Below are 288,358 nucleotides of genomic sequence, written 5' to 3'. Positions count from 1 at the left end.
AGAACGTTAGTAGCTGCAACAACAACAACAAAAGGACTATTTCCCTCTTCACCCAAAACACTCAGGAAGAAACCTGTACAATGTCTGCATCCTCTAAGCCTTCCCCTTTAAGTGCCCTTGCTCAGCCAGTCTCCTATAACTCTGCCTCATCTTCTCTAGACCAGCAAGCTTTTGGCTGATTTTCTTGATGCAGGTTGGGTTGTTTCTCTCTTGAGCACCTGCTCGAGCACAGCTATTCTCAGTGTCTTGAGATGACCTAATTGGTTACCCACCTCTATGCACCAGCTTTTCCTCTTTAACGAAATGGAAAGAGACAAGTACTAATACATTCTCCACATTTTATTTAATTAATTAATGTATCTATTTATTTAGTTTGCTTTTTAGGGCCACACCCACAGAATATGGAGGTTCCCAGGCTAGGGGTCAAATCGGAGCTACTGCCAGCCTAGGCCACAGCCACAGCAACACAGGATCTGAGCCTCATCTGTGACCTACACCACAGGTCACGGCAATGCCAGATCCTCAACCCACTGAGGGAGGCCAGGGATCGAACCCACAGCTTCATGGTTCCTAGGCAGATTTGTTTCCACCAAGCCAAGATGGGAACGCCTTCTTTTTTGTCTTTGTTTTTTTTTTTGTTTTTTTGTTTTTCATACTCCACATTTTAAAACAGAAAAAGAATTTCTTTAGCAAAAATAAAGTGAACTCCTTTAAAAGTTTTTTAAAAAATGAATATTTCAGAAAACAGATGTTGTTATACCAAAACAAAATGAAACAAAACAAAAAAACCACTTTGGTGATTTGGAGAGGAAAACAAACTGTTGAAAGAATAGGCGATTAAGAGGATGATGAATATATAGAAAATCAGATCAGCATTTTAAAACTGATATTATCTTATGTACAAACAGGATCTGTGTGAATACATCTTGTTAAGAAGGACTTGTGGAATCACTGAGAACTGGGCAGCTTCAACTGCTTAGAGTGGTTCGGGAGCAGTACGTTTGAAGTATACCAATTGTCTAGTTTTTTAGTCTGTTCTGTGATCTTCGGTTTGAGGGCTTGGTTATCTGAAGCTTAGTTCAACAAATCATTAGTGATTGCTCCTCAGACATACTTTCAGCATTTTTAGAAACCCAACGAAATAAAAATAGTTTATGCTACACAGTCCATTGTGAAAACTGTGGAAAATTTTGTGATAGCGTGTCACACTGTCAAGATAGGATCTTTCTAATCCCATCCATCGAGGTTTGAGCACATAGCATTTGGGAATCCAAATGCTGAGTTTCAAATCCCAGATGTGCCACTTACAAGCTTCGAGATCTTGGGCTAGACTCAGTGGTTTCAACTGATACGTAGAGATAATAGCACAGACATACCTTCTTTTATTGTTCTTTGTTTTGTTGAGCTTTGCAGATACTGTATTTTTTTTTTTTTCCAAATCAAAGGTTTGTGACAATCCTGCATCAAGCAAGTCTATTGGCACCATTTTCTAAACAGTATCATTGTTTACTTAAGGTCTGTACATTGTCTTTTTAGACATAATGCTACAGCACACATAAAAGACTACAGTAGAGGGTAAAAATAACTTTTATGTGCACTGGAAATCAAAAGATTTGTGTGGCTCACTTTATTGCTATATTTGCTTTATTGCAGTGGCCTGGAATCGAACCTGTAACATCTCCGAGGTACCTCTGTATCTACCTGGAGCAGACAACGTAGGCGTTTCTGACCCATCAACTTGGGTAAGCCCCTGATATACGCTCATCTTTCGTGGCTTCCCTCTCCACTCCCCATTCCTTGCCACTCTTGTTGGTTGGTAATGATAGCCATGCTCCCTTTCCTCACCTGCACCCCAGAGTTGCCCCTGAAGGATTTTGATGCATCCTTACTTGGCTCAGCCCCCCTTTCCTGTCCTCCTTACCCCCGCTCCACACGGGTCTCTTCTAGGGCCACCTCAGGGATAAATCCCTTGCATTTGAACCTCAGTATCATCTTCTGGGCACCTAGTGTTTCACGTTGAACCCTTGCAAAATTTTGGAAGCGTCAATGAAAATAACACACCTAATGCATCTAAAACGGTGTCTGGCAGATAGTAAGTGCTGTACAAGTCTTAGCTATTGTTCTTTTCTGAGGTTGGACCTCTAGTACCAAGGAGAACTGAGGGAGCCATACAAGGACTTCAAACAAACCCACAGCCACAAACACACAAGCTCTTGAGAAATGTTGAGGGAATGGAATCACTCACATAACTGCTTTCATTTGCATCGCTGGTTGCACCCTTGGCCTTAATTACAAGGGAATAAGTACTTCTGGCTGAGTTGTAATATAAAGAGGCTGCCACTGTGTGCTCCCATGAGACCCACCACAGGCATTCAATTTAGTTAATAAGTATGGATACTGAAGACTTGAACGTTCTCTCTCCCATGTGCTAGGTTTTTTCTTTATAAGTGAAAAGTCTTTGGTTCGTCCTTTAACTAGGTTTCATGGAGTAGTTTCAAGGTTGCTTGTTTGAAGGTAAGCAGCAGGAGTCTTAAGAACTTAATTTTAAGAAATTCAAAGAGCAAAGAATTCACTTTGTTCTTTGAGTTTCTTAAACCTATATTTCATATCCTTTCATAATAATTTGTCTTTTATGGATAAAATATACACAAATCACTTAGGAAAAAAGGCATCTGAAATGACCTTGGGCGACCAAGTTCTTATGTTTTGAAATGGCAGGCGCAGGGTATATTATTAAGATTTCTATATGGTAGCATTTCTAGCACAGCTCAGAAAGAGCATTTACCATTTCTTTATTATTCAGTTCAAATATAAGGGCAAAGAAAGTTACTCATAGGATTTCTTTTTTTTTAATGGTTTTCATTTATCAGCTCCTAGGAGGAAAAAAAAAAAAAAAACTGATATAGGCAAAATCCCAACATGATAAAACCAGAACTAAAGTCAGAGTTGCTGGGGGGGAACCTCTAAGTGAATTATTATGATCCTAGGTCCTACAAAAATTATTCTTCTCTGGTTCTCTCATCTGACCCCACTACAGACTGGCTTTTGTCCACTTCACAGCACTTGAGCCATTAATGATCTCCTCCAGGACAAATGGAATGTTCTCTCGTCTACCTTTATTCACTTTAATCTATTTGTTGCCTTTGTTCAACTCAGCCACTATCTTCCTCCTCCTCCATAAGCCTCTCTTCTCCTAATTTTGTCTGATCCTTTAGTATTTCCTTTCTTTTCAATTTTATTATATATTTTAAAAATAAAAATGAAAACGACAATTAGAGGTAAGGGGAAAAAAAGCACCCCAACCCAAACACTGTTATTTCACTGGATGCCTCTACCTTCTCCGTTTTTTCTTTGTTTTTTGTTTTTTTTTTTCTTATTGGTTTTCACATATTAGGAAGAGGATTTTGTATCCTTTTTCTCTTAAATGTTTTATTTTAATCATTTTACATGTTGCCTTATGATCTCCATAACCTCTACCTTTAATTTCCTTCAAATAATTTCTTCCCTCTCTTGGACTTACTCCTCTCCCCCACAGATCTGCTGATAAACCGAACTGCCTGTATATCCCACATTCTCCTTCTACATTTAAGTATGCTTTTGTTCTAATGATATGAATGCTATTAAGAAAACAAAATAGAAGTTCCTGCTGTGGTGCAGTGGGTTAAGAATCCGACTGCAGTAGCTCAGGTTGCTGCAGAAGCACCAGGTTTGACCCCCAACCCAGCACGTAGGTTAAAGGATCCAGCATTGCCATGGCTGTGGCATAGGTCACAGCTGTGGCTCAAATTCAGCCCCTGACCTGGGAACTTCTATATCCTGTGGGTGTGGCCATACAAAAAAAGAAGAAAAGAAAAAGAAAACAAAACTCCACTATCCCACTTAGTTATTCATACCAAAATACTATTTACTCTAAAAGATAATCTGGCAGTTTAGATTAAGGATGCATTGTTTTGAAATGCCCAGAATATATCTTTCCCCTAAATAATTCCTCCAATTTTTTCAGAGTTCCTAGGAAAGTGACACGTAGGTACAGGCACTTAGTAGTTTTCAGCAAGATACTAGCTTAGCATTTTCCAAATTCTGCTCCAGATAAAATTAATGAAATACAAGTAGATGTTCTATTTTTAAAAGGCGGAGGGGGTAGGAAGGATTTCCATTGCTAAAAAGAAAAGTTGGAAAGCCTTAAATTAAAAAAAAAAAATTAAAAGGTTTCTTTCCTGTAAGAATTTTCAGAGCCTTTAATATATTAATCCCGGCACCTAGCACAGTTGGTAGGTGCCCAATAACTATTTGCTTAATACATGACTGCGCATCGTGAATCTCCAGGAAATAATACTACATGTAACATTTCCCCTAAAGAAAAGCAACTTATTTATTAGAGATATTTAAACAACTATTTAAAAGATTATTTCTTGCAGCATCATTGAGTAATTAAAAGCTCTAAACAATCCTAACATCCATCAAGGTGGATTGAATGAATTCTGCTTGCAATAAAAGGTTAATATTTATTGACATTAAAAGATGTCAGTGACGTGTGAGAAAAAGTGGATTCTAGAATATTGAAATTTTGTATGCTATCTCTATAAGTTGACAGGTAGATATTAGTTAAATATACTATAAATTATGTATAAATTATATCTATATGATAGAGAGATGAGGATATATACCAAAAAGTTTATAGTAATTATTTTTAGTTGGTGCCATTATATATAATTTGCACTTTGTATTTTATATATTTTATTATTGCTTATTATTGTTTGTGCAAGGAATATGTCTTAGAAAAAGCAATAAAGCTATTTCAGTATTTAAATAATAAAGAAATATAAGCATTGAGTAGAATTACACAGCACTTGGTGGCCATCAGTATAAAACTGCAAATAATAAACCAGTCTTATAGAAAGCGTTTCCAAGGTGAACACTTTCACCACAAAATTGTTTTAAAATAGTCTATCTTGCTAATAGCAGCCATAACAAAATTCATGTTAAAACTCATACATTATAATCTGTTTATTTCCATAAATCCCCATTCCTGTTGTGATAATTTGCATATCTAAAGAACAACTTGAATTTCAGTGAGCATCTTGGGGGCAGAAGACTACCTGGGGCCAGGATTGGATTGGCTCTCTCCTTGTTAACTGTCACTGTGAACAGGATATGTAACAACTTGAGCTTCAATTTCCTCAACTCTAGGATAAAATCTAGGGACCAGATGATATGTAGGATCCCTTTATCCAAAATCTGATGATTTTACCTAAGACATCTCATCTTAGCCAGAACGAGTTTTTTGAAAAGTACGTGAAATGCAGGAAGTGCTATGCAAGGGTTTAAATTATTTTTCTATCCTCTTCACAGATGGTAACTATTATAGTCAATAACCAAATAAATACATACATATATTTTTATATCGGTTCCATGCAATGTATCAAAAGTCATAAATTTGTGTATAGTTTACCCAGCAATTTAGTTTTAGGATTTGTGTTAATGAATTATTCAAGAATGTATGTGATCATGTAACTTGACACAGATGCTTATTTCAACATTATAATAGAAAAAAAAAAGGACATCAACAGTATCCAACAAGGAACTAGTTAAATATATTACCGTTCATTTACAAAACATCACAATACCAAGTCGTTAAAATGATGTAGAAAAATATTTGTCATGGAAAGATACGTACAAAATGTTAAGTGGAAGAAGCAGGTTATAAAATGATATTTTCAATATGATGTCATATTTGTTGTAATATATTTATATGTACTTAAAGGTATGGAGGATCTGCAGCAAAAATTTTACCTGGCAATCACTGGGCTTAAATGTGTTTTCTAAACTTTACAAAGTTAATACACATTGCTTATAGACCTATATAATCAGTGGACCTAGAGACATTTTTTTCTATAGTTTGTTTCCGTTAGCAGCATGTTAAATAACGCATTTTTTTTACTTAAGTGTTTATGATCTTACTTGAAGAGGACGGCAGGGTAGTTGATGAATTTGAAAAACAATGGCAATGCATAGGAGATTTTCTGTTGGGGGGGGGGCCTGTCAGCCTAATTATCTATAAGATATATGGGTAATTTCAAAGATGCTGGAAGTTACCTATCTCTCCTATTACCAATTTCAATTTTTGTTTTTTACAGTTCTTAAATGGCTCAACACTCTCTACATTGCATATTATCCATTCATCCAACAAATACTTATTGAGCACCCACCTTGTGGCAGGCACTGCCTGGACAATAGCAATGGACAGAACAGACCACATTCCTTGCCCACGTGAGGCTTACACTTTAAATAGATTTTCGTATCTAATCATATATCATGTTTCCCCTTCTAGGCTCTAAGTCCCTGGAAGACAAGATCTGGGTCTAATTTGATTCCTCAATAGCACCCAGGAGAGTGCTTTGCACTGTCATTTCAGTAAATGCGTGAATAAGGAAAACATGCCTCGGCCGGCCATTGGTGTGTTTATCTTTTGACCTTGAGAGCCACACTTAGTAATCATTTTCCCTTTCTTCCACGTAATCTATTCTTTTTTCAGTTTTCAAATTTTTTTATTTCAATTCGCACAATCCTGAAAATGAGAAAAGACAGAGCTTGTGGTGAGGGGAAAACTAGCAGGGGATACAAGCAAAAAAAGAACATTGCATCTGCGGCATTCAAAGTGCTATATTTTAGAAATGTGTCAGGGAAATAACTGGCTGAATGTTTAAATTTTTATTAAAAGTAACCTTTTCTAATGGCTGCTTGTTTAGACAAGAATTTTTTTTACCTGTGTGTATTTTCCAAAATCATTCAAAAAATTATTGGGGGGTGTTCCCATCCCCCAATTTATTACTAGTAATAATGAATCTGACTAGTATCCATGAGAATGTGGGTTTGATTGCTGGCCTTGCTCAGTGGGTTAAAGGATCCGGCGTTGCTATGAGCTGTGGTGTAGGTCACGTACACAGCTCAGATCCCCCATGACCGTGGCTGTGGTGTAGGCAGGCAGCTGCAGCTCGGATTTGACCCCTAGCCTGGGAATATCCATATGCCGCAAGTGTGGCCCTAAAAAGCAAAAAAAAAAAAAGAAAAAGAAAAAAATTTTTATTGGGTTCTTAAATTTGCTGTATTTATTTTTTTATTTTTTTCCTGTTTTTCTTTTTTAAATTTGCTGTATTTAAAAGTACTCCTGTATAAGTTCATTTTTTTAAATCAAGCAACATTCAAATCCTCTTCCCAGCTTAAAATACTGTATTTACCTCAAACTTTTACAAGTTCCCAAATAAACATTAAATGTTAACTAATTTGTAACCCTCAATAGGAAGGAAAATGAAACCAAAAGTTTTTTTTCGAAGTGTTGCCACAGTTTGCAGTCGAGATGATGCCAGTTGTTTTTGCATGGATTCTTCAAGAATTCAATTCACAGCTATTGACTTTTTTCCTCCTGTGTTTCTCCTTCCCTCTTAGAAAATAAACTATGAGGATATATTCAAATTCTATGTGAACATTAAATCTGTAAAAACAGTAGACTCGAGCTTTAAATATCCTATCTCATCTCTTCTGCTCTCATAAAAATCAGTGGGGATTTCACAGTGAGCATAAAGCACTGAAGATCTGGCAAGGTTATGAACCTCTGGTAACAAGGTCAAATCCTGTACCAGCCCTGCTCCTTCAGCCACCAGTGACACTGCCTCCACCCAAGGAAGAAAGCTGTTAACAGTTTTCAATAAGATGGAAGTATCCAAAACCTCTAAACCTTGTTATAGTCAGTCAGTACTTTTTTTTTTTTTTTTTTAATAGGGAAAAAAGGTGGTGAGACTTTCCAGAGATAAAGAAAAAAGCTTACACGTTTAGTTCAGCACCAACTATGTCAGTAACGAGTCTTTCCTTGGGCCTTTGCTGCCTTTTCATTCAATTTTTAGCATCCAGTTAAAATTATTATATTGCCTTCACCATGACAACAAACCTGGCTTAAACCTCTTCCCCCCCCCTTCTCTCCACATACAAAAGAACGTGGTTGATGGTATGAGAACTGATCAATCTGACTCTTCAATTGTTATTCAGGTACTTTTCTCTGGCTGGCTTTCTCCTCCCACGGATGTAGTGTCTTCTGTGGCTCTGCCTCTAGTAAAAATGCTGCAGTGCAGCTAAGGCGCTGGTGTTAGGACTGTAAATTATGCATTAGGACAGTTCTCGCTGCGCTCCAGCCTGGAAGCAGAGGGTAGTTTCTGTTCAGTCCACACCTTTGCTTACCAGTGAGACAACAGAGCATATTACATGCGTGCCTCTGGCTGTAGGTCTTTGTAAGCATTCGAAGCCAACACGTATGATTCCAGAAAATACATGAGAATCTAATACATAACAAGTGCTGAGACTACAAATAAATATGATACATAGAGTCTTCTTTTAAAGACCTTTTAACTTACATGGGGTTATGTATATAAAGTCATTGACTGTATGCCAAGAAAGACAGATAGATAAAACTTACCTTAAGAAATGGAGGAGTTCTCTTGTGGCTCAATGGGTTAAGAACCTGGTGTTGTCATTGCAGTGGCTCCGGTTACCACAGTGGCATGGGTTCGATACCTGGCCTGGGAACTTCTGCATGCCCTGGGTGTGACCACAAAAATATAAATTAAATTTTGGAGTTTCCGTCGTGGCACAGTGGTTAACGAATCCGACTAGGAACAATGGGGTTGCGGGTTCGGTCCCTGCCCTTGCTCTGTGGGTTAACGATCTGGTGTTGCTGTGAGCTGAGGTGTAGGTCGCAGACACGGCTTGGATCCTGTGTTGCTGTGGCTCTGGCGTAGGCCGGTGGCTATAGCTCCGATTAGACCCCTAGCCTGGGAACTCCATATACCGCGGGAGCGGCCCTAGGGGAAAAAAAAAAAAGAAAGAAAGAAATGGAAACCATTATGGGCAGAAATATTTGGAGAAGGCTTCTCAGAATAGATAGAACTCAAGCTGAGTATGACACTTAGAAGTAGGGTTTTTTAAAGTCAAAAAGAAGAGCTTGTCCTTGATGATATACCTTGATGATATACAGAGCAACTAAAAGTTCTTCAACAGAAATTTTTATTATTAAAGCAGTTATTTTAGGGAGTTAGGGATTAGCAGATGCAAACCAGTATATAGAGGATGGATATACAAGGTCCTACTATACAGCACAGGGAACTCTACTCAATATCCTGTGATTAAACCATAATGGAAAAGAATATGAAAAAGAATATATGTGTTACTGAGTCATCTTGCCGTACAGCAGAAATGAACATGACATTCTCATGCAACTGTACGTCAAGAAAGTTTTTAAATACAGCAGTTCTTTTAAGATAGCGTCTTGGACATTAGTAACTAAGATAGACACAGTAGGGAGAGACCAGATAGATGAAGCTCTTTTATAAAGGCACCTGTTTGGAGTTCCTGTCATGGCTCAGCAGTAGCAAACCCATCTAGTATCCATGAGGATGCAGGTTCAATCCCTGGTCTTGCTCAGTGGGTCAGGGATCCGGCATTGCTATGGGCTGTGATGTAGGTTGCAGACGAGGCTCAGATCCATCATTGCCGTGGCTGTGGTGTAGGCTGGCAGCTGTAGCTCGGATTTGACCCCTAGCCTGGGAACTTCCACATGACGCAGGTGTGGCCCTAAAAAACAAACAAACAAATAAATAAAGGCACGTGCTTAAGAAACTGGAGCAGTTTTCATTATGAGCCTTCCTTTTCCCTGGGTGGTAGAAATGTCACATCAGTTTCCTGGGGGGTGGCTCACTCTCCTGCATCCCGAGGGAGACCTCTGAGCCATTTCTCCCACGTACCCATTTCAATACACCAGAAACTCGGGGGCCAAGAGACTAGAACACAGGCTACCTCTGTTCTGAATGCCCTCCAACCTATGGGATTTTTTGTTGAGTCACCCCATTCCTCCAGTGGTCAGCCTGGAAGGAAACTAAGCTGCGTGCCCCTCACTCAGATAAATGCCCCAACTTCCCTCTGGCTTTCCTTCCAATTCTCCCTCTTACCCAAGCTCTGAAGCATCCTTCCTGGGCAGAGGGTGGCCTTGCTTCAGCAGCATCATGGATTTGCTGTGACTGGAGCCCTGGGTCTCTGAAGCCCAAGAGTCCTTTCCCTCCTGTTCCACAGTGTCATTTGTTCTCTGAGTCAGTGCCTCGGTAACGGTAAGGGGCTGAGAGGGAAATGCAGAGCTGTGTGTGATCTTTGGCTAACTCAAAATGTTACTGCTACTTTAATAATCCAGGAATAAAGCCATCAGCTCCAAATATCACAAGAATAGAAATGAAGTGAGATTAGACAAGCAATGTAGGAAAGGAAGGAATAACAACACCTTGTTTGCAGAATACTCAGAGGACATAAATGAATGTGAGGGATGGATGGAAGTGATGTCAGCTGTCACGGGACAGACTTTTGCATGGCTCAAATTCCCCTTTCTCCTTTCCCTTTCATGCATTTTAATCACTAGGTCCAGTTAATGAAAAGTTCTCCAAATCCATATCCCTTCTTTGCATCGCCATGGTCACCGCCCTCGTTCATGCCAGCAACATCTCTCTTCTGGACCAGCAATGCATTACACTCCTTATTTCTCTCTCTGTCCTCACCCTCCTGTGATGTATCCTCCATTCAGCCATGAAAATGACTTTCCAAAGCAACAATTGGAGCATGGCAGCCAAATTCCTTCCCTGGCCTGACTTCCATGCATAGGACTTTATAGATCTTCATCAGGGGGCCACTCGTGCCAGTCCAGCTTCACCCAAGATCTCCTGCCTTGGGCTGTAGCTTGGGCCAAATAGAAGGGCAGTGCAATGCAGTGGTCCAGAGCACGGACTCATTACACATAGGCTGCTTAGAATCAATCCTCACCCCACTCTTCTTTTATAATGGGTCAGTGCCTTCATCTGTTAAAGTTGTTAGGAGGATTCAGTGATTGATTGATTGATTGATTTAATGGCTGCAGCTGCAGTAGATGGAAGTTCTCCATGGTAACCTGAGCTGCAGCAGTCGGATTTTTTTTTTTTTTTTTTATGCTTTTTAGGGCTGCACCCAAAGCATATGGAAGTTCCCAGGCTAGGGGTTGAATCAGAGCTGTAGCCACCAGCCACAGCCACTTGGGATCTGAGCTTCGTCTTCAACCTACACCACAGCTCACGGCAATATGGCAATGCCAGATCCTTAACCCACTGAGCGAGGCCAGGGATCGAACCCGCATCCTTATGGATCCTAGTCAGGTTCGTTAACCTCTGTGCCACGAAGAGAACTCCTACAGCAGCAACTCCAAGATTATATTTTTGAAGTTCACCTGGTACATAGTAAGAGCCACGCAAGTGTCTGTTAAATAAGAGAAAAATGCTTCCCTGGGTTGTCAAGTTCTCTCCTCCTTGGGTAAATTTACATCTTCAAGTTCTTAATCCCAATTGGGCCCCCCCCCCTCCTTTGGTCACTCTTTAATCTTCCTTCTAGAAGGAGCTAAAATATCTTGTCCTCTAGGAAGGCTTTCTACTTCGCTTAGTTCATCCCCTTACTAAAACTTTTATTGTATTATAATTTGTTTTAGTTTTGTAGGGCTGCTGTGACACATTACTGCAATCTGGGTGACTTAAAACAGAAATTTATTCTCATGGTTCTGGAGGCCAGAAGTCCGAAATCAGTATCCCTGGCTGGAAATCTAAGTCTGAGCAGGGCCATACTCCTTCCAGAAGCTCTAGGGGAAAATCGGTTCCTTGCTTATTCCAGCTTCTGGTGGCTGTCCCGGGTCCCCCAGTTTGTGGCCACACCCCTCCAGTTTCTGGGTCTGTATTTAATCTCTGGAGGTTTGTGTGAGGACACCTGTGATTGCACTGAAGGCCCACCCGGATAATCCAGGCTAACCACACCGTCCCATTCAGGACCCTCAACTGAACTCATCCGAAAGATGCCTTTAAACCAGAGAAGGGAACAGTTACAGGCTCCAGGGCTTTGGGGCCACTATCTTGGGATGCCGTTATTCGGCTACTACATGACTGCTTGCGTGTATGTTGGTCTTTTCACCTTTGTATGACAAGGGTCTATGGCAGTGTAAGCCCATCATAAGAAATCAATCAATGAAATGCACCTATAAGTACAGACCCCAGGTAAGGGTCCATTGTCTGGGTTCACTGGTATCCTTCTCTGTGGAGGCTTTGTTTCCCCAGGCCAGAGCCTTTTCTATCATGTGCTGATCTGCGGTTGGCAGGTGTCACTCCTGCCTTCGATCAACCCCTGGGTTAGAAAAGCTAAGCAAAGGGGGTCACTCATCGTCCTCCTCTCTCGAGCTACAGTGAGGTGAAGTGGCTGAAACACTTCTTCCAAATTCCATTTCTTCCAAGCCCCGGGTGGAAGGCAGCGGACAAGGTGGAGGGGCCCTGGCAGCTGGAAGGCAACTTTCCCAGAATGTGAGAATGCAGGGTGGCTGGCTGACAAGTATGAGCTGCATTAAGAGTGCTGTCATCGGTTTGGTTTGCTGGGCTGGTGTGTTGCCATTCCTTGGCAGTTTATTTTAAACACAGTTTTCTTCGTGAAGTTAAGCTCCTAAATGCACGGCTGTTGCTTCACTGACCATTTCTCCATCTCGAGTCACTGGAGCTCGGCCCTGGCATTTTTCTGAAATGAGGCTGTTTCTTTTCCACTGTTCTTACATCAGAGTTGCCTGCATTACAGGAATTCATCTGCTCCAGCCACCACTCACCTGGAAAGACATCTTAGCAGTTAGATGGTTGTTTTGCTCAGCGGTTGGAAATCTTTCTCAATGAAAGAGGAAAAAATGCCTTGCAGTAGAAAAGCGTAAACAAGCAGATGATTTTGCCCAATTAATCCCTGACAGTGAGTTGTTTACTGTATTCTAATTGTTTGTTTACTTCTATGCTGGTTGGAACCCCCAGAAATCAGAAAGTTAAAAAACTATAGAGTCCCCACATTTATCCAAGATTTGCCAAGGTAGATATGTACTTAGAAAGCTTCTGAGGTTTGGGAAAATTCTTTTTTTTTTTTTTTTGGTCTTTTTAGGGCCGCACCTGCGGCATATGAAGATTCCAAGGCTAGAGGTCTAATCAGAGCTCTTGCTGCCAGCCTTCGCCAGGGCCACAGCAACGCCAGATCTGAGCCACCTCTGTGACCTACACCACAGCTCACGGCAATGCCAGATCCTTAACCCACTGAGCAAGGCCAGAGATCGAACCTGCAACCTCATGGTTCCTAGTCAGATTTGTTAATCACTGCGCCACGACAGGAACTTCAAGAAAATTGTATCATTAGTCTATAATATCCACCTGTAATCAAACACAATCGTCAGATCCAGTTAGGTATGGTGACCGGCTTAAAGCTCGTCTAACATAGTCTGGCATCGGCCAGAGGCCTTTTTTGATCAGAATAGAGTCCTGTGGGTTGTCCAGCAAGACCGACTTACCTCCTAAAATCATCTAGAGTACACTTCCTCTATCTCTGCTCTAGTCACCCTTTCATGCAGGTCATACTCCTTCCTAGCAATGAAACTGCGCAGGTGTCACCAAACCAAACTTGGGTTTGCTCGCCCACATGCAGTAAAGCCAATCTCCTGACACCAGGTTGTGGTGAAGGAAAGTGAACATTTATTGCAGGGCTCCAGGCAAGGACTCCGGGCAGCTAGGGCTCCAAAGGCCCAACCCCCCCTCCCCCAGTAGCTTTCAGAGAAGGGTTTTAAAGACAGGGTGCGGGAGCGGGTTGGGGGTGCATAATCAGCCCATGGACATTCTTCTCGGGGGTTTGAGGTGAGGTCATCAGGAGTCAAGATCATCAACCTTCTGGTTCCAACAGGTCTGAGGTCCACCTGCTTGTGGGCAGCATGTAGTTAACTTCGTCCACCTGGTGAGGGTTTCAGTATCTGCAAAGCAGCTCAAAGGATGCGGCTCAGAATATTACCTTATAGCCCTTGAGGAGGAACCGAAGAGCCTTGGCTTTTGTTTAGTGGCTAAGCTGTTATTTTCTCTTGCTTACCTATTTTCTCCTTTCCGAATTTTGTCACTTCTCTGATTAGATTCACTCTCTGGAATTCAGGCAAGGCCTAGGAGACTAAAGTTTTTCTCCGGACAAGACTCAGGTGAAGGACGTGTGGGGGAAGGGTCTGCTCATGGTAGGGTCCTGTTTGGTTACACAGGCTGTTCCCTCTGCTTGGAATGCTTGTCCCTCCTCCTCTTAAGTTCTGTTCATCCTTCGGATCTTAGTTCAGGCATTACTCTCTCTGAAAAAATGTTCCTAGACTAGGTCAAATCCTGCAAGCACTGCCCTAGCACTCGAAACTGTTGACAATTTGTATTTGTTTATGTGATTATCTGATTAATGACTGCTTCCTCTGCCAGACTGTACAAAGCTTCGAAAGGACAGGGAATAAGTCAGGTTTTTTTGTTGTTACATTCTATCACCAGCATTTATCACTGTTGCTAGAACACAGAAAGCCTGTGAATGTCAAAGGAGGGAGTTCCCTTCATGGCTCAGCAGTCAACCAACCCGACTAGTATTCATGAGGACGCGAGTTCAATCCCTGGCCTTGCTCAGTGGGTTAAGGATCCGGTGTTGCCGTGAGCTGTGGTGTAGGTCGCAGACACAGCTTGGATCTGACGTTGCTGTGGCTGTGGTGTAGGCTGGCGGCTGTAGCTCCGATTTGACCCCTAGCATGGAAACTTCCACATGCTGTATTGCCCTAAAAAGCAAAATAATAATAATGAAAATAAATGTCGACGGAACATGCTGTGCAGTGTCATGCCAGCTCTGCCACTGGGTTATTAGGCAAGTTATTTAATTTCACAGGGCCTCACTTTCCTCATTAGCAAGAAAATGCTTCTTCTTTTGTTCCCCAAATTCTAGGATATTTATGGTTCCTGTCTTGAGCCTACAAGGTTGACCGGGCTAAAGCTAGAAAGCCGGCGCTACTATCTGCCTGCCGTATCTCTCCCCGTGTGGTGAAACCATATGCCAAGCAAGCAAGTGGAATTATCCTGGACACGTTTGCCCTTTTCCCTAATGCTTCCGCCTTGATTCCAGCTTTCCTCAACTCTCATTTACAATATTGCAAGTGCTCCCTTACCTGGCGGCCCTGTGTTCAGTCCTGTCCCCTTCTAGTCTATCTGCAAAGCTGCCAGCAGAACTGTCTATGGGCTGATCATGGCACCCTCTGCTTATACACTTTCAGTGACTCCTACACCGCCTCTGGGACAAAACTCACCTCTCGAGAAGGTTGCCCTTTTACTGCTCCTGCCTCACCTCCTGCCCTCTCTTGAGAACTCACGCTCTACTCAGTACTTGGGGCTCCACAGCTCCACACCACTGGTTTTGTGTTTTGTTTTGTTTTGTTTTTCAAATCCCTGTCTTTACACCCAATTTTCTCCGCCCAGAAAATTGTTTTCCTTTCCTGCGCCTGTAGAGTCCCATCTGTCTTTTAGGTTCCACTCTGGTGTTACTTGAATATGGCACTTGCCTTGACCAAATCCTCACTCCCCAGGGTAAGTCTGTCACTCTCTACCTGTATTGTCACAGAACACTTTGTACAAGCCACCATAATGACACTTCCCTCAGAGAGCTGTCTTTGTTTGCAGAGGGACACTTGGGTTAAGAGCATGGGCCTCAAGTTCAGACTGACTGGAGGCTGAAACCAAATTCTGCAGCTCAGTTGTGTGGCCTTGGATATTCTGAGTTTTGATTTCCTAGTTTTGGAAATAGAAGACATAACGCCTAACTCATTGGGCAGTTGGAATTATAGATTAAATGGGATACTGTGTCTAAGGCACAGAGCACAATGCCTGGTCCATAATAGTCACTAACTATTGGTAATTATTGTTGGGCTGTGAATGTGTCACATGAAAAGACCTAGGCCTACATTTTGCCCATCTTTCTATGCCAGGGACTGGCCATAGTAGGTGCTCAGTGAATGCTTCTTAAAATGCCTAAATGGGAGAGTATCCATGATGTATTCTTTTCGGGAGGATTAGAGGCTTATTCATTTTAGAACTTTATTGAAGTGTCAAAAATTCTAATAATCTCATGACTCCAAATCATATTCATCTTTCCCTTTGTTAAATTAGTCTTGAACTTAGGCATGTGCCATAGTTTGAGGTCAAACTTGAGTTTGAAGTATTAGTGTTTTGCTAAATTCTGTCTTCACGACTGAGTCCTTAACTGCATGTGCATCAATTTCAGCCTTTACATGGAACAGATTATATCTTTCCCATACGAAAAACTCCAATAGTACACAAGTGTATAGGACTTAAGTGCTAAAGCACTGTTCCTTGAGCTTTACCTGTTTTAAATCCTCTATGTGGCTCAAAACCTAACAGATTTTTCTAAGATGACAGTGCCTGGTCAAATCGATTAGAACTACCACAATTCTAGCCGTGTGTTCTGGCTACAGCACGCCACTGCCCCCGACAAGTCTAAATTCCCTGCTGGCAAGGTTGTCTCCTGCCTCCTCCGCATCATTGCGTGTATGCAGAAGCTTCGAGTGAGTTAGGGTGACGGGTGCAGTTCCTTTTCCGTCCACGTAATTAACTTCCACTAGGGGGGCAGAGGGAAGAGTAGGTTCACGATGAAGACTCCCTAGAAGGTTTAAAGCCTCATCGGGTTGAAAAACTTTTAACCTTGGGGAAGCACTCTTTAATCTTAGTACATCAAACTTTTTTTTTTACTGCGATTTCTCTTCCGTGTTCCCAGAGGACGCCTTCTATGGTCCTTGTCAAGGACACACGCAAGGTTGCAAAGCATCTTGGCCTCCTTCAATTTCATAATCACCGGCCTTCCTACAGGCCAAGCCCGGGACGGGCGCAGGGTACCTGCCCCCGTGGGCGACCCCATCCCGCCCACCGGAAAGCGGGCAGCGTCCCGCGCGCTCCGTGGAAACGCCGCGGAGGCGGAGACGCCTCCCGCCCTCCTTCTAGGAGCCGCGGGAGATGCCGCTCCCGGCGGCGGCCACACCGGAAGCGGCCCCGGGGGCGTGCGGGGCGGCCGCCGAGGGTCCCGCACGCCAGGCGGGGCCGCCGGGCCTCTCCCCCGCCTCCCGGGGGCGTGCGAGGACCGGGCGGGGCCGCCGTCCCTTCCGGGGAGCGGTGGCCGCCGCCGCCGCCGCCGCGTCTGCCGGGCGGCTTCCCACCCCGCCCCCCGCCGCTCAGGGTGACGCTTCTCCAATAACAGCTCGCAGGGAGCCGCCGCTGCGGGCTCCGCCGGCGCCGGGCCCCCTCCGCGCCAGCCCAGCCGCCAGCATGAGGGCCGAGGGCGACGGCAGGCTGGAGCGCTTCTGCAGCCCGGGCAAGGGCCGGGGGCTGCGGGCCCTGCAGCCCTTCCAGGTGGGAGACTTGCTCTTCTCCTGCCCGGCCTACGCCTACGTGCTCACGGTCAACGAGCGGGGCAACCACTGCGAGTTCTGCTTCGCCAGGTAGGGTGGCCCGCACGGACGGGCGGGCGGGCGGGAGCCGGGGCGCCGCCGGGGCGGGCGGACCGCGGCGGGAGGAAGTGCGCGCGGCGCGCGGGGTCCTAGTGCCCGCGGCTCGGGGGAGGGGGCGGGCGGCGCCCTTGAACCCCAGGCCTGATTGTGCCACGTGCGTTAGGAAAGAGGAGCCAAGTTCCCTTCGCACGCCCTGCACGGCACGCTTTCCGAGCTGCTCCCGCGGAATATGCTAAACCCGCGAGGGCAGAATCCTGCCCTCAAACGTGGGCGCGGAGCCGGCCTTGCTCCCAGCGTCAGCACACGCTGCCCACTGGGGTGCGTGGCTGGCGGGGCCCCAGGTTTGCGCAGCTACATGCAGTCTGTCACCTTCAACTTGTGCTTTCTGCGGTGTGTTCTGTGCCCCACAGGCCGGCTCTGTCGCACACGTGCCGCGTTTCCTCCAAGGAACTTAATGCCACTTAATATTTCATGTAAAGTACCTGGTTCCTCTTATTTCTTCTCACCCTGCGCTTGGTGTTTGGAGAGAAGCCAGAGGAGCACTGACCACACACCTGGGGTGCAGAGGGGCTGCACTGGTGCCATGTATCTAATCCTGATTTGGGATTGGGAAGACACGGCTGCTGGGGCAGGATTTGGCAAACCATGTGGTTGGAATTGGTATTTAATTGTGGCATATTCTGTATATACGTTCGTGTTTGTATTCACATACAGCAACACATGACAGTTTCAGACCTGAAAGGCAGGTTAGAAATCATCCATGAAACACTCTCCGTTTTACAGGCAAGAGAACTAATGCCCTGAGCGAGAGAGTGCGATTGCGTATGTGTATTCACGTCTGTCGTTCCGAAAATGAAATCTAGTGTCTTCAGTTCTACCCATTTCCTCCCGAGTTGAGTGTTCCCAGTAGTACTGAGACAGGAAGCCTGGCTTTGGAGTTAAGCTTGTACAGGGCCTTCCGGTACTTTATGCTCTTTGAACCTCAGTTTCTTCATCTTTGAAATGGAGAATTCTGGGCTAGATTAAGCCCACCTGAGGTCTGCAGGTACCTTTGGTGTACAGGTCTGTCTGCAGCCCGCGCAAGCCCAACATACGCTGGCGTACTCCATCTCTGAGATGTGTTCATCTTATTCCACGATAAGACAGAGCAAAAGAAGGGACAAAAGCTAAATACTATAGTCATCTTGCCCAGACTCCCTGCCAGAGCTGTCTTCCGCTTGGGGGGACCTGGAAAGGAACTAGACACAGAATCATGCCGTGGGCAGCTTAAGGGCTGTATGTGATGTGGCTCTTTGAATTGGTGAGCCAAGAGCTAAAGGGTCATGGCACCACTTTGCGACGTTTGAGTGAAGTGAGCATTGGGTTTTCCCAAAGTTAAAAAGGCTGCTGTGTCTGGTCCCTTGATCTTCTGAGCCTCGCTGTGGCTCAGAGTCTGAAGCAGTGTGGGTGTCTGGAGTGGCAGGAGCAAAGCAAGGTCACCCAGCACGGAAGGGGCCCCCCTCCATCGGGCTCCTGGTGATTCCTGGGCTCTATTGTTTGAGAAGAGAAGGTGGTCCTTGCCACATGGTAGGTGCTCAGATGGTCCGTTACCAGACCACTCCTCCGGTGCATTAAAGATCGGCTCCAGCTGGGTTCGCAGTGGAGCAGCAGAGCTGAGATGCTGGTCTTTCGCTGTGAGCCTCCTTAACGGTATCTACTACGCACACCCCCGACCATAGATCAGGAGGGTGCAGTCAGATGGCACTTCACAGATCACCCAGCCATGTGTGATGACACTGGCCTTTTTCCCTTTTCCTGAATGACATTCATTAGTGTCCCTGTTGCCTTGGACCCCTCGCCAGGGCTGCCCCAGGCATTGGAGCGGGACCCTCTGCCTCAGGTGAGCTGCTGTCAGCACCCACTGCACCTTTCCTCTCTCTCCCCAAGGACTTGCTTGAAATCAACTAAAATAGTACACGGGAAATAATGACGTCATGATGCCTGTGAAATGAGAAACAGCTTTGCACTCTGGTTTCTGTTAACTCCGATTGGTTTAGAATTAGTGGGTAACTCATTCTTGCAGATTGAGCACCATTTCCCCTGTCAACTGTTTGTATGTGACCGAGGACAAATTACTCTGCGGGCCTAGAGGACTGTGTCTGTGTCCCCACTGTTCCCCTGGGGATAGAGCAGCATCCTCAAATAGTGAAGCATACAGGGCAGAAATCCACTATGAACCCCCCTCCTCCCATCCCATGGAAGGAAAACGACACCGTATCATTTCTTGTGCCAGACGTTGGAGGTGCACAATATTGCTTAAGCCAAACGAGCCTAGAGATTTTTCCTTAACATATTCATTGTGTCAGGGTTTGACTTAATTTGAAGGAAAATAAGTGATTTTTTGTCAGGAATAAGTATGTTCTCTAAGTTGAAATATAACGGGAAGGTCTCTTAGGTTTTACTGTCAGGGCAATTCAGACAAAGGTTTGTTTCTGGGAGTTTTAGATTTGTATCACGTTTTCCCAGTTCGGGGGGTGACACTTGGGAAGACGTGTGTCTTGCTTCAGCTGCCAGAAGGCAGCTCCTAAAAATACATCTGTCTTTCGCATTTTATGTGTATATACACACACGCACGTTGGCCTGGTCAGGTTTTTGCGGCACGTTTTTGATGTTATATTTCACTTGGTGTTTGACATATCTGAACACTTGATAGATTTGTGTCCGAAAGGAACCAGTCTGTACCCCCGTGTTCCGTTTGAGTCCTCACTGTGTGTGCGGTTCCTCAGGTGCGCAGATGTGCCCTCTCGATCTTTTATTCTCTTGGTTCGTGGGTCCTTTAAAGGCAGGAAGATTGTGTTTGTTGTTGGTTTATTCAGGTTATAGGGGCAAAGTAGGAAGGCCCACTTAGTTGCCTGGGAGGATAGCTGTGGGCACCCAGTGTCAGGGAATGTATATTCTGTCTGACACACTCAGAGTGGTTTAAATATTACGATGTTTGCCCCAGGAAAACCCTGTGCTTGAAACATCCTCATTCAGCAGTCAAGCAGGTGTAATAGCCCCCAGGTGTTTTCGGGTAGCAGTATTCATCTTTTCACCTTTGTTTGACCAAACTGCACTAATCTTGCTTTGCTCTCAGTCACTATTAAGAGCTGTGAACTCTTGGAGTTCCCGTCCTGGCACAGCGGAAACTCATCTGACTAGGAACCATCCCTGGCTGTGAGCTGTGGTGTAGGTCGCAGATGAGGTTCAGATCCGGCGTGGCTTTGGTGTAGGCCAGCGGCTACAGCTCCAATTAGACCCCTAGCCTGGGAACCTCCGTATGCTGTGGGTGCGGCCCTAAAAAGCAAAATAAATACATAAATAAATAAAATTGCACCTGGCCCACTGATGCTTTGCTCAGAAGGGGCTTGTTTTCTGTAGGGGCTGCTGTGAGTCTGCTGATTCCCAGAACGGGAGAGTCTGTAAAGGGAGAGAGGACTTGAGATGCTCTCAAATGGTCTTGCTCTCTCTGAATGACAGATTGGACACAGGCTCTAATAAAGGATCCCCTCCATCTTTTGCATGTATTTTTAAGTAATGGATGGGGAAGACTAAAATATACAGATTTCCTCCAGAAAGTTGCAGTAGAGAGTATACAGTTAGCCACCTGTGTATCAGATAACGCGATAGCGTGTTGCCACTTTCAGCGTTACAGGATTTCAAGGTTTTTGTGTATTTGGGTGCTGGGTTGACTGGGTTTGGATTCTGGCTTCATCCCCTCCTGACAGTTTGTATCTCAAGGCAAATTACTTAACTTCCCTGGAATCCCAGGTCCCTTTATCTGTAAGCTTTTCACATCACCACCCACCTACTGAGCTGGTCCCCAGAGAGCAGAGGTCAAGTGCGGGCCCAGCGCGAGCCCTTCGAGAGCTGTCCCACTTGGCCTGGGGGCAGACTTGGGCAGACTGGTTGGATGAGCCCTGTTGGCTAGATGTTAAATAGTGTGATAAAATGTTCTCATTTCAGGGACATATTTTATGGGGGTGGGCAGTACGCGGAAGAAAACACCAGAACTTGTTGGCCAGTGCAGTCACCTTTCAAGTGGCACATTGACCCCGGAGTTAAAAGGACCAGTTTTCAACTTCAGGTCCCTCCGTCTAATCATAGGTGTCTGGGAATCAGTTTTTAGTATTTTTCAAAACCTGTGGAAAATGATCTGATGAGCCTATATGGGTAAAGCCTTTTTTTTTTTTTTTTTAAGAGCTTTTTCTAGCTCCAAAGTGCTTCCTTTAATATTCTTTTTACCCTAGGCTTAAACAAATGTTTGCAAAGAGAAACGGAGGAAAACAATTTTCCACCTAGCAAGGAGGCTGTGGCTCCTCTCTGCACTCTGCTTGCAGCATGATTCTTGCAGCTGTGGCAAGGAGCAGTCCAGTAGGACGTCAGATGTGCCAGGGGCCAGAACACACACATTCTTCACATGCAGGGAGCGTAATTTCTGTTACTGTGTATCGGGGCTCAGTGACCACGCTGCACATTTGGAAACGATTTGAGATGAAACAGAACAGCAGCAGGCTCTCCTGAAGTGAAACCCAAACCCTGGCGAGTTAAAAACTACCGTCTAACACCTTTTCCTCCCCAAAGCAATTGCACAGAATCCTCGCAATCCAAAAAATTTGAAAATCCGGTATAAAATGGCATTCCTTTCAATCATGTTGCTCTTCGCAGCTCATAAGGCATTTCCAGATCCTTTCTTATTTTGATCCTCCCACGGATGGCTTGTGTTGAGGGGACCTTACTTCATTTGCTGTAGGAGAAACCCTGTTCTGTAGGGTGGGTTAGGTTGTTTCCCGTGTTGGGGGGTCAGATATTTATCGAGTGCCTTCTAAGGGCCAGTCTCTGTGACCTTCATGGAGGGAACCGTGTCTTTCTCTTCTGAGTGTGGTTTTTCCTTCCCTGCCCCCTTTGACCTGACTCTACTGTGTGGTTCACACCGGGACACCAGGACTTAATTCACCTCCGATTTCGCCTGGAGCGAGTGCAATTTTTATCATCTCTTTTCTTTTGCTTCCCCCTTTCCCAGGAGATAATTCAATAAATTAAAGCATTGCTTCTTACAAGTTCAACAAATAAATTGAGCCCGTGGTCCTGGATTTATATCTCACACTGCGAGGGGTTCAGAGATATTTTGATTGCAGTGCTTTGGAATTTGCATAAGAATTCCATGTATTCTTTTGTATTGCCCATTAATCCCTGATACAATGTAAAAAGAAATAGGAGGCTTTGGTCCTTTTGTGGGTTCGGGATATTTTTAAATGTGCTTGGACTAAGTCAAGTTTGCCATCTTAGTCTTTATAGCTACATGGGAAGAATTTGTTTCTGTGCCCTCTGGTAGGGCACCTTGAGAGTATAACCCCCCCCCCTCTTTTTTTTCTTAAACCTACCCGTTCTTCAGAACTTTGTTCTGTGCCTGGTTACATGGGTGCGGTTTGGAAACCATTGATGGTGCAGCTATTCAAGTGCAGGCTACCAGGTAGGGTTCCTGCAGAACAGGCCGATGGTACACTGTCAGAAGATTCTTTAAAAGATGCTCAGAAATGTCTTAAATTTCTTTGGGAAGATCCAGCGCTCGGGGCTGTAGTTGGGCAGCAGCTGGTCTTCAGGAGGTCTCAAAATTGGTGTGAACCTGGGACAGCAAAGTTGGCTGTTACAGAACTTGAAATAGAGAATTGCAAAGAAAGTTGCAACCTGATTTGGGAGTTTGAGACTTAGCTCTTTTGCCTGAGGTTAATATCCCATTTCCTTTTCTTGTCACTATGAAGAAAATACAAAAATAATTAGGATTTTATGCCACTTTATTTCTGCTTCCCAAAAAGACAATCAGTAATTACAAATATCCCTTATATAACCAGAGTCATCAATAACTAAAGTCACTCCCCCCCCCCACCCCCCCCCACACACCTTTTTTTCCTCTGGTCATCAGATGCAGAGTGAAGTAGTCATATTTCTCAGTTCAAGGCATGCTTTCATCTGATCTGTGCAAGGCCAATTTGATTTAAACGAATTTCTCCTGTGTTATTGATTGCATGTTCCCATTTCCTGTTCCTCTCACGAGCAGCCCCTCTCAGGCTTTGCCTCCTTGACTTTGAATGTGGGAATATGTCTGTCCAGATCACCCCCGGGGAACCAGACAGACCTGGAACAGAGCACCCTGATTGTACTTGACCAGCTGCAGACTTTTTGAGCCCTCTTCTGGTCAGCCTGGCAGCAGGTGTTTCTGGAGCAGTCCCCTCACCCCTGAAGAGCTGCCAGTTTGGGGACCTGAGGTCTCTGGCCTCTCTTAAGGGATTTGATTTGCATCCTCAGCCTCTCTGTGTCACCATCACCCTCCCACTCGCATCCCCAAGGGTCACCTCTCTGGATTTCTAGCAAATCTGTGGTAGTTTAGGGGTGCAGTCCTCCAGCAGGGAATTAACTGAAGTAGCTGCCTTTTCAGGGGCTGAACCCATGACCTTGGCCTCATTAGCACGGGCGGGCGCTCTAACCAGTCATAAAGCCACACACCTCACTTTGTGTAACTTCTGCTGACTCTGTTCCTACCACCCTCAGAGGCCTCCTTTTCAATTGCAAAGGCGTTCACACCAACACAATAGAACAGAAGGAAATCAGATCTCTTCTAGACTTCTCTGAAGGACAGAAATATGCAATTTAGCGGGAAAATAATGCCCCAAAGTCTCGAGGGTTCAGGAAACAACTTATCTTTCTAGTCCATGCATTTACTGAGAATCCAGCTGTGTGTCTCAGCTTTTTCTTCAATCAAAAATGTGAAAATACCCTGAAACTCCCTGTGCCAACTGATTAACATAAAATCTTAGGGACAAAGTAGGAGGTTTCTGATGACTGAGTGGAAATATCGCATGTACATTATCAAAGTGGATTGGAGTAGCTTTTCAGAGGAGTGGATCCAAGAACCCATCAGTGCTTATTTTTGGCAAGTTTGTAAGTCCCTAGAAACCAAAATGAATTCTGTGCTAAGACACCCGTGTGTATCTGCAGGTTTCCTCGGATGGGCTAGGTGGGTCAGTGCCCAGGGAACGGAGTTGCCCTGGACGAGAGGAAAAACAGGGACCGCTCACTCACCGAGAAGCGGACTTCATACCCAGGCCTGAAGACAGGTGTATCCGGGGGAAGAGAGGTAGAAAAAATATCTGGCTGACCAACGAGCTGCAGGTTTTTCATCCGAGCCGTATAAAAATGTCAAGGATTTTATATCCAGGCACTCGAAAGGGATGATGTTGCCATCTGTGACAAAATGACAAGATCTTGGACGGGAGAGCTTTTCCTCTTCAATCCGTGAGGACCAGGAAAGACTCCTCAAGGGATGTGGGTTCTTGGGCTGGCATTTTGTTGATTTCCCTCACCCTGCTGCTCTTTGTCTTTTTTTTTCTCTTTAGGGCCGCACCCACCAGATATGGAAGTTCCCAGGCTAGGGCTTGAACCAGAGCTGCAGCTTCCGGCCTATACCACAGCCTCAGCAACGTGGGATCCAAGCCGCATCTGCCATCTACACCACAGCTCACGGCAGTGCTGGATCCCCGACCCACTTAGCGTTGCCAGGGATCGAACCCACATCCTCGTGGACACTAGTCTGATTCGTTTCCACTGCACCACAATGGGAACTCCCAATGCTTTTGTGTGTGTAGGAAACACGTGCCCGTGTGCCCCCTGAAAAATCTCTTGCCCCTCAGTTGCACAAATCTGTATCAGAGTGGTGATTGCTGTCCACATTGATATAGCCCCCGTGTTCTTAAAACCTCCACGGCCAAAAAAAAAGGGGGGGGGGGTTCCCATTGTGGCTCAGTGGTTATCGAATCTGACTAGGAACCATGAGGTTGCGGGTTTGATCCCCGGCTTCGCTCAGTGGGTTAAGGATCCGGTGTTTCCGTGAGTGTGGTATAGGTCGAAGATGTGGTTGGGATTGATGTTGCTGTGGCTGTGGTGTAGGCCGACAGCTGTAGCTCTGATTCGATCCCTAGCCTGGGAACCTCCATATGCCTTGGGAGCGGCCCAAGAAATGGCAAAAAGACAAAAAAAAAAAAAAAAAATCCACGGCAAGAGACCTTTCATTGCCAGCAGAGGATAAACTCCCTGAGAGCAGGGGTTCTGTTCTTAATGTATTCAGCAAGTATTTCTATTTATGGCACATGCTCTGTGTTCTCAACTTACTGGAAACAGCTCTAAAGAAAAGGATCAAAAAAATCACTGCTGGCACAGAGCTTATGTTCTTGTGGGCTTTCGTCATCATTTTACCCACTGTCGACTGAAAAAGAAAAAAAAAAAACACAACGTGAGAGTTTCAAGTTCAGTTTCATTGGGGGCAAAATAAGGCCTCTAGGCCGGAAGCCAGCCCCTCGGAGGGCTCCGAGGAACCGCTCCCTCAGCAGAGGCGGCTGGGGAGGTTGGTGTCTGTGATTTGGGTGAGGGGTACAGTGCCATCAGGCGCACGTTTTGGCAGAAGGTTGCTGCTCGTCGTGAGGAACACGTGTCTCCATGAATGATTTCAGTGCTTTTCGAGACGGGAGAAGAGGCACGCCTCTGGGCTCTGAAAGCCTCCTGCAAAATCTCTTGACCATCCGAAGGCCTGTTCTGCCAGTTCTTCCCAGAGCCCCGCGTGCATGCCTCGCTCCTGAGCTGTCACCGTGTGTTGAAGGTCCGTGGCTGCAGCGGCCAGTGACTTCATTCCTGTCGTGCCAGGTGATGAGTGACAATTTTTAGTTGACACTGTAGTGCCTTGAACTTTGTCGTCTCAGCAGTTTGTGGTTGAGGCTTTAAGGTTGAGGGTTGAGTATATGCTTTTTATTTTATTAGTTGAATACTCATAATCCGAGTGTGTCGTAGAGAAGAACTCTGCTGACCCAGAAGACACCCTGGCTCTTGACTTAGGCACACGGAGGGAGAACTTGGATCAGATAATGTTTAGATTTAGTGAAATTGTAGTGCTCCTGCCTTGGGTTAAGATGGCAGCACTCTGGGTAGGTGTTTTTTGGGAAGTTGATGGAATTTCGCCTATACCTATGCCTGACTAAATATTTCTAAATACCACTTAAAAAAAAAAAACAAAAGACCTTTGGGTTTTTTTTTTTTTTCCCTCATCTTAAAAATGTTGAGGCTCACATAGAAGCAGAGATTTAGAAACAGTTTACTTCTTTCACTCAGTATTTAATTGATTTCAGCTCATGATCAGGCCTCCCATGACACCCAACCACTGGATATTTTCTAGGTACAGAGAGGGGGAAAAGCAGGCACCTTCGCTTTCTGTGAACCTCCAGGGAACAGCCCTGATGGACCCCCGCTGTAGGCTCAGGGCTGCCTGCTGGCCAGGCCCCAGGGCTGGGCATCAGGGGTGATGTTTGGAGCCAGCTCGCTCTGCAGAGGTAGCTCCACTGCAGCCCCAAATTGCTTGCAGTGGTAAGTGCATAATACACACACACACACACCTTTGCACCCATAGCATTACCTCGTGCACACCTCCTTTGTCAGACGTGCTCACTGAATGCGAGAAGCAGGTGTTAGCCCCAGCACTGAGCCTGAGGCCTGGCTCTCTCCATTACCTCAGTAAATATGCATCAAGTAGTCTCATTTCTGCATCTTATTTTTACTAGCAGCTCTTGGGACAGGGCTTGTCACCTATCTATATATGATACAGCTCTGTTTGTTCTGAAAAAATGAATCCTTATAAATACTCACGAACTCCGTCATGGATCCCTGTTTTCTTCAGGACAGAATCCAGGTCCTCCCTGCTAAGTGCCCTTCCCGCCCTGTCTAGCCTCATCCCCCCGCTGCTTTTTCACTTAAGCCCTAAACACAAGCTGAGCGGCCTTTGCAGCACCCAGTAAGGTGCTCTGCCCTTTGTCATTTCTTCCCTTTGTCTCTTCATAACCCGGATTGCTTTTCTGTGCGTTATTCTGTTCCTTAACCTCTGTCTCCATCCCGGGTGAGGGCTTCTACCCGAAGTCTGGCCTCAAGAGAGATCAGCTCACATTGCATCTCCCTCTCTCTGTCTTTTTTTCGGCTGTGCCCACAGCATGCAGAAGTTCTTACTGGCACCACCGCAGTGGCAACCTGAACCATCTCACCATCTCAGTACCGGTGCCGGATCCTTAACTACTGGGCCACAAAGTACCCAGTAGTTAACTCTTTTTATGATGCTGCTTCCTCGAGACGCCAGTCCGCAAAACTCTTCATTTTATTTAGTTACTACTTGATACTTATTCTGCAAGTGTACTGTTTACATGCATCGAGCATCCTAGTATTAAGGGCACCATGCTCTAACCCTGGGGATTCCGAGATAAGACAGTATCCTCGGTACGCAGCCTCCCGTCTGTGTCTTTAAACAGCTCAGTCCCAGGAGTAGCTTCCTGCTCTCCATTCAGTGTCATCTGGACCATTTGGCTGCAGAATCATTTTGCCTGAGATTTATATTTACCAGCCTTAGGAAGGTAGGGCTCAATTCCCCAAATAGCTCGTTTTTTTTTTTTCTTTTTCACAAAAATGTCATTCCTCCCGAGCCTAGTGCAGTACTTCGCACAGAAGAAATAATGCCTTTTGTTTAGAAATTACTTGGCTGAAGTCGATTAACATATTTCTTTCCTGCCTCCTGGACAGGTTTTTTTAGTATTAAAAGGGTTCTTCGTGGAGAAATGCAAATGAAATCAATAAAGATTGAAAGAATCTGATCCAACGACGGCTAAGTTTGCGTGACCCAAGTCAAGTCCCAAATTGGGGTAATTCACCTAAGGAAATTGGCAGCTCGCTTTTTTATTGTTTGTCTGTAGGAACATAAACCCAAGCGGATGAGAGTGCCACCTCTTAAAATTCTTCTGTACCCAGGGTTACTGTTGTGGTGCAGCGGAAGTGAATCTGACTAGTATCCATGAGGATATGGGTTCAATCCCTGGCCTTGCTCTGTGGGTTAAGGATCCAGTGTTGCTGTGAGCTGTGGTGTAGGTTGCAGATGTGGCTCAGATCTGGCATGGCTGTGGCTGTGGCGTACGTGGCAGTTGTAGCTCTGATTTGACCCCTAGCCTGGGAACCTCTATATGCCTCGGAGACAGCCCTTAAAAAAAAAAAAAAAAAATTCTTCTGTAACCAGTTAAGGTGCATTTTTTGGTAAGATAGAGAACAGGCTACGTGCTTCTTGTGCAGGACGTTGATACTCAGTGTTGGGCTGCAGAGGGCCGGACAGTGTTCCAGAACTCCTCTTTGGCATTAGGTTATAAGGGTATTTTTACATGGTTCATTTCTACTCTGTGCACAGAATGAAGTTAGCAGCATTTTCAGTTTTTCAGTAGTTACATTTGTATAACCTTAGATTTTATCTGTTTCCTTGCCAGGGAATTACCTAGGTGTTGTGGACGGTCGGGCAACAGCAGTCATAGGAGAAGCTCATGTCATCTTCCTTACCAAGCGCTGGCCATAACACCTGTCCTTTATTGTACCCTTGCAGGAAATAGTGGCTCTTCTTGTCGGTTCTTTTTTGAGAAAACTGGATTAAAAGCACATCCATCGTTTCTTTCCTTGTGAGCTTCCCAATCGGTAGGCATCAGAGAAGTTAAAGACAGGCGGCAAGGAAGTGTCAGTCCTGATCTCCCACAAAAGTTAAGATAGAAAGAGTTTCAGAGAAGAATGTTAAATTTAAAAGCACATACATCTGTTCTCCCGGCAGGCCCCGGCTGTTAGGGATTTGACAGGCCTGCAGGAGAAGGTTTGGTTGTGTAGGTGTTTGTCTAAAGGCTTAAATGAGTGATGATGTTCACTCTTCTGCAGCCTGTGTAGTTCTCTCCTCTACCCATTAGCCTCATGCATTTTTCTCTAAGACAGAGGTAAATTTCATCTCATCTGCAGCCTGCATTAAAACCAATCTCGAATTGGTGTCTGCATTGCTTGGCTTGACTTTTCATGAATCAGTGATGTACAGAGTCAGGTCTGCAAGATTTTTTTTTAGCTTTGTTGAGGAATAATTGTCAAACATGATTGCGAACATTTAAATGTACAGCACGGTGATATGACACACATGGACGCTGTGTCCTGATGACGAAGTTAACACATCCAGCGCCTCACATGGGACACTTATTTCTGTGTGGCAAGAAGGCTGGAGCTCTCCTCTCAGCCCCTTTGCAGCGCACAACGCTGTATTGTTAACTGCGTCGCTCCTCAGACCTCATTCTTCTGACAGCGGACACTTTGTACCTTTTGTGGTCCCGTGTCCTCATTTTACGGCAAGGCCAACCACGGAGGGCTGACAGCCAAGCCCAGCTTTCTCCTTGTAAATCACAGCTCCTCTCCCAATATTTGGGAAAACCTATTAGTTGCTACCTTCCTGCCCTAAATATTTCCTGCCTCCCCTGGAGACCCCGGGCTCTAACTTTTAACAAGCCTCAGAACAAAGCCGGGTGCCAAGGGGGAAGAGCCAGCCCTGCTCTGGGAAGAAGCATCCGCAGCACGTGGTCGTGTTTCACTGTTACATTGTGGATTAAAGTGCTACATGGAGCATCTTTGACGGTTACACAAAAACCCATACCCTTAGTATTATCCTTGTCCCCTGACCAGGGTTACAATAGGGTTCTGCCACCATTCCTCCAATTTTTATTTCTCTCAAATAGGAATTTGCCAGTGTAACCACTCTCTCTGGGTGGGAGGCTAACTTTGTTTCTGATTGTCTTATTTCAACCCACGGTGAAGTTATATTGCGCCGCTGGGGCTTTTTTCCTTTTCTCTTTGTCGTTTCGCTGGGGCTGCCTCTGTTCCACAGCGCCTACTTGTCACTTCTTCTGTCACCGTTAGTTAAAAGTAATTGTTATGGCAAACCCCCTCCATGCCAGTATCATTTCTCTTTCATGGGGAAAACCCACGAAGCATTCATTTCAGGAGCAGAAAGGAGGGAGCTTACAGAATCAAATCCTTTTTATCTAGACCCACAGCACCTGCGGCGATGCGTTAACTAGCAGGAGTTGTTAATTACAACCCTAACTTGTTGATCTTCACGGCTCCCGAATTTTAAAAGCAAGAAAATTAATCACTGCATGTGTCTTCTCCAGTACAAAATGATGGGAGCGTGTCTTCAAAGTTCGGTTCCAGTTACTGATAATCAGATACTTGCATTTTCCTGTAACGTCTCTTTCCTCCCTTTGTGGATGGAACCATTTCTTAAGTTCAAAGAGCCCTTCCATTCACAGCAGGGTGGAAATTTGCCCGTAAAACAAAGGCTTTAGAAACAAATCCTCTAAATCTAAGTCTGAGTGAGACTGTCCTGAAAAGATTTCAGGAGTTGACCTCACTTAAAAATACACACAAAAGAATGAAGGCTAATTAAAAATGTAGTCGTGCTAGCTACGCTTCATACCTATTTTCTCATTTAATTTTCATAACAAACCTATGCAGTGGAAACCTTTTCCTCACTACCTGTGGGGAAAACAGGTTCAGAAACGATGGATAGTTTTCCTAAGATCACACAGCATCTTGAGCGCCAGAAAGGAAAAAGGATTTGGGGTAGGGAGCTATTCATCCTATATAGTGAAGCCGCCATCCCGAGGAGGTAGAAGAAGGCTGAGGCTTGCTTTTTGCACCATTTGCACCTGGGATTTTAGAATACTTTCTTGTCACAGTCAGAAAATGCCGTGTCTGTCACTTTCTTCTGACCTAAACGTTCATCGTCCCTCTGATAGCTACACAGCCTGCTAGAGCCTGTGCCAGCCAGTCATTTGTGGGAAGAGTTACATTGTTACGTCTCCTTGCAGAGAAGAGTCTTCAGCAAATTCTGTGCACAAAAAACCACTCAGCCCAAAGGGGTGACCCTAGGCTGAGTGAGGCTGGTGGCTCTGCCTTCTGGAGGCGCATTAGATCTGCTGGGTCGTTCACTGAAGGTCCCAGCACAGACCAATCTGAAGAGAATTGCCAAGCCCAGCCCATGCAGGCACAGGCCGCCGAGGTTGAGAACCATTCAGGGAGGTTATAAGTGATCCACCGTCCACGTCTTTAGTTCCTTTCCTTTTGGTTATTTCACGTCCTCATTTCCCCTCTCAGTGGCCTTAATCTTTGCGGGCAGTTTTCTTTATTTTGCCGTCTCTCCCCCAGCCTCCTGGATGATGCACGTCAGGTTGCTTTGCACATGAACGATTGACAGCTGTGTCTGCTGCCCGAGCAGAGTGGCTTGAGAAAGCCCTGTGTAGTCCTCCTGCTGAAATGGAAATCCCATGTGAAGTGTCTCTCTGGCTACACGTCTCAGTCAGCAAGAGTCCAACACTCGCAGGATCTGTCTCCTTTCTCCTTCAGGTACATTCACAGGCAGGGCGGGTACCAGCTTCAGCAAATTTTAGCTTGGCCTTCAGCCATGAGACTTAGGAAACGTCGCTCCCCAGGCCAAGCTGTGGGAAGGTACGAATCACACACCTGGATAATTTTAACCGCCCTCTCTCGCCCATCCTACCCACTTCATCTACAGATTACCAAAGTAGATCAAAGTAGATGCTTAGGCCCTTCACGGTCAGCCACTGGCTTAGCTTCTCTCCGTTGCTCCTCTGAAGGCAGCCTGGCTCAGGAGACTCTGGGCTGAGAACATTCGCACCCAGCCAGGTAGACGTGCCCATGAGCATCTTTATCCAGTAAAATGCGCCTCCGAACCAGGCCAGGCTTTTCTGTTGTGGGCGAGAGCGGCCGTGTTCTCTTTTCACCCAGTTCCCAGAGGACGCGGCCCCCCTGGGACTGGCCTAGTGTCTGAGGAACATCTGGATTTCCCACACTGAATGAGACAGAGGGACCTTCTTTGCACAGGCGGAACACAAAATCAGTCCTTATTTTCACTCCAGTCCGCCTCAGGTGACATGGACGCCTCTGTCATAGTTGGTTGAGACCCTCTTTTGTGGTCGTGCTCCCTCCCCAGGTCTCCTTTTCGCCCGGATGCGTCCTGCTGCATCTTTGCAGCCCAGGAGCAGTGACGGGGTAGGACCAGAGTCAAGAAGGCCTTTGCTTATGCCTCGTTATTACTGTTGTCTTCTCCAGACACATAGATTATTTTTGTTTCGTGTAGTGTATCCTCCTTGATAATGTCACAGTACTCAAGGAAGGACTTTTTTGCAGCATAAGAGACAAAATACGTACCTTGATGTGTGAATTCTGATTCTGCTCCCTGCTTAGCAAACGACCACATTGGGTGAGATGTTTCACCTCTGGAATCCTCACTGTCTTCATTTGAAAAGTGGGAATGATAACTTCTTCATAGAGTCGTGGAATTATTAAGCAAGATCAGTAACTTCAGAACTATTTGGTCTTAGGACCCTTCTCTACCCTTAAAAATTGACAACTCCAAAGAGCTTTTTTTGTTCACCTGGGGTGTAATATTTATCAGTATTTACTGTATTCAAAGTTAAAAATAGACTGTTATAAGGTATTTCATTTTAAATGACAACCATTCCTGTTAATGTAACTTTTTTTTAAGAGGCCTGTTTTCCAAAACAAAGGAATTAGAACAGTGTGGTTTTACAGTTTTTGAAATTGTTTTAATGCCTGGATTGCAGAAGACAAGGGGATTTTCAGATATGCTTCTGAATTCAGTCTGGGGTATTATGGTGTTTTGGTTGAAGTATGTGGAGAAAATCTGGCCTCAAATATGTGATTGGAAGGAGAGGAGTATTTTAATAGCCTTCTCAGCCAATTGGGGGTATTCTTCAATTCAACACCAGAACTCAATAAGTAATTTTGTCTCAAAAGTTAGTGGTAGCGTGCAATCTGAAGCCGTTTTTGTGAATTTATGTGCTTTATTAAAATTCTTTAGTCTGTCTTGCACTTTGATTCCTTTAGCCATGTATAATTTTTCAAATATCCTACACTAGTCATTTGGAAAACATTGGCTCAGTAAATGATACAGACTTTCTAAAACTTGATTTCATCAAACCATAACAAAGCATCACAGTTGCTAATCCCACCACCAGTCTCTTCAGATGAGAGATTGTCGAGCTCAGGGCGGCAGATTATGTATGTTCCAGAATTCTCATTCGGGCTCGGAAGCCCACATTTATCATCGGCCGCTGATAATACCAATTGTTTTCCTTGACGTAATGGGCTCGCGTCGTTCATTCTCATAATGTATCTGCACACACGCGAGTCTGAGCGCCCAGTTTGTCTAAAGTAAAAGTGGTACTTCAAGAAAACCGTGGCTGGTTCAGTTTACAGCTGCAGGTGATCTTCGTGAGACAACCACAGTTCCTGCCTTCTTCCCATTTCGTTACACGATGTCAGAAAAGATACATTCCGGAGTTCCCGTTGTGGCTCAGTGGTTAACGAATCCGACGTGGAACCATGAGGTCGCGAGTTCAATCCCTGGCCTTGTCCAGTGGGTTAAGGATCCAGCGTTGCCATGAGCTGTGGTGTAGGTCGCAGACGGGGCTCGGATCTGGCGTTGCTGTGGCTGTGGTGTAGGCCGGCGGCTACAGCTCCGATTAGACCCCTAGCCTGGGAACCTCCACCTGCCGTGGGTGCGGCCCTAGAAAAGACAGAGACAAAAAAAAAATACCAAAGAGTCCAGATTTAGGGACGTCAGTATTGGTTCCCGCTTCATTCGGGATATTGTCAAGTGAAACTGGCTTTTCCCCCGCTCCTGGGAGTGTGCGGGGGTGAGGACTGCTGGGACTGCTTGGTGCCACTGCTCTGATTTGCACTAAAGCATCCCAGGTTTCACCCTTGAGGCACCTCACACCCTGGACGTGGAGCCCAGACGTCAAGATAGGAGAGCAGTAGTTTCGTTCTGGAAATAGTTTTTTCACCTCATGGACCTCCCGCAAGGGTCTCCAGACCCTTGGCCGTCTACTGACCACAGCTGGCGAAGAACCGGGGTTGGTAGTAGGAATTACTGATGACCAGTCTGACAGGTTAGCGCATTCTCCCTGGTGATCCTGGTTGGTGGCTGTGGACTTGGTGACTTGCTGAATGAAGCCCGGCCTGCAGCGGACTTATTATTTCGCTGAAATCCCACTGGAGCTCTTCCTGAGCTCAGCAGGACCCAATTGCTTTTTCTCTTCCCTGAGGTGCTACCTTGAGGCTGAAAATAAACCTTGGTTCAGTATTAGCTTTACTGCTGGCACATGTGCAAGAAGAGTTCTCTATTTAATCCTTGCTTTTTTTGGTGTGGTGTAGGGCTCATCAAGACATTTTTGTGATAATTTCCTAATCTTTTTTGTCAGGGGGTCTTAATTCTGGTTTCAGAGGCTCTTCACTGGTCCATGCATAGGCTGGAGGGGGCTCATGACCCCTGAGATTACACAGAATTTTCTGTGGTTGCTCGGGAGCTGGGCAGACGATGGGTGGTTGGGGAGAGTTGGTAGCTTCAGTGAAATTCTGAGTTACGTGGTTCTCCCCCTGCAAACCCTGCGTTAGCAAGTGGCTGTCTCGGCGGGGGGGGGGGGGCTGTTGTAATGGTGGTGCCTCCCCTTCCCTTGTCCCGTTCCAAAGGCACTTGTTTTTGGAGACAATTTTCGAAGTTCCCTCCTTGGCTTTGCCCGTCTCTTATCTTCCATCCCCTTGGCATTTCTTTGCGGTCGGTGTCACTTCACGCTTGCTCACCAGTCACTTCACAGTTGTTGCTGGGCGCATCATCCGACCTTTCCCCCTTAGTGTAAAACACAGGAGAGCAGGGACCATGCCTCTCGCCCAGATGCAGCCTCCGAGGGGATTTCAGGCCAGAGACTCCACTCAGCCAAATTAGTGGGTTCCTTTTTGAACCACTGAGATGTGCAAACTTGGAATATTTATTTATACCTCAACTGCAAGATGCGTTTTTCTCCCACACATTCTTCTGTCTGCTTCTTGGAATCCAAGTGCTGTCATGAAAACTGCAAGGCCGTCTGTTTTGTTCCAACAGTAGCATTCTTGGAACATTTTCCTGATTCCGTGGGAGGAGTGTGGTGACTGCCACTCGCTGACAAAGAGCAGAGGCGGACACTGCAGCGTGATCGTGTGTATGTCATAAGATAGTAGCTCCCCGGGCGCACTGCAGAAGACGGGGGTTGGGCATGACGGGGCACCGCTGCAGGGCTGGGGGCAGCCCTGGCAGCAGCGGGCATGCCCTTCACGGCATCAGCATTTCTCTAAGTCAGCAGACTGGCTTCGGCACGGTGGGTGAGAATCCGCTTTGCAGAGAGTGCTCTGATTGAATCATGGGGTTCTCCCCCCAACCTCAAAAATTTGTTTTAGGAGTTCTGTCATCAGTGGTTTATTTCAATGGCTTCACAGTTTTTGGAAGAACTCGGGTTGGTCAACCAGTGCACCAACACCTAACAGTTTGGAAACAGCGATATCCGTGTGCTCTGTGGCAATGAACGGGGAGGACTGAGGGAATTGTGACGAGGCAGAAGAATCGCTCAGTAGTACATGGGCGAGGTGGAGATGTGTTCCAGTCAGATCCAGTAATAGTTTATTCAAGAATCTGTTCCCACTTGCTGAGTTGCATTTTCTTCCTTTTTCTTCTCTCTTTTAAAGATTACAGTGTAGCTGGTTTACGTTGTGTTAGTTTTTAGGTATACAGCCAAGTGATTCAGTTATACAGATGCATATGTAACTAGTCTTTTTTGGGTTCTTGTCCCTCGTGGATTATTATAAGCTCTTAACTATGGTTCCCTGGGCTATGCAGGAGGTCCTTGTTGTGGGCTGCACTGTGTTCGAACGTAGCCTTCCAGATCTCATTAGCATTACTGATGTGCTCCATGCTCTCTTCGGCATCACTGGCGTCTCTAAGTCCTAGAGGCTGTCACTCACATTGCGTTTTCACCCAAGTAGGTGGACCTTCATCCTCCGTCTTTACAGACTCCAGCTTCCAAGATGGCTTTGTTTATTTCTGTCCCTTTTTAGCAGGTGAGAAAATCAGGACATAAGAGCCTTTGGCTCACCCCGGACGAATGAATAATAGCACAGGTGACATTCACAGCTGTAGTGTCCCAGGCCAGGCTGATGAGTCAAAGGGTATGTCATTGGTCTCTTTGGAAAGTGCCCTTCACGCTGTCGGGGTTGGTAAATGTTAGCACATGTACCTTTGCCTCACTCACTACTCAAGGGTTGAATCTGGTCAAACTCTCCTTTGGGAAAATGCCACTTATCAGTGGGAGAGCAAGGTAAGGTGACTCTTGGCTCTGCTTTCAGACCAGATGGCTGTTGCTATTGCATGATAAAATTGTGCAGCTTCACGTTTCTCTGCCTCTCGCCACTACAGTGCCCTTTCTGTTTTTTAAGGAAAGAAGGATTGTCCAAATGTGGAAGATGCAAGCAGGCATTTTACTGCAATGTGGAGTGTCAGGTAGGTGTTGGGCCACCTGGCAGGGAGGGCCTCATTTCCTCTGAAGATCGAGAGACCCCAGGGGCCTTCTCTTCCTTGTCAGGGCGTCCCCGTGCCCTCCTGCAGCCAGAGCTGGAAACCCTCGTTGTGGCGTAGGATGAGGCTGGATCCCCTGTGTGCTGGCCCGGGACCGACAGGCAACCAGGGACGGGCAGTATCATTTCGGGGCCACCTATGGGATCAGAAATGAGGCACTGGTGAAGTGGGAAAGACCCAAAGAGAGCCATGTTGGGTACCGGCAGGTGTATGGCCAAGGTCGACGGTCTGCCCTCCAGGCTGCCAGCAACAGATGGAACATGCAGAGATGACCAATGGAAAGTGTTTAAATGCTGTCCTTAAAGCATTTTAATCTTTACTCTCACTGGTCTTTATATATTCCTCTCGCAGGGCACGTGTCACCCTCAGGCTGTTCTAACCCAGTCTGATTCCAGCTAGACTTAGGTGAGCCCCTGGCGCAGCTCGTGTATAGCCAGAGGGTGGGGGAGGCTTCCCTGAACTTGGACCTGGAGACCTAGGGGCGGTGCCTCAGCAGCGGTTGGGGCTGAACGCGTTGGGGAGGCGGGATGCATATAAGCCACAGGCCAGCTGGCTTGAGGGATACGTCTCACGGGAGTCCTATAACCCCGGGATGGGAAGCTCAGGGGGAGTGTGAGGAGCTCTTGGTGGACCCATTGAGGGTCAAGGAGTGGAATTTCCCAACTTTTCTATTTGACTATGTAGGTCTACAAAATGTTCCCGGTATTTTACAGAAAATGCGTTCCATGTTCCAACAATTCGATTTTTTTTTTTTTATCTTCTTAGTGCCACACCTGTAGCATATAGAAGTTCCCAGGCTAGGAGTCGAAATGGAGCTGTAGCTGCCAGCCTCCACCACAGCTCATGGCAACACCAGATCCTTAACCCACTGGGCAAGGCCAGGGATTGAACCTGCATCCTCATGGACACTAGTCACATTCGTTTCTAATGAGCCACAACGGGAACTCCTCATATTCCAACAATTTGAATTTGGGGGAATAGGATCTTCAATCTCTGTATACCCTGCCCAGTCTATTTTAATTTTTATTTTATTTTTAAGTTTTGACCATGCCCCTGGCATGTGGCATTTCTTGGGGATAGAACCACCCATTACCACAGCAGTGACAGTGCTAAATCCTTAGCTGCTAGGCCACCAGGGAACTCCAGTCTGTTTTAAAAATGCTAACACTCCTTAGAAATGTTCATGCCATTAAACGGTGGCTCTAAGTGACAGGGGTTTGTCTGTATCTGCACCTCTTATTTGCTGTTCTTCCCAGACCTGATGTTCTTCCAGTCCCCAGCCGGGGTCCACCTCTGATTACCCAGGTTTCATTGTTGTCTCTCTTCTTTCTGTGCATCTGGTCTCGGGGCGTTGTTAGCAGTGGGAGAGGTGGCTAAGCTCCAGTGTCTCATCTGACCACTGGGGCTCCTGTCACAGGCACCCCTGGCCAGTAGGAAGCATATGCCAAGCCATTGGCATGGGAACAGCCGCCGTAGCTTTGCAGGCCACGTGCATGTCCACCACCCTGTGTCTCCACGGCAGGCTTCCCGAGGATGTCAGCCTGTGGGGCAGCGAGGATGGCAGTGGGCTTGTCCTTCAGGGAGTGTGGCTGCTTTTGCTTTTTAGGGCCTCACTCGCAGCATATGGAGGCTCCTAGGCTAGGAGTCGAATTGGGAGTTGTAGCTGCCGGCCTGTGCCACAGCCACGGCAGCTCAGGATCTGAGCTGTGACTGTGACCTACCTTGCAGCTCACAGCAACACCAGATCCACTGAGTGGGGCCAGGGATCGAACCCACGTCCTCATGGATTCTAGTCCGATTTGTTACCACTGAGCCACAAAGGGAACTCTGGCTGCTTTTGAAGAAGAGGGATCATACTTCGCTCCTGTCGATCGTGGGTAGAGAATTCCGTGGCTAGGTTGCCGTGCAATTGAAGAGAGCAGTGAGCCCTGGGAATGGCATGATTTGGTTCCAGGCCTGATAAGTTAGCTGTTTGTATGTTTAAGTTAAACCCTTCTCGAAAAAGTAACTCATTACGTTCTGGTTCTTTAAAGAGGCAAACTAGTAAATCTCATGGGGTCAGAGTATTATATTATAACCCAGAAGACTGAGGACATAGCCCAGCTCTGCATCTGACGAGCTCTTGGCAATTCAGAGGAAATCACAGTCTCGCTTTCTTTGAATGTCAACGAGGACAGTGGTCTCTCTCGTGATGCCTTGTAAGGACCAAATGATGTGATGGATATGTGACAGTTCTATATTATCCGTGATGCTAGGCGCAGGTGTGAGGGCTTACAGATCATATCAGTGCAGCAATTGAGGCTGCACTGAAGCTTAGCTTTATGCAGAGAATAAAGCACACAGCATACTTTATTGAAGGTTTGTTTTTCACCTCAGAGAATAGATGGATTCTAAGAACTTGAGCTCCCCAGTGGTGTGCGCTGAGTCATGCTTGTTATGGGCGAGTCTTAATTCTTGGAACTGTAAACTCTGCATACGCTAGAACATGGGAATCAGTGAGATGCCGAGCTGCGCCTGGGTCTCCGAGTGTGCCACTGAGCTGTCTTCCGAGTGGCACTGTTTTGAGGAGTCATCATGGTCCAGGTTGGGGTCTCAGGGTGGCTCCCTTGCTGTGAGGACCTAGTCTCCCAGATTTGCAGACTCACAGTGGTGGGTACTGTGCCTTGGGAGGTTCACAGTTACCAAGGACATCAACCTGCGCGAACAGGATGCCCCCCCAACCCCTTTTTGGTCTTTTTGCCATTTCTTGGGCCGCTCCCGTGGCATTTGGAGGTTCCACAGGCTAGGGGTCGAATCGGAGCTGTAGCCGCCGGCCTACGCCAGAGCCACAGCAATGCAGGATCCAAGACGTGTCTGCAGCCTACACCACAGCTCATGGCAACACCGGATCCTCAACCCTCTGAGCAAGGCCAGGGATCAAACCCACACCTCATGGTTCCTAGTCGGATTTGTTAACCTCTGAACCACGACGGGAACTCCCAGAATGCCCCTTCATTACTGCTTTACATCAAGCAGCTCAACAGCCTGTACATTTCTCTTCCTGTAGGTGAATTGTACAGGTCCGGTCATAATGAGATGGCTTGTAGCAGGGAACCCCGGGACAGGGGGTCTGCTTCGGGAATCCTAAGTGACGTGAGAGGTCCGGGCCAAGCTTGCCGTGTCCAGCCTCGCGATGAGCAGTCTTCCCTGCCCCCCACCCAGTTCGTGGGCCAGGGCACCCTTGGTCCCGGAGAGTGCTCTGCAGGTCAGTTATTTTATGCTCTGTAAAGTGTCTCGGGACCAAAGGCTCCTCCTCGAGGACGAGTGACACCACAGTTCCTGAAGCCACTCACTTCTGGAGGTGAGGCTGGATGTGACCTGTAAGTTTCATTTTTGTTTCTTCCCTCTCCTCTTGTTGGAGGTGGAGGCTCATCACCATTGAGGTTTTTCACCCTTTAGTACCGAAGAACTTAACAAGCGCAGGGCATTGTTTGATAATAAGGCAGAAGGGTCATAAAGTTTTAGTCAAAGTATGTGCCTAGAAATAACTGGCTGTACCAGGGCTTCCATCTTAAAATCCTTGGGGAGGAACCGGGCATTTGCTCCACGTAAAAATGTATTCACCGTGCCAATCCTGTTGTGATGCAACGGGATTGGCACGGAGTCTGCAGCGCCAGGATGCAGCTTCGAGCCTCAGCCCAGTACAGTGGATGAAAGGATCTGGCATTGCTGAAGCTGCAACTTGCATCTGATCCTTGGCTTGGGAACTCCATTTGCCATGGACTCGCCAAAAATGAAAAAAATAACGTGTTCAGGGGTTCACCCGAGGGAGTACTTGGATGGGAGCAAGGTGGAAGCTGTGTTACAGGATGAAACGGGGCACAAGTGAGAGCAGCGGTGAGACGGGGAAGGTGATTGAGCGACTCTCTGCCTGAGACAGGGCCCTCAGCTGCTGGTCCTTAGCTGGGCCTCCTTTAAAGGCAGACCCCTCCCACCGGGAGTCCCCAGGGGGCCACCAGTACCACACAGCAGATGGGGGCGGGAGCTGGAAAGGAGGTCACCCATCGATAAGAAAACAGCACCCACGGAGGTCGGGTAACCCACCCAAGGTCACACAGCCGCAGACGGCCGGCGGTGGCCTTTGCCCCTTTTCCAGCACTGTGCTCGGGGGCCTGAGGACCCTCTAGGAGAAGTGGCCTTTCGTGGAGGTGAAAGGGAAGACCCCTTCTAGTGCTCTTGTCTTTCCAGAAACCTCTGCATTCCTCCCTGGGGCTGTCCTTCCACGGAACACAGCGTCTCGGGAGGTCCTCACGAGCCCTCCTCTCTGATTGCAGGGCTTTAGGATCATGCTTTATGTTATAAAATTTGGCTCTATCTTGTCCCCTTTCCTCTCCTGTTGGCTTCCTTGACTCAGTGGGATCCTGCCAGAGGAAAGATTTTAATTGATGATGCATGAAAAGGTAATGAGAGGAAATAGAAAAGAAAGAAGAATTCCTTTTTCGTTAGGCTTGGTGTGTCACCTGTGAGTTTTAATGAACTATATTTATTTTTATAAACATGCCTGGGAAGCTAAGTGTATTAGTCACCCACTTAGACTTTTTCATTAAATTGTGACACGTTTGAAGAGGAAGAGTGGGTTTTTTGGTTGTTTTTTTTTTTTTTTTCAAGTTATTTCATAGGGGAAGCATTGTGGAGTTGAACTTTCTGGAGTATTATTTCCGAACATCAAGAAATAGAAGAAGATGATTTGTTTTATAAATGGAGGCGATGGGACTAGGAGTGTGCTTTTGAAAGTGGAAAGGAGCCTATCCTGATGGAGATTTTCCAAAGCACGTGTGAGAGCATGTGATCAAAGACTCGAGAATATTCTTGACTTTCATCATTGATTAGAAAGTACCTGAAGTGTACAGAATGTCTAAGAAATCCTCCCGTGGCGGGTTGTCGTTTGGGTGATGAGTGAATGGGACCAGAGTCATAGGTTTAGTCCCAGGTAAGTTCGCTTTGCTCTCTTATCGCAGACACAGGAAGCACCTTCCACAGAGCCACTCTTTTTTCTGCGTGTTTAACATGACCCCTAGGAAAAGGTGTATAAGAATAAATGAGTGCATCCCATCCCTCTTTTACAGAAACAGGAAACAAAGCAAATGTGCCTGGGCTGGGGACAGTTTCCGCAGTGCCCGTCATCTTTGTGTGAGGCGGTCACTGAGCCCCGATTTCTTTTCTTTTTTTTTTTTTTGTCTTTTTGCCCTTTTTCTTGGGCTGCTCTCGCGGCATATGGAGGTTCCCAGGCTAGGGGTTGAATCGGAGCTGTAGCCACCGGCCTACGCCAGAGCCACAGCAACGCAGGATCCGAGCCGCGTCTGTAACCTACACCACAGCTCACGGCAACGCCGGATCGTTAACCCACTGAGCAAGGGCAGGGACCGAACCCGCCACCTCATGGTTCCTAGTCGGATTCGTTAACCACCGCGCCACGACAGGAACTCCAAGAGCCCCGATTTCCTTTTGCCCTCTTCCTCTCGCAGAGAAGGGTCGTGGAGAGCAGAAATCTGTGCCATTTTCTTACCGTTGCACGTTTTAAGAAATCACCAAGGCATACTGCTCCACAGTTCAGAAAATCACACATGCATGTGTAAAAGTGGACCTGGTCTGGGTTGAAAGCTCAGAGCAAGAGAAACACCAAATGCAAGAGTCCGAACAGGGGACTTCACAATAACAGTCCAGTCTCTTTATGCAGGGAGACAATGTATCATTTGCGCAGCAGAAAACTGGATGACACAACAGACACTCTTTTCTTCCAGTGCTGGAAATGCAGGTGCACCATGAGGCCATTTTGCGGCTCTTTCTCCCTCTTTAGGTGTGTTTGTCCATGCAGAGAAAGGAGAGTCATGCAGAACCATTATTAATTACATGGGCTGAAAGTGAACCAGAACTTTAAAAAGGGGAACCAGAAGTTCCCTTATCTTACTGCTGCATGAATTTTATTCTTTAAATTTATTGCACAAATAATCCGTGCTCATGATAGAAAAATCAAAGTACAGACTGAAAGAAGAACAGAAAGAGTATCCATAATTTATAAATTTATCCTTCCAGAGAAAATCACTGGTAATGCTTTGGCATATGTCCTTTTGAATCTTTCCTGTGCATTTATTTGTGTATTACTTTCCTGGAAAATGGGATCCATCTGAGGTTTACATTAAATTTTTAAAGGTTGCAATCAGGGAAGGAATAACAGCTTGAATTTTGAAGAACACTAGTAGAAAAAGTTTGAGGAAATGGGAGAAAACATTTTTAAAAGCGTAATAGTTATAGAACCATTCTGTGTACAGTGGAACTGCCAATACTAAAAAACAAAACACAAAGCAAAAAAAAAAAAAAAAAAAACCCGCTATTCATGGTAACCTTTATTCCTATCTGTTAGGTTAGCTTAATTTTTTTTGTTTCAATTTTGTCCAATCTGATTGTTTATAATTTCTTCTAGGCAAAATTGGGGCAAATTGCCCCTGTCAGGTTCTCTAAGGTGTGTGGACCATCTCTGTGACAGAAGGAAGTGTATCAGGCTGTGCTCAAACCCAGCTGACACTTCTACTGCAGGCTCCTCTCCCCTCAACTTTTGTTGTTGTTGCTGTTGAAGAATGAAAGTCAAAGAATTCCCTGAGGGCTCCTCGGATTAAGGATCTGGCTTTGTCACTCCAGTGGCTTGGGTCATTGCTTTGGCATGGCTTTGATCCCTGGCCCAGGAATTTCCACAGGCCGCAGACCTGGCCAAAAAAAAAGAAGAAAAAAAAAAAAAGAATTAAAGGCGAGTAGTGCCTTGTGGTACATCTCTGTCATTTCCACCTTCTGACAGCAGGTGAAAACTTCTTCTTATCTGGTTAAGTCACCCTTGATGGAACTTATGTGATTCTGCACTTCTTGAACTTAGCCGGTTCTCTGATCTCCCTGCTCTGTGTGCGACTGTATCACACCCTAGATGCCCTTGCTTTGACCTTGGGTTCTGATGTAGTCATAAACGACTTGAAGTCAGAGATGCCATCTCCCATGTCTGTCTCGGGGCCCGTTGCAGGCTCAGTGAAGGAATGAAGGAAGCAGTAAATGAGCAGTCACCGTCGTTTGTTGAGAGCGCACTGTGTGCCAGGCACTGGTCTGAGTGCTTCTTGGGGTTCTCTTATTTATTGGAGCCTCAGGACGACCCTTTGTGGTTGCCCGAATGCCTCGTTATGCCTTCTGAAGGTCCTGTGTTTGTGGGCAGTCTTGAAGCTTTGTGTCTGATTATCACTGCTGGAAGGTGTAAACTCATAGACTTAGACTTCTGGACCTGCTAAGTAACTCAAGTTTCATGTTATTGACAGCCAAGGATGCAGATGCAGAGGGATTAAGAGGCCTGCCTGGCGTCACATAGCTGCTCCGCTGCAGAGGGCGGGTGAAGAATGCAGGTTTCCCCGAGCCCCAGACCAGTGTCCTCTTGCTTGACAGCTCTCTGCTCTGCCCCCAGAGCCTGTCCTGTGGTTAGGTCCCCTTCCCTTTGAGGACGTTAGCATCAATGCATGTCAACATTGGGTGTTACTTATATTCACATTAAGTCACTGTTAATTCTAGGAATAAATTCTAAGAATGCATAAATCGTATTAAGAAATGTTAGGCGTTCCCATTGTGGCTCAGCAGTAATGAATCCGACTAGTATCCTTGAAGACTCAGGTTCGATCCCTAGCCTCGCTCAGTGAGTTAAGGATCCAGCGTTGCCCTGAGCTGTGGAGTAGCCGTGCCAGACACGGCTCAGATCTGGCATTGCTGTGGTTCTAGGGAAGGCTGGCAGCTGCAGCTCTGATTCGACCTCTAGCCTGGGAACTTCCATATGCCACATGTGCAGCCCTATAAAGCCATAAAAAAAGAAGAAGAAAAAGAAAGGAAGGAAAGTTAACATTAAACTTTACTCCCAGATCTCATTGTCAAACACCAAAGACACCACCTACGGTTCAGAAAACAGCATCATCAAGGCCCTGCAAAGGCCTTTTCTTAGCATTCCTGGGGTCACAGTGGAGATGTGTTCTTTTTTGTCACCTGTATCCAGCTGTCCCCAGCTGGTGGACCTCACCTCCCTTGGACATCCCAAGGCCAGAAGCTCTCTTTGTCTTTCCCTTTTTGCTTTGCATTTGGGGAGGGAGCTGGTTTGTCTGATGGGAGCAGGACCCACCTGTTCCTGCCTTGTTGCCTTATCACCATGCTCTCATTTTAGGCTTTGGCTAAAAGCAGATCTCACTTCTCCCCTGTGCATATCTTGTCATTTCTTTCTCTTCCTGCTCTTAGTTCTGGTCAGCACAGTGTTACTTAACTCAGCAGAACATCGTGGCATGGAACTTGAGCCAAGGGTCTGTGCTCCGGACTCTGCATCGCATCACTGTCTAACGTGTGTCCTCCCTTCTTGGAGTGGGGGCAGGCGGACGGAGACAGCTTCACTCATTTAGCGACTTTATTGGCTGCCTAGTCAATGCCAGGCACTGTTCTAGGTTCTGGGGTCACGGGCATCCTCAAAACAGACTGTTAAGCCCCTTTTATTTCAGTAGGGGCGGGGACAACATGGTCAACCAAAAAGCTGGTTAGTGTGTCGTATGCCAGGTGGTAGAGGTGCTAAGAAGAAACATAGAGCAAGGAAGGGGGCTGACGGGGACGTGCTGCTTTGATGGCACCTCACGGCAGGTATCTTGAGAAGGCAACGTGTGAGCCCAGACATGGAGACGGGAGGGAGGGAAGGAGGCGAGGGTCTGGGGGACGAGGCGTCCAGCCAGGAAATGCAGCAAGTGCAAGGGGTCTTGAGGTAGGAGCAAGCTCGGTCTGTTCAGGGAGCAGCAAGGAGACCTCTCAGCCATGTATGGACTGAGGCAGGGGCTCGAGGTAGGGGTGATGAGCTCAGAGTGGCGGAGGGGACTCCTGCCACGTGTGGCCTCGTGGGTCATCTCTAAGACTCTGCTTTTTGTGCTGGGCTGAGAAGGCTCTGAGCTGGGTCTTGCAGAATTGATCACTCTGGCTGCTCAGGGGCATAGCCCATGGGGAGCAGGCACAGGAGCAGGTGTCTGGGTACAAGGAGAGGGGGCAGCCACGGGAAGGGGGCGTCAGGTCTGCCACAGAGTAGAAAGATGGGGGGTGAGAAGGGATCAGATGCTGATGTGTTCTTTTTTTTTTTTTTTAATATTTGTTTATTTATTTATTTTAGGGCCGCACCTGTAGCATATGGAGGTTCCCAGGCTAGGTTGGGGTCAAATCAGAGTTGTAGCTGCTGGTCTATGCCACAGCAACGCCAGATCTGAGCCGAGCCTGTGACCTACACCACAGCTCACGGCAACGCCAGATCCTTAACCCACTGAGTGAGGCCAGGGATCCAACCTGCGTCCTCATGGATGCTAGTCAGATTGGTTTCCACTGAGCCACATTGGAAACTCCAGTGCTGACGTGTTCTGAAGGCAGACAGGATGGATTCACAGGAGTGGTGACTGTGGAGTGTGAGGGAGAGGGAGGAGCCCAGGAGGACTTGGCGGGGGGCTGGGATCTGGCCTGAGCATCTGAAAGAACAGACGGGCCATTTTGTGAGGCCGGAAAGGCAGAAGGAAGAACTCCGCGGTACCCAGGTCCACCAGGGCAAAGAATGTGTGCCACTGAGTCCGCTCCTGGCAGCCTCTCAGCCCTCCCACCACACCTGGTTTTCATCAGAGCCCATGCTGTCCAGCCAGGTCCCAGTTACCTCGTGCTAACCTATCACCAGCATCAGCATCATCCTTCACGCCCCAGCCCTCAGGGCCTTCTTCCCTGGCCTCCACGGCACCCCGTGTGCTTCTCCTCCCTCAGCCTGGGGCAGAAAACATCAAGGCAGCTGATAGAAAGGAGTTCAGCTTTCCTCTTTTATCAAAATGTCTCTAGGAAGTCTGCATTCCTAAATATTCCCAAGAGTTGCCCTGGGCAGGCTCTGAGGGCCCTTGCCAAAGCCCTTTTGTGTTTCGTTTGTATCGCCTGTGAAAGGGCACCAGGCCACCTCTCAGTTATTTACCCCGATGCGAGAACAGAGCCAGAACAGAACCGTAGGGAGCAGAGCCACATCCGTGGCCAGTACCCAAGTCACTCACCCCTATGACTTGACAGCATCTGCAGATAATGGAAAGGTGTATGTGTTGTTTGGAATAATGAGGGGATACGAGATACCAGATGCCCGGTGGAACACCACAGAGGAGATTTCCTCTTGCCAACAGTCTTGGCCAGGCCGGGGTCAAGGTTATACCACCACATCTGTCTTAAAGGATGTTTTCAGCTCTAGCTTTTGTGAGCATCACTGTGTCTTCCAAAAGGAAACATATTTCACCTGACCTTGATGAAGAGGACTTAACTGTATCCTCTCTTCTTGAACTTGATTGCTCTGTGTGTGTGTGTGTGTGTGTAACATGTATATATATTTTTAACTTTCCCAGAAAGAAGATTGGCCCATGCACAAGCTGGAATGTTCTCCCATGGTTGTTTTCGGGGAAAACTGGAATCCCTCAGAGACTGTAAGGCTGACGGCAAGAATTCTGGCCAAACAGGTGAGGAACTGGGATCTTGTTCAAGTGGGTTTTATTTTATTTTTTCTTAAAGGTCAGAAGGATGAGCACGTGACCCCTGGTGGTCATCTGTCACCAAGCGTTTGGGGACCCCATTTCCCATCTCATCCGTTCGGACAGGGGCGGGAACGACCCTGCAGGCGTCATCAGCTGGTTTGTTTGCCCTGTGCAGCGGGGATGTCGCTTATCCCAGGCCAGGAACAGAGACACAACAACGAGATTCTGGGCTTGTAGTTTTTCTATTTTTGATGCTTTTTTGGGAAAAAATACATAGGTTTTCTATTTTTTATGAAAAATACATATTTTTAAATGAAAACTACCGTGTGAAAACGGAACAGTAAATTTGAGTGACCTAGGGACCCAGGCTGGCCGTGGATGCTTTGGGATGTGCCCTCCTTTCCTCCTGACACACAGTGCGTGCCCCTGCCCCCCGTCCTGTGCGGTGCCCTGTTCCTCTCTGTGTCCTTTACCTGCCCTGGCTCAGCAGGCGGGGAGTGGGGTGGAGTGACAAGCACGGCATACTCGAGGAGAAGGAGAAGGAAGAGTACATAGAGACAAGGCCTGTGGAGAGGAGGGGAGGGCGGGGTCCCTGAGAGCCATCGACCGTTCCCTCCAGAGAAGAAGCCAGGGCCGGCCAGCCTTTCCCCTCGTTCGGTCAGTCCTTACCGACTGCATGCTCGTAGATGCCTGATCAGCACAGGGCCACACTGCAAGGAGGGGAGGAAAAGCCCTATAGGACGTGTCCCTGTGACCCAGTGAAACAGGCTGCCCGGAGCTGCCAGCTAGCGATAAGCTGGTGGCAGGGCCTCCGTGCTGGAAATCTTTTAAAGCTGAAATTTCATTTTCCTCGTCTTGATCGCTTCCTCCACCCCACCTCCCTCCATTAAAATTTTCTATTTCTTAAAAAAAAAAAAAAAAAAATCTAAACCAGGTGCCATAGTTGCGATTAGCTCAGATCTGTCCCTGGACTGAGTTAGGAGCCTCAGCATCGTAAACAGAAGGCGGACATTTCCGACCTCTGAGATCATCGTTCCGTTCTGTTCAGCTCGGGTCAGGTGCTTGCTGAAATGCCCCTTCACCAGCTCCGGGTAACCGAAGGCATTCAAGGCTTGCCTGTAGGGCAAGACTGAAACATCAGAATTGCTTTCCCTGGAGGAGGTTAGCTTTTGGAGCCTTAGTAGCAATTTAAATATATGCCGAGTCCTTGGACAGAAGGAAAGGGTAGGAGGAAATGGGTGAGGTGGCATATAGGCCATCAGATTCCATCTGTAAGATCTCGGGAGGACGGGGTGACCAGTCTGCTGGTTCTCTCTTACCCCCGCCACCTGACATGATTCAAAGAGCTGTGGTGAAGAATTCAGAAGAAACTGGTGCCCTTGCCTGAATGAAGAGTTTCCCCGGGCAAAATGACTGATCTTACAGAAACGGATCCTGTGAATGGAAGATTTCTGCTCCCAAACAAGAACTCTTGAGGTGTTTCGGCACCAGGAGGGTTGTCTGAATGCTCTGATGAGTTTATACCAGTTTCATTCAACTTGTATTGTAATTACTACTACTACGAACAGTCTATTAAATGAAAAGTTACCTGGCCATCTTTTCATCTCTCTAGGACTTGATGATTAAAAAACACCAGACCGTTTGCATGCTAGTCGCTTGCAAAGGATTCAGGGAGACCGGCTACCCAACTACCAAGGGGAAGTGTAACATGTTCACTAGGGAGGGGCGCGTGCCTGGCTGGACCACCTGTATCCCCAAATTGAATAGCCGGATTACAAAGACACGGCCTTGGGCCAGCTCTTGAGCTCTGCGTTTGAACTCTTGTCAACACCAAGTTTATTCATGTCCTCAAAGCCTGGCGGGTTTACTATTGTCAGCTCCTCTTGGGGTGTCTAGAACAAAGCCGGCAACACGTTTCAAGTGAATCTGGGCTCACGGATACAACCGAAGGTGTTCTTTTTGAAACCCCAGAATTTGAGATCATTTTCGCCTATGCTTAAAGAAAGTGTGAAATGGATGGGGGTTTGATTTTGTTCCTTTTTCGAAGGAGAACTAATAAATGGGATGGTTTAGCTGTAGATGCAGCCCTTTTAAGTCAGGGTCCGAAAAAGTTGTTTCCTAGCCACTGTTCTTCCCTGTAACAAGCATTTTTGAGCCTACTGTGTGCATAGCATTATCTGGGTGTCAGGAATGAGGCAGGTGCTTTTAAACGCTTTTCAAAAGTCTTGGATTCGAATGGTGGGCACACCCTCTCAGAGCCCCAGTGGCAGACTCCTTGGCCAGCTGTCTTTACTTTGTTGAGAATTGTTGCTTTTTCCCTCGTGTCAGCGTGAAAGTGAGAGCACTGCTTTTTGCACCAGTTGTTGAAATCTGTGTCTGTGTGATTTCTTCCCCACTTACTAGAAAATCCACCCGGAGAGAACCCCTTCCGAGAAGTTGTTAGCCGTGAAGGAGTTTGAATCACGTAAGTCTTTCTGTGTCTGGGTGAGGTGTTACCCTGGCCACACGTTCTATGTGGATTAGACCAGACCGAAGAAAGGAAGGCATATACGGAGTCTTAGTGGTGGGGCGGGATTTTACAGTGGTCAGTTTTTACTTTTTTATTTTGACGTGTGTGCTGTTTTGAAAAATAACTCCAAGTTCGTTTTGTTTTGTTTTCCGAGTTGATGGGATTGCTAGGAAATAATTAAGAGGAAGTAGAAACTTGCAGGATGAATTATTACATCCCGAGTTGTCTCCTGCTGGCTCTCCTGGCATGCTGAATATTTTTGGATCTTTGCTCAATTGCGGTTCTGTAAACAGCTGATGTCCTTACTGAAAGGCATTAAATCAGGGGCTGCCACTTCCTCGATCATGGCACAGACACGGAGACCAATTGGTGGTGGTGGTGGGGGGGGTCCCTGACTAGACAGGCTGGTTATCAGTCATTGCCATTCATTCCCGACCTCATTGCCAGTGGTCAGCTGTAATTCCATGTCCAGAGTGACTTCCAGTTGGCAGAGGAGGGGAAGAGAGAGATGGCATGCTTTTCTTGCCCTTAGATTTCTCACTTAGACCAAGCAAGGAGGAGAATATTTCCTGGGGGCTCCGCATATTTTTTGCTTCTGCTCCATGCCCTTGGCAGTGCCAAGAGGATATAGTTGGAAGTCCAGAGTTTTCTACCTGGTGAATAATGGTTTGTTTACTCACAGATCTGGATAAGTTAGACAATGAGAAGAGGGACTTGATTCAGAGTGACATTGCTGCTCTGCATCACTTTTACTCCAAGCACCTCGAATTCCCCGACAGCGATAGCCTGGTGGTACTCTTTGCACAGGTAAGAATGCGAGCGTCAGGTGACACTTGGTCTAGCCTTTCCCTGCCCAAGGGCCTCTCCCCAGCGCATAGTCGGCAAAGATGAGCAGAAGTGGAAGGATGGCATCTACTTGATAACATGATTCTTGACCTGGTGTCTTGTAACCTTGCTGGGTGACCTTGAGCAGATCAGAGCCCATCTGTACTGGGCCTCACAAACAGGTGGAGCATAGGACATTCATCCTGCCTCTTGCTGCAGAAAGAGTTTATGAAAACAGCCAGACCCCAGAATCATGGCATACGGGAACCTCTATGAATGGAAAGGACCCGTTTGAGGTTATGACATCAAATTTGACTCTTCTTCTCTTAAACCTTCCCTTCTGACAGTGGTGGTGGTTTTTGTTTTGTTTGTTTTTCACTGCTTAACAACACTGTATTAATAAAGCAGAGGCAAATACAGATGTCCCCAGGAAGGAGGCCCTCTGATGGCCCCAGAAAGGACAGTCACCACAGAGAGAAGCCTAGGTGCAGGAAGTCTTTTCTGGATGGTTGCTAAGAAATCCTATTTAGAGAAGCCTAGGTTTACTAAAACCAGATACTGCTAACGAAAAAAAAAAAAAAAAATCAGAGAGTCTTTTAGACAAATGCAGCTTAAATTCGATAGGGAACTGGCCACCAGCCGTTTGGAAAGGCCAAGGCTGGGTGGGGCATGGCCAGTGCAGGAGAAGCCTTTTGCTGCATGCTGCCTGGCTGCATCAGCCATCCTGTTACTCGGAGGGTGGCTCTTACTGACCGGACTTCCTAGGTCGGATTTCTCCCCCAACAGACTCTTGCGTTTTTCCCTGCGAGCGGAACATGGAGTTGAAGGTGACCTTCCCAGAGGGAGAAATTCTGGAATATTGTTGCGTGGGTGCAAGTAACCACATCCCCCTGCCAGAGCCTCCCATGTCTCGACAGAGGAAAGAGCTTTGGTGGATCCTTATACATTTTTGTCTTAGAACAGAGGGAGCACTTATGTACCCTCTGACCCCGTAATTCCATTTTTAGGAATCTCTCTGAAGGAAGTCATCAGAAATTATGGACAGAGATTGACATGCAAATTATTTATTTAAGAAAAGAGAGAGGGAGTTCACGTTGTGGCTGAGGACTAACAAATCCAATTAGTATCTGCGAGGACTTGGGTTTGATCCCTGGCCTCGCTCAGTGGGTTAAGGATCTGGCATTGCCGTCAGCTGTGGTGTCACTCACAGATGCGGCTCCGATCTGGTGTGACTGTGGCTGTGGTATAGGCCAGTGGCTATAGCTCCGATTTGACCCCTAGCCTGGGAACTTCCATGTGCCGAAGGTGTGGCCCTTAAAAAACAAAAAAGGCAAAAAAAAATTTAATTAATTTAAAAAATAAAAAAGAGAAAAAGAAAAGGAAATACATATTATAAATGGTCAGCAGCTAGGAGTTTTGTAAATTATGGCTTAGGCTAATAATGGAAGGTTATGAGCCTTTATGTTATATTTCAAGAATGTCTAAAGATGTAGAAAACGATGACATAACAATAAGTGCAGGGGAGTTCCTGTCGTGGCGCAGTGGTTAATGAATCTGACTAGGAACCGTGAGGTTGTGGGTTCGATCCCTGGCCTTGATCAGTGGGTTGAGGATCCGGTATTGCTGTGAGCTATGGTGTAGGTTGCAGACATGGCTCGGATCTGGCGTTGCTGTGGCTATGGCTCCGATTAGACCCCAGCCTGGGAATCTCCATATGTCGCAGGTGCGGCCCTAGAAATGGCAAAAAGACAAAAAAAAAGTGTAAAAGCAAGGGAAGGTGTATAGTACGAAAATTTGCATATGTATAATTAAAAGTTTAAGTGAACGTTCACTTTTGGTTATATTCTGAGTTGTGGAAAATTTTTCCTTTTTTTGTGGGGTATTTTTTGTTTCTGGGTTTTCTGCATCGAGCATGTATAACTTAAAACATTCAAAAGAAAAGATAAAAAGCACACACAGTTCTCCCACTTTAAAAAATGTGCATATGAAGAAAGGAGTCTTCATCACTTCCTTCAGCCACTCCAGTTCCCCCGCGAGAACCACTGTTAGCAGTCTGATGAATTCCTTGGTGGGCTTTATGGATATAGGCTGTTACGTGACTGTCAGAATCAGGAAAAAAAGGCTGTTTTTGGTAAAAGGAAAACTGGGCTCAAGTTACGCTTGCGGAAGTGTAAGTAATGAGAAGCCGGGTCGTGGCGCAGTGGTTAACGAATCTGACTAGGAACCATGAGGTTGCGGGTTTGGTCCCTGCCCTTGCTCAGTGGGTTAACGATCTGGCGTTGCCGTGAGCTGTGGTGTAGGTTGCAGACGCGGCTCAGATCCCGAGTTGCTGTGGCTCTGGCGTAGGCCGGTGGCTACAGCTCCGATTCGACCCCTAGCCTGGGAACCTCTATATGCCGTGGGAGCGGCCCAAAGAAATAGCAAAAAGACAAAAAAAAAAAAAAGTAATGAGAAGCCTTCCCGATTTTCATTATATCATCCTAAGATTACAGCTTATTTTCCTGATGTCCTAAGGCAGTGGGTTTGAGTGACAGGAGAAGGGAGTGAGGAGTTGACTTCTCTCACATTTTGGAAAAAACCAGATAGATGAGTCTTTTTTTCTGGATTAGATGAGGCATGGTTATATGAGGACGCAAGAGAGATGGAAGAAATATAAGGCATCTTTTCACTGCTGGCTTTTCACTGCTTAACTTTTTTTCCAACACAGTAATGCATGCTGCTAGGACTTCTCTGTTGACATGGGAGATATGGGATCCTATTTTCATAAGCACAAATCAAAGCGCTTGATGTCACAGGCAGAAAGAAGTGTATTTGTGGTGAAGATGACTCAGAGTCCTTGAAATTTGGACTGACTCAGAAAATCTAGGAGCTAGAGATACGCGCGCACACACACACATCTGTAACTCTAGGTAATTAATTCCTTTAAAGACTTTCCATTTTTCAGATCACAGTGTCCATTCTGAGATGGTGTGCATACCCACCGATGCACATACATATCTTTTTTCATATATAGACTTGAACAGGGACATACAGTATCCCCAAAGGAAACTCTGAAGCAGAACTGGAAAGTCCTGTTCCAGCCCCAAGCCACCTTCCAGTCCTGCCTCTCAGCTCCCCCCGCTCTGCCCCGCAACACACACCCACTGCCTGTCCGCTGGCCCAGCCTCTGTGCCCTCTCCTCTCTTGGGCTCAAGGGAGGGTGTTGGGGGTTAACGTGGGGCCCAGCCGCAGCTGGCAGCAGAAGGTGGCTGGACTCCTTCCACAGCACTGAGGTGCATTTTAACACTGGGAACATATGCAGGGTTGGGAAATGTATTTTTGGTGTGCAGCCTACATCTAGTCTAAATGCTAATTATGAGAATAGCTTCAGCAGGGCACTTACGCCTGATTTGACTTGGGGGGAAAAAAAAAAAAAAAAAGAGGGACCATGGCCCATGCATCTTCCTGAACACGCAAGTTCACTTTTCTTCTCTAGGGATATTTTAGAAGGGGAGAAAGACAGCAGGCAGATTGCCATGCGGTTTGGCTTAAACAGCATCCGCACCTCCCGGAAGGGAACAGTGATGACCGTTGTGCTTATAGGAGCCTTTCTTTGCTGCGAAGAAACATACTCTTTCCTCCACAGTAAGAGGAGGGCGGCACAGGGAATAAAGGGACCAGTGGCCGTGGGACATTCCAGCCCGAAGGAAGTTGCAGTCTTAGACCGTCTAGTTGAGGACCATGCAGAGGAAGAGGTTACGGAGCAAAGGAGCAAGTGTCATACCCACCCCCCTCAAAGCTAGTCAGGAGCTGCCGATGCTAGATCAGTTGTGAACTTTGCTTAGTTCTCATTCTTGCACTTTGCAGACATTTGTGGTTGTCTCGTGGGTCCCAGACACTTGCCGAGGAACGTTAGTATCCAGTCTGAGACTGGACATAGGGCATTCAGTTCCTTGTAAAGTGCAGGATGCATAGTTCAGGCTCCAGTAACCTTTTTTTTTTTTTTTTTTGCTTTTGAGGGCCCCCCCCCCATGTGGCATATGGAGATTCCCAGGCTAGGGGTCTAATCGGAGCTGTAGCCATCGGCCTATGTCACAGCCACTTGGGATCCAAGCCCAGTCTGTGACCTGCACAGCTCAAGGCATCACCGGATCCGTAACCCACTGAGCGAGGCTGGAGATTGAATCCACAACCTTGTGGTTCCTAGTTGGATTCGTTTCCGCTGCACCGTGATGGGAACACCAATGCTCCGGTAACTTTTATTGAATGAGTGAAAATCTGCATTTATTCTTAATGTAATGTTGGTTGGCGTCCTCATGGCAGAATAGGTTAGAGGACCTGAAGTTGGCACAAAAATAGTGTGATGAGTCTTCTGCATAAAAATGCCCAACACCTCAGGATTTCAAAGCCTATATATTGTTCTACTAAACTGCAATCATCTCTTTTTAGGTTGAGAATTGTATACACTGATTGTAAATGTGTTTAATTATAAAAACTGGAGTTCCTGTTCTGGCTCACTGGTTAGCGAACCCAACTAGCATCCATGAGGATTAGGTTCGATCCCTGGCCTTGCTCAATGGGTTAAGGATCTGGCGTTGCCGTGAGCTGTGGTGTAGGTCACAGACGCAGCTCGGATCCTGCATTGCTGTGGCTGTGGCATAGGCTGGTGGCTGCAGTTCCAATTGGACTCCTAGACTGGGAACCTCCATATGCCGCAAGAGTGGCCCTAAAAGACCAAAAAAAAAAAAAAATTGTTTTAAGTTATAAAAACTGCAAGTCACACAAACCCATCAGATCTTTTGCTCTTCTTATACCAAGATTTTCAAGTCTTTGACAGTGGCTCTGAATTCTAAGTAAAATTGCCCCAGTAAGAATCAGAGATCAGGAGTTCCTCCTGTGGCACAGTGGGTTAAGAATCCCACTGCAATGGCTCAGGTCACTGCAGAGATGTGGGTTCGATCCCTGGCCAGGCCTGGCATAGGTCACAGCTGTGACTCAGATGCAGTTCCTGGCCTGGGAACTTTCATATGCCATGGGTGTGGCCAGGAAGAGAAAAAAGAATCAGGGGTAGAACAATTTTAGAAGAAATATAGTATAATGTAAGAGACACTTTCTGTGTTTCTGAAGGCTTTGCTATTGGGTTGTGTAGTTTGAATTTTGACTCCTGTTCTGCCCTTTATTAGTTATATGGCCTTGAGTGAGTTACTTAATCAGAGATCACCTTGAGCCTCAGTTTCCACATCTGTAAAGTGGGTTATGCCAGAGTCACAGGTTTATGAGAGGGTAAATACGCAGCACCCAGGTGCCTAGCACAGAGTGAGTGGTCAGCAGATGCTAGTTTTAAAAAGCCCATCCGCTGGCCTGAAATGCACCTACGTGGTGTGTCTGGTGTGGAAGAGCCTGGTGGCGGCCCATGGGCTTCCGCAGGTCTGCTTCGTAGCTTCACAGACAGCCTCACGCAGCGGGGGATGAGCAGGGCTCTGAGCCTTCGCTGCTGGCTTTGGGCAAGTCACTGCCCCTCTGTGACCTCCGTTTCATCATCTGAAAAGTAAAGAGACGGAGTCCCCTTCCAACTGTGAAGGTTTGGACACAAATGAATGACACGCAGTGAACTGTCTCCCAACAGACTGGGTATCCCGGAGGGCACCGCCTTTGGCCTGTCTCTCCTCCTGTGCATGGTGCCCAGCATGGAAGCGTCCCCACTGAATGTGGAAAGAATGAGTTCATGGAACAACCTAAAATTGGGCGTGTGGAGCCCTCGTTTTCGGCCTACCAGCTCTAAGTTAGACTTCCCGGCCAGCGAGAGCTGCCCTTGGTGTTTCTCAGCGTACTGTTTCTTTTCAGCGATGAGAAAGTGGCCAGTGGTTGATGTGGCTGAGACATGAAAGGAAGTTCCCAGCCCCTTAGCTTCAGGGCCTTGCCCCCCTGCCTCAAGGGGATGGACAGCTGTTGGCTTAGCTGTGTAAAGGCTTTCATATCAGCCACCGCACTTTATGAGCTGGGTACTGGATTAGGTGACTTCTTCTTTAATGGAAGAAAACCAAGGGCAGAGGGACACAGGGCTGGGCTCAAGGTCTCGGCATAACTGGCATTAGAGCGCAAGTGTCCTCGCTCCCAGGCTGATCTGCAGACGCCGACCTTGGAGCCTTAGGGGTCCATTGCAATCTCAGGGCACCCTAGAATAAGGATGCTTCAGCCCTGATGGTTCTTCTGATATTTGTTTATACAGGAGACCGATGGGTGAGTTGGGTTCGAACATAGGAGACCTTGGCCAAAAGGAAGGGTTTCAAATCACTAAACCAGAACGTCTTCCTAGTTAATTTGTTAAAGTTCAAAATTAAAGCAGTGATTTCTCTCCAGGGAGAAGCGTGAGCTCATTTTTTTTTTTCCCCTCCCTCTCCCCGCTTTCTCTGTGCAGGTGAACTGTAACGGCTTCACAATTGAAGACGAGGAGCTTTCTCATTTGGGATCAGCAATATTTCCTGAGTAGGCTGAGTCTGACTTCTTTTCCTTTTCCTTATTTAACACTAATTTGAATTTTTGTGTGTGTGATTTTGAAATAACCTCCCTCACTGCATGTGGCAGACATGAATCTCCAAGTGAATTAAGTCCTCTTTTATAAATTCTCCCAGATTTCAAAATATTTCCCCTGCATTTAAGGATCTGAAGGTCCTAGTTAAGAGAACAGTTGCTTATTAAGTCCTGCTAGGTAGGGAGCTGTTATGAAAGGGTATTTTAGAGTATGCATAGAAGGAACAGCCCAGGCCCTGCTGAGAAATTTGCTTCCTTGCGTATCTGTGGTCCTGGAAGCCTTTGGGTTTCTTACACTCCGAGTGAAACGTTAATCGCCAACCAAGAATTGGCTGTGGACTTACACATAGACTCTATGAGCTGCTTCTCCATCTGTCCTTTTTGAAAAATACCAGTATAGAAACAACACAGTTTGGGGGGTAAAATATGCTGAAGTGGTGAGCTGGGGAAGAATATCAAAGAACGGTGGGCGTTTTCTTCACATCGGGAATACACTAATTCAAGAAAGGTTAAAAATTTTTTTTTTTAAACGGAGTCCTGTCATGGCTCAGCAGAAACGAATCCGACTGGGAAGCATGAGGACTCACTCAGTGGGTTAAGGTTCCGGCATTGCTGTGGCTGTGGTGTAGGCCGTGGGCTACAGCTCTGATTCGACCCCTAGCCTGGGAACCTCCGTATGCCGCAGGTGCAGCCCTAAAAAGACAAAAAAAAAAAAAAAGGTTAGCCAGTTGACAACGGAGATGGTTATAGCTCTGACTTAATGGAATGCCAGGAGCAGCTTTGCCATTGTCTCTTTGATGGAAGGGGTAGTCTCGAGACGCCTCAGTCCCCTGCCACCCAGCCCAGACTTCCCAGATGGAGCAGAGAAGCCTTTCCTGCACGCCCTGTCTGAATCTGTCCTCACTGTAGTTGAGCTTCCTCTAAAGTGATGCTGCTGAGTATCCCCTCCAGGAGCCTCTGCCTCTAGGTTGAAGCAGTTGCGAAACCCTTAACACCCAGGCGGTGGCCGCGGATGGCACATGAGCCCTCCATGCCTGTCTGCCGCTGCCAGCTCTGTGCATGGCACGGGCCCGAAAGGGCAAGAAACATCTCTTCTGGTCCTTGTCTCCTGGGCAGTCGTCACAGGCTTTCTTGAACTGGAGAAACAAGACGTATGTTCTTGTGGTGTCCCTGTCCTGGTGGCCAAAAGGGCGTCCTCTGCAGTTTGAGCTCCCATCGCAAGGAAAGAAGGGGCTGGGGAGAGGTGCTCTCGGACCTTTGCCCTTGGGAAAGGGAAGAGGGAACAGGCGACTCGTTCCTCTTTAGAGGGCTCGTCTTGACACCCTCAAGACACTGGAAATGAGCTCTGGAATGTCTCTGCTCTTAGCATCTGAGGGGCGGCAAGCAAGGCGGGTGCTGGTGCGTGAGGTTTCACCCGGTCCAGTGGTTGCCAAGAGCGGGAGCTGGGTCCCGTCTTCTGCCTCCTGCAGCCCCCACCTGCCTTAGAGAGACAGCCCAGGGGTTCTCCTGCATAGACCTTCTAGAAACCTGCTTCTCCATTAGAAACAGCTTCCGGTGCGTTTGTCTATCAGATTCCTAGGGTCCAAATCCCTGGGCACCCCTTGCCGGGAAGCAGGGCAGAGGTGCCCCTCCCCAAGGACAAGACAGGGAAGCCGCTGCGTGGGGGCCTGACCCGAGGCCAGCCCTGCCCCTCACCCAGACCTCTAGCAGCTCCTCCTGGTACCCGACACGTACCCGGCACCCGACACGTACCCGGCACGCCTGGGGCAGCTCCCCTGCTTAAGGCTTCCCAGCCCCGTTGCTTTTTTGTATTCGGAGCAACCAGGAGAGGGGTTTTGCTTCTTGAGGTTGCAGGCACGTGACACTGGCCCCCAGAGCTGCAGTGCACACGGATGGGAGTGCCCATGTGAGCCCCAGTTTCTAGGCAGTTATAATTGGGGAGAAGAATCTCTTCGGCTGAAATCACATCAGCATTGTGATTTCAAAGGCAGCATTTTCAGAGATCAAGCACTGTCCCCCTGTAGTTTAGAAATTTCTGTTCTCGGAACTTTGACCTGGATATAATCAGAACGCTCAAAGCCCTGGCGTCGGCTCCTCTCTCTGTCCCCGCGCTCCCAGTAAAGCAGCCCTCGAGCAGCAGGAGGCGGCGATGGCCCAATTTTCCAGATGAGGAGATTGAGGTGCAGAGACTCAGGTGGGCTCCTCGGAGTCTCTGGGGGATCACACACCCTCGCAGGAAGGCGGCGTCCCCACAGCAGTGACTTCTCCACATCTAAGGGAGGCGTGTTAGGAACCAGCCGCTGATGTCCAGAGCCACCTGGCAGCGACAGCCCGTCTGTCTTGTACAGTGTCCAGTGGAGGAGCAGTTGGCTGTAGGTGCTGCATCCAACAGGAGCAATTTTTGTGGGGTTTGTTGTTGGTCCCTCCCAACATGTGGTGTTTTTTGTTGTTGTTTTGGGGCAAAGATGGCACCTTTCTGAACTGCAGATTTCACGGTCAGTGTTGTTGGAATTTCAGGTGTTAAATATTGTTACAGGTGCATACAGAACAGCCTCTTAGACTGGGATGGCCACCCCTTTGATTTGTTTTTTTGATAGCCTGCAAACATCCAGTTTTCTGTAACTTAGCAAGCAAGTAGCCAAGGAGCTGCCTGCACAGTCTGCCTACCTGCCTGACAACAATGGGTTTTCTCTTCTGATTGACAGTGTTGCACTGATGAATCATAGTTGTTGTCCCAATGTCATTGTGACCTACAAGGGGACCCTGGCAGAAGTCAGAGCCGTACAGGAAATCCACCCTGGAGAGGAGGTGAGTGTGTGGCTGCAGGTGGCTGTGGCGGTGGGTGCTGTTCTCAGGCCCTCCCGGGTTAAGGACCAGATTCCCAACCTGTGGCCTGAAGCCCACACTTCCGGCTTCCATTTGGCGCTCCCCCTGGTCCATCTGCGGCCAAAGAAAAAAACCAGGGAAGAATAAATTTGAGTAAAGTTGCTCAGAAATGAGACTGCCAAAATGACCAAAATAAAAGTCTTAGCGTCTGTTTATTCCTGTTACCAAATAGTTGAGTTTGAGGTGTTTTTGGTTTTTGGCTTTTTCTTTTTGGGGCTGTGCCCATGGCATGTGGGGGTTCCCAGGCTAGGGGGTCTAATCGGTGCTATAGCTGCCAGCCTATACCACAGCCACAGCCACACCAGATCTGAGCCGAGCCTGCAACCTACACCACAGACCCTTAACCCACTGAGCGAGGCCAAGGATCGAACCCACAACCTCATGGTTCCTGGTCGGATTTGTTTCTGCTGCGCCACGATGGGCACTGCAGAGCTTTATTTTCGATTCCTGAATTTTGGCCTGTTTTTCTCCCCCTAAAAGGGAGAAGCAAGCCAGCAATAGCTAGAAAGTTCCAACTCCAAATCTTTCGCATTTGGAATGGAAGGCATATGGCCAGGTGTACACACCGGTGGGGCAGGTAGAGGTGGTCTGTGGCCTAAAGGCCACTGTTAGCTTCCATCCCTAACTTGGGGACGTGGAGAGAACCAGGTGTTCTGTCACCTGCTCAGCGGCTCCTCCTTTCCTGTGCTGTGCATCCACGACCACCTTATGTGGTCTGAGAAAGCTGGCCAGGCCTTGCCAGATGTGTGCTATAGGCTCTTAAAGTAAATGCTGACATCCCTAGCAAGACGCATGAATGTTTAGGGAATGTGCTCACTTACTCTAGATACGTTTCGGTTTAATGCCCTTCACTGCTGCTTTAAGTCGCGTGTCTGGATGTTTAGGACCTTTAAGGCGTAACGACACTCGTGCGGAATGTTGAAGACCTGCGTTGCTGGCATTGGGCTCTGGGACCCCAAGCCTGGTGTGCTTCCGCCTCTTGGGAGATGCATCCGGAGGAGGATGTCCTGCCTTGGGTCGGGGTGTCTTGATTTCCAGATGTCCTGTGTAGGCTGCCTGATGCCTCTTTTGCCAAAACAGCCAGTGGCTGTCAGTTGACCTAAGTCACCAGGCCCCAGTGCTGGGGGGCTGCCCGGAGCAGTTTGTCCCCCAGACGGGCTCCGCCTGGCCCCAGAGCGGTGACACTGAGCGGCCTCTGTCGCCATCTTCTGGGCCCTTCTGTCTGTTGCACTGGGAGCCCGTCAGTCGTTTCTAAGGGGTGAGGGGCTGCGGCGCTGAGGCAGGGCGGGGCTTGCTCCCGTAGCTTTGCCCTCCTCCCATTGCACACCTGAAATGCAGTCTCCTCCTTTCGGGGAAGTCATGGTTGGGGGGTGATCTGCCTTTCGAAGAGGAAGAGGCCATTCCCCAGGGTGTCCAGTGAGCCGCGAGGCCATTGCCCTTTGCGTCAGGGAGAGCTCCTGGCGCCTGCAAGCACCCAGCCGGTGTGGGTCCCCACCCCCTCCTGCCTGCCCGTGCCCGAGGTTCCTGGCACGGTGACGGCTTTGGGACATCCATCTGTTCGGTCAGACATTTGCCTGATGGTGTGGGATGAGCGGCGAGAGCCGTCCCAGTGAGTAGATAATGGACAGTTAAACGCCGGCCTCCTCCATATGCTCCAAGGCTCAGCCACGGACCCCACTAGGAAAAAGCAAGGACAGGAGAACTTGATGAGCCCAGAGCTATGACTTCTCCAAGTTCTCTGGCCCCACTGGGTTAAGGTGTCAGCACGCTGGTGTCCTGGGAGCTGTATCCTCCCTATGCTGGCCTGGCCTGGCCCACCGAGCTGAGCATCCTCCTCCACTGCCAGTGGCTGGCAGAATGGCAGGATACACAGAAACCTGTGTGTGTGTGTGTGTGTGTGTGTGTGTGTGTGAGCGAGCTCCCCCTCTGCCCACTCGACAGCGCAGCTGAGCCATCCTGTGTTGTGAAATAAAGGCGCTAAACTGAGGCCAGCAGGAGACAGCTCAGGGCCCGTCTGAAGGATGAGTGGACTCTCCGTCCAGGGGGGCCTTTGTGTCTGTGGGCCAGACAAGGGCATCAACTCCTGGACCAGATCCACGGCTCGCTCTCTGGGAGGAGGGGGGCGGGGTGCTTTCACCTTCCAGTGCACCATTGCAGGGACTCCTTGATTCTATAGAAAGTGGGAGGAGAAGCCCTTTCTCCCCACCACGAGGAGGTGGGACACACTGGTGGGTGCCCAGGGAGGTCCGCGTGTTTCCTGAGCTGTGGTCCTTGCAAGGTCACCACCAGGAATGTTTGCAGAGCCCTCAGGAGGACAAGGCTCAAGTTGGCCTGTAGCAAACTGGTGCCATGTCACCGTTTTGGACCCCATAGGTTTTTACCAGTTACATTGACCTCCTGTACCCAACGGAAGATCGAAACGACCGACTGAGGGATTCCTATTTCTTTACCTGTGAGTGCCAGGAGTGCACCACCAAAGACAAGGTAAGCGCCCAATGCAGCACAGGTGCTCACTGTCCTCTCTCGGGACCCCTGTGCCAAGCGAGCACCCCTGTCTGACGTGGGATGTCCCCCCCCATCTGATTTGGGGTGCCCCCTGCTGTCGTGTTTTTAAGCTTTTAAACCCACCTTACCGGCTGGCACAGCCTGAGGGAGGGAGTCCAGTTAGACCAGGTCTCTGTTCCAGCCTGATCCTCAGAGGCGTGAAAACCTTTCCATCCCATTGGGGACATAGGAGAGGACTTGCCAGAGGGCCAGGTCTTGGAAGAAACGGCTGTTCAAAAGAGAGGGAGGGGAAAAAGCACCCAAGAAAGCACATTTTCAGGCTTTCAGCCCTTTTCAGCAGAACCTACAGAATTTTCTCTGGCCTCGCCCGGATTGTGCCCCTGCCCCCCTCCTCAGTCCACTCTCCTGATTTCATAGATGTGTGAACACACGTATCCGCCCAGAGCAGACACATTCCAGGTGTCCTGCCTAAAGAAGGAGTGTCTAGAAAAGTCACATTTTTGGAAGAAGGTCACGCGTATTGAATTTCTCTTAGATCCACTCCTTCCATTTCCTTTCATGCTTTTGTGACTTGAGAATGGGCCGGCCGCTCCCCCTGCATGGGGACAGGGTGCGGTGGGAGACGTTCCCCCATCAGTATGGTGGCCGTGGGACGTCCCCTGCGGTCGTTTCCCTCAGGACAAGGCCAAGGTGGAAATCCGGAAGCTCAACGATCCCCCGAAAGCAGAAGCCATCCGCGACATGGTCAGATACGCGCGCAACGTCATCGAGGAGTTTCGGAGGGCCAAGCACTACAAGTATATCCTTTACCACCGCCCTCCCTGCAGGGCGTGCACGGGGAGTGGCAGGGGGAGAGGAGGAGAAGGATGGGTTTCAGATGCTGAGTACGAAGGACGTGTCCAAGGTATGAGACCTACTGGCCACCCAGGACTTGGAGTCCACTGACCTTGTCTTCTTTCTGCTGACCTTGTCCTGTTTCTCCCTGTTGGACTAGTTTGGTCAGGAGCTCTTCTTGGTGGAAGATTTTGCCGTCGTGACCTGGAGAGCAGTTCCCTGAAGAGCCTCGTTGTTTGGGTGTCTTCCTTAGGGCAAGGATGTGGCTCCTGTTGTGTTGCCTCATTCTCACACGGGCGCTCCTGCAGCGGCTGGAAACAGCCCAGAGGCAGCAAAGGGACGCAGTTGAGCAGGACAGGTCCAGGATTTTGCCCCAGGTCCACTACCACAACCCATGGGCTTAATTGCTACCCTATAGCATTTTCTCGCATACTGAAAAGGCCCTGGATTCGTACTGGAGGAAAAAGTAAAACCAGTGGAGGAAATTGGAGAAAGACACCCCTTTTTTTTCTGAGTATAAAAAAGGGCTTTCCCATGGTCTGAACTTCTTCCTTAAAAATGCTTTAGCTAACGTTCTCAGCTTGGGTGAGGATTTAAAGTTAACCAGAAGATTGAAGATTAGTGATTTGAATCAACGTTTACAGCTGGAGGGAGGCTCTGTTCCCTGTGGCTAAAATTCTTCAGTTGTGCAGAACAGCTGAGGTCTCCAGTTTTTCCTGTTTTTTTTTTTTTTTTTTTCCCCTTCAAGAAAAATGTGACTCTTTTCACTTTCGCTCAGCTTTGCATAATTTGCTTTTTCAGAAGGTTAGGGTAGGGCTGGAGTAGAGAAAATAGTGACTCCTTGTTTCTGGGCGTTGCAGCCCTGCGAAGCCTCCTAGCCCTGCGGTTTGGCCTGTTCTTTCCTTGACTCCAGAGCACCCCCTAGTGAGCTGCTGGAGATCTGCGAGCTCAGCCAGGAGAAGATGAGCTGCGTGTTTGAGGACAGTAATGTGTACATGCTGCACATGATGTACCAGGCCATGGGCGTCTGCTTGTACATGCAGGACTGGGAGGGAGCTCTGCGGTACGGACAGAAAATCATCCAGCCCTACAGGTGATTTCCGTGCTATGATAATGGGAAGAGCCACTGCATTCGGTGGCTTCGAATGCCCCTTAGCTCTTCTGTCTTCGGCCCCACCCGTGTTGGAGCTGCCAGGAGCAGCTTTCTCTTCTCTGCACCACATCTGGAGGGGCAGGGGCAGGGTGCTTCCTCGGAGCCCAGCCTGTGCCCTCCACCACCCGGAAGAGACACCCAGGGAGGCAGGTTGTGATGCAGAGGCTGTTGGGGCAGGATCCCTCCCAGGACCCATGCAGGGTGCTCTGTCTGTGGTAGTTAATTCACATCCGTATTAAAAAGCCACCAGTTTGTTCCTTTTCCTTCCCATACCGTCCCAGTTAAATGGCACTTAGCAGTAGATAGTAGTCTCAGAAAACTTACTTTTTTAAATCCCCTTCTTCTGTCTTTTGCAAAGTGTGCTACACTTTGCTACACTCAGCGTGCTGCACTTTGCTACACTCAGGGAGACTCTGGGACCTGTGTATTGTCTGTGGTAATTTAGTATCCTTTCCTATATTTGAATAAGTTGGTTTTTTTTTTTTTAGATTACCTTTTTTTGGGGGGGGGGGCCACTCTCATAGCATGTGAAAGTTCCCAGGCTAGGGATTGAACCTGCACCATAGCAGTGACCCAAGCCACAGCCGTAACAATGCCAGATTCTTAACCACTAGGCCACCAGGGAACTCCAGTGAGTTGGAATTTAACTTGTAGTAATAATAAATGTTAATGATGGGGAAGTTTCCTGTCAAGAAGGTTAGTAAACCTTAAAGTGACAGAAGGAGGCTCTGACGAGCCACTTCAGGTCCAGGTTGGCTTAGATCAGACCACTGGGGCACTTGTTAAACACATTTACATTATGCATTTACAGAATCTCTGGGCATTGGACCTGAAATCTCCGTGCTCCAGAAGCAACCAGTGCTCTTGAGAAGCCTTCAGCATTCCTTCAAGTCCTGAGGCTGGGGACTGTAGAGTGTCTGTGTAGCTTGGATTCCCTTTAGTCAGTCAGCCCCCACTTACCCCTCAGTGCCCTGTTTAGCCAGCAGGGGGAGCCCATGGGGAAGCGAGCTCGGAAAATCAGCTCCTAGAAACAGACTGTGGTACTTGGGAGATAATGGCCAAGCCTGTCCTTCCTAAGAGGGTGAGGAAGGACTCTGGTCCTTGCACAATGCCCTTGGTGAGATCTTTAGTGAGAGAGAGAATGAGAATGAGCCTTGTGGTTTTGGCAAGCCCTGCTGGACCCTCCATTGACCTAGGGAGCCCCTCCTGTAAGCCCAGCCCTGGCCTCCTCTGACCACTGGCCCAGGACTCCTCCAGGGAACATGCTGCCCCCTGCCCCCAAGCCAGGAATACAGCTAGAAGGTGTCTCTTTGGGATGGACTTTGACACTGGAGCAGGTAGAGCAGACCAGGCTGTAAATAAACACCTCCTATACACACACACTCGTAGGCACACACACACACAGCCTCTCTATTCCTAGGGAGACAGCTCTTTCCTAGTCAGGCTCCATCAATCAGCCTTCAGTTAAAACCAGAGAGAGAATACCTACTGTCTCCAAAGCCCTCTCTTGGACACTAGAGGAAGAATATAGAAGAAATAGCAGGTGTGTTCCTGCCTTCAGAGAGCTTATAATTTTGCTAGACCAACTGACATCACAGAGTGTGACTGAAAGCTGGGGTCTTGAGACACTGGTGTGTGTGTATGTCTAAGCTGGTTTTTAAATAGTGGATAGGCCTGATATCCTCATAAATAGGAAATTTACTTTAAAAGTTGTTTTCCCACTGCCCTACGATGGGTGCAGCTAAAACTCAAAAATCTGGGGCTCATATTGAATGTTGTGTTTATACATGTTTTTTTCCCATAGGATCTCCCCTCTAGTCTTTATGTCATTTTTCAGAAAAACAGATACTCCATGAAATGAACTGCATCCCTTGGGGTCCCCGTTGTGGCTCTGTGGATTAAGAACCCAACATAGGGTCCATGAGGATGCAGGTTCGATCCCTGGCCTTGTTCAGTGGGTTAAGGATCCGGCCTTGCCACAAGCTGCATCGTAGGTCACAGATGCGGCTTGGATCCTGCCTCGCCGAGGCTGTGGCGTGGGCTGGCAGCTGCAGCTCCAGTTTGAAGCCTAGCCTGGGAACTTCCATATGCCACAGGTACAGCCGTAAAAAGAAAGAAAAAGAAATGAAGTGTATCCACGATGGTTAGATGGGGTTGAACCATCCACGCCCTCCACTCAGAGCCTGCCGGGGTTGGGAGAAGCCTGGCTGCTGGGGAGATGTGGCCGTCAGCTCGGTGGCCACAGGCTGGGCGGCTGTTGACGAGGCGGCCTGTTGTCTCTTCGCTTTCTAGTAAGCACTATCCTCTCTACTCCTTGAACGTGGCCTCCATGTGGCTGAAGCTAGGAAGGCTGTACATGGGCCTGGAGAACAAAGCTGCTGGGGAGAGAGCCCTGAGGAAGGTATGTGTGTGCCAGGAGGTAGGACGCCTGGTGCCCGACGGCCTCCTCACACTCTCTCTACAGGACGGGGAGGGGGGGACGGACGTGGTAGTGGGTGGTGACCAGCTCTTGGCTGCCTTCCAGCCATGGGGGTGGGAGGGGGTGGAAGGAAGTAATGGAGCCTTTGACAGGTTTGTGTCCTGCTCAGACAGTCCAGGCTCACGGCCATGGAGAAGGGGGTACTGCCCTCGTCCGTGGACGTGGACAGAGGCCACGGATAGGCCAGGAGACCTTGGTAAGGGAATTCCCCACATTTTTGCCCTTGAGGATTTGCAGATTCATGCTGCCTGGTTGTGGCGTCACAGCAGGTGGATCTGGCGTGTCTCTCAGCGTGAGGATGATGCATTTGCAGCTTCTGAAATGGACCTAGTATCATTGTCAGCATTCTTTGAGGACACTTACAGACCATGTGGCCTTCTTTTAATTCTCATGAAAAACGACATAGGCTTTCCTGATGAGTATGTTGAGATTTGAACAGGTTAAGCCACGTGCCAAGGGCACGTGGTAGGTAGGGCTCTCAGTCACGTGGGGTCTTTCCGAGTTGGATGCTTCACACTGTGACTAACCCATAGGGTGAAGCAGGACCCTGGGTGCAGCGTTTGCAGCTGCCCCGTGGGCCTGGCCCTGCCCCTCACCTTAACAGAAGCATGGTTAACCATCCTGAGTATTGGTTCTTGTTGCTCTTTATATAGGAGGCAATAGTTGATAAAATATCATCTTTGGAACGGCTGTTCTTTCTGTGGGAGCCAAAAGTTAATAAAATGGAATCTTTGAGACAGTCTGTTACCCCTGTAAGGGGGTGTTTGTGAAAGTTGGCACCATGGAAGAGCCTGGATGCCCACCTCTGCAGATCCCATCTTCCCCAGAGATTACTCGGGTAGATGGAATCAAGTCCCGCATCCCAGAGGGAAGGGCCAGCGCCCACCCAGCCTAGAAGTAGGAGTTAAGAATACAATTTTCAGAAAAAATATACACATAGATAAAGTATTTAAAAAAAAAAAGAATATGATTTTCTGGAGTGGCTCAGTGGGTTAAGGATTTGGCATTGTCGTTGCCGCGGCTCGAGTCCTTGTTGCCTCACAGGTTTGATCCCTGGCTCAGGAACTTCCATGTGCCTTGTGTACTGCCAAAATAAATAAATAAATAAAACTAAAATTTTCTGTTTTTTGGAGTTCCATCATGGCTCAGCAGTTAATGAACCCATACGTTCATGAGGACGTGTGTTCGATTCCTACCCTCGCTCAGTGGGTTAAGGATCTGGTATTACTGTGAACTTTGGTGTTGGTCGCAGATGCAGCTCCTATCTGGCATGGCTGTGGCTGTGGTGTAGGCTGGCAGCTGTAGCTCCAATTGGACCCCTAGCCTGGGAACCTCCAAAAGACAAAAAAAAATTTTTTTCTCTATTTTTAAACCATGGAACTTGTCTTCTAAGATACCATTTATTGCCTTAGTGAGGTTGCAAGAAAATTGACCAATTAGCTCACCATTGCAAAATGCTGGTAAGTAATTCAATGCAGGTCACTGGAGGCCACAGTAGATCCGAGGAGGGAATAGGAGTCGTGAAATGAATGCAGGGGATGAGAGGAGACATTTCCTACAGGTGATTCCTCTATGTGGGCATTCCCGTTGGTTGGAGATCTAGCAAGAGAATGGTATAATAGAAAGCAAGGCCAGAGTCACAGGCCATCCACGATTCCCTGTTTGGGAGGAGTGAGAATAATTTTTTTCAGTCTGTGAATAATATAGTTGAATACAAAAGAGCAAAATAAATTATTATGGATTCCATTAGATATATAACTCCTATATGCCAGGCGCTGTCCTAAACACTGGATACGTACTAACAACTCTGAGAGGTTTGCATGAGTTCTGTTTCACAGATGAGGAAAATGAGGCATCCAGTCGTTAAGTAAATGGCCGGAGGTTACCCAGCTAGAAAGTAATAGAGCCACCGGCATCTCTTCCGCTTAAACCTTATTAAATATATTCTCTCTGGATTCCTTACCTGAACTTCGTGCCTATTTTTAAGTTTTTCAATAATATGCATTCAGAGGTAAGCATACACATTTGAAAGGGGGAACAGTTTAGTTACGAATTAGCCGTGTAAACTGCAATCAAAAGGGTTTGTCCCTGAATCAGTGTTTCTTTTATTTCTTCAGCCCCTGAATAATGTTTTCCTCAACCATAGAGAGCGGGTGACTAGTCGGCTATGAGACAGTCTTGCTTTCTTTGGGTTTTTGTTTTTGAAAAAAAAAAAAAAAAAAAAGCCGGACCCAGGAGGAGAGCAGAGGCCCTGAACGCAGGTTTGCATCCTGTGCCTTCAAGCCGAGAAGTCCGGCCGGAATCCCACTTAGCCGGGGGAGGGCGAGGGGCTGGCTTCGGGCTCTCAACCCTCTTCCTCTCTCTCCTAGGCCATCGCCATCATGGAAGTAGCTCATGGCAAAGACCATCCTTACATTTCTGAGATCAAACAGGAGATTGAAAGCCACTGAAACTCTGCTGACCTGTTAGCATTTATTTAAATACTAGTGCAGAAGACTTCAAGGATTTGACTGTTTCAGATTGTACTCATCACGCCAGCATTTCTGTAAACTCACTGGAATGAAAACACAACTTGCACTTAAACTTTCTACATGGCTTACTTGGTCTTGGTCTTAATCTTTAACCTTACCATCAAATTAACTTTTGAATGTGTTTTTTCCCCTACGAGATAACGGCACAGTTTCATATATGTTAGACAGATTGCATTTCAACATGCAGTTATTTTTCCTTTCATGCCTACTCTCATGTTCTGAACAGACCTAAATGATGACAGAATAAAAAAGATAAGAGTATTTGAAGTTTGTGTTTTTCTCTTGGCGGGGTAGTGGGGCCGAGGCTTGGCGTGGACATCACACCTGTTCTGCATCAGGTAGGGAGCCCGGTGGCTTCTTTGGCCTGCAGCTGCTTTTCCGATACAGTGCCCACAGAGGACGAGAGCACGGAGGTGGGAGAAGGGAAGCAAGGTGGCAGAGAGTGATTAAATGACCTGGGTACCCCTCCCTGGCAGGAGGATGTGTCAGTTTGTGTTTTTCTGTCCAGTGTCTGGTATCCTGTCACTGCATAGTGATTGTTCTCTGTAGTACTCCCCTTGTTGGAAGTACTCTGGAGTAAGACTAAACAGGAAAAACATTTTTTCCTTACCAACTCCATGGTGTTGAGCAAACGCTGATCTCTCCCCAGTAGCCAGCAGGAATCCAGCTTCCACGGCCTGGACCCAGCAACCTGTGGATGGTTTTCTCAGCAACCACTGCAGAGAGGACACCGCAGCGCGGGGATGTTGCTCGGAAGAGTTTCTTGTGGTCCCAGGAGAGGCAGCTCCCCAATTGGGCAATAACTAAAGTCGGATGGAGTTTACTTGTCAGCTTTCTTTCAGATTCATGATCTGCAAACGGCTTTGAAACAAGGTGTAAACCTGGTCCGTTATCCTTCCTTCCGCATCTGCAGACATCCATGCGCATCTCTCTCACAGCTAATAACTGCACACAGTGGATTCAGCAGGTAGAGGGCCTCCTGTCCAGTGAGGCGCGTTAAGATGTTTTTTGAACACACCCACTCTATGCAAAACATGCTCCAAGTGCACAGAGATGGGTAAGGCACAGTCCTGGTTCCGGGGAGCTTGGTGTTATAATTGGCCAATTTACTCTGTTAGCAAAGTAAAATAAGCTTAGCCCACTATCTCTGTAGGTTTTATAAAGTTTACAGGAGTGATGTTTTCTCAGTAAATTTAAATCAGACAAATGTATGTGAAAAAAAATGAGCTGTCTCTTCTTCCTTAGTACTGCTGCCACCCCAGGGTAGCTCCTGTAACAGTGTGCTTATGTGGTCCCCGTGTTTTCCACGCCCCTGTAGTATAGTGGCCTACTCCACAGCCAAAGTACTGCTGGAGTATTTATTAGGATTTCCTTGGAGTCAGTGGTACTCAGAGGACTGACCTCTTGGTGAGTCTTTCTCTCCAAGAATGTGAGGAGTTTATCAGTTTGTCTGTGTTTTGCCTCAGATGGGGTTTAGTGATGTTTATACAGGTCCTGCACTCTTTTCTTCTGTTTTTTCTTGGTCTTTTTAGGGCCGCACCTGCGGCATATGGAAGTTCCCAGACTAGGGGTCAAATCAGAGCTGCAGCTGCCGGCCTACGCCACAGCCACAGCAGCACGGGATCTGAGCCATGTCTGCGACCCACACCACGGCTCATGGCAACGCTGGATCCTTGACCCACTGATCAAGGCCAGGGATCAAACCCGCATCCTCATGGATACTAGTTGGGTTTGTTACCATGGAGCCACAATGGAAACTCCATGATTTTTTAAAAAATTATCGTTCATTTACAATGTGCCGATTTCTGCTGGACAGCAGTGATTCCGTTATGCATAGATAACCCAGGAGATTGGATATAGCTCTTTTCTTCTGTTACATTTCTTAACTGTTAAGTCTGAAAAGTTTCCCCCATTTGTTATTAAAGATAATAAAAAGGAAAATCATATGAAATAGATGTGTTTGATTCTGTTTTTGTCATTTTATTGCACACTTGTGTGTTTTTCTTGTATTTATCTTCTGCATTTTGGGGTTTTCTTTTTAAAAATTTCCTTCTTGGTAATCGTCTATTTGGGAATGAACAGGTCTATCTACTTATAGTTAGTTTTATGGTTTATAGGCTAAATTATGTGATAAGACTACTACTTCTGCTTGTCAGCCAAAGAAAATAAACTGAGTTTATTATTCCATGATTGAGAGAAGAAAATTAGCATATGTACCTGTTCTCTTCTCATTCTACCTCTCTCCACATACACTGGCATTTTCTGCATGAACATTGGGGTACGTGTATGTTTACAAATTAGTGTTTTTGTTTTCTTCAGATATATACCCAGGAGTGGAATTCTGGGTCACATGTATTTCTATTTTCAGTTTTTTAAGAAACCTCTATTATTTTCCACAGTGGCTACACCAATTTATGTTCCCAATAACAGTGTATAAGGCTTCCCTTCTCTCCACATCCTCACCAGCATTTGTGTTCTATTTGATGATAGCCATTCTGACAGGTGAGAAGTGGTACCTCATTGTAGTTTTGTTTGCATCTCCCTGATGATTAGCAATGTTGAGCATCTTTTCATGTGCCTGTTAGCCATCTGCATTTTCTCTTTGGAAAAATATTTATTCAGTTCTTCTGCCCATGTTTTAATTGGCTTGTTTGATCTTTTGATGTGAAGTTGTGTGAGTTGTTTATATATGTTGGCTATTAGTCCCTTATTGGTCATGTCATTTGCATAATATTTCTCCTGTTCGGTAGGTTGTCATTTTGTCAGTGGTTTCCTTTGCTGTGCAAAAAGCTTTTACGTTTAATTAGGTTCCATTTGTGTATTTTTGCTTTTATTTCCTTTACTGTAGGAGATGGATGTAAAAAAATATTGCTGCAATTTTTGTCAAAGAGCGTTCTGCCTATGTTTTCCTCTAGGAGTTTTATAATATCTGGCCTTGAATTTAGGTCTTTAGTCCATTTTGAATTTATTTTTGTGTATGGTGTTAGAGAATGTTCTAATTTCATTCTTTTAATGTAGCTGTTCAGTTTTCCAAACATCAATTATTGAAGAGACTGGTTTTTCTCCATTGTGTATTCTTGCCTCTTTTGTCGTAAATTAATTGACCACAGGTGTAGGGGTTTATTTTTAAGCTACTTCTCTTGTTCCATTGATCCAAGTGCCTGTTTTTCTTCCAGTTCCATACTGTTTTGGTTACTGTAGCTTTATAGTATAGTCTGAAGTCAGCATGATTCCTTTAATTCTGTTCTTTCCTAAGGTTATTTTGGCAATTCAGTCTTTTCTGTTTTCATACAAATTTTAAAATTATTTGTTCTAGTTCTGTGAAAAATGCCATTAGTATTTTGACAGGGATTGCAGTGAATCTGTAGATTGTCTTGTGTAGTGTGATGATTTTAACAATATAAATTATCCCAGTCTAAGAACATGGTATAGCTTTCTATTTTCTTGTGTCATCTTCAGTTTCTTTCATCATTGTCTTATGATTTTATGAATACAGATCTCTTGCTTCCTTAGGTAGGCTTATTCCTAGATATTTTATTCTTTTTGATGCAGTGGTAAATGAATCTCCTTAATTTCTCTCTTTGCTAGTTCATTGTTAGTGTAGAGAAATGCAACATATTTCTGTATATTAATTTTGCATCCTACTACTTTACCAAGTTAATTGATGAGCTCTAGTTTTCTGATGGTATATTTAGGATTTTCTATGTGCAGTATCTCTGCAAACAGTTTTACTTCTTCCTTTATAATTTGCATTCCTTTTATTTGTTTTCCCTCTCTCATTGCTGTGCCTACTACTTCCAAAACTATGTTGAATAAAAATGGTGAGAGTAGGTATCCTTGTATTGTTCCTGATATTTGAGAAAATGCTTTCAGCTTTTCACCATTGAATAGGATGTTAGCTGTGGATTTGTCATATATGGCCTTTATTAAGTTGAAATATGTTCCCTCTATGCCCACTTTCTGGAGAGTTGTTGTGGTTTTTTTTTTTATTATCATAAATGGATGTTGAATTTTATCAAAGCTTTGTCTGCATCTGTTGAGATGATTGTAGGGTTTTTTTATTCAATTTATTGATATGATGTATCATATTGATTTGTGGATATTGAAAAACCCTTGCATTCCTGGGATGAATACCTCTTGATTATGGTGAATGATCCTTTTAGTGTGTTGTTGGATTTGGTGTGCTAATATTTTGTTGAGGACTTTTGCATCTATGTTTATCAGTGGTACTGGCCTGTAATTTTCTCTCTTTTTGTGATATCTTTGTCTGGTTTCGGTATCAGGGTAATATTGACCTCATAGAATGAGATCAAAAGTGTTCCTTCCTATGCATGTTTTGGAAATAGTTTCAGAAATATACATGTTAGCTCTTCCCTAAATATTTAGTAGAATTCACCTGTGAATCCATCCTGTCCTAGACTTTTGTTTGTTGGGAGTTTTAAAATTACTGATTCAATTTCAGTGCTGGTAATTGATTGGTTTATATTTTCTATTTCTTCCTGATTCAGTCTTAGAAGATTGTACTTTATAAAAATTTGTCCATTTCTTGTTCATGGTAGTCTCATATGATCCTTTGTTATTTCAGTGATGGTTATAACTTCATTTTCATTTCTGATTTTATTGATTTGGGCCCTTTCCCTTTCTTTCTTCATGAGTCTGGCTAAAGTCTTATCAAATTTGTTTATCTTTTCAAAGAACCAGCTTTTAGTTTCATTGATCTTTCTTTTTTTCTTTTAGTCTCCAATTCATTTATTTCTGCTCTGATCTTTATTTCTTTCCTGCTTCTAACTTTAGGCTTTATTCTTCTTTTCTCTAGTTCTTTTAGGTGTAATGTTAGCTTGCTCATTTGAGGTTTTTCTTGTTTACTGAGGTAAGCTTGTATCTCTATTAACTTCCCACTTAGAACTGCTTTTGCTCTATCTCTTGGGTTTTGAATTATCCTGTTTTAATTTTCTTTCTTTTTATTTCTAGACCTGTGGCATATGGAGGGTCCCAGGCTAGAGGTTGAATTGGAGCTGCAGCTGAAGCCTATGCCATACCCACAGCAACACCAGATCTGAGCCCCATCTGTGACCTATGCCTCTTGCAGCAATGTTGGATCCTTAAGCCACTGAGCAAGGCCAGGGATCGAACCCACATCCTCATGGAGACTGTTGAGTCCTTAGCCTGCTGAGCCACAATGGGAACTCCTGTTTTCATTTTCATTTGTCTCTAGGTACGTTTTTATTTCCTTTTTTATTTTTTCAGTGATTCATTAATTGTTTAGTAATACATTGTTAGCCTGCATGTGTTTGTGTTTTTTGCAGGTTTTTTTTCTTACAGTTGATTGCTGGACTCAGCATTATGGCTGGTAAAGATGCTTGGTACAGTATTGATTTTATTAAATTTACCAAAGCTTGTTTTGTGGACTAGCATGTGATCTGTCCTGGGAAATATTCCAATGTGCACTTGAAAAGCATGTGTACTCTGGAGTTCCTATTGTGGCTCAGTGGGTTATGAACCCAATTAGTATCCATGAGAATGCAAGTTCAATCCCTGGTCTTGCTTAGTAGGTTAGGGATCTGACATTGCTGTAAGTTATGGTGTAGGTTGCAGACACAGCTCGGATGCTGTGTTGCTCTGGATATGGTGTAGGCCAGGAGCTGAAGCTCCGATTTGACCCCTGGCCTGGAAACTTCCATGTGCCACTGGTGTGGTCCTAAAGAGAAAAAAAAAAAGTTTATTCTGCTGCTTTCAAATGGAATGCTCAGTGCTCTCTATATATCAATTAAGTCCATTTGGTCTAATGTGTTATTTAAGATCTTTGTTTCCTTATTATTTTTTTCTTTCTTTCTTTTTTGTCTTTTTGCCTTTTCTAGGGCTGCTCCCACGGCATATGGAGGTTCCCAGGCTAGGGGTCTAATCAGAGCTGTAGCCGCTGGCCTACACCACAGCCACAGCAACGTGGGATCTGAGCTGCGTCTGCAACCTACACCACAGCTCACGGCAACGTGGGATCCTTAACCCACTGAGCAAGGCCAGGGACCGAACCTGCAACCTTATGGTTCCCAGTCGTATTCGTTAACCACTGTGCCATGACGGGAACTCTTTTTTTTTTCCTTTCAAAGCCTTCTAAAATCTGGCTCCTACTCAGCTCTCCAACTTTATTTTTTTTTTCACTTTTTAAAAAATTTTATTGAAGTATAATTGATTTACAATGCTGTGGCAATTTTTGCTGTACAATGAAGTGATTCAGTTTTATATGAACACACATCCATTCTCTTTCAGGTTCTTTTCTCATAGAGATTATCACAGAATATTGGGAGAGTTCTTTGTGTTATACAACAAGTCACCATTGGCCAATTATTCCATATACCTTATTGTGCATATGCCATTCCCAAACGCTCAGTCCATTCTCCCACCACCCCCCAACCTGTCCCCTTTTAAGGTTAAGTTTTTCAAAGTCTGTGAGTCTGTTTCTGTTCTGCGAAGAAGTTCACTTTTACCTTTTTTTTTAGACCACATATAGGAGATATCATGATATTTGTATTTTGCTGTCTAACTTCACTTAGTATGAGAAGCTCTACTTGCATCCATGTTGTGCAGATGGCATTATTTTGTTCTTTTTTATGTTTGATTAGTATTCCATTGTATATATGTACCACTTCTTCTTAATCCATTCATCTATCAGTAGACATTTAGATTGTTTCCACGTATTGGCTGCTGTGAATAGTGCTGCTATGAACATATGGGTGCATGTAACTTTTTGAATTGGTATTTTGTCCAAATATATGCCCAGAGGTGGGACTGTTTGATCATATGGTAGTTCTATATTCAGTTTTCTGAGGAAGTTCCATACTCTTCTCCATAGTGGTTGTACCAATTTACATTCCCACTAACAGTGTAGGAGTGTTCCCTTTTCTTCACACCCTCTCCAGCATTGTTATTTGTCAACTTATTAATGATACCATTCTGTCCATTGTAAGGTGGTACTTCATTGTAGATTTGATTTGAATTTCTCTAATAATTAGTTATGCTGAGCATTCTTTCATGTGCCCACTGGCAGCTTTGGTAGTATCTGGTTTTGATATTAGGGTGATAGTAACTTCATAGAATGTCTTTGAGGGTGTTTCTTCTTCAATCTTTTTGGGAAAAAAATTTTTTTTTTGGAAAAATTTAAGAAGGATGGGTTTAAATTCTTCTTTGTATATTTGGTAGAATTTGCCTGTGAAGCCATCTGGTCCTGGAATTTTGTTTGTAGGGAGTGTTTTATTACATATTTAATTTCATTTCTAGTGATCATTCTGTTCAAATGATCTTTTTCTTCTTGATTCAGGTTTGGTGGGCTGTATGTCTCTAGAAAATATGTCTCTGTATTATTTGCCCATTTCTTCTAGGTTGTCAAATTTGTTGACATATAATTGTTCATAGTATTCTTTTATGGTTTTTTTTTTTTATTTCTGCAATATCCTTTGAGATTTCTCCTTTTCATTTCTGTGTGTGTGTGTGTGTGCGCGCGCGCGCATGTGTGCGTGCATGTGTACTGTCTCTTCTTGATGAGTCTGCCAGGGGGCTATCAATTTTGTTTACCCTTTAAAAGAAGCAGCTTTTGGTTTTATTGATTTTTTGCTATTTAAAAAATATTTTATTGATTTCCTCTCTGATCTTTATGATTTCCTTCCTTCTGCTAACTTTAGGTTGTTTGTTCTTTTTCTAATTCTTTTAGGTGGTAGGTTAAGTTGATTTGAGATTTTTCTTCTTTTTTAAGGAAGCCCTATATTGCTATGTACTTCCCTCTAAGAATTGCTTTTATGGCATCCCATAGATTTTGTATGTTTGTGTTTTCATTGTTATTTGTCTCAAGGCATGTTTAAATTTCCTTTTTGATTTCCTCATTGATCCATTGCGGTGTTTTGTTTTTGTTTTGTCGTTTTTTTGTTTTTGCTTTTTAGGGCTGCACATGTGGCATATAGAAGTTCCCAGACTAGGGGTCAAATCAGAGCTACAGCTGCCAGCCTATACCACCACCACAGCAACTTGGGATCGGAGCCATGTCTGTGACCTACACCACAGCTCACAGCACCAGATCCTTAACCCACTGAGCAAGGCCAGGGATTGAAAGCACATCCTCATGGATACTAGGTTCATAACCTGCTGAGCCACAATGGGAACTCCAACCCATTGGGTTTTTTGTAGGATGTTGTTTAGTTTCCATATAATCAGTTTTCCATGTAGTCAGTGTACTCCTGGGCAGTGGTACCAATGGTCTGTGTGGCTTTCTCTCTGCTTAGACTGGCTGCTGTGATTTTCTCTGAGCCTTTGAGGTTCCCTCTCTGTCCCAATGAATCTCCTTATCAGTTAGGTGGACTCACAAGTTGCAGATTCCTTTCCTTTTTCACAGCTCCCTCTCAGGAGTGCTGGTCCCATGCTGATTGCTTTTTTTTTTTTTTTCTTTTCTCTTTCTTTTTTTACCCCTTTGTCCTACCCAGTTATGTGGAGGATTTCTTGCCCTTTTTGGAAGTCTGAGGTCTTCTGCCAGCATTCAGTAGATATTCTGTGCAAATCGTTCTACATGTCGATGGTTTTTTGATGTGTTTCTAGGAGAAGGTAAGTGCCACATCTTACTTCTCTGCCATTTTGATCCCACTCCTGGATTTCTTTTTCTTATTTGTGTGTGTATCTGTTGTATATTTCTGGCTTGCAGTTACCGTGAGGTTTTGATATAGGACTCTATGTACGTATAAGATTGTTTTAAGTTGCTGGTCTCTTAAGTGCAAACACCTCTCCAGTATCTTGTACTGATACCCTCCTTTTCACATGATTGCTGGTTTTGGTGTCATCTTTGTGTATGGATGATTTCCTGCATTTGGTATATGTTTGCCTTGACCAGTGAGCCTTCTCATTTTTAATATTTCTGGTTTTGGTCTTGTCTTTTCCACCTAGAGAAGTTCTTTAGTATTTGTGGTAAAGCTGGTTTAGTGGTACTGAATTCCCTTAGCTTTTGCTTGTCTGTTAAACCTTTTGATTTCTCCTTCAAATCTGAATGAGTGACTAGCTGGGTACAATATTCTTGGTTGGTGATTTTTTTCCTTTCATCACTTTAAGTATATGGTGCCACTCCCTTCTCTTCTGAAGAGTTTATGCTGAAAAATCAGCTGATAACTTTATTGGGGCTCCCTTGTATCTTATTTTTTGCTTTTCCCTAGCTGATTTCAATTTTGTCTTTAATTTTGGTCAGTTTCATTAATATGTGTCTTAGGGTGTTCCTCCTTGGGTTTATTCTTTTATTTTTCTGCCTTTTTTTTTTTTTCAGGGCCACACCCACAACATATGAAAGTTCCCAGGCTAGAGGTTGAATTGGAGCTACAGCTGCTGGCCTACACCACAGCCACAGCAATGCAGAATCCAAGCCACGTCTGCACCACAGCTCAGGTCAACGCCGGATCCTTAACCCACTGAGTGAGGCCAGGGATTTAACCTGCATCCTCGTGGATACTAGTTGGGTTCATTACTGCTGAGCCATGGCAGGAACTCCTCCTTGGATTTATTCTATATGGTATTCACTGAGCTTCTTGGATTTGAATGAGTGATTCCTTTCCCATATTAGGGAATTTTTTAGCTACTATCAATTCAAATATTTTCTCCAGCCCTTTCTTCTCCTTCTGGCACCCCTATAATGTGAGTGCTGGTACATTTAAAGTTGTCTCAGAGTTCTCTTAGAGTGTTCTCATTTCTTTTCATTCTTTTTTCTTCATTCTGTTCTGCATCAATGATTTGCACCAGTCTGTCCTCCACCTCACTTATTTGTTTTTCTGCCTCCTGTATTCTGCTATTGTTTCCTTCTAGTGAATTTATTTCAGTTATTGTATTTGCATATCTGCTTGTTTAATCTTTAAATCTATTTCTTTGTTCAGAGTTTCTTGTAATTTATCAATCTTTGCTTCCAGTTTTTTTTTTCCCCCATCATCTTGGATCATGTTTACCATCATTACCCTAAAGTCTTTTTCATGGCGATTGCTAATCTCTAGTTCACTAAGCTGTTTCTCTGAACTTCTGACTTCTTCCTTCATCTGGCTCTTATTTCTCTGTCTTTTCATTTTTTGCATGATCTCTTTTTTGCAGGATATGGGGTTTTAGCCTCTCTCGCTTCTGATGCCTGCCCTCTTGTGGGTGAAGTTGATACAGAGACTTGTGGCAGTCTTCTTGATGGGAGGGACTGGTGCCTCCCCACTGCTAAGTGGAGCTGAATCATGTCCCTCTGGTGGTTGGGACTTTGTTCCTGGGTATGATTACAGGCAGTTCAATATCTAGGATGACTTTAGGCAGACTGTTTGCTGATAGGTGAGGCTATTTGGTGTTAGGCTTGGGGCCTCTCAGCTCTTATGGGTGGGGCGAGATTTTTCCAAAATGCAGCCTCCAGGGGAGCTCACACTGATAATTATTCCCAAGATCTCAGCACCAAAGTCCCATGAACACAGCACTTCACAGCTGCTCCCTGCTTTCCCAGAGACCCTCCAAAACCTGCAGGTGGGTCTGACCCAGATTTGTATGGAGTCTCTTCTTTACCCTGGGACCCAGTGCACATGAAATCCTGTGCATGCCCTCCAAGAGTGGTCTGTTTCCCTCAGTCTTGTGGAACTCTTGTGCACAAGCCCCTCTGGCTTTTAATGCTAAATGCCCCAGGAGCTCCTCCTCCCCTAGGCTGGGCATCTGGACTTTGGGTTCAGAACTCTTACTCCTGTGGGAGAGCCTCAGTGATACATTATTTTTCCAGTCTATGAGTCATACACCCAGCAGGTATGGGATTGCTTATTTTGCAAAAGTATTTCTCCTATCATCTGGATGTGGCAGCTTCGTCTTTGGTTGTAGAATATCTTTTTTAGTAGCGTCCTGTCTATTTTGTTGGTTGTTCAGCAGTTAGTTGTAATTTTGGTGTTTTCATGAGAAAAGATGAGCTTAGTCCTTCTACTTCACCATCTTATCCCAATCTCCTTGTTTCTATATTGATTTTTCTGTCTGGATGATCTGTCCATTGATGTAAGTGGGGTGTTAAAATCCCCTAGTATTATTGTATTACTGTTGATTTCTTGTTTTATGTCCATTAACATGTGCCTTATCTATTTAGGTGTTCCTATGCTGGGTGCATATATATTTATACTTGTTATACCTATTTCTTGGATTGGTCCCTTGTTACAGTCTTTAAAGTCTATTTTGTCTAAGTATTGCTACTCTGATTTCTTTTGCATGGAATACGTTGTCCATTTCCTCACTTTCAGTCTGTGTGTGTCTCTAGATCTGAAGTGAGTCTCTTGTATGCAGCATATATATATGGATCTTGTTTTTGTATCCATCAGCCACTCTATGTCTTTTGGTTAGAGCTTTTTTTTTTTTTTACATTTAAGGTAATTATTGATTTGTATGTTCTTTTTGATAGATTGTTTTGGGTTTGTTTTGCAGATCTTTTAACCTTTTGTTCACTTGTGATTTGATGACAATATTTAGTATTATTTTTGTATTCCTTGTGTGTATCTAGTGTATCTATTATAGGTTTTTGGTTTGTGGTTACCATGAGTTTTTTTTTTATATGGCAGTCTATATATGTGGTTGTTTTAAGTTGCTGATCTCTTAAATTTGAAATGCATTTTTAGAAGCCCTGCATTTGTACTCACTTCTCTTCACAGTTACTGTTTTTGACATCATATTTTACATCTAATTGTTGTGTGTATCCCTTAACCACTTATTGTGGATCTATAGGATTTTTACTATTTTGTCTAACTTCCCTACCCACTTTGTGTGTGGATGATTTCCTACCTTTACTGTATATTTGCCTTTATTAGTGGGCTTCTTCATTTCATAATTTTCTTGTTTTGTTTTTTTTTTCTGTGGCTTTTTCTTTTTTGCTTAGAGAAGTTCCTTTAACATTGTTGTAAAGCTGGTTTTGTGGTGCCAAACTTCTTTAGTTCTTTCTTGTGTTTTGATTGCACCTCAAACCTGAAGAAGAGCCTTGCTGGGTAGAGTGGTGTTGTTTGAATTTTTCCCCTTTCAGCATTTTACATATACCATGTGACTTCCTTCTGGCCTGCAGAATTCCTGCTGTAAAATCAGCTGATAGCCTTATTGGAGTTCCCTTCTATGCTGTTTATTTCTTTTCCTTGCTCCTTTTAAGTCTCTTTTTTTATGTCATTTTGCTTATACTGTGTTTTGGTGTGGTCTTCTGTGGGTTAATCCTGTATGGGACTCTCTGCACTTCCTGGATTTGAGTGACTGTTTCTTTTCCGAGGTTAGGGATGTTTTCAGCTATTATGTCTTCAAATATGTGCACAGGTCCTTTCTCTCTCTCCTCCTGGAACTCCTGTAATGTAAATATTAGTGCGCTTGATGTTGTGCCAGAGGTCTCTTAAACTCATTTCTCCTTACTCATTTTTCTTTTTTCTTTTCAGCACCAGTGATTTCCACTACTCTGTCATCCAGTTCACAGATTTGCTCCTCTGTATCATTTAGTCTGTTTATTCTTTCGTGTGCTTTCCATGTCAGTTATTGTATTCATCTCTATTTGGTTGTTCTTTATATTTTCTTTGTTAAAAATGTGTAACTTCTTGCTCTGAGCATCCATTCTTCTGAGTTCTTTGATCGTCTTTATTACTCTGAGCTCTTGCTTAGGCAGATGGCCTGTCTCCACTTCACTTAGTTCTTCTGGGGTTTTATCTTTTTCCTTTGTCTGGAATATATTCCTCTGCTGCCTCATTTTGTCCAAGTTGCTGTTTGTATTTTTATGTATGTGGTAGGTCAGCTGTTTCTTGACCTTGGAGAAGTGGCCTTTTCTAGGAGACTTCCTACATATCCTGGCTGTGCACCGCCCTCTCTTTACCCAAACTACATGCTGTCCTGGGGTTTTCCCTAAAAGGGCTGCATGGGTCCTTCTGTTGTGATGGGCTGACTATATCAGTGGTCTGGTAGGTTTGGTTGCCCCCTAGCCTGGTTGGTTGCCAGGCCCTGCCTTGTGTGGATGCTGCTGGCTGCTGCTTAGCAGGGCCTGAGCACAAGGCCGCTGGCCACAGAACCCTGGAGGGCCCAGGGCTAGAGCTGGCTCACCAGTAGGCAGAGTCAGGGTCCAGAAGATTCCAGAGCTATCCCACCCACTGGTGGGTGAAGCCAGGTCCTGGGATCAATGTCAGACTACTGGAAGACAGAGCTGGGTCCTGGGCTTTGGCTGCAGGACCTGAAGATCCCAGAGCAGGTGTCAGATTGCGGGAGAAATAGGGATGGTGTTGGTTCCCAACAGAGTTTGGGAAGGGGTCTGGTGTGTCCGAAGCTTGTGTTGGGCTGCTAGTGAGCAGGGCTGGGGTCCCAGCACAGAGTCTGGCCTTTTGTGGGTGGACTGGGTCTGCTGGCTATAGATCTATGGTTTTCTTATGACTGGTGTCTGCCCCCTGGTGGCTGAGGCTGATTTAGAGGCTGGTGCAGGCTCCCTAGAGGGCAGGGCTGGTGCCTGCCCACTGATGGATGGAGGTGGGTTCTGGTCCTCTGGTGGGCAGGGCTGTGCATAGAGGAGGCAGTTGGCTCAGGTTTTTAGGCAGCCTGTTGATGGATGGGTCTGTGTCCCTGCCCAGTTGTTTGGCCTGAGGGGCCCCAGCACTAGCACCTATGGGTTCTTGGGTAGGGTCAGGCCTTGGCACTAATGAGCTGGAGGGAGGCTCTCATGATGGCACCCACCCCAGTGCCTTTAGGTAGAATGCCCCCCAAAATGGCTGCCACCAGTGTCTGTGTCCCCAGAGTGAGCTGCAGCCTCCTCCCCACCCCCACCTCTCCTCTGGGGGGCCCCACCCTCAAATGCTCTGGGGACTGTCTGCCTCATGAGGTACCATGAGGCCGGGGAGCCCAGTGTCGGGCCCAGAACTCCCACTCCTGTGGGAAAACTTTTGCAGTATAATTACTCTCCAGTTTGGGGGGTGCCCATTCAGGTTATTATAGGACTTAATTTTATTGCAATCTGCCCCTCCTACCTGTTCCATTGTGGTTCCTCTTTTATGTCTTTAGTTGTAGAAGATCTTTTCTGGTAGGTTCCAGTCTTGTTCATCGATGGTTATTCTGCAGACGGTTGTGATTCTGATGTGCTCATGAGAGGAGGTGAGCGCAGGGTCTTTCTACTTCGTCACCTTGCTGGGATCGCCTATCATCTTTTACAAACTCGATGCAGCTTTTCTTTCAACAACTGTCATTGTTTTGTTGCTACAGTCAGCTTATACATGGAATTAGGTATGTGTTTAGTGAAATTTGCTTGCCATGACATCCTTTCATCCCAGTGTGGCTTGCGGTATCCTCATTTTCATGATGTGAAACAAGCTAGGACCTCTGATAGATGAAGAGTGGGTTACTCACTGAAGTGGTTCTACTGCCCCGTCATTATCATCAAAGAGCCATGAAGACAGCGTCCACTCTGACCACCAGGCGTCCACTGGGCGTGTATATGGCTGCTGATTGGCTGAGAATAGGGGCAGGGCAGCCTCACTAGAGGTGAGTGGTGCTATTGATAAAGTTGAAAAACAGCAAGAATTTCAGTCTCGCGGAGGAGCATCCTGGTGCCTGTCTCTTCTGGGTCAGCAGTTTGAGGTCGGAATAAACAGCTGGGAAGGGACTGGGCATCTAACACAGGTCATCACTGCAGCTGTGAGAAGTCTCCATTTCTGGGTCCCTCACGCCATCGGCAGAGCCGTCTCTCCTTTTAGGCTCAAATGAATTCTTTGGTATGATCATATCATATCACACAGAAATGAAAAGCAGGTAGAAATAAATGAGCTTTAAAGAAGTGAAAAGGCAGGTTTTCCCAGGTACATTTGCCCATGAACATAATCCTAAGAGAGAAGGCGCTTTCAACGAATGCAAACATACATCGTACAGAAAAGATTCAACTGTTTTCTCTGAAAAAAAAAAAAGTTTATTGCATTTGGAAGTCAATAGATATCTTTTACAAAAAAGGTTAGAATAAAAGATCTCACATTTGTAAAGGCACATATGAAACATTTGACAGCAATGACAAGGGCAGTGAGAACATAAACAATACACAACTAGGACCGGTATCGAAAGACTTTATAAAAACAGACAGATAGGAAACAGTGCAAAAATACTGTCAAAAGTCAGTTTCCTACACCTCGTAATGGTGTATAAAACTGGCAAGCATAAGCTTATTTACTGATATAAAAAAGCACATAGAATAGCATGCATAGTTTTATTTAAGGCTTTTAATATTATTAAATGGAGAGGAAGTCTATACCATAAGTAAAGCTGACATGACTATTAATCACTCCCCAACTTAGGGAATGTCCTATAAATGTCTTGCCTCCTCTGCCCCCTTAAAACTGTTTGTAGTAAAAAGACGGGACTTCCATCTTTCAAAGCAAGTGGCCACCATGGGGAGAAGACGAAATGTGTTCTCAGGATCCCAGGTCCCCATCTGGAATGCATTTCTCACAGAAACAACATAGCAGGCGGTTAAACATCCAGGTCAGCCCAGGAGAGCCAGCCAGGTCTGGCTGCCACTGCCCCGCCATTCAGCCGCGCTGGATGTCAGGAGGTTTCTGTGAGCTGACCCCAAGAGCCTTAAGAACAAACTGGTTTCTATGCTGGGGACCTGTCTGTATATCTGAAATGAACTCTTATTAAATGTCAGTTGCTTTGAAAGAGACAAGAAGTCACGACATTTTCTGGAACACAGAACCAAGGAAAGCATCAATACTGAATAAAGTAGCACAAGAGTCCAGTGAAACATAATAGATGAGGCTGTTACTTGATGTAACTCGTTACATAAGATTATACATTTAACAGTCATCTGCATGTGTAAACCTTTCTTTGCCATTTAAGTATCCTCAAGCAAGCTTGCTGACTACTGAAGGAACAAAGAAAAAGACACAGGAAATCATCTCCAGTGAAGAGTAACCTTACTTTTCGAAAGGATACGGTTAATAGAGCTTTGAGATTCCAAACTGGTGAGAAAGTTCAAAGGAAATTGCAGTAACGTTTTACAGTGTTCACGTTGAAAAAAAAAAAAAAAAAGCCTCTGAATTACAGCTTTCAGTTCTAAGCTGAAGGTATTAATTAGCTCATACGGCAGTTCAGGGAGGTGGGAGGTCCCTGAGTAATGCCGAGAACACGAGGCACCTCTGCCCTGCCAGCCAGCCGAGCTCCACTCAAAGCACGATTCCTGAGATGCTAGCGAAATGGTTCCACCCTAAGGCACAGAAAGATCGCAATGCCATGCTTGTCAGTTTTCTCCTGGACACCTTAGCAGGGGACGAGGCATCTGTGTTTCCCTGGAGGAAGAGGTTGTGAAGAAAGGACAGGAAGCATCACAAGACAGAGGTTGAACAGCACATCCTGCCCCTCCCTAGACAGCTGGGAATGGACCACAAGGCAGCTGTAAATATTCCAGGGGCAGCTCGGAGCATCATTCATTTCACCAGATTGGCCAGGCTCTGCAGAGGCGAAGATGAAGGGAACAGGGTTGGCAGGAAGAAGCTAGAAACGGATTTGTCTGACTACACGTTATTATGCCCGATGCAGCCACCATGGAGCCATCTAAATTCACCTTGACTTATATACATACATAGATATGTAAATAACATGTAAGCATGAGGTACTGCTGCAGTCTTTGTTCTAAACAGGACTGATAATCAAATCCAACTTTTCTTTCATCCCTTCTAGTTCTGAGACCTAGTGTCTATCACCAAGGGAAAAAATAGGGTGCGTAAGGTGCCAGCTCCTGGATGCTGACAGCACCTAGCTATTTTCATTCTGGTTATTTCCATCTGCCAGATTTTATCCTTGCAACTACTATAAATGCCAGATTTTAATTTTTGAAACGATCAGCTCTTTAAAATCAGATTTCCTAATCCCATAATTTGGAGAGATGTAGGAGAGATGCAGCCGTTTTGCTGCAGGGGTTGCCCTGAAAGGACAGGCAAAGAACAGGTCTGCTGCCGAGATCTGATCCACAGAGCCAAGGAAAAGCCAGCAGAGCCCTAAGTGAATGAGGTGCACTTGGAAGAGGGTGACATCACAAAGCAGTCCTGCCTGTGCCCCCGGCCACCCTGAGTGAGACAAGGAACGGCACTTAGAGTATTGACATCGACCCGGTTTTTAGAGATACCGCGTGCTAAGAAGGGGCTGCACTCTGCAGCCCCCCAGGAGAGGGCACTGTCGAGGAGCTGTGATTGCTGACTCCAGGGTCACATGGATGAGCAAAACCTTCTGCAAAACCTGCTAATAAGTCTGTGAGAGCTGCGTGGGTTTGATCCCTGGCTGGGGGACATGTCCCAGGCACAGCCAAAAAAGAAAAAAAGAAAGGGGGAAAAGCCTGTGAGGAAAGGAAGGGCTGCAGACAAGCAAGGGGAGCAGATCTGTTTTCCTGAGCAGCGAATGTAGGCAGACAGCCCAATACCAGGCATTCATCGAGGTCTCTCGCAACAGTGAGGACACAGCTGAACACCCTGAGAAAGAGTAAAACAGATCCCTCTGCAGGGCAGCACTGTCACCTCATTTCCATCCCTCTGGCCTTACAGAAAGGGAATAGAAGAGACATCCCCAAGTTCAGAAAATTGTTTGTGAATCAATACACTTTTTAAAGTAATTAAATTTGGGGCCTGCATCTGCGGCATATGGAAGTTCCCGGCCAGGAACCAAACCCGAGCTGCAGCTGCCACTTATGCCACAGCTGTGGCAACACCAGGTTCTTAATCCACCTTGCCACAGTGGGAACTCTGAATTAATGCACTTTTTGAGAGCAAGTTCAGGGCTGATCTAAAACCTCTACTCCTTCCATTTAATAACTCGTCGCTGGGCAAGCTGATGGCATTTTTTGGAAAGAGTGATCCTGATGGCTCAGAGTGTCGCAGAAGGAACAGTGACTTCTAGGTAGATAATCACATGGAGGCTGCACCTCCGCTCTTGCCCTCCTGTCGTAAAATGAAACGTCCTTGAATTTACTTTTAAAGCTGGCGGGCTGAGCAAAAGCTCCGAATGGTAGGAACTGAGGCACATCCTCCTGGTTACAGCACCAAACAAGAGTAAATTATGCAGACCTATGAAATCGACTGATGCCTGACATGCAGCGCCAGGCTCATGGACATTTTCATAGAGAACTTTTTAGTTCAGCCGTGCAGCTGGATTAAGCTGGAAACGATAAGTAAGGTAGTGAGCTGAATAAAAAAAGAATGCTCGGCCATCTGAGTTTCTAAAGGAAATGCAAAAGCTGAGAGCAGGCAGGATAAAGGTGGAGTATTGAGGAAGCATGCCATGGAGTTTCCCAGGTCCCCCTGAAGAACTACGATTGTCAGGGCAACACATGTGAGTTTGCAGAATTTTCTTTTTTTCTGTTTTACGGCTACACCTGCAGCATATGGAAGTTCCTGGGCTATGGGTTGAACTGGAGGTGCAGCTGCAGACCTATACTGCAGCTTTCTGCAACACTGGATCCTTAACCCACTGAGTGAGGCCAGGGATCGGACCCGCATCCTCACGGACGTCAAGTTGGGTTCTTAACCCACTGAGCCACAAAGGCAACTCCTAGTTGGCAGAAATTTGACTGATGACATCTGCACCTTTTTTCTCAGGCATATCGCTGTCACTTTCAACAGATGCATCCGTGAGGTCTTTTGCCACCAAATGTCTTAGAAGCCACGGCAAAGACGAGAATCATTCTGCTTCATGCTCTGAGTTCAGGGGACGTGTCAAACATAATTTACCATCCTAGAGACTTCCACCCTAAGGGACCAACTAGGCTTATTTCATCCCCAGAGAGCCAACTGGTTGTCACGCATAAAGCTGTAGACCAGTGGAAAATCTATACAGTCTCCAGGAAAACCCCAAATATCTCCATTTGGAAGCAGTGCTAGGTGTGTTGTTACTTTGCTCACGCACAAAAAAGAAATCATTAAGAGTGTCTGATAAAGTCCACAGGCAATAAAACTAAACATAGTTGCAGAAGAATCTTTGGTAAAACAAGAGGAAACCGAACTCCCACAAAGAGCCACCTGAAGAGCCCGACTGGAATTGGTGCTTCTAGAAGTTTCTAACTCTAGGACCCTGACAGTTTCTCCCAACACAGAGGAGGAGTGAAGGGTAGATGAACACTGATATGGCTCTGACCTGGTCCCCACCCCTTGAGTCTAAGCGCCCTGGCACGCCTCTGGGAAGGTCTCTGCATTTGCCTACCCGCTGACTTCTCCCCCCAGGGAAAACCAATAACCGCACTGCCTTCTCCCTCACACCCACACGGGAGCAGGGAGGAGATTCAAAAGCACACTCTGCTTGGTGACTCAGATGCCTTTGGGCCCACAGATCATGTTCCATTACCCCTGGGGCAGAGGCCAGCTCATACACACTGAGCATTGGGAAAGGATGGCAGCTGGAGTTCCCCGATGGCCTCGTGGTTAAGGACCTGGCATCACTGCTGCAGCATAGGTTCAATCCCTGGCCTGGGAAAAGGTGCAGCCCCCTGCCCAAAAAAAACAAACGGAAAAAAAAGAGAAAGGACAGCAGCTGAAAGACCCCACAGCGATGTGCCAATGACCACCCTGCCTGTTAGAATCTCAAGTGTACTCACATGTCGGCAAAGAGTGACTCCAAGCCCAGGAGACAGCCCACTCACCAAGCGAGGTGAGGGGCCGCTCACAAACAGAGCCACGCTGCCCACTGAACACGCCCGTGTTCGTGTGCATTGGCACCTGCTGGGAGAGATGACACAGGGTGCGGCGGGAGCCATACTGATGCGGGCGGGGGGCGGGGGTGGGGTGGGGGGAGAAAAACTGGACATGTTAGGTTGATCCAAGTGAATGTTCCACCACTGTCAATAAAATATGGTCCAAATACTGAAAAACGTCACACGGGTCAGCCCTTTTCAAGCTGGGAGAGATAAGAAAGATAGGCAGCGGAATAAACATGCTGACTTACTGGACCCGCTGGTGTTCATAAGTGAACTGCAAGAGCTATGTAGGCAGGAGGAAGGTTAAGTGAGCACCGGGCAAGCCAGCGGGCAGGCCCTCCCCTGGCAGAGCCCACCGAGGAAGCGACCAGAGGGCCAAGGGACGCAGAGACAAACGATGCCTAATTACACTCACAAATGCTGTAGGCATAAAAAGTAAAATTCTCTCGATGCAGGGTTCTTGGAAATGCAATACTCAGAATATTCCAGGTGGAGATGTTTTCCACCTTCCCTAACCCTGGCCGTTCCCTCCAGTAGAGGGGAGACACACTCACCCCCCTCTCCTGCCGAGAAAAATCGGGGTTTCACATCCCTCCCTAGTGCTGCCAAATCCTCCTTTACTTCCTTTCCAGGGAAAAAGCGGTGCATAAATGTAGATGCGACTCAGAGGAGGTGTCGCCTTGGAGCCCAAGGCATCCATAAGGCTCTGCAGGGAGGACAGGGTTCGGCTTTACCAGCAGGCTCAGCTCCGCTCAAGGATGAAGACATCAAACCCAGCCCCCACCTCCCCGCCCCCCTCTCCCGGGTCCAGGGACCACAGTGTAAACAAGGCTGAACGCTGGGTCAATACATCCAAATGAGGCTGGACGAAAGAAACAAAACAGTTCAACTGGAAAACTTCAACACCAGAGGCCTGAAAGTGCTGGATGGCTTTGTTGTGAGATGGTATCTTCCCCCACCCCCACCCCAAACCCCTGCTCCATTTTTGATTTTCTCCCCTCACATCCAAACTGCAGCAACAGACCCTGACAGCTCCAGCTTCAGCCTTGATACAGCATCAGGAACTCATTCCAAAAGCTCTAACTAGATAACTAATTTAATACACTTTGCTTCAAGGTTTATTCCTTGGCTTGCTTCCCAGATATAAAGCATCTCTGGGCAATTATTATGCAGATGCCACTGAAAGGACTTTAAATGGCTGCTGCTAATTTACCAGGAGATATGCTGGCATTTACTGGAGCTGTGAAAAGGAATGCAAAGTGGGCTGAAGGACCAAAAGCACTTGTTTTTAAAAGCGAAATGGGTGGAATAACTTTTAAATGTTTTCCTTTGAGCTTCAATATAAACTTTGGCTGGGAAATTGGATATTGAACCTGCTTCTTCTCTGCATTCTGTGCATTCAGGAATATTCCCATAGCACCAAGTGGCAACTGGTGGATGAGTTGAAAGGAGGGCTGTGAGTGATGAGCTCAAAGAGAAAGCTAATCTACACTCTGCCCACACGAGACATTTGAACAGTGCCCACGCTTCGGCCTGAGAGACAAAAGAGAAATACTGACGTTGCTCATCACACAATAAACCAGTAACTGCAAAGACCAACTGTTAAAATATCCCTAACAGCAGAACAGTCCCGGATGGAAAGTCTCTAGTGAAAAGGAAACAAATACCTCTTTGCCTGTTGGTGGTCCAGAGTTCTGAGCATCTTTAGAGTGAGGGTTATGAGATCTGAGCCATTGAAAATACATGTCATACACATGGTTTTCTTTCTCAGATAATACACCAAAATTCCAGAATCTCTGCAGCTCCGTTGAAGTTCTCCTCCTTGATGGATTCTTTAGACCCTCGAGTAGACGGGAAGAGGCCTCCCCATCGCTGGATTCTTTTGAGTCCAATACAGGCCACAGCCACCGTTAACACCTGGCCAGGTGTGCAACCACAGAGATTCAACTTCCAAAGTAGTTCCGGGGAATCTGCTTCCACACCCGCCTGTCGGTATGTGGTGCGTGCAAGTCACGAAGGCACACTCTTTTTGGTTGCTTGGATGCCATTCTTTCTTTGCATTGACAGCTCAGAAAGAAAAAAAAAGAAAGGCAGCAGTGGAGAAAGGCATCATGAAACAGCCGCCAAGGCCACGTCTAAGAACAAAGCCACAAAGTGGCATCCAGAAAAACCAGGAGTGGGGAGAAAAATGCCCCAAAGTTCAGCGAGATGGAGCAACATGCAGAACGTGATGTATCGTGTACTAAGCTACAGAATTCAGGAGGACAGTGATGGATGAGGGCGCAGAAAGCAACACCGAGAACCGCACTTCTTCCCCTGGAGGGCAGGAGCCACACCACCACTCACCCGAGCGGCTTGTGCGGAGACAAGGAAACCTGCGAAGCCTTTGTGCGAGATAAATCCCACCATCTTTCAGCAAGTGGGCCAAGACTCGGACCACGGGGTCCTGAGTGGGCTTGGCTCTGCTCCCGCAGACCCAACACTGGGGATGCTGGCGCACAAGAGGAGTCGGGTCGGTGTGGCTCCTGCTACCTGAGTGCCAAAGAGCACCCGGGCCTCAGCTTTCCCAGCTGCGTCGCTTTAGAAGCTCTGCCATGCCTTAGCGATGGAGGGAAGGACAGAAAGCCCCCAGCACCTCGGCCCTCAGACCCTCAGCAACACACACGTCCTGTTTCAATACGCAACAGTATCAAGGGCCTGCCCGTCTCTTTTTCCCTCCCGCACTGATACACTGTCTTCTCTCAATCAGGCAAGAGGCCCAGCTGCACAGACGGCCTGGCCCAGGGCCCCAAAGGCCCCGAGACTCGGGTCCACTGAGCGAACAGGGACAAGCGGCACACACGAAGGGAGCAGCCCCCAGCAGGGAAACAGGCTCCGGAGCCCAGAATAAGGAGGGCTTGACAAAGAGCCAGCATGGAGGCCTCATCGAGCCTGGGTCACGGCAGCCCCTGCATCACACAGGGAGTATGTCCCCTGGCTGCTCCTGTCCCCACTCAAGCTTGGGAGGAGAAAGGAGACGCCTAAGGGAGAGGGCACAGAGGAAGAAGGGAGGGAGCTGTCCATCAAGCCTTGGGAGGCCCCATTTATAAGAGAAGAGCGTCTTATCTTTTAGCAAAGGGTCTTCGCCCCTACCTTTCTATCTGAGGACAAATTCACTTTCTTGCCATCTTTGATTTGGACGTGAGCAATTCAGGCTGACGAATTTCAGGGTTGGCTACCAATCTGGCCGCCCCTTCCCTAGAGATGTGTTCCCTCAGGCCTCTGTCCCTGACAGGATCCACCAGGCATCCTGCCTACTGACCTATTACACTGCAGATCAGTCAAGATGTGGTTCAAATGAGAAGTACTATATTCTTGTGAAAACTGCATTACCATGATTCACAAAAGTTACTCCCAGAGAGGGGGGTGGGTGGGAAATAAATTATCGCATATAAAATAATACATGATGTTGGTGAATGATCCTGGCCCCCGTCTTCAGGGAGCCAGTGGCTTGCCTGCTCCGGCCATCTGCACCCGGCTTGGGGGAGCAGATGTTGTCTGGAGGTGTTGTCCCCATCTGCAGGACGGAGCTGGGTCCCTCTTCCAGGAGCTGAAGGGGGCGGTTAAATGAGTCTGGAGTTCTGGAGGAACTGGATGAGGACCTGGTAGACAAACTTGTACTGAGCGATGGTCTGGATCATGAACATTCTTTGCTCCCTGAGGAGCCTCAGCATCATGGGTACGTCCACCTTCTGCAAGAAAAGAGGAGGAGATTCTGAGATGGGGACCTTCCCTCGGGTCCTTCATCATTCCCTCGCCCAGGAAGCATTCACTCACTGGCCCTGGGGAGGTTCAGGAGAAAGCCAACGCCCCCCTCCAGGTCATCCCAACCCAGGAGGGTACCAGCAACGCCGGAAGCTGGTCATCCTACTCCCCTGGTGTGATATTTTAAATACAGACCAGAATGTGAAAGAAACACAGAGGCCGGAGCTAAACCTAGCTGGTACTTTCAATGCTACCACAGCCCCATGGCAGGATTTAAGCCAACTTGGGTCTTTGTTTCTTCATCTGACACATTATTTTCTGGATGCTTTGCTCCAATGGCAATATGACCTTGGCCAAGGTAGCGAGATTGCCCCAGCAATAACAAGGGGTGACAGACAGGACAGGACCCACCTCGGAGGATCAAATGAAGCCATTCATGCAAAGCGCTCAGCACAGGGGCTGGCCCACATTAGCTCTTTATAAAGTCTCCTCACTGTCTCATTAATTGTAATGACCTAAGAACACTCACACCCATCTTGCTCCCTCACAGGATCACGGGCATAACCTAGTGAGATAGTTTACGTAAACCTTGAAAACATCAAAGCACAATCGCTGGACACCAGTCACATTTGCAGGGAAACCTTTAATAATATCTTGGGCATTCAATGAGATTGCCGAAGTATAACTCTTTGAGAATCTCATACAGAAAGGAATTAATGTGATGGGTCACAGTGCCTGATGTCCCCTCCCTCGTTTCACTTCCATCCTCCAGGACCGGCTGGACCAGAAGTTCCACAGGGTCCATCATGCCATCATGGGCTTGGCACCCTTCCCCCTGCTCTGGGGGCTCTTAACCCAGGCAAACAACCACACCTACGAAGTTATCAAGGACTGAGCAAGCATCGAAAATAATAAAAACTCAGCTCTAGGTGTTGTCTTACTTTACTTTCAGAAGTCATGTCAGCTATTTGCAAACAATGGGTAGCTACGATACCGTACAGGCCATTGTTTTAGCTGCTCTTCTCCAGAACGAGTTAAGTAACACACACCCTAATTTTAAAAGGGACAGCCTAAGACCATAGATTTCTGATGGCAACGAGTGGGTCTGTGCCTAAACTCTACTCCAAAGTGACTAATATCAAGATATACAACACAGAGCACCTCGTGGTGAACTTAATTCACAGAATGCATGATAAGCATTTGACTCTGGCAAGCACTGAAGATACTGCAGAACAAGGCTCTTCCTACCTCATACCCATCAAAGGCTTTGACAAGAGGCAGGGCCACACGGGAGCTAGGAACTCATCTGCCTGTGCCTCAGTTTCTCTTTGTTAGATAAGGGTTCGAACAGGACCTTTCTCACAGGGTCACTGTGAAGGCTCCTTGAGCTGTAAGGTTCTTGGAACAGTGCTGGCACACGGTAAACACTAAATACAGGCTAGCTGTGGTTATTATAATTTTTCATTCTTGTTGTCACCACCACCATCACCAGCACAACCATCGCCTCCCTCCGTCTCTGCCTCCATCATTTCCATCTCAATAGCCTGTAAGACTCAGTCCCAAGGACAGCATACTAGCTGATGGGGGCCAGTTTGGAGACAAGCTAAGATTCCCCTGGTCCTCAGTGTGGGAGTCCCAGGTGCCTTGAAGATGCACTCCCACAGGGTCTGCTGTCCACTGTTCCCAACCCAAGGAATCAGGAGGGAATCGATGCTTTTGTCATCTTGCTTAGAAGATATCTCCTCCCCCCTTACTCTATGAAGGAAGACGAACCAATTCAGAAAAGCAGCCAGATCAAGACCTCTTGCTCTTTGGCTGGTGAGAACTTGACCTTTTGAGTAACTTGACTCATCAGGGACAGGAGGTCGAGAGAGGATTGCAAGCCATGAAACTAGTGCTTTCTGAAAAAAATGTATGAGCATTAAAGTTCCCTGGTGGCTCAGTGGGTTAAGGATCTGCTGTGATTCAGGTTGCTGCTGTGGCATGGGTTTGATCTCTGGCCTGGAAATTTCTGCACGCCAAGGACATGCCCCCCCCCCCAAAAAAAACCAAACTAATGTCACAGCCAACACTCAGTGACCAAAAGCAATGAATCACAGAGACACTCTCAGGACAGCGGGGGAGAGGCCCCACCAGTTCCTACCACACAGCTCCTTGCCCTCACAGTAAGCATCTTTGCTCCAGGAAAAAGAAAAGGCATTTCACTGACAAAATTAAAGTTCTCTGGATTACAGATGAAAACATAAAGTACCTTTTTTTGGTCTTTTTAGGTCCACATCTGCAGCATATGGGAGTTCCCAGGCTAGGGGTCGATTTGGAGCTGCAGCTGCCTGCCTACACCACAGCTCACAGCAACTCCAGATCCTTAACCCACTGAGTGAGGCCAGGGATCGAACCCCCATCCTCATGGAGATGGGTCAGCTTTGTTACTGTTGAGCCATGACAGGAACTCCGAATAACATAACGTATCTTAAATCCAGAAGGCGGAGTTCCCGTCGTGGCACAGTGGTTAACAAATCCGACCAGGAACCATGGGGTTGCGGGTTTGATCCCTGGCCTTGCTCCGTGGGTTGGGGATCTGGCGTGCCGTGAGCTGCGGTATAGGTTGCAGACGCGGCTCGGATCCTGCGTTGCTGTGGCTGTGGTGTAGGCTGGCGGCTACAGCTCCGATTCGGCCCCTAGCCTGGGAACCTCCATGTGCCGCAGGTGCAGCCCTAGAAAAAGAAAAAAAAAAATCCAGAAGCCATGGAAAGAAAACAGGAATATTTAGACAGGAGAAAAATGGCACACCCAATTTCATGTTGATTTAGCAAAATCTTTGGTTCAAAATATAAACAAACACGGTTCCACGCTTCTCCTAATTATAAGGGTTTGAGTTTTACTAGCCGGGCCTGGAGCAGAACAAGTAGGGAACTTTTTTCTCCCTAACCATCTACCAGTAGCAATTATGGGAAACGGGAGCGATAAGGCTGGCTATATTTGTGCTCGGGGAAGGGAAGTGAAAAACATGAGTCATCTCGCTATCTTTGACAATCAATGGGAACAGAAGTCCTTTTTGGACTGACCACGTTCCCGTAAAGAATGTTCTGGCAGGCAACTGGGCATTGAGGAAATCCGCTCTGTCTGGACACACCGCAGAGGATGGCATCACCCTGAGCCCTCCCCAAGCCCACGCAGGGCCCTGGTGGCCAGAGGCCTCTGTCTGCACCACGCCGGCTCTGACATGTGTTGTTTCTCTTCCACGGGGCCAGGAGAACATCTGGTGATCAATGAGCCTTCATGTCATCGCCTTCCTGAGGCTCAGCCTTTGATGGGTCTCCAAAGAGCTCTCAGAACAGAGCGAGCGAGCCTTCGTGTCAGACAAGAAGCGCAGCACAGCCTCTCAAGTTGAAAAGGAGGGAGGGGAGCAGAGAGGCAGCACAGGAGGAATGAGGAGAGGAGGGGAGTTTGGCGGAGAAAGCGCCTGGGGGGGAGGAGAAGAGCCCTTCGTGGGGAGGGGATGACAAGGCCCTTCTTCCTCCCCTGGGGGCCCCTCGGTGCCCCCCCACTGGAGCTTGGATACGCTCGAGCCACACGAGCCAGAGTCCGCTGTGTCTGAGTCCATCCTCCCAGCACCAAGGGGGTCTGAGACTTAGCGGCAAGCTGTTCCCTCTACTAGAAACTTCGAGAGACTCCTAGAAGGGACAGGGAAGCAACCGATCAAGAAATCTCATGTGAGACAGAAAGATAAAACCTCAAAGAAGACGATGACATTTCTGTTATGCAGTCTCCATGGACGCCCCGAAGGGCATATTGCTCTTCAACAGAAGGTCTGTTTGCTTGTTTGTCTGAACGAGAGGCCACTTTTTGGCTACAACCCCTCTTCTACTTTGGAGCAGCACAAATATGCACAGGTACCAACTCAAAGTTTCCAAAATTAGCTTTCTATAGGCAGGGAACGTAAAAACCCTTTGAGCAGGTTTGAACTCAGCACTTACTGTTTTCCTAGAAGTTTTAATATAACAAACTCTGCGATGCAGTATTTAACCTGATTTTCAAACCACAGAGGCCGTTGTGTAAACACGTTGTATATACGGTTATATAAATTCCTTTGAGGGACGCGCATCGTAACACTTCCGGATTTTAAAACTCCCGAACCACTTCAGAAGTTTTCTTTGCTTCTCCAAACTGTACAATGTGGAAGTTGCACTAGAACCAAATGACACATGGTGTGTGGAGGCAGAGTAAAAAAGACAGGAAATAACGTAAGGTCAGCAGGGGGGAAACCTCGCTTCAAATCCTGGCACCATTTGCTTAAGAGCCATCTGGCACTGGACAAGCCACTGCCCTGTTTCTGGACCTCAGTGTCCTCATCTGTAAAATAGGAGCACTGACATTTGCAGCTATGAAGACCCCCGACTAAGAACCAAAACAGTGAAAGCCATTTAAAACCGCGAAAGCCCCATGTGAATAGAAGGCAGGATTGTTCTTTGGCCTTTGCTTGCCATTTGCCTCATCTCCACAAAATCAACGCCCCCTCCGTGTAACTCCCTGACCTACAGCAGGAAAGGGCTCCGCTGAACCGCAGTCCGAGTCTATGCAGGGAGAGCCAACGTCCAGTCTGTGTCCCGAGATGATGCACCAGCCCTGCTCCACCCCGCAGCCACGCTGGACAAGAGCAAACAGCGCCCTCTCAAATAAAACCTCTCTCGGAAGAATGAAAAACGTTTTTAGAGTGTACACATCTTCACATAGGATTGAGGCCAAAACATCCCAGATTTGAAAGACGCATGTGATGCCACATCCCAACAACATGTGATGGAATAACTGACCATGGAAAATGACCCACAATAAAACCAGACTGTCTACAAAACAGACTTCTGGAAGTCGATGCCTGCGAAGCTCAGACTTACTAAATGTTTCCTTCCTTACACTTTCAGCTCTTCTATATTACCTGGGGCTCTACACCGAGCAGTGAAAGGCGAAAGACAAGGAAGGCTGTCAAAGTCAGAGCACGGCTAGGCATCACAGGTCTGGAAAGGACTTGTCGGGGGAGAGGAAAGGATGCCCTGGCAATGGACGGGCACGGGGGAAGGCCTGGGCACGGTGTAGAGGGGTGCCCCCGGTGGGGGACTCAGAAGCCCGGAACGACTCACTTCATTATGCTCCAGGCAGTAGATCATCAGTTCGGAAAGGATGACCACGCCGGTCCTTCCCACCCCGGCACTGCAGTGCACCACGATGGGGGGGTGCCGGTTCTTGGTGCCTTCCAGCATGCTGTTGGTATGGCGACGGACCGACTGGATCTCCTCCAAGTAGGCTGCAAGACAAAATGCAAATCTTGTCACTGAAGTCCTACACGGCTTTGCATATAAGTGAGGAGGGGGGGAAAAAAAAAAAGCCCTGATGGTGAATTTTTTTTTAAGTGACAATAATTTACAGTTCTTACAAGACACTAATTATTTGGCTGGTACCCACTGTATAGTCCTGGATCCAGAAAGGACCAGCTGGGAGTCAATTAGTCCATGGGAGAAGTTGTTCTTTAAATTAAATAGTTCTTTTTTTAAAAATTAAATTCTGTTTTCCCCTCTGCAAATCCCAAAGTCCCCCAAGCAGATGATTCTCGACATTACTTGCAGCAATTCCTACTATTAACAGACTGGGATCAGAACACCAGCTCAGTCCCCTTGAAACGCCCGCCTGTCAGAGCCAATTTCTGGTAGGAAGAGTGTCCATCTGCCCTTTCTTCCTCCCCTCACTGAATGAGTGAATGTCAACCGAGGCTTGACTCCATTTTTATTTTTATTTTTGGCCATGCCCATGGCAGGTGGAAGTTCCCCGGCCGGGGATTAAACCCTCAAGCTTCAGCAGTGACACCACCGGGTCCTTAATTCACCGAGCCACCAGGGAACTCCTTGACTGTATTTTTAGATTTTTAAATAGACCTGGGAGGGGGGGAGGGCTGGTTTTTGTAGCTTGAATCCCATGTGGTTATGTGAGTAGCTCAAGATAACCCCCCTCTCTTTGGGGTAACATATGTTTCGGGTGGAAATGTCCTGCCACCTCCGTTCCTTTGCAACATCTGCCTGGTCCCGCAGGGCTGTGCAGGGCACTGTTCACTCCTCCACTGGGCACAAATGAAAGATTACTCAATACACGTCCTGAAGATTTTTTTTTTTCATGATCATGGAAAAAAAAGACGAGTATATACATGTAATCCTCAAATAGTTCAAGAACCAGAAAAAGTCAATTAGTAATTGAGATTTTACAGAAGATAGATGGTTCAGAGAAGCAGATTTGAAAATTCTTAATACTCAGAAAATCTCACCCCTATGCAGGAGGGGAAAACAAAATGAGGACGGAAGCTCAAACTGCTGAAGAAAAAACACTGCATTCAAATCATTTACATACAACGAATAGGAACTCCTATCTTCCTTTATAAGCTTAGTTAATTAGTAATCTGAGGTCGTTTACACAAATAAACGTTTACCACCATCACCAATGACGTAAAATGAGATGGAACGAAACAAAAGAGGGAAGGCACTCTGAAGTGACCAGATAAAGCGGCTGCTCTTGGTACCAGACATAAGCTGAATACCAAGCATGGAATTCCCTTCAGCTTCTGATCAAAGGGCAAAAGACATGACATTCTCAGACACCAGGCAATGTTCATACACAAGAGACAAAGTTTTTCTTGTGCTAAATTTAAGACAATTTAAAAGGAATATTGACTGGGGAGTTCCCGTCGTAACGCAGTGGTTAACAAATCCGACTAGGAACCATGAGGTTGCGGGTTCGGTCCCCAGCCCTGCTCAGTGGGTTGAGGATCCAGCCTTGCCGTGAGCTGTGGTATAAGTCGCAGACGCGGCTCGGATCCCATGTTGCTGTGGCTGTGGAGCAGGCCCTGGGGTTCCAGCTCCAATTCGACCCCTAGCCTGGGAACCTCCATATGCTGTGGCAGCGGCCCAAGAAATGGCAAGAAAGACAAAAAATAAAATAAATAAATAAAAGGAATATTGGTCAGTAAAGCAGATGCCACCATCAAATGGAATTTCCTAAGACACACAGAGACTGGATTTAAATGGATGCCTTCTCCAGCAATCATATTAATAAAATTCCTTAAGCTGTAAGTCAGTGAAGACTTCTGGAGGCTGGAGGACAGTTTGACCCAGTTCTTGTGCATCAGGTAATCTAAGCTAAACACGGGCAAAAATCTTCTAAAACTCTTAAAAAGCTAGAGAGCCAACATTTCTAAGACCCTGCCCAGCACACTGGACCTGAGTTTCTTAGAAATATAAATTAATAAATTTATACTGTTTAAAAATATTTTCTACATATTTCAGTAACTTAGATTGGCCTGGCCTCAAAATGGTTCTGATTTAAAAATTTTGAATATATTTTTAACCATTTTGGAGTTCCTGTTGTGGTGCAGCAGAAATAAATCTGACTAGGAACCATGAGGTTGCGGGTTCGATCCCTGGCCTCGTTCACTGGGTTAAGGATCTGGCGTTGTCGTGAGCTGTGGTGTAGGTCACAGACACAGCTCAGATCCTGTGTTGCTGAGGCTGTGGCATAGGATGGCAGCTGTAGCTCTGATTCGACCCCTAGCCTGGGACCCTCCATATGCCGTGAGTGGCCCTAAAAAAAGCAAAAAAAAAAAAAAGTTAAACCATTTTGTAAACTAAATCTTTCTTTCTTTTCTTTTTTTTGGTCTTTTTGCCATTTCTTGGGCCGCTCCCCTCCCGCGGCATATGGAGGGTCCCAGGCTAGGGGTCGAATTGGAGCTGTAGCCCCCAGCCTATGCCGGAGCCATAGCAACTCGGGATCCGAGCGGCGTCTGCGACCTACACCACAGCTCACGGCAACGCCAGATCCTCAACCCTCTGAGCAAGGCCAGGGATCGAACCTGCAACCTCATGGTTCCTAGTTGGATTTGTAACCACTGAGCCACGACGAGAACTCCCCGAACTCAATCTTTCATCAAAGCTGTTAATCAATCATTAAACAAACCTACTTTTTAAATTTTTTTTATTCAAGTAGAGTTGATTTACAATGTTGTGTTATAATGGATCTACTTTTGTTTTCATTTTCTGAATCTTGCCTCTCATAAAGCAATGAGCAACAGATGACCAGAAAGGAATAAAAAGAAAACTGTTATCAGGAAAGAAAGTTCTGCAGACATCACTGTGCTCCTTACTAATATTTTGAGCTACAGGTAACTGACCTCAGGCCAACCACTAACCCACTCAAGATCTTGCTCTAGATCCTTTGATTCCAATCATCTTTCTTTCTTTTTTTTTTCTGGCTTTTTGGGGCCGCACCCGCGGCATATGGAAGTTCCCAGGCTAGGGGCCGAATCAGAGCTGCAGCCGCCGGCCTACACCACAGTCACAGCAACACCAGATCCAAGCCGCATCTGCAACCTACACCACACAGCTCACGACAACGCCGGATCCTTAACCCAGTGAGCGAGGCCCGGGATTGAACCCGCAACCTCACGGTTCCTAGTCAGATTCACGATGGGAACTCCCAATCATCTTTCTTATTTTCAGTGTCCAGCTCCTCAAGGACCATCATCACTTTAGTGGGAAAAGAAACACCTGTGCTGGTGAGTAAGTCTGCATCGAAATCTCTCTCGGAACGTATGAAATGGTACTTTCGGGTACTTGAAAACCTGTGCGCTCTCTCTCCTCCCCCCTCCCCTCCCTACTCAAAATAAAATCTTTCTCTAACATCCTCCCGCTGCGGGGGTCAAGCTCTCTTGCCAGTGGGTGAGTCAACAACAGAGCAGGCATAATCAGTGTGCAGGGAACCCTTGGGTCATCTTTTTAGCTGGCTCAGGAAGGAATGGGGTTTTCCACAAGTGCAGGATGTTTCAGGAAGACTGTGGAAAGGAAGGGGGGGTGGGGGGCAGACTGACCGCAGCATCGGATCTCACCCCTGGACTGTGATCACTGGCCTGCCTTCCCCTGGCGACGTGCCTTGAAGACTAAGAGTGTTTCATTTCCAAGTTTGAAGCGCCTGACTCAGTGCCCAGCACGTGGTAGGCACACACACAGTTTGCAGTTGTCCAGATACAGTACTGCATACGATTTGGGTGAGTTAGTTTCTAAGCTGATGATATCCTGAAAAACTACGTATGCATTCATGAATCAAAAAATGACCGTTTCGAACACTACCAACCAACTGCAATAATTCTTTGTATCTTTAATCATGGGTACGAAAAATTACTGATTGGGATTTACTCTATAGTAAATACGGGGCTTCTGAAATATGTGTCCATGAGACATCTTTTTTTACTTGATTGCTCTGTGTTTTTTCTTGCGGTAAAATATACATAAGATAAAATTTACCGTTTTAATCATTTGACAAGTGTACATCACATGAAGTATACATTAAGTGCACAGTGGCGTTACGTATATCATGCTATTGCACAACCATCATCACTGTCCAGGTCTAGGACTTCTTCGCGGTCCCAAACAGAACTTTGCATCCATCAAACAAGAACTTCCTATTCCCCTCCCACTTAGCGCCTGGTAACCTCTATTATACGTTATATTGTTATCAAGTTGCCTATTTTGGGTAACTCATATTTAAGTAGACTTACACAATATTTGTCCTTTTGTGTCTGGTATTTTATTTAGTATAATGTTTTCAAGGTTCAGATGTGTGACATGTACCAGACTAGTTATGTATTAATGATTAGCTAAAGGTCTATATCAAAGGAGAACCAATTAGTTTACTATAGTTTTAGCTTATTGGCATAAAAGTAACGAGAATATGATAAGTGCTACGTAGTAGCCTTTGTTATATACTTCAATGTTACGATACTTTTGCCACTTAAGAGAAAGTTTCCTCTCTTTCCATTTCACTTCCAACTGATAAGACCATTGATCCTGCTGGTAAAAATCCCAACCGGGAAGAAAAAACTTACACAAAAATCCTTGGACATCCTCTGGGCAGCCGTGATCTGGCCAGTCAGTGTATTGCAAATGCCACACCGTCCTCTCCTGCCCGGACAAGAGGTGCTTGACCTTCAAGCCTGTGGTTGCATAGCAACCAGAATCTGTTCGGAACTTTGTGGTGACCTTGAACTTGCCATAGGTGGCTGAGCTATGCTTGGAACCCAGCTTGGGCCAGTATCGGTGGCTCTTGGTTCGTCCGCCTTCCTGAATCACACACAGAAGCAAAATCGGACATGAGTCAGGGGAAGCTCTTAGCCTCTTCCTATTAAAGTCTGAGGACAGCAAAAGATGCAAATGGCTTCTAAGTCACTGACTCAGGAGCATCGGGCAGCATCTATCACAGTAGATCCTTTGCATTTTACCCAAGCCCAATAATAAGATTTACCACACAGTTATGTCAATGGAAAACTTTAAAGACTCACAACAGGGCTGCAAGTGCATGACAGAAAGAAGAGCCAGCACAAAGGACAGAGGCAGGAACAAGCTAGGGTGTTCACAAAACAGAACGGTCCTCAGCGTGAATGGCCGAGAGGGGGTCAGAGGGGCCTCCTGCTGCTCCACAGTACGGGGTTGGGATTTCAGGTCATGGACAGTGGGAAGCCACAGGAAGGTGACAAAGTGACCTTAAACAGAAGAGTGACAGATCCTGGTCATCATTCTAGGTCCCACTTCTCCTTCTCCACCGTCAGCCCTGGGCTCCCTCCGTTACACCCCACGGACCACGGACACGGTCTCCATCACCTAGTGTCAGTCTCACGTTTTTCAGCCTCACTCGTTGTTTTAGTTCCACTGACAACTGAGGCAGAAGGAAACTGGCCAGGCCCCCTTCCTCGCTCCCTCGATTTGATAATCTTTTCTGAGGATATGCATGCTTGACCATTTACAAAACGGGATCCTCTGTGATTTTGCGATTACAGGAGTGGGAGTGCGGGTGGAGCGATGGTGGCTTAGAAGAGGGCTCAGGGCAGGACACAGGTGGAGACAAGGACTCAGGTGGAGACAAGAGCGGAGGGCACAGAGCTGGGGGAGTGGGTGGCAAGGGCTGGGGTGGGGGCTTGCTCTCCAGAGGCGCCCCGCCAGCTGACCCACTCACACACACAAAGCGACACATCTTTGGGTGACACAAGGAATCTTCCCTGAGTCTTCTGGTTGAACGGAGTCTTCTTAAGTTAGAAGCCCCCCTGCCTCTTTTATTTAGTAATCCTGGGAAAAGCAGGTTTATCTTAGGCCTTTAATCTATGCCACTGCTGAGTATCGAAATCAATCACAGATTTCAAGAGACTGGAAGCCTCAGCTGCCTCCCAGATCGCTGGACTTTGTGTGCCAAAGCCTGGCCCCTTCTTGTCATGCAGGTTTCAGCTCATATGCAGCCTCCTCAGAGGGCCCTGGGCTGCCATCTCAGCTGAAGTAACCCCCCCCCCCACCCCTCCATCCCATTGCCTGGCTCCATTTTCCCCACAGCACTTAGCCGTCTCTGAGCTGCCTTTATTTCTTCGCTTTGCACTGTAAATCCCTCTAAGATGCAGGCTCTCTGGGGACAAGGATTGGGCCTGTTGTGTTTACCACCACACCCCTGGGGGCAGCGCAGATGTAGGTACACTGTATTAAGTTGAATGCATCTCTTCCACGGATGCAATTCAATAAAGTAAGAAAACTGAGTTTTGTTTTGTTTTGCTTTGCTTTTTAGGGCTGCACCCCTGGCATATGGAAGTTCTCAGGCTAGGGGTTAAACTGGAACTATAGCTGCCGCCTATATCAGAGCAACACCAGATCTGAGCCAGACCTATGACCTACCCCACAGCTCATGGCAATGCCATATCCTTAACCCACTGAGCAGTGCCAGGGATCAAACCCACATCCTCATGGATACTAATCGGGTTTGTTATGCTGGGCCGCAACAGGAACTCCAGAAAACTAGGATTTTTAAGCAGCATTTACTCTCTGTGGGAAGGTGGGATAGAAAATCAGCCTAGATAAGTATAATGGGCTCTATAGAGCCCCAAGTCCTCTCACCACTACCTTCTGATGGATTGTTCTGGAAAGCACCTGTTCAGAATAGTCCATAAAAGGAAGATTGCTTTTTTTCACTTCTTTCTATTCCCTACCCTTTAAAAATTGTTAGGAAACAGGTATGCAGTACTATCAGTATGATTTAAAAGAAGGATGAAGCTTGTCCCTTAAATGACTTTAAAACATAGGTTAAAATTTAATGAAAGGAGTTCCTGTTGTGGCTCAGTGGGTTAAGAACCTGACACAGTCCATGAGGAGGTGGGTTTGATCCCTGGGCTCACTCAGGATCTGGCATTGCCACAAGCTGCAGCGTAGGTCACAGATGTAGCTCTAATATGACCCCTGGCCTGGGAATTTCCATATGCCACAGGTGCAGCCATAAAGGAAAATAAAATTTAATGAAAAAAACAAAAGGAAGTGGTTAAAATCTAAAAAAAAAAACAAAAAACAAAAAACAAAACAAACAAAAAAAACCTGACAAGAGAAGAAACACAAAACTTCTCCTAAAGACAGCAAACTCCAAGCAAATTGCTAGGATGACTGGTTGTATATGCCAGTTTTTGTAACACCACAGAGAGTTCTCTAGTTACCAGCGAAAATTTATGTTTGACTTGGCAAAGGAAGAAAAAGATTTTTTTCCCTCCTCTCCCCAGAGAATAGAGGCTTCTACAGGAACAACCACTTCTGGTCTCTTTTCAGCTGATAAGCAGGATGGCATGTGAGCTGGCCGTGCCTGGGCATACATGCCGGATTATCCAGAGCCACCCAAAGTTCTCGAACTCCAGTGCAAAGATCAGTGCTTTGTTTGGCATATACAAGTGAGCTGGCTGAACTGATAGCTGGTTCGTTTTTGTGTGTTTGTTTACTTGTTTGGCTTTAGCTCATGGTGATCCAAGGAAAAGCCTTAAAAGCTGGATGAAAATGGGACACAACAATCAATTACCTTTGGAGAAAAAAACAAAGCTATATGGAAGGAACGAAAAAAGAGGCAGGTCAGAGAGAAGAGGGTTTGCGGAGAAACAGTGGCGCAGGAAGGAGGGGACAGCAAAGCCGTTGACACAAAGCCCATCTTTTGGCCACCCCCCCCCTCCCCAGGGACAGATGGCTGTGCGGCCATTCCCCTTACCTCCTCCGCGGTGACCATGGCGATCACGTTGGCTCCCTGTTCCCACACCATCTGCCAGAAGTCATGGCATGTGTGTGGCAGGGGCCCCTGAGTGGCGATGTAGTGCCATTCTGCCCCACCAACCACCACCTGGAAACCAAGGAAAGCACTGGTGAATAACCCCAAATCCAGGACAGACTTACTTGCTGACCCTGGGTCCTTTTGCATCCACCTAAAAACCTCAGATAGTAGTTTTTTTAGACCAAATGTGTTATCACTAAGAAGCCTGAGACCATGATGGCTAGTGACACATTCTTATACTTTTTGCCACTTAAGTTTATTAAAATATATCTCATCATTTTTGGTCTGAAACCCACAGTAATTATGTGCAAACGAGTGCACACCAAAAAACATATATATGTGGGAGTTGCCTCGTGGTGTAATGGTTAGGATTCAGGGATTTCACCTCTAAGGCCCAGGTTCAATCCCTGGTCTGGGAACTGAGATCCCACATCAAGCCACTGGCCCAAACAACAACAACAACAACAACAACAACAACAACAACAACAACAACAACAACAACACACACACATCTACATACACCATATTACATGCATATGTGTGTGTACAACCTAACAATTTGTTACAGAAGTAAGTTATGTTTCCAATGTGCAATGTATTGATAATTGCCATTCTTTTCTCTTTTTTCTAGTCTATTCCATTAAAAAACAAAACAGGAGTTCCTATTGTGGCACAGCGGAAATGAATCAATTAGCAACCAGGAGGTCACGGGTTCAATCCCTGGTCTTGCTCAGGGGGTTAAGGATCCGGTGTTGCCGTGAGCTGTGGTGTAGGTTGCAGACGCGGCTGGGATCCCGCGTTGCTGTGGCTCTGGTGTAGGCCGGCAGCCATAGCTCCGATTAGACCTCATAGCCTGGGAACCTCCATATGCTGCGGGTGCGGCCCTAAAAAGACAAAAGACAAAAATAAATAAATGAATGAATAAATGAATGAATGAATAACAAACAAAACAAAAGACAGCAAAACCCAAACTGCTCCTGACTGCTAAATTGATTTCACACCCAACTACCACAGTGTGGTTCACAGTTTGAGAACGATACACCATGGCATCCTTGAAAATGTCTACTATGGAATAACACCCCTTTGGGAGTAATGTCTTTCTATCACTGCCCTGATATGTGTGTGTCCTAAATCTCTGCTGTACCTGCCACTCTGTGAATGCCACATCCAGGAGAGGCATGACGAAGGCACGTAAGCCGATGGTCTACGCTATTTTATCATTACCTTCCCCCCGTGCAGCCCCACAGTGTCCAGGGGAACTCTGGCGTCCTAAGAGGATTTTGGATAAAATCATTACCCCATGCATCTCAGGGTGATCCTGGAAGGATAACTCTGTAGCTATAAATAGCCACAGCAGAGACTCCCTGATAAGTTGTGTCCCACATGCTGAAGGTCGTGCAATCAGGATGACAAGGTGGCCTTTGGAGGGATTCTTTCCAGGTTTCCCTCCATTCTTGTGCCTGGACATTGCCAAGCAGGCTCCCTTACTCTAGACAGTTCTAGGGGTAATGAAGTGTTCGCTGGTCGGAACTTTTCCCCTCATTTATTTTATGAAACAATATACTAACTTGATTTGAACAAAAACAATGTCAGTTATTGTCTCATTACACAAGACATGTTTAGGTCAAAGCTGGCAAGCGAAACCCATTTTCCAAGTACTGGTGGGAGATAACATTCATATATTTGTTGGCTGGCTAGGAGTTTGGCTTATCTGTGGAATTGTGATTTTAAACATTCGCCTCCCTGGCACCCAACATATAGGAACCATAAATACTTCCAGAGCATGCTGCTGCCTGGGGCTTTTCAGCATATTCCAAGTATTGACAGGAGGATATTAAAAACGGCATTAAAAACACCACTGCCAATGCTACCGAGGTAGATTTCGCAGATGTGATTCTACCTCTGGAGCAAATAAATCTCTGTTCTGTGTTAACGGCTGCTTGGAACCCAGGGAGAAAACATTGGCGAGATATACAGCCCTATTCCAAAAACACGAGGACAAGTTCTTGCAAGCTCTCTGGGTCTATTAAGTGCACTCCTGTCTAATCTGGATCCACAGGATGAAATGTGGACCCTGGCGAATGTGGAGGAAGGGACATGTCTGCTAACACACCCGTGGGTACCGCGCACACGGAGTGACAGCTTTTTCCAGAGAGCAGATGGAAAATGGGGGCGGCGATTTGGCCAAAGGAAGAAGATCGTTTATTTATAGCTGTGGAAGATTTTTGCAGACACTCCAGCAAGAAGCAGCTGTGTGATCTGCCTCTTCGTTGGAGGACATTATTTTGGTCCTTGTTTCGTCATCTAAACTAAGCCCAGGAAACGCACCACGGTCAGTTTCCTTCGAAGTTTCCTGGGGCTCAGTGTTTATTGTTTTAGTTCTCATTCTCAGATATAAGAGAAAAATACACATCACGACCCGTGACAGTGGTGCCATCCTGCTCCTTCCGACGGGACTTTCTGAGGCTTAAAAAAATAAATGTGGTTCTGTAGGCTCTGTGAACAAAAACCATACACCCAACCATGGTACATTTTCCATATTCTGCACCAAATCTGTGAGAAGTGATCACACAAGCCAGACATCTGGCTGTATTTTAGAGGCTCAAAGGAACCTACCTGTAAGTCAGCTACAGCTGAAAAGTCCAAAGAAGGAAGGAACTGATGCTGGGTGAGGCCAGAGGTAGGATTCTAAGGTTACGGATCCTAACAGACTACTGATATCAACATTGTATTGTTGAAAAAAATCCTGTAACAACTGCTTGCACCTTAATATATGAATAATTCCTCTACTTCAGAGGTCACAGCACCTGGTGACATTCCCAACAAAGCTGTTCTGCTATTAGGGGCCCTGAGGAAGGTAAGCCATTTAGGAGACCCCTGCATGTACACTGTATCCACAACCCTAAATTCTACCTGAAGGGAAGCTAAGCTGACGACTGATGGTCTATGAAAGACCAAGACAGGAAGCTTTAGGGTGTCTGAAATAGTAACAAAAGTGTAATGACCCCAGTGCACTGAATAATGAGGCAAACATTGCATGATTCATTAGCAGCTGCACCTTTATGGTCTATGTTTACATAAGCCTGCGCTTCTAAACGTCATGCAAATTTGGGACTTGAGCTGTAAAATGCCCAACTGGTAACATTATAAGGGAGAAATGGTTACGTTTCTGTGGCTTAGAACATCCCCAAAATGCCAGTGACAGAAATACAATGCCTGTGACTTCCAAGGCCTCCACTGTCTGCAAATTACAAACCGAGAGGGACAAGCCTCAGCTTTACTTGTGAGTTGTTCTGTTTTTTGTTTTTTGTCTTTTTGCCATTTTCTTGGGCCGCTTCCGCGGCATATGGAGGTTTCCAGGCTAGGGGTCGAATCAGAGCTGTAGCCTCCGGCCTACGCCAGAGCCACAGCAACTTGGGATCCGAGCCGTGTCTGCAACCTATACCATAGCTCACGGCAACGCCGGATCCTGAACCCACTGAGCAAGGCCAGGGATCAAACCCACAACCCCATGGTTCCTAGTCAGATTCGTTGACCACTGCACTGCGCCACGACGGGAACTCCCACCTGTGAGTTTTAGGGACAGTTACCATGCACAGAGAGAAGAAAAGGTTAAATCCTCTGTAAACAAAGCAAGCTGCAGAAATGGCTGACCTGATGTCTTCCCCAAAGCCACCAGGCTTCTTCCTCTCTGCAGGAGCGGCACGGCCCGGCCTTGCCACTGACTAAGAAAAGCACAGGACCCTCCCTTGGGATTTGGGGACAAGGCAGGATGCACAGGGGCGGGCGGTAGGCTTTTCTCCTCCCTGCATTTTAAGCGTCAGCCCGGCCATCCGTAACCAGCCTGGCCAACAGGCCCGCCTCCTCACCTTGATGTGGGAGGCGTTGATGTAGCCTGTGCTGTTCTCTTTGGTTGGTATTAGTTCCACGCGGTTCTCCTCGTAGGGGACGACCTCTCGGATTCGGCTGCGCTCCGCGTTTTCCGGTAGAGCCGCGGTGCTGAAAACGCCGTTGGCCTTTTTCTTGGGAATTTGCTCGTACTCTGTGAACACCATCCCCTCGTCCAGCTTCTTCTTCAGGGTTCTGAACTGCAACAGAAACTGGTCTTCAGCTCTCCGAGTGGCCTTAGCCCAAGCCTCGGACGAAACCCCCCCAGATTCCTTAAAATATTGCCAGGGAAAGTGTGTGTTACGGAGTTTCAGGATGTACAACGAAGGCTTGACCATGTGGGCTCATTGTTCACCACAGGGCTAGTTTCTCTGGTCCAACAGCAACCACCTTCGCCTTCATCCCTTAAACAGAACACGTCTGCAAGACCAGGCAAGAGCTAAAACTCAAAACTAGTGTTTCTTTAAATGAGCATCTCTGTTTAAAGGTCCAGCGATAAGGAGACGGTGAATCATTATCCAAACATCCTTTTCGCCACCGACATAACTATTTTCACTCCGCTAAATTTTAAGATACACTGGCCCACAGTTCCCCAGGTCTAAGGATTAGATGCCCCCTCTCCCCCTACTCCCCAGGCCAAGTGAGTGATTACAATAACACGGTTTTAATCGGAGGAGACGATCCCTCTTAAAGACCCTTCTGGCTCTGAGAGCATTCTGATACTTCATATATGCTGGCAAAAACTGACAACCTCATCTTGTCCACGCTCTATTAAATTTACACAACCTGTTTCTTAACCTGACAGCAATTTCAAGAGCTAAAGGAACACGTTTCTTCCTCTGAAGGAAGACTACCACGCAACCTCTGTTTGCTTTCCAAAACCCAAGTTCTCACAGTGCATTACCCTAACGATTATATATCAGCCATATGTTATAGCCGTGTAAAGGGCCATAAAAGAATCCTATAAATGCGTGTGCAAAATAATCAAAAAAGAATCACCCCAATAAAGGGTATTTGTCCCCCTGCCCCCACCCAGAGAGCACAGCAATGGAGAGCTACAGCAATAGTTTTGCGAGAAAAAGAAAGAGGCCCAGAGAAATTGAGTGACTGGACCAAGGCCACACAGCTCGTTAGGGGCAGGGCTCTTCAGGTGGTGTCACTGACCCAACCTGACCAAAAAACCATGAGATGTTGGAAAAGGGTCAATTTCGTGCAGCACAGACCAGGTCTCACTCACCTTCAACGTGAAGAATGAATCCGTCAGAGAAACCTTGGTGCCGGCATGTCTGAACAAGGAGAGAGTGCTGGAATCCAAAGACCCCAGAGAATGAGTCACGTGTTTGACGAGCCCAGCGCTTACCCTCTCGTCCATGGGAACGCGAGCGGCATCAACGCGGCTCTCTTCCCTCCCCGAGCCCCGAGCAACTGAGAGTCCGTTCAACGCTGCCAACATCAGTGGCCTCTTCTGCGCCTCCAGGCCTGCCATCTTCTGCTTCTCTAGATTCTTGCGGCAAGAAAAGGCATGTTTTCATTGTTTGTAATAGCAGGAGAATGCTGGAATGTGTTTTAATCTCCCCAAATCTGCAACTCCCCAGCCAAGGAATGCAGACAATCACCATTAGCGGGGCACATTCAAACACCGCCTTCCCACCCCGTTCTTCCCACGGCTCCTCCAGGCCTCCTGAGCTTTTATTTTAAAATGATGGAAGGAACAAACACACAAACAAACAAGAGCAAAGACTCCCTACAAACACACCCTGCCACGGGGCTCACAGAAAAACAATGCACGAGTGAGACACTTGAGGAAGATGAAGGCTGAAGATGAGACAAGGGAAAGAGAAACGGTTTCAAACCTCATCACAATGATGGACCTTTCATGCAGAGGAAAGGGTTAAAACCTTATAAAAACTATGTGTTGCTCTTTGAAGACGTGAGATACATACATAAGTGGAGAAAAACCTTCCCAAGTTTCCACTAGAGGGGCTAAGACTATATTGAATCTGGTCCCCAGGAAATCCTAGCCCCAGAATGAGGGCCAATGTGGTTTAGCAAACTCGCTACTACCCAAGCCTGGGCCCACCTGAGATGGCCCAGCTGGCATTACCCCTCCTGCTCCATCCAGCGGGCCCGAAGGAATGCAGAGCATGGCCCCTGAGGACTACAGTGGGCATCACCAGATGGGACTGAGCTGTGGGAGAATACGGACTGGAGGCAGAGCAGACAGACCACACTGGGAAATGTTCAGTGGCTCACACCTGGCCCTGCTTGTGGCGGTCTGACTCCTCTCTCTCCTCACCTGCAGACGCCCCGAAACGGGATCAGTGGGCGCCCCGGGTGTTTGGTCTCATGTCCTCTCTGCTGATGGAGGTATGAACGAATCTCCATTTACTCACTTCAGGCAAAGAGCATTCCCCCCGTCCCCAGCACATCATTTTGGCTTAGAAGACGGAAGAACGCAGGGACTTCATAAAGCATGCCAACAGATGGGTCCTACAGAGTTTAAGGGTCTGATCCACACGGAAGTGAAGCCAATTTGCGGGGTCCTTTGGGTTCCACGGAGGAGGGAGTCATCCTACCCCCTGGTTTCTCATCACACCTTCAGGCACCTTTTTTTTTTTCTTTGTCATTTAAAAGTTTACTCCCCAGGAGTTCCTGCTGCTGCGCAGTGGGTTAAGAATCCAACTGCAGCAACCTGAGTCCTCACTGGGGACCACCTCTGGGATTTGGCTGCCTTCAGCACTTTCTGGTAGAGCCGCTATGCTGCAAATGCCCTTTGCCTTTTTCTTTGGAATTTGCTTACACTCTGTGAACACCATTCCCACATGTGGGATCCCTGGCCCGGCGCTGTGGGTTAAAGGATCCAGCAGTGCCGCAACTGTGGCTCGGATTCAATCCCTGGCCTGGGGACTTCCATAGACACTGCAGGTACAGCCATAAAAACAAACCAATAAAAATTAAACATTAAAATTTCCTCGCCAGAGAAGCCTCTTGACAAGGCCATGGTGTTGGTAGATGACAGAGTGGATGATTCTAACCGTGGGTGGAGGGGATTGCGTTACACCCCCCGCAAGCGTCCCTACTTCCCCTCAAGGCACCTACAGTCAGAATGGAGCCCTGGCCTTTGTGAGTGATCCTGTCCGTGAGATGCTTCGTCCAGTGACGGGGCTGAGCCCCATCAGACACAAGGGGCATCTCAGAGGAGGATGAACTGTGAGGAAGGGAGAAAAGTGCCAACATCGACAAAAAAGTATGATATTCGTAAGAACTGCCCTGGTTTTTCAATCCCAGGCAGCTGTTGAGAACCTGGGGGGTTTTGTTAGTTTATTTGCTTATGAGTTTGCTTTTGTGAAGGAGAACCCCACCCCCCACCCCCGTTATCTCTTTAAGCATCTGTTTCACTCATCTCCAAAGTTTTGAGAAAACAATAACTTCGAGGGGGAGGAATGGTTCTAAGGCCCCTCCTGACAGTCCTCCAGCTTCCTTCTCACCCCCACCGTAAGGTGACCCCAACTGAGCCCGAAGCAAAAGGCCGCTTGTCTTTCTCTTAGCAGTTCCTCACTTATCCTATCAGCTTATTACCAGAGATAAAAAAAAAAAATTATTCATTCAAAGATTTGATCTGGCCTTTTCTCTTCCCTGTACCTGATTTTGAGTTAGGGGACTCCAGACACTGAACTGTCTTCAAGGCAGCCTTAAGAGCCAGAAGAAGGAGCTGTTAAGACAACAGGCCTGAATCGTCCATCAAGTGGACAAGCAGCTCCAGAATTGGGGAGAGGTGCCTGCAGGGCAAATTCCCACCATAGCTGCCCCTCCAGTTCCACTGAGTTACACGTTCTCATTGCTTTCTTATGCTACAGAGGCCCTGACAGCCTCCTCTGGGAGAGCAGACAGCATCGGAGATGTGGGGAGGGCATGGCGCTGTTTCTTTCTTTTTGCTTTTTAGGGCCGCATCTGCGGCACATGGAGGTTCCCAGGCTAGGGGTCCAATCGGAGTTACACCACAGCCACGGTAACCCCAGATCTGAGCTGTGACTGCAAGCTATACACCGCAGCTCACAGCTACTCAAGATCCCTAACCCACTGAGCGAGGCCAGGGATCAAACCCACAACCTCTTGGTTCCTAGTTGGATTTGTTTCCGCTGCGCCACAACAGGAACTCCGCAGTGAGTTTCTTGATTAAAGAAAACAGAGACCCATTCCAAGCTTCAGGGACAGTGCCTGCCGCCATCCTGCCTGGCACACTGGAGCCACTGGCCCCCTGAAGAGCCTCTGAGACCTGCTCTGAGGTCGAGACGCCAGCCAAGGGTGGCAGTCCTTGAGCTCACAAGTGCGTAGAATTTGGGGAAAAGTCAGGGGAGGCGCCATAGGGATGGGTACTGGCATTCCTGCCCTAGCGGAGGGGTAAAATCAGCTAGTCTCTATTCCCCAAATGGATGAGATGGGAAAGCACGTGCGACAAACAGTGGAAAAGGTTCCCGCTCCTTGATGACAATGCATGAAGCTGACGCAGGGCGCCAGGGCACTGAATTTAGTTAGCCACAGGCTTTTGTTTCATACAGTAACCAGAGAAGAGGATGAAGACAACCAAAATGAGGCTAGGGGACCAAGTAGGTGGCAAGAAATAGGCAAGAGGCAGGGTAATTAGCAAAGCTGAATGACTAGATTGATGAGATTGACAGGTTTTCAATGCAGAGTTGTGTCAAAGGGGCCTGAGGCCAAGCAGTGCTGAAAATCCCTTTTTTTGTTTTTTACCAATGATTACTTTTTCCAAACTCGGAAAGCTCTCCCCCCAAGGCACCCACCCCCGCATTTCATTCCATCCCTCAACCAAACAGTTTAATTTGCCAGAGGCACAGGGACATCTTTCACAATTTCCCTCTAGGTTTGGGAAAAGTGGAAAAAGTTATGCCGGTACCAAAGTCTTAGCAACACTCTGCCGACGGCCAACACTGTGAGGCTGCGAATGTTCTGAAGGTTTGTCTAAAGTAGGAACGTTGCTATGGGTTAGATTCCCAAACCCAGGAACTTGGCTTCCTTAAAACTCTGCCTCCTTCCTCTTCTTTACAGGTTGATTTTCACTGGAGTACTGGGGAGACTGAAAAATGAAGAGAATCTAAAAGAACTCCATCAAAGCAAATTTTCAGTTCCCACTGCTCTGTGGTTCCTAAAATAAGCCCTGGCTATCTTATGGTACAGGTGTGGTACCTGCAAAGGAGAAGTCAGTCTGGGTTTGAGTCGATTTTATAATGAAAAGATTTCTGTTTTTTTAAGAGAATGAAAATTTCCAGGACAGGAGTTCCTGCTATGGCACAGTGGAAACGAATCGGACTAGGAACCATGAGGTGGTGGGTTCGATCCCTGGCCTCACTCAGTGGGTTAAGGATCTGGCATTGCCAAGAGCTGTGGTGTAGGTCACAGACGCGGCTCGGATCCTGCGTTGCTGTGGCTGTGGTGTAGGCCGACAGCCATAGCTCCGATTGGACCCCTAGCCTGGGAACTTCCATATGCCGCAGGTGTGGCCCTAAAAAGCGGGAAAAAAAAAAAAGAAAGAAAAATTTCCAGGACAAGCAACAATGGCACTGTGAAATAATTTTTAAAGTGGGAACTACGATGTAGCAATTTTCTCAGGAGTGAGAGATAAGTGACTTTGCTGTACCAGGTCTCCATCTGTTTCCTGCACACCCTTGCTCTGGCCACACACCAGCCTTCCGGATGACACACACCCTGAAGAAGGGCTACGTATGTCTAATATCAGGCATCCTCACATGTTGTGTGTGCAGGTGTGTGTGTGATTATGCACGTGTGAACTCTTGATAGAATAAGCTCAGTGGTGAACTGAAGCTCAGTGCTTAAGTCTGAATTTCTTATAATCCATTGAAAGGAGATCTGAACATAAAGCCAGACACAGCATGGTCTATATCGATGAGCCACTGTGCCATCTAGATCCACACAGAAAGCTGTGCTTTGATGGGATACTGCTCTTTTAATATCACATTGGGGGCAAACATGGGTTCCCCTGACAAAACCAAAATACCCAGAGATGAAGGAAGGCAAGTCCCTAGCGGCTCATGCAATGGGAAGTCTGACCGTGAATAAGCACCCAGTGGCTTGTCCAGACACCAACTGCAACACCACCCACCTCCGAGACCCTAATTCCACCATGCACACCTAGGAGAAGCCATGCATGAGAATGGAATGTGGATTTGAAGGAACAAAAACGAAGTTTTGGGAAATGAAACACTACCCGTCTGAATGCCAAGTGATTTTTAAATCCTTGCCACATGCCCTGAATAAACCTCGTGCCTTCCTGGCTGCCCAGAGGAGGTACGCTTGAGCCGTGGCAGAGCAGCGGCGGCGGCTGTGCTGGGGTGGGGGGAAGGCGGGGTAGACCAGCTGTTGAGCTGTCTCCCCAAAGGTGCCCGGGGAGAGGAGACGCTTACCCGAATCATCATCTCTCTCTCTATGATGCTGTCCTCCAGGGAGAACATTTCCGACACGGGTCTCTCCTTCACGGGCTCCTTCTTGGCCCGCTCCTTCACACTCGTCAGGTCAGGCTCTGAGAGGGATGGACCGAGTGAGGCCCCGTTGACGGCCAGCTGGTCCGCCCGGGAGACACTGATGGCCTTGGCTGGCCCGTGCCTCAGGACCCTGGCTCTGGCGATGGCAGGAGGAAGGCACCCCTGGTCTTGCCGCAGCGCCCCGTTGCTCACGCTTTTCCTGGGCCCGGGGTACTCGGGTGGGGGCTTGTTTGGAATCCGGGCTAAGGCGGCCTGGAGCTGGGCGCTGTACTCCATCTTCTCCCGGAGCCCGGGGATCTGGGGCACCGATTCCGGAGCCTCCTCCTCCTCCTCCTCGCTCTCACTGCTGTGGATCAGCATCGTGGCATCTGAGAAAGTCTTCTTGTGGTGATACGGGGGCAGCTGGGGGACCTCGTGGCTCGCGGGCACCTCCGCGGGCGGCCCTGGCTCGCGGAGCGTGTTGCGCCGGGCCATGGGGATGTTGAGCGACTTCAAGGTCATGGCCTCCATGCCCCGCACCATGCTGCTCATCACCTCCAGGCTGTGGCGCTTGTGCACCGTGCCGTGGTGCTTGGAGGCCGTGAGGGGCTCGCTCACCTCCTGGAGAGACTGGTGCACCACCGGGGAGCTGTCTTCCTGGAAGGTCTTCACCGACAGCTGCACTTTGCGAGTCACCAGGTCGGGGCTGCTGCCACTGACGTACTTATGGCGGTGGCTGGCGAGGTCTGGGGTGCTGGTGGCAGGGCGGGGCCGTGGATAGGGGGGTGGCGGCCGGAAGAGATAGTTTTTGAGCATATGGGCTGTGTTGTAGTTCTGGGGGCCCTGCAGCTGCATGTTGGCCAACTCGGGGGTGCTCACCGTGTGCGAGATGGCACTTGCCCCCGGCTTGCTTGGCACCGTGGTGCTCTTTGGGCTGATCTGGTCCGAGGGACTGACCAGTTTGTTACCATAGCCCCCTGGGGGCCCGTAAGGGACAGTGTAGGGGTGCCTCTCCCGCATCTCGGGCTGGCTGTACACCAGATCCTCCGGCTGGTTGTAGGCATGGGTGTTGATGATGTTGAGGTTTCGCAGGGACTGGCTCTGGCTGTCCGTGTGCACCATGCCCCTCTTCATCTGCCGCATGACTGTCTCATAATCGGGGGTCGGCCGGTAGGACGGCACGATGATGGCGCTGTGCCGGTGGCTCGGGATGTAGTCAGCCCGCATGATGTCACTCCCAGGGATGCTGAGGCTGGAGGATACAGGAGAAGCCTGGATGAAGCTCTGGGAGCAGCTGAGGGAGTTGACGCTATGGACGCTACACACACTGCCATTGGTGACAGTGCCATTCAGATAATTTAAGTCCAGGCTGTTGTGCGAGTTGCAATACAAGGCTTCTTCATTCCCATGGAAGATGCTGTCTGCAAGAAGTCAGACAAAGGCATATGAACCGCCACGCCATCCTGCTTCCATCAAGTTCATCTTCACAGTCATGGGAGTTAATTTTTAATTAATAAAAGTCATAGAAAGTAAAACCTATATGCATGACTGGGCCACTTTGCTGTACAGCAGAAACTGACACAATACTGTCAATTAACTGTACTTTAATAAAAAAAAACAACTTTTTTTTTTTTTGTCTCTTAGGGCCTCATTCTCAGCATATGGAAGTTCCCACGCTAGGAGTGGAAATGGACCTAGAGCTGCTGGCCTATGCCACAGCCCACAGCCACAGCAACACGGGATCTGAGCCCTATCTGTGATTTACACCACAGCTCCCGGCAATGCCAGACCCTTAACCCACTGAGCAGGGCCAGGGATCAAACCAAGTCCTCATGGATCCTAGTCGGGTTCATTACCACTAAGCCAAGACGGGAACTCCAAAAAACTTTTTAAATAAATAGAGATATCAAGTGAAAAACATAAACCCGCTGAACAGTAAAATGGAAAAAAAAAAGTGAAATCTCAGGTCTCCACCCACATGTTGCACGGAAAAACTGGTCATTTCTTGGGCAAGATGCCAACATACAGAAGGTGCACTTTAAAGAACACTAAAAAGAGAAAGTGAATCTAGACAAAGAAAACGCTATGCACACGTGGAAACATTCTCACCTGCGTCAAGTTCTCAATTTGGCCGTGAGCTTTTAAATCCGACACCAGCCACGGACCTCACACTGGAAAACCTGTCCTCTTATTCAGACCTCAGCGACAGGACTGGATATTTGGGCCCCAAGTCAATCAAGAACTTTAATGGGGCATTAGATTTGAAGTTACTGACTACTTGGAGCTGACCTTCTGGCTTGCAAGAGAAAAGGTCCCTGTACGTCTTGCAAGAGAAAAGGTCCCTGTACGTGAGGGACTCTGGAGCAGCCATCAAGACCCAAGACAAATAACACAATCAGGATGTCAGCACACATGGCTGCTTTGTTCTGATCAGCGACCAATGGAGGGCAAAATAAGAATCACACTTTTTTTTAGCCATTGTCTAAAGCCCTCCTCTAGAACTGGTTTCATCCCTCAGGTCAGTTTCATGTGAAAACTGGTAATACTTTAAAGAGGTGCCTAAAGAGATGCTAACTAGATTTCTCAAATCAGACCCTTTCTAGGCGTCCAGAGTTCCCTCGACACACAAACACACCCCATACCATGCAAGTGCTCACGGGCATACACACACACTCCTAGGGAGGCAATCCCTTACCATTATCACACTATAGATTTAAGCATGAGCAAAGCAGAAGGCAGAAAAGGTAAAAAAAAAAAAAAACACCTAGAAGGAGTTCCCGTCGTGACGCAGTGGTTGACGAATCCGACTAGGAACCATGAGGTTGCGGCTTTGATCCCCGGCCTTGCTCAGTGGGTTAAGGATCTGGTGTTGCCGTGAGCTGCTGTGGTGTAGGTTGCAGATGAGGCTCGGATCCCACATTGCTGTGCTGTGGTGTAGGCCAGTGGGTACAGCTCCGATTGGACCCCTAGCCTGGGAACTTCCATATGCAGTGGGAAGCAGCCCTAGAAAAGGCAAAACAAACAAACAAAAAACCTAGAAAAGGTGACTGAAAATACACAGCTGTCATCTGAAGAGTAGCAGCACAGACCAGATGAGATGAGATGAGGCAGGCAAAAAAAAAAAAAAGAGAGAGAGAGAGAGAACACACTTCTTTTTTTTTCTCCTCATTCTTAGCATTCAGTCCAAAGCTTGTAGAAGCTGAGTTTTTGTTTGTTTGTTTGTTTGTTTCACTTTTTCTTTTTTTTCTTTTCTTTTTTTTTTTTGTGTTTTTGCCTTTTCTAGGGCCGCTTCCACGGCATATGGAGGTTCCCAGGCTAGGGGTCCAATCGGAGCTGTAGCCACCGGCCTACGCCAGAGCCACAGCAACATGGGATCCGAGCCGCGTCTGCAACCTACACCACAGCTCATGGCAACGTGGGATCATTAACCCACTGAGCAAGGGCAGGGATCAAACCCACAACCTCATGGTTCCTAGTCGGATTCGTTAACCACTGCGCCACGACAAGAACTCCAGAACACACTTCTAATGGGGTTTGAAGCAGGGCAACTTTGCTACAGTGCTTATTAAAAAGTCCTGTTTTATTCAGAAATAGAGTCACAGACATAGAAAACTTATGGACTCCGTGGGGGCAAGGGGGAGAGAGGGATAAATCAGGAGTTGGGGATTGCTGTACACACACTACTGTACATAAAACAGACAACCAACGAGGACCTGCTGTATAGCACAGGGAACTATACTCAATATTGTGTAATAGCCTATGAGGGAAAAGAAGCTGGAAAAAATATCTGTCTGTATCACTGAATCACTTTGCTGTAATCTGCAACTAACACAACATTGTAAATCAACCATGCTTTTTAAAAACAATTTTTTTAAAGGAGTGTTTTGTTACACTGAATCATCTTGATTATCTCAGTTTCTGCACTCATACTTCAACAGCGCAGAAAGATTCAAAACAGCTAGCCTACGATAACACAGAAACTAATTATCCATTTTGCATTCTGTCAACATCCAATGTTTGATCCCACCCCTTTCAGGAGATGCAGTTAGGAGAAAGATGAAGAGCACAGGCTTGAGAGTCAAGATACCAACTTTCACATCCAAGCCCCTCCAATACCCTTTCCATATCCCTGTTTCTTTATCTGGAAAGTGGAAATAATAATAGGACATATCGCACAGGTTTATCCTGAGGATTAAATGAGACAACACGGTGCAAGTGCTTCGAACAAATGCTTAAGGAGAGGACTTGCTCTATAAATGCTAACTGCTGAAATAATTTTTATAGGAATGGGTTTTTTCCACACATTTTGCATGGGAGCATTTAGGGAGAAAAAGAGGAATAAAACAGTTTCACAAGTACACGGAGAAAGGGGCCGGTGGCAGTGATGGGAAACAAGAGCTCAAACGCAGGGCTGGGATTCCGTGTGTATTTCTTTCCATTATTCTGGATGCCTGTCTTCTCTGTGACCAGGAAACCCTGCCTGCCTGTTAGAAGCTCTCTGACGCTGGCAATGCGGGTGAAGACTATTCCACTCGGCTTAGCTGTCTCTCTCTTCTCTAACCCTCCTACATGGAGGAGGAGGAAAAAGGAACTGGCTCGCCGCCTTCCCCCAAACTCCCTCTACTCGGGAAGTTTACCTCTCAGGGGTAAATGATACTGTCTGCCTTTCGCAAGTCCAAGCGGCTGCCTGCTGCCATTTAGACAACGAGTAAGTTAACACATCACTGTCATATAAACTAAAGAGGGTCAGTAGCAATCACGGGTGCTCAGGTGTGCATCGTAAGAAGGGACAACGGCCAGCCAGGGTTACCTTGCGAGGTGTGCGTTTCCGAGTAGTGTTCGCCACACTGGACGTGCACGGGAGGCAAGATGTACGGCTGCTGCCGGGGCTGAAACAGAGAACACAGCATAGGTGGGAGGCCTTGGCACCAAGGCCGAAGCTCTCACGAGAACCAGCCCGTGTCGGGGACAGGCCCCGTCACTCACCCTGACTGCGGGGAGGGGAGGCACGCTGTGGCTGCTCCGCCCTCCACCCTCGATCCCACCCTCTGCTCAGCTTCTGCACCCCATCTCATCACTGAGCTTAGGACAGGAGAAATAAGAAGGGGCCTGTGGGGAGGCTGGTTCAAGGTGAGAAAGAGGCTGCAATCAACATGAACTGATTTATAATCTGTTTTGTGACACACTTGCTAAACTCCCAATGCCTTTTTTTGCCACTCCCACAGCATGCAGAGGTTCCTGGGCCATGGATCAAACCTGTGACACAGAAGCAATCCTTGCCACTGCAGTAACAATGCCAGGTCCTTAACCTGCTGAGCCACCAGGGAACTCCCCTATGCCTCTTTTAAAGGAATAAGTCAGTACACTCCCTCCCAGAGCCCCAAGCTCATAACATCGGCACAGCTGTACCTAAACCCTATCTCACAGTGTCACATCAACCTCAAAGAGGGACAGGGGAGTATTAACCTGGGCCCAAGGGCAAATTTACACAGAAATCTGAAATGTGACCCCTGACAATTGGGATACAGTTCCAAAGACCATGTACTGAACCTCTCATCTCAGAACCAAATGCGGAAAAGCCTCTCAGAGAATCCAGTTCACCCACCCATCTGCCTCTTCAGTGAAGCCTCTTTACCCGAAGACTCTTACAGACTCCACCCGCCTAAGGCCCTGCTGCAGAGGAGAGTAAAACTTTTAGAGAATAAAACCAAAATGCCTAATGGTGTCAATATTTGGGGAGCCAACAAAGGAAAGATGGTAAGTCGCTCATCTAGAGCAAGTCATTTAACCTCAGCAGGTTTCAGCTTCGTGTTAATCAAATCAAGCCTCCTCCCTCCAACATTATCCATTTTATTTATATATTGGGGTTCCAGGTAAGAGTCTTTTTGAAGAAAGAGTTTTGATGCTAAAAAATAAACTTTAAGCTTGTCAACGACCAAACAGGATGATCTTTTATATTTCCATTTGATTATTTTAAAATTAGCTCTATAGAGAATTAATGTACATAGTACTGCTTTGGGAAAGCTGAGATGAAGCCAAAAAAAAAACCCCCCCAAAACAAAACAAAACAAAAACAAAAACAAAAATAAAAAACCCCAAAGCCAGCAGGGGTCACACTTTCTCAGAAGAACACTACACAGAATCTGAAGCTGGGTAAATAATTGACCTATTATTTCCTTTGATACAAATAATGTTTAAGCATCAAAAGGGCATAATAAAGAAGGTAATGAAGATAAGAAATCCAAAAACTAAAAAGACTCAGGGGGAAAGAAATAAAGAATTGAAATTAATCTAAAAATACAGTTCAGGGTGCCAAAGAAAAGGTTATTTTATCAGTTCACCTAAATCGGCTCATGGTAAGTTTTTGAGAACTAACTTAAAAACAGGTCTCCTCTTTTGGGTAATACCTAATTCAATTCAATTTTTCCATGATTTGACAGCCAGTTTTTAGGCTTAAAAAAAAATTCTATATATACAGGATTCATACAAGGGAGTAGAAAGACACAGCAAGGCAAAGTTGGCTCACCTCTGCCTTCTCTTGCTCTTATTTAACAACAACAACAACAAAAATCCTATAAGTTAGTAAGTGACTGTTTAGGAAAATCATAGATAATCCTTCAAACACCATTTCAGGATTATTTATTTATTTATTATTGCTTTTTTATTTTTTATGGCCGCACCCATGGCATATGGTCATTCCTGGACCAGGGACTGAACCTGAACTCAGCTGCAACCTCTGCCACAGCTGGGGCAACGCCAGATCCTTTAACCCAATGTGTCAGGGCAGGGATTCAAACCTGCACCTCTGCAGCATCCAGAGCCGCTGCGGTTAGATTCTTAACCCACTGTGCCACAGCGGGAACTCCAGGATTATATTATTGAATCCATCTTTTTATATATTCCAATATATTATTCTATTTCTTTAGAGACCAACGAATACAAAAACAAATGAGATGCCACAATATAAGAGCCAGAAGGGCCAGAGTAAAAAACAGCCATCAGCAGCCCTGGTTATCAGCTAGGAAGCCAAAAGGAGATAATGTTATCCGGTTTTACTCTCACTCATCCCAAGGAAGTCTTGGTGAAATAATTTAATCCTAAAGAGCAGAGGAAAGGGAGAGGCCAGGAGTCTGACTTCTCATGGATCAGCTTCATCCAAATACAATAGGAAAGCCTCTGTATCTTTTCCAGGTAATTAGGATGAGATCAAGTCACGAGATAGCCCTAAAATGCTTTGCCTCCCCTGGTGATTCATGGACACAGTGAACATTCATCTCACTAGGAAGACACGCACACTCTATAAAAGGGAAAAGGAAAATAACATCAACAAAGGAGAAGAATAAGGAAACCACTGCCATTATCGGTACTTGAGAGGAGAAGCCCAAAGCAGCCTTCTGCATCTCTGAGGCAAGGACCTTTTGTGATATTCTGTGCATTAATATGGAGTTTAAAAACACGCACACAAGGTCTCAGGGATTATTATGTGGTGATACGATGCTCAAACTCCAGAACTCTAAGAGTTCATGCCAATGCATTATCCAGAAAAAAACCCCCAAAAAACAAAACCTCAAAACTTTCCTTTTAAAAGACAAGTTAGAACCATACCATAGGGTATATATCGTGCACGAAGAAAGATTCAACTTTGCTGTCAACTTAAAGGAACTGTCCACCTAGAAACATTTAAAGGTTACATGTTCATTTTGATTTTGTGTAAAACAAAAATAACCTAAAATGAAAAGAATTATGACTTAAAGCAAGTAGATACGTTAAAGGAAACCACTTCTCCCACATCTTGCTCTACTATCCTGAAGCTGTTCTCAAAATCAAACACAGTCTATGGCAGAACACAGACACCAAAATGAGAGCTGTGTTTCCTTACTCAAATGATGAGGCGAGCAGTTAAAAAAAAAAAAAAAAAAGCTAAGGTAGGTAGAAAAAATGAATCAATTCAAATTCTGTTGGCCTGAACATTAGAAAATGTGCAGTTCACCTACCCCATTGACTATTCTGAGACCATCAACTAGACACATTCAATTTTTGCCCATTTAAAGTAGTCACTGGAGTTCCCTGATGGATCCAGGGTCATCACTGCTGTGGCGTGGGTTGCCACTGTGGCACGGGTTTGATCTCCGGCCTCAGAACTTTCGTGTGCCATGGGCGCAGCCAAAAAAGTAATGATCATTTTCTGACTAGTTTACTAGGCTCTACCTACGGCAGAAAATGCAGAATAATTAGGTGATTATAACTGAAGACAGGTCTATATGCATTAAACAGAAACAGTGATAAAAGCCAGTGTGTGTGGGGGGGACCAACATGTGGTAGGTTGCATGCTGATGGAACATGGTCTCATGGCCCTGGAGCAAGATTCACGGGGCGGGGGGGAACCCTGAGTCACACTTAGAGAACTGACGGACATGGGCGGGCATAAGAGGGACAAAACGGGTGTGCATCACACCTGCAAGGCAGAATGATACCCTTCTGTGTTCTCACCAGGTCTCACCTGGCCATGATGCCCCAGACACCCCTCCCCGCAAATTAACAACAGAAGGACTCTTGTTCCCCAAGAGTCAGAAGACTTGAAAACAGAAGATTTCATACATACCAGGGAGGACCGGCTCCAGGTGGGCTGGCGTCTGATAGGGGGTGGAGAATTTGATTGTCTACACAAAAAGGTGGAAAAATGAGGATGGTTATTAGTAATATTTATATTAACTATTATTAACAGTTAATCATAATATTAACTAGTAGTTACCCTGTACAAGGAGACCAGACAGACAAGAGAGGCAAAGTAGACAAGATGGGTTAAAAATTACAGTAAAAACAGAAACAACTTTCTATTTCTGGGTGGTGAAGTTCCCAGGCCAGCAGCAACCTAAGCCACTGCAACAACAAAGCTGGATCCTTAACCTGCTAAGCCTCAAGGGAACTCCCCAATTTCCTTTTTTCTTTTTTTTTTTAATTTTCAAAATGTTTGGAACATGTGATGCTTGTATAATAAATTTTACAAAGTAATGTTAGAAGAATGAGGCTTACTTCTAAAGACGAATTACAGGGGAAATAAAATTCAATGACAATCTTTTAGAGGCGAGAGAGCAGAGACCTCTGGACAGGGATGCTATGCAGATGCTGCTGATTTCATAGAACTCCAGAGGGCTATCTCCCAGGCCCATGCGGAGACACTGAAATTATTTGCAGAGTTTATTGTCTATGTCGGGGAGAGGGGTGTGCTTTTTAGAGAGTCCCACTTTTTTATCAGGGAAGAGCTTAGGATATATAGGAAGACGAAAGGAATGGTTATCATAGAAGCAGAAAGGAAAATAGAATTTCCTTAATTTGCTGTTCTAATATGGGATGCGTACTCATGTAAAAAGAAAAGGCCACAGAAGAAATATAAATACTCAGAAACTTTTATAATAAAGCCACGTGCTGAGACATGGTCAAAGCAGGAGAGTACAGTTAAATTCACTTCTCAAAACAGTTTTCTTTTTAAATTCACCCTACCCAAGTCAACTAGAGAATTCTTGTTAATATCAAAGACACCCCAACAAATCAAAGGCAACAGCAGAGAAGTGCAAAGACGTGAGCTACAGGGAATCTGTTCAAAAGAATGGCATGTGTGTGCACATGCGTGTACCTATAACGCAGACATGCCTGCTTAAATTGCTGCTCCCTCTTCAGTGCTCTTCTGATTTACATTTGCAAACTTTACTGGCAGACCTAACAGAGTCATCCCTTGGTATTCAAGGGGATTAGTTCCCGGACTCCCACAGATATTAAAATCTATGGACGCTCAAATCCCTTATATAAAACAGCCCAGTATTGGCATATAACCCATCCACATCCTCTCACAGAATTTAAATCAGCTCTAGATTACTTATAATATCTAATACAGTATAAACACCTGACAGTACATAGTAAATTCAAGTTTTGCTTTTTGGAAATTCCTATAATTTTTTTGTTGTTGTTGGGGGGGTCCAGAGTTGGTTGAGTCCATGGACATGAAACCCGCAGAATAGAGAGTCAACTATAATTTCAGACTCAAGACTCCGACAGTGACCAATGGCAGCGAATGGTTTGAACGAGCCGCTATCGCATAGAGAGAACAGTCTGCCAGGGTCTGAAGCTCCCGTTCTAAAGCACAGCATTCTGCATCAAGAACTGCTCTAGGACAGTATTCTCCCGCTCTTGGATGTGTCCGCTGGGGAAGAGGGAAAGCAGTTCTTTGCTTGCATTTACATCCCTGAAGTTCTTTGAAACAAAATTAAGCACTTTGGGCGCCCCAACTGCCGATGCGCTTTGTTGAGGAATGTCTTTTGAAAGCAACCAAAGGCAAGGCAGTGATAGCGTGAGTCCCGGCACGTTCCATCCAAGGTCAGGTCAAGGTTGAGTCCCCTCATCAGACTCCCTTTGTCCTCTTTATTTCCAAATTAAATTGGAAAAACACACGTGGATTTGTGACATCTATGAGCGTCTTCCAAGTCTTCCTCTAATTACCCTGGCCTCTCATTTACAGGCGGGTGACATGACCCAGAGGCACCCGCAGGGTTAGCCAACTGTGTGAGCGACCCGGGGCTGAGGATGATAGCGGCTTCTTCTCTTTCAAGCTGGCTCATCACTGGGCTACATGCTTCTGAACACACTCCACATCTGACATGAAGGGGCACCCTGGCAAATTGGGAGCCGTTCGGCTCCTCCGAACTCCTGGCAGAGGTTGGGAGGGCACTGAGATGGGCCAGCCCATCCAGCAAGTCAGGCATTCGCAGTCAATTTGTGAATTATTTTCTCCCTAGGTGTATGGACTACGCCTGACAGTTCATCATGAAAGCTCTTTTCCTCCCACCCAGCTTGAGCTCCCCTTTAGCTTCTACAAGGAATGAGGGAAAAGAGTGAGTGGAAAAAATGGATCTACAACATCCCCAAAGCACAAGAATTTAAACTGATCGAGCCATCCAGAGAGAAGGCAGAAGAAACGTCGACTTACTCAGTGCAGATTTTGTTTTGTTTGTAAAACTTGTGCCGCGTAGCAAACAATCGTGATATGTACTTGGCATTTTCGATATCATCCTTAGAAAAGAAGAGACAAGGGGACAAAAATACACATTGGTCGAAGGTGGCTTAACTGCATATGCATTTCTCTAGGACTGTCTCTGAGTGGGGACACATCCCTTCCCGACTTCATGTCAAGCACACAAGACCCCCCCGAGCCACAAACCAATGTGCTGAAATTCAGCAGCAGCCATGGTAGGAAGTACATCCAAGGATGGAGGACACATCTGCTAGAGAATCCTTCATGCCCAAGGCTCTGGGGTTACACTGATGATCAGGTATGATTTTACATAATGCCCAGCCCAGCACTTTAAAAACCAAAAACACAAGTCAAGGCAGAGCGTAGTATGTATACCAAGCATCATTAAACGAGAGGCAGGGCGATGCATGAACTGTCTTAGCTCTTAAGGAGTTATTTGGTAGAAGGGCAATCACCCAGTCTGCTTCAGTTTAGGCTTGCCCCATGATGGGCAAGAAAATCCAGATCAGCCTGCAAAAGAGAACACCACGCAGCCAAGGTGGGAGGGCAGGGGCTGGGGGAGGATGGGATGGATTGGGAGTTCGGGGTTAGTAGATGCAAACTATTACATTTAGAATGGATGAGTACTGAGGTCCTACTACATCGAGCCGAGAACTATATTCAGTCTCTTGAGACCGAACATGATTGAAGAAAATATGAGAAAAAGAATGTATACCCAGAACGACTGGGTTACTTTGCTGTTACCAGCAGAAACTGGCACAACATTGGAAATCAACTATACTTTAATAAAAGAAAAGAAAATACCACGCAATATCATGAGGGGTGACTAGTCCAGGGCGTGCCCAATGCGACCCATCACAAAGAAGGCTGGTGGAGGAACCCCAACCCTAGAGTCAACACTCAGCTTGGAAACCTGGCATCGTGAACCCGAAGTCACCACCACCCTCTGGAGATGGGTGATGACAGCATGGGGCAAGTACCGGAAGGTTATGGGTCCAGAGAGTATTTCTTCTCTGGAGACATGGAGGGCAGGGAAAGGATGTCGCGAGTTGAGCAGTCAAGCGGCAAGCTGCTTGTGGCCCTGCCTTCACCTGTCCGTTTTGCTTACTGTGTGAAAGAGGGCAGTCTCGTCTTTGCTGATGAGCTCCACCAGAATGGTCGACTTGCTGTGGGTGACGTTCCCCATGTCATTCCACCTGTGCAGACGAAATCCAACCGTGTTTACCCAGAGCCGTGCCAGGCGTTTACGACGGCATGGCGGGGCCACGTGCGATCACTGCGTCTCATTTTACAAACTGTGATGTAACCGTATTTTTAAAAGCTAAATGTTCCTTCTCTCAAAGCAGAAAGGGAAAGAAACGGCCACATGCATCTATTTAAGCATCGAAAAATCCCGTGTAAACTGCAACCAGATATTTCTGTTGAGAAAGCCTACTTTCCTTGGTGACCTAGGAGGAAAGTGTGTAAGAGACCTCAGCTGCCTTGTTCTTCCTGTTTCCAAACTGCCAGAGCACTTCCTGTGATCCCCACTTGATGATGGAGGAGCTTATTATTTAAAAGTCAAGTGTTTCCAGGAGCCTAGGCTGAGGAATCCACAGCGATTCTGTGTTGAGACATACAACACAGATTTGGTTATGTCATCTAGAAAAAAAAATGCCTAGGTTTAATGTGCCTACGTTTTTGTGATCTAAACACACACACACACACTCACAATTCCTTCTCTGTCCTCATGGAGATTTAGCCAAAATGAGATCCACAGAAAGGACCACCAGACAGGGAAGGGAAGGTCTTGCTTCCCATTCTACTTGGAGCCAGTTTCTCAGCATCTCTAACACTACCTGCGTTCACTCGGTTCCCCAACCTGTAATTCCCTGCCAGGGCCTTTTCTCTCCCTCCTGCTTTTGCTCATCACACCTCCCCTTCTGCCTGCATGACTTCTTTAAGACACAGAAGGCGTCACCTTCTCCAGGAAGGCTTTCCTCATCCTCAACCACCTACAACCCCTCTATCAGTCACCACACTGTATTACAATTATTTATGTCTGTGACCAGTGTCCTAAACTAAACCAAACTTGGCCATAATCCCATTCGCCGGGCAGAGATTCTACCTTCTTCATCTCTGTATTCCAAGCACCAAGGACCAGGCTCTACACAGCATCCAATAGATGTTTGCCGAAATAATTAAAAGTCCTAACACTGCCTTTCATCTAGAAAGAGTACAGCTCCCTTATCTACTTCTATCTTAGGTAGACAGGCAGTTATTTGCGTTCTTACTTTGGAGGTGAGGCAACTCAGGCACAAAGGAGTACGTACGTGGCTTTGCTTCATTCATTGTGCTCATCAGGGACGGATGGGTTCTATACCCCCCAGGTTTTCCTCGGCTCACCTTGCCCTTGCACGGGTACCAACTGCGTCTACATACATCTGCTGGGGCTGTACTCCCTACAGGTGCTCTGCACAGCTGTCTGCCGATGTATAATGCCATCGGATCGCATCTACATGGACTCATGGCTACGTGGTTTTCTCTAGCTCTATTCCCTCAAATCAACTGCCAAATCCTGGATCCACTCCTCAAGACTTCACCTAGTGGCGTGAAGAACATGATACCGTAGCAGAAGTAAATCCTCATCTTGTAAGGGTTTCAAGGCCAGAGCTAAAGGAAGCGGTCTGGAAGCAGTTCCTAAGGCAACGGAACCAAACCTATGAGGGGCTTCCAATCAGTGAATTTTCAAATGGCTCATTTCATCTAACTAACCTCGGGAGCGGGAATGCAGGATGTGTCTATTTTTCCTCTCTACACTCAAGGAGAAGCATTGATTTAGCTAGAGAGAACCGTGTCGAGGGAAAAGTGCCTGGGTAGCTTTAACTGGGCATAAAAAGGTACAGTTACCACTCCACACATATGTATATATCTTACTCAAGTTGTCGGAGGTATACAGAGTGGACTAGGTACGTCCAGAAGTCAAAAGGTTTCTGCTGTAGCCCTAAAGATCTCTCTCCCCACTCCCACTTCAATAATGTCTCTATTCAAAGAGCAAGAGAAAAATAAAAGGACAAAAATCATGGCAGGGTGGGGACCTAGGAAAATCAAAGCCAATTAGGGAGCATTTCGTGGGAAAACTTTCTCAAAATGACCTGCAGGACCTGCTGATCCAGAGAGTACAAGGATGGCCAAGGATGCACTCCCAGAAGGTAGACGGTGCTTTGCCTCTAAGAGCTGTCTTTGATCGTCTGCCCTGGACATGCAGCTCTGCCTATCAGAGGCATACCAAGGAAAGCTGTTTTTCTAGTAAATAAGAAGCCACACTGCCCTCGTAAACAAAAGCGAGGATGCAGTTTTTCAGGCTGTTGATACCAGGATGGGATCTGTGGGCACCAACACGAAGCAGGCTGGTTGACATTTAAGGCAAGGGACACTCTGCCACTTCCCTGTGCTGCTCATGTAAAATGGAAAAGAGGGTTGAATTCTCAAAACAGTACACAGTACCAAAGGCCTTTCACTTAGGAGAACGAATTGATTGCTTTTTCAAGACACTTTCACAAATAGCCCTCTTTTGTTCATATAAGAATTAGTATGAACTTTTCTAGCAATGTGGTCAGACAGAAGGGGGGGGGCAGGACGAGGGAAAGAAGCCAGTTCGGATGTAATGACTGGTCCTGGGTAATCCTCACAAAGATAATTCTGTGGGAACCTGACTCCTGGAAGGGCTCCTCGCCAACCAGACTCCTAGAGTTTGGTTCTACTCTTCCGGCTCAGTGGGGGTTCAGCTATGCATTTCTTGGAGTCAGGTGGAAAGAAAGCTTCCTCCATCCCCCACCCCCCCAACAAACCCCCAGGGAAAGTGGGATGAATTTCTCCATAACCACTGAAATCCTGCAGAGGGCTGATCTTATCTGAGTTGAGGAAAGCGCAACTCGGAGCCACGGGACGGGCTCTTCGAGCATCTGTATAACCTTCACCCTCCATGGAGTTTTCTAGAGCACCTCGAGGAGAAAAGGGAGAAAGAGACAAATCCGACTACCTGTATATCACGGCTTGTCTTCCAATTCTGTTTCTCACGAAAATCCCCATAAAGAAAATGCCCAGGTGCACACTGTTTCCGTGATTGTCCTGCATAAGATCAACGAGAGAGAGCTGTGATGACACAGATGCCCAGGGGTCTGGCAGTCTGCCCGTGGCGGCCGCACCCCATTTCTCACCCATACATGGAATGAATCACATCAGGGCAGTAAGGCAACTAGGTCCTGGAGAGACATCCTAATAAGACGACACAGATATTGTTTTTCTTTTCTCTCAATCTGTCACGACACATTTCCTATTTAAGAAAGAATGTCAGGGTTTTCTTGGATTTGTTGGTGGTTAAGATTTTCTCTTCCAGGAACAATTATTACTGTCTTTTTTGAACCTTCGTGTTTGTTTTTTTAAACTAAAACTATACACACATGTAGTTCGATTATACACATACATTGTGTATGTGTGATGACAGATGCACACAGTTTGAACATTGGAATATTCTGTAGATCTTGCTCAAAAGCAGCCGCAGGAGTTCCCGTCGTGGCGCAGTGGTTAACGAATCCGACTAGGAACCATGAGGTTGCGGGTTCGGTCCCTGCCCTTGCTCAGTGGGTTGACGATCCGGCATTGCCGTGAGCTGTGGTGTAGGTTGCAGACGCGGCTCGGATCCCGCGTTGCTGTGGCTCTGGTGTAGGCCGGTGGCTACAGCTCCGATTCGACCCCTAGCCTGGGAAGCTCCACATGCCATGGGAGCAGCCTAAGAAATAGCAAAAAGACAAAAAAAAAAAAAAAAACAGCCGCAGATGTAGCCTCAGCCTTTCTTCTTCCTAAAAGCACCCAGTCCCACCACTGAAAGGCCTAGTGTGTGTCCATTTGCATCTGCTATGCTTGGCCTTCCAATTTAGAACCTGATGTTCTCCAGTTTGGGGATATTTCCTCAGCTTGCCACCTTCTGTTTCTTCTGTTCACTCCTTCTAGAACTCCCATTATTCAGATGGTGGACACCCTGGGCTGGCCCTCTCATTTCATCTCCTGCCTCCCACATCTATTACTTTGTTTTTGGATGCGATTTCCTTGACATCATCTTCTAACCTATCAAATTTTCCCTTTTGGAGCTGGCTTTTCATTTCTGGGAGTTCTTTTTTATTTTCTGAACGTTGCCTTTTACAAGCCATCTATCTATTTCAGTCAGGAGGTAAGAGGTTTATTTGTTATCACTGAGACTCATAGGATGTTTGGGGCAGGGGGATCCTTCCCCCTGCAGAAGCTCTGCCTCGCTCAGGCTGCTCCTGCCTTGCTGCATTGACTTCTGTTCTTCCTGTTAGGGCCTCGTGGGGGTGATGAGGCCTGTCTGTCTATTCATTGTCTGGGCAGGGGTGGGGGGTGGGGTGCTAAACACAGGCCAGGACCTTTGCGAGCACAGGAAGGGCGCATGGACAACAGACGTCACAGTCAGGCAATCTCGGGGGCCCGTGTGGGGGAACCCAGAGGTCTTGCCTTGAGCCTGCTCTCTGGGGCCAGTCAGGTCCTTCCAACCTCCTGCCTGGGAGAGCGTCACCCAGCTGCCAGTGTTTCTGACACTCTGAGTCAACTGTGAGCAAACTGTCACCCAGCCCCCTGCTTTCACTTGGGGGACACCCTCTTTGTGCAGTGAGAGGAGGGCCACACCCCACTGGGCCTAAGACGGAAAAGATAAACCTCTACCTTCCACAGAATACGAGATCCCTTTTGAGACACAAAGGTGACAGTGTCCCTTCTCAGGGGATCTCTTCTCAACCCACCTCCTAAAGCTTCCCATAAAGTAGGAGTCTTCTAATGGAGAGAGAGGATAAGACCACTGCTGGTGGGAAGCAGAGAGAGACAGAACTGGGAACTGGGGGGGGGGGGAGACCTCGGTAATTAGGAGACGTGAAGATTCTATTACAGAAAAAGGTATCTGGGAAAAGAAGACAGGCGAAGTAGAGATGGAAAGAGGAAGGAAAATTCTGGGGAAAGACTGGGCGCATCGCCAGCAGATGGGTAGAGAGGTTTGGTGGGGATGGCGACACGGGAGGAGCCGTCCACCAGGGCAGGACAATGGTAAAAACACAGAACAGGTGCCAGGCGCTGCATCGCTCAAAGCTTGGCCAGGGACTGAGGCTCCAGACTCTGTCTGACCCATTCTGGAAGGGTTCTTCTCCCCTATCATGTGCTCTGACCATACGAGAATGACGGAGGCTGCAGCCACCCCTGTGTTTGTGGAGGAGGGGAGCACATCTGGCAGGAAATGGCCTGGTACCCACCCTCCAACCTTGAAAGTTTCTGAGAAAGCATGCATGGAAAAACTCATGCTAAATGTCCTTGTCCCTCCCTGGGACACATCCGTAAGATACGTTTTTAACGTGAGGTGGGCAATGAGGACCTGTGCTAACCCAAAGGGCCCCCAAACCCACGGGCAGTCGGCCCCTGCATACTTTCCTGGCTGCTTTTTCACTTAGATCAGAGCTGCCCCCATCACCGCCCCGCGGGTACAGCTGCCACACCCACCATCCTTGGGTGGCCAGGAGGCATGTGGTCTGTAGGTGGTCACCTTAGTCATGAACAAATACGCGGGGGCAAAGAAAAAGGAAGCAGCCCAGCTAGGTTACACCCACCGGCAGTGAGTCAGCCGTGCCTGTCTGCCCACTCGGAGCAGGCGCAAGGATCCCCTCTGCGCTTTTCTCACCGGAGGACAGAGCTAGAAAATGCACCGAACCAAGCACAGTGGCTTTCAACACGGTGTCCACTGCCCCTCTTTCCCACAGTTCAGAACTGCTAAAAACAACACAAGCCAATGACCACCACGACAAAACCTCCAACGTCCAGAACCCTGAGAAGTCAGTTTTCTAGACGTGGAGAAGAGTTTACTCGGCTTTTCCAAAACATCATGACTATATATGGGCTGCTGAAATGGAAGTGGGATCCAGATGGCTTCATAAGGCATTATTGCAAGGAAAATGGATTACAATCCTACGAAGGGCAGCCATTAGAGAAGCAAAAGAAAATTAAACAAATCTGAAAAAAGAGCCATTTAGCCCTTTTTGCAAGCTGCGGCCACCCTGCTCGATTCCACTTGATACACATGGGCAGTTCTCATTAAAGCAAATGGCAAACGGTGCAGCAGAGGGGGAACAGAACACGTATAAAGCAGCCAACAGAGCCAGTTTGAAGTGAGATGTTGAGGCTGAAATGGCAGGCGTCTCCCAAATTGCTGAAATGTGCCAGTCGCTTTCGGTTTCTGATAAAACTCCGTCTTTTGTAAAGTGGGTCAGCAGAGAGGAAAAGGCATGTGGATGACGGGCTCAACCCTGTAAACGACCGTGCACCATGACCCCCAACCACACCCACTTCAGGAGATGGATCTGTTGCAAAGGACGGATGTGCTGTAACAGTTTCCTAGGCAGAGTTTCCAGAAAACACGAAGGGGGCTGGAAACCCACAACAGAGGCTCTACAGAGCTGGAGAAATAAAGTACAACTGCACACAGGAAAGGCCTCGTTCTGCCTCACCAACAATTATCACTGCATCAGCCTGAAAAGCAAAAGGAAGCACAGCGAAGAAAACTGCCGGGGGGGGGGGGGGGGGATCGGTATTCAGGCACCCATGACGCTCACTGCTCATCCCAACAGAGGTGGCCTGGATAACTTTTGATGTTTGATGCTCACTCAGAAGGGTGTCTTACCGAGGAGATATTCGGCTAAAGACCACGGAGAGCTTCAAAACCTCTCCATGATGACAAAGTGTTTGCTTTACCTAAAGGAATTTGGACGTGCCAACTGATGCCATGGAGCGATATGAAAGCCAAGCCTCTGGCTCTCTGCTCTCGATCAGCACTGGTTTTCCAAATGCCTGTGCGGTTCCGAGATGGCTAAAGCAAGGGAAGGGTATGCTACCTTCACAGGGAAGACTTCCTGTCCAAATCCATCCAAACGTTCCACTTCGTTGATGTACATAAGCTCAGCTTCTGCTGGCAGGATTCCACTAAAATCAAGAGCATCAGAGGAGGAAATGGTTAAGGGCAATAAAGTCAGTGGATGATCCTACCCTCCTGGTGGCAAATTCCAGAACCTGTGGTTTTATTTCTGGGAAAAGCCATCATCACCCAACTGTGCAGGCATGGTGCATTACTAAGTAATCCATTAACATATTCCCCAGCAGCCTTTCACTCAACAGGGAATAATAAGAGAAAGGTAACATATTGAATAAAGAGCCACAGCCCCATAAGTACTAAATAATTATCCCAGACATCCTGGTGAATAATGCTGCCTGCCTTAAAAAAAAAATTAAAAAGTTATTTTTTTTCCCACTGGGGGAAAAAAATTTCCACTGTTAAGAAAGAAGGAAAAGGGGGAGTTCCCGTCGTGGCTCAGTGGTAATGAACCCGACTAGTATCCATGAGGATGCAGGTTTGATCCCTGGCCTCAATCCATGGGTTAAGGATCTGGCACTGCCGTGAGCTGTGGTGTAGGTTGCAGACATGGCCCAGATCTGGCTTTGCTGTGGCTGTGGTGTAAGCCGGCAGCTGCAACTCTGATTCTACCTGTAGCCTGGGAACTTCTATATGGTGCAGGTACAGCCCTAAAAAGCATTTTTAAAAAAAAAAAGGAGAAAGTTGATGAGGATGATATTTTGGGAGCTAAGTGGCCAAGATCAGAGAGTCTAGGACTGCTGCACTTGTCCACGTGGCCCTGATCATGCTCTCGGCGCTGCCTTAAGTCTTTCTTCCCTCTAGACCTTGACTTTCCCACCGAAAGCAGCTCTTGAGGGCTGCACTCAGCACATGCAGCCCAAGGCTCTCCACGTCTGGTAACAGAGTTTCAAGAAGGTCACAGAGAGGAATTCCTCTGGCCAACAACCCTGCATGTGTGTGGACTTACTGGTACTAAAGAAAAGGGAAGAAGAAAGACAAGGAGGGAGAAAGAGAGAGAGAAGGGGAGTGGGGGCAGAGAGCGCCATTTTCATTTTGTTCTTTTGTTCTTTTTTCAGCTACACTCGAGGCACATGGACGTTCCCAGGCTAGGGGGTGAATCGGAGCTGCAGCTGCCAGCCTGTGCCACAGCCGCAGCCAACACCAGATGTCAGATCTGAGCTGCATCTGCAATGTACACAGCTCCGGATCCTCAACCCACTGAGCGAGGCCAGGGGTGAAACCCCCATCGTTACACCATGGAACCGCCCATGGGAAAAAAAATAAAAATCCTTACAGAAAGAAAGAAAGAGGAAGAAAGGAGAGAGAGAAAGAGAAAGAAAGAAAAAAAGGAAGGAAGGAAGGAAGAAGGAAAGAAGGAAAGAAAGACAGACAAACCCCACATCCTCATGGATACTAGTCGGGTTCTTCACCCACTCAGCCACAACAGGAACTCTGCACAGTTTTCAAGCCCACATTGCCCCTCTCAGAACAGAGCTGAATCACTTGCTGTAAGAAACAGAACTGTGCTGTACAGCACAGGGAACTAGAGCCAATCATTTGTGATAGAACTTGATGGAAGATGATACGAGAAAAAGCATGTCGATGTATATATTATGACTGGGTCACTTGACAGTACAGCAGGAATTGACACAACAAAAAACCCAAACGTAACCATGTGGACTCAAGGCAGGGGCGAGCATCTCCTGCCTCTAGGAGGACCGCGGCCGCAGGCTGGGCCCAGCAGCCCCTGCCTTACCTGTGGGCTTTATGCTCCTGGGCCACCTTCTGTGTCAGCTCCTCCAGGACAGCTTCTTCCAGGGCCAAATCCTATCAAAAGGGAAAGCAGCTAAGGTCACAACTTGCTATTTTGCTCGCCAACCCGAAAAGCCCTCTTGTTTCCAGAAGATGTGCCTGGTGGCTGCACTTCCTCCATCTCCCTTTACTCCTTTGAATGAAAGGTTGTCATTTTGGGACAGAGGTTCACTTTTACTTTTGTCACCGGGCTTTCCACGATCACTTGGGTCATGCCAGGGCCCATTTGGGGTGCCCGCCTCAATCCTGGAGGGCCCCGGAAGAGCTTTTTTCCATCGACCTTCCTCTTCCCTAACTGCCTGCCTCTCCCACTCCCCTTAATTGAAAACGTCTGTAAGAGCGTATGTGTTTCTAACAACGAGGGTATACAGGCACCTGAGTTTCCCAGGCCACCATCCCTTCAAAAGTGAGCCCAGGAAGGGACTGGCCATTTTGTCCGCCAGCACCTTCCCAGCAAACTAATTCAGGGCTACCTGAAGGCAGAGCGGGTTCACGCCGAGGTTTTTCGATGGGCCTTGGGGGCAAAAGAGGTCATGATAGCTAATCTGCCTCCAGGGAGCTCCGGAAGATAACAGCTGGGGAGCCGAGCAGCTGGTGTCTTGAACAACCAAATCCCAGGCTCCTGGACCAGTGCTGCGCCAGCTCCCACGGCATGAGAGCCAACTGCAGCAACTGCTTCCCAGCTGCCCTTCAACCATGATGGGGCAGGTACAGGCTTTGTGAAAACACTGCCCAGGAAAGCGGGATGGAGTCTGGAGAAACAGATCCAAGACGGAGAGACCAACCAGTTCTGGAGACACTGACAGGCGACGTGGTGATTCTAAAGCTCGTCTTGTCCCTTGTGTGTCACTCCAGCCATGGGGCCCGCTGTCTCCACCCTTCCCAGACTGATGAGCGCCAAGGAGGGCACACATGGCTCCAGTTTCCTCGGAGCTCCAGAAGGGAGTCAGAAGGAGCTCTGAGCTGTGTGTTCAGGGAGGCCCTCCGAGGCTCATCACAGACATTGGAGGCGGGAGGATGGGGCTGATGTTTTTGCAGAAAATATTCAAAATGCCTCACTCCCTTGGTTCTAAAATACCGTCTACATAAAGATTACCTGCAATTTCACAGCTTTTCGTGAAACACTACCCCCCCAAAAGGTACATCCCCAAATGGCCAGAAACACCCCATCCTAAATCATGAAATTGGGAAAAAAAAAAAAAAATCAGTATTTTCCAAAGCTGGAAAACACGAGCCTAACTATATATGGGACATTCTACAGCTCTGCAGATGGTCCTGAGACACCTTCGAGAAGACAGAGGGAATTACTGGGAGCTCTTATTTTTTCCTGTGTTAACTGGTTAAGTTGCTGTCTCCTGTTCAGCCACAGCCCGAAACAACTCAAGTCCATGAGAGGAGCGAACCGGCCACTTCCAGGTTCAGGCTGTGGATTCACAAAGTTCCCACGCGGCGGGGCGCGCCAGCTCTGTGTGTCTGACCCGGGGATGGAGGAGGAGGGATAACTCGATATTAAGTTTGAAAAGCTAATGAAAGGCATGCGGCAACAGACTAACAGAAAGCTAAGTGAGGGTCAAAGGAGGTGCCGTTCCACCATCACCTCCTCCTTCGAAGGGAGAAAAAAAAGGTACCCGATGCTCTCGGACGCAAACCCCCTCCTCCATCAGCTTCGGGAACCTTCCCGAGGCACAAGGCCCGGGGCCGGTGAGAGTGCCACACACGGATGAAAAGCGGCGGAGTGCGTGCCCGACACAGCTGCACACCCGGGGAGGGCCCTGTGAACTTTGCTCTCCGCTCTGCTGCAGAAATGCCGTTTTGACAAATTCGGTTCCTTTGGAAGATCAAACACAGCCCTTCGGCCCCCCTCCCCTCTCCCACCAAAGGAATGCATTCTTCTCTTGGAAAGCGCTGGTGGAACCAAGCAGAACGTTGACAACCTTCCATGGCTCCCCACTGCCCACTCCCCGAGGTCAACACCTGGGCCTGGCATTCGGACCGTTCTTCAGGTCCTGCTGAAGGGACCCGGCTGTCCCTTCCGACTTCCTCCCTCAAGGGTTCGGGAGCCCAGGCTGCATCTTCCTAACACGGACGCTTTCGCACCTGCACCCACACTCATGGAAGGCCCACCCAGGCCCACCCAGGTGTGCAATGTCACCCCATCCTCCAGGTCCCACACACCTACCTCTCCCTGGAGAGGGCGTCCGTATTCCCCCAGGGCTGGGCAGGAGCTCCTCCCCCTCTGGCCCTACCTCTTCCGCCCTGAGCGTGACTCTTCCAGTCCTTAGCAAGGTCTGCCTACTGCCTTTCCTACACACTCATGTGTATGCTCATCTCAACCTTTATCCTCACCTCCCTCCCTCCATCCACCCTGCATAGGGCTCTGAACGATGCCAGCTCATAAACTCTCAACCTATAGTAGGTGATCAATAAATGGTGACCGAGCCGAACTCAACATGCAAAGGTGTCAGTTTCATATTGTCAAACAAGACATCTGACTTATGCAAAGCCGCTGAACGATCATTTGTACCCTGTGCGTGTCCTCTGCTCACGTTTCAAAACGCATCCAGTACGGTTGCCTGGAAAGCACATTCCTCAGCATCCTGGTGCCTGCCTAACAGAAAAATAGTGCTGACGCTAATCATAAAGCCGTGATGACAAGGACGAGGGTGACCCCTCGACAAACACTTGCTGAGAATGCACCATGTGCCAAATTAAGTACTTCTCATGCATTTTCTCCTTTTCCCCTCACAATCAGATAAGGCTTGTCATTCTCATTTTTTCAGATTAAAAAAGGGGGGGAGGCTTTGGTTAAACAACTTGCCTAAGTCCGTACAGCCATTCAATAGCACAGCCAGGATATGAGCACCGAACCCTTGACTCCTATACTCTAAACCTGATCACGCGGCCACAGTGTATCCAGGATGCAACGGGCGGGGGGCGGGGGGGGGGCACCGAGAAGAGGACACATAACAGATGGCGAAAGCCTAGAATAGTTGAGATTCAGAAACACATGCTGACATCAGCTCCTGCCACAACATCCTCAGCCCTGTCCAATAGGACTTTCTATAATGACAGAAATGTTCTACACCCAAGCTTTCCAGTACCGTAGCCACAGGCCACACGTGGCTGTCGAACATTTGAAAAATGTAGCTGATGCACCTTAGGAGCTAAATCTTTTATTTAACTTTAATTAATTTAAATTTGAATGTAAATAGCCGCCCATCACCAGGAGCCACTACCCCAAAGAGGAGAATTTTAGATCCCAGAATGACAGCACCGGTATTGTCCATGGTGAGATTTAACGAGATCTATGCTGTTTTGGTATCTGATTTGCTTAGAGCCCAGGAGAGACCTGGTCTTATTCTGAAGATGGTTTTATACACAAAATAACTCCTTTACAGCTTCACAGCATTTTAAGCTGTCAAGACATTCTTCCATCTACTGACTCATACATCCCATCCTGGAAATTGTCTGTGAAAACTTCTCTGCTCTTTGCCTAAAGGCTATGTGCCAAAGACCTTTAATGAGAGAAAGGTGAAAAAAAAAATTGTGGAAAATTAGCAACTTAATTCACTGTCTCCATTTGACACACACAGGCATACTTTCTAAAATTCTGCAGTTCCCATCGTAGATCAATGGGTTAAGAACTTGACTAGTCTCCATAAGAATGTGGGTTCGATCCCTGGCCTCGCTCAGCAGGTTTTAAGATCTGGGTTGCTGCAAGCTGTGGCAAGGTTACAAATGTGGCCCAGGATCCAGCGTGGCTGTGGCTGTGGGGTAGGCTGGCAGCTGAGCTCCAATGTGACCCCTAGCCTGGCAACCTCCATATGCTGCGTGTTCAGCCCTAAAAAGGCCAAAAAAAAAAAAAGCGAAACAAAACTAGCGAAAATAGCAAAAAAGAAGCAGACTCACAGATATAGAGAACAAACTAGTATTTTCCAGTGGGGATGGGGGTGGGGGGAGACCGGGGCAGTGGGGGTAGTAGGAGGTACAAACTGTCGAGTGCAAGACAGGCTCAAGGATGGATTGTACAACCTGGGGAATAAGGCCAATATTTCATATTAACTGTAAATGGAAAATAACCTTTAAGAACTGTAGGAAAACTTAAAAATTTTATTTTAAGTTTTGGACCAATTCAGATTCACTCCAGGCACCGACACAGATAATAACTGCAGCCTTGCTCATCCTAGTCTCTCAAAACTTCAAACCTCTGTCATCAGACACTCTACTTTCTCCCATAGGCCAGAGCAGGTTAGATGCCAAGCCCTGCCCATTGTACTTCCCAAATATCTACTGTGTTGCTTTTTTGCTTTTTACAGCTGTAGCTGCAGCACACAGAAGTTCTCAGGCTAGGGACTGAATTGGAGATGCAGCTGCATGTTTTCCCCACAGCCACAGCAATGCCAGATCCAAGCCGAATCGATGACCCACACTGCAGGTTTAGGCAATGGTTGATCCTCAACCCACTGAGCGAGGCCAGGGATCGAACCTGCACCCTCACGGACACTATGTTGGGTTCTTAACCCCCTGAGCCACAATGAGAATTCCATGCTTTCTTGTTTTTATCTTCACTGCCAACACCTAGCTCCTATGTCTTGCCAAGAACACCACAACAGAGTCTCATGCCTGCCACAGAGTCTCACTGCTCCAATCCAGTGGTTCTTGAAGTGTTGGGTCTGCAACCCCATGGCTGGAGCCCATGCATTCTAACTCCTCAGATGTTTCGGCCTGATCCGCCACGCTCCCCTCTGTACCCCTGAGCAGCCATCAGACTGGCCGGCTGACTCCTCACTAATCATGCATGCTGCCTCGCCTCTGCTCCTCTGCCCTGACAAGGGCATCCCTTGCTCCCTGCGCTCCACCTGCTGCAATGCCTCCCATCCTTTAAGACACAGCTCACATGCCATTAGTCTTTCAACCTTCCCTTGACCCCCAAACACATGTAACCTCTCCTCATATAAAATCCCGATCAGACTTTATGGCACGTGACTTCTTTGCATTCGGATTTGGCAAACTTCCTATTGACTCAGCTACTCTATCGTCTCCCTGAGAACAAGCATTGTTTCTTATATACCTTCACCCTCAGAGGTGAGCTACCCAGTGCTTTGAGTGTGTGTGCAAAATAAGTGGTGAATGATTGTGACTTCTAAAATCAGAGCCAGAATGTTGCAGTGGGTAAAACTTCTCTAAAATGCTTTTCAAAAAAAAAAAAAAAAAAAAAAAAGGAGTTCCCGTCGTGGCGCAGTGGTTAGCGAATCTGACTGGGAACCATGAGGTTGCGGGTTCGGTCCCTGCCCTTGCTCAGTGGGTTAAGGGTCCGGCGTTGCCGTGAGCAGTGGTGTAGGTTGCAGACGAGGCTCGGATCCCGCGTTGCTGTGGCTCTGGCGTAGGCCGGTGGCTACAGCTCCGATTCAAACCCTAGCCTGGGAATCTCCATATGCCGTGGGAGCGGCCCAAAGAAATAGCAAAAAGACCAAAAAAAAATAATAATAATAATAAAAAATAAAATAAAATAAAATGCTTTTCACATGTTTTAACTTTCCCCATTAAAACTCTTCTCATTTCCTCCAAACCTACCAAAGGAAAAAAAAACAAAACAAAAAACAACACAAACAAAAATTCCCCAGGGATAAAAACCTAGCCTTATCCCTAATCTAACCCAGGAATAGACATTTTACTTCATGGATATCATCAACAAACTTTTGCGAGTGCAAACTATGTGCCAGACAACAGTGGATGAAACAGAGGGTCCCTGCTTAGGAACCACAGAGCTGACGTTCCAGCTGGCCATGGAGATGAAAGAAAGAATGAGCAGGTTCAGACGCTGAAAGAGCTCTGCAGGACACACAGACAAGGCGATTCAGCAGGAAGAGCTGGATGGTTGGAGCAGGTCAGAGTGGCGGTCAAGGAAAAGGAAGGCTTCCCTGAGGAGGTGACACTTGAATGAAGGCCTGGGGCCAAGCATTCCAGGGGGAGGAAGCTCGAGAACAAAGACGACGGGTAGGAAAAATGCTGGGTGTGTTCAGAAAGGAAGGGAGAACCTCTTGCTAGAGGGCAGTGTGTGTGTGTGTGTGTGTGTGTGTGTGTGTGTGTGTGTGTGTGTGTGTGTGTGTGTGTGTGTGGTGGGCAGGCGGGGAGGGGCAGGGAAGTGTCTTAAGGAGGTGAGAAGAGGGATCTTTACATTTTCTGAGGGTCTCACCACACTTGTCTCTACTTTATAAATGCAAGAACATCCTCCCCGGGGAATACGTGCATAAAATTCTCTGAGATTTTCAAAGGAAAGAATTAAACATTCAAAGCAGGCCCAAAAAATTAATTAAGAAAAAGGAAATCACACTTACCATAGGAAATAGCACATATTCTCGGAGGAAATCCTGAGAATCAAACTGATTATAGTCTCCAAAATCAGCTGAAAAGAAAAGGCGGCGAGGAGGGGAGTATTTATTATATGACATTAGAGATGCAAACAAATAGGGTAAACTTATCACCCCATTTATACTTCCCCCATCATCCCACTTCTACATTATCATTAAATAAAAACGGTGCCAAGAAGGATTTGATGTTATCACCACCTTGACACGGCAATAATGTAAGTATCAGCACATGAGCCCTGCTGTGCAGTCTTCTGGAAGGAACAGGAGAAGGTGAAAGTGACACCTAAGCTATTTTAAAAATGTACCACAAACCTGTATTTCTCTTTTGTTAAATAGGCACCAACACACGTCTTAAGAATATCTGCCAAGGGGACTTTTTAACTCAAGGTTGAGCCAAACCCATCTGCCTCTTCGTTTATTTGCAGCTGGAAATTCCCACTGCAAATCACCCTTGGCAAGGAACCTTGTAGGTGTTTACACCTCCTAAACATCTCCACATGTTACAAGATGCCCCAAATTCCGTCTGGTCCTGTTCTCATTTCACGATGGTATGTTTGAGTGCTGGCAAAATGAAGACTGGGAGCCTCTATCATCAATCAACACCTTGCTTCTACTCTTGCTTGCCCTCAAAAAATAAAATTAAAAGTAAAAACCGCATGAAATTTTCGTTGCATGTAAAATGTTTAGCATCAGGTAGCCATGGATTCAGGTATCCTGAAGGTAAGAAGGGCTACAGAGTGAGGGATCCACACAGAAGACCAGGTCAAAGCCACGCTGAGAAGGCAAAGGGGCGCCTACACATTCTGCATGTTACTGATGAGAGGGGACGCATTCAGGACACCAGAGATGGCCAGCTCTGCCCATTTTCAAGTTCACTCATCTGTTGGCACATTTCATCACAAGTGACATCTCTACTGATGTGGCCGTATGACCGCCTGATACGGCTTCTCAGAAAAATTATTTCACAAATAGCATAGCCTGAAATGGTCACATCAGACTGAACAGCGAGCTTCCAGGACCCTGGGGAAAGGCAATCCAATGTAAGTTCACCAACTTCCTTCACCCTGAAAGCTATCACCAGGGTCCTTCAACACCCAGGACACCCATAAGGATGTCAATGAGTGAAGAATGAGGGGAAAGAAAGAGAGTAAATAAAGCGAAACAAGAAAGACCCATTTGAAGATGCGGGACACATCATCTTGTCTCTTTTCTCCCCATTAAGGGTGTCTTCTACACTGTTTTAATGATTTTTCCATTATAACCATGGATGGGTCTGCTCCATCCTTGCGGCACTGCTCAGCAGTCTCTAGGTGGACAGATGGAACACAACATACTGTGCGTACTGCCAATCCACAAGGTCACGAGAAGCTAACCACTAGAGGTGGTACGTCCAACAAAAATCTCTAACCTGCTAATACCCCGGGAATGAAAGCAATCCAAAGGGAAGGCTGCCTCTTTAGATATGTTTAACGTTAATGCAGAGTTTGGGAATGGGGAGTTCAGTTCACAGCTTCTAAAACGACCATCCACACAGCAAGGACTCGGCAGCTGGCAGGCTGACAACTGGATGGCAACTCATTTTAAAGAAAAACTGAAAAGGAACAGGTTTCCCTTTAAAAATGATACTTTAACTATCTTGTTTTGCATATGACTAAAGACAATGAAGGCACCGCTTAGCAAAGAGTCATGTATAAATATATGTTTAAGAGTTACATAATATGTTTACACAAGTATATGTAACAATTCAGGGAAGATTAAAAAAAAAAGTAGCTATCTGGTCAATCTAGGTAGGACAGGTTGAAAGGCAAATTTACCGCAAAACACATTTGTTCCTTCACATTACAATGATGCATTTTAAATTTCTCCCTTTAATTGTGTCAGAATAAATTATACGGTAATGTCTTAAGCCATCACACTTGAAACTGATGTGAGAGCCACACAGTCATATAGCGTCAAGCCGCAAAATATGACCACACTGGGCAGTGAAAAAAATTCTAAGAAAATATTCCACAAACCCTGCAGTGTAGCTTTAATTAGAGGCAGGATGAAAGCTGCTATTTCTTCAAATAAAATGAAAATTATACCAGCATGAGCCATTTGCAAGCAGCTAACCATCCCGCCACCCAAAATTACCACTTCAGCATTTTTAACACAAGATACCTTAAAATGAGAAGCAAGAGTTATTAAAGAATTGTTTAAGTACATTTAACTTTCCCCTCTGAGAGGCCAGCAACACCGTCATCCAACAGAAGGGGGAACGTCACACCCGGGTCCCCTCTCTCTCTTACCTTGCACAGCTAAGCCCGCCAGCCGGATCACCTGCTCCAGCGTACACCGCAACCGCCCTTCGAGCACGTCTTTTTTGACTTGCAGGTAATACTGATATCTGTTCATGGAAACAGAGAAACAAAGAACCTTAAAAACACATACTTGGAATACATTCCCACGGCATCAATGTCTCTGGGTGCGAAACCTTCTGTCCCCAGCAGGATACACAGGTGATGTTGATAAAAGTCTATAAAAGATGGAAGGTGACCTCTGACCGTGTTTATCTCTGTTTGATGTGGTAGATGTCACATCCCATCCACTCTGAGTTCGAGAGCGTGCTCATCCCAGCATTTCCTTGGGGGCCGGCAGGATGAAGTACTGCTCAGGACCAGCTCTTCGTAACAAGAGACCAAGAATGCAAATGCTCTTGCACACCTGGACGCCCACGACAACACAGTGGCCAGAGCCACGTTCAACGGTGTGCATTCTGGAAAACATTCTGGAAACGCATCACTTTTTAAACACTGAGGTTTGGAAGCGTCAAAGATAAAGAGGCCAAATCATTGAGAATTCTGCTAATGGATAGGATGAAGCTTTTCAGAGCCAGGTTTACTCTTCATGTCTGCGACTCATAAAAATCAAATTGAATGTAATACTGAGCCTTCCAACCCAAACCATCTTCTCAAAGCAGCACGGTCAGCCTCAGACTAGACCACTATTCTCAGAAGCTAATAACAATAAGTGTATTGTTCCCTCATCAATAAAATCACACTTAGAATTAACCAAGGGTTTAGAAATCTCACCCCAAACGCTTACTTTCCAGATTTCACTTCTTTTGACCATACTCTTAATAAAACACAATGGCTCTACAACAGTCAGGCTTTTCTAGCATTAATTCTCGGCAAATGTTAACAATTTTTTTGCTCCTGGCAACCGTAATTCTCTACTTCTTCAAAACTTTGGCATGTCACCACTATGTTCATAGCAGCACTATTTCCAATAGCCAAGACATGTCCATCAACAGATGAGTGGATAAAGAAGATGTGCTAGACACACACACACACAGACACACACACACACACACACACACACACACACACACACAGAGGAATACTACTCAGCCATTAAAAAGAATGAAATAATACCATCTTCAGCAACACGGATGGGCCTAGAGATTACCATCCTAAGTGAGATAAGTCAGAATGAGAAAGACAACTACCATATCACTTATATGTGGAATCTTAAATATGGCACAAATGAACACATCTATGAAACAGAAACAGATGCACAGACACAGAGAACAGATTTGTGGTTGCCAAGGGTGGGGGGAAGGGAGGGGAGGGAGAGATTGGGAGCGTGGATTAGCAGAGGCAAACTATTAAATCTAGGATGGAAAAACAGCAAGGTCCTACTGTATATTACGGGGAACTATGTTCAACTTTCTGTGATAAACCATAATGGAAAAGAATATGAAAAAGAATGTATAACAAAGTCATTTTATTGTACAGCAGAAAATGACTTAACATTATAAATCAACTCTACTTCAAGGCAATCATTTTTAAAAGGGAAAAAACCACATCTTTGGCATGTCAATCAAGGGAAATCAGGAGTGACCCAATCTGCCTCACTCTCTCGGAGAGAGGCAGTCAGACCTGAGAGCTAATTGCTGCTGTCCCGGCCTTGACATCAAGGGTATCATTACATGTCAATCTAACACCTGTCTAACCGGAAGAATCAGACTCTGTAGAAGCGTCTTTACTTCTCTCCTCTTGCATCTAAAGGTCAGGATCAAGATAACCTTGCCAGTGTCTGGTGGGAACAACCTCTACTCAAATCAGAAGAACCAACACTTGGAGTTATTTAAAGATTTGTTTTAGTCAAACTTAGTATCTAACAGAAAAACAACCCATCTTTCCTACTGCCATTCTTTCACCTAAAATATTCAGAATCTTTTTTTTTTTTTTCTTTTTAATGGCTGCACTTGCAGCATATAGAAGTCCCCAGGCTAGAGGTTGAATTGGAGCTGCAGGCCTACACCATAGCCACAGTGATACCGGATTCGAGCCACCTCTGTGACTTGTGCTGCAAACTTGCAGCAGTGCCAGATCCTTAATCCACTGAGTGAAGCCAGGGATCAAACCTGCATCTTCACAGACACTATGTTGGGTTCTTAACCTGCTGAGCCACAAGGGGAACTCCTACAATTATCTTATAGGGTCCTCTATTGAATCAATAATTTCACTTTCTGGGGGTTTCTGGTGGCTCAGTAGGTTAAGGATCTGATGTTGGAGTTCCCACTGTGGCTCAGTGGAAGTGAAACTGACTAGTATCCACTGGCATGCAGGTTCAATCCCTGGCTTCGCTCAGTGGGTTGAGTATCTGGCGCTGCCGTGAGCTGTGGTGTGGATAGAAGAAGAGGCTCAGATCTGGCGTTGCTGTGGCTGTGGTGTAGGCCAGCGGCTGCAGCTCCTATTCAGCCCCTAGCCTGGGAACCTCCATATGCCATGGGTATGGCTCTAAAAAGACAAAAAAATAAATAAATAAATAAATTAAGGATCTGATGCTGTCATTGCTGTGGCTCGGGTCGCTGCTGTGGCTCAAGTTCGATCCCCAGCCTGGGAACTTCCATATGCCATGAGTGTGACCAAATAATAATAATAATAATAATAATAATAATTGCACTTCCTCTCAACATCAGCTGACTAAATCAATCAATATCCATAACTAGTGTCTTTGCTGATTTTCAGACACAAGTCCCTGGGAAGTGCTAAAAACCTTTGTGTGCACTCACTGCTCTGAGCTCAGTGGATATTGCCCTGCCCTCACCTAGTCATTATCCTTAGCCAGTTAGAGGCATCATAGATTCTAAACCCCAACAAACAGGAAGAGAGGTTACCTGTAAGAACTTGTGAGTAAGTCTTACGCTGCTAATGCAGTAGCAATTCCGCTCTTTCTGAATGTCTTCAAACAATACAGAGCAAATACCAGGGAGGCTTCCTTCTTCCCCCTGTTCACTAAGACCAAGTCCCCAAGCTCAAGGATATTTCCAAATGCCTCTTCCAAGGGGAGTTACCATCATGGAAGAGTGGTCACACACCTTCCCATGATCCGAGTGCCTGCTGTTTGCCAGCCTGTCTTCCATTCCAAGGGGGAAGAGACAGCCAGTCTGCACATGGTGTGTGTCAAGAATCTCGGATTCCACGTTTTCATTCAGCAAGCCAAGAGCTCCCACGAAAATGCTTTACATTAGCACCTTTGTTTCAGGGAGTGTGCACCCTAACAAGCAGGAGTTAACAGCCTTACTTAAATAACAGATCTAGGTCTACAAACGTGATCTAATGATGCACACTCTCAGCCTATTTCCTGGGAGAGAGCATGGTAAAAATCTGAAGGAGGAGAGAAAACACGGGCTTCAGAAGCTTTCTTCCGGTGAAGCTACAGCACCTGTTTCCTGTGGTGTCCTCTACGCGTCCTTCAAGGTTCATCCTGGGCACCCTCACCCTCACCCTCTGCCATGCTCTTTCCCTGTCCCCAGCCTGCTTCTGGGTTTTCCTTTGGCACCAGTCAGAGGTGCCCTCATTCATGTGAGGTAACGTTGCCCTCAAGAGACTTGAGGAACTACCTGGAGACTTTTGTGGAGGCTCTTTTATATTTATAACCCAGCCGATTCATGGGCAGGAGCACATCCTCTGGTGGAAACCCAGGCAAGAAAGGGGTCCTCAGTCAAAGATCTTTTAGGTGCCAAAACACCTAAAGATCTGTGAAAGCAGACAGGTCTTTGGAGAGGAGCCACTTAGAATCTGAAGATCATACATTCAAAACTGGGGGAGTAAGAAGAAAAGAGGGATGAGGAAAAGTCTTAGCTCCATCCTCCTGCCAGAGGACGCTGTTGTGTTTTTCTTCAGAAAAGTTAAAGGATGTTAAATAACAAAACAACAACAAAAATCAACCAAAGAACTTAAAAACAGAATCTCAGGATGGGCAAGAAAGTTAATGTTTATTGGAGAGAGATACAATGGGATTCTCAAAACAGCAGCAAGAACAGCACACACAGAAAAACCCAAAACCCTCCAAACCAACCAGAAGACACAATTTCAAGGTAGTGAAGTGATGAAAGGTTCACTCCTCCTATTCATACAATGTTGGCAACTCTTCCATATGCATTCACTCCTTCCCATCCCAAGGGGTTTCCAATTATTTTCTGCTCTACAAGCTCAGGAGACACATGGGTCTTAATGCATATTCATTAAGCACTTCCTGAATGTCCATATTGGCTAGACACCGAGGACATCCTGCAGAAGTCCAAGATAGCCTCTGCCCTGCAGGGATGCCTACCAGCTCTTGGACCACTGCTGCCATGTTCCTCGCCCCAGTGCATCATCAAGGGTTCAATGTTTCAGAACCAACAAGTAAAGTATTTTAAAAGGTGTTGTCTTAGCATTATCTACCATAGCCAGAGCTTTTTTCTTTGTCACCTTGGAGACGAAAATGACTAGCTGAGACCTTGGGACATACAAAACATAGGATCCAGCAAAACAATAGTTGTAGTTTTCTTACCCTGCTGATGCCAACTTTCATCCGCCATTACCACTTCCATGAAATGTAAGAGCAATTCTATTACAGATCCATCCCATTCTAGGCAACAAGGAATCCCAGCCCACTAGCAAGGAACACCAAGGCTATTCCTGGTCATTTAGGCTATATATGGGCTTGCACTGGGAAACGAAGCCAAGGAGCTGAAGAAGGCAGTGCTCCTTCCTGGAAGCCATCCAGACTAAGGAATCTCAACAGCGTTAGTGACATGGTGCTATTACCATCGGAGATTGTGGATGTTACTACATGAGCCCACAGACACAGCAATGAAATCCGGACCATGGTGGAAATTTTTTTGCTACATTTCTACTCAAAAGGCACTTTTTATAAAATAATAATTCTATCCTATGTGAAGACCAAATTAGAGAAGATGAGCCAAAATTCTACTTCTAGAATGTTTGGGGTTTGCTTATTTCTGATTAGAGATTCAATTCTAACAGCAGTAAAATATAACAGTGATTCCTATTTTGGAAACGTGCAATTTCATGGAAGCATACTCCGCTCCACCCTGTCATAGCTTTGGGTGGAGGGGAAAAGAAAAAAAAAAAAAGAAAAAAAAAAACAATCCTCATGCCAGGAAAGTAAGTATCTGCCAACTTTCCAAAGGGATCCTCTTTGAAAACCCAAGCCCGCAAGGAAAATTTTAAAATATTTTTTAATCTATTCAAAGACTTGGAAATAGTCCATCAGACTGCTGAGGTCCAGTGAATGGTTTTAGGTGATGATTTTGCTCGCCCTCTAAAAATTGGTGCACATAATTATGCTTGTTGAATAAGGGTAACATTTCTATTTTCAAAGTTTTTTTTTTTTTGTTTTGAATCTCCAGAGCAGATTAATTTGTGGGTTAAATGCAGGCTTCTCTGGGTGAAACAGCAAAGGCTTCCTGATACTCAGTGCTGTTAAACATCAGCCCTGGGAGTTCCTGCTGTGGTGCAACACCAGGACTCAGGTTCAATCCCTGGCCTTGCAACAGTGGGTTAAAGGATCTGGCATTGTCACGGCTGCAATGTAGGCTACAACTGTGGCCCAAATCTGATCCCTGACCCAGGAACTCCATATGCCACAGGACAGCCAAAAAGAAAAAAAAATAAATTAATTAAAAAAAAAAGCAACCAAAAAACAAAAGCCATCACCCCTGAAAACTAACCCTAGGGACCCATCCCTAGAAGTCTCATCTATCTGGAATATTTCTATCTGACTTCAACAAAATAAATGACTCTTCCGTGTTCCTTCCTCTCCCTAAAATTTTGACAAGAAGGTTTGAAAAAAATTCCATACTGAGTTAAACCAACAAAGCATTCCGTCCTTCTGCCACGAGTATCAAAGGACTCTTTCAAAATTTCAGCCCATAGCATTATCCCCAATGCTTATAGGCGCACTTGCTAAGATCCCTCATCTCTGATTTTAATTCATATATGAGGACTTCAGGCACTTAGGCAACGACGTTTCCCTTGCAGGTCTGTTAATTCTGCTCAGATTGGGAAATTCCATGCAGTGTTCTGGAAAGTATGGACTGCACGGCCACAGAACCACACATAGAGAGAACAGAGAGGCCGAGGACGTGCTGCTTTAAAAATATCCTGTGCCCCCCCACACCCCACAACACACACAAATGAAATATTCATTCCAAGGCCAGCACAGCAGAAATCCCTCAAACAGAGAATAGCCTTGAAAGTCTGAAAGCTTTAACATGTGATTTTGGTCATGCTTGTACCCAAGGACTCAACATCCTCGGCCTAAGTTGTGGGATGGTGGCGACAGGAGGCTGGCAGGCCATTACCAGTGCTCTGAATGCCTGCTGCCGCTCCCCCAGGACCTCGCCTCCACGTCAGAGCCACCTACTGCATTCAATCTGCAGTCAGCATTGGGGTCCGTGAAATGGACAGGGACAATCCCAAGCAGAAGCCTTCCGAGCCTGCGCCTGGCTCCCGACGCAGTTGCCCTCTGCCCCGAGGCCTGCAGTGTCCAGGCAGGTCCTGCTGCCTGGTTAGCCTGCATCCAGGGGAAGGAAGGCAGGTGACATAGTGGACACGTAAGGTGGGCAAGAAACCAGTCTACGGTTTTGAAAGCCACTGGAGAGCTGGAGGTCATACGCTGTTGCGGCAAGACTTAGCCTAAGCTATTGAATGAGGGAAGGATTTCAAAAGAGAAAAAACTCTGTTGATGATAATATAAGAAAATAGAATGTGTACATGTATGCGTAACTGGGTCACCATGCTGTACAGTAGGGGGAAAAAAATTGTATTGAGAAAAAAAATTAAAAAAAAAAAATTCTGTTGAGGGAGGAGAATGACCTGCCCAAGGTAACACTGCCACCAAAGGCAGGGCCAGACCGAGCAGGGCTTGGCGCTCCTTTTCTGTGCAGCAACCATGGAAGCGATGGTTGGATTCCCAGCCACCGTGGGCAGGTCATCAATTTCACTGAAGTCTAAAAGCAGAAATGAAAATACAAACACCACTGCGGAGTGGTTTTCATGACCCAGCGCTCCCAAGAAAGGGATTCTATAACCAAGCTGCCCTCCCTCCCCAGTCACGTCTGCACCACAACACACGACACAAACAATGACGTAGAAGCTTTTCTATAAAAACTCTTACGTGATGTGTTTCAGAGCTCGGCTCATGGATTATTTAGATATGTTTTTTTCTCCCAGCAGCAGCCTCTGCGATGAATTACTTTCCCTCCCTAGAGGTACTAAGGAAGGGAAATGAGACAGCTACACATTCTAACACCTCACTGACAACTTCATAACACGTGTAGAGGCGAGAAAAGTAAAATCTAGAGATTGGGGTCTCCGCTCATAAGCTCCTACCTAGAAGGAGAGGCTATGCCCTAAGGCAGCTGCAAACCGGGCCCTTGAATTCATATGTTTCCATGTGCAAAGTATTTATGTTTTTAAGATTTTTATTTTTTCTGTTATAGTTGATTTACAATGTTCTGTCAATTTCTGCTGTACAGCAAAGTGACCCAGTCATACACACACACACACACACACACACACACACATTTTCTCACATTATCTAGAAAGCCCTAAGGACGCCACCAAAAAACTACTCAAACTGATTAACAAATTCAGCAAAGTAACAGGGTATAAGGTTAACACTCAGAAATCAGATGCATTTCTGTATACTAACAATGAAATATTAGAAAGGGAACACCAAAAATACAATACTTTTTAAAATCGCACCCCCAAAAATTAAATACTTAGGAATAAACCTAACTAAGGAGGTGAAAGACTTACATGTTGAGAACTGTAAAACATTAATCAAGGAAATTAAAGAGGATCCAAAGGCACTGGAAAGAGGGAGTACCCTTCGTGGCTCAGCAGTTAACGAACCCGACTAGGATCCATGAGGATCCGGGTTCAATCCCTGGCCTTGCTCAGTGGGTTAAGGATCCGGTGTTGCTGTGAGCTGTGGTATAGGTCGCAGACACAGCTCAGATCTGGCGTTGCTGTGGCTGTGGTGTAGGCCATCGGCTACAGATCTGATTTGACCCCTAGCCTGGGAACTTCCAGATGCCATGGGTGTGGCCCTAAAAAAAAACAAAATGAAAGAAATGGAAAGATATTCCATGCTCCTGGATTAGAAGAATTAATATTGTTAAAATGGCCATGCCAACCAAAGTATGTTTAAAAAGTAAATAGCAGGACATCATTGGTGTCACGCACAATCTTGACTGCCTTGCATTGAGTGAAGACACTTCTATATCATGGACCAATCTGTTACGGCATTATTAACACCTGAAGTTGTATGACTGGCACACACCACCCACGCATTGATCTCTTTTATCCCCAGTGCCCCAGGAAACCTGGGACAGGGAGGAAACGGCTCTGCCGGAGCTCGGACAGGTCAGTGAAAGTGCTCTGTGCGCTGTAACGATGAACCTGCAGTGTCAGATAGGCCCTGCCTGCCGACCCCTCCTCTACAGTTCAAGGTCAGTCAAACCAACTTACCTCTTGCCATGGGCATGATCAGGAGGGAGGTGACAATTTATGGAGAGGAGGCTTATGAGCACCATCCTTAAACTCCTCAGGCTGTGAGGCTTTTCCCTAAAACTACTGGGGTAGGAGAGCCAATAGAGAGAGAAAGAGAGACTGTCTTGTCATTGCTATGATTAAGAAAAGAGCGAGACTTAAAATGTTCTCTTCTCACCAGAAAACTCCCTTTATAATCAGCGATAAGAGAAGAATCTTGCTAGAACGGGCTGGAAAACCAGTCCTCCCAAGACAGTGCAATTGGTCCCAAAATGCTGGCACTGCTTTCTGCTTGATATTATACTGGGCAAAGGAGGAATAAATGTGCAAGTTTCTCTACTATAAAAAACAAAAAAAGAGGGGATGGAAGACAAGCTGCCCTAGAAGTCTGGGGGACACAGGAAGGCAAAGCACGTAATTCAGACTCTCAGATTGACTGGGATGCAAACACAAGAGAAACAGCACATTCCAGCCGTTCCAAAAGGCATTCGCAGCTGTAAATCCAGATAATGGACAGGGTGGCCCATCCTGCTCTCTGTCCACCAGAACCAGATAAACAAACAGTACATACATAGGCAAACCTGGGGGCTCCTCTCCCTTGGTCCCCCGTCCTCAAAGCCAGTCCCCCGAGACTACAGTTTGTGATTCTTCAAGTATAATAATGCACTTGGTGCCCGACCCATGCACTATCTCAAATCTTTTCTACGTGATGAATGTTCACGTTGACAGTTAATTAAAACTCTGCATCATCGGGCAGCCAACGCAGCCAGCATTCCCTGCAACTAGGCAAAATCGAAATAAACAGAAAGGAAAAGGCTAAAACCATAACTCGACAAAGATAACCTTAAAAGGGAAAGTTCTTCTTGCCTTTTCACACCACAAGCCAACACACGGGCATGCATGGAAATACAAACACATGTGCATAAACACATACAGGCAAGACTGTCTTGGGAGACGTTCAATTCCAGAGGTTTTCACCATTTATTGATCAATATCCTACTTTGCCAGAGACACCTAACATCTTACAGAGACTCCTTAAGTTTCAGTGAGTCAAAGGATTGCAATTCTTTCCTAAAAAGGATAATGTTTGTTTGAATGCACACAAACACATACAGGCCTTAACCACTAGTGAAAAGAGGCCAATAATAGCCAGGTGTTGCAAAAGAGAAAAGCATGCCACAACCTGATCCCTGCTTTCTGCTCTTGAACTCTTGCATTAATTATAACAAATTACAGGGAATCCAAGTACACTTTATATGTACAATAAACTCCCTAATAACAGCCTATAATTTAATCAGAGGTTCTCTTTAAAATAGGGGAACTCAGAGGTCCCCCTGTGGCACAGTGGGTTAAGAATCTGACTGCAGTGGATCGGGTCACTGTGGAGGTGTGGGTTCAACCCCTGTCCCTGGCACAATGGGCCAGCATTGCCACAGCTAGGGCGTAGGTCACAGCTATAGCTCAGATTCATTCCCTGGCCTGGGAGCTGCCATATGCCATGGTTGTGGCCATAAAAAATAAAAAGAACAGAAAAGAGGAGTTCCTGTTGTGGCGCAAGGGAAACGAATTCAACTGGCATCCATGAGGTTGTGGGTTCAGTCCCTGGCCTCGCTCAGTGGGTTGGGGATCTGGCGTTGCCGTGAGCTGAGATGTGGGTTGCAGACATGCCTCAGATCCTGTGTTGCTGTGGCTGTGGTACAGGCCGGCAGCTGCAGCTCCAATTCGACCCCTAGCCTGGGAATTTCCATATGCCATGGGTGTGGCCCTAAAAAAAAAAAAAAGAAAAGAAAAATTCATTCTCTACAATACATCTTAGAGAGACAGCATGAACGCCCTGTCAGCACTTCTTTCTGTCACATTCTACACTATTGGGTACAGATTCTGTTACAGCAATCACACCGCTGGGATTTAAAAGAGACAATTAAACAGGGTTCACTGCTGTCGGCTGTGAGGCCCTGAACTAGGAAAACATAGCAGCAGCAGTAGAAATGCCCAACCTCAAAAAAAAAAAAAAAAAGTCCTCAAGTGTGTGATGTTAAAAGAGACCCTGAGTCTGTTTGCTCTGGCTTAAGAGTCTCCAAGGACCGGAGTTCCCATTGTGGCGCAGTGGTTAACGAATCCGACTAAGAACCAAGAGGTTGTGGGTTCGATCCCTGGCCTTGCTCAGTGGGTTAAGGATCTGGCGCTGCCATGAACTGTGGTGTAGGTTGCAGATGCAGCTTGGATCCTGCATTACTGTGGCTCTGGCGTAGGCCGGTGGCCACAGCTCAGATTAGACCCCTAGCCTGGGAACCTCCAAATGCTGCTGGAGCGGCTCAAGAAAAGGCAAAAAGACAAAAAAAAAAATCTCCAAGGGCCTGAAAAAGTGTCTGGCAGTTCCTTGAAGGTTAAACATGGCGTTCTCATTTGAACCAGCAATTCCACCCCTAGGTACATACCCGAGAGAACTGAGAACACACGTTCACACAGACACTTGTACATGAAGAGCAACCTCATTCATCATAACCCAAAAAAGAGGGAACGATCCAAAGGCCCATCAAGTTATGAAGAAACCAAATGTGGTCTATCCATAAAGAGAATATTATTTAGCCACAAAAAGGAGCAGGACATGATATACTGCTACAAGGCGGATGGACTCTGGAAATACAATGCTAAGTGAAATAACTCAAGACACAAAAGGCCACACACTGTGATTCTATTCACATGACCTGTCCAAGGACAGGCAACTCCAAAGAGATCGGAAGTAGATTAGCGGTTGCCAGAGGCCAGGAGATAAGAGGAGGGGAGTGACGGCTAAGGTTCTAAAATCGGAGAGTGGTGACGGATGCGCAACTTTGCAGGTATAGTAAAACCACTGAGCTGTACAGGGTAACATGGTTAAAGGAGTGAATGTTAGATTATGCGAATTTTATCTTGACAAAACAAAATAGCCAATGACCCGAATCAGGAAAAAATGCAAACTCCTGATAGAAGCACACCAGGCTCCTCGGGATCCACTCAAAACCACTTTCTTTCTCATTTCATGTTTCACCCCATAGCCCGTCCCTGAGCTGTAAGAAGTTTCCTGTGGTTCCCAACACTTGCCATGTTCCTTCCCGCCCCCTCACATCTCCTGTCTGAAGGCCCTTTGCCCAGCCCCATCCATGTGGGCAAAATCATCGACTCAGTCTTCAAAGCTCTGTTGACACATATCTCCATTGGCAAAGCTTCCCCAAACCTCTCAACCAGTGACTGACCCCCTCCCAGCCCTGAAAGCATTTTATCCAGGTCTCCCCTGCTTTGTCATCGGCAGCCCCCCCCCACAAGCTCCTCGCCAACTGCAGACCGGGTCTTAATCATCTGATATCATCCTGGTGCCAACTAGACATTCCATAACTGTCTCCGAGTAGATGAAATACTGACAGAGAAACAAAGGCAGAGAGAGGAAGCAAGACTAGTCACCTCATAGTAAGATCATGGGATGTTATTTCTATGACATAAAAAAGGCACCTACAAGTTTCAGAAACGTAACCCACCACACTACCAAGCAGGAAGCCTTACGGACCTTGTGTTTTTAGGTAAAGGGGAAAAAATGTTCCATCAAAGACCTAGAACAGCCAACACAACGTTGAAGAGTAGAACAAAGTTGAAGGAATGACACTACCGGACTTGAAGACTTGCTCAAAAATTACAGTCATCAGGACAGTGTGGTATTGGCAAAAGGACAGACAAACAGATGAATGCAACAGAATACAAAGGCTAGACACAGACCCACATATATACAGCCAGCTGATCTTTGACAAAGGAACAAAGGCAACACAACAAAGATACTACTTCATCAAGCGGTGCCTGAACGATTGTGAATCCACATGCGAAAGAATGACTCAAAACACAGACCTTACATCTTTATAAAAATTAACCTTACAGATCTTACACCTACACAAAAATTAACTCAAAATGCAAAACTCAAAACCATAAAAATCCTACATGATAACACAGGAGAAAATCTCGATGATCTTGGGTACGGTAATGTCTTTTGGGATACAACGACAAACCACGTTGCTGTCTCCCTGGCACAGGCCGGCAGCTACAGCTCCGACTGGACCCCTAGCCTGGGAACTTCCATATGCCGCAGGTGCGGCCCTAAAAAGCAAAAAAAAAAAAGAAAAAAGAAAAGAAAAGAAACGCAAATTAAAACAACAATGAGACACTACTGCATACCTATCAGAATGGCCAAAATCCATAACACTAACACCACCAAAACCTGGCCAGAATACAGAACAACGGGCACTCTTACATTCACTGCTGGGGGAATGCAAGCTGGAACAGCCACCTTGGAAGAGAGGCTGGTGGTTTCTTACAAAACCAAACACACTCTCACCATACAATCTAGCAATAGTGCACCTTCGTATCCACCCAAAGAAAGGGAAGACTTGTGTGGACACAAAAGCCTGCACAGAGACGTGTGCATCGACTTTATCTAGAATCGCCAATTTGGGAGAAACCAGGATGTCCTTCAGTAAGTGAGTGAGTAAATAAACTGTGGTACGTCCAGACACTAGAACACTATTCAGGGTTAAAAAGTTCAAAAGAAGTGAGCTATCGAGCCATAAAAAGACAGAGGAAACTTATGCATATCACTAAGTATACAAAGCCCACCTGAAAGACTACATTTGATATGACTGTAATTGTTATGACACTCTGGAAAAGGCAAAACCATGGAGACAGTGAAAAGGTCAGTGTTTGCAGGGAAAGGATGAATAATAGACCCTAGGGAAAGCACACAGATTCTTAGGGGAGTGAAAACACCCTATGTGATAATATAATGGGGGACACATGTCCTTACACATTTGTCCAAACACTCAGGATGCGCAATGGCAGAAGCGAACCCTAAGGTGAGCCATGGACTTTGAGTGATGACAACGTGTCGATGTGGGCAATCGCAGTAAAAATTCTGGGAAGTGATGCTGATAATGGGGGAGGCTTACCTATGTTATTAGGGCAAGGGGTGCCGAGAAATCTCAGAACCTCTCTCAATTTTGTTGTCAATCTAAAACTGCTCCCAAAAAGTAGACTCTTACACAGAAAACAAAACTCCTTCAGCATGGGAACCACTTGGGTATGTGTGAATTGTTTCAACGGCTTTCTGAGCTACCAAGCAGCAAAGAAGAAACTTGGGGATGAATTGCAATCAAGGACCAGCAACAGCATGAAGTAAACCCTCTGGAGGGCAAATAGAGCACAAATCAAGAGGAACCAGGCCCACCTGAGTTGCACTCTACACGTGCAGATGACCCCTCTATGCTGCTGCTAAACCAGGAATGAGTGTCTTAACTCATCGGCTCCAACTACATACCTGTCTGCCCCCAAACCAGGTGTTCATGATGTGACCTTTGGCTTGACTGTGGGGAAAAGAGCACTAAATTATATCTGGAAGATGGGTGACTCAACTGCCCAAAGATCTGTCCTCCTGATAAAGAGCCAGATTGGTGGCTAAAACGTTGGCATAACAGCATTAACACTTCTGGTGAGCTGGCAGATGGAAGAACAGTACTGTGGATAGCTCTATGCCTGGTCTGAAGGAGAAAATAAAAAAAAATCAATGAGTAGGAGGCACGAATGTCCTCTCTATGGGTAGGCTATCAAGCTATGAAGGGGCCATGGAGGAACCTTAAAGGCATAGCACTTAATGAAAGAATCCAGGCTAAAAAGGGGTAGATACTATATGATTCCAACTACCTGGCATTCATTCTCAAAAAAGGCAAAACTATGGAGACAGTAAAAAGATCAGGGGTTGCAGGGCGGAGTATAGATAAGCTAATCAGAGACACTATCCCTAATTAGAGGGAGCGCCGACGTTGCCACCATTCAGCAACTGCCAAAAGAGGCCAGTTCTTCTGTCAATGAAGTAACACCCCAGAAAGGAGTAGGAAATACCACCTATGGGCTTGATAAATGTTTGAGGAATAAATGATGGAATAAAAGTGATTAATTAATTATATATTCCAAGAGACTATGATAAAAATAGATGTCCCCAGCCTATATTAAATCACATGGTTGGACACACAGGGTAATCTGATCGTTACTGGTGATCAGGAAAGTGAGGACGGATAGAAGTGAATGGGGAGACCACTAGGGACTAGAATTCTGTTTTCTTCCATCCACCTTCCTAGCATCAGAGCAGGACAGCATGAAGAAGATGCCTTCTTCAGCTGTTCTAAGTGAGATGTGCTAGTCTACCCAACTCACACGCACCCACGAGACTCCAGGAACAACCCACTCCAGGAGTTCCTGGTGGCCTAGTGGTTAAGGATCGGGCATTGTCACTGCCATAGCTTGGGTCACTGCTGTGGTGCGGGTCCAACCCTGGCCACGGTACAGATGCCATGGGTGCAGCCAAAACAAAACAAAAACAAAACAAAAAAGAAACAATCTATGATTCTATATTGGCCCAAAGTCAAGTGAAAAACCCAGCCGAGGGAACGCCCTCCAGCTGTGGGGACCTCCAGTCTTAGATAAGTGTTGGAAGGGAATGATCTGCCATTGATTACAATTTTTTTTCTTTTCCTGTTCACAGTGACAGTCTGAGAATCCTTCCTGCCTTTAGTTGTCTTCTGCCAACCTCGTCTCTGGGTTCTGACATCTCCGTCTTTGTATGATCAATACAGCGACCACATCCCTCCCTCCCATGTCCCTGCCTTGGAAATTATGACCTAACCAGGTTTTGTCCCTAACTAAGAGCTAACCAAGTCTAATTTTACACTCTGGCTGCTGTTTTTACTTAGCAACCAATTACATTTTAAATATTTTTCATCACTGGGCTTTAGGCTTTAATGATTCCAGGCTGCAGACACCCACTTATCCCATGCTCTCTTGGTCACTTAATGCATGTTTCCTTGTATTCACAGCTTAAAAATGTCTGAAGACGAACAGAGTGACCCATAGAAAAGTATATTTTAAAACACCGGCAGACAAACAAACAAACAAAAACCCAATAAGCTGGATGGGATATTCATTAGAAATAGCAAAACAGCTACTACGTCTGCTTAGAAGTCAGAAGTATAGGAGATACCTTGAAATTCTGATGGACGACCTAAATTTCCATCGTGTGGACCTTTCGTGCCCAGCCCAGCCCACTTTCTGTCTGGCCAGCAAGATCCATGCTCACCTTCTCCCCAGTCATAGCACTTCAATATCACAGACTTTGTGTGTTTCTAATGATGATAGACTCAACCATCTCAATCAAGCCATAAGCACTTTGAGGGCAGGGACCACCCCTCAACTATTCACAGACCCAGTAAATGATCCCAGACCCGGTAACTGTGCAAAAAACACTATATAATCATTTACTGACTCAGAGAAGCCCAATGGGTGAAAGAGAATGCCTTTTTGGAAGGTGGCCACCCAAGGAGTTGGCATAAAAGAATACTAGACTCAGCAGCAAAACAAAACCCACAAATCACCTATACTCCAGGTATTGCTTAAGATAAAGCCTTTCCCAGCCACCAAAGTGGAATAATTCATCTAGCCTCTGTGTTCTCACAGCGTTTGGCAACTCTGAGGTGGTACTGACGGGGCAATGTGTTTCATTAAGTGGATTTATTTCTGCCCCCTTGGCTACTTTATAAGCTTATTTTGTACATCTTTGTATTTCACCTCAACGTCTAGCACGAAGTGGGTCTGTGCCACATCTTTACATTAGAGCAAGACATCATGGCAGCCATACATGATGGGGCCTTACCTTAAAGCCAGTTAATTACAGACTAGCTGCAAGGAATCTTTACATTGTTCCTAGGGTCCTCTGCAAGAAATAATAAAAACCCACCGCATAGCCATCAAAAACCATGGAAAATTTGAATTGTCCACAATTGAAATCTTAACCAATTTCTCTAGATGTTAAGAAAGCAGAAGACGCACATAGTCCTTGACTGTAATAGTGCTTTACATTCGTAGGGTTGTTTTCCACGTGTTTTTTCATGTGCAGGATGACATGTCACTTCATATTCACAACCCTCTAAGCCAGTCACTACGATTTCCCATTTACCTGTGAGGAAGGAGAGACCCAGACAAGGCAAGGGGACTTGCCAAGACTCCTGATGTGGCTGTCAAGTGCTCTTGCCATACAACATTGTAAACTGTAGTTTCCCTAAGTCTGGTGCATAAAACTTAAAGGAGAAATTGGAAGGAAGAAAAAAAACTACAGAAGGTTGTAAACACATTACAACATGAAGCCACTGACCATTTACTGAGTTTTTACTGCTAGAAATGAATCCTGCTTTTCTTCTGCGGAATCTTCAAAAGCAGCTGAGAATATCGAATGTGGCAACAACTGCCAAAGATAAAATACCAAACCAGCAAACATCTCATTGCCCAAGAATCTAGCATCGTCCCAGGCTATGCTTTCTGCCAAAACTGTCCTTGATATTTTGAGGCATGAAAATGTCTCTGTGCAATTCTTCCTCTCAAACCCCTTCTGGGGCTCAAGGATTAAAGGACTAGAGATCCCATTTGGTGACTGCAATTTTAAAATATTTTTGGAGTTTTATTTTTCTTAGAATTTTATTTGCATAGAAAGTGAAGTTTTAAACAGAGCTCCTGAATAATACTTATTACAGAAAAACGATTAACATAGTTTTAGACGTTCTTTCTTCTTGTAGAATTTTAGTATCCTAACTGCTCCAGTCTCTACACAACCCTCAATACTTAATAAACTTTAAGATAGGAGCTTTAATTTCCTAGAAGAGAAGATGATGCCCCAAAGTGACAAGGAACTATACACAGGTGCAAAGAAGCCCTTTGTTTAGGTGTGGGGGCAGGGAAGGGGAGCTGTCAAGATGGGAAGTGCAATTCCCACATCAAAGGAAATCCCTCTTGCCTTATTTCTTCTACTTCATGCAGAAGGTGCTAGAAACGCATTTCTCTTTTTCATTCTATGTTTAAGAATTTAAAAGTTATCTCATTAGAAGCCAGAATAAAAACACATCATATGTTTTTTTAGAAACCAAAGACCCAAGTACATAAAACCAAGAAAGGTGCCAGTTCTGGAGAATCACTGGCTGCACTGGGCCTGAGGCCATGTTCAATGGACAGGAGTCCTACAGAAAAGTACTCAAACTCTTCCTTAAACAAAAAGCTCAGTGGGCTTCTCCAAAAAAATTAAGACTGCAGAAAATATATGGACTCCTGTATTTTGTTAATACGTTCATGAAGCTAGCACAAAATCCATTGGTTAGTAATCATAATAAAAGCTGTCAAATTCTATTAATAGAATTTTTTTTTTTTTAGTCTTTTGTCTTTCTTAGGGCCACACCCACAGCATATGGAGGTTCCCAGGCTAGGGGTCTAATCACAGCTATAGATGCTGGCCTACGCCACAGTCACAGCAACTCTGGATCCGAGCCGTGTCTGTGACCTACACCACAGCTCATGGCAACGCTGGATCCTTAACCCACTGAGCAAGGCCAGGGATCGAACCCGCAACCTCATGGTTCTTAGTCGGATTCGTTAACCACTGAGCCATGATAGGAACACCCCTATTAATACAATGGATTTCTTAATCTCGTATAGCACTTCTGTTCAAGTGAAGCCAACACAGAATCGATTTTTTAAAATATTAGACATGTACAAGTAAATATATTCAATTATTCATTATCTTTAAAAACTATAAGTATTTACTATTATCAAATGATCTACAGAACCATGCCACATTGCAAGTATATGTCATGTATACGTGTAGCGTCTATATCCCCCACCGATATTCCAGCGGCTTCCTTAAAATGAGGGCTGCCCATATCTCAGGATGTTCTCTTTTAAGACCACGGTCAATGAACTGGAATCACACGCAGCTCAATGAACTGGAGTCATCACGTTCTAGATGGAGCTCCCCCACTGCCCGCATGAGGCACAAAGGGGCCATGTTCTCCGCTGTGGCAGCTGTTGGCATGAGTGGGGCTACATTCGTCCATTCAATAAAACTCAACGAGCACCTACCACAGGCCAGCAGTGGTTCTTGGCATTTGGGAGACAGCGGTGCCTAAAAAAATCCCCATCCCTGCTCTTGTCCATGTAGGTTACATTATGGTGGGAACAACAAGCAATAATTAAGTAAATAGAGAGAGAAAATCAGAGAAGAGGTACAGAGGAACAAAGGGGGGCAAAAAGGAATTGAGTAGCCAAGGGGAGGTGGTCAAGAGAGGTGTCTCTGATAAGATGAACTCTGAGCAGAGACCTGAAAGGAATGAGGAGCCAGCCATGGAGGGGCTGGTTCCAAGCAGACAAACAGCAAGTACGAAGGCCTTCAGGAAAGTGTGCGGCGATGTGTACAAGAACGGCAAGATGACCAGGGTGACAGAGAGTGAGACAGAGGACACTCGGCAGGGAAGGATGGGCGAAAGACAGGGAGTCGTACAGATCCTAAAGGGCTCCCCAGGCAAAATGTAAGGATTTTGACTATTCTAAGGAAGGTGACAAATCTGGAGAAGGAACTGAGCAAAGAAGCCACATTAACTGCCATATGTTTACAAGGATACTGGCTGCTGCGTAGACCCCGGACCTGTAAGGGGTAAGGGTGGAAGTCAGGACATGAGTCAGGAGAAACGCTGGACTGAGCTAGAAGAAAAGCCATGGACCTGGAAGGAAGCGGTCAGTCTCTGAACAGATACCAAAGGTTGGCTACAGGGTGTACAAGAAAGAATTGAAGAATGACTGCAAGATGTGGGGGCCTGAGTAACTACAGAAACATTTTCAGATAAAGCCTTCTTTCTGGAAAATTAACAGACTGCTCTTTAACAGATCGATGTAGGCAAAATGGATTTAACTTTTGGTTAAAAAATTACAATCAGATAATCTTTCCCTATTACAAGTTCTTCAAAACACTTCAAACATTTGACTTAATCTTTTTTTTCAGTTTGGAGGAGGTGTCTTTGACATAGGAAGAAATTCACTCTTTTTTCATCATTCTGCTTCCTCTCCCACGTCCCCCCTCCCACCCCCAATCCTCTACTCTGCATTTCTATAGAAGAAATACCTCTACAGAATGAAGGTCCTAGATATTTCCACCTGTTTTCTGTGATGTGAATTTTGAGTTCTGATCAAGAACAGCGAGGAGGACCACGTTTGTAGCAAACATGGATTGAGCAACGGGACACGTGGGAGGAAATGAGAAATAAAATAGCACTCTTAACCAGTCTTTGCAAAACCCCTGGGAAACCCAAATCATGGGCCCTTCCCATTGATCCCCATTATAAAACCACCATACTTGAAAAAAACAACTTCACCATCACCACCACCATCACCAAACTAAAGAACAATAATAATAAAAATACTTCTGCAGTAGAACCTGATAAAAAAACACGTACTAAAAAGATTAGGAAGAGAAAAAAAAAAACTTGTTTGTGTAATTAAGAGTTACTAGTCCATGCATTTTCTGTTAAATTTTATCTTTATGAAAACTCAGAGCCACTATCGTCTTTACACTGGCAACTAAGTCCTGTACCCATTCCACACAGAACTAAGCCCCAAGAATTTTTGCACTTTCTCAAGTTAGTATATTCTATATCTCCATCAAGTCTTACATAAAGGAATGACCAGCACTGTAGACAGGTGTTTCCTCATCAAAGTCATAATCATAGATTTAACTCAAGCGTAAAGAGGAATTTGATCAAAAGCTTATTTGAAGAAGTACGAACATAGGGGACCTTCTATAGTTTATTATGTGCATATATGTCTATATAAATACCTTGTATATGCTTATCATCTTCTCTGTACAGAGACATGTAATAACCATTATGTGGAAAGAAACCATTTGGGGGATATGAACAACACTGTTTCACAATTTTTTTAGAGAGTTTGGCAGCTGATTTTAATTATTCGGATAACTAGGTACCATATGCTCTTACAATTCCCAGAATTTTATAAAAGGGAAGGAAACATTCATAAACTACTACAAGTATTTCAAAAATATAAGGTGAATGAGGGCAGAGACTGGCTATTTTGTTAACTGCTGTATCTCTGGTTACTAGAAGACTCATGCCATTTAACAGATGCTCAGTAAATACTTACTGAATGTATTTATACACGCATACATGAATGAATGAACGAATCAATCAAAAATCTAATTGATTGGTTCATTGCCCCAAATGGGTGTCTAAGCCAACTAAAATATAAATTATAAATAAGTGTATTTTTATACTACTACTACTTATCCTACTTGCTCTATGCTAAAGATAAATATGTGGTATTTAATAATAAAATATTTTTAGGAAGTACTAAAGGTGGATAATTGTTTTCAAAACATAGCATTTGAGGATGAGAAGAAAAAGTACAAGTACTCCCATTACAATGAAAATATTGGGTACTCCAGATTTAGAAGGTAATATTTTTCCTTAATGACTTCCAAATTAACTAAAGAAGAAATGGCATAACTTAATTCCAGGATAGAGAGATTTCATACCAGGAACCTGTGACCTAATTAGTAACAGCAAAGTCTTGAACTTCAGGAAATTCTTTCTTCCAAGAAATCAAAGGCTTATTCAGAAAGATAGATTTCCAGAAGACAGAAATTTTCAAATTCTGCTGTGGTATAAGGAGATATTATTTCACAGATTAAGAAAATCACAGAGAGGGAGATCCCATCATGGCTCAGTGGTTAACGAATCCGACTAGGAACCATTAGGTTACAGGTTCGATCCCTGGCCTCGCTCAGTGGGTTAAGGATTTGGTGTTGCCATGAGCTGTGGTGTAGGTCACAGACGTGGCTCGGATTCTGCATTGCTGTGGCTGTGGTGTAGGCCTGCAGCTACAGCTCCAATTAGACCCCCTAGCCTGGGAACCTCCATATGCCATGGGTGTGGCCCTAAAAAGACAAAGGAAAAAAAAAAAATCACAGAGAGGCTAACTCGTTTCACCAAGGTCCCACAGCAAGTTAGCAGGGGCACGAAGAACAATGCAGGACTGCTGACTCCTGGTCTTCACTATTTCTGGCTGAAACCAACCCGACTTAGTAGAACTCACTAGGTAGCTCTGTCTGCATTGGCAGTAGGGAGATGCGAACTGCATCATCTCTATTTTATAGACATGAAACTGGTTCTCAGAGGGAAGTCCCCTTGTACCAGCGAGTAAAGTGACAGAGGCAAAGTACAAAGCCAGGGCTCTTTCTGCTGCAAGGAAGCTGCTTCCTACCACCGCAGAGAAGGCCCCAGAGCAAGTTACACAGCAATGCTCTTCTGGCATAGAGTTTCCTCTGCTGGGGATGTTCTCCCTTCTAGATGCTCCTCCCTCACCCATCCGTAAGCACCCTTAGGTACCCTGGGGAGAAAACGGCCTACCACCTTGTCTTCCCTTCCAACCGCCTGGACACACTTACCAAAATCCAATGTCTTCTTTTTTATCACTCAATAAATTGTATTACATTTATAGTTGTGCAATGATCATCACAATCCAATTTTATAGCCTTGCCATCCCAAACCCTCAGTGCATCCACCCCCCCCAACCTGTCTCATTTGGAAACCATAAGTGTTTCAAAGTCTGTGAGTCAGTATCTGTTCTGCAAAGAAGTTCATTGTGTCCTTTTTTTTAGAGTCCACATGTCAAGTGATAGCATTTGAGGTTGGTGTCTCACCGTTTGACTTGACTTAGCGTGATAATTTCTAGGTCCACCCATGTTGCTGCAAATGCCCCAATGTCGTCTTCAAAGTCCAATTCAATAGATGCTTCCTGCAACAGTTACCTTCATGTGTCAACTTGACTAGACCGCCCACCCAGAGGTGTGGCCAAACACTATTTTACGGGTTTCAGTGAAGCTAATTTTTTGATAAGAATAAACCTTGAAATCAGTAGAGTTGGAGTGAACAGCAGCTTACCCTCCATAATTGGACGGCCTCACTCAATCAGTTGAAAACCTTAAGAGACCTTTCACAAAAAAGAAGGGATGCTACCAGCAGACCACCTTCACACACAAACTGCAACTCCTTCCCAGGGCTGCAGCCTGCAGGCCTCCTCTGCAGAGCTGGGGTTTGCCAGCCCTCTCACGGTCCTGCGAGCCAATTGCTTAAAAAAAAGTCTCTCTCCACATTTATACATACCATGAGATCTGCTTCTCTGGAGAACTCTAATGTACCTTCCTAACCCTTCCCCCTACCATGTCACCCAGGAAAGGGGCCCCCAGGTGGCATCTACCAAGGCATACTACCTTAGATATTGTTATGTGACCATCAAATCTTCCCTAATAGATTGGAAAACCCCTAGAGGACAAGTGTGCCATCTCAAGCCACTCTGCATTTTAGAATGCCTTATACTTAGGGACTAACCAATGTGCTGAGTGACTGTCCAGAGATGAGTCTAGAAGGCAGAGGAGGCTTCCAAGGCAGGAAGGAAAAAGGAAGAGGGAGATACTTCCAGCACTGGCAAAGAACAGAGGAAGAACTGAGCAGCCCAGGGTATCAAGAAACACTGAATAGACCAGTCAAACAAGTACGAAAGGTGAATGGAACGAAGTAGACGGCAGTAAGGAAGACAGAGCCTTGCAATGCTCTGAATGCCTTTGTCTGTCTGTCTTTATCTTCTAGGCAATGGTAAGCCCTTACACCTTTTGGATGAAAGGAACATGATGAAAACAACCACACTTAAGAAAGATGCTTGCAGTTGGTATGTAAGTGGTATGTATCACACAGATGCGTGGGAGAGAGAAACGCCAGGAGGCCAAATAACCATCATGATACTAGGGTCAGGCACTCTCACGTAGGCTTTTCCATTTACTAACTGGTTTGATCCTCACGAGATCTGTTCATGAAGAAACTCAATCACAGGGGGATGAACACCACACCTGACGGCACACAGAGAACAAGCAGCAGAGCTAGGACCCCAATCCAAGTCTGTGCAATTCAGAAGCCTGTGCTCTTCACCACTTCACTGCATCCCGGCCAGAAGCAAGAAACCGTAAAGCAGGAACAGAGTAGGCGGGAATGGATAGATGGAAGGTGGGCAGGCACAGAGGAAAACATGGACTCTGGGGCCACACTGCATGGGTTGGAACCACTGCTCTTGTCACTTATCTGGGGCAAGTGACTCCGCCTCTCTGTGCCCTGGCTGCCTCTTCTGGAAAATCAGAAAAATAATGGTACTAACGCTAAGAGTTGTTGTAAGGACCAAGTGTCTAAATACACATAAAGAACTTAGAATTGTGCCCTGGCACATAGAAAGCATTTAATAAGTGTCAACAGTCGTCATTGTTAATATTTAAAAAGATCAATAATCGTAATGATCTGCAACAGAGTAAGTGCCGGAGCACTTGCTTTTTTATATTTACTGATGTGCCCTTGGGGTCTCAAACACAGTGGGCACTCAATATATATACATTTGCTTAATGAATAATCAATTCAATATGGGGACCAAAGAGAAAGCAAGATCGAGTAGCTAATATATTTCAGCCTTAAAATTTGCTTTTTACTCTAGGTAGTAATAAAAATTTTGCAGAATTGTTAGACTAAAACTAATGTACGCATACTCAGTAGAAATGAACACACCCATCAAAGTCATATGCACGAATGTCCACAGGATATGTACTAGAATGTCCGCAATATACACACTAGAAACGTTAACAGCAGCACAATTCATAATGGCCCCAAACTGGAGACAATCCAAATGCCCCTACAGCAGAATGTGTAAACTGTAGTATGTGCCTGCACTGGAATATTACACAACAATGAAAAGGACCAAGTTCTAACCATACATATATTGTCATATGGGTGCCTCTCACAAAATGGTGATTAAAGAAGACGTCAAAGAGAACAAACTGTTATTCCACTCAAAAAGTTAAAAAAAAAAAGGTAAAACTAATCTGTTGTTAGAAGTCAGGATAACGGTTACTCTTGGGGGACAGAGACAGAGAGGGAAGGATGTAAGCGGGTGATGATGTTGCAGTTCTTGATTTAAGGACTTGTTACGTGGGTGGGCTCACTGTGCAAAGATTCAGTGAACTGTACACTTTGATTTCTGCATGCGTCTGTATGTGTCACACTTTAACAAAGAGTTTACCTAAAAAAAGGACTACTGGGGACTTCCCTCTATGGTGCAACGAGATCAGCAGCATCTCTACAGTGCCAGGATGCAAGTTTGATCTCAGCTTGGCACAATGGGTTAAGGATTCAGAATAGGTCACAATTATGGCATAGGATGCAACTGTGGTTTGCACCTGATCCCTAGCCTGGAATCTCCATATGCGCAGGGCAGCCAAAAAAGAAAAAAAAAAAAATGACTATTGGTAGAAAAGGTGACAATGCGACTCCACTGGAAACGTCTATCAGAGTTGGGAGGAACGGTGAGGGTCTGGTGTAATAAATGATATAAGGCAAGAGAGCCCCAGAAGACTAATTGTCAATTTATGACAGCGAAAGAATCACGGAGCTACTTACAGAGAACGGGGTATTTACGGAAGGATTTAAGGTCAGGAGAAAGCAGCAGAAGGGTAATAGTTCATCACTGTCTGCTTTTCTGGTTCCTATGAGAACAGGTTGAGATAGTGTACAGAGCGCCTTGGGTAGAGGTGACCAAGAAATGGTGCTGTCATCATCACCCCAAGAAGCCTGAAGCAAGACGATAACGCAAGCAGAGGGGCTCCCATGAACGCAGGCTTCTTAAGAAAAAGGCTGTATTTTGCCTACACTTTCAGTTCCATGCACATAGCAGATGCTCAATATATTCATGAAATGCATTCAAGACTGTTCTCTGTCAGCAAGAAATCCAGAACAAGATGTAGATACAAAGTGGTACAAAATAAAGATATAGGATAGATAAAGGAAGATATAGGAAGATAACCGCCATCGTGGCTTAGCGGTTAACGAACACGACTGGCATCTGTGAGGACACAGGTTGGATTCCTGGCCTTGTTCAGTGGGTTAAGGATCCAGTGTTGCCGTGAGCTGTGGTGCAGGTCGCAGACACAGCTGGAATCCTGCGTTGCTACAGCCCTGGCTTAGGCTGGTGGCTACAGCTCCAATTGGACCCCTGGCCTGGGAACCTCCATATGCTGTGGGTGTGGCCCTAGAAATACCGAAAGACAACAACAACAAAGGAAGCTATAGCTGTCAAAAATTACCTCTAAAGGCTGAAGATGACTAAGCTCTACTGCAGATCACATATAAAGGAAAAGAAAAATTTAGAAGGGCTGAGTTTTAACAAATATAGGATGATAAAGGAATGACACCAGGAGCCTAGGAGGGAGAGAACTTTAGGAGTAGACTTGCCATGTCTAGCGTTGACCGGGAGTAAAGAACAGGAATGGAAAAGTCCCCTGGGTCTGAGGTGGGGTGCCCCTTAGTGACTTTCAAGGGCCCCATGTGACCAAATCAGTGAAGGACATGATTTCTCAAGGGCTCAAGAAGAAATGGGTAAACAAAGAATGATGGAAGCAGGTACATTATATAAAACAGAATATAGGCAGAAACACTAGGCACCCAGAGGTAAAAGAGATATTAAATAGTAATTAGGAAGTATAAAGGTGTGAAATGAATATTGGGGTTTTTTGAAAATTTATTTTACTGAAGTATAGTTGATTACAATGTTATGTTCATTTCTGCTGTACAGCAAGGTGACTCAGTTATACATACACATATTCTTTTTCATATTCTTTTCCATTATGGTTTATCACAGGACACTGACTATAGTTCCCTGGGCTGTACAGTAGGACCTTATTGTTTATGCATTCTATATGTAATAGTTGGCACCTGCCAATTTGCAGTTAATTTTTAAGATAGAAGAAAAATGTCTGGTTGAAAACAAAGGGCAAGCAATCTATGAGAAGCAGCTGTCAATGGTATTTGAAAACGACTAGAAACTGGAGCCAGCCTGGGGAAAAGCACTAAGAATCAACAAAAAAGATGGAAGGGCTGACCTTCTTGCAGACAGCAGACAGCCAGTCTGTGGACCCTGGTGAAGGCTGTGGAGGGAAGCAGTAGCTGAACTTGTTAAACCAGGAAGGTGGGCAGGAACACCACTCTGGAAGCAGACGCCTACCTGGGCTTCTTTGCTCTGGATCTGATCAGGCTGGTTTATTTCAAGAGGAGTCAAATTTGATGACTCGTATTCTCCTTTACCATGACAAAATTCTGTGTTTCTTTTCCTTTTTACTTCGTTTTAAAAATTAAAGTTAGTTGATTTACAATATTGCATCAATTTCTGCTTTACAGCAAAGAGACCCAGGCATACATATATTTATATACATTTTGATTTGGTGTTTCTTAAATGAAAACCCTAAAAGAAGAATCTGTACAATAGCAAAATGAGACTGCTTCACAATATTACCAAATATTACTCTAGACAACTGAATACATGTAACAGTATTTCATTCCTGGAGATAAAAAGCTAGAATGAGTCCCTCTCAGTTGTTTGAATGCTTTCTAACCCAGTTTATATTGGGTCAAGGATAAAGGGAGGTAAATGTTTTAGTCCTGGTGTGTGGGTGTGGGTGTGGGTGTGTGTGTGTGTGTATTCAGGTAAAATACAAGCATCACAAAGCAATGAATAATTCAACAATCCAACATTACTCTCCTGCAGATGTTCAAAGCTCTAAAAGGATTTCCAGTCATATTGCAGTTATAATTACACAATGTTACAAATTAGCAAATAATCACATTAAATCAGAAAGGAAAAATGTCTCCTTTAGTGTATAATGGTTACATAATTCATGACGACCTTTTAAAAATGAACCGGGTGTAAAGAATACAGCTTTCCTTTATCTGGTATTTTCCAACTTCCTGTGGATAAAACATTCCCAAGCCATTTTTTTTTTAATAAGAGTGGAATTTTCTTGTGAAAAATTGTCAGAATATTAGCTCTCAGGGTAACACTTTAAGTACTTGTAATAAAGGGAAGCACATCAAAAAGCATGGTTGTGTGTGTGTGTGTGCGCACTTGTATGTGAGCGTGTATGCAACACAAAAGCTCTCATTGCTTCCCTGAAGCCTTTTGAGAAAATTAAGATAACTGCTTTCTAGAACTAGGCCTTTCTATCATTAAACTTTTTTTTTTTTTACTTAAATATATTGTGTTTCTGATGGGTAGCTGGAATCAAGAACTTCATGAACCAGTCCAAAAAATAATATCTTTTTTTAAAAAATCGATTATGGGAGTTCCTGTTGTGGCTCAGCTGAAACGAACCCAGCTAGTATCCATGAGGATGTGGGTTCTATCCCTGGCCCTGCTCAGTGGGTGAAGAATCTGGCATTGCCAAGAGCTGAGGTGTAGGTCATAGGTACAGTTGGGATCTGATGTTGCAATGGCTGAAGCAAAGGCCGGCAGCTGCAGCTCCAATTAGATCCCTGGCCTGGGAACTTCCATATGCCGCACCTGCAGCCCTAAAAAAAAAAAAAAAAAAGTTATGAAAACTAATGTTTTCACAACTTTGGAATTTTATTTGGTTGAAATGATTTTATTATTGTTACTCAATTTACCTACTGCTTCATGTTACATTTACCTAAATTCAGTAGAAACTGACAAACCAGAAAAGCCAGAGAATTACTGAAATCCATAGACAGTATTCTCAGTTTTGAAAACAATATCTCTTTTTTTAATTAAATTCACAATTTTAAAGCCAGGGTAAATGGTGGAAAAGGTTCCATATGAGGGTTTCAAGGTCCCAGAGTAGGACAATTCAGGTAAGCTGTTGTTACTACTTTTATTAAGGACGTACATACTGCTAAATTCTTGTGCAATAAGTAATATTTAATAACTTGTTTAGGGATATATCATACATTACATTATGCATAGTCTATTAGGCATTATCAACATTTAATGAACTAGAAGACTAAAATGTTAGACTCTAAAACAGGAAATAGGAGTTCCCGTCGTGGTTCAGTGGTTAATGATCCGACTAGGAACCATGAGGTTGCGGGTTCGGTCCCTGCCCTTGCTCAGTGGGTTAAGAATTCAGCGTTGCTGTGAGCTGTGGTGTAGGTTGCAGACGCGGCTCAGATCCCGCGTTGCTGTGGCTCTGGCATAGGCCTGCGGCTACAGCTCCAATTGGACCCCTAGCCTGGAAACCTCTATATGCTGCGGGAGCAGCCCAAGAAATGGCAAAAAGACCAAAGTGAATGAATAAATAAATAAATAAAACAGGAAATAAAAACTGTGGAACCTTGGGTTCTCCATGGTGATCAGGCCAAGGCACCCATAAAGATGCCCATAGTTGTTCCACAAATAAGATCACACTATTGGGAGTTCCTGTTGTGGCGCAGTGGTTAACGAATCCGACTAGGAACCATGAGGTTGCGGGTTCGGTCCCTGCGCTTGCTCAGTGGGTTAACGATCCGGCATTGCTGTGAGCTGTGGTGTAGGTTGCAGACACGGCTCGGATCCCGCGTTGCTGTGGCTCTGGCGTAGGCCGGTGGCTACAGCTCCGATTGGACCCCTAGCCTGGGAACCTCCATATGCCGTGGGAGCGGCCCAAGAAATAGCAAAAAGTCAAAAAAAAAAAAAAAAGATCACACTATTTTCTAGGTTCCTCAGCCTAAAACAAATTTTGCTATTTTTTTTCTTTTTTAATTTTTTGGCCTCATCTGAAGCATGTGGAAGTTTCCGGGCCAGGGATCAAACCTGAGCCACAGCAGCAACCTGAGCCACAGCAGTGACAATGCCAGATCCTTAACCCACTGAGCCACCAGGGAACTCCTGAAACTCTTTAATTCCTTTCCAATTCCTACAATCCATCCTGAGAGAGAATGTCTCTAACATCTATTTACAGACAAAAAACAGCAGCTGCCACTGAAAGAATATCAGGATAGAGCTGCCTTCCATTTAACCAAACTTTGTGAGTGTAAGACGCACCTTTGGCGCCAAGGAAAAGATTCTGATTCAGGCAGTCAGGAGTGGGGTATGAGAATATGCATTGTTTGCTTGTTTTTTTGTCTCTTCTAGGGCCGCACGTGTGGCATATGGAGGTTCCCAGGCTAGGGGTCTAATTGGAGCTGTAGCTGCAGGCCTATGCCGGAGCCACAGCAACTTGGCATCTGAGCCTCATCTGCGACCTACACCACTGTTCACAGCAACGCCGAATCCTCAACCCACTGAGCAAGGCCCGGGATCGAACCCACAACCTCATGGTTCCTAGTCAGATTTGTTAACTACTGAGCCATGACGGGAGCTCTGAGAATATGGGTTTTTTAAAGAATGTCCCAGGAGATTGTGGGGCATGCAGGATAAGGACCCCACTTAAAGATTCAACCAACATAATATCTTAGTTTCATTTTGTTTTTAATAGTCATCACTTACCAAGAGTCTATCATCTCCTTAAATAATCTTCAATTGGAATCTGTTTATGTTATTCCAACAACGCCCTCTTCAAGTTACAAGCACTGCAAGATTAGCATCAGGTCATCCTGGCGCTTGCTACCGCAGCCAACCTGGCTTCCAGACCCTGAACAGCTGCTCTGACCATCTGTGAAGCTGCAGGGCCAGGCCTGCCTTGTCCTGCTGCCCCGTACTTGCCTGATAACCACAGTGCAGAGAGGAGGACCAGTCTGGGCCCTCTGGGCAAGATCTGCTCCCTTGCAAAGGACTGGAGTCAGGGTAGGGAGCCTACCTGGGAAATACATGTTTCTGATAACAACATAGTTTTAAATTTGTCTTTGCAACTCTACCTTTGGGAAGTGCCTGAGGAAATAAGGAACAAATTTGAACTTAATTTCAATGACATCAAATCCTTTGTCTTTCGAAATTTTAATTTCCAGCACTCATGAGTCAATGTCAAATTTATACACAGCAGAGTTTCTAGCAAAGCAGGGTTTATGGCGATTTAGGCTCTGCTTATCATCAATTAGGTACCAAGCCCCTTGGTGGAACTGTAATGTGCCAACTTGGCTAGGCTGAACTACATTTCCCAGAATGCTCTTCCCAGTATGTTTCCGGCAAGGTGGGGCCAGTGTGGATTCTTCTACCAGGTGACTGACAACTACTGCTCTGCAATTTCTCATTACCACACAGAATATCTCTTTTATTTAAAAAAACAAACATTATCTGCATACCCACTCTGTGCTGAACACAGTGATGGGTGCTTTCTGAATTAATCACCTCCGACCAACTATAAACACAGAAGCTGCATTTCGGGGAGTTTACAGAGCCTGACCGAGAAATAAACACCTGCAAACTCCGTCTTCTGACTGCACTTCTGTGCTCCTAGTGCAGCACAGCTTTGTTTTTGAACTACATTTTATTCCCAGCTATTATTTTCCTTGAAGATTAGACTGAATATCAGTTGATGCCATCCATGATTGATTCCACCAATCATTCAAAATATACACAAATGCAGTCGGGCGTACACATAACTTGCATTGATATTTTCCACCAGTATCTGTCTGAGTTTTCACAATTGGTCATTTATTTCAAAGATCCAAATCACTGGGCTTGTCCAGTTTTCCTTAGATCTATAGGTTTCGCTCTTTAGTTATTACTGTTCATGTCTTCTGGTGACGTTCTTCAAAACATTTGTTGTCCTGGTCAAAAACATTTGTTTTGTTTATGTTTTCTTTTTTAAAAAATAAATTTGCTTGGAGTATATGCGACTTACAATGCTGCATTAGTGTCAGGTGTACAGCAGTGAATCATACGCATACGTATATATATATCCATTCTTTAGCAGACTCTTTCCCCGACATAGGCTATCACAGACTACTGAATAGGTTTCCCCGAGCTCTACAGCCGGTCCTTGCTACTGACTGATTTTGCATATAGTGTGTTGTGTACTTGGTATATGTCAATCCCAACCTCCCAATCCATCCCTCCCCACATTTCCCCTTTGGTAGCCATCAGTTTGGTTTCAAAATTTCTGAGTCTATTTCTGTTTTGTGAATAAGTTCTTCTGTATCATTTTTATTAGATTCCACATATTAGTGATCTCATACTATATTTGTCTTTCTCTGACTTACTTCACTTAGTACGATAATTTCTAGGTCCACATTGCTGCAAAAACAAAAACAAAAAAACAAAAAACCACATTTGTTTCTAACATTGCTGCACCTCTCTGATTTTTGGTTAAAGTGTCTTGCGTCTGCCTTGCAATTTAGTGAAACATACGTCAAATTTGCTAGGCTCTGCTTTGAATAACGGTTAATACCTTTCTATGCTGGCAGGAACGAGTTTTACGCTGGCGAAATATCTACTCGCTCTCGCCAGCTGCAGGCACAAGCTTGACAGGCTAACCTTGAGAGCTGGGCTGCTATGAACCGAAACATGTGGTGACATGTCCCTGCCACAATGACTCCCCCGCTCCTCTCACAGATGACACCAGAAAGCAGCAGTACCATCCCCTCACTGCCACACCTGGCAACTTGACACCTGCTGACACCTTTCTACTGTTTATTTCCAATGTCTCAGTTTTCCACTCTTCTAAAGGGCTTAGTGTCATCTGAAAGCTAGTCACTTTCACTCTGTGCCCAGGGCGGCAGATCACTGATTAAAAAACACCAAAAAACAGAAACGTTAAATAACACCCATCTTAGTTCCAATCTCCACATAATGCTCACTATTTAAAGGACTCCATTCAAAGAAATGCCTGTTTTCTCTCACTCTTTGATTCTTCTGTCTAAACGACTTCCTTCCCTTGGACAAAACACATCTCTTCCAGTCCCGCAGGGTGTCTTGGTGGTGGCAGGGGGTTGGAGGGGTGGATGGGCAAAAGGCTTTTAGAAGTTTAAATAAACCCTATCCCTGGGCTCTCCCACACCTGCATTCTTGGTTCACCTAAAACTATCCTAGTACCGGTTTAAGAGCCAGGCTTCTGTCCCTAAGCGGCTGTGTGACTGTGGACAATGTCCCTTTACCTCCCTAGTTCTTTCTTCATCGGTACAGTAAACCAACTGGACTCCGCAATCTGTGGCGTTTCACACCTGCATAAAAAACTATGATTCTAGAAAAGCCTAACCGGTCTCGAAACCATACTTTGTCAAATAGGCTATGTTTGCTTAAAATTTGGGGTTTTTGTTTTTTTTTGTTTGTTTGTTTGTTTGTTTTTGGCCTACAGGACATTAGCTTTTTGCTGATGGATAGAATTTTCTACGAGTAATCAGCACTGAGGCAGGTATTGAAAGCAATAAGGAGGGAAGCATGAAAACCTTGAGCCCTGTCTGCACAGCGTCAAGTACAGGAACATGTCATCTAGCACCTTAGAATGATGTGACGCAGAAACTGTCAACTGAGAAAAAGGGTACAACCTAAACCTTGGGAGTTATGTTTCATTTAGTGGACAAAACTGAGGACTTAAGCCCGGGACACAGCATCTCAGATAATCCCGAGGGGCTGCTCCAAAGACACAAGGAGAAGAGCCAGGATATAGGAATCTTTGCAACAAAGACCAGGCGGTCGGAACACCAAAAATTACTGTGAATTAAGGAAAACCAGACATCTCAAGTTAAGGAATGTAGCACTTTTCTATGTATGGGAAGATGCAAAGCCTGGGCTCATTCCTTTGATACACACCTCAGATATCTGGGGCCAGTATGCTGTTTTCCCATCCTGAGTCTCCTCAGGGGTGGGGATGGGGGCGGGGGTGGGGGCTGCAGTGGTAACTGCTAAATCTCTAGTGGGCATTCTTTATGTCTCCATTCTGAGTTCCCTCGAGGCTCACTGTTGGGGTGTCTGTAAAGTGATGGCTTGATGGCTGCAACATCCTTTGTTTCCTGATATGGCAGGTGATATTTTTCATTCACATAACAAACTTTTCCAACTCGAATGTAAAGAAAATGATACTGTCATACCCAGCTGGACCACCTACAGTTTCGGGTAGGTGGCTAAAGTGTTAAGACAGCTGGACTCTGAGTGGCATAAAGCCAACAGAGCCAATCCAGAGATGTGGGTTGATCCCAGCACTGAAAAGCACTTCAACTTATACGGAAAGTACAAGTATTATCAATCACAACCTAAATACCTGTAGGGCCAGCAGGTCACATGAAGGACTTGGCGTTGCTGACTCTAACACCTCAAGGAGTTGGGGAATTGGGCAAACTAGAGAGCATATGCCTCTTTGCAAGGCATCTCAATTCAATTCTTTGAAGAAACGGTCCAGGTAAAACAAAACCCACCAGTAGGTCAGAATCAGCTCTTAAGATGCCAGTTTATAATCTCTGACCTTACAGGTTACTTCAGCCCTCTGGGTTTCTTTGCTGGCACTTTAGGAGGAACTAACCTGCCTGTTTCTCTGGTAAAGCTGGGGCGTACAGGAGATGTGCACAGAAGTATTCCTCTGGCCAATGTGAAAGATTCAACTAATTTGATGGGTGAAATCTCCACTCATTAGCAATACAGCTTCTATTAGGAAAAATATCCACAGAGAATGATAATGGCGCCCACTTCCTAGGGTTCTAGTGAGGACTGCAAAAGATCGTCACTTGAGACACGTGGTGCACACAATGCAGATGGGCCAAAGAACACCTGAAAAGACGTTCAACGTCGCTAATTATTAGAGAAATGCAAATTAAAACTACTATGAGGTACCACCTTACACCAGCTAGAAAGGCCATCATCAAAAAGTCTACAAGCAAACACCAAATGCTGGCAAGGGTGCAGAGAAAAGGGAGCCTCTTACACTGTTAGTGGGAATGTAAACTGGTACAACCACTATGGAAAACAGGATGGCGGTTCCTCAGAAAACTAAAAACAGAACTGTGGTGTTATCCAGCAATACCACTCCTGGGCATCTATCTGGAGAAAACCATAATTCAAAAAGATACATGGACCCCGATGTCCACTGTAGCACGATTCACAATAGCCAAGATATGGAAGCAACCTAAATGTCCATCAACAGAGGATGGAGACAGTAGAAGTGGCCATATACACAATGGAATGCCACCGTATTCCATGAAAAGAATGAGAGAAAGCCATCTGCAGCAACACGGATAGACCTAGAGATTATCACACGAGGTGACGTTAGACAGTGAAAGACAAACATCATATGCGATCACTTACAGGTGGAATCTAAGGATACAAATGAACTTACCTGCAGAACAGAAACAGACTCATAGACTTTGAAAACAAGTTTATGGTTACCAAAGGGGACAGGTGGGGGTAGGCAGGGATGAACTGGGGGTTTGGAACTGGCACATGCACACTGAGGCACATAGAATGAGTGGTCAGCTGGGACCTGCTGTATAGCACAGGGAACTCTACCCAATACTCTGTGACCATCCATGTGGGAAAAGAATCTGAAAGAGAATGGGTGTGTGTCCATGTGTAACTGAACCACTTACAGCAGAAATTATCACAACACTGTAAGTAAACTATACTTCTTTAAAACTTTAAAAAATGGAGGCGTTGGGGAGATACTTAGTGGAGCACCTTGTCCATAAATGCGGGCTGCTCTTATGATCGCTATTGTTCGATTCTATCAGGTGACAGGATATAAACTACCTTCTTCCACAGAACCTCACAGCATTATCACAGTCTCAGCCTGGCTAGGTTTAGAGGTCTTGCATTGGACCAGAAAACAGCTATAATGACGTAAAGCACAAAAAAAAGGATTCTGGGCTTTCTGGATGCTGCTTTACCGTGTGAATATGGCACACCCGGCCCTCCTCCTTCCCCACCCTCTCTGTCCCAACTTAAGGTCCCAGCACGGAGGTCCCAGGGACAAAGGGTTCTAACACATCTACTTCCTGTGCTTCCCCTGCTTCCCAAGACTTTTTAAAACCCCAATGTTGAAATTAACACACCGTTCCCAATCCCACCCATTATAATGATACCCCTACAAATCCCAGCAGTACCTTCTAAAGAAATAGATGTCTTTAAAAAATTCATAGAGCATAGCCGGCAGGCTCTGACACGACAAAGCACCGCTTCCCATGCTTCTGTTTATTTTTCCCCTCACTCCACCCCTCAGTTAAAGGTAAACAGTGCTGTATGGGATTATCACGTTCTCCTCGGCTTTTGAAAAAATAGAATATTCTAAAATTTTAGTCCACACTCCATTATAAATCTTTATTATTTCATGAGTCAAATGTCGGATCCTTCTCAGTCTTCCACAATGTAACTCTGATAAAGAACTGATAGGGATGGAGTAGGCACAGGTAGTTTTAGAAGCCCCAATAAAGGACCACAGATAATGAGGGAAACTTAGGGGACATTGGGAGATCACTCTAAGTAAATAAATTGCTGAACAAAAGCCATCAGAACAAGGCAGAGCTTCCTTGCCTGCCCGCCTGCATCTCTCACAAGTGTCCTATCCTAATAAACCTCTTTCTTGCCTATCACTTTGTCTCTCGCTGAATTAATTCCTTCTGCACAGAGACATGAAAACCTGAACCTTGGTGAGTCCAGACACAGGGCGAATGATTCTAATTTAAAACGGTGGGTTCAATTCCCAATCTGGGGTTAGGCTGGGTTTGAGTCCCAGCATGTGAGTTCAAGTCCCAATCTGGGTTTAGTCTGGGTTCAGGCCCCCATCTGTGTTCTGGCTGGTTCAGGCTGTTCATGCTGTCAGTTTCAGAACCATGTGGGATCAATGAATGAGTGCCTAAACAAATGAATAAATGTACCTTTGAAAATCAAGGAAGACACAAAAGAACCAAATGACTACCCTTGCCTAAGAAATCAAGTCATTTTCAAAACAGCTCAAGAGAAACACATGATTTTTGTTTGATTTTGAGAATTTCAGACTAGATCATCAAGTACTAATAAATACTCATTAACCATATGATTGAAAATGAGAATTTGAACACTTTAAAAGCAAATGGTTTTGTACAACATTGTAAATCAACTGTACTTCAATAGTAAAAAAAATTAACAATCCACACACTAGTGAGCAACATAAATGGTTATTATTTTTAAGCAAAAAGAAAAGAAAAGAAAAAAAAAAGCAGCAGAGTTTTTTTTGAAGTATATTAATTACTTCACCTATTTTGGGGGAACTTTGCTATTTACTGATGATTAAAACATAAATAAGCATATCTTGTTTTATAAGGGTGAAAATTAAATGTCAGATGCACTGAAGAACCCTAACAATACATGAAGTCTCCTTTTGAAATTTAGAACTTTTAACACCTACAAGTAATACCAATAATGTCAAGTGATATTACTAAAGAATACTGATTTATTTTACCATTTTTTTTCACCTGCCTAAAGGGAAAGAACATCAAAGAAAAACCTAGATTGTATCTAAGTGTGAATTTCATTTTATTTGTGTACACCTCATTATGCTCATGGAAGAGGGTTGCCTACATAGCTATCTCCCTACATAGTCTTGCAAATGAGATCTTTTTGCCAGGCAAGGAAAGAGAAGGATAAAAAGTAATTCCATGCATTTGGAAGACTTGGTACAATGCGGCAGACATGAAGGTGTGCCTCTGATTTAAAAGTATGAACTTTGTGGAGTCATCTTCACGGCACAAATGTGAGGAAATCCTCATTGAGGATTGAGATAAGCGAGTTGGCCAGCTTTCCTAAAGGAGATTCAATTGATTTTGGAGTTCCCGTCGTGGCTCACTGGTTAACAAATCTGACTAGGAACCATGAGGTTGCAGGTTCAATCCCTGCCCTTGCTCAGTGGGTTAAGGATCCAGCATTGCCGTGAGCTGTGGTATAGGTCGCAGATGCAGCTCGGATCCCATGTTGCTGTGGCGCCGGCGTAGGCCGGTGGCTACAGCTCCGATTCAACCCCTAGCCTGGGAACCTCCATATGCCGAGGGAGCAGCCCAAGAAATGGCAAAAAGACAAAAAAATAAAAAACAAAGGAAATTCAATTGATTTTATAACAGCTCCCCAGACTCTGTAGGATTTTCCAGTAAGTCAAGTCTAGGAGCAGAAATGGTTATCAGGGCCTTGATCCTATTTTCATATTTGCATAGACAGTGAAAATTTTGTTTGTGTTCCCCTGTGGGGTTTTTTGTTTTTTTTGTTTTTCAATTTACTGTTTCTCTTTCATCGAACCCATGATCCACTCAGATCCACTTATAGCTAAGAGTAAGTTACAAGGTAATAGCGAAACAAGCAGAGATGAATGACCAGACATGGACGTAGGAGGCTGTCCTGGGAAGAGGAGCAGAAAATGCAAAGGCAGAGTTCATTATTCAAACTGATTAAGGATTTCCGAAGGGCAACAGGGATATACTAAGCAAAGCATGGGGCCTTACTGATGTGGGGTCCTGAGCAACTGACCACAGAGGTCACAGGCCCAGGAAGCTGGTCCTGGAAGGTCCCTGGCAGGCTCTCCTGAATTCACGAAAACATCTCGAAAGCCTTCTCTGGAAAGTAAGCAACATCAGCCACGGAGGCCTGACAAACTTAAAGCTCCAATAAGCCAAATAGGTGGAAGCGAAATAAAAGCTGCTTGGAGACAGCTCTTTTCGGGAGACAGAGGGAATACTGAGATCGGTTCATTTTTATACTCCCCCGGATGCGCAACGTGGCTAACACGAAATAGGTAGCAAAGCTCGAAATGAAAAAATAGTGCAAATGGCAACGAGCATTTTCGTCACCTAACCTCCTTTGGGAAAGCAATTCCTCCTGCCTTCGAGATGGCTCTGTTTCTGGCAGACAGCCATTCTCCTCTCTCATCTCATCATACAGGACATCAGCCACACAGAATACTATTTGAGATTAAATCCCAATATATCAACAGCATCTTAAAATATCTGGCAGAAACAACTCTGTCCTCAGCCATCATCAGAGAGAGAACAAATTCCCATTCACCCGCAGGCTGGCCAGGAAGAGGATTTGCCCTACTCAGCAAGTTATATTATCCACGGGGAATTCAGACTGAATCTCAAATCTGCCTTGAAGGGAGTCCCTATTTCCTGGCCCACTAGGAAACTTTAAATAGCCATTAACATGACATTTCCAAATAAGAAAAGAACTCAGAGAACCGGAGGAACCAAATAAATGGTGTTATAAAAGGAAATGGAACCATTACCATCATTAGAGCTTTTTAAGAGACATTTTAAACACGGGTGGAACACTGGCTGGTTTACAATAGCACTCGAGGCAGATGGCAAGAAACTAAGGGGGAAAGCATAGGTATTTCCAAGGAAGGTATGGTGCTGAAAGCACTTCTAAGTCATTGGAACCACTTCTTGAAACCTAATTTAAAAAAAAAAAATTCCAAACATCATTTTGACCTTTAGGGGGATGGGAGGTTTCACCTCATTTGGCTTTGCCGTCCTTATGCCAGAGGCCCAAAATAGGTAACAGGAAGAAGGGGGGGGGAGTATGCACCCACCCCCACCGCACCAAAGGCAAACAATGGAATAACGTGACTCCCTGGTCCTTCACCGTCACATTGAAAATGCACTCACGCTCTCAAGTTTCCAGTGTGGGCATTTCTTGCCAGCTAGTGGCATGACATCTTGTCCACCAAGTTCTTCCCAAACAGGAACAACCTCTAACATCGGAGTATGCCCCATACAAGCCCATACAGAGATTGGCGGTTTTGTCTGTTTGTTTTTGCTTTTTAGATTCTCACCCAAGGCATATGGAAGTTCCCAGGCTAGGGGTTGAATTGGAGATGTAGCCGCTGGCCTATGCCACAGCCACAGCCACAGCCACGCCAGATCTGAACCACATTTGCAACCTACACCACAGCTCATGGCAACGCCGGTTCCTTAACCCACTGAGCAAGGCCAGGGATCAAACCCATATCCTCATGATACTAGTCGGGTTCATAACCTGCTGAGCTACAATGGGAACTCCCAGGATGAAACCTTTTTTTAAATGCTTCTGGAAAGAGCTGCTAGGCAGTGTGAGCAGACTAAACTATAGCTTCACAGTCCAGTACTTTAGAGAAGTTGGAAGATGTACAGAAAACAGTGATTCCCAAGAGCAGAGCTACCCACAGAGGCAGCACTTGCTGGATGGAGGGGGCTTGGAACAAACAGGTCCCGCAGACCTGGAGTTGCCACCCAATGAACACTGTGGGCTAAGACAGTCCGTGGCCAGGAGAGCCACTGTGCTGGCCACGGCAGGGGTTCCACTGCTTTGCATCTAAACAGTGCCCACCTCTAGGAGGTGACAGGCCGCCTCCACAGCAGGCTACAAACGTGGCCCTGAAAAGTTGGAAGACGCTCCTGGGCCCTGTGCAGACCGACCGTTCAACAGGGATGATGCAAAGACAAACACATTCTGGCAAAAGAAAAATGCTTCAGAATTGAAATTTCTTTTTAATTTTTAAAATTTCTTTTTGTGCATGCCCACAGTATACAGACGTTCCTGGGCCAGGGATCGAACCTGTGCCACAGCAGTGACCTGAGCCTCTGGAGGGACCATACCTAAGCTTAACCTGTGGCGTGACCAGAGAACTCCCAGAATTGAACATTTTAAAAACCAGGCATGCAGTCAGCAACTTCAACCCTGAAACCAATTAAATGCCCTCTTCAAAAATTACTTTTTCTCTGACAAGTTTTTGTTTCAGTCTTGAAAAAAACGAAAGCGGGACTTCCTCCCTGGAGGAAGTCTTGGAAAATCCCCAGACCTAAACTGAAAGCAGTGATCTTGGCCAGCAGCTTTCTGGCTTCCCCTGGCTATTATTAAGGACCCTTCTGTTTGAGTAAGAATTTCTCCACCTCTCACAAACCATCTTTTTTCTTTCTGTGTCCAGAAAAAATGCGAAAACCATGTGTTTATAATGAGCCTGTTGCTATGCACATCCTTAAAACACATGACAAAAATCTTTCCTTTGAGTCAGGAGGAGGACAGAACAGGGGAAGACGGAGTGCTGGCCAGAGTCCCTCTGCCGAGCAGAAAAGCTGGCCAAAAGGCATAGAAGCAGCAAAGCAAAGTGGAAAAAATTATGGTGGTCCTGGTCCCTTGAGTCATTTCAACCCATGGGGGAAAGCTAACATTTTCAAAGCCCCAAGGTCGTGTATCTCACAGTTTAGACCTGGACGAACAAATTCCCTTCCTAATCTCTTTAATGCCTATGGTTTCGTGATTCATCCTCCATCTGTCCACTAGCGCGTCCTTTTTCACCAGCTTTTCCATACTTCTGCAAGAATGTCAGGAGCTGGGTGGGGTTTGCTCCTTTCAGGTGGACGTCTGTGTGTGTTCTCCTTTGCATATTTTGGTCTTCTCATTCAGTCACCCCCTAAATGCTGGTGCCAAACTGTCCATTTGGTCCCCAACTCAACCACAGTATCTTGGCAGATTTCCCTCCCTTATGAAACTATTTGTTCTTCAAAAGTCCCATCCGGGAGATGAGATGAGATGCAGCACATCAAAATTCATGTCAGAAAGACAGGGCTTCTCATGAGTTCCTGCTGTGGCTAGCGGTAATGAACCCAACTAGTGTCTGTGAGCATGCAGGTCCAATCCCTGGCCTCGCTCAGTGGATCAAGGATCCGGTGTTGCCGTGAGCTGTGGTGATTCAAGCAGATGGGGCTTGGATCTGGCATTGCTTGTGGCTGTAGCATAGGCTGGCAGCTCTAGCTCCAATGCAGCTCCTACCCTGGGAATTCCCATCATATGCCCCGGGCGTGGCCCTAAAAAGCAAAAAGCATAAAACAAAAAACCCCAGAGCTTCTCAACTGTCTACCTTAAAAAATCTGGACTTGATCATCTTAATAAAGTCAAACACCTTCTTCAACCGTTTGCAATCAACATCATTCTCCAATTTCTGATGCTTTGTTCCAAATACGCTATGGACCTGCAAGTTTTCAAGTGTGGGACAGTCTGAAGACAAGAAATGAAATACACATTGTTTAAACATATTTTTCTTTCACTACCATGTGTCTTTACATGGGTTCACACACACCAAAAACAAAAAACAAACCAAAAAAAAAAACCCCCTCAGAATATTCATTCTAACTTCTCTGTCCTTATTCAGAGAAGAAATGGCTGGATCCAACTAATGCTGTGGACCCTGTTTTACTGTCAAAGAGAAGTAGCCAAAACCACTGCTGCAAACATGCGTTGGGTGAAATCAAGTTTGGTTGGCTCCAGACAAAGGCTTATTTTTTAAGCACAGATGGCTGAGTGGTTGCCCCTCCAAAGGGCTGCCCACAATGAAAGACAGATTCCTATTTCCAATCTATGCAAATACCTTACTCTGCAGGGCATCACAAAGACCAACTGTTTTGTGTCCGACTTCGGATCCCAGGTGCTCGCAGAGACGCCAAAGCCCATGTCCACCTGAGATGCCTCGTAACTCTGATAACTGGCGAGCAAGTCACGAACCCGTCTCCTAATGAATATGCTGCTGGGGCCTCCTGTGAAACATTTCTCTGGAATTCTGCCCCCCCACCCCGGCCACTGCTTCTCCTTGGCTCCCCTACCTGGAACACCGTGTCAGGATTCGGATGGGACCCTCAGATGCTTCTAAAACCTCCCAAGAAGATTCAGGTTCCCAGGGGCTCCTAATGACTATCAGTGGCATGCTTCACCTTGAACTCAGCTCCTCTGTTTGTCTCAAACCCAGAAATCCTGGGCACTTAAAAATGTTCTTCTGGCCAAACCAGGCCTCCTTTATATTCTAATCTACATGCCCCAAACCCAGAGGAGGTCTCAGGGACTCACACCTGAGGCACTGCTGGTGACCTTCCACCTGCCCAGGTATATGCATTCCTCTTTTCTTTCTCTACCAATTTCCCTTTATTTACAATCCTTTTCTCTCTTATTTCTTCATCTTTCCAGCGTTAAGTCTTTGACTTGCTCTGATACCCCTTGGCACATTCCAATTTTAGGGCCCCTTGAGACAACAAAAATTCCTGCAATTTGAAAGGAAGGGCAGGGACCAAGGAAAAAAATTCCTCAGGCAAACCCAACTCCGAGCTTTAGACATCTTTTGCCATAAAGAGAAGATTATACCTGAAATCTCCAGAATTTAGTTCCAATGTCCGAGCCTAAAAAATGTCCTTCAAAGTTTTCAACTGTTTCTGTTAGTTTTTCTGATCAAACAACAGGAACAGGGTTCGCTTCAAAATCCTGTGTTGAAAACACTTCTTCCCTCCTTGTCAAACTTATATCAACCAACCTAATTGAGAGAAAAGAAATTCTAGAGGAAAAGGACAGAAGTCCTTCTTTTTTTTTTTTTTTTTTTTTTTGTCTTTTTGTCATTTCTTGGGCTACTCCCATGGCATATGGAGGTTCCCAGGCTAGGGGTCCAGTCGGAGCTGTAGCCACCAGCCTACACCAGAGCCACAGCAACACAGGATCCGAGCCGCATCTGCAACCTACACCACAGCTCATGGCAATGCTGGATCCTTAACCCACTGAGCAAGGGCAGGGATCGAACCCGCAAATCTCATGGTTCCTAGTCAGATTCGATAACCACTGAGCCACAACAGCAACTCCCAGAAGTCCTTCTTAATCTCTAGCCTCAATCACCACTACTGCCAAAAGTTCCTACTCTAGACCTCAGTTTTTGAGATTTAAACAGTTTTTGATTCAGTTTATGGATGCAAATACTGACAGTCAATGAGGCAGCATTAAATTTACTTCTCTGGAAAATCTAAGACTGTAAAGATTCTGAGAGGTTAACTGACTTTGTGGTTCCCAAGTCTGGATGAACATCAGAACTACCTGAGGAATATTGCTTATTTTAAACAATACATCCTCCTGACCCCCAGTCTGAGACGTTCCGATTCAGCCTCCCGGTGTGGCCCTAGAATCCACATTCCTAACAGATGCTTCAGGTAATTATGATACAGCAGGCCCTGGTCTGTCTGAGAACCACTGGTGATTCCAACACCCTACGCGATATGGCGGTCTCCTCTTCAGGACACCACACCGACTCTGCAAGGCTGTGCAGACCGAGGCTCTTGCCCTTTCATAAGCCTGCTTGTTCCAATTTCACATGGTTTTAATGAGTAGAAACTATGTTCTTATGTTGAGCCCAAGCACCAAAGTCTTTCAACCCCTGGAGCTTCATGATTACCAACCCTCATTCTGTGCTCCGGAGCGGACACAGGAGTCCCTCCCCGGGACAGTCCAAAGGCAGCTACGGCACCCTTGCAAGTCTGCATTTTCCTAAGCTTAAACAACCTTTTCTCTGCACCCTCGTAAAGCACAACCTCGGAGTCCCTCACCGTCTCAACTGTTCTCACTCCACAACAGGCCTTACAGAACAGACCTGCCTAGAGGAACCACAGCTCATTTCTTTCTCTTACAGGCTGAACTTTCTCCAGTGTGCATTAACATTTCGTCCCTGTTTCCTTTCATCCTTGTCACTCACGCTCCTGCACATAATGGTCCGAGGGCCATGAATCACCAGGTATTTATGAACCTCTGCTGGGTTCCTAACACTGTGTAAAGTACCAACAAAGGGTTCAAAAGCGGGAAGAAATCATCTTGATTTGCTTTGAGTTGATTTCAGGAGATAATTTCTTGTATAGAAAGGGCGTAAATGAATGAAATTCACTTGAAAACAGTGCAAAATGCTATACAATCAAGTGCTTCAAAGGAATGACACCTGCAAGACTAACACAGGTTTCCTGGGTCAGACCGTGCGCTGCCCGTGGCCTCTGCTTAGAGAAACACCAATAGTTTGGGTGAAAAAAGGGAAATGGAAACTCTCACCTTGAACTGTATATAAAGACTTCACTGCCTCCTTATTTCAGAAATTTAAAATCTAAGAATGACACAGGCAATCATCAAGTAGAAGACTGTTCCTCCCACCCAGGCGTCGTGGGCATTGCTCCCCAGGCACGCTGGAGGCCATGACCCAAGTAAAAAGTTTAAAAGAGAGGGTTATTTAGAAATAATCATTTGATGAGACACCCACCCCCCCACCTGCATATTTTAACCAACACCACCAAAAACACAACTGGCTCATTCACAGAATCACAGACTATCAGAATGTTCAGGACTTACACAAATCCCTCACTTTACAGATGAGGGAGAAATGTCATTTCGAAGCTAGCAGGTGGCTTCTCCCAGGGGAGGCAGCCCATGAGCAGGAGGGCGGGGCTGGTCCCCAGGTCTCTCTGCTGCTGGCTTCCCGTCCCCTGGTATTGAACCCACGGCACCCGAACTCTTACTCTCCCAGCAGGTTCCTCAACTACATTCCCCTCTTCAGTGACCTTCTCAATCCTCAAACCCCAAATCTGCTGATGCATGTCACTTGGGGACATTTTGAGGGAAGGAATAGACCAAACAATATTAGGTGGTTCCTTTTCCATTAAATTCTAGCATATTTATTTTACCCGTAGTCTTCAACTAATACTTCTATGTTTGCTAGACACAAAATTCCACCTGCCTTAGGGATCACTGCTACCTCACTTGCAGTATAGGGAACCATTGGGTTTAGTCCCATGAATTCAAACAAAAAATCCAAACGCTGCAAAGCAACTGGGAAACAATCTGCAACAACCCCACCCTCTCCCCCACTACACACACACACACACACACACACACACAGGCACCCCTAAATCAACCAGCTCGTCTACTTCATCTGAAACCTCAGAGTTAATCCACACCCTTATAGAGAACATGGATTAAAAAAAAAAAAATGCACCTACCTCGTGGCCTCTTGCTGAAGCCATGACACATTTGGCACATAGAACATGACTCCAAAGAAAAGCAGAGGCTCATTAGCAAATTTGTCCAGATGCTTCTTCAGAGGCTTCTCCAGCTCCACCCATCGTGCTTGCTGGCTCTTGCTGAGAAACCAAAGGCCAAAGTAGTGCGTCTAGATAAAAGGGTAAAATAGCATCAGTGCACGCTAACCAGGGGCATCTCAAGACCACACGGCAGGTAAGATGCCGGCCCCTTACCTCATCTTTGGATCCCCAGCCCACACACAAGGATCCAACTTTTCCTTTTTAACGATGAGTCAGATGAAAGGAAACCAGAGGCCCACAAAACTTTTCCTTTTTAACGATGAGTCAGATGAAAGGAAACCAGAGGCCCACAAAACTTAGATTTTCACCCTGAGTCTCCAGATGCAGGGCTCTTCCCCACTGCTGCTGTCTGTTCGTGTGGGTGCTGATGCGCCTCTGCTAGGTAGGGGGACGGTGCAGAGTGGGGATGGCGCAGACTTAAGTTCCCAAGGCTGACTATGCTGTGCTTTCTGGATGCATCGCGGTGGCACGCGGAGCACGCCAGCAGAGGCAAACGCAGCTCTCGCACCTGCTGCAGGGTAACTTACCGCTCAGCTCCTAACATGATACCTTCTGCCAACTTTAAGCTTCCACCGTGTAGAAAATTTTCACACAGCAACAGATTTCGACACAAAGCTGACCCACCCTTTCTGAGCTTTAATGAAATACCTCATTACACAAGAACGATGGCAAATCGCTCCCCCACAATAAGTGTGGAGAGCGGAAGATGCCCCCTTCACAGCTGCCACAGGAGCCCCCCCAGTGGCTGTTCTTGGCAGGTTCTGGGGGGATTTGATAGATGAAAGTGAGATTTTCACCCTTAGATTTGAAGCTACAACGAATTTAGTTTTAAACAACGTGCTCAATGATTAAAACAGGTATTTTTATACATCCAATCCTGTCTTTATATTAACTCACGCCAGGATTTCAGGATTAGCACAACAGTCACTAAAAAAATAGATCACCGCTTTTGAAGCATTCTTTTATATTTCAATTATAGCCTAGAATGGTTTACAGCACACCTGGAAATCTGCCTTCAAAGGAATGATTTCATGACAATGTTTCATTTCCAAAGGCATTTTTGTGCAGACGGTCCCACTCCAGCTGGCTGCCCCCTCAACCACACTATAGATCCATCTCTGCCACCAGCCCCCCCAAATCTGCAAGAAAGCCCCTAGAAAGCCAGACACGTCCTTGCCTACGTAAAGCTGCAGACCCAAATACTCTAAAGGATATTTTTAAACAGGTGTACTTTCAGATGGGACCATACCCTCCAGGACATTCCAAAGGGCAAGTCCACACCAGAAACCCTTGTATTTCTGGAGCAGCAAAACACCTACCAACAGAGCCAAGGTTATATTTCCATCAACTCAGACCAACTTGCTTGAGAGAATTCTGACCCTATTGTTCACTTCCCAGCTCCAGTGAGCCCACGCGTTGTTCCAATGGAGCTGATGACATGGAAGAAAGGAAATGGGGCTGAAGAGAGTGAAACCAGGCTTGGAAGCCAGCTCACCTCCAAGCTTTTACAGCTCGCTATCGCACTACCTTTGTTTGAGTGACCGAGCCTTCCAGCGTCTCAGAGCTTTCCCAGCTGTAAAATGGGTTGATGGTTACAACCACCACCCCCAGGCTGTCAGGGGTGTAAGAGCGAATGCCGGTCCACCATGCATGTGCCCATGTGAAGTAACTACCTCATCAACAGCGCTTTCTGCTACTCCTCCCCTCGCCCTCCTCCTCCTCAGCAAACAAAAACAGGCAAGCCTCAGGAATCCCTGGCATTAGCACTACCAGCAACCCTTTCAACCACAGATTCAGAACACAGACGTTATCTGGGAATAAACAAGAGAGAGCAGGCAATAGCAGAAGCTGAAAGGTCTATAAATGACATGAAAACCTAAAAGGTAAAAGAAAAAAACAATCACGACGCAGTGCCTCCCTGAAGATCTTGAGTCTCATTACAGGTGTTTATGGGATGCTGGAAGATCACTCTGATTCTCTCCTAGGGGATCGATGATGTAGGCTTAGGCTAGCCTTCCAACGAGGCAATCTGGGTACTTAATAAACCCTCAGGAAATGGTCCAGGGCGGCTCTGCATCCTACTGAAATCCTTTGCGGAGCACAGTGTCACCTAAGGACTTTCCACCGCATTCAGGATGGCTGGGAGTGAGTTTGCATACAATAAATGAGGTAATACATGTCAACAGTGACAGGGTCTGTGATAGTTCTTTTAGTTGGCAAAGAGCCCTTTCATAAGCATGGCTGGAGAGATGGAGGGCAAACGTTGCAATTGCTAAACAGGCAGAAAATGCCGGAGTATCTTTCACTGAGCGTAGTCTTGACATTGGAGGTATGATTTCTTTTTTAATTAAAGGTATATTTGATTTACAAGGTTGTGCGAGTTTCTGCTATACAGCAAAGTGACTGAATCATATATATATGTATGTATATGTATATATATATATATATATATATATATATATATATATATATACACACACACACACACACATTCTTTCTTTTAATATTATTTTTCAGCATGGTCTATCCCAGGAGACTGGATGTGATTCCCTGTGCTATACTGTAGGACCTTATTATCTATCCATTCTACATGTAATAGTTTGCATCTATTAACCCCAAACTCCCAGTCCATCTCATTCCCTCCCCCTCCCTCTCTTGGCAACCACAAGCCTGTTGTAGATAGCTTCATCTATGCCAGATTTTAGATTCCCCTCTTATGCGATATCATAGGGTATTTGTTCTTCTCTTTCTGACTAACTTCACTTACTATGATAATCTCTAGTTGATTTGATGTTGCTGCAAATGGCATTATTTCATTATCTTCTATGGCTGGAGAGTTGGAAGCATGACGGCATGACCCATACTTCATTCAGATTATAGCATTCACTCAAATTGGTAACATTCAAACTATACAGAGTCCACGATGATGGCATGAACATTCTAAAATTGATTTTGAGAAAAAATTAAAACTTTTTTTTACCACTTCTATGCTTTGAAGGCCAGTATTTTAAATTCCCTTTTCTTGGAGTTCTCTTTGTGGCTCCCTGGGTTAAGAACCCAACTAGTATCCATGAGGATGCAAGTTCGATCCCTGGCTTCACTCAGTGGGTTAAGGACCTGGCACTGCTAAGAGCTGCAGCATAGGTCGCAGACGTAGCTGGGATCTGGCGTGGCTGTGGCTGTGGCGTAGGCTGGCAGCTGCAGCTCTGATTTGATTCCCAACCTGGGAACTTCCATATGCAGCAGGTGCAGCCATTAAAAATAAATAAATAAATTTCCTTTCCTCATTCCCACCCAATCATTAAACCAGACCTGATCTCCTCCCCACCCCACCCTCAAAAAGCACCCTGAGAAAGAATACTGCACAGAGTACACATACACCCACATGCACACATATAAAAGGAGGATGATGAGGGTACAAGAGAAATCAAGGCTTGGTTATAGTCTTGAACCGTAATTAACAGTATAGAACTTCAAAGAGGAGTTCCCGTCATGGCGCAGCAGAAAAGAATCTGATAGGAACCATGAGGTTGTGGGTTCAATCCCTGGCCTTGCTCAGTGGGTTAAGGATCTGGTGCTGCCCTGAGCTGTGGTGTAGGTTGCAGACGCGGCTCGGATCCTGCGTCGCTGTGGCTGCGATGTAGGCCAGGAACTGTAGCTCCGATTTGACCCCTTGCCTGGGAAGCTCCATGCGCCAGTTTAATTAGAAAATTAAACTCCAAATAACAAGGTAAGCCACTTCTAATGCCAAAACCCAATTCATGGCCTAAGACTTTTTTGTTGCTGCACTGCAGCTTTTTACAGAGGACAGAGTATTTCTGGGTGACTTGCCATGTGTTTATCCAATGAAACAATTATTTAATCATTCATGAAATGAGATTCCAGTGCAGGGGAGGCAGGGAACCCGGAGCACACCATTTCTACCTACTATGGCCAGAATGACCTCTGCTTAGAAGTGCTGGATTCAGGTATCTAGGAGGAAAAAGTCCATCTGTGAGCGTCCCTTTCGCAAAGTCTGGTGAAGCTCCGCCCCAAGTAACCTTCCCCATTCCCCACCCCACCCACTTCCTTCTTCCTCTAGCCATATCCCCACTCTGGAGTACATCGTAGAGGAGAAAGACCCAGTCTCAAAATTCTTACCCTGCTCTACTCAACTTCACAAGGCAGCACAGTTATGCAGCCATGTCTACACAGTCCTCACAGAAAACGGACTCAGAACCCAACCTCTCACTTGAAGTAAAATGTGCACCAATGAATGTCCTGGAATTCAGCCAAGGGGCCATCAATCCCATCAGGCCCAGAGGAGACCACACCAGGCCTGTTGCTATGAATTCTGCAGTGAGTTCGTTGCAATGATAAGAAGATAAAAAAACTGGTTCCCAGCGTAAGGATTCAATTGCTTTGAGAAAGAAAGAAACAAACAAACAACGTAAGAAGAGCCACACTAACCTATCATTTTCACGTGAGAAGTTTCCTGTTTTATTTGGTTTGAAGTTTTGCATTTTAACAGAGAAACATAAATGTATGCAAGCACTCAATAATCTGTTTCTTCAATGGCAGATTGGTGTGCAAATACTTTAGTGTCAAAGTAAGATCCTTCTTTCAGTATCATGAAAAAGATAATAGTGACTAAAGGGCTTGAGAAACAGCTTGGGATGTTTTGACTCATTTGTTCATTTGTTTGTAAATACAGTCTTATCCCCCATAGTGGCTATTACTAGGGAAAGATTTTTTCTTTAAGAGTTTTGTTTTTCTAGTTTTATGACCAATGACACAGCTTTACTGCAAACTATTGGTAAGGGTTACAGACACAGTCTTGGCAATTACTAGGGATTAAATCCACAAACTTATCTCAAGCATTCTGAAGAGTTAATTATCCAGAAGCAAAAGTTTAAAATATCTCACATTAAGTTGTAATAGGTTCCCTGCGGTAGTCAGTATATTTTGGTTGTAAATTAAGAATCAGAGGTGGAGGTGCCTCCATATAAAACATACAGGAATTACAAACAAGCATGAACCCTTTCACTGAGGCATGGAAAACTCTTCAAAAGATGACTAGACACAGACTGAAACAGCACTTCATGCCATCACATTCCAACGCTTTTGGAAAATAAACCCTGTACATCAGTTGGATAACTGCAGAAAACAACTTGTGTGCAACCAACCTCTGCTCTGGGTAGGTTTTTGGGATTTCCATAACCGACACATCTATAATTATCAACAGCACCATCTTCATTTTCCTAGGCAATCTCTTCATCAAAGTACAGGAAAAGAAACTGCAGACTGACACTGACCCCAAAAGCAAATCTCAGAGCCAAGAAAAACCACTCTCCTGAGGCTGCAAACATCATTTGGAATATACAAAGGAAAAAAAAAAAAAAACCAAGACTGGGGGATTATTTCACCTACAATCTCTATATCTAGAAACTAGGCCCTGGTGCCAGTTTACCTGACAGAATTGACATGAAGCTAAAAAGATTTCACATCGTAATCTTTACAAAGACAAAAGGCAATACAAAATTCAGAAATCGCCCCAACAGACTACTCTTCAATGGGTTCTTAATCATGGTTGATTATTTTAGTCCGCTGCAAATACAAATATACAGAGATATACTTAAGCAGGCTATAAAATACAGCAAATTCCACTATTATCTGACAATGCCAGGGAATGAGATGTTCCATTTAGACGAGTACTCCCATTATCACAGATAAATTCCCAATTCCCCAAAGATTAACATAAAAGCAAGCCACAGAAACATTCTTAATGTGAGTTAGCTTTTCTTTGATGATGGGAAATGCATGTTAAGTTCCTTTATCTTTATAAACCCCAGCCATTACGAAAATAGAAAAACATGAGACACTTCTACCATAGTTGATAGCTGTGGATAAATCAGCTTTCAGCAAAGATGAAAATATAAATTTGCAAAAGAGTAGGGGAATAAATTAGAGAATAATCACCTACCCTGTGAAATAGTTATGGATTTTTTTAAAAAGCCAAGGCTCTTTAGTCTAGCTTTAAGAAAGGACCAAGAGTTATCAAATTCGTCCTTCCTGAAAGTGTTGGATTTCCTAATAAAACAACAGTTCTCTATCATGAATTGAGTTTAGCCTTGAAGAATATTCTCAGATGCCATTGTTATTTAATCAATCCTCTATTTACTGTATTTCAATCAAAAATAGAGCCAAGATTATCCCTAAAGCAAGTAATTTTAGCATGTTCAAATTCTTTGCATTTCTTATTACTATTAACATGGCCTCCTTGTTTTTCTTAAAACAGCAGTGTTTGGTAGAAATATAATGTGAGCTATATATTTGGCATTTTCTAGATCCTACTATATAGCACAGGGAACTATACCCAATCTCTTGGGATAGAACATGATGAGTGCTCACTTTGGCAGCACATATACTAAAACTGGAATGATACAGAGAAGATTAGCATGGCCCCTGTGCAAGGATGACATGCAAATGTGTAAAGCATTCCGTATTTTTAAAGAAATCAAAGACAACACAAACAGATGCAAAGAAATACCATGCTCTTGGACTGAAAGAATCAATATTGTCAAATGACTATACTACCCAAGGCAATTTACAGATTCAATAAGACCCCACCAAATTACCAAAGACATTCTTCACAGAACTAGAACAGACTATTTTAAAATTTGTATGGAAATACAAGAGACCCCGAATAACCAAAGCAGTACTGAAAAAGAAAAATGAAAATGGAGAAATCGAGCTTCCTGACTTTAGACAACACTACAATGCTACAGTCATCAAAACAATATGGTACTGGCACAAAAACAGAAATATAGACCAATGGAACAGGATAGAAAGCCCAGATATAAATCCAAGTACCTATGGGCACACACTAATCTATGACAAAGGAAGACAGAACATACAGTGGAAGAAAGATAGCCTCTTCAATAAATGGTGCTGGGAAAACTGGAAAGCTACATGTAAAAGAATGGAATAGAACACTATTTAACACCATACACAAAACTAAACTCAAAATGGATTTAAGACCTAAATATAATGCCCGACACCATAAAACTCTTAGAGGAAAACAAAGGCAGAATACTCTTTGACATAAATCACAGCCACATCTTGTTTGATCCACCTCCTAGAATAATGACAATAAAAACACAAATAAACCAATGGGACCTAATCAAACTAAAAAGCTTTTTGCACAGCAAAGGAAACCATTAAAAAAATGAAAAGACAACCCACAGAATGGGAGAAAATCTTTGCCACAAAGCAATAGACAAGGGCCTAATCTCCAAAATATACAAACAACTCATGCAACTCAACAACAAAAAAATAAACAACCCAACCGAAAAATGGGCAGGAGACCTAAATAGACGTTTCTCCAAGGACAGCCAACAGGCACGTGAAAAAATGCTCAATATCGCTAATTGTTAGAGAAATGCAAATCAAAACTACAATGAGGTACCACTCACACCGGTCAGAATGGCCATCATTAACAAGCCAACAAATAACAAATGCTGGAGAGGGTGTAGAGAAAAAGGTACCCTCCCTCCAGTGTTGGTGGGAATGTAGATTGGTACAACCACCACTATGGAAAAGAGTATGGAGGTACCTCATGAAACTAAATATACAGCTACCATATGATCCAGCAATTCCACTGATGGGCATATATCTGGACAAAACTTTCAATGAAAAAGATACATGCACCCCTATGTTCATAGCAGCACTATTCGCAATAGCCAAGATATGGAAACAACCTAAATGTCCATCGACAGATGAATGGATCAGGAAGATGTGGAATATTACTTAGCCATAAAAAAGACAAACGAATGCCATTTGCAGCAACATGGACAGATCTAGAGACTCTCATACTAAGTGAAGTAAGCCAGAAAGAAAAAGACAAATGCCATATGATAGTCCTTATTTGTGGAAACTACATGAAGTATGAAATATGAAACAGATGAGCCTATCTAAAAATAACAAACAAAAACCAAAAACAGATCATGGCCAAGAAGAGCAAACTTGGGGTTCCCAGGAGGGAAAGGGGAGGGAGTGGGATGGATGGGAACTTGGGGGGTTTTTTTGGATGCAAACTATTATATTTGGAGTAGATGGGCAATGGGATCCCACTGTACAGCCCAGGGAAAGGTATGAAATTGGGTCACTCTGTTGTACAACAGAACTTGACAAAACATTGTAAATCAACTATACTTTAAAAATAAAAAATTTAAAAAGAACGTGATGAAAGATTATATGAGAAAAAGAATGTGTATATATATGTATGTATGACTGGGTCACTTTGCTGTATAGAAAAGATTGGCACAGCAATGTAAATCAACTATAATTTTAAAAAAATGGAGTTCCCGTCATGGCGCAGTGGTTAACAAATCTGACTAGGAACCATGAGGTGGCGGGTTCGGTCCCTGCCCTTGCTCAGTGGGTGAACGATCCGGCGTTGCCGTGAGCTGTGGGGTAGGTTGCAGACGCGGCTCGGATCCCGCGTTGCTGTGGCTCTGGTGTAGGCCGGTGGCTACAGCTCCGGTTCAACCCCTGGCCTGGGAACCTCCATATGCCGCGGGAGCGGCCCAAGAAATAGCAACAACAACAATAACAACAACAACAAAAAAGACAAAAAAAAAATACAAGTGTTTTAATTAAGTTCCTTCAAAAACAAACAAAAAATTTTTCTAGCAGCTACATTTTTTGTCTTTTTTTTTTTTTTTTGGTCTTTTTAGGCCATACCCATGGCATGCGGAAGTTCCCAGGCTAGGGGTCAAATTGGATTGGAGCTACAGCTGCCACTCTATGCCATAACCACAGCAACACCAGGTATGAGCCACATCTGCAACCTACACCACAGCTCACAGCAACACTGCATCTTTAACCCACTGAGTGAGGCCGGGGATCAAACCTGTGACCTCATGGATACTAGTCAGATTGTTTCCTCTGAGCCATGACAGGAACTCCTCTAGAAGCTACATTTAAAAATACAATGAAGTAACTTTTGCACAGCAAAGGAAACCAAAAGAAAACAAAAAGACAACTTTCAGAATGGGAGAAAATAGTTTCAAAGGATGCAACCGACAAGGGCTTAATCTCCAGAATACACAAGCAACTTATACAATTCAACAGCAAAAAAGCCAATCACCCAATGGAAAAATGGGCAAAAGACCTGAATAGACTCTTCTCCAAGGAAGATATGCAGATGGCCAACAAACACGTGAAAAAATGCTCAACATCGCTGATTATAAGAGAAATGCAAATCAAAACTACCATGAGATACCACCTCGCACCAGTCAGAATGGCCATCATTCATAAGTCCACAAATAACAAGTGCTGGAGGGGCTGGGAAGGGAACCCTCCTGCACTGTTGGTGGGAATGGAAACTGGTACAGCCACTATGGAGAACAGTTTGGAGATACCTTAGAAATCTATACATAGAACTTCCATATGACCCCACAATCCCACTCTTGGGCATCTATCCAGACAAAACTCTACTTAAAAGAGACACGTGCACCCGCATGTTCATTGCAGCACTATTCACAATAGCCAGGACATGGAAACAACCCAAATGTCCATCAACAGATGATTGGATTCAGAAGATGTGGTATATATACACAATGGAATACTACTCAGCCATCAAAAAGAACGACATAATGCCATTTGCAGCAACATGGATGGAACTAGAGACTCTCATACTGAGTGAACTGAGTCAGAAAGACAAAGACAAATACCATATGATATCACTTATAACTGGAATCTAAGACACAGCACAAATGAACCTTTCCACAGAAAAGAAAATCATGGACTTGGAGAATAGATTTGTGGCTGCCTGGGGGAGAGAGAGGGAGTGGGAGGGATCGGGAGCTTGGGGTTATTGGATACAACTTGGAATGGATTTACAAGGAGATCCTGCTGAGTAGCATTGAGAACTATATCTAGATACCTATATTGCAACAGAACAAAGGGTGGGGGAAAAAAATGTGTACATGTAACAGTAACTTGATCCCCATGCTGTGCTGCGGAAAAAAAATTAAAATAATAAAACAAAAAAATTTTAAAGTACAATGAAGTAAAATTAACTTTAATAAATTTTATTTAAAGTGGTATATTCAAAATAGTACACTTTCAACATACAACATAAAAATGATTAATGAGGTATGTTAACTATTTTTCGTACTACATCTTCAAAATCTGATGTGTAATTTATACTCACCATACATCTCAGTTCAAGCTAGCCACACACTTCAAGTGCTAAATAGCCACAGGTTGGCAATGGCTCTCATGCTGGACAGCACAATCTGAAATTTAGTAACTCTTCAAGGAATTGAAAGATTTGGGCTCAAGATAAAAATCACAGTTTCTAATGATTAAAGCCATCTAATAACAGAACAAGCAGACTTATGCAAGGTGAGAGCCCAGACTCTGGAAGGGCTAGAGCAGGAGAGTCTAAATCGCCCAAGTGGTGTCTTGCAGGGGAGGCCGCCATATTGAGTGCCTTTTTGTGCCCGGCAACTTTGCAAAAACTAACCCATTTCATCCTCCCAACAATTCATGGAGGTTGCTACTATTACCATCTCCATTTCCAGATGAAAAAGCTAAGGCACAGGGTGGTTAAGTAACTGGCAAAGCCAATCAGTGGCAGAGCCAGAACTCCCACGCAGGCAGTTTGCTCCAAACTCACCTTCTAAGCCACCACACACTACTGTTTCTCCATTTTGGATTTATTCTTAAGATATAAGAATTAGTCATAAGGCAACATTATCTTGGTTATTTCTCTCTTAATCCAGGACAGTGGTTTTTCAAACCATGCTGGGGGTGGGGGAAGGACGGTCATAAGGAGTTGGGGCTCCAGATACCCATTCCATCAGTAAACAGAGCAGCTCGCTCTATTCACTGAAGTTCCACCCAAAATTTCATTTGGGACAAAGGAAGAAGGTGAAATCCACTCATCCAAATAGATTATCAGAATTCTCATTTTCTGAGCTTCCTGTATCTTTTGAGGCTCTTTCTTCATAGAGTTCCCGGCCAGAAACTCATACCTCATGTTCCTCTGAACTTTTTAAAAATAAGTTTTTTTCCTAAGGAGTTCATTTTATTTCCTCTTGCCAAGTTATTGCCCTGTCTACCTAATTAGCATCTGTTCCCTCTTGTCACCCCAATTCCCATCCTTTTCCTACTATTTGGTTCTTTTCCTCAAACATACAGTGACTGTGTCCTACTCCACTTTGAAATCTTTTGATGGCTTTCCATCTCGAGGCAGTGTTGTCTTCCTCAAAGGATTCAGTGAGTATTTACTAGAAGGCTAAAATCATTGTGAACCACTGAGCTGAACGCATGTTTTTTTCACACTGCAGAATGTATGAGAGTGTTTCCCGATGCATCTAACCATGGCCCCTTTTCCTGCCACTACACATCCCTGGGAAGTCGAGCAGTGGAGGCAGCCTACTGGGGTCTGCACCAGCCCAGTGACAGCACCACACGTGGTCTCCCCGTCTACAAAAAGGGGCAGCAGGAGCCACCACCTCACAGACTTGTTAGAAGCCTTCGATGACTTGAGATAGGAAAGGTAACTCAGCACAACACGTGGTACCTTGAAAAGTGGCGATTATTTTCAATATTTTTGTGATACATTTTAGAAACAACGTCATACAGGATCTAGTGAAAGCTCCTTAGGCAGTCACCGCAAACCCTTCAAAAGCAGACTCATCTACCTACCAACACTCCTACCCTCCCCACCACGACCTCTACACACACGCACACGCGCGCGCACACATGCACACCCACACACACAGAGCCATCAGTGCAAACTGAACTCTGCCCTCCCTGAAAATTCCACACCTTTTCCTGTTTCTGTACCTTGGCACGGGCTGTTCCCTTTCTTGTTTTCCTATTCTCCAAACTCCAGGGTTTCTGGGAGGCAGGATCCGGTCATTTCAGCTTCCCCAGTGAGTGACTGCATTTGCCGATCATCCGAACCAGGTCAGGCTCTCTCCAGATACCATTTGAAATGGCAGCACAGCAGTGCGTTCAAAACCAGATTTGACCCTCAAAAAGCTTACCATATGGACGTGTCACTATACATTTGTCAAAATTCACAGAATGGGGCGTTCCCATTGTGGCTCAGCGGAAACGAATCTGACTAGTATCCATGAGGACGCAGATTCGATCCCTGGCCTCACTCAGTGGGTTGAGGATCCGGCATTGCCATGAGCTGTGGTGTAGGTCGCAGACATGGTTCGGATTCCATGTTGCTGTGGCTGTGCTGTAGGCAGGCAGCTGTAACTCCAATGCGACCCCAGCCTGAGAACTTCCATATGCTGAGGGTGCGGCCCTAAAAAAAGGTTAAAAAAAAAAGCGCACAGAATGTAGAACACCAAGAGTAAACCCAATGCAAACTATGGACTTTGAGTGATAATATGTTCAAGTGGGTCCATCGACTATAAGAAATGTACCACCCTGGTCAGTGGGGGAGGGGCAGGAGGTCTCTGGACCTCTGCTTCCCACTCACTTTTGCTGTAAACCTAAAGCTGATTTAACAAATAAAATCTATGTTATCTAATGAAATTAGCAGCAAAATGCAAAGGGTAATTAATGTAGATCAAAAATTAAAGCAAAGTGAATTTCCCTTTCCTAACACAGAGTCATCATCAAGCTTCGGAGGCACCTGAACCACAAAACACGTCTAACGGCAAAGCCAAAGAGTCGCCATGCTCTGCTTCCCTGCCTTCAGACAACCCAAACCTTTCCTTTCATCTTAGATGGATTTTTATTTTCTCCTCCAAAGCACCATCGTATCTGGAAAGTCACCCACATACCCAGTCCAGCGAGTGGGGCAGACCTTGCGTTCACCTCTCCCACGTCTGCTCTCGGGTAGAAAATGCATTCCTCCCCAAGGTGTGGGCAGGCAAAGGAAGAAAGAGCGAAGTATTAGATTGCTCCATCTCATCCCTCAATTCAAGACTTTCTATAGGACTGTTTCGCCTTCAATGTGATCTGTCCTAGAATGAAAGCGTAAAACCAAAAAAGAAAGGTGACTTGCTCTACTGTGGATGCACCTGTTCAGAGCACATCCAAATAAAGCCAGCATAAAACACGAACCCCACCTTAGCGCGAGAAGATCGATCATCCCTCAACACACACTTGACAGCAGAATCTGGATTTCACTGCTTCAGCCTTTGTAACAACCCAGGTGTGGGGGTAATCCAGGGTTGACCTCTGCCCTCTCATGGAGAGAAACAATAGTCTGCTGAAAGTTAATTATTATGGTACACATCTCCAGACACCCCTCACGTGAGCCTTCCATTTTCCCTCTACCTGGTGAGTCACAGAAATGCCTTCCCACCCCTACCAACCTGCAGAACGGTGCCTGATCCTTGGACACCCTTGGATCTTCAAAAATCCAATATTCCATCCCAAAATGACCAGCCTTCTTTTCTACCTGCTAAACTCTTGGGTATCCTTCAAGTCTCTTTTCAAAATGTGAGGGCTCTGCTCATCTTTCACTGAGGCTTCTTCTCCCGCCGCTAGGGCTGTGGTGTTCAGTCAGGCAGGTTGTGCACTGTGTAATTCTAAGGAGAGCCACTGCCTTTCAAGCCAGCCCCTGCATTGCATTTTAATGTGGATCATATTCAGTCTTAGCTGCTTTGTACACGCCGGATTCCTCTACTAGTCTGTGCATATCTTGAAGGCAAAAAATTATAACTTATTTATCTTAGTTCCACCAAGTCCTAGGTCAGTGTCTGGAATATTGCAGTTGTTCAATATTTTCTTTAATGAAAAACTATCTTCTAAAACTCTCAAATTGGAATACATATATAAATATATAATATTCCATCTATAAATTATTAGATGCAGCACTATGCATCTGCCATACTATATCTCTTTTAATATTTACAACAGCCCTATAAGGTAAGTATCATTATTCCCATTTATAGGTGAGAAGGCTGATGTAGGGAGAAGTCCAATAACTTTTCCGAAGTCAACTAATGATAGAACCATAACTCAAACCCAAGCCCAAGACTCCAAAGCCTGCACTTACAATTACTTAATCACACACTCTACTGTTCCAATATATGCAGACAATACTTATTCTCATTCGAGTTACTGGGAATACGCAAAAGTAAAACTTTGCAAAGGAAAAAACACTTCCAAATATATATACTTTCAAATGATCTATAATTAAAACTTTCACAAGAATTTAGACCAGCCTCCTGCCCCACTAAAGTATTAAGGTTTCTCCTTTCATGCATACGTTTAAATATGTGTACCCTGATGTGATCCCAAGAAGCGAAAAAAAAGAGCCAACTATCAACCAGCAAGGTCAGAACCTTGCACACGTTTATTCTACTGTGTCAGCTACCAAACTACATGTATCCAGGGGGCAGCACCGTCTCCTCTACAGGAAAATAAACTTCAAAGGAAGATCTGAACACTGCGACCAAAGTGTAAACATGAAGACCCAAGGGAGACAGGGGTGCTCAGTGGAAACAGTTCCCCAGAGGATGAGAGGCCGCGTGTTTCGATGCCAAGGGGAGAGGAAGACCTTCCTGACCCCAATTCCTTTGTGCAAATGGAAAGAGGGTGGACCAGGAGGAGCGAGGAAAGGAATCAAACGTGATCACTTCCAACAGGGACCGGCACCCACGTCCCCATCACCTTGAGTCATGGGCAGGGGTGTCACAGGGCCCAGGACAATCACAGAGCTCTTCCTTGCCCTCAGGAAGGCTTGAATCTAGGGGGTCAGCAATTGTTCCATCACTGGCAACCATCCAACCATGCCCGCTGACCTACCAGCCCACATGCCACATGGCTTAACTAGTAGATCTAGGACGCTTACCTACCAGCCCATATGCCACGTGGCTCTCAAGACACAAACGCTTAACTAGTAGATCTAGGACAGATAAACAGCAAGGTCCTCTTGTAGAGCCCAGGGAAGTATATTCAATACCCTGTGATAAACCATAATGAAAAAGAACATAAAAAAGAATATCTCTATGTATAACTGAATCACTCTGCTAGACAGCAGATATTGGCACAACACGGTAAATTAACCAAATATCAATACAATTAATTTTTTTAAAGACACAAACATTGGAGTGGGTTTCTCTCACAAGTTTCTTCTCCTGAATGACTGTAAGACTGAAAAAGAAGCAGGGCTTGCCGGTTCCAAAGGGCACCACTGGACTAAGCGTCTCCTCTAAAGAGAGATAATGTGATTGTCTTAACTTGAGGTCAACCCTGGGTTTGCTTAAAGCCCAAAGAAAACAAGGGTCATGAGGAATTTTAAAAGGAACAAAACCCCCATTTTACAAGCTCCCACAAAAAAAGCCTCACTGGTCATGCTCCCTCTAAATGCCTTCTCTTTTTTTTCTTTTTCCTCTTTGAAGAGGAAAATATAGAAACAAACAAAAAACAAAAGCAGCTGCATCTACCCCATATGTAGGAGTTTTCTCCTTGACGTGCAGCCAGAATGACAAATCCCCAGCTACCCACTCTACTGTTTTAAAGAGAGAAACCGCACTGGGGAGGATAGTCTTATTACAGCCTCCAGATTGACTGAAAGAAAAGGGGCCCCGGCAGGGAGGGAGTACGATGGACTGGGAGTTTGGGGTTCGTAGATGCAAACTATTGCCTTTGGAGTGGATAAGCAATGAGATCCTGCTGCAGAGCACTGGGAACTATATCCAGTCACTTGTGATGGAGCATGATGGAGGATAATGTGAGAAAAAGAATATATATGTGAATGTATATATATGAGAAAAGGAATATATACATACATATATATGTGTGTATATATATATGACTGGGTCACTTTGCTGTACAGCAGAAATTGACAGAACACTATAAATCAACTATAATAGAAAAAAACTAAATCTTTTAAAAAATAAAGAAAAAGAAAGCCACCTCTGCCTCCCACCCCATGCCAGCTCTAGATGGTATCCTCGCATCTCACAACACGAGAGCAGGTCATGCTAAGAAAAACAGGATGCTTCGAAATCAGGCTGAAGCTAAAAAAGCCTGGCAGGTGCCCAGAGAAGGCAGCTGGTCCCTGGGTGCATTCTGGCGCAGCCACCCACCTCACGTGCACGCTTACCTCCCGCAACTCCAGCCTCTGGGCCACCGCCTCCAGACACTCCTGCCCTGTGCTCTCCACCGACAGCGTGCACTCGATGACATTGCTGTCCAGCAGGCGGATGCGGGTGACAAAGCAGTTCTTGCTCAGGACATTGTAGCGCCGAGTCCGGCGCAGCTTCAGGCCGAAAGGCATGGCTCTGTGGCCCTGGGGCGCTGCCCTCCTGTCCTGGCACCCACGCCCCTGCGATGGCCTCAGCAGCTTCGTGACGGGGTGACGACACTACCACCTGTGCTCCTCAAGGTGCAGAAGGCGTCCATGCCCAGCGTGGCGCTCCAGAGGGTCGCTGCAAACAGAGAAGCAGCAGCAGCAGGGTCATCGGCTGGAAGGGAAGCTCTAGGCGGCAGAGCACAGACTCCCCCACACAAGCACACACCCTGCCGGATGAGCATCCAGAGTCAGAGCCATCGGACTCTGTCATTCCCAAGCATCTTGGTGGAGCTCACGCTTTTGACCTTATAAGGGTGATCTAAGATCCACTTTATGGCCAGAGAAACTGAGGCTCAGAGATTAAAAGGACTCAGCCAAGAATGCACACGGCAAAGCCAGCATCCAAACCAGTGTCTCTGTGACTCTGATTCACATGCTTTTTTCACTGTTCTTTTTTCCCCGGCTGCTCAAGAAAGCAGGAGTGGGAGTTGCTGTCGTGGCACAGCAGAAACGAATCTGACTAGGAACCATGAGGTTGCGGGTTCAATCCCTGGCCTTGTTCAGTGGGTTAAGGATCCAGCGTTGCCGTGAGCTGTGGTGTAGGTTGCAGACGCGGCTCAGATCTGGCAGGGCTGTGGCTGTGGCTGTGGCTGGCAGCTCCAGCTCCAATTAGACCCCTAGCCTGGGAACCTCCACATGCCACAGAAGTGCAACCCTAAAAAAAAAAAAAAAAAAAGGAATGCAGGAGTGGAATTTGTTGTCTTTTTTTTTAAATTTTTAAATATATTACCTCATTTCAACCTCACTAATAACCCTCTGGTGTAGACTGTATGATCCCTATTTTACAGACGGAGAAAGTGGGGTTCAATAATTTAAGCAACTCGCGGATCCTGAACTTAAAATCTGATTTTGTTCCTCCTTACTCTTTACAATACTGCCTCTTTCCTTTCATTAATATTATTTGCCCTTATTTTTAACATTTACACTTTCTTTTTTATTATATTAGACTGGATGATAGACAATGGAGTAGATACACATTTAGTTATTAATTATAAATGAGTAATTAATGATTAACTAGTCAGCAACTTTCTAATTTATAAAAAAAAATTTCTAACACATGAATTCTATTTAACACACTTAAAAAATTACGACGCTTTATCTTTTTTCACCAAATATTTAAGACAGGTGTGGGTAACCACGCGACCATCATTTTGCTCCTTTACAAGATGCCTGATGCAAAAGCCCATCACCCAATCACAGATACGTTAACTGACTAATAAGGAGAGTTACTGCCACCCTGATGTCCCACCAAATGCCAGAAATGACATTACTGCCATGGAGAACACAAGAATAAAATACCAACCACACAAGCAGCTTTGGCATTTAGCCCGGGGCCAACAACGTCTCCCCAGGAGGCTCCTTAAACCTATCTTCCAAAGAAGCCAGACATGTCCACACAATCTCTCTGTTCAACTTTCTGTTCTCCATGAAGCGGAAAGGACCATCTCTGGCTCATAAGATTGTTCTGTTCACCTGATCCCCTAAGTCAGGCAGCCTTGACGGCCTCCACCCCCAGAATCACCTCTGAGCCCTCTGACACCTGAAAGGACAGGCAGGAATAATGACTTGAAGGAATTCTGAGTTAATCAAACGGCTTCACTATTTCAAAACCACTCCCTGTCAGTACCCCAGGCTTCCCGGAGGTTGTCAGGACACAACCCTACAACACAGCAAAACACACTCCCCGGCCGGCTCCCTTGGCCAGTCTTTTGATGCCTGCCCTCGGCACATTCCTTAGCGTGACAGGTACTTGTTTTATGAAGCTTAAAAGACATAGGCTAGAGACTTGGGCTTGGTAAATAGATGAGCATTTCTAAATCACTTTGTGCTGGCAGAGTATCGTGTTTACCTCCAAGAGAGGCTGACCTGATGATCTCCTGATATCAGCAGAAAAAAAAAAAAAAAAAAATAGGGAGGGACCCACCCAAAAAGGAAAAAAAAAAAGTAAAAAAGCATATCAGAATTTTTGCGTGTGTGTCTTTTGTCTTTTTAGGGCCACACCCATGGCATATGGAGGTTCCCAGGCTGGTGTCGCATCGGAGCTACAGCTGCTGGCCTACTCACAGCCACAGCAACGTGGGATCTGAGCCACATCTGTGACCTACACCACGGCTCAGGGTAACAACCTTAACCCACTGAGCGAGGCCAGGGACCAAACCCGCGTCCTCATGCATACTAGTCAGGCTCGTTAACCACTGACCCATGGCAGGAACTCCAGAATACCAGGATTTCAATACAGAGCCCTTAAGAGTTTCCAGCTCACAAACTCCCTCAATGTGCTGGAGCCCAGGGCAGACGACACCAAGACTCAATACCAGTAATAGCCAGGGAGCTTGAAAGAGAGGAAAGTATTTGCTCTGTGGGCACAAGTCACATTTCTCATCCTGGGCCGGGCACTTTACCTCTAGGTGTGTCTCATCTGGAACACCTAGGAAGGAATGTGGCTGGCTTGGTGCACACTTATCCCAGCCACGACTAGAAATAGTGCACAGTCCCCAAACCAGTTACTGAGATTAAAAGTAAATTGCACAACATGCAAAGATGATCACAGTTTGTATAATAAATAAACAAAAACACACAAATAAATGGGAAAGAATGTAAGTTCACCAAAATAATTGTTATCTCAGGGCTACGTGGCAGAGGTATTTAATAGAATTCTCACTTCATATTTTATGTACAGTCGTCCCTCATCCCGCAAGACTGGTTCCAGGATCCCCAAACTTGATGGAGGCTCAAATCCCTTATATAAAATGGCACCATGTTTGCACAGAACCTATTCCGGACACTTAATTCATCTTTAGATTATTAACAATAATATAATGTAAACAGTTGGCCAGCATGGCAAATTCCAAGTGTTCTTTTTTGGAACGTTCTAGAATCTTTTTCTCCAAAATTTTTTGTAATCCAAGGTTGTTTGATGGCAAATTCAAGTTTTGCTTTTTGGAACTTTCTGGAATTTTTTTTTTTCAATTTTTTAAAATCTCAGGTTGGTTGACTCCGCATACATGGAACCTGTGCAAGCGCCAACTGTATTTGTGAGTTATTCTAACATTTGACCACTGTCTTACCTTTGTAAATAAAGATTAGTTTAAAATACATGAACTACAGAAGATGCCTTGTCATGTGCAACATAAAATATATGAACTACAGAAAATAGCTTATCATGTGCAACATCTAACAACCTGGCAATACATCTCCTAGAAAAACAGTTGACTGTTTGAAGTCTTGGAGAACTTTTAAAATCTTCCATTTGCAAGATACTTGCCAAGCAGGGTATCAACAAAAGGTTATAAGAAAACTGGTCTGGTCCCAGTAAAAGTCAGCATCATGAAACAAAAACTGAACAGGGGGATTGGAGGCAGGCTGCTCTAGAGTAACAGAAATTGAGGAGTTAGAAAAACAAAATGCAATGTTGAACCTTAAGTTACAAACACATGAGACCACAGGGAAGCCTATTCAATGCTCTGTGATAGCCTATGCGGGGAAAGAACCTGAAAAAGAATACCTGTATGTGTATGTGAATGGCTGATTTGCTCTGCTGTACACCTGAAACTAACATAACACTGTAAGTCACCTACACGCCAATAAAATTTAAAAGAGAGAGAGAGAGAGGCCATTAGGGAAATTCGAAAGAGCGAGGAGAAGTGAGACGATGTGACAGTTCACCGTGAATTTTTCCTCTGCTCTCAATAGTGAAATCATGGTTATGTAGGAGAACGGCTTCAGGATATATTGAGGACTCATTGGATGGAAGGCGAAGGGCTCCAAATGAGCTGAGTGGTTCTAAGAACCAAAGTTTAACCTCAGGAAACAGAACATGTGCGAACTTTGGTGTGAGAACTGGATTTACCCAGAGAGGCCTGGAGTGAGGGCGGAGTTACTTAGCCTGGCTCAGCCTCAGTTTATTCATCTATAAAGATAAGACCCACCCAGGGTGGTGGTGAGGCATCAGTGAGAAAGTGTTTGGGGGGAGGGGGTACTCAGTAAGGGTGGGCGCGTTCCCTTCCTAAGCCCTCACGGTGAGCTGGGTCTGCTCAAAGGACAGCAGAGAAGATGTGCAAAGGACTTGGGCATCTTAACACCTGCTGCGGACGAAGCCTAAAACAGGCAAAACAAAGAATACATGGTTTAATGTGAAGCAATGAGAATTCCTCGGAGAAACCTGACCACGTGTAACACGGGACCATGCGCTCTCCAGCACGGCTACCGGCCCTCCCCAGACCGCGACACCTGGAGCAGAAAGGAACCAGTCATTAGGCAAAATGTCCCATTACAAGCCCATCCTCAGGGAGTCAGAAGACTTCTCTCTCTCTTAGTCAATCACATGTACACAATGTCTGGTCTTGACAACGGGTCTCTTTGTTTTTTTGTAGAAAATTGATTCTAAACTGCCTTTGTTCTTAGAGTCCCCTTGGCTGTGTCTCTATAGCTGCTGGCACATCCAGTCTCTCTGGCACAGGAGGAGCTCCCATAGGCATCTTGGCTCCCAATGAGAATCCTGAAGGAAAAGATCTCTGTCTGGTTCAGCCCTGTGGTCTCCGAGGACCTGAGCTTTGTACATGGCAGGAGGCTAAGTAAATATTTATCGTTATGATAAAAGAAAGAATGAATCCTGAACCTAGCTGAGATTTTGACACCAAGGTAGGAGAGGGGCCTCCAGGTGACCTCAGTGACAGCTGAGGAATGTGAAGCCTCAGACAGACTGACGTGGGGGCACTTAAGAGAGGCTTCAACTATGTAGAAATAGGATAAGAAGTTATTCAGCTCACGGGTGCTTTTGGGGAAAATACTGTACTCTGATTTCTAAAAGAACCTGCCCACCACCCACGTCTCCCTTCTCCAGCCCTTGATGTGCCTTATCCTGGGGGGTGGTCTCAGCGGCCAAAAAGATGCCCCATCCCCTGGAAGTTCTTTCCAAAACCTACAATAGAACTGCCAGTGGGATGGTGTGCCCAGGATTGCCGAAAGCAATTTGTTGGGATATTTGCTCTGTAAACAGCGCACTTGAAAGGCCTTTTATGGACGAGGCAACAGTGAGAGAGAACATACAAAAAGCTTCAAAGTCACTTTCCAAACCTTCTCCTGACCAGCTCATCAGATTCCCCAAGTCGCCACTGTGTTCCCGTCTATCTGTAACTATCAGCTGTGCATTTCCACTAGCTGGTACTCTCCATTTCTCTTTTTCTAGACGGATCCATGAAAAACCTGCATGCTGAAAACACAAAGCAAAGACAGCTTTCTCCTAACATAGAAAAAATTGTTTGGCTGCTTTAATAAATCTTTAAATACGATAGGTAAAAAGCAAAGGGATCTTTCATAACCTCCACCAAACAGAGCTTAATCTTCTTGACTGAATTACCTGTACAGTCTTTAGAAAAATGAAAGACAAATTAAAATCCACATCTTCACCTCGGTCACCACATTTTCTCTTGATTTCCCACACTCCATTACAAATACTCATCTTTTTCCCCTGTAAAGGTAAATTCGGAAATCACTAGCAGAAACTAACCACGGTTCAGCTGCATTCTGTATTTACCAACAGCCTCTGGAATTTTTCCAGCATTCCCTATTACTACAACTCCCAAGCACACCTCACAGAACTATGTAACCCAGGTCTGGGTGTGAGAAAGGAAATCCGATGTAACTCGTTCATCTTGTGTATAAACCTGCACGAGGCACAGCTGAAGTTTTGAAAGGTGCTATGTCATTGTCCCAAGGAGAGTTTTTGGAAAGGATCAGGTGAGAGCGGATGGGAAAGAAGAGGATACTAAAAATAGCTTCTCTCCTTCTCCCCTTGAAGCATGGCAGAAAGGAAGTTCATTTTGTTTGCTGAAAAATCAGACTATTCATTTCTACTATAAATTTAATTTATATCCACACAGCAAACTATTTCTAGACAAGGAAAATTTTTGTCCCACGCTTAAAACACAAATCTCTAACTTTCAGTGGCTACATAACTACAACGACAAAAGTAGAATGGTCACTTTATTTATTTATTTATTTTTATTTTTTTTGCTTTTTAGGGCCGTACCTGCAGCATCTGGAAGGTCCCAGGCTAAGGGTCGAATCGGAACTACAGCTGCTGGCCTACCCTGCAGCCACAACAACAGGGCACCCGAGCCACATCCTGCGACTTACACCGCAGCTCACAGCAATGCCAGATCGCTGACCCACTGAGCAGGGCCAGGGATCAAACCTGCAACCTCACGGTTCCCAGTCGGATTCATTTCCGCTGTGCCGCGACACGAACTCCCGAGAATGGTCACCTTTTAACATTCCCTCATTTCTCTCCTACTAACTCACTTTCAAACATTCAGTGGTGAGATGGAAAGAAATGTGTCCAGAAATGCATTTTCCAACTTTCTGGGGTGCGTTAACCATGTAACTGACTTTTCAAGGCTTTCTTTCTTTTTTTTTTTTTTTTGTCTTTTTGCTATTTCTTGGGCCGCTCCCGCGGCATATGGAGGTTCCCAGGCTAGGGGTCCAATCGGAGCTGTAGCTGCCTACACCAGAGCCACAGCAACACAGGATCCGAGCCGCGTCTGCAACCTACACCACAGCTCACGGCAACGCCGGATCGTTAACCCACTGAGCAAGGGCAGGGACTGAACCCGCAACCTTATGGTTCCTAGTCAGATTCGTTAACCACTGCGCCACGACGGGAACTCCTCAAGGTTTTCTTAAGCTGTGTTGAAAGTGAGAAGTTCCCACGTGGCACAGCAGGTAAAGGATCTGGCACTGCTGCAGCTGTGGTACAGGCTGCAAACGTGGCGCAGGTTCAGTCTCCAGCCTAGGAACTTCCACATGCCTTCGAAGTGGCCAAAAAATAAAAATAAAGTGAGAAGATAGATTCCTGCTATAGGGCCCTCTCACAGGGAGGGCTACCGACAGGAAAGGTAGCTACAGAACAACCACATCTATGCTGAAAATTGCTGAAAATCAGGAAATGGAGCCCAAACATCCTTTGAGTCATCAAGTGTCACAAAGCCTTTAAGTTCAACACCATCGTCTTTTGCTCAGGAAACAAAAAACCCTGTCACAGTCCATTCACTCTAACCTTATGTATCTTCACACACCTTGCTTCTTAGCCCTTAGCAGATGAGATAAGGAAAAGCACCTTGACAGGACATACAAGTGGCAATGAGGAAGGTGACAGGTCAACTGTAAAACTGAGTCCTCCACAGCATGGAAGGCTGTGTTGAAAATGACCCAGAGTAAACAGAAACAATTAAATAACATCCAGCATGCTCTGGTTAAGAAGACAGAAAAATAAATATATTATTAAATAGACCCATTCATGGTGGTTAGAAAGAACAACAACAAAAATGGTTCTTGAGAGGTAAAGCATCCGTTACCTAGAATCAGGTTTTCCCCCCGAAGGCGGGGTTCCCTATCTTTTATTCCTGCTCTAACGCTCCGAAGCAAACCAGTTCCTTGAAGTAGCAAAGGCTGCCATTTCTAACTGGGGCGTGTGGTTGGGGGAGGTCCTGCAGAAGGCAACTCTGGGAAAACAAGTAGTTCAAAAAGCCTCCCAGGGAAGTGTTAAAAAAAGAAAATCCCTCTCCCACCCCCTGCTTTGAGGATTACTGCCCTGCGGTTTTTAGAGACACAAGCTCTTCCCACCAGAAGGACCTGAAAAGGTCCATTTTTCGTGTTGCTAAAGCTTTTAAGGCATTCAAGGTACATCTTGATGTAGTATATATATATACCACATAAAATACTACTCAGCCACAAAAAAGGAACAAAATAATGCCATTTTGCAGCAACATGGATGGAACTAGAGACTCTCAAACTAAGTGAAGTCAGAAAGAGAAAAACAAATACCAAATGATATCACTTATATATGGAAACTAATATACGGCACAAATGAAACTTTCCACAGAAAAGAAAAATCATGGACTTGGAGAATAGACTTGCGGTTGCTGGGAGCGGGGGGCGGGGGGGAGTGGGATGGACTGGGATTTTGAGGTTAATAGATGCAAACTATTGCATTTGGAATGGATAAGCAATGAGATCCTGCTGCACAGCAGGGGAAACTATATCTAGTCACTTGTGATGGAGCATGATGGAGGATAATGTGAGAAAAAGAATGTGTGCATGCATGTGTGACTGGGTCACCTTGCTGTACAGTGGAAAACTGACAGAACACTGTAAACCCGCTATAATACAAAAAATTAAAATCATTTAAAAATAATAGGAGTTTCCGTCATAGCACAGCGGAAACGAATCCGACTAGGAAACATGAGGTTGTGCGTTCAATTCCTGGCCTCACTCAGCAGGTCAAGGATCTGGCGTTGCTGTGAGCTGTGGTGTAGGGTGCAGATGCAGCTCAAATCTGGCCTTGCTGTGGCTGTGGCTGTGTCTGTGGCCCTGGTATAGGCCGGTGGCTACAGCTCCAATTAGACCCTTAGCCTGGGAACCTCCATATGCCATGGGTGTGGCCCTAAAAATACGAAAAAATGACAAAAATAATAATAATAGACACATGGTGTTGAAAAAAAGAAAATAAAAGGCATATCAGATTAAAAAACCAAGTAGATCTTGAATATTTATAAATAAAATAATATGTCATCTGGGATTTGCTCAAAAGGAGTGGCGTGGGGACTATGCAGGGCTACAGATGAAGCAATACTGGCCGCAAGTTGCCAGCTGTTGAGGGTGGAAGCCAGGATGTCAGGCCTTACTCCACTCTGCAGTTTTGTGTCTGCTTGAAATTTTCCATACGAAAAAAACTAGGTTTATTTATTTATTGTTTAAATACAGAAGTCTTCCTTACATGGTACTTTGTAAAGGAACCTGGTAAGACAGCTAACAGTGCCCTCTTTGCAGCGATATGTGACTGTAAGAAGGGGGTCTGTGTTTTCCTTCCCCCCAAACCCCTCTGGCTCCGCCACTGCCAAAGTTGCATTTAACCTCATCAAACGGACAGGAAGACGTTCTATTTGGAGGTAAAGTGACAAGCCGGATACAATGCAGGCAACAATCAATCGGGCCTAAGATAAGGGATTCTTCTCCGTCCAACTTGCATAATCAACTGTATCAAAATACCTGACTCTGGCTTACTTCTCAAATGAGCTTTCTCTGTCGATTCATGCCAGCAATGCTTTGTCCTAAGAGACTCCGCCCTTCTCTGAGAGACCGTAAAATCAGCCATGCTCAATTCCAGTTCTTGCTGCTGTCAAGTGTCTACACCCAGGGTGGCGTGTGTCCTGGAATGTCAGAGCGAATCACAGCCAGGGGCCAGAGGGGAGATGCCTGCAAGGGTCAGCACACCAAGAAAGCAGCGATGTTCAAAGGAGATGAGACGCCAGGACACGCTGCTGAGCTCCATCTCCAACAGCCCCGGGAGACGGCTACTCCTAAGGGCCCATGTCACAGACGAGGACGCCGAGGCTGGAGAGGTCAAGAGCTTGCCCGAGATCACACAGTCACTGAGGCCACCACCTGACCCACCACGTTCTTACTCAATGAACCATTCTAATAATATCCATAAAGCAGGTGGGAAACTATGACCTGGTGATATAAAAATAACAATGACAAAAGCAAGTCACCACATTCTATAAGGAAGACTGTGACGTGCCGTCTGCAATCTGACTGCTCACCCACAATGGACTTGGCTCAGGTAGGGTGGAGATGGACCCCAAGGCTGGTACCCATTTTTAGCCCCACGATGGTCTAGGCAGAGGGCACAACAGCAGCATCAGGGTCCTGTTCGGGCCACAGCGCCTCCCACCCCCAATGCCTCTTACCTAGACGGTTTTCCTTCTACAAGTCCTGGTCTGCAGGCTGTGCTGCCCAGTAGAGTAATGCCGGCAGGTCGAGTACAACCTCTTCAAAAACCACTCTCAGAAAGGATCACACCAACAGGAGAAGAGGTTTTCCAGCCTGGTCATATGACTCACTTGTCAAAACAAAAGAAACTGGCTGAAGGTAAACACACCTTTAACCTGCTTCACCCTCCTCTGGGATGTGCGCCCTGAAGGGACAAAGCTGGTGAAGAGAGGGGCTCTCTGTGACAGGCTGCTGCTGCAGGAGACCGCCCTCAGCCAAGTTTCCACACCTCCCTCTCCCCCGCTTCCTTCCTGCCCTGAGTTCCCTCGACTTCCCTCACCCGTCCAGGGCTGTCGGATGGGAGCACTCAGCTGCGTCACTTCCTCTCCAAACAAGAGCAGCGGCCAAGCATCGCTGCCAAGTCGCTCCCCCTGGTCTGCCCGCCCAGTGCCCAGCATCCCTGGGTCATCGCCTCGTTCCTTGGTTTTCTCCAGCCCCACCAGTGAGCCTCACCCGATGTGAAGTCATTTCCATCCCTCAGCCGCGTATAAGCTGCATCGCCACGGCTCAGAGCTGCCTCACTGTCTGCACGTGTAACACGGGGATGCTAAGAGCCTCCACACAGAGTTGTTGCAGGCATTAGAGAGAGGTGAGGACTACACAGAGCACATGGGTGGCACTACGAATTTGTCTGCTCTCACGGCCCTTACTGCTGTTGCTATTTCACCGAGTACGGCAGGAACCCAAGGCAACCCAGACTGCCCGCGGACTCCCGCAAGGGCAAACACTGCTCTCCAGCAAGCCAGTCGTTATAGGATGTTTAAGGTTAAGGTTAAGGCTATTCACCGTGAGGAGACAGAACATGAATGCAGAACAAGCAGCTACAGGTCCACCGACAGGGTGCCCAGCGGGTTTCAGATATGTGACCACTCCGGTGAGTCAGGAATACAGCCAAGCGGGTTCTGAAGTGTTATAATGCAATCACTTCTCCGGAGCCAAGATGCTGAATCAGGGGGAAGGAAGAATGAAAACAGGTATGAACTAGTGTCAGCTGTGAAAGAGTTGCATCATCCCAACTGATGTAACCAAGTGCTAATTACCAATGGCAGAAAACAAAGCCTCGAAACAAGACGGTCACGTGACATACACGCCCCTTCATACAGGAAGACGACATACACACATGCGCACAGGATGGCAAACCCATCTGAACTATCCTTTCTTTTCTTTGTCCTCTGCCTGGTAGACGTAGATCTTACACACACACACACAAAGTGGCTACTAAGTGGGTACTTGGTAAAACATACATTGTACGAAGTAGCTCTCAGTGGCATTACAAAGAAAGGGCATCTGTCTACAATTTGTTCACATACTTCTATTCCTGTTACCATCGGTGACCTCAAACCTGAAGATGTGCTCAGCTGCCTGCATCTTGGGGAGCAAGTCTGGGCCTCTGTAAACAAGACGCTGCCTGTGGGGCTGGTTCTCCCCCTGTATGGGGGTCATCTGTGCCCTGTGGGGTGTGAGCCCGGGAAGGGCTAGGAAGGCAGATTTTAAGTGCTTCAGCTCTTAAGTGGGACTCTAAGCTCTTAGAAATTGAAAAGCTTACACATGCACCATTCCTAACAAATTCATGTCTAATAAAAGCAGCAAAGACTACACAGAGTAAACCTCATTTAAGAGGCTCCCTTTGCCCTCTTGATTTATACATGTTTCAAGATGTTAAGGATTTTAAATGCCCCTAGAAATAAACACCATTTACTAAGATCTTTGTACCTATGCAAAAAAGAAAGGAAGGAAGGGACCACGGGAGGAAGGAGAGAAGCGAGGGAGGAAGGGGAGGGAGGGAGGGAAAGAAAGAAATCCACCCCTGGGAAAATAAATGCATATCTGTTCTTCCCAGAGATTGTAAGAGGGCAAGAACCAACTGTTTCACACAACTTTTGTAACCCCAAATCCTTCTGCACTGTAATTAACATATGCTCTGACTGAGCAATGCCACTTTGGAGAAACTAATTGGAAATAAAGCAAGGAATCTTAAGGATCACATAGAAAGATGCTGAACTAAACAACATCTATGGTAGAGGATGGGGGCCTACGAACAACCCTTAGGAATGTCCAAACAAATTTTTCCATAGCTACAATATTTAGGATATTATGCAGTTATTACAAATTAGTCAAATCTGAACCTATGAATAGAGCAATTAAAAATGTTGTCACTGGCGTCCCCGCCCTGGTGTAATGGGTTAAGAATCTGACTACAGAAATTCGGGTCACTGCAGAGGTGAGGGTTGGCTCCCCAGCCTGGCGCAGTGGGTTAAAGTATCGGGCATTGCCACAGCTGTGGCTTGGATTCAATCCCTGGCCCGGGAACTTCCATATGCTGTGGGTGCAGCCATAAAATTAAAAAAAAAAAAAAAAAAGTCTGTAACTACTGGCTTGTTGGAAAAGTTGCAGAGTAGTACCTAAGGGAAAAACAAAACAAAAACCACTCATTTCATATGTGTTCCCGCTTACATAAGCTTGGAGAAAGGTGCAGAATATTTCCTTTCTTAGAGAGATGAAGGTGGCAGCAGGATGTCTTTGTCTTTATAGCCTTCGGAAAATTAATATTGTATTAGAAAAAAATTTTTAAACCACTTAACCTCGCCTCTCCTAAATACCATATATAAGGAAATTTGGAAGAAATGACTTGTGGTTGCCAAGGGGGAGGGGAGGGAGTGGGATGGATGGGGAGCTTGGTGTTAACAGATGCAGACTATTGCCTTTGGAATGGATTAGCAATGACATCCAGCTGTGTAGCACTAGGAACTTGGTCTAGTCACTTACGATGGGGCATGATCATGTGCGAAAATGGAATGTACCCATGCGTGTGTCACTGGGTCACCATGCCGAACAGAAGAAAACTGACAGAACACTGTAAACCAACTATAATGGAAAAAAATAAAAGTTAAGATACAAACTAAATGAATAAATAAATAAAATGCTGCCAAAAAAGAAATCTTCCTTCAGAGTAGCATTATATCAGCTATCACGTATTACTTCAGCAGTAATATTTTCTGAGTGATCATTATGTGCCGGAATTGTGCTAAAGATTTTTACATGCAATCATATCATTTAATCCTCACAATCCCAATTTACAGATAAGACAACCAAGACTATAAAATCTGGCCAGTCCCAAGACAAGCAGGAGGCACAAGCTCCCTTCGAAGCCCGGTCTTTGTTAATAGATGCAAACTATTGCCTTTGGAGTGGATAAGCAATGAGTCACTTGTGATGGAGCATGACAGGGGATAACGTGAGAAAAAGAATGTATATATGTATGTGTGACTGGGTCACTTTACTGTACAGTAGAAATTGACAGAACACTGTAAACCAACTATAGTGGAAAAAATAAAAATCATTAATAAAAAAAGAAAAGAAAAACAAAAAAAGATTATACTGTAAGATGCACATTTACCATATTATGTTCCCAGTATAAATATCAATATTTAGAACATTATCTCACTAACCACACAGCTTTCAGCATCATATATAATCATACCTTGACTAATTGCAAAAGCAAAAAAAAAAAATCATTTGGAATGAAGTGTTCGTTTTCAAAATTAGAGATGATTAAAGCCACTTAAATCCTGGAACTTGATGAGTTTTCATTCTTTTGAATCATTAGTTAGATATATGTCATTGTTTTTCTATTTTGGTGAAAACTTTTAATAATCTTCAATACTTTCTGATTATAAATACATTATAAGAAAATTGGAAATTATAGAAAAAAAGGAGAAAATAAAAATTATCCATAATGTCACTACCCAGAGATCAATTTAAAACCTTTGTATACTTTATTCTTTTAAGTATATTTTAAATTTGTTTACATAGTTGGGATTGAACAACACTGATATTTTTCTTTCTGATTCCTACTTCTTATTTTCCCATATTACTGAAAAAGTTTCAAAAACAAGTTTGAACTGCTACATAATATTCTGTGGTATAGATCAACATGCATGTACCCATTCTCCATCGCTGAAACGTCAGGTTGAGTCTGGCTTTTCCCCATCACTCAAAAACACCTGCCTTGGCCTCTGATCCCTTCTTTAGAGTATATTCTTAAGAAGGAGTGTTACCAAGTCATAAGCTCTCCATTTTTGGAAGTCTCACTGCACACTCCTAAATCGATTCCCAAAGGACCATCAAGGCCATGACAAACTGCTATGGCTTCCAATGCTTAACTTGCAAAATAACAGAAACACAGTGTGTTCTTAAATACCTTAATAAAAAGCTGCAAAACATAAAGTGGAAAGGAATCAAATGTGGAGTCAAAAGAACCAAGATCAAGTTAAAGATTTTTCCTCGTACTGGATTACCTCTGGCAGGACTCCCCAAAAGGCAGAAAAGCTGCAGTAAAGGAAAACTTCAACCCTAAAGGGATCCGTCAAAGCCCCAATGCCCCACGTGTCAGGAGGGTTGGGCAGAAGAATGCTTCCCCATATCCAGTCTGCAATAAATGGGATCCCTTCTTTCCATAGCTACAGTGCTATGTCACATACCACGACTTCAGATGCAGCAGTTATTAAGGACTGCTTCTGAGAAACAGAACACGTTATCAAGTGGTAACTATGGAAATTACTTTGCTTGAACATTAAATGACTATACTTGGTTATATTTATATATCATTTCCTCAAAAACTACTATTCACTCAGCACAGACTACTGATTGTGGGAAATCCCAGAGAACAAGTCAAGACACCCTCTCTGCCTACCTAGTGGTAGGAAATGCTAGGTCAGGGTACAAACAAAGAGTAACAGATGCACTGGGCAGCTGGGAAGGGATTAGTCCAGACAGAACAAGGGCAAGGGGGAAACAAGCCAGAGATGAAAACGCACACCATCCACCTGGAGACTGTTCCAGGCTTTTGGGATAACCTACAAAAGGTAGAAAGGAGAGGACAAAGATGCATGGCTCAAGAAGAGCTTCAGGTATGGAGGAGTTTCAGCTGAAGTTTATGCCCATGCTCATTTTCATTCATGTGAACAGAATATTTGAGACAGAAGCTATGGACGACCCAAACACAGGTGGCACAAAAATAAAAATTGAAATACTCTATACTACTCAGCCACAAAAAAAGGACAAAATAATGCCATTTGCATTAATGCCAATGATGCAGCAACATGGATGCAACCAGAGATTATCACAGGAAGTGAAGCAAGAGAAAGACAAACACCACAGGACATCATTTAGATGTGAAATCTAAAATATGGCACAAGAGAGCCCATCCACAAAACAGAAACAGGTCATGGTCATGAAGAAAGGATTTACCGTTGCTGGGGGGAGGGGGAGGGAGTGGGAGGGATGGGGAGTTTGGGGTTGGTAGATGCAAACTGTTATATTTGGAATGGATAGCAATGGGGTCCTGCTGTACAGCACAGGGAACTATGTCCAATCTCTTGGGTTAGAACAGGATGGAAGATAGTATGCGGAAAAAAATACTCTAGTGATCTTACCATCCCATGTGATTTTTTTTTTAATTTTATTTATTTATTTATTATTTTTTGTTGTTGTTGTTGTTGTTGTTGCTATTTCTTGGGCCGCTCCCGCGGTATATGGAGGTTCCCAGGCTAGGGGTCAAATCGGAGCTGTAGCCACCGGCCTACGCCAGAGCCACAGCAACGCGGGATCCGAGCCGCATCTGCAACCTACACCACAGCTCACGGCAACGCCGGATCGTTAACCCACTGAGCAAGGGCAGGGACCGAACCTGCAACCTCATGGTTCCTAGTCGGATGCGTTAACCACTGCGCCACGATGGGAACTCCCCATGTGATATTTTGACACTGGTCCATTCAATCAAACATTGGAGCCACAGTCAGTAGTTCTCAGGAGTATTCCAAGCACTCAAGTCAGACTGGGAGGTGAGGATTCTTATACAGCAACTAAAATAGGCAATTGTGAAGAATGCCGATTCCACTCTACTACCTGCTCCTGGACCCTCTCAAGGGAGACTGCATTGATCTGGAAAAATTGTAATGGCAGTCCTTACATGCAAGGTTGGAACTCACAGACAGTGGCTAAATACAACAAAGAAAAATTACCCAAGGTGACCATACTTCAGGAACTCATTCCAGTAACAGTCTATGCTGTGTTGAAATTTCATCTTTGTGAAAAATACTTCCACCTCTACTTCTAATTTTATCCATTTCCTCTTAAAGCCTCTCATCTTGAAAAGGGCAACTGGGAACCATCAGCTCTACATCTCACACCTTCAAATATTTAACACTCATTATATACTCACTGCCTCAAACTCTCCAACTTAAATAATCTTTCCTTTCTGACCTCCTCTTTTTAGGTACTAGTTCATCATCTTGTTAATTATGTCTGGGGCTCCCTATTAACTGTAAACTCGCCTTGTTTTCTTTCAGTTAGTTGCAGAACTAAAACAAGACAAGTTATTTTTACAACCTCAATCAGTGAGATGATTTTATTATTCGGCAGAAAACAGAGCATAGAAGTGGGATTTTCCCATATCTTCACTTGAAGGAAAAGATCTCTCATTAGAAGACTCCAAAACACAAACAAACAAACAAACCTAACCCTGTTCTCATTTGTATCCGACGATGAAGAACAGAACAGAACGAAGGAAGAAGAAAATGTAAGATGGGACTGGAATATCTACATTTACTCCCTTTCTCTGCATGGTTGCTTTAATCTAGCCCATAACGAGAAATAAGGAACTAGAAGCAAGGAGATTGCTGAGTTTAAATGACAAAATAAAGGTTTTACACTCTTTTCTCAATTGAAAAATCGTTTTAAACTGAGGAGAGGAACAAGATACAAACGATTAAAGCTCCATGTCTGATGAAACTAGGGGATTTCAGAATCCCAGGAGAAAAAAATGCAAATCAGGAGGGAAAACCCTGGGAGAGGAAGCTAAATCGGTCCTTCATCAGCTTAGAGGCACATGGTACCAGGTGTTTCGTTTTGGGAGGCAGGTAGGTTGTTTTGTTTTGCAAAGTGTGGAGGTTGTGAGTAGGGAAGATGTGAAAGTAGAGAAATTGTTTGAATGTCTTTATGAGTTAGTGTTACTCCTCCCAGTCCAGGAGGAATGGGAAGTCGGGGCTCTACAGGGATGTGTCCAGGAGGGAAGGGGGAAGGAAGTGTGGGGGGGGATTAACAGACAAGACTGGATCATGTGCAGTTGTATAAGTTCCATAACACAGTTGGAGGTATGTGGGAAGACTGAGATGTTTAAAGAAAACCAAGCAAAGGAAAAGGTGAAGCATTTGCCAACTCCAGGAAAAACAAAAATCCATTCAGGGAGTTCCCATCGTGGTGCAATGGTTAACGAATCTGACTAGGAACCATGAGGTTGCAGGTTCGGTCCCTGCCCTTGCTCAGTGGGTTAACGATCTGGTGTTACCGTGAGCTGTGGTGTAGGTTGCAGACATGGCTCGGATCCTGCATTGCTGTGGCTCTGGCGTAGGCTGGCAGCTACAGTTCTGATTAGACCCCTAGCCTGGGAACCTCCATATGCCGTGGGAGCAGCCCAAGAAATGGCAAAAAGACAAAAAAAAAAAAATCCGTTCAAAAAAGAAAATGCAATCTCAGCACCACACTTGGCTTAGCTATGAACATTACTGACATATTTATTTTGAAGAGAAAGCACTGCACTGAGCCTAACCATTATATTAGTGCTGCTCATCATCCTGGAGGGGTGGGGGCAAGGAAGATGCAGCATAAGGAGGCTCAAGTCCTTACCTCCCGCCACCACCACCATCACCACCAGCGGTCTAGCTGGCAGTAATGAACATTTACTGTGTTTGATAGTTTTTCTTCTGAGCATGTATTCGTTGGCTTCCTGTCTCTCGCAAGAGTCAGGAGGCTGCCATAGACAAAAGGCACTGGGAAGCCTCCCAGACTGAGAAAAGAGGGGTGTTTCCCTTGAATGCCCTGAAGTGCCTTTGGAATTCCCTCAGCACAAAGAGGAAGGAGCACCCCACTCAATCTTTGGAAGTCTGTGCTAACTGGCCAGGAGCAAGGCCTCACTAGAGGAGACTAGAGGAAGAAGGAAGGGCCATTGGACACTGAGCTGAAACGAGGGGACCTGAAGAGAAAGCTAAAGTACAACTGACCTACAGTCTCCCAAGGCAATAGAAACAAAAGCAAAAATAAGCAAATGGGACCTAATCAAACTTACAAGCTTCTGTACAGCAAAGGAAACCGTAAACAAAAAAACAAAAAGACAACCTACAGATTGGGAGAAAATATTTGCAAATAATGTAACCGATAAGAGATTAATTTCCAAAATATACAAACAGCTCATACAACTCAACAACAGAACCCAAAAAACTCAAATCGAAAAATGAGCAAAAGACCTAAATAGACATTTCACCAAAGACAACAGGCACATGTAAAGAGGCTCAACATCACGAATTATTAGAAAAAATGCAAGGATGTATCATCTCACACTGGTCAGAATGGACAACATTACTAAGTCTACAAATAACAAATGCTAGAGAGACTGCAAAGAAAAGACAATCTTCCTACACTGTGGGTGGGACTGTAAATTGGTGTAGCCGCTATGTAAAACAGTATGGGGCTTCCTCAAAAAATTAAAAGTAGAGTTATCATATAATCCAGCAATCCCACTGCTGGGCATATAACCAGACAAAACTATAACTCAAAAAGATAATGCACCCCTCTGGTCACAGAAGCACTATTCACAAGAGCCAAGACATGGAAACAACCTAAATGTCCATCAGTGTATGAGTGGATAAAGAAGATATGATATGTATATAAAATGGAATACTACTTGGCCATAAAAAGAATGAAGTAATGCCATTTGCACCAACAATGGATGGACTTGGAGATTATCATACTCAGTGAAGTCAAAATAAGAAAGACAAATACTTAGACAAAAAAAAAAAGGGAGTTCCCGTCGTGGCACAGTGGTTAACGAATCCGACTAGGAACCATGAGGTTGTGGGTTCGATCCCTGCCCTTGCTCAGTGGGTTAACGATCCAGCATTGCCATGAGCGGTGGTGTAGGTCGCAGACGTGGCTCGGATCCCGCGTTGCTGTGGCTCTGGCGTAGGCCAGTGGCTACAGCTCCGATTCGACCCCTAGCCTGGGAACCTCCATATACCGTGGGAGCGGCCCAAGAAATAGCAAAAAGACAAAAAAAAAAAGAAAAAAGAAAGACAGACAAATACCATATGATATCACTTACAGGTGGAATCTAAAATACGGCACAAATGAACCTATCTACAAAACAGATTCACAGACACAGAGAACAGACTTGTGGTTGCCAAGGGATCAGGAGTACGTGGGGATGGACCGAGGGTTTGCGGTTAACAGATGCAAACTCTTATATAGAATGGGTAAAGAACAAGGTCTTACTACATGCACAGGGCTCTATGTGCAGTATCTGTGACAAACCACGGCAGAAAAGAATACGAAAAAGAACGTACACTCATGTATACTGCACCACTTTGCTGTGCAGCAGAAACTAACGCAACATTGTACATCAACTGTAAGTCAGTTAAGAAAGAATAAAGTTGAGAATCATCAAAAGTAAATAAATAAAATACAACTGACCTAGACCTCCAACTCCTAGTCTCTACCACCCAAACAGAAGCTAATAGATGAGACACAGGCTACTCCAAGTGCACATACAGACTGGCTTTTATGCTGAACCTAAACCCATGAAGAGGGATGACCACGGGGGGCTGAAGACGTCCAGCCTTTTAAATGGAAGTGGCGATTCTTTGAGCAGAGACATCTTACAGATGCTGGCACCACTGTGAGTCAATGAGGGAAGGTCCATGAGTTCCGGTCACTACATGTTCATGGCCAAAAACCAAACCCCTAATTTTACCAGAAATTACAGTTACTATACATGGAGCATTTCTTTCACGGTAAACTCTGTACATATATTATTTCTAGCATTCACATCACCAGCCATGCAGGAGGCATCAAACCCACTTTATAGATAAGTAAACTGAAGCTTACAGAGTTTAAGTAACCTACTTACGACAACAGCTGGCTGGCAATGGAGTTGACACAGTCTCCATTTGGCCATGCGGTTTCCCATCTTCCATGATATCTTACAGTAGGAGCCTTTATTATGACTTTTCTATAGCATTTGGAGGGATCCAGGAAAGTCAGTCTCTACCAATGGAAATATAATTCAGCGCTCAGCACCTCCTGATAGTATTATATACAACTAGTAAACCCTCTTAGAGAAACACACTCTCTGAGTTCCTAGGGTTAGGACAATAGGGACACAGTTGCCAGATGCCCCCGTGTCAGGAGGAAAAGGAAGCGCCAAGAGTAGAGAGTGCAGAGGTCTAGAAACCAGGGTCTTTACTCACACACGCCTGGCGTTTGCTCGAGACACATGCCTGGCATTTACCAGTACTGTTCCTCCGCTGTTTCAAAAACAAAAACAGCCTCCCTGGATCCTGACACTCCCCTCCCACTAATGAACAGAGGCCAATCTTGATATTGGAGGGCTGGAAAAATAAACCAAAATGTGGAAAAGTTCTCAGATATGTACATGGCACACTGGCACATCCCAAGTTTTAGCGTTGGCACTTTTCAGGAAATCTGGAAAAGCTGACCCACTGTCCCCCAGGGGCACCAATCTGTTCATGGTCATCTGGGCACGCTGGTCAAACTCTCCAAAGCATCTTTTCATTCTTCCAGTGGAATAATAAACACCAGATAAATATGTGAGGTGATGGATATGCTAATTAAATAAGGGGAATGTTTTTACAATATACGTGTACATCCAATCATCGCAATGTTCACTTTAAATAGCTTACAGTTTCATACATCAGTTACACCCCCAACAAAGCTTTTTCTAAATTTTAATAATACCAGAATAAACTATATGCTTTCATATTCTCATGGGTAAGTACAGAAGTGAACACAAATTGCACCACACCTGCTCCTCTTAAGCCAATGCCAGAATTAAAACAAATGCAACCAACAAGGGAACTAGACTCAGAATTCTGTAATAACCTATAAGGAAGAAGAATCTAAAAAAGAATAGCTATCTATTATACAGGCATAGCTATATATATATAAAACTGAATCACTTTGCTACATACCTGAAACTAACAAAACACTGTAAATCAACTATACTGCAAAAGAATTACAATTAAGTTAAAAAACAAATTCAAGTAAATTATGCCTATTTTCTAAGGTATATCCTAAAGTCACTGATGAGCGAGTAGTTCACATATGACGAGAGAAAGGAAAGGTAAGTGAAAAAGGACTAGGCAGAAAACAACTTACTGAGAGGTCTCAAAAAATAGACTAGACTTAAGGAAGGTGAATGGAGGACTGTGAAATCCAGCTATGAAAGCAATGGGGGGGGTGTGTGAAGTGCTTGATCAACCTATACGTTGCAAATAACAAAGGAAAAAGATAGGAAAGCATTGTGTGGGGAGGTCCCATGCTAAACAGTGACTTAAAGAGGAGCCAGCTTCGGGGAGAGTTCACTTTCAGACATCCTGAAAAGAGGAGGCAGAGGATGCTATGGGGTCGTCTTCAGGCCACCTCATCTGCTATACGGGAGAGAGGACGAGGGGAAAGCATTGCAGGATGGCTTTCCCACTCTGCTGCAACACCCCTCCAATATTCCCTCCAGAGTAACGGGAGCAAACTGATGCCAAGCAAAGCTGGGACCTTAGTCCACACCCTCAAGCAAGGAACCCACTCAGTCCAAAGACCTTACCTTTACAACAGGACAGTAGTGGGTGACACAGGGGGGAATATAAAAGCTCTGTGTACACCACAGGGTATTTAAGCCAGCGTTTTGAAACAGAAGGGCGTTTTTACCCAAACTTGAATTTTGTACTGACCTCCCGCTTGTAAGCCAAAATAAGTAGAGTCCAGTTTGTCGTCTCTTTTAAATTAAGACTATATTTCAAGACAATGTCCTAACATTTTTAAAAAGAAATTCATTACTGCAAGTATTTATCAAAGACCTACGACGTGCCAGGTACCATGCCAGACAGCAGAGAAAAAACTAAAACAGACACAGTTGTGCTGTCCTCAAGATGCTCACCTAGCATAAAACACCTTCATCTCTAAAACAACTGTCTGTACAGGCAGCAGAAGATGGAAATTACTAAAGGATCCAGGCAGGGCGGTATCACAGCTGAGCACATAAAAATCACCAACCAACGCACGGGCTTAAGTCTTTTTTTCTTAACACTATCTGCCTTTCTTTGAATGTCAGGTACCAGAACATGAAGGAATATCATTAACAATTCACTCATTCAACTCATTGCCACTGTGCGACCCTGAAGATGCTGCAGACACAAAGATGAAGACAACTGGGCTCTTGCCTTAAGGAAGTTCATAATCTAGTGAGGAGCAATTCTTAAGAATCAGAGAGGGCAGGGAGTTCCCTGGTGGCCTAGGGGTGAAGGATCTGTTGCCACTGCTGTGGTTAGGGTTCTATCCTTGACCTGGGAACTTCTGCATGCAGGCACTGGCAAAAAAAAAAAAAAAAAAAAAAAATCAGAAAGGGCAAATAGCATTCTCTGGAAAGAGGTTTGAGTGCTGTGCTTAATAAGATTTTTGCAAAACTGATACAAAGGAATATTACTTCCTTTTTCTCCTTACAAATTTCCCCTCTCCGCTATGTTGGAATGTATTTCATCAAAATGAGTTTGCTGCCACTTTCAAAATATGAAATGCCCTCTCCCCTCCCACTATGAAATTCAAGGACATTTGAATTTTCTCTGGTCTATCATGGCTTAAGGCTGCTCCCAAAGACAAAATAAGGTGGTGTGAGGAAGGTCCTTTAAGATCTGGTCTTTGATTTCCTAAATATTGAGGAGGAGGAAAAAGATGTTGATAATGATAACAGTGGTTAATAACTGCACCTGCAATGGACGAAGCATCTAACTACGTGTCAAGCACTGTACTAAGCAGTCTCAGTTCATTGTCATTTAATACTCATAACAGCCAGTGGGACAGGCCTCTTATTTATTCCCATTTTACAGATAAGAACACTGAGGACTGAAGAGATAGAGACTTGGCTCAAGAACACAGAGCTAGGAAGTGGCAGGGCCAGGTCCAAATGCTTACCCAGCATACTAGGTTCTCCCTTAGCTGCCCTTTCCCCACATGTTCCACCACCTGCAAGGGGCAGGAATCCCCCACCGCATGCCCTTAAGTGCCATACCTCAGAGAGGTCCTACTTTCCAGCTTCATCCAGTCAACGCCTACCTGTCTTTCAGAACTCACTGGGTATCACCTTTTCAGGAAACTTCTAGACTGCTCCTCTCTCTCTGGATTTCCCCAGCCCTGGGCATGAGCACCCCCCCCCCCACAGTACTTATGCCCATGTGCCATTCAGTCATGAGCAGCTCCATTTCGTATTCACTTCTGGAGCTGCAACAGCACTTATGTATAACAAGCTTCAATTCGCTGGTGCCGGTTGGTTGGACAAATGATTAAAGAAAGAGAACTGAGGGTAAGGGCTTATTCTAGGACATGCTTTGGAACCAGCGATAGCCAGGTTCAAGTCCTATCTCAATTTCTTACCAACTTGACCCACTTACCTAAACTTCAGTCTCATAATATAAAATGAAGGCTAAGGGGAGTTCCCATCGTGGCTCAGTGGAAATGAATCTGCCTAGCACCCATGAGGACGCAGGTTTGATCCCCGGCCTCAGTCAGTGGGTTAAGGACCTGGTGTTGCCACAAGCTGTGGTGTAGGTCGCAGACACAGCTTGGATCCCGAGTTGCTGTGGCTGCGGTGTAGGCCGGCAACTGTAGCTCCAATTGGACCCCTAGCCCGGGAACCTCCATATGCCGTGATGCAGCCCTAAAAAAACAGAAAAATAAAAAAATAAAATAAAGATGAAGGCTAAGGGAGTATCCCTGATGGCCTAGCAGTTAAGGATTTGGCACTGTCATTGCCATGGCTTGGGTTCAATTCCTAGCCTGGGAACTTCTGCATGCCCTAGGTATAGCCAAAAAATAATTAATCAATTAATCAAAATAAAATGAACGCTAACAGTAGCATATATTGCAAAAGGCTATTCTGAGGACTTAGATTTGGCAGCTTAGCTAAGTGGCCCAGCGTATGCATTCAAAAAATGTCAGCTACTAGTAGTACAGCACAGGTCAAAACCAACCCTCTATCAGTGAAGGACTTCACCCTGGTTCAGAGCCCCTCTCTCCTCTCCAATCTCAAAGCTCTGAGCAGATACAAAGTTCCTCTTCCGACACTGTGGCCACAGGGTGGGAGGGATCACTTTCACAACCAATCCAGGTCCCTTCCAAAGCTAAACATTTAGCAAGTATTTAGGCTTTTCCATAAAGCTTTGGGGAGGAGGGGGTGGGGAATGTTTCACATCTAACCTTGAATTTAACCTCTTCTCTTAATCCAAGCATTTCCCTAGGAACTGATAACCTGGCTCAGCATAAAGCAGTTGCTACTGTAACACTGACCTTTGACAGAGCACTGCTGGTAACTGCAGTGCCCCGATCACCAGATCAAAGTTTAAAATCTTAGTCATTTCACGCCATATTGGTCAAAACATCCTTGGCTATATATTAGACAACAGAATTGTTTCCCATCTTGCATGTATAAATGACAATACCATGAAGGATGCCAGAATTCCTAGTTACAGTTATGCTACCTTAAGAAATATAGTTTGCTGGAGTTCCCGTTGTGGCGCAGTGGTTAACGAATCCGACTAGGAACCATGAGGTGGCGGGTTCGGTCCCTGCCCTTGCTCAGTGGGTTAAGGATCCGGCATTACCGTGAGCTGTGGTGTAGGTCGCAGACGCGGCTCGGATCTCGCATTGCTGTGGCTCTGGCGTAGGCCGGTGGCTACAGCTCCGATTCGACCCCTAGCCTGGGAACCTCCATATGCCGCGGGAGCGGCCCAAGAAATAGCAACAACAACAACAACAAAAAAAAGACAAAAAGACCAAAAAAAAAAAAAGAAATATAGTTTGCTTAGTATGGTCTAACCCCAGATTCAGTGCCACAGGAACAATTTGCTTTTAAGATTACACCTTAACAGGTTTTTAAAAAAACTATAGATTTCATTATAACCATTATGTAGGACTAGGAATGGCCTGAAAAAATTCTCAAGTCAAGTCTCATTTTCTATGTTCTCATGATACTGTACTGTCACATTAGTTCATGGATAAAACTTCGATGGAAGAGCTCTCCAGCGGCTGCAGAACTGCTGGGTGCTGCTGGAGGATTCCAACTTTCATTCACTGGCCCTGAGAAGGCACCCTCTAGGCTCACAATGAAAACTTGGGAACCTCAGAGTTGGTTCTGCAGAGAGACCAGATGAGATGGGGCACAGGCGCACAGCCTTCTGGAGCAAACTTGCACCTTTTTCTTCCCTGCTTCATTGTTCTTGGACACACCGCCGCCCTCCAACAAAAGGCTTATCTACCACGGTAGAACTTAGTCTGAAAAAGCAGAATATGAAGCCAGAAATTTACCTTTAATACCTAATTTTAACCTCCTCAGAGGCACAGTGAGATCAGCGAGGATGATATAAATTGATACGCTGGCCCCAATGTCAGACTCAGGTTACGTACAAGCGCGTGACATACGAGTTCACATATACATGATGAAAAGCTGCTTAAATCTGAAATACTGGCAGAATGCTTATCCTGGAAGGCGCTTTTACCGAGCATATTCTTATAGGCATGTGTCAAAGAAAAGCGGAACAACTTCTGAGGTCGGGGCTCTCAACCTCACCCACCATGAAGACAACCAAACAAACTGCCGGGACACTCCACCAGCGTCCTCTCGTCCCATCTGCAGAGCCTTCCCTTTTCCTCTTTTCTCCTTCCCTCTTCCCTATAAGACACCAGGGGTCTGGGCAGCCTCCTGCGTGGTCTAGCAGCCCCCAAGGTTACCGAGATTCCTGCCATACAAACTTAGGCTTCCATGCTTCCTGCTCAAAACAGGGGCTGGTTACACATCTCTCTACTTGCCTAGTTAACCAACAAACTCTATGCTGCTGTGCTCTCTGCATGCCCTGCTGTGTTCCATCTTCTAGCTTTAAGAAGTTAGAGCTGTTCTTTTTCCTGAAGGAGTAGAAAGAGAAGATGCTAGGAAACGGGTCATGTAGGGGAAGCTCTTACCTGAATATGAACAAGGCAGAGAGAATGAAGGCTGACAAAATACTCGGGGGCCAAAAGGAACAAAGACCTCTCCTGACATTTCTAAGGCCAAGAGTCACTACTACACTACCGGATGGAAGCGAGGGAGTGAGGGCGGGTGATCCCGTCCCCTTGACAAGACGCAAGGAAAAAGAGTGAATATAATTAGCAAGATGACCACGTGTCATCTTCATCACAAGTAAACTTAAGCGAGATGCCTGTAAGACTTGGGATTCCTCTCGTCCGACTCATGAAACTAAACAGGTCTTGAAGATTACTCAATACTTGCTTTGGTCCATGAAACAACTGTCTGAGAACTGGGACCAGCATGAGATGTTTTCGCCTCGTCTTAGGCTCATTCCAGAAAAGGATGACGACACATTCAGTTACTCATTAAGGTGAAAAAAATCTAAAGACATGAACAAGGGCTAAGAGCTTGCACTCTGAAGTAACAAATTCCTGAATCGGAGTACTAAGTTTGAGTTTTAACTAACTGCAAAATCTTGGGCAAACTATTTTAAACTTTCTGAATCTCAGCTTCCTCATCTGTAAAACGAAACCAGTGGTCACCACATTTCACAGGGTTATTGGGAGGATTAAATGAGACAACGCACATAAAGCAGTTAAGGTATTCAGACTGCACTGGAGTTCCTGTCGTGGCGCAGCACAAAGGAATCTAATATCCATGAGGGTGCATGTTCGATCCCTGACCTCGCTCAGTGGGTTACAGATCTGGTGTTACCGTGAGCTGTGGAGTAGGTCACAGATGCAGCTCTGACCTGGTATTGCTGTGGCTGTGGTGCAGGCCAGCAGCTACAGCTCCGATTCAACCCCTAGCCCGGGAACCTCACCATATGCCACAGGTGAGGCCCCCCCCCAAAAAAAAAGAAGAAGAAGAAGAAGAATTAAATGGTCAAAAAGCCTGCAGTAACTCAAAGAAGTCCAAATAAGAAAGAATGTGCCATTAATCTACTCTGGGAGAAAACACATTTAAACAAGACTGAAGTTTTCAAATTAAGATAGGGCAGGAGGAGTTTGCACTGTGGCACAGCAGGTTAAGGATCCTGCATTGACTCTGCAGTGGTGGGGGTTCAATCCCCAGCCCAGCAGAGTGGGTTAAGGATCCGGCATTGCTGTTGCCATGGCACAGGTCACAGATGTGGCTTGGATTCCATTCCTGGACCAGGGAACTTCCATATGCCACGGGTGCAGCCAAAAAGGAAAATGTTATAAAAGATAGGGCAGGAACAAAGCTTTACAACATAGTTATCAAATGCTATTTCAATATATTTTTCACACCCACAGACAAACAACACTTCGTGTTTCTTTTTTAAACACAAAAATAAAACTCTCCTGGCATTCTTGGTCCTAAGCTTAGAACGTCCTCAGTAATTTTCCATCTCACTTTTGTGCTCACAGATTTAGAAATGTACTTCAGTTCTTAACAAAAATATTTATGCTCTGAGGTATTTATTGCTTCGCTTCACTATACCCCAGCATACAGATGAGAAAGGCATTCGAGAGGAAATGCGGAATAATAGCGCACGAAGTGTTCTAGAGCAGAAGGTCAAGCGACGGAACATACTTCATAACTGTAACAGGATAGGGCTGCAAACAGCGCGAGGTTTAGCCCAGCCCCGCCCGGGAGCCCAGCCCAAGTCCTCAAGGGAAGGAATTCCAGCTCCAGGACCCACTGGCCAAAGGCACGACCAACACCAACACACTGGAGCCCCCCAGGGGAAATTGGGGTTCTATTATCTGCCGAGTTCCCAAAACTTTATTAGCAAATCACTGGTTTTCTGTTTCTTTTTTAAAGCAATACCTTTCTTTTCTTTCTCTCCCCCCCCCGCCCCTTTTTAGGGCCACACCTGCAGCATGTGGAAGTTCCCAGGCTAGGGGTAGAATCGGAGCTGTAGCTGCTGGCCTATGCTATAGCCGCAGCAATGTGGGATCCAAGCCACATCTGCAACCTACACCACAGCTTGTGGCAATGCTGGATCCTTAACCCACTGAGGGAGGCCAGGGGTCGAACCCATGTCCTCATGGATCCTAGTCGGGTTCGTTACCACTGAGCCATGAGGGGAACTCCAGAACTGACTTGCTGGCACCCGTTTATCCTCTATGACACCCATACCCACAGACTTAGTTCCAAGTCCTAGGATCCCTAAAGGGACCAGAAAACCCTATTTGAAAAGACAAACTAAATGGGAGCTGAAGCAAGATTTGAGGATCCTCAAGAAAAATGTATTTGGAACATGTAAATTTCCCTCATTCAGTTTTAACTTGGTCTATTATTTTACAGAATTGCTTTGGTAAATAATAAAAATTCTATACAAAAAAAATATGAATGTTCATGGTTACCCTACAGGGGAAAAAGAATGGTAGAATTCAATCCATCTAGCTTAATCTAAATGTAAAATATTTTAAAGGTTATAAACCTGCCAGAAGAAAATGCATGTGAAGGTGTGGATCTTTCCTAAGATCCCAGATTTAGAAACCATATCAGATGTCATTATATCATCTAAAATCCCTGCATGGCTAACGACAACAGAGAGCAGGTGAGAAGACAACCACCTGGGAGAAAATGCTTGTAACATGAATAACAGACGAAAAGTCAGCATCCAAGAAACCTTATTACCCAATAAGAAACTACAAAAACGGACGATTTGTTAACTTAACGACAGGGCGAAAGAGCATACGAAGACATTCAAACTCATTAACTATCAGGAAAATGTAAATTAAACATGCATAAGAGGCTACTGTTTTTAATCCCTCAAACTGAAAAAAGAATTAGACGTTGATCATTTCCAGTGCCAAAGAGGATACGGTGCTTTTTGTTGGAACAGACACAAGCGTGACGTTTTTAAGGGAAATTTGTCATTACCTGCAAAAACTTCAGTGTGCAGGACCTTTAACCCAGTAATTCTACTTCTAGGAATCTATCCTACAAGACTCTACATGTATTCATAGACAAGGATATTCGTCTTGGCATTATTTATCATAGAGAGAACCCGATACAACGGACATTGGGTACAGAACATGGTACAAACATTTAAAAGAACTAGGATCTAAACATACAAGGCAAGGAAATCGTACCGCACATCTCTGTATGACAGAAGCCTAATTTTGTTTCTAATTTGTGTTTTTTTTAACCTTTCTTTACGTTTCATGTCGTGTATATATGCGCATAGAAAAAGTTCCAGGAGGACATACTCCAAATTGTCAGCTGTTGGCAGGGTGAACAAAGGACAACATAAAACTATGTCGGCATGGTGTTACCAGTTTAATTAAACACACACACACACATACCTGTGAGTATGCACAACACAGAAAAAGACAAAAGAGGTGATACAGTGATTATTCACGGGTAGTAGGATTCTGGATGATTTTTTATTTTCTGCCTCATAAAATTTTCTACCTTTCTCACATTGTCTAGAATGATCATTATTACTTTTATTTGCAGAAAAATATTAAGTGTTATAATGAAATGCTTGCAGGGGCTTTAAAAAGGTGAGAAGTAGCAGAGTATTTATTTCCTGTCCCGAGCATAATATAATAGCTGTAATAGTCGTTAAGAGTTCTGTCCCAAGAACTCGACCCAGGGCACAGTCTTCCTTCCTCTTCCCATTCTATCTGATTCTCCCGACGTGATTCACACCCACAATACACATTAATTTTAATAAAAGCATATAATTAAGTACAGGCTCTAAACACTGTCCCAGGTCAATAGGACCTAGAAGAATTATAGAAGGTATCATGAGAAGGCAACACTGAGCTGAATCTTAAAGAATTCAGAGGAGCTTAAGAGAGAGAGGATGTGAATCCAAAGTCCTTCAAATTACCTTATTATTCATCTCTTCTCCATCTGATAGCTCTCAGTGTTTGAAAACTACCTCAACACCAAGCATCCCAGGAGACGCATATATGACTACAGAATAATGAAATATATTGAAACATATTTAAACATGCACAAGAATATTTCATTGAGTGTATTTTTAAGTTTTCAAATTCCTACCCCAACAGAAAGATTTCAAGGCCAACACTCTGTAAGGTATCCCAGGAACACTGCTGGTGGCGTAACTTTCGCGGCAAGCCATTTGGCAACATTTTTCAAAATTACAAGTGCACAAACCCTTTGACCCAGTGATTCTATTTCTGGAAATTTTTTCTAAGACTCAGACATGTGTGAAAAAAGTCTTTGTAATTGCAAAATCTGGGAACAACCTAAAAACCCCATCACAGCACAGAGGTTAAATAGTGATGGGTACATAAAATGGAAAAATGATTGAGGAGGCCCTATGTACGCTGGATGCATGGCTTCCAGGATAAGAGACACAACAGGAGTGGCATATCAGGTGTGTGGGAACATTTGAGGGGAGAGATATATACATTTGTTCATATGCAAAGTATGTCTGGAAGATCACATTAAAAACAAGTAACAATTAACCTCTAAGAGGGGTACCTGAAGCTGAAGATCAAGGGTACCTATAAAATTCTTCATTATGTTTCTCTTTCATCTATTCAAACAAAAACACGTATCCCTTAAATTTCCAACGTATCCATTTTATCTCTCCCTCCAAAGAAAACTTCAAAGCCAAGACTTTACATAATAAAATAGCCACTCATGTGAACTTGGAAAGTCTACCAAAGTTCACGGAACTGTCATCCTGTCATTTTTTAAATGGTTAATATGTCAAACTCTCTGTAAAGCCGTTACCTGCTTTCTAGTTTAAGTATAAAATTTCTAAAAATGCTTATGAGACAACTCCTAAAAAGAAAATAATACTCGGATTTTGTTTGATGTTCTCCAAATACAGAAAACACTCTTCCTATGACAGGAAACTCAACTTCAAAAGCCACTATGTGGGAACTCTTGTTCCTGGGGACCCATGTGTATTAGCCACTCGGGGAGGGGAAGGGCAAACAATCCTACCTGCCAGTGTGTCTGCCAACAACGCTGTGTGACATTTTCTCACCGCAGGCAACCAGTCACAGCTCTAGTTGATGGCATTTGGGCTTCATACTTAATTCTAAGACATCCCTGAGGCTGCGCCCAAGGATAAAAGTTCTCTGCAGACCATTCTCCCAAATAAGCACCGCGTAGCCATGCGCCGGTGTTGCTATAGATCTGCGGCAATCAGGAAAGACGTCCGAGAAACGATCTTTGAGCAGCTTGGAACAAAGGTGCAGTCAGGCCCCAGCTTCCCAGCTAGAAGGGGCCATGGGGCTACCTCACTCCCTTACCAGCCACATCTGCAATCGCCTCTACCACATCCCCGAGGCCACTCGAATCTTGTTCACACACTCCAGCTTCCCACGTTCTTCCATATGCACAGCTTCACCTCTGCTTGAGGTTTCTCAGAATCAGGGCCATCCTTGCAGCAATGCTGTCTTCCTGCGACTCAGCAAATGACAACGCTTCCTGGGTTCCGAAGACAAGCGGCTCCCTGTGTGCAGTGCTTACCCATCTCTCAAGAAGTACAACATCCTAAGGCATCAGGACCACCAAGGGGCAGACTGAAATGAATACTCAGCAGTCAATCCACCCCAGGTCTCATCCCATTTCAGTGTCTAGAAGGAGCCTTGGCTGTCACAGAAGGGAATATGGGATAACTTGCTATAGTCCATCTAAGGTCTTTGTAAGAAAGTCTGAGGGAAACCTGAAGCCAGCCAGGACCACCCTGGTCTGAAAGCACAACATCTGCGGGACACGTGGTACCTCGGGTCTCAGCATCGCTAACATGAGGAAAACACAGATCCATTCCAGAGGACGGCGGTGAGCATGAGAGCAGAGACGGAAAAACCTCTGGCCCTTGGTAATTACGCATTACTGTGAGAAACTGCACAAAACACGAACAATAAAGGATTCACCACGCTCAAGAGTAAGTGGAGAAAACGCAATACAGTAAAGATTAAAATCTATTCTAACGGACAGGCTGTGCAGTTTTAAGTCAACACCAAAGTTCAAGGACTGTTGTGGCAAACAGTGAGATTCGCCCGGCAGAACTAGGCCAAAAGGTTAAATTTTCTTTTCATAATTTAATAATATTACAATGTGACTATAAAAATATTACAGCCTCATAAACCCTGGAGGGCTGGCTAAACAGAAAACTTAATCAATGAAAACACAGTAAGAATTCTAGGAATAAGTAGCCATAAACTCTTTTTTTTTGCCACAGCAACACAGGATCTGAAATGTCCTGTGATCTACACCACAGCTCACAGCAACACTGGATCCTTAACCCACTGGGCCAGGCCAGGGATCAAACCTGTGTCTTCAAGGATACTAGCTGGGTTCATTACTGCTGAGCCATGACGGGCACTCCCAGCCATAAACTCTTGAAGAAGGGATTCTATTCATGTTCATCCCTGTTGAATTTCCACCTAACACTGCCTGGAAGGTACTAGGCGCCTAACAAACATTTGTTAAGGAAATGAACTGGGATCACCAGGTGTAGTGTAGGAAACATTAAAGTCATTTTTCATGCCATATACTCAATTCTAAGAGCAATTATTGTGAAATTATTTTATTGTTTGGTTGAGTCTGGGCTTGAAAGACGGAGGTCTGGGTTTCATCCAGTTGCGTCCCTTACTAGCCAGGCGAATAGTGTACACTCGCTAAGTCTGTCGTCCCTGAGGCAAGATAAGCTTCATCTTGCGATAAGTCAACTCATAGGATGGCAAGAATTAAGTGAGAAAAGTATATTTGTAATATTAAGTATTTTTACGTAAAAGCTAAGGAAAATGACAGGCATTTTAATCTAAGCTTTGGAGGAAATACAGCCTCTGAAGGTCTGAGAATTATCAAAAACAAAGGCAGAGTTATTTGATTATGTGAACGTGTGACATAATGAACCACAGCACAATAATGTTAAAAATAACAATATCAGAGTTCCCTGGGGGCCTAGCGGGTTAAGGATCTAGCATTGTCACTGCTATGCTGCAGGTTTGATCCCTGGACCTGTGAACTTCTGCGCATGATGGGCATGGCCAATAAATAAATAATAAATAAATAAATAAATAAATAAGGCTAAAAAAAAACCAGTATCGTAGAAAACACATACGTGGAAAACATAAATGGAACAGTGATATCATTCTTCTATCAATTACTTACATAAGATACAAGCAGACTTCCCTCAAAGCTTTTTTAACAAGACAGTACAAACATTAATGAGAAGTTATTGAAATTTATAATTTAAAAGACCTCCTAACTACTATATATAAAATAAATAACGAGGTTCAACTGAATAGTACAGGGGACTACATTCAATATCTTTTAATAACCTAAAATGTCAAAGAATATATGTGTGTGTGTGTGTGTGTGTGTGTGTGTGTAACTGAATCACTTTGCTGTATACCAGAAACAGAATACTGTAAACCAGCTATACTTCAATTAATTTCAATCATCTATATTATCAACAATCTATATCAGTAGGCTAACTCTACAAAAATAAACAAAGCATCTCAAATGAAAATTCCAACCAAAAAACCCAAAATCCAATTAATGGAGTCACTTTGAGTTTTAAATTCAAACCGTGAAAAATAATCACCTTGATTTCTATTTAGAGAAACATACCACTAAAACTAAAATTTACATACTTTGTGTTCAAAACAATACTATTAGCAATAAGATGGCAAGCACTAGTTAGTGTTTACTGTGGCACTATTTTAAGTACTTCATAAGAACTAACTTATTATATCTTCAAAATAATCTCCAACGGTAAGAGGTAATCTGACCTGAAGACATACTGAGTGCTGGGGTTGGTAGGGTTAAGATCTTGAAAGGTATTTTAGACACGGCTTCTTTGACACAGCTCAGTAATCAGAAGGACTAAACCTTATTTAAACACAGCCATAAATTTATCATCAGCTGCCCCCTTCCATGCTTATCTCCACTGTGCAGGTGTGTATTTGCAAGACAAGATAAACTCTACAGTTTAAGGAGCAGAAAAATCAAAAACACCTTTGCATGTTCACTTCAAATCATCTCGGTTCAGGATTGATACAGTTCCGCCAACTCCCCAGGAGCCCATTCTTTCCTCTCCAAGTGCAGCACCTCAGTAAGTGCTCTTGGGCTCCTACTATTGTAATGTCGATCTATGAACAACCAGTGGGGGCAATCGGCAAAAATCACATGACATATTTAGCTGCAGGAAGAGCAGAGACTAACATCCGCAATGATCATGAGTTATTTCATTTTAGCTGCACATAAAATATTTCTATCTGTTCAGGGGCAAATGTACCCGATGTCACCTACTCCAGTAAGGTTTGCCTTATGTCTTTTCAGTTGTCTATTGTAGTTCACGGTTGAGTCTCTGAGCTTTTCCAGTAAGAATGGCTGGTTTCTGGGACTCTACCCGATTTGAATGCAGCACATTCTCATTCCCGGGAAGTGTCTGAAATAGTTGGAGACTCAGGGACCTTCCCCCAAATGGAGAACTGGGAAATGGGGCTTATAATGCTGCCAGTGATGTCACTACTTCCCAGTTCCTTCCCACTACTTCCAGAAAGGACGGAGGGTCAATGGAAGACTAAAGTCCTCCAACTCACAGTGCAGAATGTGAAGCACTGCCACGGGCTCCGCCGAGCCCCGCCTCGGAGATGTTCTTCACACTGCACTGTGGAAGTGACAAAATATATGAGGACTGTGACCCCAGTCAATCACCAGGTATCCAGACAGGAACCCTTTCTCTCACTGCTGCACCCAAGCACCTTGCCCAGCCCTGGCAGTGGGCATCTGCCCCAGACCTATCATGACTGGGAGTTCCTAATGCCTTAGTCTTCCTGAATCCCTACAGCAATGTTCTGGAAGTCTGATTTCTTCCCACGGAACCCAAACTGCCTCCTGCCCCCTATCATCTTCCCACAGCTGTCACATCCAACTTAAGGCAACCAGAAGACAGGCCGCATGGAAACAGGGTTTTCGGAAACAGGAAGTTCACAGACTGAGGTCCCAGCCCTGTCTCCAAATGTAAAGGGGAGCACGCCCATCGCCACAGAGCAGTCCTCTCACCCCTCCACTAGAGTGCGTATTTCCAAGGTACTGCTCTGCTCCACCTCGGAGTGGCTGGTGAATGAGGCACAGCCCCAGCCACGGCTGAGTTTCACGGAGGGGAGACCAACAGGTAAATAAGACTTATTACACTCCAAGAAAAGGGTCCAGAATTCTGGAGATTGTTTCTGCAGGGAATAAGGTCCATGCTGACCCTGAAGGATAGGAGAATCTAGAGTCAGCTTGGTTTAGGAGAAAATAGCTCTCTTAGGGTAAGGAAGAGGGTTTGGCGTTTACACACGTAGGTGGTGAGGGAAGATGGGGAGTTCAGGTTGATTCAAGCCCCTAGTGTGTTGAACTCGATAGGAAGTGACACCCTCCCTCCGGGAGGGAACACAGGAAAAGGAACAGGTTTCAGCAGAAAGCCCTTGCATTTTGCGTGCGACATCCTGAGTTTAAGATATGTGCAGTCAACCACATGGAAAATCCAGTGGGCAGCTGGAATGTGGCTGCCTGATGAGAGAGGGGTCTGAGCTACAGACGAGCTTGGAAAAAAGTGTCAGGAGGGCAGAGGATCACAGGCTAGACCACACCTGCATTCAACAGGTGACCAGCGGCAGCGACCCTCAAAGGACAGTGAAAGGGAACATTCAGGGGAGGAGGAACATCAGGAGAGCCCAAGAAGGGGATGCTTCCAGGAGGTGGGCATGGTCCAGGTGCAATCCAAAGGAAGGTCAAATCAGATAAGGACTGAGAAGTATCCACTGCAGCTGTTAGGAGACAGCTGGCCCCTCGGCAAAGGAGAAGGGCTGCCAGCCACACGCAAGGAGCCGGAGCCTGAATGGGAGAGGCAGCCAGCCCTCAGAACTGTCTCAAAAACCTTGGCTACGAAGGAAAGAGCGCCCCATCTCTCCCTCTTCTTCTCCCCTCTCTTTCTGACTTAAGAGTTTGTAAAAAGCAAATTTATTCCAACTTGGACCAAACTATCAGTTCAGAACAGACTGACAATGAACTCTCAAGGGTAAATCCAGGTCAGTCAGACACTGACCAGGGATCCTCAGCTCAGACAGCAGACAGAGTACTATGGAGAAAGGAAGTAAAAAACAAATGCCTAGAACGATTCTAAGGAAGGATGCCAGGATGCTGATAACCAGTGTGGGACCATTAGCACCATTAAGGACCAACTTCTTAGAACTGGCAAAAACTAAATTTCGGCCAGGCTTTATTGTTTTTTTAATTTTTTTATTATATTATTAATTTTTTTTAGATAAAAGCTATTTCTAATGTTTATAGAATGTTCTTGAGCAGGCAAGAGCACCAAAAGCTTCAGGTGGATATAATACAAGGTAAATCTGAAACTGCATCTTCGCGGTGGTGGCATTTTGCCAGGTGACCATCGCTTATTAACCCGGAGTGAGGTGACTGACTCCCTGCAACCCACCCAGCCCAGAGCGGCCCCTGTGAAGGGAGGGAGACCTCAAACTTTTTCTTTGCTCCCTTTGTTTGCTTTTACTTTTTATCTTTTTCAGTCCAGATGACTGCTCACCGTAAATAAGAATGTCTCCCTATTACGTGCAGCACAGCAGACAAAAAGTCACATCTGCTCACAAGAGCACTGCTTTTTTTTTTTTTTTTCATGTTTTACACCAAGGAAAGGATGGTCCATTTTAGATGGAGCTCTAGCTACACAGCTGTGATTAAATGAAAATCCAGTAGCAATCACTCTACTAGTCCCGAAAAAAACACCGAACTATTCATGGAGAGCACCTGCTTTCTTTGCAAGGAATGAGTCATAAAACTTCTGTGCCATGTCAATTGTGTTTGCAAAAGGAAGAAAAAAACCTTTCACGGTCTCCCATATTCAAGAGAACAAACTATGGAAGGTATATGGTCTGAGTCAAAGGTAAGGAATGGTTAACCATCATTATTCATGCTGAGCAGCAGGTCTCATCAAAGATGAGGTGTTATGTCTGGCATGTTGCGGGAGTTAACCATTAACCTTCTGCCTAACAAAAGCCCCATCAAACCTTCCCAGCCCTCCTGCAAACCAGACAGTGAAAAGGTAGGAATGCCTCCTGTTTCTAAGGCTGCAGATATGGTTAATCCCACAGCGATGTTCTATCAATAAAGAATATCTCAGAAGTCAAGACCTCAACATACGTACCCTTTGTCAGTTATTCCTCAGAAGAGGGTTCACCCTAAAATACGGAATTCTAGAATGAAGATCTCAAGAGATGTACTAACACCTTTTTAACCCTGACACGACAAATGAGCTCTCACGGAGTCAAACTTACTCTTCTCTGGGATTTGGGATTTTAGACATTACCATGATTTTCACCACACTGATTCCATCAACTTTCTTTTTTCTGTTCATTCAGTGCCAACCAGCAACAGAATAGGAGGAAACATCATTTACTTCCCTTATACGGCTGCTTTAGTTTATCAGTCCCTTCTGAGTATGCTAAGCTCGGCCACTATGAGATGGGTCAGCTTTGCGGGGGGGGGGGGGGGGGGGGCGCCTCACAGTCACTTCAAATTGTCCTTCTTTACCTCCCTTGCCCTCAAAATCTCACCTCGGATTCCAAAGAGTAGTGCTCACAGGGTGAAAAATGACCCGTCTACATTGGGCAAATAGCTAGAGATCCTCTCAATTTGTTTACACTGTTTCTGGGTAGTTTTAAACCTCGCCCAGGACACAGGTACTCTGAGAATGAACGATATGTTTTCCAAGCAGTTAAAGCCAGAAGCCAGGGTTCCTATAGCACCAGCTTCTGAAGCTTTAACGGCTCCTGGAGTTAGGCTGCTTGGATCAACTTTGGCATTTCTGTGCAGAAGAGAACACACCATCATCTTGAGAAAATTCTCTCCTACGACATCAAAGCAAGCTCACAGACTTCAAGCTACTAAAGAGTAAACTACAAAACAACGACCAACAAGCACACGAAAAGATGCTTAGCATCCGTGGGCATTGGAGAAAATGAAAACCAAAACCACAGAGAGATACCACCGCTGAGCCATTCAGGTAGCACTATCGAGAAACCAGAAGATGACAAGTGTGGACAAGGATGTGGAGAAAGTGGAACTCTTGGACATTGCTGATGGAAATGTAAAGTGGCAGAGCTGCCAAGAAAAACAGTGTGGCGGGTCCCCCCCAAATTAAAAATAGAACCGGAGGATTCAGCAGTCCCACTTCTGGGTATATAACCAAAAGGATCTCTGAGAAATGTCTGCACACTCATGTTCATAGCAGCACTATTTACAAAGTAATACAAGTAATGCAAGCAACCCAAGTGTTCAGCAGCAGGTAAATGGATAAACAAGATATACAGTGTGTGTGTGTATAAAATGAAACATGATTCAGCCTTAAAAAGGAAGGAAATTCTTATACGGCTACAACCCAATCAACCTGGAGGACACTATGCAAAGTGAAATAAGCCAGTCACAAAAAGACAAATCTGTATGATTCCACTTATAGGAGGTATCTAAAATAGTCAAATTCATAGAAACAGATGAGGGATCACCAGGGGCTGGGGGAGAAAGAATGATTGTTTAGTGAGCATAGAGTTTCAATTTTGCAAGATGAAAGAGTACCGGAGATCCCTTGCACAATAATGTGGGTATACTGGACACTACTGAACCGGAAACTGGAAAACGGTTAAAGCAGTAATTTTGGTTTTTGTCATAAATTTTAGACGATTTTAGAAAACAAACCAACCCCTGCCCCCACCCCCCCAAAATAAATAGGATCAATGGTTCAAACACCAAACTAAAGGGATTTTAACTTTTAAAGTACATCTAATCTATATATTTAACTAAAAAATGATCTTGTCTGGGACAGGAAACAGCAGAGAAACTTGAAAGGTAGTTGGGAAAAACAGCAGAGCAGAGGCTGAAAACTGGCAGCCCAAGGGTGTAACACAGGCCCCCCCATATTCATTCATTCATCTGTTCAACGAGCACTTACTGAGCACCAACTACATGCCATGCGCTGTTCCAGATGTTGTGACTATGGCAGAAAACAGACCAGAGACTGTGCTGACATTCTGGGGGTTTTTTGACTCAGAGAGTTTTATTTTAAAATTTGAATTTGTGGCCCCCATTGATAAACGAAGGTGTCTCACCCCCAAAATAATAAATTTCCATTAGCTCTTGAAAAACAAACACACACACACAAAATCTGATAGCAATGGCCTGAAGTTCAGCCTAGCAACAAGGAGCTGGGGCTGGAGGGACTACCACACTGACAGGGGAAGGGCTCTCGGCACTGGCTCTGGTCCCACCGCTCCCTGTGTCACTGCAGGGGCGTGCTTCATTCCCTTGGTCTCCCTGCCTGCTTGTCTGGCCCCAAAGGCACTGAATCTACAATCTACACTGTATTTTTGCGCCCAAGGTGCCAGGTCAGACTTCGAAGAGTCTGAATTCCACATCTGCTACTACCTATGTGATGTGAGTGAAACCCTCTGCCTCAGTGGCCACGGAGTGTCCTCAGTGTGCATTTTTATAGAATAGCCTATAAAATGAAGTTATAATAAGGGTACTTACTTCATCGGGTGCTCACAAAAATTAAATGAGACCACATATGCAATGGGTCTAGTTCAGGGTCTGGCACAGAATAACTCCTCATTAAATACTTGCCTTTTTTGATTGTTTTTATGGGTTTGTTTTTACTCGCATCATCATCACCTAGAAAAACAATTAAAACATGCTGGGAATTCCAGGACCCATCCAGTTGGGAAAGACTCACTTCTTGCACAACCCTCACCCCCAATAATTTATCTTTTTTGTCCTTCTTTAAAAAAAAAAAAGAAAGAAAAGGATAATTTTCAGAGTTGACTTAGGAACCCCAGCTGGTCTTTTCAAACTGGTTGCTCCTAGATTATAAATTGCAGGGCAGCAAAGCATAGTCAACATATTCAGCATATAAACAGGAGTTCCCACTGCGGCTCAGCAGATTAAGAACCCAACATTGCGTTCGTGAGGATATGGGTTGATCCCTGACCTCGCTCAGTGGGTTAAAGATCTGGCAGTTGCTGCAAGCTGCGGCATAGGTTGCAGATATGGCTCCGAGGCAGCGTTGCTGTGGTTGTAGTGTAGGCCGGCAGCTGCAGTCCTGATTTGAACCCTAGCCTGGGACCTTCCATATGACGCAGGTGGAGCCCTAAAAAGAAAAAAATGAAAGAAAAAATAAATAAATAAAAGGTGATAAACCTGTACTTGAGATAGACTCTGGAGCTCTCTGCAAAGAGATCACAAAGGAACCATGATTTCGGGACAGGCTCACATATATGAATGAGCCCTGCTGGCGCGTAAGAACCACTCTGGCCACTCCTGCACCCTCTCTCCATAGCTGGGTCATTTGGGGAAAGATCTTTCACAACTGTGCAATGGGTTTAGGGCCGCTGCAGGTAGGGACATATGAAGCAGCAATTTTCCAAGGGAAAAGCTACCTAGGGAGTTTGTTATGCAGATTCCAAGGCTCCCCATCTGAAGAGTATGCTTCCCCATGTCCAGGACCTTTTGCAGGAACCGAAGTGCCAATGAGCTCCCAGGCAGGCTGAGCTGGAACTCCAGCGAAATACCAAAGTGTGCCAGCTCCTCCATCGTCAGGTCCAGCCTTCACCACCCCCACCTCACCACCTGCTATACTGCGTGCAGAACCACACGCCTAAGACTCAGAAGGGACATGCTGTGTGCCCTCGGGATCTTCAGGTAACAGCATCCCAGGTTCAGCGTGGGGACCAGAGCAGCCACCAGAGGCATTAGAATAAGTCACACACCAAGCAGAAACCCCTCTTTACCCTCTCCTGCAGCCAACAACAAACACGCACCCTCTCCCTCCACCATCCATGAGGCGATGCCTGAGAAGAATTAACAGCAAGAAAAGAAATCCTTCCTCCCCCTACATGGTCTACTTTATCCAAATGGCAACACGGCCCCGGGGGGATGGTGTCCCTTCAACGCCCTCTGACCAATCACCTCTCCAAAATTCTACAGAATGATCCTTCCTAAAAAGCCTCATCTCAGGGATGAAAAGACAATGAAATCTTACACAGTGTGAGTTTTTTACAAATGTGTTCGGGTAAACCAGCTATAATGCAAAAAAATTAAGAATCATTATATAAAAAAATAATAATGATAAAATAGATAATCAACAAGGACTTACTGTATAGCACAGGACAGACACTCTGCTCAGTATTCTGTAATAACCTATATGGAAAACAATCTGGAATACGTATACGTATGACTGATTCACTGTGTTATATACGTGAAACTAATACAACATTGTAAATCAACCCTACTCTGATATTAAATAAAAATTACGTTAAATTGGAAAAAAGAAATAAAATAGACGTTTGGTTTAAAAAAAAAAAAATGTGTTCAGAAATTCCCTCTGTGGCTCAGTGGGTTAAGAATCTGACTGCAGCAGCTTGGGTCATCGCAGAGGCACTGGTTCGATCCCCAGCCCCATGGATTAAAGGATCCAGTGTTGGTGCAGCTGCAGCATAGGTCCCAGTTAAGGCTCTGATTCAACCCCTGCGCCCAGGAACTTCCATATGCCACAGGTGTAGCCAAAAAAAAAAAAGGCTTTTGAGCAAAACTTTTTTATAAAGAAATTGAAAGTCTGAAAAAAGATGCATTCAGCATACTCTGAATTTTTCACCCAGAAAAGGGATTTTCTGCTTTACTTCCCTCTCGGAGGAAATGTCTCGCTATATCACTGCCCTTGGAAAAGTAACACCGGGAAAAAGACAACTTCTCTGGCCGAACTGCAGTTGGGCTGATGGTCTCCCTCAGGCCTTGTCCTATATCTGATAAAGAGGGCTGTGTCCAACTTTTCAAAGAAACTCCTACTTCTGGGTCTAATTCTCCTGACCTCCTCTTGCCAAACCATAAAAACAGGAAGGACCCCTCCACCTCACCCCAGAAAAGCTGGACCCACTCCACCCCCAGGTTCTCAAGAACAACCTCCCTTGTTGGCTCACACACAGCTGACAAGCCCAAGTCACTAAGAAGACCAAGTCATGTGCCTCCCCAGTTTCTTCCCCTTCCCTACCACCCACTTCTAACAGGTGAAGCCACAGTGCCGAAGAAGTCATTTCGGTATGATGTTTTCTATTCCGTTCTTGTTTTTTCATGCTGACAGTGTAAGAGGCTGAGGCACGCAGACAAATTGAAAAGTCATTCCCAGCGCCTCAGACTACCCTTTGCAAGGACACAGTGACCAATGAATTACGGGAACAAGTTGAAGAGTCATCCCTAGAAAATGTATGCCAGGCAGATAGGATATTTGCCAGAAACCCAGCATTCCTGTTAGACAGATGGTTTATTAAGATATGTCAACTTTCCTGCTGCTCATCATTCTTGCCAGATCATCACCAGGGCAGAACAAACAAGGCGGTTTGGTAAAGTGTGTTTGAAGTTACCTCCTTCTAAAAGCTGACCCAGGCAATCCGCACTGAGACCTGGACTATAAGCATTTTTCTCTGGGGACAGAATCACATGGAAATAGAAAGGCAGTTTATGTTTGAAAACACAGGATTAACTTGAATACAAGAAAAAAACAAAACAAAACAAAACACCTGAGATAGGCAGGTACCAGGTGTCTCATCCAGGAAAATTTGTAACTTTCCAAAAAGAAACATCACACATATTCCTTTGTTACTATCATACCCCAGCTTGAAAGCAGTTCCCATTCCCACCCAAGCCCACCCACTCTCAGAACCAAACCATATTGGATTCCTAGCTTCCTGAATATGGCCTGCATTTAAGGCATTCATTCTGTACCACTCTCTCAACTCTTCTCTCTCTCTTCCTGGAGATATTTTTTCTTGTCTTCCCAACAAATACGTCCTAGTCATCCTTCCAGACCTAGCTCTTTCTTCTGCTAAGGTTGTCTCACATCACCCAGGTAAATGCCATCAGTCCCGCCTCTAAGCCTTCACAATATTTTAATCATGTCATTTATAGAGCAATGATCAACCTGCACATCTTGATCCTGTTGCCTCTGATTCTGTAAAAGCATGGTAGGTGCACTGCAAAAGTTTTCCCAAAAAGCACATTTTATGTGTGCATTACAAAATGCAGTAATATTTTTTGCTTCCTGCCATCACCAGAACTTCAGGAACCTAAATGGAGCAGGAGATCCCTTCCTCAGGTACATCTCATTGGAACACCACCCATCAGGATTAAAACTAGTTAGGAGTCCTCTTGTGGGGCAGGGGGTTAAGGATCCAGCATTGTCACTACAGTGGCTGGGTTACTACTGTGGCTTGGGTTTGGTCCCTGGCCCAGGAATTTCCACACGCATGTGTGCAGGGGAAAAAAAAAAAAAAAAAAGATTACAACTAGTTAAAGGCAAAGTTAGTCCATACACTGAATCTGAAGATGCTTGAGATGCTGCTGCTAGGTCAACCCACCAAACTTCATGAGGATAACACAGTGAGAATAGCTCAGGAAAGAAATGTCCCTTAAGCACCCATGACCACTTAACCACAAATCTTAACGTAGCACTAACCAGGAGACACAAATGAAAAGACACAAGATCATACCAGCAGAATGAAACCTATCTTTCTTCTGAGATGAAATGCAAAGGAAAAAAGAAAAACTGAAGGCAAGGAGAGGAGGGAAGAAAAGAAGAGACGTAAAACAAGTAAAGCTTATAACAAAGTCCTCTAAAGAAGGGACTTAGGAGTTCCCGTCGTGGCACAGCAGAAATGAATCCGACTAGGAACCATGAGGGTGCAGGTTCGATCCCTGGCCTCGCTCAGTGGGTTAAGGATCCGGCGTTGCCGTGAGCTGTGGTGTAGGTCGCAAACGCAGCTCAGATGTGGCTGTGGCATGGGCCGGTGGCAACAGCTCCAATTAGACCCCTAGCCTGGGAACCTCCATAGGCCGAGGGTACAGCCCTAAAAAGACAAAACAAAACAAAACAAGAAGCGACTTAAAATTCAAGAATGTATAATAAAATCCCCTAAAGAAGGAAGCATGCTTCGTTATCTTCTCATCGCCCCTCATCTGCCACTGCTACTTCACCTAGTACACAATAAACAACAAATGTGTGCCACAAGACTGACCTGGGGCTGAAACTAAAAATCCAGCCACGACAGGTTTCTTTTCCCAAGGAACGAATTACTGTGTTCGGGGAGTAAAGGGCAAAGCATCGTATCATGTAAAAATGTTAGAGATATTTTTATCCAATGAAAATATGACTCCAGCATAGCCAATCTCTACTCAGCAGGACTAACAAACGACCCATCCCAGAAAGACTCAGGACAGTCTTCTTTGGGATTTGATCATTTCCGAGGACAATATTTTATTTCACTTATGTATTCGTTCGTTAAAGTCATTAAGTGATGTAAATGCTATATGACATCCACTGTTCCAAATCTAAGTTCTTTTATCTAGAATACTTTTTTTTCTCTCTTTTTTTTTCTTTTTTGCTTTATCTAGGGCCGCACCTGAGGCATATGGAGGTTCCCAGGCTAGGAGTCCAATTGGAGCTATAGTCGCCAGCCTACGCCACGATCACAGCAATGCAGGATCCGAGCCACATCTGCGACCTACACCACAGTTCACAGCAACGCCAGATCCTTAACCCACGGAGCAAGGCCAGGGATCGAACCCACAACCTCATGGTTCCTAGTCGGATTCGTTAACCACTGAGCCACAACAGGAACTCCAAGAATACTATTTTTTAAGTCCCTTCTTTAAAGGACTTGACTATAAGCTTTGTGTATATCTTTGGTCTCTTCTCTTCCTTTCCCTCCTCTCCCTGCCTCCGATTCTTCTTTTCCTTTCTTTCACAAAGAAGGAAAACCAGTAGATAACGATCAAGTAATTCATTCACGCAAAGAAGATGAATTTTCAAAAACGAATTCCGACAGGTTCTCTTGAGCCAAGGACTCCAGAGAAACTATCTAAACCAATCAAACTTCCACTGGACCGATGGGGCGGCTGGGTCCAGGGAGAAGAGAACGAGGAAGGGATACAGTTGTTATCTGCTCTGCCTCAAATAAAGCAAACACCTATGCATTCTATTTTAAGTAAAGTTAGATTCAATGACGATGAAATAAAACGAAGTTAAAATTAAAAAGCTCAGCAACAAAATGTATAGTCTTGACACTCAAACAACAAAATAAGAGGTAACCCAACAAAAAATATCCTAAGAATGCCTGTCTAATGTTCTGTTTTATAATCCAGATATGTTGGTCATAAACTACTCTCCCTTTTAGTTAAAAAAAGGGGGGGGGGAGTTCCCATTGTGGCTCAGTGGTTAATGAACCCAATATGGATCTGTGAGGACATGGGTTTGATCCCTGGTCTCACTCAGTGTGTTTAGGATCTGGCATTGCCATGAGCTGTGGTGTAGGTGGCAGATGCGGCTCAGATCCAGAGTTGCTGTGGCTGTGGTGTAGCCTCGACTGCAAGCCCGTATCACATCCTCAACATTCTAGCAAAATGATCTGACTCTGAGTCTGTTCCCCACCCCCACCTCATCGCCACCCCAGCTGGGAGCACCTTACCCATTTTTGCAGCCTCTGCAAAAACACAGTCAATTCTCATAATGTTTGCTGATCCATCATAAACTGAAATAACTTGCTAATATGAATATTTCCCAGAATCAGTTTGAAGAAAGAAATGTCCAAATAATAACAACATCTTATTCCAGGTACGAAAGCACTCTTATTTGTCCAGTAGGCTAACACTAAATTTTTCTTACGTCCTCACTAAATCTATCTTGCCTAGACGTCTTCAGGGTGAGAGAGATAATTGCTTGACCAAACTGTTTCTCTAGTAGCACATACAATGAAATTGTTCTCAAATTAATCTGGGTTACTAACATGCATGAAAAGTTTAACTCTTCTACCCCATGAAAACTTGGAGATATCAAAAAGCAGTGCTGTCAGATATGAATTAATAAAGCCCTGCCCATCATTTGGTGGAGCTGCCATGAGAAGATGCAATGGTAAGATGAACAGGCTGCGGGAAGGACAGGAGGAAATGTTTATCCACCCTAGAGCTTACTATGTGACTGACCTCCTGGGTAGAAAATGTGGGGGACTGCTTATTTAGATGCACCAGCCACGTCCCGGTTTTGATTCTCTACTACAAATGTGCCTACGACACCTAGACACATTTTTTAAAATAAGGTAACAGTAAAAATGGCAAAACTTAGAAGGTATCTGAATGCTTTTACTTTAAACCAGCCTGTAATAAGCAATGAAATTAAGTCAGCAACTTCAGCACCCCAGAAAATACAGAATACACCAAAAACAGGAGATGAGAAGGTTTAAAAAATTGAGAATTTGGGGGTTCCCGTTGTGGCTCAGCAGGTTAAGAACCTGACTCGTATCCACGAGGATGCTAATTCAATCCCTGGCCCCGTCAGTGAGTTCAGGATCCAGCGTTGCTGCAAGCTGTAGCAAAGGTCACAGATGCAGCTTGGATCCCATGTTGCTGTGGCTATGCTGTAGGCCAGCAGCTGCAGTTCCAATTCAACCCCTTGCCCGGGAGCCTCCATATGCCGGGGGTGCAGCTATTATTAAAAAAAAAAAAAAAATTTGAGAATTTTTAGCATAACAATTCATATACTTCTGGATGTCTGGAACCTTAAAAGCAAAATGCCAAGGAGTTCAGCAGCAGGTGGCATCAGAACGAGTCCAATTACATTCTTCATCAAATCCACCCATGCCCACTGTAGCAGAGATTCTGATACCCATCACTCCACAATGGGAGCAGAAAGGCAGGCTAAATACAGTCTAAATGCCCCCGCCAGTCCCCGCTTTTACTGTTCTGCATGGCTCATATACTTTCCTCCATCACTTTGACTTGTTGAGTTTATTAGGATCAGTCTTGTGATTAAGAGCCTTGTAAATAAACACAAAACATTTCACCAGTTCACTCAAATGTTTTACTGCCTGACCTCCTGCTTGGAGGTTACACATGGAGCCGAAGAAAAGAATGTCATAAGCATTCTTTTCTACCCACCTGGACAAAATGGTTATTTACCCCCGGCTAGTGTCTCCTTAAAGGGGCCAAAATGCCTCCTGCTTCATATAACACAAGGGGGAAAAAAACAGATTCACAATGGCTGCTGAGTCCACATGTCGTTTCACAGAAGGAATTTTAGGGAAAGAGAATCATTTGTTTCCCTAAGTAGAATATAAAATTTATCTTTGCAAGTGGCAGTCTTTAAAAAAAGAGAGAGAGAGAAGAAAAGCAGTCAAAGCGCAATTCTTTAAAAAACAGTTTTGTTGAAAAGGCATGAATCAGTGCAAGGTCCATGGCACACATGGCATGTTAATAGCTCAAACAAAAAGACCTCTCCTATAGGAGTTCCCTGGTGGTCCAGTGGTTAAGGACTTGGCATTGTTACTGCTGCTGAGCCATAGAAGCAGGTTACTGCTGTGGCTCAGATTTGATTATTGGCCAGGGAACTTCTACATGCCATGGGTGCAGCCAAAAAAAAAAAAAGCAAAAACAAAACAAGATGAATAAACAAAAAAACCTCTCTTATAAATGCATAGTCATGTATATCTGTTTTCATAAAATATTTGACAATCCCTTAGTTAGTGGCAAAAGCCACCTACTTTAGCCCACGTATGGAAAAGAACTTCCTGAAAAAAAACAGCTGACAGAATTAACCTACCTAAAACAGTAAGTCCTTGCCATATGAGAAAAACACATATGGAGTACTACATTGATGACAGTATAAATAAATAGAAACAAGAAAGAGCAAAAAGAATTCACCAAGAAATCTATCAAAAGAGGCAAAATAAGCATTAGGAACAACACCGATAAGCAGTTTGGGCAACACCAATCCCCTGAATTGTGTCCTCCCAATGGTGTGTCAAAGGCACCTAAAACTATGTTTCCTAAGATTTTTGGTTTGTGTGGTTACTTTTAATTTGCAAGAAAACATAAATTGAAGCTTCTTAGATCACTTTTCTCACAAGTATGAGAGATGTCATATCAGTATTGTAGCAAAGATCCAAAGTAGCTGTTAATTAAATATGGGATGGGGGGGGAGAAATACAATCACTGGTAAGACGAGCTTCAAGCTAAAGAAGTGTCTCCTTTCCAAAAAGTGTAACTTGCAAAATAACTGCCCAATGGTTCGCTACTTCAACAGACTCAAATAATTCTCCATGTTCGGAAAAGGAATGAGCAGTTATACACACACATCCAGGCCAGCAGACTGTAACCAAGAATGCATGTGCAATGCACGTTTTATATCAGGTTCTGAAACAAACTCCCTTTCCTAATTACATTTGGCTTAAACCAGCATATAAATAACTAACATTCCTTGAGTCTAAATGGTGTTAAACGGAGAAGGCTGCCTAGAAGTGCAGTTAGCAGACTCCAGGCTATTTTAAATAAAGGACATAGAAAGTGTAAATGAAGAGGAAAAAAATAGTAAGAAAGCTGTAAAAACTTTCCGTGTAAACAAAACATAACCAGTTGTGGAGGAAAAAAATGCCACGGTGTCTTTAATGATTTACCATGCAACTTCATGTTTAATACTTAATAAAATAAAATTACCAGTGATACCAACTACAGTTAATACACTGCCAAGATAAGACAGAGGAAACAGGCAACTAACAGACCCATTAGGAATGTGAGAAAAAAGAATGTATACATGTATGTGTGACTGGGTACAGTGGAAAACTGACAGAACACTGTAAACCAGCTATAATGGAAAAAAATAAAAAACATGATATGAAAAAAAAAAAAAAAGCAGGGAAATACCAAGGTAAGATTTTTTTTTTTTTAATTGCAATGGTGATCAGGAGGCAAGTACCAAAATAAGGGAAATTACTCTGATTTGACTTCTTCACACTTTGAGGCGTCTACGCCTCTAGGAGTCTAATACACTATTAATCCTTGAATGATCCTGACAATTTCAGTGCAGGACAGACAGGATCTCCTGCACATCAGCTACAGCCCCCTGTTTGGAAATCCCTGACCCCCGCCTCCCGGTCTCCTCTTGCCTCTCTTGTCTATCACCTACTGCTTTCTAGATGAGATTTCCAGCCCAGAATGTGAAACACCCTGAGTGTCTCAAAGTATTTCAAAATAAGTGATGAAATTCTGAAAACAACTCAATGTAATAAGCGGATGCTATAAAGAAATCTGCCCTGGAGAACTCTGGGGGAAACCTAAAACCCTGGGAGATGATGTTGCAATTCCCAAGAGGATACAGATCACAGCTCAGGAGATGGCGAAGAAGAGGCACATATGGAACATCCAGCAACCTCCCCCTAGCCCCCCCCCCCTTGCCAAACCCCCCTGCCCAACACTTTAAAGATCTGCACAGCAACAATACTCACCCTAAACCTTCTGAGGTTTGGAATCCTTTTCCATAGTACAAAGACTTGTTTTGGCTGCGCGTGGAGCGTACAAAAGTTCCCAGGCCCGGGATCCAACCCACGCCACTGCAGTGACCCAAACCGCAGCAGTGACAACACCGGATCATTAACCCACTGAGCCACAAAGGAACTCCCTAAGACACTTTGGCTAAATTCCACTCATCTTCTTACCCCAATGGTTTCCAAGCTTTGACAGGGCAACACCTAATGCTATCTAAAATGACCTCAACGACTAGGGTGAAACTCTAAAAATACATCCAAGCAAAATTAGTGTCAATTTAAATGAATACACGTACATACAGGGCATACATGATAGCCCCACTTTTCATGGGAAGGATCAGCAGTAAATGCCACAGAGTCATTTAAATAAAATTATCACTGCAAGAAAAAGTTTAATATTTAAATGTGCTCCTTGAATCTTTCTCCTGGACAAAAATAAACCAGGCACAACTAGTAATTTCTTCTGAGAAGAGCAACAGCACAGACGTTTCCTTCTTTGCTCTGACCACAATCCCAACCACAGAACTGAAGCCACCAAGTTTTCCAGAACTATTAAATGTGCAAAGAAGTGTGAGGCTAGGAACCTGAGAAATCCTACTCTACTAGACCAACTAACTAATGATGAAGACAAGGAAACTGAGTCATGAGTGGCTCCGTAACTTGCGTAAACCAAAAGAGCTAATTAGTGGCAGAAGCAGGACTCAGGTTTCTGAAATTCCACAGCAGTGCGCTTTCCGCTAGACTACATCGGGGACGAAGGGGGGTGGCTGGAGAGTTTGCAAAAATTCAAAATGGACTTGGCCCGTTCCACATCTGCCCAGTGTGGTTTCGTCTTACATGGCCTAAGAGACGCTCATGTAACAAGCCAGAGTCACTTCATAATGGTGCTGCCTTTTTAATGCATAGTGGCTTTTTCGGACATATGTGTGATCAAAGGGATTAAAACTCAAGCTGCAGTTCAAGTGTACACACACCAAATACCATGCCAAGAAGTCACTATTTGGTTTCCAAGGTCAAATAGTAATATATGGTCAAGTATCATTTTAATGTATTCAATTACCAATAAAATACGCACTATAAGGAAAACTACCTTCAGAATTTTTTTTAGTAAAGACTCAAGGTAGGTATCCAGATACCATATATATGTGTATGTATGTATATAAAATTTGAGATAGACAGAGCAAACTTTAGCAGAGAAGCAATTCTTTGAGCACAGCTGCCAAGAACAAATCAGCAATGATAGGTACCCAAGATCTTAACCCAGCACTTACTGGGCCAGATACAACAAAGAAGAAGGGGCATTCTGATTGGCACGCCATTTGAAAATCTAGAGGTTTTTGTTTGTTGGTTTTTTTTGTTTTGTTTTTTAAGCTTGAGATATGTGATGAAAGAAGGGAGAAGGCAGACAGAGCAGAGTCAAAGAAAGTAATAAAGCGGTAAAGACAGCAAGTGATGAAGCTGGGAATGGCCAAACAGTGAATGTCACCCAACAGCGCAGCAGGAAAGTCCTGGTCAAGACAAAAGATTCAGGTAGTTCCCTGGTGGCTCAGCAGAGTGGAGATCCGGAATTGTCACTGCTGTGGCTCGGGTTGCTGTCGTGGTGAAGGTTTAATCCCTGGCTCAGGAACTTCTACATGCCACAGGTACAGCCAGAAAAAAAGAAAAAAAAAAAGACTCAGACCAAAGATTTCAGGATATCTGGAGATTTCTGTCTGGGTGCCAAGAGAGGCTTCTGTCCACATATAAGGTCTGGTCTTTTGCTTTGCCTGTTAGGGAACTTGATTTTGAGAGTTGTACCAGGTGCTAGTGCGACCATGGACCTCAATGCAGCAAAGAGAAGATGACAGGTGACTCAAAAGGTAGTAGCCACCACCCAAATGCACTCGTATTTGACGACTGAGCACACCAGCATAACTGAGTGTGTTGCCTCTGGGGGATCTGCATTGAGGAGACAGGTGGAAATTAACGTGGTTTTTGTCACTGCTCCCCTCATAAACAACTGCCAGCCGCTCATGGATATCAACAAACATGCACTAATTCTATATGACAAACAACGGGTTTTAAGAACCCCACATCTGTCTTCTACCTAAAAAGCATTCGCATTTTAAGTGAAAGACAGAGTCAGCTGGACGTAGGCAGGTTAAAACTGTCTAGTAGTCGCGAGTCTCCTTAGGTAAACAACCAAAGCATTTTGTCTGACAATCACCCATCAGGTTAAGCCGCATGTCTTAGTCCTTTCCAGCTGCTAGAACAAAATATCACAGACTAGGTATTTATAAACAACAGAAATTTATTGCTCACGGTTCTGGAGGCTGGAAGTCTGAGGTTAGGGTGTCATCATGGTCAGGTGAAGGCTTCTCCCTGTATCCCTGCAGGGCAGAAGAGGCTAGGGAACTCTAGGGGGTCTCTTTTATAAGGGCTCTAATGCCATTCCTGAGGGCTCCAGCCTCCTGACCTAAGCATGTCCCAAAGTCCACATCTCCTAAGAGCATCATCCCTGGGGGTTAGGATTTCAACAAATGAATCTTGGGGGCACATCAGACCACTTCGCTGTATAAGTAGATTCCACTTTTAGGCCAACACACAGGTGAGGCAGGGAGAAAACTCGAAGAGAAAGGAAAAACTACCAGGGGGTCATCAGGGTACATTAATTTGGGGAAACACTATATAGGGTCTCATAGGTGGGACCATCAACCCAGACCTAAAAGCTATATGCTATACTCTTAGCCCCAACTCTCTCAAAATACAGAAGTTGGTGAAGAGGAACCACTGCAAAGATAAGCATTTCTTTTGTCTTTAAAACTATTAGCAGTTTAAGAAAACATTCACAACCAGCATGACAACCTTTGAGATAAGCTCAGTAGTAACTCTTTGCTTAGGAATTCAACCTACATATATAACCAATATAAACAAGCATCTTACTTTATTGCACTGATTTTTAAAAGCTTCTGTTCTATAATTACTTGGTTTCTTCTATATTAACATAAAGCATCTTGATTCTCAATTACTCTCAGCCTCAGAATCCAGTTTTCCCAAAAGATTGACTTAGTACAAAATACAACCTTCATAAAGCAATGAATTAATCTTCATCTTCCAAAGAAATGTGCAATGGATTCCAAGAAGCCTTATACAAAATGAACTTAAATTGAAAGACAAGGGAGTTCCCGTTGTGGTTCAACAGTAACAAACCTGACTAGTATCCATGAGGACTTGGGTTCAATCCCCAGCCTCACTCAGTGGGTTAAGGATCTGGCACTGCTGTCGCGGATGGTGTAGGTCGAAGACATGGCTCGCATCTGGCTGTGGCAAAGGCCAGCAGCTACAGCTCTGATTCAACCCCTAGCCTGGAAACTTCCATATACCGAGAGTAAGGCCCTAAAAAGATAAAAAGAAAAAAAAAAGAAAGAGGAAACTCTCGGGAACAAAAATCCAAAGACTTTCATAGCAAATCTAGCCAAATTCCTATTTCTTTGACATTAATCTGAGTTGTTTCTGGTCACAATGTGAATACCCTCGAGACTCACACTTTCAACATTCTGCAGTCAGCACCTACTACTGTTCAAATAAACTCTGGTTCACACACATGTCTGGTTCACGCATCAACTTGCCTCCCATTGAGTTGTAGTATTTCTTGCAAGCTTCACCAGGCTGTGTCTCCAAACACAGAGAATGAGTTTTTCAGTTCTGAGGATTTTTGACATTCCTCCACTAAATGAGGCAGGAGGCATTTGCACTGCAATGGGAGTTGCAAAATCCAACCTATCCTTCCCAAATCCCCTCACCACTCCCCCTTGCAAAACACACACACACGCACACACACACACACCCCTGCTTGTTCTGCCTAGGAACTCCGGATGGAGTGGCCTGAGGGTTTCTTTATCTTTGCCTCTGCTGTGAGGTCTCAGATCCTTACACGAGGAATTATAACCAAGGACACTGATGGGCGTGTCTAGATACAACTATTTCTAAGCAGAAACCAAAGACAAGTGCAGCAGCAGGCAACATGACACTTGGAAAGTAAACCAAGGAGCGAGAGGATACAATTGGTAACAAAAAGTTTTGGTTTACAGTTTGAGGGGGAAAAAACCTATAGGAAAGACTGGTTCTTAAGTTTTAGTTGGTATTTTCTGCAGCATAAACCCTCGGCCTTAGGGGAATATGAACACCATGGAATTAGAGTGATCCGATGTGAGGCCACAGAACTACACATCCCCTCTCCTAAGACTTTGAAATACGCAGCAAAATTCAGCAATTCGATAGGTTCAGCCGGTTACCTAGTTCCACAGCAACAATGACGACAATGTGACTCACATCAAATCAAATTAATAAAACCTCAAATCAAATACGCTTTCTTTTGGCTTTTGTCACTGCTTTGTTTCAATTAAGAATAAAGATGTATTTAAGAAACAGTGTATGGAGAAAAACAAAGGACCAAGAAAACAAAATGAATGTTTTTTTTCCATTGACTTTCAGAAACGAGGAAGGGAAATTATTACGTGGCCCTTGTTTGATTCATTTTAGCAGAAAAATAACAATATAACTTGTTCTCAAAGTTTCTGTTTTAAAACACCATCCTTAAGAAGTACAAAAATTAAACTATGTAAAATTAAGTAATAATGACGGTTGGATGGTTAAATATTGATGATGCCACTAGAAATGGATACCTTTGTAGAAAGCAATCTGGGCACATGTAACAAGATCTACAAGCCACTCATGTCCTCTGACCCAGAGAGCCTATCTTGGAAACGGTATCCCAAGAAATACTCTCCAAATAAATAACTCTAATGTGTTCAAGGATGTTAACTGCAATACTATTTATACTTGTTAAAACTGGAAACAATCCATATACCAAACCATAAGGGAATACTTAGGTCAATGATTGTATAAAAGATGAGATTACTGATCCCAGCTCTTTGCTCCCCCTCCTGTAACATATCCCATCCATGTCCCTGTGACTTGCCCGGCAATTCTGTGAGGTGAATACAGGTCCCCAGCTCATTGATCTTGGGATACACTTTGGCCAATGCGATGTGAGCCGATGGCATCTTTGCCACCTCCAGGCAGCAGCTTTAAATGGGGCTGCACGCTTCTCACTACAGTCCTGCCCTCAGCCAGGAGAAGAGCATGCCTCAGATGTGGACTGTCCTTTACTCTGAGTTCCTGAACAAGAAAACCTGTCTATTGGCACAAGCCCAGTCAAGCCCCCAAGAGCTACAGCATGTTGCAGCACCCACGTCACGCAAACAAGGAATACATGTTTGTTGTCATCAGCCACTGAGATGCTAGGACCTTTTTTGTTACCATAGCAAAAGCTAATACAACTGTCATCAAACTATGACAAGTTATAGAATAGCTGATATTAGAAAACATACATATGAAAAAGGTTGTGGAAAAGTAGAAGATAAAGCTAATAGGCATTTACCAAAGACATCTATATGAACAAGCACCAAAAATCAACTTAGCATGACTTAACAGTTTATAAGTGTTTTTTAATCAATGATGTACTTTATCTTTTATTCCCTTTTAAATGCTACTTTTACATCCATATATGTTCAGTAATTCTATACAGATCACATTCATAACAGGAATAATTCTATCAAATTTTTTTTTTCTGTGTGAAATGATGTAAGGATTAGTGAACACTTATGCTAAAAAGGAAAGAAACTAGTGCAAAAGGTTATTCAGTTTTTAAAGGTATGAATTTAGGGTGCATCAAATTATTTTGTCAGACTGCAAGGAAAGGAACTGTTAAAAAAGAAAAAAAGAGAGCACGAGTTATTGGCTGGGGTGATCATCAAACACTGTGCAAAAAAAGCAAAATCTGAAAAAAAACATCACCTAACTGAAAATAAAGCTGTCCTACCCTCACGTTTATCTTTATGACCTATGTTTGAAATTCCATGACATTTGTATGATGTAAGAATCGTGAAAGTGCTCGTTACAACAAGCAATCTCCATCACAGAAATTTACCTTAAAATAAATTCCATTAACAATTTCGAAAAAAATTAATGTGAAGGTTCTCACTATCATATCCTTTGGGATAGCAAGAAATGTAAATGTATGTGTTTTCAGCCACAAAAATAAAGAGACCCATGGGGAGTTCCCATCGTGGCACAGCAGAAACAAATCCTACTAGGAACCCTGAGGTTGCAGGTTCCACCCCTGACCTCACTCAGTGGGTGAAGGATCCGGCGTTGCCATGAGCTGTGATGCAGGTCGCAGACGCAGCTCAGATCTGGCGTTGCTATGGCTGTGGTGTAGGCCAGTGGCTACAGCTCCAGTTCAACCCCTCGCCTGGGAATCTCCATATGCCATGGGTGTGGCCCTAAAAAGACAAAAAAAAAAAAAAAATAGACAAAAATAAAAAAAATAAAGGGACTCACAGTATATCAATTATCTGTAGATATATAAAATATTAATTATTAAAACAGGAAGTATGAAAAGCATGCATATATGTGAGGGAGCAAACTATACAAATGTGCCTACATATGAGCAAAGAATAGAAAAATAAGAAAAAAATTAAATCAACGTGTAAAATATACTTTTGCCAATTCTTTTAAAGTATTATAGTTATGGAGTTCCCGTCGTGGCTCAGTGGTTAACGGATCCGACTAGGAACCATGAGGTTGCGGGTTCGATCCCTGCCCTTGCTCAGTGGGTTAAGGATCCGGCGTTGCCGTGAGCTGTGGTGTGGGTTGCAGACGAGGCTTGGATCCCGCGTTGTTGCTATGGCTGTGGCGCAGGCCAGTGGCTGCGGCTCTGATTGGACCCCTAGGCTGGGAACCTCCATATGCCGAGGGAAGCAGCCCTAGAAAAGGCAAAAAGACAAAAAACAATAGTAATAATAAAAGTATTATAGTTAGATCTAGTGCTCAATTTACAAAATCTGTACTCGCTATAAAATACATCAATGTCTCTCAGTTAAAAGGCAATCTGCAAGACACTTAAGCTTCTAAAATCAATTTCTGATATGTACCTTTTTAAGTAAGGCAACACTGGATTAGTAAGGGGGAGTATTTTAAGCATAATTTCATCATTTCTTGATAGTGTGCGGTCATTCTGAGAAACATCAGTTGTTGCACTCTGTTCCCTAACTCAGAGGTCCTATCTGCCAGGGCTGGGGAGAAGGGTGCGTGTGTGTGTATCCTCCGTGGGTTCTGAATGAATAAAAGAACTGCTCCTGATCAGTTCTAGGTAATGTTTTCTCTTTCGCCTTTGAGAGGCAGTGATGCAGAGTGGTCACAAGTACATGTTTTGGATTCGTGCCCGGATTTGACACTGAGCTCTGTCATTTACGTCCTCGGTATTTGCATGCCAATGGTGTTACACAGTAAACTCGTATTTACTACTGTAGGATCTTGGGCTGTAGCCTTTTGAAGCCCCAGGTTTCTCGTCTATAAAATAAGCCAAGGGGAGTGCTTACTTCACAGAGTTGTTATAAGGATCAAAAAGATAATCCACTTAAAGTGCTTGACAAAGTACTCGCACATGGTAAGTGGTAAATAAATGCCAGCTAACATTAGTCTCTCTCTGCTGGTCAACTGAGGCGTCGTCAAGCTTGCTTCTTACCATCACCAAAAACTATCTCTAATTTCTGTCTCTATCCTCAGGCATCATTCAGGGGGCTCCCAGGAAGAGCTGGATAACCATCTGTAACAGTCCAGTCCTAAAGAAATATGATGGGGGACTACAAATACAAACCACACGGGTAACTGCAAATGTTCCGGCAGTCACATTTAAAGAGCAAAAGAGAACACGAGAAATACTAACAACAGGTTTTCTTCAAGGCAATATATCTGAAGTATTATTTCAACATGAAAATAACTTTAAAACTCGTGATGCGATATTTGACATCCTTTGCGAAGTCTGCAACGGCTGGTATGTCCTTGATACTTACAGCCCATCTCAACTCAGACTCGTCGCATTTCAAATGTCGAATGGTCACAATGTGCCCAGCGGCTCCCTGAGTAGCTGCTTTGTCTTTTACAGATTATGACTGCAGAAAAACATCCCTACCTCCTAACATTTCAAAACGCATGTGTGAAACTGTTGGATGGATGAAAGGAAGGGAGGGAGGGAGGAAAAGGGGGAGGGACAAGAGGGAGGAAGGGAGGACAGATGTTCCCAACCTGCAGAGACTTCCAGGCGTAAGGCTGTGGTTAAGAACTTGAGCTGTGGGGCCAGCTGCAGCTCCGACTGGACCCCGAGCCTGGGAACGTCCATGTGCCGCAGATATTGGCCCTAAAAAAAGCCAAAAACGAACGAACAAAAAACTGATGAAGGAAATGCTGAGCAAATGAGCTTGAGCTCATAAAGAGGCCACGGAAGAGAAAACCTGGTCATGTGACAGTCACGGCACCTTTGTTAAAATGCCCGGTTACACAAACCACTGCAACAGTAGCAGCTATTAATAATTGCAGCGACATTTGTAAAGGCCTCATTTCTGATACCGCCTTAGTCTGCCTGCTTTCTTCTTGGCAGTACGGTAAGTAAGGGCAAGGGGGAGCGGGCTGACTGCCAGAATTTGGGGAATCAAGATTTTTCAGTACTGTAAATATTAATCACAGCTCCTGGCCTCAATCAGACAGACTGCTAGATATACCTGGATCTTTCTTTGAAGGACAAAGTTCCTGTAGTGTCTCAAATTCAATGTGAACGTTATTCTTCCCTGTATTATAAATACAAAAAGTCAGACTAAATGTTTACTGTCCCTTAAACTTTCCCTGAAAGCTGGGTTTCTTTTGAGTAAATTTCCGACACTTTATTTTAAACCTGCTGTTGTTCTGTGCGTCCCTCCACAAAATCTTTTTTCAATTAATAAAAAATACAGAGTTATTCTGGTTTGCTAATGAAGACTTTAAATGTTTACTCATCTTAAGAATGCAAAATGCTATACCCTCTAAGTTAGATTTTGAGTTTCTTAAAGACAAGAAACACGCCTTCTCTATTCCAGGGGCCTTTGAAGCCAAGCTTTTGCTATAAAGTGTTCTGTAGCATTGTGTCCCTTAAGATTATATATGTTCCATAAAATAAAATTTAAAAAATTTTTTTAAAGGTCTTTGCTAAGAAAACATTCAGCTCCAACACATTTTTGTTAGCTGCAAGTCTTCCTGGAGTCTTTAATATGCTCATGCACACAGATTTCAAACTGCTATGCTCTGCCATTATTACCATTTTACCTACCAGTATACAGATGAGAAAATAATAATGTGACTCAAGAGAATCAAACAACAGGGAAAGAGCCTAATTATCCACAGAAACAGATCTCTTCACAGACCTTTGCACTGAGTTTCTGGTCCAATGGGCTGTACCCTGTGCATTTCTCCCTTTTTATCATCCCTGATACATATACAGTAATTAACCTATCAGAATCCTCCAAAAGAAGGCACTTTTTTACGAAGGAAGGAAGGGAGGGAGAGAGGGAGAAAAAAAGGGAGGAGAAAGGACTGGAGTAGGGAGGGAGGGAGGAGGGGTGACACGTCTTCAAATAACTTGGGAAGCGTAAATAAACATCACTTCATATTCACAGGCGAAGTTCAAATGCCTAAACACGTGCACAAGGATGAAGGGACATGAAACACACAATTGTACTGAACCTAGCACTTGGAAAAATAAGCCTCATTTTGAAAACAACCAAACAGCTGCTCAGCAGAAGCACAGCACAAATCATCCTTCCCGGCCTTTATTTTTAGATGTCTCCTAAGTAAAACAATAATTTTCGAAAGAATATAATTAAAACCGGTAGGTGTCATTTCATTATTTTGGAGTTTTAATTCGTTTCATATCAGCCACACTTTTTTCCCCCCATAAATCACGGCATTATGTAATACTCCATAACCAATTCCTTGCCTTTGAATAAAAAAATTTCTATATTCTTTTTTTAACGTGCAGGTTTCAAAACAGCACAATCCACCCAGAAGGTGAGTTAGTGTAATCTGCAGATTAAGACACAGGGATTCTAAATGGCAGCCCCATTTTTCCAATGATAATTTGGAGACTTGTGCATGTCTAAAAAAAAAGGTGTATCCTCATCATCATGTAAAGCATAGTTTACAAAATGTCTAATGAAAACGAATATGCTTAATAGATCACAGGATTTCATTGGCAGAAACAAATGCTAATTGCCTGCTGGAGTCTTTAATGAAACCTAATTGCTGGCTTGAGCTGTCACCACTGACCCTGCGACCAGCCCAGCACACCCTTCATAAACCTAATACAGCATAATCCTCCTTCATTATGGTTATTACAGCTCTGCAGTGGGACACGTCTGCCACAAAAATAAACTCTGCTGCCTCTGCTCTACAAAGATGTGTCGCTTCTCCATCCCAGAGCAAGCAGTATTGGTGGCAGAAGTCATCCGTTACAAGTGGTACCACGTCACAGCCCAGATCTATTTCCAAACCAAGAGTCACACACACCCCCGGACACTGCTACAGAAACCACGACACACTCCATGGTCATGAAGGGAAAAGGACGGAAAAATAAGAACAAACCAAAATAATTACACCATCCCTCATCACTATAAGGTAAAGGGGAAAAGCAGAAGAAATAATTTCCAAAACTAATCATGGGTTTGAATTAGGAAATGCATGTGTAAAATCGATTCAATTTATAGTTTACATTTCTGATACTGATCTCACAAGATGCTCCCCCTTCAATGTGCTCTGAAGTTTTTTGAACATGCTCTTTAAAAAAATTACTTCAATTAAAAACATTAGTCATATATCTACTGCTTAACTATTCCAAGCAGAATGGATAAATAAATCACAAGACACGTCCCCAAAGAGCTCGAAACTTTGGAGAAAAAGATGAACAAAGAGCTATAATCCAACGTGATGCTTATCAGTAAAAATGGGAAGAGTACCAAAGGAAGTCAGATGACAATGAACTCTCCTAAGTGATAAAAAGGGAAAGTCAGACAAAACATCTAAGATGTAAAACTTTTTAATATAGACAGTAGAGAGGAGTTCCCATCATGGTGCAGCAGAAACAAATTCAACTAGGAACCATGAGGATGTGGGTTCGATCCCTGGCCTCACTCAATGGGTTAAGGATCTGGTGTTGACGTGAGCTGCGGTGTAGTCGCAGACGCGCCTCGGATCCTGCATTGCTATGGCTGTAGTGTAGGCCAGCAACTGTAGCTCCAACTGGCCCCACAACCTGGGAACCTCCATATGCTGAGGGTGTGGCCCTAAAAAGCAAAAATATATAGATAGAGACAGACAGACAGTAGAGAATTGAGGAAATTATCATGTGACCAGATATAGAAAGGAATTCAAAAGGAAAGTAAGTTATAGCATGAGTCAAAGCTACAATGTTTTGAGTTCCCCTGCAGCTCAGGAGGTTAAGGATCTGTTATGGCACAGGTTGGATCTCTGGTTTGGGAACTTCTGCATACCTCCTGTGCAGCCAAAAAGAGAAAGAAGCTATAATGTTTCAACTGAGAGACATGTTTCCAGCTGAGGCTAGAGGTTAGGTGGGAACAAGAGCAAAGCATGCAGAGCTAGGAATGCTCTAAAAGTCTGCAATTGACCATGGGCAATTTCGTGTGTTGATGAAATTAAATATTTTAGACATACAGGAGAATATAGTAAATATACATGTTCCCACCACCCAGCTTAGGAAATAAAACCACACCACATCCTTCTTTTCACCTCCATCACTACCCCGTTCCCCACATTTGGTATTCATCTTCCTGGCATTTCTTAACACAGCTGATCCTTGAACAAGAAAGTTTGAACTACAGGGGTCCACTTGTACTTGAAAAATTTTTTTTTTTGATGGTAAATAACTACAATACTACATGATCTGCAGTTTGTTGGATCTATGGATGTCAAACCACAGATATGAGGGGTACAACCCTAAGTTCCATGAAAATTTGCAGAGGGTTGGCGTCCCTAACCCAAGCCACATTCAAGGGTCAACTATACTTTAACAGCAAATGTACATATCTCTCAACAATACAAGAAAGATCTGAAGCAAGAGAGGAAAAATATCAGATGTATTTACAACGAGATTTTAGTGTGGATTGGTCTCTGCACCAGCAGTAGTGAGATAGGTGAGGTGGCTGGAGCTGCTAATGGAGACAGAAGGGGCAGCCTCAGCCTCGGAGGCACTTTCCAGGGCAAGTGGGAGGCAGACCCGAATGAACAGCTACAGGTGACCAGCAGCAGAAGGGAGGTGAGAGTCTGCTGAGCACAAGGAGGAACACAGATGGGAGCAGTCAGATGGCTGCTCCTGGAGCTGGGAGGCTAAGGAGAGGGACAGGCAGGTTGAACAGGACACAAACCACCAACAGCAAAGCAGCAGGGGGGCCGGGCCAGGAAGGCTGCCCAGAGAAAGGGTATTCCAGTGGCTTTTGACAGGTTGGGATCCCAGGGCAAGCAAACAGCCTGACCTAACTGTAGGTGGAAAATGACTGGGCCTGTTCAGGAAACTGCTGCAGCTTGGCAGAACCTTGGGGAATAGGGGACATAAATCTGAAGAAATCAGAGGCCCACTAGGGGATTATTTTTGTTGAACCTGAAATAGCAAGCTGAAATGTATATCGTGTATATACTGTAATTCAAAACAAATGCACTTTCATAACCATGAAATCTGCCTTAATCTCTTTTACTTGAGAACTGAAATAATGGCCAGAGCCAACTCGTGGTCTGCGGGATAACCTCAGTGTTATCATCGCTGCTTATCACCTAGCTCTGTATGCAGGACAGGCCGTCTTGGTGAAGGGTAGGCTGGCATCCTGTCACACAGTGTCATGGAGGGCCTCTCTCTCCTTTTTTTTTTTGGCCACCCTTCGGCATATGGAGTTCCTGGGCCAGGGATCAGATTCGAGCTGCAGCTGCAACCTAAGCTGCAGCTGTAGCGACACTGGATCATTAACCCACCATGCCAGGATGGGGATGGAAACTGAGTCCCAGCACTCCCAAGACACCACCGATCCCATAGTGCCACAGTGGGAACTCCCTCTTTCTCATTTTATTTATTGTGGCTGCGCCTGTGGCAGGCAGGCGTTCCTGGGCCAGGGATCGAACCCAAACTGCAGCAGTGAAAATAACAGATCCTTAACCCACTAGGTGACCAGAGAACGCCTTTCTCATTTTAAAGACTAGTAAATCAGAGATGGAATAATGAGTGATATTGCCTCTTCCTCTTTAATATAAGGTACAAAAGAAATAATGAAATTATTAAAATAAAGGAGGAAATGAAATTAAGCGTATTCTAATCAACAGCGTATTTAAACTGGCAAAAAAAAATTTGTTTTATGCCTTAACTCCCAAAGGTTCCTATTTATTTACCTTTCTGTGATATTTATATTTCCTTGATCTGCATGGTTTCCTAGGTTTTAAAAATGAGAGAAGGAGTTCCCGTCGTGGCGCAGTAGTTAACGAATCTGACTAGGAACCATGAGGTTGCAGGTTCGATCCCTGGCCTCGCTCAGGGGGTTAACGATCCGGTGTTGCCGTGAGCTGTGGTGTAGGTTGCAGACGCGGCTCGGATCCCGCGTTGCTGTGGCTCTGGCGTAGGCCGGTGGCTACAGCTCCGATTGGACCCCTAGCCTGGGAACCTCCATATGCCGCGGGAGCGGCCCAAAGAAATAGCAAAAAGACAAAAAAATAAAAATAAAAAAAATAAAAATGAGAGAAAAAATGATCACGTTTTTGAAAGTATCCAAGTAAAGCCAAACAACATTAAGAACCAGAGTATCAGCAACCGCAGAAAACAGTTTAGGGATGTGATTCATCTCCTCAAATGAACAAAAAAGATGTATATGATACAGGGCACTAATATCCATTTAATTTTTTTAAGTCACATATAGTCATGAACATGATATACTCTCCCCAGAGCACCACACCTCCTATTAAAGAATAAATAATAAATTCCAAACCCAACTGGGCTCTACATCTTCAGTTCAGCATTTCAGAAATGCATTCATTCACTGATTCTTTAAATACTTAAAAAAAAAAACAACTCCGTTTCATTCTCTGCAAAATAGCAACAATCATGGTACCTACTTCACCGATGATAATATATCTTCTGACATACTGAGAACCCTGAGACAGAGTCACCCACCTCCACATCAGGTAGATATTCTGAATCTGAACCAAATAAAATATGAATCCCGCCAAGAAGCAGCTTGTAACTCAGTAGAGGAGAGAGGGAGGTGAACAGATTTAATGAGGGTAAGACAAAACTTACCAAGACAGCTAAGTGCAAAGTACTCAGTGAGTATGAAGAAAGGAATGGCCTCATGGGATAGAACATGATGGAAGACAGCACGAGAAAAAGCATGTCTACCTATGTATGACCGGGTCGCTTTTCTGTACAGCATGCATTGGCACCACATTGCCAATCAACAGAAAGGAAGAGAGGAAAAAAGCAAGAAAGAAAGAAAGAAAGAAAAGAAGAGGGGAAGGAGGGAGGGAGGAAGGGGAGAGATTGAAAGAGAGAGAGAAAGAAAGGAATGCCTAACCGGTTGTGGGCAGGAGTGTCAGGGAAGGGCAAGCTTTAGCTAAAGGCACAGGGGCTAAGCAAGCAGCAGGGGAAGAGGTCACTCTGGGTTGGAATGTAAGCAACAAAGGAGAAGAGATTAAACACCACCAGGTCTTAGGGCCCCAAGAGAGGGAGGGAGAGAGAGAGAGAGAGAATGGAAGGTAAAACAGCAGACAGGAATGGGGAGGTAGTCAGGCTAAAGAATCCTTATCACACAGGTAAAAGGAAGCAAAATTAGAATTTAAATAGTACAAAAGAGGTGCGTTTTTAAAAATTCTTTGAGGAGTTCCCTGGTGGCCTAGTAGTTAAAGATTCAGTGTTGTCACCACTATGAGTCAGGTTGGCACAGACACACACACACACACACACACACACACACTCTTTGAAAGAGTAGATAAAGAATATATGAAAGCCTTCGAAGCTCTGGAACAATCCCAAGAGGCGGTAGGGATGGAGAGAAGAGAACAAACTGAAAATATTTTAGAGAGGCACGCGCAAAGGACCTAAGGACTAACTGGGTTTGTTACTGAGGTTTGATGGTAGGGGGTGGGGCGCTAAGAAAGAGTGACAAGGTGAAGAGAACTCCAAGAGCCTGGCGTCCACAGGTAACTCAGTTGATGGCACCAAGACAGGAAACACAGAAGCAGCAGATCTTGCAGCAAGAAACTAATGATTTGAGACGGTAAGCATCAGGCAGGTGTATCGGATACCCAGATGTACGGAACCCAGCAGAGAGGTGTGGATGGGAGAGGAGAGCCAAGGAAATCCATTAAAATGGAAACGCCTCATTCATACTCTCTACAGGCCTGGCTAGGGCTACGTGCCCTTTAATTCTTGGCCCCTCCAGAGCTCTGAAACCACCAGAAGTAGAGTCATTCACACCGACGCAGTGAAAAACTGAAGTGACTACCACACCAAGGCTGACAGGGGCGGATGGACCAAAGAGACTCCTGGCCTCAGCGATTCTCAAAACAAGGCCCAGGTCAAGGACCAGGAATATCAGCATCACCTGGGAGTTCCTTAGCAAGGCCAGTTCTCCGGCCCCACCACAGACCTATGGAATCAGAAGCTGGGGTGGGCGTGGGCAATAGCAGCAGGCTGTAACTTAACTAGCTGTCCAGGTGATGCTGAGGCTCACTAGAGCCTGAGATCTATTGCCTTAGCTAACACCCCAGGTACTTGAGGGGAATGGACTGTGAAAGAAAGAACGCCTGGGAGATGAATTTCCAAAGGCTCGAGGAAATTAAGTGTTAGAAAAAGATATGCTTTCCACAAAGACAAGCATCAGGAACGTCTGCCAATTTTCAGCACTGAGCCAAGCAGGTCAGATCGGTGGGCCTCACCAGAAAGTTTCCTAATTTCGGAAGCTCGTTCAGTGCGGAAATCTCAGAGATCACAAACATGAAAAGGTTACTCTGCTTCTCAGAGGATGCCACCCCACCAGCAAACTGGCTCTCACTTTCTCACTGGACATCTCCCTGGGGACCGACACCAGGCACTTATGGGATGGCGGCCTAGGGTTACAGGACCTCTGGATATGCAACAGACCTCTGGGTCAAGCTAGCTGACCAGGCTCAGGATAAAACCCTAGAGCAGGGCCTCCTCGAGTCCCCTAAGGAACTAGGCTAAATCACCCACATATCAAATTTTACACACAAGACTGATTTAGGTATGGCCACAGTGTTTCTTCTTCCAGTAGCTAAAGGACCATAAAGCAACAAAAGCGTCACTAGAGGGTAAAACAAAACCAAGCCAGGCATATGGAACCAACAGGAAAAAGGGAAAGGAAATTAAAACAATGTTAATATGCCATTTATAATCCAACTCAGACACACAACCACCCCGATCCCACAAAGGCTACTCAGTCACCATCACCTTTTACCCTTGACTACTCTAAATCTTCATGCACAAGCATTGCATCATATCCTTTCATTCAAAATTATAAATAATTCAGGGATTATTTTCATAATCAGCGTGCATGCAATGCATGGCGAAGGCATGGCTGGTGTGCGGGCAAAGCAATTTCCTCTCCACCCTCACTGCAAAATTCCTAGCCCATCTGCATTGTCTTAAACTTTCCCCCTTTTAAGCCCCCCAAGGGGTCTTTCTCGGACCTGGGACCCGGGCTAGCAATCCTGTTTGCAGGATTTCACCAATGCTTGGCCGTAGTAAGAATCCACCCTGCTCCCAAAGCAGCTACCGCACACCTGTCCTGCTGACCTTTTAGGAGCTGCTCCTTGCTTCTAACATTCCCTCCTGCTGGGACGTTGATATAAAGATCAAGGAGTTAATGTTTGCCGAATACTTAAGGATTCTCAGATGAAAGGCAACATTAAAGTTCAAGGGACCTGAGGCTGGCAGGAGAGAGGTGTTACAGTTGACTCCTTAAACTTAGGCTTCAAAGAAGGAAAGGCAAGGCTGCAAAGACACTCATGTGCGCAGACTGGCTAGCTTTTTGCACTAATCCTAGAGGCAGGCGGATTTATTCTAACATCATTTAATTCACTGGATTTCAGCATTACAAATACAAGGATCCTTGTATTAGCACTGGACTCGTGTTATGGGAAGCAGTATACAGGGGAAAGGATCCTTTTTTTCCTGCCCTTGCCTACATGGCTTTCCCTCCCCAAACTACCCTACTGCCTGGTCCTGCAACTCTCAACCTCCTCCTACGTGAGAGGCCAGCAGCTGCCAGCCAACACGTTTGCTTTGAGCCAACAGACCAAAAGAAGAGAGAGGGAAAAAAAAAAAAAAGTCAAAGACAAAGCTTTATGTGTATGTTGGCATGCATGTGAATTCAGGCTGCTGGGGAAAAAATGACACACACAAAGAGCACATTCATGGCCACATATAACTCCTGGAACATATAAATAGCCATCCTTGACCCAACACCTACTCTGTGTGAGGGAAGCACTGTTAGCAGAATTCCCCACAAATATCCTGGCAAGTTCAATACCCCTGGCCTCAACTTAGAGATGAAGAAATGGAGACACGAAAGGGCTTCGAAGTCTGGCCAACATCACATAACTAAAAAAATGGCAGAGCTGGAATACAAATTTAGCTCCATCTCGAACTCCCAACCCTGGACCCGCGGCTGCAGCACACCAATTTCCTGGAAAAGCTGCAGAACTTGCTACACACACCCCTTGGACGACTCAGAAGCCCTCCCTGGGGCTCAGCCCGGGAAAGGGTAAATTCAATCAGTAAGGGGAGATCACAGAGTCTTATTTTAGATAGTAATTTTAACCTCTTCTCCACCAAAACTTGTTTGCCCTCGTTCTTTTCCAATCAGCACAAGCAGCAATCATTGAATTGACTCAAGAGTTCATCTTGTCTCCTTCCTCTGCCTTGTTGCTAACGAAGGGCACAGCACCTTCTGAGGCTTAGAACGAGTTCCAAAAATGCATAGCATTTGGTGACTAAATAAAGAAGTTCGAATGCAGGATTGTAGATGAAAAAGGCTAAGAATCTGGAACCCAGGTGAGAAACACATACAATCAAAGGGTTTCTGTTTGCTTCCTTCCAACAAAAACCAGAAACTCTTAATAAGGAGGGAAGCCTGGGGCAGGGGTGGCACTTGGCAGCAGGGATTCTCACTGTTGTTGACTTTGGGCTCATCCATTCAGGACAAGTAAGATTTCTCCTAAATTCCTGCTTTTTCTCTGAATTTTTTAGGTTCTTCCATACAAAAATAGTCTAACTACTCTCTTTCCATTACAGCTGTCCACAGAGTCTGCACAACCTGAGTCACCAAAGTGTATATAATAAGTATGTGTTTAAGCCAGCAATGGAGGCTGGGTGGGTACCTGGCATTATCAAGAAAGAGCTTCTTTCTCTTGAGCCCTTTCTCGCATGCAGGTCCAATACCTTCAGGAAAACCCTTGTCAAGGGGCTGATCTTGAGATAAGGGAAGATGCTGGGGGTGGCAGCGGCGGGGGGCGGGGGGGGAGCTTGGGTATAAACACCTGATAATGTAGCAAGTCAGAGATCTCCTCCCTCTCTGAGGTACTGGCCTGAGGTCACTGAAAGCTGGACCTCTGCCACCTCAGGCAGGACTCCACCACTACAAATGATGCTACACCACCACTTCAGCCCAGCAGAAGAGGCAGCCTCGCAAACCTCGTACAAGAGGCTCCTGCGCCGTAAGGAACGGTTCCAGGCAGAATCTGCTGAAGCCTGGACCAAGAGGCTACCCCAAGTGGCCAGAAGGCAGCCAGCTTTTCCTCAAGTTTCGGGGGAAGGAAAAGCCGTCCTTCCAACTGCGCCGAAGCAGTCATGACTTTGAGAGGTGGAGAACACTCCAACAAGCACAGTGACACCGAGGAACCCACTCTGTACATCAGGGCTATCCGTTCCGATCAGGTGAAAGAGCATGAGGCTGTTCGTTGAGGCTTCTGTTTCTAAGGCACGAGCTATTAACTTCAATACGAGGTTCTGTAATGCTGCAGTATTAGCACCTATCACTGTCAGGTGGCTTTTTAAAAGAGCGTCAATACCATTCTAATGAAACCAGGCATGGGCCAATTAGGGCCAATTAAAATTAAGATTGTCGCACAACCCCTGCTTATTCTAGAAGCAGCATCGTCATGGAAGTGTGTCCAAAAAGAGAGACGTGTGCTCCTCGGGAAGCTACGTGGTTCCCATAATTGCTTCCGGTTTAATTCCATATATATAACGTGGAGTTCCCACAGTGGTGCAGTGGGTTAAGGATCTGGCATTGCCGCAGCTGCCATGTAGGTCACAGCTGCAGCTCAGCTTCGAACCCTGGCCTAGGAACTTCCACATGCCACAGGTGCGGCTAAAGAAGAAACAATGATAATAAAATACATCTTAAAAAATAAAAAAATTCTAGCCCCATTTCATTGAACCAACCCGGCCATACATACATCCCCTTCCAGGCCCCAGATACCTACTACTAGGCACAACCGTTTTGCACTCATCTTCTGGAGGACTCTCACTTCGCACAAGCTGCTTCCTCAACCTGGAAAGCACTCCAGGTGAGCTTCACCCCAACCCTCTAAGTTCAGCACACCCTTGCCCCTCCCCTCCAGGACCCAGCCTTCTCAGGCTCTCTCACTACATGGTACTTCCAGATCAGCCTGTGGGCTCCCTCCAGGAGGCTGCAGTTAGATCTAGTTTAGCAACTTTTTATCCCCATAGCCCCTCTTCCCAGCCCAGTGTTTGTTGAATGAATAGGTGAGCCAACTCATTCTAAGAAATTAACACATTGGCGGAAACCCTGTAACCTCCCAGCAGCCTGCAGTCCAGAGATTCTTCACTTTCATAAAGAGCCTGCAACAGCCAGTCCCTGGACAGACTGAAGCCAAAACCCCACAATTTCCTTAAATTGCGGGGGGATGGGGAGGTGCGAGGAACTGGAGGACGTGGAAGGAAAAGGGAGGCAGGGCCAGCACCACCTCACTGCTCCCTCAAAAAAGGTGGAACACCCCTTATGCACATTCACACTCCAGATTTAGGGGTCAGGCCAGGAGAAAGGGGAGACAATCTATTAACAACACGCTCGGAACCGGTTAATACTCAGAACTTCCATAGTTTGGGATGGAGACCTGTTCTGAAATGATGTGGCCACAGGTTCTGCCTTTAAGTCGGTCCGACCACCCAAGCAGGGGCCAAGAAGCCCAGGAGTTCGGTGGCAAGGCTGGGGCCTAGTGAGAAGGCACGGAAACACCTCTCCCTCTTCTGCCGTCCCCCTGGGGTGCAGAGAAGGATCGCGGAGGGAGTTTCTCTCCCGCTAGAGAGACAGCACTGCCTTTGGCTTTCATCCTGCGGCCCCCACCGTCTGGGTATCTCCAGCTGCCCTCAGCAGGCCCTCTCTGGTTCCCAAGAAGCAAAAAGGAGCGGGGAGGAGGGGACGAGAGTGTGGGTTTAACCGCAAACGCTCCAGACGGCGTTCGTCTCTCACCTTAACTCCCCAGACAAGCTGTGCGCCCCAGCGGGAGGCTCCCACTGCGACTTAAACTCTGCGGCGGCCCTGCCACCTCGTGCCCCGGTTGCCCTGCCAAGCGTCCCGGGCGGCCGATCCCAAGTCGGCGTTGCCAGCGTTTGCCCAAGTCATCGGCAAGGCGCCCGGACGTCCAGGCAGCCCCCGACCTCGGGCCGGACTCCCTGCGCCAGACGCAGCTTACCTGCTTACATGGCCCCGTCGGTGCCCCGGAGACCCGCGCGGAAAGGCTGTCCTCCGCGGCGGCGGCGCCCCAATTCCCCCAAGAAATTGATTCCAGTGGCTGGCGGAGAAGGGGCGGAGGGAAGAAGCCGGAGGAGGCGAAAGGGGAGGGAGGTTTCCGCCGCGATCCCGGCGCGAGAGTTGGCGCAGGGGCACCGGGAGAAGGGGGAAAGCAGAACCAGCCCGGCTCGCGGCTGTCCCGCGGGAGGGGGGCCGGGACGAGGAGGCCGGGGAGGATGGGCGGGTGGCAGGCGAAGATCGCCAAGGGACCACTTCGTGGCGTCCGTTCCCCGAGGACCAGCGCCGGGAGGGCAGGCAGCGGAGCGAGGAGGAGCACAGCAACCTGCCTTCGCACTGCGCCCGCCGCGCCCGCCCAGGGGAGAAAAAGTTGGGACGAACTTTCAGGGGCCGGGAGAGCCAGAGCGGCAGGAAATGCGAGCGGCCGGGAGAGGAGGGAGGAAGGGGCCGTGCGAGTGGGAGGGGACGGAGCAGGCGCCGGCGGCCGCGGCTCCCCCACCCCCAGGTCGGGCTCCGCGGCTCCCGGGCGGGCGCGGGGGGGTGCGGGGCGCGCGCCGGGGGCGGGGAGGAATGCGGCCCGGCGGGCGCGCGCGGGGGCGCCCGGGGCGGGCGGGTGGGGGGGGTGGTAGGCGCGGAGCCGGGAGCCCCAGCTCCCCAGCCGCGGGCGAGCGTCCTTGGGGACGTCACAGCGCTGGAATCCGAGGAATGCCGGGCTGCTGGAGCTCCTTCTGCAGGCCCCGGGGAAGTCGCGCACTTTGAATGTGGTGGCTTTGGAGAAGGTTTTCAAAGGTGACGGCTGAACCGGGAGGACGGGATGCAACCCCCCGGGGTACGAGAGTGGGCGTGGGGAAGCCAGAGCCACCGCCGCGACCCCACCCAGCGCCTCTGAGCGCGGGGCCGAAAGCGGGAAGCAGGAAAAATCCCACCGAGATCTCCGCAGCCCTCCGAGGCGGGGCAGCGGCAGGAACTTGCCCTCAGCCCTGGAGCAAAGAAAGGCAGTCCTTCTTACTAGGGGAAACCCTCCAAGCAGGACGTCCCCGTGCAGCCACGACGCAGGGAAAGACCAGGAGAAACGAGGGTGGCTTCACCGAGCGAGCAGTCTGTCCAGCCCACCCGGAATCTCTGGGTACCGGGCCTGGGGTCTTAGCAATCCCCGGACCCCTTCCAGGGATAGCAAAAGCCGTTACAGTACGCAGGGAGTTAGACTCTGTCGCTTCCCCGGTTCTCTCCTTGCCACAGAAGCGCCCCACCCAGCCTGGGTGGGCACAGGGAGGGAACTTCCTTAGCATTTTCCGAGGTGGAGTTAATGAGAGGCAGCTGGTAAGATGGACCAGGCACGGAGCCAGGCGAGGGACCCTGGGTTTGGGGACCTGCTCTGCCAGGGACCAGCCGGGGTGTGTCGCAGTCCTTGATCTCTGTGGCTGCACAAGCAAAGGATTTGCCCTTTTTTTTTTTTTTTCCTGTGGTCCCTTGCATTGCAAAAGTCTGCTACCTTACTCAGCCCCAGTCCTTTCAACGTTTCTTATGTTGAATAGGGCTCTTGAAGTCATTGCCACTGATGATGTTGTCCCAAATTCCTTCATGTCCCACAACGCCGGGTCTCTTGTGGAAGAGAACTGGAAACCCCAAAGCAGAGCCTCTTAGATCCATCAGGTACAAATCGGCGGTCACCACACTGACATCTTTGAGCAATTGCCCGTCTCCATATCTACGAAGAAGCAAAGACCATAAAGGGCTGGAAGGAAGAGGCTGAAGGGAATTAAAATCAGTTTCTCCGGGATTTCTCTTATGACGCAGCAAGTTAAGGATCTGGTGGTGTCACTGCAGGGGCCTGGGTTGCTGCTGTGGTGCAGGTTCAATCTTGACCCTGGGCGCGGCCCAAAAAATGGAAAAAAATATATCCGTTTCAACAACTTTCAAGGAAATAGCTGAATAGCTTCAAAATGGACTTCCTGGATGTCCACAGAAAATGAGGGAGCACCTTACTGTGTACCAGGAAGTGTGGAAAGCACTTTAGATGCTCTTGCATTTTTATCCCCACTTTCTGGATGAGGAAAATGAGATGTAAAGAAATTATCACCAAAGGTCACACAGCAAGAAAAATATGCTAGTGGACCCTACTCTGTCTGCCCCCCAAATGCAAGCTTATAAACCCTTCAAAATGTAACCAAAACAGGATTACGATTAAAGATAAGGAAGTACCTGCAGGCTCTCAAAGCGGGAGAGATGACAGATCTTTTGGGGTCTTCGAGGAAAGGAAGTGACATTTGTGTCTTGTTGCTCCAAAGTTACTGTGACACCATCCTCTGGAGCTCAGGAAGCTGAGACAGTCTTGGTGTGGAAGAGAAAGAACTTGAATGCAGACATCGGGTCTGGTTCTGCCTTTGACCAGCCCTGTGACCCTGAGCAGGCCCCTTTAGTTTTTAAGTGGAGAGCGACACGGAGGTCCATGGTTGGTTGAATGAGTTCATCTCCGGGGGGACTTTGCCAGTCTGAACTGGGCTGCAGGTGTATACTCCTCCAGGCAGATGGCATGCCTGTGGAGAGAGCTAAGTGATAAAGCCAGGAGGTCTTGAGGAAAAGTCTCTTTTCATACTGCCCTCAGAATCAAAATGAATGTGTTGCCGAGTGTTCAACGGCAAAACAAAAAATAAAAACAAAAAACCCAGGAAACCACCAGATAAGATTTAGTGCTACTCCTGTGGACTCATTTTTATTTTAAATAATTGTATTCCTTTTTTTTTTTTGGTCTTTTTTTTTGCCTTTTTTAGGGCCACACCATCGGCATATGGAGGTTCCCAGGCTAGGGGTCGAATTGGAGCTACAGCTGCTGGCCTATGCCAGAGCCACAGCAACTCGGGATCCAAGCCGCGTCTGTGACCTACACCACAGCTCACGGCAATGCCAGATCCTTAACCCACTGAGCAAGGCCAGGGATCGAACCCGCAACCTCATGGTTCCTAGTTGGATTCGTTAACCACTGAGCCATGATGGGAACTCCAAATAATTGTACTTCTTAACAACAAAAACAACCTCACATATTATTAATTTAAAAGCCCATTTAAAAAAAGCCCATAAAGTGCATCTGACCAGCCACGTCTCTTTCTTTAGAATAGATCCCAGAAAGGCAATACCAATAGGACTTTCTAAGATAGGCAGTCCAACCTAAAATTTTTGGTTTGTTTTGTTTTTAGGGCCCCACCTGCAGCACATGAAGGTTCCCAGGCTAGGGGTGGAATCAGAGCGGCAGGTGTCCGACCTACACCACAGCCACAGCAACACCAGATCCAAGCCGTGTCTGCGACCTACACCACAGCTCACGGCAACGCCAGATCCTTTAACCCACAGAGCGAGGCCAGGGATGGAACCCACATCCTCATGGATACTAGTTGGGTTCATTATCGCTGAGCCACAATGGGACCTCCCCAACTCAAAATTTAAAAAACCTTTCCTTCTCTGGATAAATGCATTAGAAACTAGTCATAGGCTTCTTTCAAAATAGAAAAAAAAGTAGCTCATTTCCTAAATCTGCATCCCACTTGAGTCTCCTCAATCCATCAGAGTGAATAGGAGCTTGCTTGATGGGTCAGGCCCCAAACAGATTATTACACGTTTATTTAAAGCTTTGTAATGTAGGAACTTGCCAATATTAAATACCCCGCCAAAAAATCTTTCAGTTGGCTCTAAGTCCAAGTTAAACTACAAATACAGGCTGAATCTTGTGGGCCTCCATGACTCCACCCACCTCCAGTGTGTTCCTCAGATGAATTTATTAATTTGTTTTCTTTCTACAGCTGCACCTGCAGCATTTGGAAGTTCCCAGGCCAGGGGTCGAATCAGAGCTGGAGCTGCAGCTGCTGGCCTAAGCCACAGCCATGGCAACAACAAATCCTTAACCCACCAAGCAAGGCCAGGATCGAACCTGCATCCTCACAGAGACAACATCAGAACTCCTTCATGTATTAATGCTATACTTTCAAAACCACTGAAAAGCAAAATAAACTAAGTTCCCCAACCAAAGAAAACTGGAAAGTAAGCAGGCTCTCTTAGGAAAATGCCGATGGTCTCTAGGGGCCTTTAACAGAATTTTCAAGTCCGAGGAAGAGAGGTTGTTTTCATCCTCAGTCTAATTTTAATTCCTAAGAGGATATTTGGCAGTTTACGGTAATGGAGGGAAAGGGAAATGGGGAGCGTGTTCAAAATACACATCCTCTCTGTACCCCCTGCTCCTCATGTCTCATTCATCTTATTCCCTGGCTCTAGCGTCGAGACACTTGGGTTGGTGTACATGTGTGTGTGTGCATAGTGTTTTACGTGGTATTTGAGAAATAAATTACATTCAATTAAAAGTGTATGTACAGTTTGATGACTTTTTCACAGGGATATGTCCATATGACCCCCACCCAAAGCAGGACATAGAAAATGTCCATCACCACAAAAATGTCCCTTATGTGACTTTTTCAGTCACTGTCACCTCTCTAGGCTAACTTCTACTCCCATAGAAGAATGTTGCCTGTTCTCCAACTTCGTATCAATAGAATCATATAATGTGGGTGTATGCATGTGTGCGTGTATTTCACTATTTGCTTATCCATTCTCCTGTTGCCATATTGGGCAAGTATATTGTGAAAACATGTCCCAAGGCATCCTGACCCCATCCAATTCAGAACCATTGACTTGCAACAAAAATAATCATAGGCATTCCCACGGTGGTGCAACGGGTTAATGATCCGGCTTGTCTCTGTGGCATTGTTGCTTTGATCCCCAGCCTGGTGCAGAGGATGAAGGATCAGGCATGGCCGCAGCTGTGGCATAGGCTGCAGCTGTGATTCAGATTCAATCCCTGGCCCATGAACTTTCATATGCTGTGGGTGTAGCTGAAAAAAGAAAGAAAAAAATCATAAAATAAGCCTAGGTTGTTAACACCCACAAAAATATTAAATAACAGAGAAGAAAACAGAGAATGTTTTTTGTTTTTTGCTTTTTAGGGCCACACCTGCGGCATATGGAGGTTCCCAGGCTAGAGGTAGAATCAGAGCTGCAGCTGCCAGTCTACAGCACAGCCACAGCAATGTCAGATCCAAGCTGCATCTGCGACCTACACAATTCACAGCAACACGGGTTCCTTAACTCACTGAGTGAGACCAGGGATCAAACCTGCATCCTCATGGATACTTATCAGGTTCATAACCCACTGAGCCACAACAGGAACTCTTGAGAACGTCTTAGAACCACCAAATGTAAGAGTGTTTTAATGGCAGTACACATTCAGAGTTTCTGATCAATAAAAGCAAATTAGGAAATTGACTAGGATATTCATGTCTTGTTATTGCGTGACTTTTTTTTTTGTCTTTTTGCCTTTTCTAGGGCCGCTCCCGTGGCATATGGAGGTTCCCAGGCTAGGGGTTGAATCAGAGCTGTAGTCGCCGGCCTACTCCAGAGCCACAGCAACGCGGGATCCTAGCCGCGTCTACAACCTACACCACAGCTCACGGCAACGCCGGATCGTTAACCCACTGAGCAAGGGCAGGGATCGAACCCGCAACCTCATGGTTCCTAGTCAGATTCGTTAACCACTGCCCACGACGGGAACCCCTATCGCGTGACTTTTAAAAAGCCATTTGAGGGGAGTTCCCGTCGTGGCGCAGTGGTTAACGAATCCGACTAGGAACCATGAGGTTGCAGGTTCGATCCCTGCCCTTGCTCAGTGAGTTAACGATCCGGCGTTGCCGTGAGCTGTGGTGTAGGTTGCAGACGCGGCTCGGATCCCGCGTTGCTGTGGCTCTGGCGTAGGCCGGTGGCTACAGCTCCGATTGGACCCCTAGCCTGGGAACCTCCATATGCCGCAAGAGCGGCCCAAAGAAATAGCAAAAAGACCAAAAAAAAAAAAAAAGCCATTTGATTATGCAGAGCCGTCACATACAGCCACACACACAGCGCACCTTACCTCATGGGGTCCGATAGTCTGCCATGTGAGTGGCATCTTCTGGGGTTGCGGCCCGTGGTGGCCAGGATATCATGAGTTCTCGTTTTAGAGATCACTTGATGGAATCTGCCTTGGAAGAGTCACTGCTGACACAGAAGCCTGAGCCCTTCCCTCCTGGGTGTATCTTAAGGCCTTTCAGTTTGAGGGAGGAGAAGTGGCCTTCCAGAGCTCAGCGCCCAGTCTTTCTGCACGTTGACCAAAGCTAGGAAGTCACGTAATTCCCAGATACTGGCACAATAAAGGAGACTTTTGCAGAGGCATCAATGAGAAGAAATTACCAAGTATCTGTTTGGGTTTGTGCTCCAGGCTCTTCTGGAGACCAGCCACACCTGCACCCTTTTCTGTCTCATACTGTCTCTATTTCATCGTCTTTCCTAATGTCTCAACCCTGTGATTCCTGATGCACCCTCAGTTCTGGCCACCAAGCCTTAGGGGCACCACATTTCCTCTCTTATCACTTCTCTTCCCTTTATCCATCTCTTAGGAAAAGGCTCCCTGCCTTCCGAAGGGATTATCCCCTGACCTGAGTCAAGGAAGAGAAGGCCCCCAGACCCATGCCTGTCAACCTAGGCCACAAATGAATTACTGCCTTGTTACTTCCTTCTGGAAAGAAGGCCAAAGATTTTTAGGTTGTGTTTTTTTAAGCTGGGAGGAGGAAGATCTGTCCTCTGGGACATCATGCCAGCTCCTTCGGCAAGTGCGGATGACCACGTGGACAGTGGTATCAGTTAGTCATGCACTTGAGGCAGGCTCTCTCCAGGCAGATCACTAGTTTTTCCGAAGAAAACGTGCAAGATGAAGCCAACTGTTTAGTCTTTAAAAATTCCACACGACTGCAGTGTGTGTTCATCAAGTACACTCTAGAAAGGGTAAGTCACCCACATCACCATCATTTGCAGCAAGATTTAAAAGAAAGAAAACCGAGGCCCTATTAAGTATCTTGCCAATTTCAGTGTATTCATTATCATTCTCTACTAATTTCACCTTAGGTCACAAACACCCTTTGAATCTTGTCTTGAAGGAACAAGCTTCCTGATCATGTTTACCAGTCTCAGCTTGCTGAGTTTCCCCTCCTCCCTCGGCTCCAACCTTGCCTTCCAGCTTTTCCAGGCTTGATGGGAATACACAGCTTACCTCCCACACTGGCATGTGTGCACACACACCCAGTCATCACTGTATCTTCAGTGGGCACACTGCCAATGAAGAGTTTACCCACCCCGTACTGCGGAAAACCAGCCATTATCCAGAAAAGAAGGCTTTCACGACCTCTGAAATCTCTTTTGGAGGGGTTTCTCTATTTTGATTGAACCCATTTTAAACTTTGTAATGGAAGAGAGTCATAAAAAAAAGGGGGGGAAGGAAGGAAGGGAAGAAAGAAAGACTTCACATTTACATGTGGTCATTAAAACATACATTAATGTTGGGGAGAACAGAACAACAGATCTGGTGCTCAGGGCTAGTCGTCTTGGTACAAGTATCTTGGGTTTACAAAGAACTAAACCCAACTTCAAACTGTTCAAGCAAAAAAGGAACACATGGGCAGGATACTGGACCATGTCGTGGAATCCATGAGAGAGAAGTGTGGGACCAGAGAACCTTGAGGGTGCCCCGCTCTTCTCCCTCTGGCTGGGGGATGCTGTCTTCCACTTTGGCCTGTATCCAGGCTTAATAGCTCTGTGACCATGGACAAAGTACTAAAGCTCTCACATCTGAATTTCTTCAGCTGTAGAAAGGGGAATAATGAACATATCTATCCCCTAGGGTTGTGGACAGTCAATCGATATGTAGGAGACTCTCAGTACACACCGAGCTCTTACTATGTTACCTAAGAATATTTTCATCCACCCCATTCTGTCTCTGCAGAATGGATTTCTTGCCTTTAGCAGGGACTGAATCGCCAATCCAAATTCCCAAGAGAAAGAATACAGCTTGAGTTGTCAGTCTAGGGTCTTGGCCGAAGAATAGGCTGTTGCAGCTGGGCTCAGCCCTTTGGGTGGGAAGAACAGTTCTCAGAAAGGAGAGAGTGGCCAGGGAGGCATCTAAAACCACAATGATAGGGGAAGAGAGACATATTTTTTTTTTTTACCTAAGTCAAGTCTTGAGGAGCCTTCTGTTCATTCTCTCTGTCTACACCATCTATGCAAAGGCCCAAGCCTGACTTCTCATGTGTAGGGAAGAAAGTGACCCACTAGGAAGAGGAGTGACCCAGGGGGAAGAGAACCAATTTTCATTGATCTCAGCGAGGCTCTAGGAACAAGGCTAGATCCTGTATATACACAATCTGAAGTAATGCTTGTGATGGTGTTGGAGTGTTAGGAACCAAACTGTGTCTCTCCAAAATTCTGTGTTGAAGCCCTAAGCCCTAATATGGCTATATTTGGCAATAAGGACTTGGCAGAGATAATTTGGGTTAAATGAGGTCATAAGTGGAGGAACCCTAACCCAACAGGACTGGTGTTCTTATACGAAGAAGAACAGACGCCAGAGCTCTTTGTCTCCATGTGTGCACAGGGGAAAGGCCACGTGAGGTCACACCCAGAAGGAGCCCATCTGCAAGCCAAGGACAGAAGTCTCTCCAGAAACCAGACCCAACAGCACCTTGATCTTGGACTTCCAGCCTCCAGAACTCTGAAACAGTAAATTTCTGTTGTTTAAGCCACATAGTCTGTTATGGGAGCCCCAGGAGATTAGCACATTGAAGTCAGCGGCGATTTTGTTACTTAACAGAGAAAGAAACTGAGCCCTCAAGACATTTAGTGCCTATTCTTAGACAAGTACCCTAAGTACCTAAGTAAATGGTAAACCAAGATTCAAACCGGGACTTTTCTAATTCCAAAGTTCATGTTCTCTGTAAACCATCATGTTGGGAGTTCCCTGGTGGCTCAGGGGGTTAGGTATTGTCACTGCTGTGGCACTGATTCGATCCCTGGCCTGGGAACTTCTGCATGCCATGGGCACAGCCAAAAAAAAATCATCATGTTGCTGCAAATTTCTTGAGCATCACTATGTTAGAAAGAGAGTTGAGTGGTGGCCAAACTTATATGATAAAACAGGGGAAATAAAAACTCCAATGCAGTAGTGTCAAAATTCTCTGTTATAGTGGGTGACCAGAGGACGACTATGCTTGGCTGACATTCAGTTTTACTAATAAGAAGACACACATCCTGATTACATTTCTCCAACTAATTTAAATCCTTCTCTTCTATGTGAACCTAGTAAAAAGGGGAAAGGAAGCTGCTGCTCAATGATCAGGGAGCAAATCATTCCAAAGAACTCTAATTCTTACTCCTGTTTATTTCATCAGCTCCCAAGGTTCCTGTGAGTTAATTTCCTCATTCACTAGCTGTGTGAAGTCCAAGAAGTGGCAATTTGAGTCCACGGTCTTTCCAGCACACAGGAGGTTGCCTTCAGTGGGTGAGAAGTCACAGTTTCTGGGTGTGTGGAGTCATTTCTGTTCATAACTTCAAATCCAAAAGGTCAGAAATACCCTAATTTCTTAGTTATGAACCTCTTATGAATCCATGAACAGAGCTAAACCGTTCTTCATCCTATTTGTACCCCTACCTGGCCCAGCTCTTAGGAAGGTACACAGCTATAGAATGCAGCCAAGGAGCCATCTAACATGGGCAGCTATAGCCAGAAACGCCCCTCTGAGAGGTGTGGCACCTGAAAGGCATCTTCTGCTGTGATTGGGGCTGGGAACAACCTTTGGGGAGGGCAGGAGGGAAGGACCAGGTCGTGTTTGGGATGCCTTTCTAAAGAACAGGGACACCCCAGACTGCAGGGGTGAGATAGGGTCACCCCTGGGTACGGGCAGGGCGGCGTAAGAGAATCCAATGGAACTACATCAGAACCTCCCTTAAGACCCGGCTGCTTCCTGGCTGCCTCCCCTAGAAGGAGGGTGACTCAGATGTGACTGGCTCTGGGACTTCAAACATTTCTGAGTAATTCCCATGGACCTAGACAAGGGCAATTAGAGGGCTGGTTTGGGAAGACCACGGAGGAAGATACTTCTTGTGGCCAGCAAGGGAAAGGCAAATTGCTCAGGAGGCTCAATTTTGAGGTGTCCTCTGCTGCAAGAAGGAGATGGAGGTGCTTTCTGACATACTAAATCTTAAACGCTAGGAAGAGTTTACTGGGAGTTCCCGCAGTGGCACAGTGGGTTAAGAATCCAACTGCAGCAGCTCAGATTGCCGGCAAAGGCGCATGGTGGATCACTGGCCTGGCACAGTGGGTTGAGGATCTGGCATTGCCACAGCTGTGGTATAGGTCACAGCTGCATCTCGGATTCAATCCCTGGCCTGGGAACTTCCATATGCTGAGAGTGTAGTCTTTAAAAAAAAAAAAAAAAGAAAGAAAAGTTGACTAACATAGGAAGGCACACGCAGAGCCTCCCTCCATGATTGGCACCTCTGATTTCATGGGATATACAAAGATAAAGTGTTTAAGTAGTGAAAGAGAAAGTGAATTTCAGTGACAGCAAAAAACCCAAATGATCTATCCACTGGTTGGCTGCCTTTGGGATCTAATTTCTAATGTCCCTTCCCTGGCTCCCTCTGCCCTTGTGATGCCTTCCCTCTGCCCTTGTGATGCCTGCCTTCTGCTGGTCCGTGAACAGACATTCCAAGTGCTCGCTCACCCCAGGATCTTTGCACGTGCTGTTTGCTCTGCCAAGAACTCCGTGTCTCCAGGTGTTTCCTGGATATTTGCTCACTTCATTCCTTGGCTAGACCTTTTCCAGCCATCCTGCCTGTCCAGACAGAACCTCTCCATACTCCATTCTCTACTCCTCTAACCCTCCTCTGATTTCCTTGGTAGCACATACACTACCTGACATGATATCATCTTTTTATGTTTATCTGTTCATCGCCCCCACCTTGGCCCCTCCAGAAACTACATCACAAATAGAGATTTTGTCTGTTGATCAACACTGAATTCTACTGCCTGGTGCATAGAAGAGCCTCCACGAGTATTTTTTGAATGTTTGAATTAATAAACAGTGTACTATTTTCATGTGATTCCATGCAATTATTTTCCTGTGCTCAGAATTCTACCTGTACTGTGT

The 288,358-nt window shown here is 45.4% G+C and overlaps 2 protein-coding genes and 1 non-coding gene across 6 annotated transcripts; 2 read left to right on the top strand and 1 right to left on the bottom strand.

Annotated features, from left to right (window-relative positions):
• The first annotated feature begins 17,065 nt into the window (after positions 1-17,065).
• Positions 17,066-69,831, top strand: SMYD2 (SET and MYND domain containing 2). Of its 3 annotated transcripts, XM_047751971.1 has the most exons (12): positions 17,066-17,398; positions 36,641-36,704; positions 47,213-47,323; positions 49,742-49,802; positions 50,530-50,654; positions 57,070-57,137; positions 59,888-59,990; positions 62,442-62,552; positions 63,252-63,372; positions 64,326-64,500; positions 66,853-66,961; positions 69,409-69,831. In XM_047751971.1, the coding sequence occupies exons 1-12, from the start codon at positions 17,226-17,228 to the stop codon at positions 69,487-69,489; spliced, it is 1,302 nt and encodes a 433-aa protein (XP_047607927.1). In that variant the 5' UTR covers positions 17,066-17,225; the 3' UTR covers positions 69,490-69,831. The 3 variants fall into 3 exon arrangements, with proteins under 3 accessions (XP_047607927.1, XP_047607928.1, XP_047607929.1); XM_047751972.1 differs by lacking the exon at positions 66,853-66,961 and having other exon boundaries at positions 17,090-17,398; XM_047751973.1 differs by lacking the exons at positions 17,066-17,398; positions 36,641-36,704 and adding an exon at positions 37,139-37,184.
• A 14,630-nt stretch (positions 69,832-84,461) lies between these two features.
• On the bottom strand, positions 84,462-277,840 carry PTPN14 (protein tyrosine phosphatase non-receptor type 14). 2 transcript variants are annotated; one of them, XM_047751746.1, is made up of 20 exons: positions 277,252-277,840; positions 207,079-207,403; positions 190,899-191,068; positions 145,954-146,051; positions 143,633-143,700; positions 137,239-137,309; positions 135,466-135,553; positions 131,562-131,650; positions 128,649-128,736; positions 127,496-127,578; positions 125,117-125,174; positions 121,325-121,403; positions 116,458-117,935; positions 111,378-111,521; positions 109,999-110,217; positions 106,070-106,198; positions 102,903-103,137; positions 98,125-98,288; positions 90,913-92,976; positions 84,462-86,018 (listed from the first exon to the last, which is right to left on the bottom strand). In XM_047751746.1, exons 2-19 carry the CDS (start codon positions 207,250-207,252, stop codon positions 92,848-92,850), a joined length of 3,564 nt encoding a protein of 1,187 aa, XP_047607702.1. In that variant the 5' UTR covers positions 207,253-207,403; positions 277,252-277,840; the 3' UTR covers positions 84,462-86,018; positions 90,913-92,847. The 2 variants fall into 2 exon arrangements, with proteins under 2 accessions (XP_047607702.1, XP_047607703.1); XM_047751747.1 differs by lacking the exon at positions 277,252-277,840 and adding an exon at positions 217,077-217,667.
• Positions 197,383-197,489, top strand: LOC125112309 (U6 spliceosomal RNA). The gene has a single exon (XR_007131103.1). It is a non-coding gene; the product is annotated as a U6 spliceosomal RNA (small nuclear RNA).
• Positions 277,841-288,358: the final 10,518 nt, after the last annotated feature.

The sequence above is a fragment of the Phacochoerus africanus genome, chromosome 11 (assembly GCF_016906955.1).
Source record: "Phacochoerus africanus isolate WHEZ1 chromosome 11, ROS_Pafr_v1, whole genome shotgun sequence".
Lineage (NCBI taxonomy): Eukaryota > Metazoa > Chordata > Mammalia > Artiodactyla > Suidae > Phacochoerus > Phacochoerus africanus.
This window is presented reverse-complemented; position numbering and strand designations above follow the sequence as displayed.

Bases quoted from the DNA above. Each gene is read 5' to 3' on its own strand.
- SMYD2 (XM_047751971.1), top strand. From the start codon at position 17,226: ATGAGGGCCGAGGGCGACGGCAGGCTGGAGCGCTTCTGCAGCCCGGGC. The intron at 17,399-36,640 runs GTAGGGTGGCCC...CTGTTTTTTAAG, and splicing joins TGCGAGTTCTGCTTCGCCAG to GAAAGAAGGATTGTCCAAAT. The intron at 49,803-50,529 runs GTAAGTCTTTCT...GTTTACTCACAG, and splicing joins CGTGAAGGAGTTTGAATCAC to ATCTGGATAAGTTAGACAAT.
- PTPN14 (XM_047751746.1), bottom strand. From the start codon at position 207,252: ATGCCTTTCGGCCTGAAGCTGCGCCGGACTCGGCGCTACAATGTCCTG. The intron at 191,069-207,078 runs GTAAGCGTGCAC...CCTTTTATCTAG, and splicing joins AGAGGCTGGAGTTGCGGGAG to ACGCACTACTTTGGCCTTTG. The intron at 103,138-106,069 runs GTAAGGGGAATG...TGTGTGATTCAG, and splicing joins CCATGGTCACCGCGGAGGAG to GAAGGCGGACGAACCAAGAG.